Source organism: Schistocerca nitens, chromosome 9, assembly GCF_023898315.1.
Source record: "Schistocerca nitens isolate TAMUIC-IGC-003100 chromosome 9, iqSchNite1.1, whole genome shotgun sequence".
Classification (NCBI taxonomy): Eukaryota; Metazoa; Arthropoda; class Insecta; order Orthoptera; family Acrididae; genus Schistocerca; species Schistocerca nitens.
The window spans coordinates 204,183,539-204,471,896 of record NC_064622.1 but is presented as its reverse complement, the minus strand read 5'-3'; the positions used below and the strand labels follow the sequence as shown (position 1 = coordinate 204,471,896).

Here is a 288,358-nt window from a genome sequence, read left to right as displayed (position 1 = left end):
AGTCATTTTTCATCCCCTGCTCCACTCATTCCCTGAATCTGGTAGAATCAAGGGCAGCCACATGCTTTAAAATGGCTACAACGTTTTTTGACCTGGTACAAACGATTTACATTTTCAGAATGAGATTTTCACTCTGCAGCGGAGTGTGCGCTGATATGAAACTTCCTGGCAGATTAAAACTGTGTGCTGGACCGAGACTCGAACTTGGGACCTTTGCCTTTCGCGGGCAAGTGCTCTACATTTTTTTTCGGCATCTACACAATGCTGGAAAATTCTACAGACAATTTTCGGAGATGAAAACTTTAAAGTCTCTCTGCGTTACAAGAGGGTCAGCTGGAGAAGACGCCTGCAAAAGCTTAAATGCTAGTTGGGATGCAGTCAATAAAGGTCTTAAATGTATTTCTGAAGAGAAAAGAGAGCGAGCTGTTATTAAATCAGAAACAACAGGGATATTGCAACAGCTGAAGTCTAAAAATATTGCATTCATGGCTACAATTTGGGGAAGTATTTCGGAATGTTTCAGTGCAGTGAATACAGCACTACAGTGAGAAGAAGTAGACATATTCGCAATAGTAAAACTTTATACCTCACTTCGGACTTCCATAGATGAGATGACTAGGTCTTTTAAAGTGTACAGACAGCTGCCAGAGAGAGAACTGGAGACATCTTCGGCCACGCAACATCTTGTGCGAGTCAATGAAACTCAAGAAAAACGTGTGAAGAAACGAAAGAAGTTCTTTGATAACTCAGACTCTGAGTCAGAAAATGACACAGTGGTTTGCAAATCTGAAAGTGACGTACTGAAGACCAATTATTTAATTATATTGAACAGACTATCCGCAGAGCTCAATAATCGTCTTGGTATCTTCAAATTTTTCTGAAAAGTTTTCTTTCTTATCCGGTTAGTCCGCCGCTCGTGGTCTCGCGGTAGCGTTGTCGCTTCCGCAGCACAGGGTCCCGGGTTCGAGTCCCGGTGGGGTAAGGGTTTTTTACCTGCCTCGAGATGACTGGGTGTTGTGTCGTCTTCATCATCATCATTCATCCCCATTACGGCCGGAGGAAGGCAACAGCAAACCACCTCCACTAGGACCTTTGCCCAGTGCGGCAGTGAGGGTCTCCCGCATCGTTCCCCTATGCTCTGTAAAGCAGCGTGGGACTTCAATTTCCGTTCCATTCCTTATCCGGTTTGATGGAAATGGACCCTGATCAAGCCTATAATGCTGCAAAACAGCTGCAGCATATTTACTCAGAGGATATAGACGATTCTTTTGAAACAGAATGTGTCCATCTCAAAAGCTTCCTTTTGAGTTCTGGATATGAGAATGGTCCTTGTTTACCAGTCTTAAATAAAATGCTAAGAGGAGAACATCTCTGATATTTATCCAAACAACAGAATCGCTCTGCAAATTTATTTCACCACACCAGCAACGAACTGCTCTGCTGAACGATCTTTCTCAGTTTTTGGAAGGGTTAAGAAAAACTTGCGTGCTTCTCAGACTCAACATCGATTGAATCACTTGGCTATATTAGCAACAGAAAATGATGTGACTGTGAAACTGGACTTTGAAAATGTGATAAATGGCACGAAGAAAGCCACTGAACTGATGACATTCTTTGTTGATATAATAATCAATTACCATAATTCCATAATATATTATACTTTTTTGTAGATTTTTCTTTAACTTATGTACCAAGTGATCAAAAAGTCAGTATAAGTTTTAAAACTGAAGAAGTCACGGAATAATGTAGATAGAGAGGTACAAATTGACACACATGCTTGGAATGACATGGGGATTTATTAGAACCGAAAAAATACAAAAGTTCAGAAAATTGTCGACAGATGCCGCTTCATCTGATCAGAATAGCAATAATTAGCATAACAAAGTAAGACAAGGCCAAGATGATGTTTTTTACAGGAAATGCTCAATATGTCCACCATCATTCCCCAACAATAGCTGCAGTCAAGGGATAATGTTGTGAACAGAACTGTAAAGCATGTCAGGAGTTATGGTGAGGCATTGGCGTCGGATGTTGTCTTTCAGCATCCCTAGAGATGTCGGTCGATCACGATACACTTGCGACTTCAGGTAACCCTAAAGCCAATAATCGCACGAACTGAGGTCTGGGGACCTGGGAGGCCAAGCATGACGAAAGTGGCCGCTGAGCACACGATCATCATGAAACGACGCGCGCAAGAGATCTTTCACGCGTCTAGCAATATAGGGTGGAGCGCCATCCTGCATAAACATCGTACGTTCCAGCAGGTGTTTATCAGCCAGGCTGGGGATGATGCGATTCAGTAACATATCGGCGTACCTATCACCCGTCACGGTAGCAGTTACAAAACCAGAATCACGCATTTTCTCGAAGAAAAAAGGCCCGATAACGGTAGATGTGATAAATCCAACCCATACCGTGACTTTCTCGTCGTGTAATGGAGTTTCCACGGCAGTTGTAGGATTTTCGGTAGCCCAAATTCTGCAGTTGTGGACGTTGACAGACCCTCGGAGCGTGAAATGAGCTTCGTCGGTCCACAACACGTTACTCAACCAATCGTCATCTTCCGCCATCTTTTGAAACGCCCACACCGCAAATGCCGTCCGCTTCACAAAATCGCCAGGTAACAGTTCATGATGCCGATGGATTTTGTATGGATAGCATCGCAGGGTACGCCTAAGTGCCAACCAAACAGTAGTGTATGGAATGCCGGTGCGACGTGCGACTGCACGAGCGCTGACTTCCCCGTGCACAGACGAACCCGCTGCAGTCTCCATTTCTTCCTGAACTGTCTCAGCAGCATTACGCCTTGTGCTCGGTCGGCCACTACGGGATCTATCGTCTAAACAACCCGTGGCTTCGAACTTCGAAATCATTCTCGCGACAGCTGCATTTGTCAACGGATCTTTACCCGTTCGAATTCCCTTCCTATGGCGATAGGATCGTAAAGCTGAACTAGCACATTCCCCATGGTGATAATACAGCTTCACTAAAAGCGCCTTTTCAGGTAACGTCAACATGCTGCGACTGCTGGCGCATCTGATTCTCTCTCTCATTACAGCTCCTTTTATACACGATTGTCATGCGCAGTCACTGACGCTTTGCTGTCCAGCGCCATCTGTCGGACATTTTTTGAACTTTTGTGTTTTTATTTGGTTCTAATAAAACCCCATGTCATTTCAAGGATGTGTGTCAATTTTTACCTCTCTATCTACATTATTCCGTGGTTTATTAAGTTTTCAAATTTATACTGACTTTTTGATCATCCGATATATAAACTTATTTTAAATAGCGTGTTTATAATTTTGTTGCTAAGTATTTTTCAAAACTGAGTATGTTTGTTTTTGTGTGGTATAGGGGGGGGGGGGAGGGGGGGAACAAAAAAAGTTATTGGGCTCATGGGCATAACGTTATCTAAATATAGGGATATATATATACCATGGCCCTCACGTTCAACGGATCTGACGTCCCCGGATTTCTTTCTGTGGGGAAAGTTGAAGGATATTTGCTATCGTCATCCACTGACAACGCCTGACAACAAGCGTCAGCGCATTGTTAATGCATGTGCGAACATTACGGAAGGCGAACTACTCCCTGTTGAGAGGAATGTCTTTACACGTATTGCCAAATGCATTGAGGTTGTCGAACATCATTTCGAGCATTTATTGCACTAATGTGGTATTTACAAGTAATCACGCTGTATCAGCATGCTTTCTCAGAAATGATAAGTTCCCAAAAGTACATGTATCACATTGGAACAACCGAAATAAAAAGTTCAAACGTACCTACGTTCTGTATTTTAATTCAAAAACCTACCTGTTACCAACTGTTCGTCTAAAATTGTGAGCCATATGTTTGTGACTATTACAGCGCCATCTATCACAAAGCGAAAAAAGTGGTCCAACTAAAACATTCATATTTCTTTACGTACTACAATAATATGTAATAAAAATGGGGGTTTCTATTTTTAAAATACACAGTTGATATCCGTTTGACCTATGGCAGCGCCATCTAGCAGGCAAACCATAGCGCCATCCAGTTTTCCCCTTCAAGCTAAACGAGTTTCGTTCTTTGTAGTTTTTTCGTTTGATGCTTATTTTGTGAGATATTTGGCCCGATCACTATCAATGGACCACCCCCTATATATATATAATATATATATATAGAGAGAGAGAGAGAGAGAGAGAGAAGAGAGAGTTGAAATATGTTATCATTATATGGAATATATGTGACATATTTGCATGGCTGAAGCCACAGGTAAAAGACTCTTCTTACACCTCTGGATGATTTCAACCAAATTCGAACACATATTATTTTCTACCTAGGAAGAAATACTGTGGAGGTAAGAACCACAAACTCCTGTTGAGGTGGAGGTGATGGACACAGAAATGTGAGAGAGAAGGAGATGTAGAGGGAAAGAGGAGATGCACACAGGGGTAGGAGGACATGGACAGAAAGAAGGAAAGGAGGAGGTGGGCAGAGCGAGGCAGAAAGAGCAGGCCAAGGATAAGGTGGACAGAGAAAGAGTAGAGGAGGAGATGAACAGAGAGGAGGAGAAGATTAAATGGGCAGAGAGAGGAGGAGATGGACAGAGAGAGATGGAGAATAAGATGGGCAAAGGGAAGGATGAGGATGAGATGGACAGAGAGAGAGTGAGGTGTCGATGGACAGGTAGGGGGGGGGGGGGAGGAGATGACAAACAAGGGGACGAGGAGGACTCAGAGAAGGAGGAGGAGATCAACATAGAGGGGCAGTGAAAGGTGGACCGTGAGAGGGGAAGAACGAGCTGGACAAAGAAAGGGGGGATTTAACCTGGATGGAGAAGGGAGATGAGGGAATGGACAGAGAAGAGGAAGAGAAGATGGACCGAGGGTGGGAGGAGGAGCTGGACAGACAGGGGGGAAATTGATAGGGGGAGGAGAAGATTGACAGAAAGAGGAGGGAGGTGGAGATGGACAGAGACAGTGTAAGATTACTGCCGGGTTCTTCTACATAAATGACTCAATAATATTTTATTTAAAGGCTCGCTCCTAGTCTCGCTACACGTTTTACGTCTTAGTTAAGAACTAGACTTCAATTGTTATAGGGAAATACCTGAAAAACTGTTACCAACAGAGGTCAACATTGACTGTTTACCAGATCTGTTAAACAAATTAAACGTTTGTGCAACGGATAACATTAATGAGCCGAGTTACAATGAAGCAACACGTAAACGTAGTGGGAGCTTGTAATCTTATCATTGGGATTGGCATAGGTTTATTCATTAACTTATTCATTGAACTCTGTTGCAACTATTAATTCAAAAATTGCGCCATTGTTTAAATTCTGGGGTGAAAGAAGATTCATAAGGATTAGGTTCGGGGGGGGGGGGGGGGTTTGAGCAATTGTCAGAATTAAGTTTTCTGACAATTTGCATTTATTTATCCATAAACTGGCAAAAAAATAGCTGCAAAATTTATAAAGCTATCCATGCAACATATTCTACACACTTTGAATTCCGTTGATGATACAGCTGCAGAATTTACGAGCAATAGTCTCACTAAGTACATGGTTAGGGTCACATGTTCCTTCTGGAATATAATGGAAGGCAAACTGAGCGACTCACTCAACTACACTGTACACATCAATTCATCTACGTGCACATGCAGTTAGAACAACATAGGGCATGGATCTGGATCTACTTGAAAGTGTTGAGCAAATTTGTGCAGAGTTATCAAATACACACATATTAATTAACTGTCTGAGTAATTACCAGTAGAGTGAAACCTCTAATTAAGCAACACATACGGAACTACTTTCTGCAAGTGATCAATAGGATATTTATTAACTTCGGTGCGACATGTGAGTTCATAGCTATATCTAGGCAATGGAACAAGTAATACTGTTGGCTTTACCATGAAAATCAGTGCAAGATGTGATATGAAAGATTATTTTAATGCAGGAAAATTATTAAAGGATTACAAAATTACGGGGAGATATGAGGTGGATGGAATTCTTGGACACACTCGGTTCATTTCTGAAGGATCCCTAAAATTACTAAGCTTACTGGCTGAAATAAATCTCTTTACATAGGATTGCAGAAAGGGACCTTAACTTTTGTGTAACTGTAGTAACTTGATATGTAGTCATACGCCAGGCACAAAAACACTATAAAACAATTAAAATTCTCACAGGAAATCTTTCTGGCTTAGCTCTTATTGTCATAATTAAGTTTACAGGGGCCTTAACATCAAAAGGAGCTAGCCACCCATGTGCTGTAAGGTTGAACACAACACACAAAGAAAACTGCACAAATAAACTAATATTCCCCCACAAAATTACTGTTCCACGAAAGATTTTGGATTTACTTTACTTTTAATGTAATGTGGTGACAACAAAATATAATCCCAGACAAAAATAGGCTTATGTAAGACAAGGGGCACGAACATAGGCTGAGCCACAAATCGTGAAAGAAACAATGAAAATTAAATAAAATTACCACTCAAAATTATTGCAGTTGTGACTATTGGCATTAACTAATTTCAGAACACAATCGAAAAGACACAATGTTATAGTTTAACTTCACTTTACCAGGTATGCAACAAACGGCACCAAAGTGCACCCAAGTACATGTACAAATGTACAATTATATAACTAATGTACCAAAATTTTACTGTTACGGCAACAGAAAAAAAATTGCGTAAATGAACAACAAATAAAAGCTTTTACCAAGCGAAATAATGGCGTGAACTGAAGGTCTATAGCCGGCCTGGGTAACCGAGCGGTTCTAGACGCTACAGTCTGGAACCGCGTGAACGCTACGGTCGCAGGTTCGAATCCTGCCTCGGGCATGGATGTGTGTGATGTCCTTAGGTTAGTTAGGTTTAAGTAGTTCTAAGTTCTAGGGGACTGATGACCTTAGAAGTTAAAGTCCCATAGTGCTCAGAGCCATTTGAACCATTTGAACCATTTTGAAGGTCCACACTCCACGTCCACTCACGACTAAGTTCCCACTTTCTATCACTTATTCCACCAAAATCATGATAATTAACCTGAAATTAAAACTTTCACTGACAAAATTAAGCTTAAAACCCACATAATTTGCGTTCTCCACAAAGAAATAATATATTCAGGTACCTTCCTTTATTAACCAAGTACATAGAGCTGCACGCGGCTACATCCACTCATCTCTGCAGGTCCTGCTAGACTAGGACATAGCTTGCTCCCCGACAATGGTTCTCCCGTTCAAACTTCGGTGGTAGGGAGTACGACAACCACCCCTGTGACCAACCTGAGGACTCTTAATCTTCCAGTTATGCTATCTTTGGTGCTAACTTCCCTTTGCTGAACTTAATTTAGTACTGTCTCTACACTACTTTGTCTACCTCCGATCTGACCGTATCCTGCTAATTTCAACATGTAGTCACTCTCATACGATCACTCACACAAGGATGGAGATGGAGGAAAGGAGAAAAGGGAATGTGACATTTAAAACAAAATAAAGAGAGTCCAATTTTTCCTTCACCAGGTGTCATGCTGCTTAATGTTCTTAGGGATGATGATCTTTATTACTTGGTTGCTATACTGGATACGATCCGACTTCATTCATATGATGAAATGGTTGGAAATAGTTAACATTCTTGCTTGTGTGCTCTAGTGAAGGAATAGCAGTAAGCTTTACCTGAGTTCAAAGGAAGAGGGTGCCGAGTTAATTGCTGCAGTAAAAGCGTACGGCGACTGAGCGCTGAGGGCTGAGGAGAGGGTTTTTACTGCAGAAATTGGGTGAAAAAGTTTGTGGACTGCCCAATCCCTCGGTCTCATTGTGCTGACATATTGGATGGCTCCATTCGGTCGTCGACCGTGCGCAGGTAGGCCGACTAGCGCTGCGGAGTTGCTGGAGCTATGGGCACAGCATTGATGACCGGCATTAAAGCAGACGATGGGCCCTTGTTAGGTAGGAAGCCAATGAGATGGCTGGGAGTTCCTGCGAATTTCTGTGGGACAGGTCAGTGGCGCCCAGGCGTCCAGATTCTGCCACAACACATATTTGTGAAGGCACGAGGCTTTTAGCGAGTATATGGCCGTTCTTTGGAAAGTTAGAAATGGATACAATAGGGGAGATAACGATCTTTTTGTGGAGGTCTGTGGTTCCATTCAAGTCATGCTTTTAGCAAAGACACTGCGTAAACGTGTGGGAAACAGGCAGCGAAGCTGAATCTTTTTTCCTTTTCTCCCAGTTAATTTTAAAGTCACAGCTTGGTCAAATCTGTGTATGCACAGCAGGGGGCGGCCTCCGAGCTTCGAATGCTGTGCTCCAGCTCATGATTGGCTTGTGCTAATGTGGGAATAGTCTGAGATGTAAATGTGCTATGCTATCAAGCTGGTGAGAAAAGCTGAGAGAAAGAGAAAAACACACTCTTGTACTGGTGCTTTGCTAGTAGAGAACAGCAGGTCTTTTCCTAAACGGTGAGACTTGTGTCCTTTGCTGGTGTGCAACTTAGAATCTGTGCCAGTCACTATTTGCACCATCAGATGTACTGCTTCTTGCAGCACACACACACGACTGATGTGTGGGTGTACTTATTTGTTTTGAGTCGGCTGTCTAAACTTTTGTTATATTCTGTCACACATAGTCTTGTCACGGAGTCAAATTGGTTTGGCAGACAAGCAAATGGGTCGACCAGCACATTGGAATCCACAGGGGTTTCAGAGGCTCATAGGGAAGTACCTGTGTTCCAGCCGAACGCGAGACCACATATTTGCATACTTCGGAGCGTGCGCTTTTAATAACAGATTGTTGCTGTCCATGACTGCAATCTCCGAGCGCATCGTGGTGTGCCGCCCTGACCAGCGGAGGGGTAAAGTATTCGCTGCTATGGCGTAGGGCTCACATATATGCATCTCAGAACCCTGTTCTTTGGAACCATATTTTTCTTTATGGAATGGCAGAGTACAGATGCTTAATAATAGCGTAGTTTTGGGCCATACTACGGATTCACATGTATGAAGTCAAGTAAAGTGATTAGTTCTGGTTAGTGTCATGTGTTGATCCCTAGCTGACCACTTTGTTCACGATATACCCCATATTATTGAACGTGTTTGTCAAACAATAAAATGTTTGTGTGGCGTTTCTTTAGCCATCTTATGTCATGTGATGTTAAGAATGAATAAATCAATTGTTATTTAGACCACAACTCATCTCAGTGTTCTGATTAACATTACCTTTGCCATTTTATTAAAACCATGATAGTAATTGAAAGAGCTGAACTTTGCACTGTTACACTTCAAGAGTAGCAGGAGGACATGGGCAGTGAGAGGGGAAGGAGGAGATGGATAATATGAGGCAGGAGTTTCAGATGGACAGAGATATAGGGAGGAGGAAAACGAGAAGGTGAAGAGGAGATGCACAGAGGTGGAGGAGGTGAACAAAAGGGGGGAAGGGAGATGAACAGGGAGAGGAGGAAAGCTTAGACAGATACAGAGAAGGGGGAGTATGACATGTAGAGAGATATGGGAGGAGAAAAGAAGCAAAGAGGGAGAGATGGACAGAGATAGGGAGTTGAGGAAATGGGCAGAGAATGGGAAGAGGACATGGACAGAATAAGGGGAAGAGAAATTGTAGAGAGAGGGGGAGGAGACAAACAGAGAGAGGGTAACCAGATGATGGACAATGAGAATGGTAGGAGGAGACTGACAGGGAGAGGAGGAGTTGGACAGAGGAGGGAGGAGGAGATATGCAGAGAGAGGGGTGTAGGAGGATATGAGCAGTGGGAAGGAGAAGGAGGAGACTGATAAAGAGATGGAGATGGTCGAGATAAACAGAGATAGGAAAGGAGGAAATGGACAGAAAAGGCAAAGAGAAGATGCACAGGGAGAAGGGAAGGAGGAGACGAGCAAGAGAGGGGGAGGAGGAGATTGATAAAGGGACGGGCAAGAGAAGATGGCGAGGGGAAGGGGGAAATGAATTCAAAGACAAGGTTAGGGGAGGAGGAAATATACTGTAAGACGTATGCTTTGCCGGCGAAGGGCGGGGCATGACAGAATCTCTGACCAGAGAGTAGTATATCGTTGTTGTTGCTTGTCGCTAGTCTGCGCTTGTCTGTGCGAGTCGACAGTAGTCAGTCGGATTCAGTAGTAGTCGGTCGTCTTTAGTAGCGAGTGGACAGTAGTAGTCAGCGGGAGTCGGCATGCGTCGGCTGTGTGCTCTGCTCGTGACTCTGGTCAGGACTCTGGAGGATGAGTATTGTTGTAGAAGGTAAAGAAGCAGCCTTGCGCATATTTAATAATGTATGTTAATTGTAATTTAATTTGTTCTAAGAAATGCCCCAATAATAATTTTTATAATATAAAGCAACTCTTTCAAACAAAAGCATTCATTTCAATTTCCAAGGCATTATAATTGCTTCCAAGAATCAAAAAAAAAAAAAAAAATATACGCCAGCATTGCACGAAGCTGTGTCGAAAAATGACTAATTAAGAGCAGATATAATTGCAGTTTTATTGAGGTAGGAATTTTTTGCCTTTTTTATTCAGAATACAGGGCCGAAGGTCAGCACTGCTGTCCTCATAAAATTCATCAGGTTACAAACTTTTTTATTATTTTGGTGTTTAGGAATTTTTCTGTTTCGAATTTGACATTAAATGAGAATAGAATTTTGTGGTAACATTAAATGTGAATGCATTACTGCATACAGACTATAAATCGGAGCCAATTTTGTTCAGAGGTTACAAACTTAGAAAAATTCATATAACAATATTTTGTGGGGAGTTTACGCTTGGCTCCATTTTCATTTTTTATTTAACATCTTTCGTGCGAGGAGGTTACACTTGGCGACATCCGGCCAGGATCGTATTTCTTTGTGAACCTTCTGATAAGTAGTCATATATCTACTCTTAATTACTTAAACGTAGTTTGCATCTGGCGCAACGCATTTACTAATTTGTCGCTCTTTCTTTCACAGATCATGGGCAATTTGTTGCTCTTTGTTGTAATAGTGTTTGTTGCATTTTGCATTGTCTTTGTTTCATTTGTGAATAATTTTGATTTGTGTAAAAATGCCGCGAAAAACTGTTAACAGTACATCGCGATGTGTAATGAGTGAAATAGCCGATTCTAATAATTTGACCGATAGTACTTGCGACACTCAGTGTAATGATGACAATCCTCCATTTACAGACAATCAGTGCGTACCGACCACTAATAATGATTTTTATCCTAATGATGAACAACGAATTCAATAGTGTCCTCCGTTAATTTGACGACAATTGATGACGCGGGACGTTGTGTTACAATGAACGCTGCCCAGCTTGAAACACCCGGTTTGCAAAATTTACGTAATCAACAGACCAATTTTTTTAACGAAAATGAACAGTGTAATCAGAATACGTCAGATTTATTTAATTCCGGTGAAGTGAATAACAGTGCACATCCAAGTGGCGAAGCTTTTCAAGAATCAGGGAATGACCAACTGGTTTCACAAAACGCGACAATAGCAGATACACCATCACACAGTACAGGGAATAGAGTAGGTAATATTGGCTTGGATCAAATTATGGCATTATTGCTACAAATTAATGAATCGTGCAAACAATTAAATGAAAGTTTCAAACAGCGGACTGAAAAACAGAAAAACCATTTCAAACAACTTAATGAAAGTTTCGACAACCATTTCAAACGACTTAATGAATCGTACAAAAAACGTAATGAAAATTTCGACAACCTTCTCAAACAGTCGAACGAAAAACACGACAACCTTAACGAACAGAACAAACAACTTAGTGAACAGATTACAGCCGTTACCGTGCAACGTGATGATACTAAAGAACAATTACGTGAGGATACTAAGACTTGTGTACGAACAATAGTGAAGAAACTAGATATGTTGCACAAGAATTACGCAATAGACATGCAGGCACAACAGAATCATTTAGAGATGAAATTAATGCAGTCACTGAACAATGTTCAGAAAACGCGACGCAGATACGCGACGAGTTTAATTTAAAGTCACCAGAACTTTCACACACTCTGGATACGGAAGTCGATAAGAAATGTGAACAACAGAACAACCAAATTGACGAACGTATTAAAGTGACAGAAATAAAAAATGTTTCAGTTAATAACATGTCACAGGATACGGTACATTCCGAACATTTCACACACTCACACAGCCAGTATAATTTGGGTAATTTACAGAGACTACGGGAGTAAAAATCTGAAAAGATACAGACAAACAGATTCTTATGTAATCGTGAACCTGTTCACACATTCAGTGACGATAACGTTGATTATAAGCAATTTATATCTGTAAAAAAATCTAAGGTATTTGAAAATGACAGAGCACAGGTACACACTTTGAACTGGATACGTCGATTTATGTTTGTACTTTCACCAGCTTGGGCTGTAATGCAGAAACTAGCTTTGGACTTGATACAACAACTTGTTTTTGAATTTTCACCGCCATTGCCTGTAACGCAAAAACTAAAATTTATTTGCAGCGCGTAATAGACCTCAGGGGATTCATTACGCTTTAATGAATATGTGCTGTAGCGTGCACAGGGCCCCGAGCCATAGTAGTGCTGTTTCATCTTTAGTTTTCTGCACTGCCGCCTTCTCTTCTACTATCCTTTATATCTATCAAAACAGCTCTTCAACTATCGCTCTATCTAGGATTAAGAAACGTCTAAAGAAAACCTGATACGACAAGTTTTTACCGAAAGTGACAGTTCTCTTTAGACACCCCTGAAATGACAACTATCGCCGTAACTTTAATAACAGATAAAATTGTAATCATCAGTATGTGTAAAATTATCAGCTACAGCGAACGCATTTTGGTAACAATAGACGTTTTTCACCGCAACAGCATGAAAGCCAGCCGGTTAGCATACCTAACCAACAATGCAGTCTACAAGGTCAACCAAGCTTTAATGTTTCGCCGCGTACACGTATAGCATCAGCTCCAACAAATAGTAACGCACAGCAACAAGGAAATAACTACGTACAGAAAACACACCATTTTAACTCCTAGCGCAATGCACCGTATAGAAATGACTATCATGACAGACGTAAAACTAATGAGCACAATTTTCAGCATACGTTTAATAAAAGTCGGTCCTATCAGCAGCAGAATCATCCACAACAACAAATTATTATGAATGAACCAGACAGTAGATATCATCCCGAACGTAATACGTCAGGAAGAAATAACAGAACAGTACAAATAGTGGAAATGCCACAGCATCCTCCTGAAAATAATAACACGTCAGATAGAATTTGACCAGATACATTACAGGTTGCATATTCCAGTGAGGCAAGCAATAATTTTGACACGCAGAATCTTGTTCACAAGAATGTTATTTGAAACATGCTTTGTTGAATGCACCACTTTTATCGCACCCAGATCTTACCAGAAATTTTTCCATTGCCACCGACAGTTCTAACACCGCTTTAGGCGTACATATTTTTCAGGAAATTGAAGAAGATGGTTGTACAGTAATTAAAAACATCGCTTTTGAAAGTCGCATTCTGTCACCTGCTGATCGAAATTTTTCTGTTACAGAACTTGAAACATTATGTGTTGTATGGGCTTTTACCAGATTTAGGCATTTTCTTTATGGAAGACACACTACCGTTTACACAGATCATAGAGGGGTGTAAGGTACAGTGAAGCGACTCTAACAGCCTCTCCTGTACAAATGTCAACCTCACCTACCCGAGTTGCAGCTAAGGATTGCTGCACGGTACACCCTGTTATTGCTAACGAGGCTCTGACGACCGAGTGTTTCCCGGGATAAGGAAACCCCCTCTATCAAGTGCCAACGGTCTCAAAGAGAGCGGATGAGCGGATAGAGGCAGGGCACTCTCTTGTCCTTGGAGTGAGAAATTGCTCCTAAAGGCGGAAGAACTTCACAGTCAACGGCATAGGATGGAGAAGGCAACGGGAAACCACTCCATTAAAGATCACTCAAGATATCCCAAGAATCAGTAGCGCACCATGCCAGAATCTTCTGTTAAACATAAATCCGGAGTAATAGTCCCCCAATCGGATCTCCGGGTGGGGACAATGGAAGGTCAGGCAAAGTTGAAGAATACACTAAAAATAGCAACATGGAATGTAAGAACACTCCTCCAATGCGGGAAATTAGAGAACCTCAAACTAGAGATGGACAGAATGGGAACAGACATAATAGGAATATCTGAGATGCGATGGCCTGAACCAGGAGACTTCAGATCAGGAAATTATCGTATCATTCATACAGGTACTAACCAAGGAACAACTGGAATCGGTGGAGTTGGAATAATTCTAAAAGGAAAACTCGGGAATCTAGTCACAGGATATGTGCAATTTAGCTCTAGGATAATACTAGTCAAAATTGGAACCAAACCAAAGAACACGGTAATAGTACAAGTCTATATGCCGACATCGGCAGAAGAAGACGATGTAATAGAAACAGTGTATGAAGACATCAACAAAGTTATAAATTATGTTAAAGGTGAAGAGAACTTAATTATAATGGGAGATTGGAATGCTAGTGTTGGAGAAGAGAAAGTTGACGGAATTGTAGGGAAATATGGTCTAGGAGATAGAAACGAAAGAGGAAGCCGGCTAATTGAATTTTGTGCCAAAAACAAGTTGGTCATAGCGAACTCCCTTTTCAACCACCATAAAAGAAGAAGGTACACGTGGAAAGCCCCAGGAGATACTAGAAGACACCAAATCGACTATATATTAGTAAAATCGCGTTTTAAAAACCAAATCAAGGATTGCAGAAGCTACCCGTCTGCGGATATTAATAGTGATCACAACCTTGTAATGATGAAATGCTTACTCAAACTCAAGCGATTAGAGAGAAAAACGAACAAAGTATGGAACAGAGATAACCTAAAGTCTGAAGAACTAGTGATCCCTTATGCACGGAAAACTGATGAGATGGCATCAAACATTATTCCCGGGAGTACTAACGAGGAGTGGAAACAAATCAAAGAAGGCATACATAAAGCAGCAGAAGAATTTATTGGGAAAGCCAAACCTGTAAACAGGAAAGAGTGGATAACACCTGAAATAATTTGTCTAATGGAAGAAAGAAGACTATACAAAAATGCCTCTGACGAGCAAAGCGAAAACAAATATAGAAAGCTTAGAAACCAAATAAACAGAGAATCTAGGAAAGCAAAAGAAAATTACCTCAACAGCATTTGTAAAGAGGTGGAGGAAAACATGGTTAAAGGAAAAACTGACTTGGCCTACAGAACAATGAAACAAAACTTTGCTAAACGGAAAGTAAAATCTTCAGGAACTATAAAGAACAAAGAGGGCAAGGTACTATTTGGATATGACACGCTGAAGAGATGGCAAGAATACATTGAAGAGCTATATCAAGGAGACCCTCTAACAGATAATATGATAGAATTAAGCGAAGAAGTAGAGAAAGAAGAACTAGGGGACACAATTCTGAAAGATGAATTTGAAAAAGCACTAAAAGAACTACCAGATAAGAAAGCGGCAGGTGTTGATGATATACCTTCTGAACTAATTAAGAAATCAGGAGACAAAATGAAAGCTACATTACTGCAACTCATACAGAAAATATACAAAACAGGTGAAGTTCCTGAAGACTATCAGAAATGCATCATATTCCCCATACCTAAGAAAGCATCTACTATGGACTGTGAAAACCATCGAACACTCAGTCTTCTTTCACACGCATCAAAAATTCTAATAAGAATAATTTTGAAAAGAGTTGAAAACCAATTGAATAGCACTCTAAGTGAAGACCAATTCGGTTTTAGAAGCGGTGTAGGGAAGAGGGAAGCAATCTTATCTTTAAGACTAATAATTGAGAAACAAATTTCCAAAAACAAACAAGTATTTATAGCCTTCGTAGACCTCGAAAAGGCATTTGACAATGTTGTATGGCCAGAAATGTTTAGAATTCTGAAGAAGGCTGGTCTGAAATATAATGATAGAAGGATAATCTTTAAAATATACCAAAATGAAACAGCCTTAGTTAAGAAGGAAAACAAAGAAGAAACAGCAAGAATAAGGAAAGGAGTGAGACAGGGATGCCCACTATCTCCAGTAATTTTCAACGCATATATCCAAGAAGCAATAGACAAAATAAGAGAGAATATTGAAGTAGGAATAAAACTTAACGGAATGAAAATAGATATGTTGCGATATGCAGATGATATCGCCATAATTACAGAAAGGAAAGAAGATTTAGAAGCCGCACTCAATGAAATGGAAAACACCTTAAAAGAACAGTATGGAATGAAAATAAATAAGAAAAAGACTAAAGTGATGGTGAGTGGCGCCCTGAACTACAATGAACCCATACGAATAACAATAAAGGGAGAGAAACTAGGGCAGGTTACAGAATTTAACTACTTAGGTAGCAAAATAACAGCAGATGGAAGGAGCAAAAGTGACATTAAAAACAGAATACAACTTGCTAAAATAGCATTCAATGGAAAAAGAAACTTACTGACGAGTAGAAACGTTAGTTTAGACGTAAGAAAGAGAGTCATGAAAACCTATGTGTGGAGTACAGCCCTTTACGGATGTGAAACTTGGACTAGTGGAAAAGAAGAAAAGAGAAGATTAGAGGCATTCGAAATGTGGTGCTACCGGAGAATGGAAAAAATCAGCTGGCGAGACAAGGCTACAAACGAAGATGTCCTCAGAAGAGTGAAAGAAAACAGATCTCTTTGGCGAAATATACAGAAAAGAAGAATAACCTTCATAGGTCACATTTTACGGCATAACAATTTCATTAAGAGAATATTAGAAGGAATCATTGAAGGAAGAACTCGCCGAGGACGACCTAGATTAAGCTACATTCAACAAGTAATAAATGACATCGGGTGCCAGACCTATGCAGATATGAAGAAGAAAGTTGACAAAAGAACGGAATGGCGTGCTGCTGCCAACCAACCTGTGGGTTGATAACCGAAGAAGAAGAGCGATACAATTTTTACTTTCCGCTAAATTTACACATGACAGATTAAGCAGATGGAAACTTTATCTACAGGAATTTAATTTTACAATTGTTCACATTCCCGGCACACAAAATATTGTAGCAGACGCACTATCCCGTTCTCTTAGCAACAATCAGCAAGACATCGCAACCAACTTCTGCAAAGGAAATTTCAGCGTCATGTACATTCGACACGTTGCATTTGAAAATTTCATTTCGTCGTCATTACAAGACATAGCACAAGAGCAGAGTAAAGACAACGTGTGGAAAGAGATTAAACACCTTTGGCAAGATAGGAATAATGTTACCATTAGAAACCATTATACTGTACGCAATGACATTCTGTTTCGCCGCTCTCATCCTGACAGCAACAATTGGTTATTATGCATTCCTGACGAACTTGTTGACAAATTAATCTGGTATACTCATTTAAGTTACGCACATTACGGAGCCAGAAAATGTTTTCTTATACTGAGACAGAACTGTTATTTTACCAACATGGAGAAACGTATTCGACGAGTTTTAGCGTCATGTAAAATCTGCCAGAAAGCTAAATCAGACACGACTTCACATATTCCTCCGTTACATCCCATTGTACCTCTTAAATTGAGACATATGGCCGCTGTAGACATTTTTGGTTCGATTCCCAGAACTAATAGAGGTTTTTGCTACATCTTTGTCGCTGTTGAATTCATTTCAAAATTTGTTACCTTCACTCCGTTACGCAAAGCCACTGCTAAAACTGTTTCGAAAGCATTTCTAAAACATTTTGTATTTCATGAAGGGCATGTGTTGAAAGTAATTTCCGACAATGGACCACAGTTTCGATCTGCTATATGGACACGTATGTTACGTGCTAGAAACATTCTCCGCTCTATATATCCAGGTACCATACTTCTTCGAACCCTTGTGAACGATTAATGAAAGAAATTGGTAAACTGTGTAGAATATACTGCCATAAAAAGCATATTGATTGGGACACACACATACTCTCATTCCAAGATGTAATTAATTCCATACCAAATGAATCTACTATGCTATCCCCTTCTGTTATACTGAAAAACGTTGAACCACCTAACAAAATTAAAGAATTAGTAACCTTTCCTACATCTCGTCGACTACGACACCATGAAATAATTGACATTGCGCTGAACAACATCAAACGTGCCGCAGAGCGCAGGAGAAGACAGCAAAAACAGGTTTGTACACGCCGTGACTTTCACATTGGACAGAAGATATTAGTACATACACACTATTTATCCAATAGAGGAAAAGGTAGGTGTAGTAAATTTGAACTTCTATACGCAGGTCCATATCGGATTCGGAGCATTCCTCACCCCAGTGTAGTACACGTCGAAACTTTGAGAACCAGAAAAACCAAAGGGAACCACCACATATCCAACATCAAACCTTTTATTGAATGAGATATTGTATGATTTATCACACTGTAATGACATTTCCTAATTTTTTTTATGACCACTTATGCAATTATATCCACATGAACACTTACTGATGATAATCGTATTTTTCTTGGCAAGTGCCCGGCAAGGTAAGGTTAGCAGGTCGCTTTTCTTGTTGTTACACATCAGACCGTGCATATTTTTCCAGATGAACTTACACATTTTTTGACCACTTATGCAATTATATTTATGTGATTACTTACTGATGATTATCGTATTTTTTCTTTGCAAGTGCTCGGCAAGGTAAGGTTAGCAGGTCGCTTTTCTAGTCGTTACACATCAGACCGTGCATATTTTCCATTTTTTTTATGTATGTATGACTGTTTTCCTGTTTTGCTTGTATGCACTATGAAATAGTTAAGATATAACAAACACCAGTTGACTTTAACATTTTTGCCATATGATATCTCAACATCGTGACTACTTTACTTTTTTTTTTTGCTGCTACATTGTGATACACTGTGTACATTTTTGCATCTGAACACTGTCGATGTTTTTGACATATTACGTTTTCTGTCATGCTATGCTGTATGCTCAATTATGTTACTATAAACCAGTTTTTATATAATGGGTAAATGAATTAAATGCAAGACATTAATCTTTGTTCATCATTTTCAGAAGGAAATAACGTGTAAACGAAATACATTAAACAGAAATGGGAATTTCACCTTCGGAATGAACGAAAGAGGATGCAATACCTCGTGACGAAGAGTAAATGGATCAGAATTAACCAGCATTAACAAGAATATACTATACACATCGTAGAATAGCAGTCTTAACTAATTTTTTCTTTCAGAATACGAGGCGAATGGTGCAGGCGGTCAGACAGAACTACACATCTTAGTTTTAGTGATGAAATATGCTAGAAATAGGGAAGAGTTGTATAATGAATAATGAAGTGACTTTTTTGCAGATGATAATGAATGGTGATGAATAATGATGAAAAATATGCTACTATGGATAATGAAGTTTTTCTTTACAGGTGATGATAATAATGGAGTTATGGTGATATGGATAATGAAGTTTTTCTTTACAGATGAAAATAATGATGAAGTTTATGTATTTACTGTTAGTTAAGAGATGCTATGTAGTTATTTAAGTATTTGTTGCAGTTCGTTTTGACAGTATGTCTTATATCGCATGGTATGATGACTGAAGGTTTTGGAAAGGACAGCTAGAGAACATATATATTTTTTATACACATTTCACTACCTGTTAATTCGAAGTTCACTACTTTTCAGCATAATATGCGTTTCTTCTTTCAGTTTAATACTCCATTTTGTATATTTTGCAGGAGAAATTATTCATGAAATCAATGTGCTATAAGCAGTTGTTCATTAAACCTATGTCGTTTATGAATGTGATCACATATACTTTACTTGTTTCATAACCTTGCTACAGCTGACTCATGACGAATGACGTTACACATCTTCATTTGCAGCAATAACTCAAAAGCAAATATTGTTATCCCCCAGTAAATAATTATCGATCCCAACACAATGCATTGCTAGCACAAAAAAAAAATGCTTTGTAACTGGCCAATGAATGCCACTGATTATTGTAATAAGATGACCTATGATGCCAATGATTACTATAATTAGATTAATTATGTATAAATGCTATGCCAATAATTAACTCATTTTGAATGATGACTTCTGAATAATACATACAAAAAAAAATGCTTTGTAACTAGCCAATGAATGCCACTGATTACTGTAATAAGATGACCTATGATGCCAATGATTACTATAATTAGATTAATTATGTATAAATGCTATGCCAATAATTAACTCATTTTGAATGATGACTTCTGAATAATGCATAAAACAACGCTTTGTATCTGGCAATGAGTACCAATGTTCTCTGTAACCAGATGATTTATGAACATTATTCTGTAATACTACATACATGGTACAGAAATGTTCAGTAACTGGGCGATGAGTGCCACCAATTACTCAAATCAGTTGTTAGACTAGTGTAATTCTCAATGAAAACTACTATGTAACTTAATGTCCTTCACCTTCTGACCTAATTACCAGAAATTACTGCATTATCCATTTGTCCTGTCTATCCTCATGATCATGGAGCACTATATTTGGTTTTTGCACTAATTCTACGTTGGTGTACTTTACAAGAACATGGTGTTGACACGACATGCTGTCCACCACCTTGAGCGATGGAAATGTTATTATGGTCCCACTGTTTGGTGTACCTAGTGTACTACCAAAATGATAGCATGGAATATTATTACGACATTTCAGTGTGTTGGCTATACTGATTAATACATCAAGGAAAAGAACTTCAGATTGTCTCACTTGGTGTTGTGCTTCTATAGAAAGATATGGACTTTCAGTGCAACTGCGTGCAACCTAAAGTACTGAAACGTCCCCTTTTTTAACAATTTGTATATGACTGTGCTTAAACTGACACACAATATTTTTAGCGCAACGCAATCTGACTTTCAAAAACCCATACAAAAGAATGGCCCTGACTAACTTTAACCTATACCTTTCACAAATCACTTACCTCACCAAAAATCTTCGTTACTCGAACTACTGCAATACAGCGAGCGCCACTACTGCCAGCTAAATAAAAGATTCAAACTACTGAAGGCACTAACTACTGATAGGCATAGTTAGCAAATGAAAGATTTTGATAGAGAACAAACAATGTATTTACCTTAATAGTCATCAAAAGTCATAAGATATGTAAGAGTTCATAACATCCATTCTTACAAATATCAAAACTCCGCCATTTCTCTCCCCACATCCACCACTGCTGGCGGCTCACCTCCAACTGCACAACGCTACACGCTGTTCACATCCAGCAGCCGCTGCCCAACACTACAATGGCAGACAACAATACAAACTAGCCACAGACTGCACACAGCACAGCCAGTGATTTTCATACAGAGCGCTACGTAACGTTGCCAATAAGAAAACATAAACAGCCTACTTACAGTACTACAACCATGACGCAATCCTTCCCATTCCTTTCCTAATTCTTGTAAAATGATAAAGACATATACAGTGCGTGTGCACTTCATTTCATTTGTTAACAAGATCAGTTGTCGTAAAAATGCTAAAGACACCTACAGTGCGTGTGCACTTTATTTTACTCCATGATATGTAAAAATTCTAAAGACTTCTACAGTGCATGTGCACTTTATTTCATTCCATGATATGTTACGTAAGAATTCTAAAGACTTCTACAGTGCGTGTGCACTTTATTTCACTCCATGATATGTTATGTAAAAATGCTAAAGACTTCTACAGTGCGTGTGCACGTTATTTCACTCCTTGATATGTTTATTTGTTGTAAAAATGCTAGAGAGTTTTGCAGTGCGTGTGCACTTTATGCCATTTGTACTCTTTACGTATACATTTTGTGATTCCCAGATATGTTCTGTACTACAGAGCGTGTGCACTTTATGTCATTTTGTTAACATGATTCTGAACTACAGTACGTGTGCACTTTATGTCATTTGATTTGTACTCATTGTGTATACATTTTGTCTTCGCTTGATATGTTCTGTACTCAGTGCATGTGCACTATATTTTATTTCATGTTCTGCACCTATATATATGTATATATTCTGTAATTGTAAAGTTAGTTAATTATGAAAAATTTGTTGCTCATGGCAAGTCCAATTGACTCACAATCACTGCCAAATTCCCCCCCGCCAGTGGAGGGTTATGTCAGACGTATGCTTTGCCGGCGGTGGGCGAGGCATGACAGAATCTCTGACCAGGGAGTAGTATATCGTTGTTGTTGCTTGTCGCTAGTCTGCGCTTGTCTGCGTGAGTCGACAGTAGTCAGTCGGATTCAGTAGTAATCGGTCGGCTTTAGTAGCGAGTGGACAGTAGTAGTCAGCGGGAGTCGGCATGCGTCGGCTGTGTGCTCTGCTCCCGACACTGGTCAGGACTCCGGAGGATGAGTATTGTTGTAGAAGGTAAAGAAGCAGCCTTGCGCATATTTAATAATGTATGTTAATTGTAATTTAATTTGTTAAAAAATGCCCCAATAATAATTTTTATAATATAAAGTAACTCTTTCAATTTCCAAGGCATTATCATTGCTTCCAAGAATAAAAAAAAAATATACGCCAGCATTGCACGAAGCTGTGTCGAAAAATGACTAATTAAGAGCAGATATAATTGCAGTTTTATTGAGGTAAGAATTTTTTGCCTTTTTTTATTCAGAATACAGGGCCGAAGGTCAGCGCTGCTGTCCTCATAAAATTCATCAGGTTACAAACTTTTTTATTATTTTGGTGTTTAGGAATTTTTCTGTTTCGAATTTGACATTAAATGAGAATAGAATTTTGTGGTAACATTAAATGTGAATGCATTTCTGCGTACAGACTATAAATCGGAGCCAATTTTGTTCAGAGGTTACAAAATTAGAAAAATTCATTTAACAATATTTTGTGGGGAGTTTATGCTTGGCTCCATTTCCATTTTTTATTTAACATTTTTCGTGCGGAGAGGTTACAATACAAAGATTGGCAAGAGGAGATGTACAAGCAGAGAGGAGACGGACAAAAAGAAAGGTAGGTGGAGTTGTGCAGTGAAGGGAGGAGGAGTTGGACAGGAAAGGGGGAGAAGAAAATGAACAGAAAGAGGGTGAGGGGCGATGGATTGAGAGAAGGGGAGGAGAAGATTGACAGGGAGTAGAGGAGGTGAAAAGAGAGAGGGGAAAGAGAAGTTGAGCAGAGAGGTGGCAGGAGGGGATGGACAGAGAAAAGAGAGAAGGTGGGGATGTATGCAGAAAGGGAGAACTGTGGGATGGACAGAAATAAGGGAGGAGAAGTAGGCAAAGAGGGAGAAAAGGAGATGGACAGAGGGAGGGGGAAGAAGAGAGAGACAAGGAGGAGATGTGAGCCACTAATTTAAGTTTTCCTTGATTTCCCTAAATCGCTTCAGGAAAATGCTGGGATAGTTTCTTTGATTGGGCATCGCCGACTTCCTTCTCCATCCTTCCCTAAACCGATGGGAGCGATGAGCTCGCTGCTTGGTCCCCTTCCCCAAACCAACCAATCAACCGACATATGTGTTGTTGTACACATACAGGGTTGAAACCATCAAGCTTTTGCTTCTGTTTGACCCAAAATTCGAGACTGGCCGCTGAAAGGTTAACATTTTCTGCTACATATACTCACTTTTTGTACGTTTCTTTGTGATCCCACATAAAAGAAAGTTTTTTTAAAAAAAGAAATCCGATAGTAACGTCTCTTTCTTTCTGGTTCACTGTCTACCATGCAAATAGGGACAATGTTATTACTAAGCAAAACAAGAGAAGTTAGGCAGTACGTTTTACGCCCAAAAGACGGCAGACGTTACCCCTGTCCCCTGTGACAATGCCGCGCATGATAGCCGAGCGGTCTCAGGCGCTGCAGTAGTGGACTGTGCGGCTGATACCGGCGGAGGTTCGAGTTCTCCCTCGGGTATGGGTGTGTGTGTTTGTCCTTAGGATAATTTAGGTTAAGTAGTGTGTAAGTTTAGGGACTGATGACCTTAGCAGTTAAGTCCCATAAGATTTCACACACATTCGAAAATTTTTTGTCCCCTGTGAAGAAGCGCATTTGCACTGTGCTAAACTGTTTCCTGAGGCTAGTCTCTTGTGGTAAACTGCTGTCCTCACTGCGAAATGTGTTGCATGAGCATTTTTCGCGGGCTGTAAACGTAACTTAATGTACAAATCCTCTTTACAGTCTCATCTTCTACTCCAGTGCTGCCAAACGCCTCACACTCGAAACTCACGTTGTCGTTCAGCACCATGAGAGTGCACAGTCTCGCCGTAAGTGTCCTGCGGCCCAAAGAGAATTACCAGTAGAAAGGTAAGGTACACCGTCAGTGCTAAACATGAGCGTATGCTTACAAAGCTATTAAGCATTTCTTTACGATCATTCAGCGGCGGTACTTTCCTATGCAGAACAGCATCTTGATCGAACAATCTCATGGCGTAGTGCTGCTGATTTGCTTAGGTACAGCCTGTTTGTAAACTAGTTACACAATAGTAACCTTTAATTGTGAAAAGTGTAAATAAATTACAGAATTGTTTGACACAGCACTGAATGCAGTATACTTTCAGTTTTATTCCCGCTAGGTGGTACGTGCGAATGCGTTATTATAATAGTCATCATGAAGTCATATGACGACTTCTCTGCTGTGGGGAAATAGATGACTGTAATTAGAACCTCTTCGGCAGCTAGAGAAAATCTGCCTTCTCAAGGAATCAATATTTACATTACCTTCTCGTACAAGAAACATACTAAATAATTTGTTGCTACTAATTTGTGTCAACAATTTCCGATTTTTTCTACTCAGTAGTGTAAATGGATCATATTAGGCCTACATGCTGTACAAAGTGAGCGGCCTGTTCCTCTTTGGTTTACGAAACTGTGAGAACAGGGCATGGAACGAAAATTAAAAAAAAACGGACTTTGGTCCTGGTGCTAGGCTTTCTGCTCTCTGCGAGGCCATAAATACAGGGTGCGGACGGCGTGCTGCTGCGCGGCGCCGATATGAAATATTTCACGTCGCGTGTGCGGCCGTGGCCTTTCAATTGTGTGCCGCAGTGCGTGTGTGCGTGTGTGTGTGTGTGTGTGTGTGGGTGTGTTTGTGCCCGCCTTGTTCCCTGTCGGCCATTGTCCCAGCTCTTGTGGGTTCGTGCACATCCTGGCGCAGGAACAATTCTGCCGCGAGAGATACGAGCTACAGTCCGGAGCGGACGCCCAATGGCCGAACCTCGTGACATGCTCTGACTGAAAACCAAAGCTCGGAAATGGGAAAAGGCGTGGCTTACAATTGTCAGCCGGTTGGAACTCAATTGGGGTCGAGCGTTGGCAAAGGGCCTTGTCTTTCAGCGTGGGATTTTGAATTTCAACGGAATATCTGGATAGTGACGATGATGATGACGGTGACGATGTGTTCTGCCCATATGGCATTTAGCTTGATCCTGTTAATCTTCTTGTCCCTCTGGTCCTCTTCCTAGTCCCAGTTCCAATTTTATGATGGTGTTTCTCATCACATGTTCTATCCAATACGTTTTCTTCTCCATGTTTCCATAATTTGTCTGTCTTCATTCATCGTGTATGAAAACAGCTCATTCTTCTTTATATTTGTCCATACTAAGCCTGCCATTCGTCTATCAATCCATGTCTAAAATGCGTCTAACCATGCCTCAGCACTCTCTCCGGCTCAGCAACAAATTTCCCCGACTATACAGGGAAACACTGCTCTCAACACGCTTCGCCAGTATTTTCCTTAATTGTTTGTATTCGTCCTCGTATTACAAATTTATTTTACAACTGTTTTTATTTTATCTCATAACTAATTGAGTGTAGTATCTATTCCAATCCTATTATTACATCTCCTCCTTCCACCTCTCTCTTTTTGTCCATCTCCTTCTACTCTCTCTCTGTTTGTCTCCTCCTTCACTAATCTCTGTCCATGTACTGCTGCCCCTCTCTCTGTTCATCAGCTACTCCCTGCATCTCTCTATCCATCCACTCCTGTTCCCTCTGCCTATCTGCTCCTTCCCCCTCCGTCCATCTCCTCCTATCCCTCTAAGCCCATCTCCTCGTCCCAAATACCTCCCCCCCCCTCTGCCCCATTATGTTCATACTCCCCTCTCTGTCCATCCCCCCCTACTCCCCTCTCTCTCCATTTCCTCCTGCCCCTCTTTCTGTCCCTCTTCCCCTCTCTCTTGTCCATCAGTTCCTCCCTTCCTCTCTCTCTCTCTCCATCATTTGCTCTGTCTCTCTCTCTCTGTCCATCTCCTCCTTCTCCTCTCTCTGTCGTTCTCCTCTTCCCTTACTCTGTTCATTTCCTCCTCCCTATCTCTATGGCCGGCCACTGTGGCTGAGCAGTTCTACGCACTTCAGTTTGGAACCGCGCGACCGCTACGGTCGAAGGTTCGAATCCTGCGTCGGGCAGGTTAGTTAGGTTGAAGTAGTTAAGTTCTAGGGGACTGATGACATCAGATGTTAAGTCCCATAGTGCTCAGAGCCGTTTGAACCACTTTTTATCTCCATGTGAACCTCCTTCTCCTCCTTCTTTCAGTCCATATCCTTCTCACACTTTCTCTATGTGTCTCCTCATCCCTTTCACTACCCATCTCCTCCCCTTCCCTTTCTCTGTCCGATTCCTCCTTCCTCTCTCTCCATCCGTCTCTCCCCTGTATCTGTGTCCATCCCCCACTCCCCATCGTTGTGCCTGTCTCTTTCTCTCTCCATATCTTAGAGTACATCCTTCCCCCCTCTTTCTCTGTCCTCTTCTACCCTTTCTCTGTCTGTCTCCTCCCCTTGGTCCATTATTTCCCCCTTCTACACACTCTGTTCGTTACCCCCAGAAAAATATCTGTGGCCAGAATGTTTGTGGCGATTATAAAAAGTATCATCGATCTGTCACTAGGGATTCTTTCAAGGATATTTTCAACTGTATGTCTTTCATTATAATCCTGACACAAACTTATAGTACTATCTTCGGTTCTAATACATTTTTCTACAGTTCTTTATATCGTTGCATGGCAGAAAAATCCTCACCATTCAGTTCTCATCGAGTATGGACGCACAGATAATTTCTACACTTTAGTTCCAAGAATTCATTAAAAGACAGTTTCTGCTGTGGCCGAAGTCCACGTCTGCTCTAATCACTCACCCAACATGGTGCTCAACAACTGGTAAAAACGTTCAGTACTTAGCCCAGTGAATTTCCCTTGACCCTGTAGTTCAATAAATAAATATATACAAAGGCTTCAGCGCGTCCTCCATAGAATCTACCACCAATACACTACCATCACGGAAACATCCCTCTTATGGGTTAGGTAACTTGACAAACAGATCAGCCATAGCCGTAGAAGGAGATGCACGAGGAATGGGCTCTCTTATCTGTTAGCGAAGGATGTACTTAATTCACTTTGGGCAATTTCCTCCTCCCAAGCTAACATATCCTGGATTCGTACCAGTAAAATTCCCAGTTACTCAGACAGTAAATTACACACAGAGTTGGACAGTCTGGAGGTGCAAAAAATTTTGATCCCTGTTAACATAATGAGTAATGAGGGCTCTAATTTTATGAACCAGAGAGGGAATTATTTTGATAACTTCAAAGAAGGGAGTATAGATTCTAACTTTGCTAGTTAAACCTCTTGCTAGAGATGTTGCAACTCATCTATGCTTCCTGCACGGCTGGTAAGGCCATGGGACGAGCACCAAAATCCTGCAGGTGGCACAATAAATCGGATGCAATGCCTGATGTGTCAGCATCACAAATCTTTAAGTCATACACAACCTGTTATTTCCTCAACTCCACGACCTTGGAAACCTCCGCTGCCATGCTGAAACAGAGGAGTAGCGAGTTATATGTGCCAAATGTAACACAACACAAAATAAGTCATTCAGCAAAACAATAAATTTTCCCACAGATCAAGGTTTATCATATCAGACGATCTCACCACACCCTAACATACTTTGTAATCACAGTGGTATAAAATGTCAGTGGAAGGGTTAACCTGAGATGAACATGATACTCTTCTTCATAATAAATTACAATTTTACATCGAATATTCTCACTAAAGGAAAACAACAATGCCCAAGTTCTAATTCAGTGCATCTACAATGATACAATTTTAAACAGTGAAATGGGTATAACTCCGTAACTTCTTTAGCAATTACAAAATTCAACTGCAATAATTAGTAAAAAGCATGAAAACAAAACAAAATTAACAAGACAACTTTATAATTCCTCATTATTCATGCAAGGAAAAATACTGCTATGACCTTAATGACATTAAACGTGAATGAGGTAAAAGTATTTTCTTGTTATATAGCCAACAACCACTCACATTTATGAGCGCTATTAACTAAACTTGTCCCCAAATTGATCTCCGATTAAATGGAGCAACCAACATGACTGGAGCAACTGCATTCATATACGTAAGACGATAAATTAGCCTTTGGCCAGCCACACCAACAGTTGTCTGAATTACAATGAGAGGCTTTCTACATAACAAATAATTGACACGGCGGTCCTGCACATGCAGCGAAACATGGTACTCAATCTTGAACAGACGACCGTTAGTACAGTGGATGACCAAATGGTAGGTGCTGCCATTGACGTCACAGAGCCAGCAAAGCAAAGATGTCAATCCAGGATTCTAGTGGAGTGGACTCTGCCGATGGTCGCTGCTGGTTCCAAGCTCATAAGGGAAGAGAACTGGCATTGTCTTTCCACCACAGACAGCAGACAGCTTCGTTTATGAGGCGCCACAGTCGCACTTACCACAGTGCTGTCCACAACACTACCCAACACCGCCAGTGGCAGAGCCGCATGTGGAAGCTCCAATTCATTACAGCAGTGGTGGCTCTGTACTGGTGGAGTTGGCTAATATTTTCACCACCTATTGCCGTTCTTTACTTTTGGAAGAAAATGTTTTTCCCACTGAATACTATTCTTGGCTTGTGGTGTTGTATAGTTAGGCAATGACATGGGGTGGGCATACTGAATGATAGCTGTTGCGTTTCATGAGACCAAAAATCTATCTTTTGCTATAGAAAGGATGTAAGGAAGGTGTATTATATGATGTAATGCAAAAAATTTTTTGTTATGATATAATTTCCTGAGAAGATAGTAAACTCGATGGAACTCTTCTGTCTACAAACATAATTTCTCATGGGAATTTGAAACTGCTGTGGGATTATACTTAAACCTCGTGTACCATTTGTTCTAGGGAATTATGAGATCAATATCCCAATTTGTTTAAGAAGATAATTAGGTAAAGAACATGGTTTGGCACTATTGTAGTCTCTACGAATATGTGTGTGAAGTAGAACTTCATGCTTGGTACTGTCAATTGATACAGAAATCAAATAGAAGTATGACAGTCAGTATTTTTTTAGTTGTTCATAAATCCATGTAGTCTGTTTTGTCTGTGTTAGTATAGTATATTCTTGCTGAATTCTGTGTGACAGAATATAATGTAAAAGTTTTTGGTCTGCTGTAGATGAGATTTTTGTTAAGAATTTGTGATAATTTATAGCATATTGTTTCAGAAGCGAAAGTTGTCTATGAATCACATGTATTGTGCTAACGAGTTATAAGCTGTTTATTTACACTACTGGCCATTAAAATTGCTACACTAAGAAGAAATGTAGATGATAACCGGGTATTCATTAGACAATATATTATACCAGAACTGACATGTGATTACATTTTCACGCAGTTTGGGTGCATAGATCCTGAGAAATCAACACCTCTGGCCGTAACAACGGCCTTCTTACTGCTGCCCATGCAGCTTCAACACGATACCACAGTTCATCAAGAGTAGTGACTGGCGTATTGTGACGAGCCAGTTGCTCAGCCACCAGTGACCAGATATTTTAAGTTGGTAAGAGATCTGGAGAATGTGCTGGCCAGGGCAGCAGTCGAACATTTTCTGTATCCAGAAAGGCCCGTACAGGACCTGCATCATGCGGTCGTGCATTATCCTGCTGAAATGTAGGGTTTCACAGGGATCGAATGAAAGGTAGAGCCACAGGTCGTAACACATCTCAAATGCAACTTCCACTGTTAAAAGTGCCGTTAATGCGAGCAAGAGGTGATCGAGACATGTAATCAATGGCACCCCATACCATCATGCTGGGTGACACGCCAGTGTGGCGATGACGAATACACGCTTCCAATGTGCGTTCACCTCGATGTCGCCAAACACGGATGCGATCATCATGATGCTGTAAACAGAACCTTGATTCTTCTTAAAAAATGACGTTTTGCCATTCGTGCACCCAGGTTCGTCGCTGAGTACACCATCGCAGGCGCTCCTGTCTGTGATGCAGCGTCAAGGGTAATCGCAGCCATGGTCTCCGAATTGATAGTCCATGCTGCTGCAAACGTCGTCGAACTGTTCGTGCAGATGGTTTTTGTCTTGCAAATGTCGCCATCTGTTGACTCATGAATCGAGACGTGGCTGCACGATCCATTACAGCCATGCTGATAAGATGCCTGTCATCTCGACTGCTAGTGATACGAGGCCGTTGGGATCCAGCACGGCGTTCCGTATTACCCTCCTCAACCCACCGATTCCATATTCTGCTAACAGTCATTGGATCTCGACCAACGCGAGCAGCAATGTCGCGATACGAAGCAATGTAATCGCGACAGGCTACAATCCGACCTTTATCAAAGTCGGAAACGTGATGGTACGCATTTCTCCTCCATACACGAGGCATCACAAGAACGTTTCACTAGGCAACGCCGGTCAACTGCTCTTTGTGTATGAGAAATCGGTTGGAAACTTCCCTCATGTCTGCACGTTGTAGGTGTCGCCACCGTCGCCAAACTTGTATGAATGCTCTGAAAAGCTAATCATTTGCATATCACAGCATGTTCTTCCTGTCGGTTAAATTTCGCGTCTGTAGCCATCTTCGTGGTGTAGCAATTTTAATGGTCAGTACTGTATATATAACCATGCACTTAATCTGAAAGCCTACTAACCTAATGCTGAGAACACTACTATTTTGTTTTGGCTGGTCCTGAAAGTACCTAAATAAGAAGTGTATGAGGAAATATGATACAATATAGTGTGGAGGATTTATGAAAATACATGAGTGCTTGACATATAATTTAATGGTACTAAAGGTAATTTGTATGACAAAGGTTATTTATGCAGAGGTATAGAGATGTAAGAGTTTTAAGCTGAATTTATTGAAATGAGTGAAAAAAATTGGAAGTATATGTTGAAGATAATTTTTACAGAATTTTTTGAGTGCAGGCATGAATGTAAAAAGTCTTGTTAGGTATATAGAACGAATTGGAGAATAGAAATGAAAACATGTGTTAAGGACTTGAAAGATAAGATTTTTTTTATTTCATGTGGAAGAATACTGATAAACACAGAGAGCACAGAGGGAGGTATTCCTCGTTGCTGAATTTAGACGAATAATTGATGTGGAATGTTTGTTTCAGGTGCAATGGGAGTACCGAGTGGGGAGATTCCACTGGCATTTGCAATGGGTTTTACTATGAAATACTTGGCAAATATATAAGTTTGACGAGTTTTGGTGGTGGCCATTTTCACAGAAGCTGTATATAAATTACATAAAAATTGAAAAATAAAAAATAATAGAAATAAACAAGAAAAATATTTATAAACAGAATAAATAAATAAACACAAAATAAAAAGGGTACAGATGCATAAATATGCCCATGCACGTACATACACACACACACACACACACACACACACACACACACACACACACACAAACACACACACACTCACACACACACACACACACACACACACACACACACACACACACAGAGAGAGAGAGAGAGAGAGAGAGAGAAAAGGAGGTAGAGAGAGAACTTTCGCCAGTGAAGATACAGACAAAAAGGAAACAGTTGACCTGAAAGCAAAGCCTGAGAACGTTGACAAAACTTACAGAGACAAACGACACAGAAAATGGTAATTGCATTGCTATATTTAGAAAATAGTGACCACAAGGAAAACTGCAAGCTTTCAACCCGTGGCCCACTTGACAGAAAACTGTTCTGATCACAAATAATGAATTAGACGCTGCCCTTAAGTACTTTCCCATTTCACTATAAAAACTTCACTGATCTGCTATAAATCTGCAACTTATATGAGCAAACAATAACTTGTGTGTGCAAACCAAAAAAACGAGTTGTATTCAGGAATTCCCTCGAAGATGCTTAGTAAATCAGGTGAAGCAACTCTTGGGACACAAGTTAAATAAAAAAAAAAACTTAATGTGTGGCGTGCAGAAGGCGGTTTTCTTTTAAAGTACTGAAATATATTATTGTTATTATTATCGTTAATTCCCCATTAAGGAGAGCGTTAAAACACAATCAATATTCACAATGACTATATGGTACTTAAATTGGTACATTTCAAATTCATGGGACTTTTTTCTGTCTCTTTCTTTTCTCTTCCCAAAAACCTCTCATAAATTCACTGTGTTTCTTCTTCCTCTCTTCTGTCCACTTCTTTCCTGATTTCTTCTCTTTTGGTGTTTCTTCGAATTTCTGTTTGTTGATTTTTTCTCTGTATTTTCCTCTGTTTGATATTTCTTCTGTGGAGATGTTTAGATTTTTGAGGTCTTCCATGGTTCCCTTTACCCAGTTAGTTTTCACCTTATTCGTCACCACTATGTTAAAAATCTTCTTGGTCAGCCTATTTTCATTCATCCTATGAATGTGCCCATAGAATTTTGCCCTTCTTTTTCTGATATTGTCTGTAATTGTCTCTGCCTGTTTGTACAATTCCTTTGTTAGTCTCTTTATCCAGATCCCCTGTCTCTGAACTGGCCCATAGATCTTTCTCAGAATTTTCCTCTCTTGCTTTTCCATTTCCTTGATTTTAGTTCTTCCTCTGATTACTGTTGTTTCTGAGGCATACAAGGCCTCCGGTAAGACTACTGTTTTATAATGTCTTAATTTGGCATTGACGGAAATATTTCTTTTATTGTAATGGTTCCATGTAAGTCTGTATGCTTTTTGTAGTTTTGTAACCCTTTCGTCATTGGCTGTTGAATTCAGTCCTGTTTTCTGTATAATCTCTCCCAGGTATTTGAAACTTTCTACTTGTGTTATCTTTCCGTACTTTGTTATCAATGGGCTTCTGTCTGTAGATTTTGTGTCCACGTACTGGGGTTTTTCATATGATATTTGTAGTCCTGTTCTGGCTGCGATTTCATGCAATTTCTCTAGGGCTTCTCTGGCTTCTTTTCCGTCATTTGTAATGATGGCTATATCGTCGGCAAAGGCCAGACATTTTATGTTGACGGTTCTACTTTTCTCTCTCCCCATCTTTACCCCATTGACTCCTTTGTCCCACGTCCTGATTATTTTCTCTAAAACAGCGTTAAATAAAATGGGTGACAGGCCATCTCCCTGTCTCATTCCTGTCTTGATTTCGAAAGATTCTGAGATCTCGCCCATGAACTTCACTTTTGACTTTGTATTTGTTAATGTTTCCTGAATTAGTTTTCTGGTCTTATTGTCTACCTTCATTTCTTCTAGTGTATTAAAAAGTGTTTCTCTGTCTATGGAATCGTAAGCTTTCTTGAAATCAACAAATGTTACTGTGGTGTTTCTGGACTTTCTCGTTGTTAATAATGTTCTCAGACACCAGATCTGCTCACTGCATGATCTTCCCTTCCTGAACCCTCCTTGGTATTCTCCGATCTGTGGATCTATCTGAGGTTCTAGGCGATTTAACAGAGCTTTTGACAGAATTTTGTATGCCACCGGCAGTAACGAAATTCCTTTATAGTTATTAGGGTCTGTTTTGTCTCCTTTCTTGTGAAGGGGGTGTATTAGGGCTGACTTCCATTCTTCTGGTATCTTTTCTGTTTCCCAGATATTTTTGATTATACTATGAATTTTGGGTGTAATGTTTTCATGGTCTAATTTCCAGATTTCTGCAATCAGTCCATCTTCACCTGGTGCTCTGTTATTTTTCAATGATTTTATTATTTTCACGATTTCTTCATATGTTGGGGGTTCGGAGTCCCGGTTGGGTTCTGGTTTTGTAAACTGTAATCTCTGTTTTGGTTTATCGCAGTTAAGTAATGTGTCAAAGTATCTGGTTAATATTTCACAGTTTTTCTTCGGATTTGTCTCCAGCGTTCCATCTTGTCTTTTGAAGCATAAGCTTGGTGGCTGATATCTTGTCATATTTTCTCTGAACACTCTGTAAAAATTTCGTGTGTTGTTTCTGGTGAAGTCTTCTTCTATCTCCTACAATCTGCTGTTTTCGTAGGCTCTTTTTTCTCTTCGGATTATTTTTGAAGTGTTTTTCTGTATCCTGTTGAAGTCCTCCCATTTTTCTCGTGTTTTATGGCTGTTAAATTTTTTCCAGGCTTGTATTCTGTCTTCTATGGCCCTGTCACATGTCATGTTCCACCATCGGTGTTTCCTTTTTCTCGGTGGCTGCCCCAATTTTATCAGTTCTTTTATTTTTTCTGACAGTTCTGTCCAGTTGTTGCTATTGATTTTCGTAATTTCTTCTATTATTTCTTTCTTGTTTATTTGTAGGTACTCTGGATCTGTTCTGAAAGGTCTGTTGGTTCTCTTGATTTGTCTATTGGGTATAAATTTTACTTTAATTTGGAGAAGGTGATGATCAGATTCGAAAACTCCTTTCCTTGTTCTTACGTTCATTATTTCTTTGGTGTTTTTTGTGGATATTGCTACGTGGTCTATCTGAAATTCTCCTAGAGCATGGTTGGGGGATTTCCAAGTTACAAGTTTTCTGTGTGGTTTCTGGAATTGCGTTGACATGATTTTCAGATCAAAATTTCTGCAGAAGTTTATCAAGTTCTCTCCATTTTTGTTTGTTCTCACGTGGGCCGTGTGTTTCCCTGTCGTGCCTCGGAATTTTCTTTCCTTGCCTAACTGGGCATTGAAGTCTGCTAGTAACACTTTTATGTGATTCTTGGGGATTTTGCTGGTAGTTTCTTCCAGATCTTCCCAGAATTCCTCTATCATCTCTGGGTTCTTCTTGTTATAATTGTTTGTGGGGGCATGTCCATTGATTAATGTATAGGCTTTGTTTCCAGATCTTATCGTGAGTGTCGACATTTTTTCTGATTTTGAGGTGAAATCTATTACGGAGTCCAGGATCGATTTATGTACTACAAAACCAGTTCCGAAGAGTTTGAGATTTCTTCCTGGGATGGTTATGGCTGGTTTCCCCTTATATATTCTGTAATTTTCAGAATCAAACTGGTTCTCATCTGCAAATCGTGTTTCCTGTATTGCCATAACTTCGATGTTGTATTTATCCATGGTGTTTGTTAATTGTTTCAGTTTACCTGGCCTCAGTAGTGTGTTGGTGTTGAGTGTTCCCATGTAAAATACTTTCTTCATCTTGAGGGTTTTTGAGAGGCTCCGATTCTTCTCTTCATGACATGCCTGATCCCCTGGAATCCGATGATCAGGTCTATTACCCAGTCTTACTGACTGGGGCCCAGGGTAGTGGATTCTTTCCCGTTGTTCTGTCATGATTATTGGTTTGTGTTGAGGTATTGGTGGTGAAATCACGAAAGATCTCACATTATTTCGACTGGAGTTTTGAGTTCCAGAAGATTAACTTACAGCCGAGCTCACAGAGCCAACAGACGCTGACCAGAGTACCGGTGGCTGCCACGCAGACGTGTCTGGATTTCGGGGCTTCGCATGTAACCCTATGCAGGGGCCCTCACAGGGTGCTACCATCCGGAGCCAGATGGACCCAGGTTTTTCTTTACGAGGTGTTACTCCTCCCCGTCCTCCTTCCTCATCACTTGCGAGATGAGGTCCCGGGCTTGGGACCGGCAGTGGCGGAGTTTACTGATATATATATATATATATATATATATATATATATATATATATATATATATATATATAACCTTGAAGACAGATATTCTTCCTTTGCAACTTACATTCGTAAACAACTTAAAGAGAAAAAACAAAAACAAGAATTTATTGCATGTTATTTTGCTCAGTATTTAACATTAAGCTTCAACATTAATTTTGAGAGTACTGTCATGCATTTGATGAAGGTGTACATTATCTATTTTTTTTCTTTTGGTGCTACAACATAATGTTAAATTTAATCATCAAGGTAATATTAGATGAGGATAAAAAACATATACATGTCTGACTGAATTTTCTGTGCAATTGTGATATTTGTACAAATAGTGTGCACTCTTGGTAGTTACCAAAACCATAATGATCAACTTTCCCTTTCCATACGTTTGTGTTTAATATATATTATAGTTTGGTGTTGTGGTCTTATAATTATACCTGTGGAACTAGAAGCACTGAATAGAAATGTACCCTGTAAATAATTCTTTTTTCTCGTCTGTGGTTATTCACAGCGATTGAGATCTCACCATAATATAAATAGCATATTAGGACATATTTTGTTACACTAATGCAATGTCCATGTAATTCACTCCGTCAGTATATAAGTTACGTACAAACTCAAGATTTCGCTATATAAGATATTTAAATGTATTATGATTTTATAAGTTATTTTCATGATATATTGTATTTTCTAATTATCAACATACATTAATACTTGTCTAATCGATCTTCTATTCCATCTAGGCATACAGATGCATTTGAAATAATGTCTCCTTCCTGTTAACATTGATGTTTCATATATTCTGAACGAGCAGGGGAGGTACTCACTGCTGTAAAGATAACACAGATATGTTGCCTTGAGAGGAACTCTTGTGCGGATGCTGTGAACACTGGAGCTAGATATCCAGCTCTGCCTCATTTAATGAAGGGGCAGAGGCACTTAGTAGTGCACAATGTCAAATCTTATGTTATATAAACATTACCACACAGTTGGTTCGCCAAGTAGTGCCTATCTTTTCGCTGAAAATGGAGCAGATGAAGTATAGGTGGCGTTGGATGATGAAAGGGCCGACGCTACTGTTATCTCGTCAATACTGAGCCTTTGGTTTGTCGGTGGAGGAACTGACTTAATTTATTGTGCTCTTTCAGTCTGCTCTTATCAGTACTACTGTTACGACGTCGGGATGATTGTGTTGTCAGTTGAGAATCTTATCACTTTTCTGTGCCCCCTGAGTCTGCCCTTAGTCCACAAATGAGTACTTTTCTGTTCAGTTGGGACTAAATGAATCAGTTTTTGCCGTTAGTTAAACATTTCCATCTCCCAGCGAATGACTCTGTCCAACATATACTTTCTCCTTCACAATAACAAGACAGTTTGCAACTTTTTTTAAAAGACATTTAATATTTTATTGTGAACACATTGTCAACAGTTGTAAACCATTCAGCTTATCCTTATTACCATATGCGCTACACAATTTTATGTAGATTACTGACTTTTGGAGTCTTTCTCGTTAATTTTCTCATTAACTTAACAGTCTTGGGTTTCTTTTCAGTTACTAGTTTCGTTATCGATCTTTAGCTGTTCGTATTACGTTATCAACACACGTACATATTAATTAAGTTTTGTATGTTTACTGTTTAAAAACAGTTACTGTTTGTCCTTTTTTGCAATTGTTGTATGCACAACTTTATTTATTTTTTAGTTATTTTCTTATAGTTTCATGTATTACTACTCCTTTTTCTTATTTATGAATGTTCCTCAATAAATGTTTTAGCAAGAAGCATTCCACAAAATTCTTGTCTGGAGTGTGCGGGCGTTGAAAGGAATCTATATGTGGTCACTGTGAGCCTAGACTTAAAATGTGCTATGTGACGCGAGCGATAGGCTTACTAGACATACTAAGCAACACATCTGCGAATAGCTTCATAGTATTCTCACTGTGATTTTAATTTCACAACCGACAGGCCTCTGAAGAAATAGCCTTCGGACATAATTTCAATTTTTGTCTGCGATAATAGACGACATAGTGCATGTAATAAACTGAACTAGTTCCAATCCGCTAGTCCGACCAAGGTTTTCGGAAGGTTACCCTTCGTGACCAGGTGATTGGTGGAAGTGATACTTCCCAAAAATTTTCGACTGTGAGTTCCTCTATACTAATCCCAGCAGCAGTCCAACGTGCACTCGCGTGTTGGGAATGTAAGCTGTAGAGAGAGAGAGAGAGAGAGAGAGAGAGAGAGAGACAGAGAGAGAGAAAGAGAGACGGAGACAACCCCACGGATTACCATGTTTTACGCTTGTATCTCTGTAAGCAACACATCACAGAGCCAGAGTGTCTATTCAAAATAATGCCAGCTCTGTCTTTATGACGACCTTTGAATGAGTAAACACCGTGTACATCATTCAAACTTAAAATATAACATTCCCACCATTCTTTTATATATTTTTACGAAATTAACAACAACGCTGTCTAATGCATTTCTCACAAGCGTAAAAATCAAGTTGAAAAAAATTAAAGTTAAGCTGAAGTCATTCGCGTTCGCGAGGTAACGGGATGACTGTGTTTTATCAATGAGAAGAGAGACGGGGGCGTGAAGAAATTGGCGAGCGGCATTCTACCAGCAGAAAAAAAGAGGAAGAATGAGTCCGCAGTGGCAACTCGGCAGAAGTTTCTTAATTGAAACTGAATAATTAACTTCGTAGTTCCAAACTAATTAAAAAATAACTTAGGATAATGGATGTCGGAAATGTCTGCCCGAATTACGAGAAGTTATTAGATCTAGAAAGTACTCATCTGGAATTTCATATTACATAAATTGTGCTCTTCTGTACCTGTATATTGGAAAAAAAACTGCTGCATATATTTAGCAGTTTACAATGCAGACGGGATGAGCACTCGTATAGGATGCTTAGCATTTTATGTAAGGATAGGTAAGACATTAAAATGCAGCACGAGCTCCTGGGCGATGTACGCTAACGAATAGAGCAACGATCTCACTATGTCTTCCATTTCAACGATCTGTCAGTTTCTAAAGTATTCTTGGAGGGCTCTACTGTCATGGGATGGATACAAACGGTGTTTCGACAGTATTCCTGTAGCGCTCTACCGTGATGGATACAAAAACTGATCCGTTAAGACTGAAAATGAATAAGCTCAAAGTGTTAAATAAGATCATGTTTAACCAGCTCACAGTTCGTGTAAAAGTAGAAATCTTGTTACAGTCCTAACATTAAACAGATCCAATGACTTTCCCGCTGTTAGGAGTCACGGTGATGTAGAATCGTAAAAATGAAAATGGTTTCGCCATTTGATTGTTACTTTATTTCCCTCAACAATGATTTCACCAGTTACAATTTCATGTGATACTACAATTAACATACATATTTTAGCATTAGTACATTACTACAATAGTACAATTTACGTAGTGAAAAGTCATAGCGACTTCACTGTTAATAGGTTACTCACAATCATAACCTTTCAATATCAGTTGCATTTCGTGTTGTAGTACTTCACAAGAACATCACATTTATTTGGAAACGAACATACTCTCTTGATGCAGTAGCTTACACTCTTAGATCCTTCAAAAATTTCATTGCACCACGTTCGGCGAGGCGACATAAGTCACTGGACACCACCTTCTATAGTGTCAGACCTCCTTTAGGGCGCCGTAGTGCAGCAATTAGACGTGGAATGGACTCACCGAATCGTTGTAAGTCCCCTGCAGAAATACTGAGCCATGCTGCCTCTCTAACCGTCCATAATTGCGAAAGAGTTGCCGGTGCTGGATTTTGTACACCAACTGACCTCTCGATTATATCCCGTTATATTCGATGGTACTCATGTCGGGCGATCTGGGTGGCCAAATCATTCCCTCGAATTGTGCAGAATATTCTTCAAACCAGCCGAGAACAATTACGGCCCGACGACATGGCGCATTGTCACCCATAAAAATTTCATCGTTGCTTGGGAGCATGAAGTCCATGAATGGCAGCAAATGGTATCCAAGTAGCCGAACATACCATTTACAGTCAACGATCGGTTCAGATGGAGTAGAGGACCCAGCCCATTTCATGTAAACACCGCCCACACCATTATGGAGTCACAGCCGTTGACTTTTCCAAAATTTGAGTCCTTGGCTTCGTGGGGTCTGCGTCACTCAGACACTACCATCAGGTCTTACCAACTTAAATCGGGACTTATCCGACCAATCCACGATTTTCCAGTAGACGAGGGACCAACCGGTATGGTCACGAGGTCAGGAGAGGCACTGCAGGCGATGTCGTGCTGTTAAGAAAGGCACTCGCACCGGTCTTCTGCTGCCATAGCCCATTAACGTAAAATTTCGCCACGCGGGCATAATGGATAAGTTGATCGTGCGTTCCGCATTGATTTTTGCAGTCTGTTAGCAATGACAACGCTATGCAACCGCCGCTGTTTTGTTGTTGTTGTTGTGGTCTTCAGTCCTAAGACTGGTTGGATGCAGCTCTCCATGCTATTCTCTCCTGTGCAAGCTTCTTCATCTCCCATTACCTACTGCAACCTACATCCTTCTGAATCTGCTTAGTGTATGCATCTCTTGGTCTCCCTCTACGATTTTTACCCTCCACGCTGCCCTCCAATACTAAATTTGTGATCCCTTGATGCCTCAGAACATGTGCTACCAACCGGTCCCTTCTTCTCGTCAAGTTGTGCCACAAACTCATCTTCTCCCCAATTCTATTCAATACCTCGTCATTAGTTATGTGATCTACCCATCTAATCTTCAGCATTCTTCTGTAGCACCACATTTCGAAAGCTTCTATTCTCCTCCTGTCCGAACTATTTATCGTCCATGTTTCACATCCATACATGGCTACACTCCATACAAATGCTTTCAGAAACGACTTCCTGACACTTAAATCTATACTCGATGTTAACAAATTTCTCTTCTTCAGAAACGCTTTCCTTGCCATTGCCAGTCTACATTTCATATCTTCTCTACTTCGACCATCATCAGTTATTTTTCTCCCAGAATAGCAAAACTCCTTTACTACTTTAAGTGCCTCATTTCCTAATCTAATTCCCTCAGCATCACCCGACTTAATTCGTCTACATTCCATTATCCTCGTTTTGCTTTTGTTGATGTTCATCATATGTCCTCCTTTCAAGACACTGTCCATTGCGTTCAACTGCTCTTCCAAGTCCTTTGCTGTCTCTGACAGAATTACAATGTCATCGGCGAACCTCGAAGTTTTTAATTCTTTTCCATGGATTTTATTACCTACTCCGAATTTTTCTTTTGTTTCATTTACTGCTTGCTCAATATACAGATTGAATAACATCGGGGAGAGGCTACAACCCTGTCTCACTCCCTTCCCAACCACTGCTTCCCTTTCATGCCCCTCGACTCTTATAACTGCCATCTGGTTTCTGTACAAATTGTAAATAGCCTTTCGCTCCCTGTATTTTACCCCTGCCACCTTTAGATATTGGAAGAGAGTATTCCAGTCAACATTGTCAAAAGCTTTCTCTAAGTCTACAAATGCTAGAAACGTAGGTTTGCCTTTCCTTAATCTTTCTTCTAAGATAAGTCGTAAGGTCAGTATTGCCTCACGTGTTCCAATATTTCTACGGAATCCAAACTGATCTTCCCCGATGTCAGCTTCTACCAGTTTTTCCATTCGTCTGTAAAGAATTCGCATTAGTATTTTGCAGCTGTGACTTATTAAACTGATAGTTCGGTAATTTTCACATCTGTCAACACCTGCTTTCTTTGGGATTGGAATTATTATATTCTTCTTGAAGTCTGAGGGTACTTCACCTGTCTGCCCGCAACTCGTGGTCGTGCGGTAGCGTTCTCGCTTCCCGCGCCCGGGTTCCCGGGTTCGATTCCCGGCGGGGACAGGGATTTTCTCTGCCTCGTGGTGGCTGGGTGTTGTGTGATGTCCTTAGGTTAGTTAGGTTTAAGTAGTTCTAAGTTCTAGGGGACTGATGACCATAGTTGTTAAGTCCCATAGTGCTCAGAGCCATTTTGAACTTCACCTGTCTCATACATCTTCCTCACCAGATGGTAGAGTTTTGTCAGGACTGGCTCTCCCAAGGCCGTCAGTAGTTCTAATGGAATGTTGTCTACTCCCGGGGCCTTGTTTCGGCTCAGGTCTTTCAGTGCTCTGTCAAACTCTTCACGCAGTATCGTATCTCCCATTTCATCTTCATCTACATTCTCTTCCATTTCTATAATATTGTCTTCAAGTACATCGCCCTTCTATAGACCCTGAATATACTCCTTCCATCTTTCTGCTTTCCCTTCTTTGGTTAGAACTCGGTTTCCATCTGAGCTCTTGATATTCATACAAGTGGTTCTCTTCTCTCCAAAGGTCTCATTAATTTTCCTGTAGGCAGTATCTATCTTACCCCTAATGAGATAAGCCTCTACATCCTTACATTTGTCCTCTAGCCATCCCTGCTTAGCCATTTTGCACTTCCTGTCTATCTCATTTTTGAGACGTTTGTATTCCTTTTTGCCTGCTTCATTTACTGCATTGTTATATTTTCTCCTTTCATCAATTAAATTCAATATTTCTTCTGCTACCCAAGGATTTCTACTAGCCCACGTCTTTTTACCTACTTGATCCACTGCTGGCTTCACTATTTCATTCCTCAAAGCTACACATCCTTCTTCTACTGTATTTCTTTCCCCCATTCCAGTCAATTGTTCCCTTATGCTCACCCTGAAACTCGGTACAACCTTTGGTTCTTTCAGTTTATCCACATCCCATCTCCTTAAATTCCCACTTTTTTGCAGTTTCTTCAATTTTAATCTGCAGTTCATAACCAATAGATTGTGGTCAGAGTCCACATCTGCCACTGGAAATGTCTTACAATTGAAAACCTGGTTCCTAAATCTCTGTCTTACCATTATATAATCTATGTGATACCTTTTAGTATCTCCGGGATTCTTCCATGTATACAACCTTCTTTTATGATTCTTGAACCAAGTGTTAGCTATGATTAAGTTATGCTCTGTGCAAAATTCTACCAGACGGCTTCCTCTTCCATTTCTTAGCCCCAATCCATATTCACCTACTGTATTTCCTTCTCTCCCATTTCCTACACTCGAATTCCAGTCACACATGACTATTAAATTTTCGTCTCCCTTCACTATCTGAATAATTTCTTTTATCTCATCATACATTTCATTAATTTCTTCATCATCTGCAGAGCTAGTTGGCATATAAACTTGTACAACTGTGGTAGGCGTGGGCTTCGTGTCTATCTTGGCCACAATAATGCGTTCACTAAGCTGTTTGTAGTAGCATACACGCATGCCTATTTATTTATTCATTATTAAACCTACTCCTGCATTACCTCTATTTGATTTTGTGTTTATAACCCTGTATTCACCTGACCAAAAGTCTTGTTCCTCCTGTCACCGAACTTCACTAATTCCCACTATATCTAACTTTAACCTATCCATTTCCCTTTTTAAATTATCTAACCTACCTGCTCGATTAAGGGATCTGACATTCCACGCTCCGATCTGTAGAACGCCAGTTTTCTTTCTCCTGTTCTAGGCCGTTGTAATGATCGTCGATCACTTGAAACGTCCCCTTAGAACAATTATACAAGACTGTGCTTAAACTGACACACAATATTTTTAGCATAACGCAATCTGACTTTCAAAAATCCCTACAAAAAATGGCCCTGACTAACATTAACCTATACGTTTGACAAATCGCTTACCTCACAAAAATCTTGGTTACTCGATCTACTGCAATATAGCGAGCACCACTACTGCCAGATAAATAAAAGATTCAGACTACGGAAGGCACTAACTACTGATAGGCGTAGTTAGCAAATGAAACATTTTAATAGAGAACAAACAATGTATTTACCTTAATATCATCAAAAGTCATAATATGTATAGCAGTTCATGACATCCAGTCTTACAAATTTCAAAACACCGCCATTTCTTTCCCCACATCCACCATCCACCACTGCTGGCGGCTCACCTCCCACTGCGCAACGCTACGCACTGTTCACATCCAGCTGCCAACACTACAATGGCAGACAACAATGCAAACTAGCCACAGGCTGCACACAGCACAGCCAGTGATTTTCATACAGAGCTCTACGTGGCGTTACCAATTTAAAACCTAAACAGCCTACTTACATAGCCCCCATGCTCTCCACAAAAAATTTTACAAATTGTTTTGGTCAGTGGCCAATAATGATTTGATAAAATTTTTCATAATTACAATAACAAAGATATCAAATGCACACACTTATTGATACAATGTTGGCCAACAGCTAAAATTTTCTCACAGTCCATAAAGACAGTCCTGATCAGTCATCACAGTAAAATTGCAGTGTTTTTCTCAAAGGCTGAGCAGTAAAAGAAAATGCACATGGAAGTAGTGGATTTCCATGCAGTCTTGAAGAAGTAGTGTTGTCCTTCCAACGGAAAGACAGTGCTGACTCTCGACATGCAGACAGGTAATGGTCCACAACAGAGCAAACCCATCACAGAGTCAGTCGAAGTTTTGAAGAATATTGGTAGGTAGGTCGTCACAGAGCAGACCCACTGTAGTCCTGGTAGAGATTATGGTATTGGCCGGCCACCAGAGGTGCAGACCCACTGTAGTCCTTGTAGAAATAATGGTATTGGTGGGTCACCAAAGATGCAGCCCCACTGTAGTCCTTGTAGAGATGGCTAGCAGCCATCCGTTGCGACTGTGTAGGTGCACAATCATCATCGAAGAGTCTTGCGGAGAATATAGCAAGTCCATAAACCACCACTTGTGCACTCAAAAAGTTTTTATCTAATTGTCCTTAGAACCAGCAATGCTGTTAACCAGTCCCTTGCTGAATTATTAACACACGTGCAAACACTAACAGTCCCTACTTCTCACATATTGTCCATATACTATGACCAACAGAAACGTGTGCAGTGAAATGGAACTTACAAGTTAATAATATGATGAACTGGTGTCAATTACAATTTTATAACTGAAGAATACAATTACAAAGGTACAAAATACATCATTAAAGAACATAACAATACAGATAACATTTGTAGTACAGGCTTTACAAAAGAATCGAAATGACATATACATCAGTGTTACAGGAATTATGACATGAGTACATACATAAAAGATCAGAATAACTTTCAAACATCAACTTCACACATGAGCATTAAAACAGAACAGAATAAATAATGTCTAAACATCTTTACAAAGAAAATAACATATTATCAGAAAAATTCTACAACATAACTCTTATTAGCTAGACACATTAAGACAGGATAAACACAAATTCACATAGTGTAATAACACAAAAGTACAGGACAGGGTTTGATTTCATTGTGACATTTGGTACTGCAGTCCACCCCAAAACTTCATTCCATACATCTTTCCTCTTTTTTCAACATTTGTTTCCACCAAAAAAATTCTATCCAAGCTTGCTTTCTGTATTTATATGTTCACATATTTCTTACCTCATTATTTATTTTCCATTATCTTACCTCATCATTTATTTCCAAGAAAATCCTACCTAAACTTGTTGTCTCTAAAACCTACTTTTTTGTTCATATTCTCTTTAAAAATACTTTTTTGGCCAAACCATTTTCTTATAGCTTCTCAATGCATTTCTTCCAATGCATCGCAACTCATTCTCTTATATAGTCTACCCCCTCTTAAGCTAACTTAAATCTACTGAGCTCAGATGCTAAACTAAAGGACAAGGCAATGCAGCAGCACAAAACAATTAATACAAACAGCAATGAAAAAATATACAAATGGCAAAGCAAGCAGCATAAATTAGAAAAGCAAATGCAATATTACAACTAATATAAGGCAATGCGCAGCAAACAAGAAAAATAAATTCGTCTTAAAACTGGCTTAACAGAGTAATGTAAAGTGAAATTTAGTAGCACTATGCCTGGCAAACAGCAGCAGCAAATGCAATAACTTATATCTAAACATCACAAAGCTCAATCAGAAAAAATATTACACTAAAGATGGCCATATCTAATACTTATGTCACATCTTAATACTAGAGTGATGCATCACGATAAGTTACTGTAGCAGACAAGTTACCAAATCGTTTAAAAAATTATTTATGCAGTTCCTGTGAAGAGAAATGTCTATTTGTGCTCTCTTTTCTAAGAAAGTACATCATAAATGTATTCTTTCCTGGGTCTGTTGACAGAAAATAGTGATATTAGTACATCTATTAAATTTTATAATAATCAATGCTGCAGTGCAGCTAGAAACTAGATATTAAACGAAATGAGCAAATATATATATCCTATATAGAGCAATGCATAAAACGTCATTAACTAGGCAAATAGCGTCTCCAAAGGCAAAAGTATCTCTCAACTAGAAAGACAATAAATGTAAAATGTTTCTCATCATTTCATTAGGCATTTCAGTAAATATCATGAAGTAAGAGCTCCACAGTGTAATCATATGTTTTCAAGTATGAGTGTGTCGTATTTGCGATGCTTTCTACAAAGAAATGTCAATAGCAAGGATAATGGCCTCCCTTTTTTTTTTACCGGTGCCTCTGAAAGGCACACACTAATGCTATTTTTTCCAGGCGACTGTTGCGCAGCTGGGTGCTTACAGTGACCTACCGAAATATTTACATCAGTTTCCGCTATAGTGACAGTTGGATACAAATAAAATTTCACAGGTCGAAATATTTGCGTTACATGTCTGTAGAAACAAAATCTTATAAATATAACAGTGTCCAAAAAATTTTCGGCGGCATTGTGGTACATTCACACATTTACACAAATTTCATAACTCTTAAAGTACGATTCTTGGTTTCCAACATCGTTTTTCACAAACCATATTCCCTAACCACTACTCATTATTCCTTACCTTATTACACATATACATATTCGTCGACACGTTAATCTTGCGTCGACACTTCAATATTTAATCATAATAAATACATAGCATATCAAATTCCTCATATAGCATCAGCTTATGATCATAAACATACCTCAACAGCATAATACACATCGTCGTCGTAATAATGTCATAACATCTCAGTCAGATCACAAAAATGTCGAAGCTTTCTGCAATAATGTCAAAACCTAAGAAAAATTCTCTGCTCATTTCAATAGTGTCATCTACCTCAAACGTACTTTAAAAAGCATGATCCCATACCAAATACATCATTCAAAGCTCTCATAGTATCACAATGGTTCCGAAAAAATATGAACAGTTCACAAAGTACAGACAAAATACATTTTCATATGTGTGAAGTTATCCAGCTGTGTAATTGTGTAAACATGTGTCACTGATGTAGTAAAAAAATGTTTGTCTCTCAGTTAAATGATCAGATAGCTGTGTAATTTATGTGTTAGAAAACTATGGTACCGATGTGTAAAGTTGTATAAGCAAATACCATATTAGCTAGGGCTCCTTGTGCTTGCCAAACAGATGGCACAGAAAGTAAGCGTGTACCCCCCTGAGGATTAATGTAATTATACCCTCAGGTGTTACAGATTACAGCAATGGAATGAAATGTATCACGGAAAAACTTTGTAATTCAAAAATCTTGAAAAATAAATGGTTCAAGTACAAAATTAATCACTGTAATGCGTGTCCTGTAGCGCTAAATGTGCGTCTTGTTGTAAGATAATTCTGTAGAAGTATCTTAGTTATCGTCCTCTGTAAGCAAAGTTCTGCTGAAGTCAATGTACTTACCTCGTAATAAATGAAGTGAATTGCTTTGCGTATAGATATCTTTGTTATTACGTTTATTGCCATGATGAAGGAAGTACTGTGCTGTAACGTATTGTTGTGCTACGGAAAAGGCTGTCTCATTGTAGCTATACCACAAAAGTTACTACTAAAACATGTTTTACTTTCCAGGATAATTCAGAAAAACTGTGCAGATATAAAACAGATACACCGCAAAAGCAACATTGTAAATTGTCACTCATTAGTAGCGTCATGATAAAATCGTGTAGTTACATAAACTAACCACTGTGTCATCTGGTATCTCACAGAAAGTACTTTAAATCAAGAATGTATCTTCAAGTAAACCAAAATGTTGCATTAAAATCTCATTGGCAGTACCAGTATATGTCCTAAGTATGTAAGCCTGATAGTCGTTACGTAATCGTGCAACTAACAAGCAAGAATGTACAAATACAACACTGTGTCGTCTGTTCACTATAACAGTGCATTCGTAATTTCTGTTTTAAAATGTTCCCTAGGTTCTAGACTGGATATTTAACTTCAAACATTGTTGCATGTTAACAATTTCTTAAGTCTGACAAAGCATGCATTCGTAGTTTCTGTTGAAATAAGTTCTCTTGGTTCTTGATTGGATATTTAACTTCAAACATTGTTGCATGTTAACAGATTCTAAATCTGACAAAGCATACTAGTAATGTAAAGTGAAAAGTTTTATGGCAAAGACAAAGTTAAAAAGCAGATTATCTTTCAATAAACGGTTTTACGTGAGAAATGTGGTGGAAATCTTTACTCTTCCTAGTACGCAGAGTTTCGACTTCAACGAAATTATCGTGTGGTATACGTCGGTAAAGAATACTGGAATTTTTCTCAAGGTTAGCGTCTATGTTATTTTTCTCTGAGCCAGCTGGCGCACGTGGCTGCCTGTGGTGCGAGTCATTGTCTGTCTCTTTGTTGGCGTGGGCCGTTATTGGGATTTTTAGACCGAACTTCTACAAATTCAAGTTGACGAGAAGGCCCTGCCCTGTTTGAAGCTTGCCAGTTCTGATGGAATTCGGGTCTGTCGTTTTGTCCGTAGTTTACATAGTTTCTGGTTTGTCGGTCATGTGGTGGAGAATTTCTCCCGGAATTGTAACTGCGTGGTGGACTGTTGCGTCTGAAGTTATTCTGTCTCCCTTGATAATAATTATTTTGGTTCCCATATTGTCTGTTTCTATGGTTGTCTCTGTGATGGTTACTACCGCGGAGAGATGATCTTTCCCTGTAATTATTACTACTCTGCCAACGATTGTCATACGGGTGGTGTCCTGTGACCTGTAATTGTTGTGTTCCTTTTTTCGCGTTCCACGATTGTCAGTGTCAATTTCTAATTCTTGTAGAAGTCCTTGAAAAGCTTCAATGTCGTCTTTGCAACGTCCTGCCAAATTAATATGTCGTAAATGTTCAGGCAATTTGATTAAGCAAATGCGGATGAGTTCTGAGGGGCTGTATGGGTTTGACAGGTACTGATTCTTGTGCAACATGTCTTAAAAATATTTCACAAGACTGGAAAATTCAGATTGTTCGAAATGTTTCATCATTATGATGCCATGTTTTACTCGGTCTTGTGTGGCTTGAGACCAATATGCTGAGAGGAAGGCATGGTAAAATTCTCCTTCACTGTGGCAATCGTGAATGACCGATCGCATTCTTACAGCTGGTTCATTCTCTAAGTAGCTACACATAAATTCTAATCTGTGTTCTAATGACCAGTTGGGTGGAAAACAATGAGAGAATTGATGGAGCCATGCTTGTGGATGAATGTCGTTGCCAGAATTCTTAAATGTTTTGAATTTACGTGTAGTAACGAACAGCTTATAGTCAAAATCATCATGTCGGCGAGTCGCATATCGGTCATTGTTACGTCGTTTCGGTGGTTCCATCTCAAAATTCGGTGTACCTTGCCAATTTCTTTCATAATTTCCGAAGTACCCTGTGTTATTATTTTGTGTCTGTTCCGTATTTCTATGTCCCTCTTCCCGTATCGGAGCGCGAGTGTCCTCTGAAATATGTAATTCTTGTATTACCTGTGTCAGCTGATCTTGTACTTCCCGGATTTCTCTTTGGTGTTGCGTATTAATTTGATTCAGATTTTGTTTGAATTTCCTAATTTGTTCGCACTCTTCTGTGTCATTAAAGACTACCAGTTTTGTGTCATTCAGATTGTCATCTACCTTCGTAGATAAATTATTTAGCTGATCCGAAAGTTCTACTACTTTCTCTGATAATGAACTAATTTCCTCCATGTGTCTTTCTGAACCAGTTTTCAGTGTATTAACTTTGCAAGTTGCGTAACCAAATCGGTAGATGCAACTGAGTCAATTTTAGCTTGCAAGATCTCATGATTTTGATGAACAATAGTTTGCAGTTCTTTTATGGCTGCTTCGTGATTCTGTAATGCATTTTCATGCCGCGAAAAAATAGGTTGAAAATGCTCACAAATCTGTGTTTTTACGTCATTACCGACTTTTTGACATTTCGATTCAATGTTATGTAACTCAGTAGTTAAATCTTCACGTGTTTGTTCAAGTGTGGTGTCTAACTTTTGAAGCTTTTGCTGTGTTTGTCTCTGATTTTCTTCCATTGTGTCTAACTTTTGAAGAATTTGTTCCAGTGTGTCTAACTTTTGAAGCTTTTGTCCCACTTGTTGCATTAATTGTAATAACAATGCACTGGCGTCTGAAACATGTTCCTCAGTGCTATTCGGCAATGCATTTGAACCGGCAATATTCGCAGTTTGAAAAGCAGAAAATGTGTCTTGACTTATTTGAGAAAACGGTGAGGACGCAAAATCTGAATCTACAGTATTTGCAAGATTGTGTCCTGTCATTTCGGATTCCTGAGGCAAGCTGTTGCCCACCGATCGATCGATAATGCTTCCCTGTTCCATAATTGTTTCACTGTCTACACAATTATTTGCAGCCCGCTCCATTTCCCTATGTACAATTACCAAATTACTAGTTTGAACATTAGTTAATTCATTACTCGGTGGCGTTAACACACTGCTTTCGTCTTCACTGTAATTTCTCAATTTACTTTGGAGCCTAGTATTACGTTTTTCACACGCCATTATTGTCACAATATTTCACACGATAACACAGAAAAGCACAATTTGAAGAGCAAAAATAAGAGAACACATTAACGTAGCACTGAAAATAATATCTCGTTAATTGCAAGCGCAGCTGCGAAATACTTGGTGCAAATCTACATGCATGCCACAACTGTTTTACTGTACAACAATGAAAAACTACAACTACAGAGGAAATTCTCTCTATAATTACACGCTAGCAATAAACAAAAGCTGCACTAATTACACAAACTACAAGAAAAAAATCAGAAGATTCCAGTGAGGTATCCTGGCAGGGTCGCCATATGAAACGTCCCCTTAGAACAATTATACAAGACTGTGCTTAAACTGACACACAATATTTTTAGCGCAACGCAATCTGACTTTCAATAATCACTACAAAAAATGGCCCTGACTAACATTAACCTATACGTTTCACAAATCGCTTACCTCACAAAAATCTTGGTTACTCGAACTACAATGGCAGACAACAACGCAAACTAGCCACAGACTGCACAGAGCACAGCCAGTGCTTTTCATACAGAGCGCTACGTGGCGTTAGCAATATAAAAACATAAACAGCCTACTTACACACTGCGTTGTTCGTGGTGAGAGGTAAAGTCTGAAATATGGTATTTTCGGCGCAGTCTTGACACTGTGTTTCTCGGAATATTGAATTGGAATGCCCCATGCGTCTAGCTCCAACTACCATTCCGCGTTCAAAGTCTGTGAATTCTCGTCGTGTGGCCGGAATAACTTTGTACACCTTTTCACTTGAATTATGTGAGTACACATGACAGCTGCGACATTGCACTACGCTTTTATAGCTCATTGTACGGCATACTGCTTCCGTCTGTATTTGTGCACGTCGCTATCCCACGACTTTTGCCACATCAATGTATTTACATTTTAACTGATGATGGTGTAACAGCCGAGTACTGCGTTGTGAAACGAATAATAAATATTATAGAATATTACATTAGTGTCATGTGTGCTTTCATTCACAATGTACAATTATATTCATGATTTAACCATGTAGGCATCATCATTTTAATGTGACTAACTTTGTATGTTAGATTGCGAAGTAAGAATATCATGCAGATTTTTATAATGAGTCATCCGCTGGCATTGTAGGCACTGGGTTCGTGAAGAGCATAAACACGCAATATATTTCCGAATTCAGAGTGCAGTAACCTGCACGCTATGCCAGTCCGCCATCACTGAGTCTGTTGCTCTCGACTGAATAATTACAAACCTATGGAGACCTCCCCGCGTGAATGGAGAAAGACGGACATTTCGTCCGATACTCGGCTAGTTTAATAGCTTTCCCGCAACATGTTTACCAGGCGGCCAGCTACCCAGATGTTCAGGCATTCCGCCGGCGGAGGCCGCGCATCTTGTAGGCCAACTGCCGCAAGTAGTTTGTCAGCATTTTCGAGATAATGCAAACTACGCCCGCGTGTGTGCGTGAGTTGCTGCGCGCATGCTTTTAGCCCTTACAACACTCCTCCCCTATAGCTGAGTTGCAACTTGCTTAGCACGTCAGCTTCACAGGCCTAACTCAACAAATAACGTAACGCGGTTTTGTAAACCTCTCTATGGCAGTGCCTCAGTGTTGTCACAGCTCTGCAGACGGCTACTGTTTTCGCTTGCGCCCGTTAATTCTTCGCAGTTGAAAGCAGGCAACAGCGCTGCAGGCTGTGAGGGATCTTGCTCCCACATCTCTACTATAGCTGCGGTGCTTTCACAGTAGGCTCACGACAACCATCTGGGCGTCTTGCATCTGTTGCGCTAATTGCAGCATGATAAGGCATTTCGACATCTAATTCATGTGTCGTTACAGTAACTGTTGATACTGACGAGTAAGTTCTCTTAAAATAATAATAATAATAATAATAATAATAATAAAGGACTTAGTGTACGACATTATTCCTCAGTAGCTGAATAGTGTGCACAGCTCACTGCCATCCAGGGGAGCTGGATTAGATTGATGGTACAACCAGGGATTTGTCTGCAGTGGGGGGACTGGAATATGGTGCACTATGCCTTTGGAGGCCAATTGCATGGAAAGCTACTTGGATGAAATGTATGGACACTAGGTTATCTACCCTGACGACAGCTGGTAGACTGGTGTCCTGACCCCACGCCATTTCCAGGATGACATGGCGGTCGGTCGGATCCAGCTGGCCCATATATAGTCAGAAAAGTGGCGATTTCAACATATATTTTTTTTCTGGCATATGACTTTGGGTATAAGCACAAGATAAAGTACTGTTGCCAGCTTGGACAAAATTTAACTTACCGCTCGAAGTCATCATATTTTTTTGGCTATCTTTAATTAAGTCATTATTCTTGGGGGAATTAAACAAAGAATGGCTTTCACATGTTGGTGTATAGTGAACTGTACCTGCCATTACTGGACCGATTTGTCTGATGTTCTCTTATGGTTAATTTGATTTATCCAAGTATAAGTTCCCATATCAACAGGTAAATTAGTGTGTAATGTTAATCATGAGTATCATCAGCGATTGCAAGGATCCTGCTGTTTGTCCCTTTCTTAATGATTTTCTCTATTTTGGATAACAGCTTACATATCCCATGTCTCTGTGCATGTTTGCTGGATCTTGATAAACCACAGTAGGAGGGAAGGGAGTTAGTGAGGTCAAGCCCACTAGGACACCCTGGAGACCTGGAGACCATAAGTCTAGCTTTCTAGAAGTTAAATCGGCAAGAGGGTGAGGATGAGGATAGGCGGCCAGGTGGGTAGTTATTTGTTGCCTATGCCATTATGAAGCAGAGGCGCCAGGCAGCTGGGCAGTAGCGTGTTTTTGCAGCCTCTGAGCGACAGTATGTAGAGTGCCCGACTCTAAATAAAACACCAGCATAATGAACTGAGAAGAAAGTCCAACCTTGTTCCGAATAAATGGTCTTTTTACAAATAGAGGTATTCGGTCATTGCGCAGTTTTTCAGCGACAGCTTCCCAGAACGAGAGGGATATATACTGATCTCTTTTACTTCTCGTGGGAAGACAAGCAGTTCTGTTTGTTGAGAAACGTCTTTTCTCCTTTGTTGTTGAACGACATGCCGACTCCCGTGATTTGCAGCTCATGGGTTAACTGTCCCCTTTTGCATGAAAACCGAGAAGCAAGCTCATTGGTGGTTTGTAGCACATGGAGCAATTGGCCCCTTTTTGGCTAAAAAGCGAGAAACAAACTCATTTGCTGATTTTACAAAAATAGCGTAGATTGCAAGCTAGCAGGCAACCTTCTGAGGATATCAGGCCTAGGGTACAGCAAACAAGGCGAAGGAGCAAGAGTCTCAGGGAGTGGGGGTTTGATATTGAATCTCTGGAGAAATTGCCTTTGTACGAAGTCAGATGATTGGATAACATGCAAAACTTTTACAAGGGCAGCAGTTGAGCATTTTCTTAAAAGTAATATCATCGGACAACATTTTCTGAAGGCGTCTTAGTAGCAGATTGATCTTTTAAAGACTTTTTGAGTGTAGAGGGAGAGTACAGTTTGGTTGGAAAAACTCTTCGGATTCCGCTGCGTGAGAGGACGGTCCTGCGGAAACTCTCTCAGTCTTTGGCTTCAGGAGGGAAACTTTAGCATTTGGCTGCAGATGAGAGGACTTCCTTCGGTTTCTGACAGCAGAGAACTTGGGCATCAGCATTCGCAGCAGTGGGGAACTGGCCACACAAGTCAAGCACCCTACTCCGCAGCAAATAAACTGTGGTGACAACTTGCAGCACTACAGCCAGAAAAGGAGAGTTGTTGGCCAATGGCAGGAGCACTGTGTGGGCAGGATTAAGTACCGTGATCGGTATGTGTACTTTCATAGATCATGGTCTCATCAGTAAACAGACTATTTATGCTAACTGCATGTGGTTTTCATAGGCCCTTCTGGCAACGTCTGTACAATCACTGTGCGTTTATCACGCACATGTTTTTCCTTGAATGACTTGTGAGATTAAAGACATTCTCATTTCACCTACCTCTCGTTGAATCTCGCAAGTCAATGTAGACCGAAGAGCCAAAGAAACTGGTACACTTGCCTAATATCGTGTAGGGCCCCCGCGAGCACGCAGAAGTGCCGCAACACGACGTGGCATGGACTCGACTAATGTCTGAAGTAGTGCTAGAGGGAATTGACACCATGAATCCTGCTGGGCTGTCAATAAATCCGTGTCAATTTTTTATTGAGAGATTAGTCACATTTTATTACTGATAGGTTACGCAATTTATTGGGAGGTTACGCTAAATGTCAATGTTATATTTTTTACTGTTGGGAGGTTTCGGAACTTTTCTGTTGGGAGGTTACACTAAATGTGAATACTATTCATATTACTTTTTTGTGGGGAGGTTACACTTGGCGACAACCGGCCAGGATCGTATTTTCTTTGTGAATTTCTGAGAAGTAGTCAGTTATATATCTGCTCTTATTTACACTATTGTTAAAGGTAGTTTGCATCTGGTGCAACGCATTTACTAACTTGTCATTCTTTGTTTCACAGATCATCGGCAATTTATTGCTCTTTGTTGTAATTGTATTTGTTCCATTTTTGCTTTGTCTTTGTTTGATTTTGTGCTTAACTTTGATTTGTGAAAATGCCGCGAAAAACTGCTAACAGTACATCGCGATGTGTAATGAGTGAAAAAGCTGACTCGAATAATTTGACCGACAATACTAGCGCCACTCAGTGTAATAGTGATAATCCTCTAATTACAGATAATCAGTGCGTGCCGATCACCAGTAATGATTTTATTCCAAATGATGAACTAACAAATTCAGTTATGTCCACATTTAATTTAACGATAATTGATGACGCAACACTTTCCGTTACAATGAACGCTGCCCAGTTTAAAACACCTGATTTGCAAACTTTACACAGTGAAAAGATAAATGATTCTAACGAAAGTGAACAATATACACAAAACACGTCAAGTTTATTTGATTCCGATGTAGTGACCAACAGTGCACATCCGATTGGCAAACCTTTTTGTGAATCAGACAATGACCAAATGGTTACCGGTACACAAAACGTGACACATGCAGATACACCATCACACAGCACAGAGAATACGGCAGCTCATTTTGGCATGGATCGAGTTATGGCATTATTGCTACAACTTAATGAAAAATCTCAAACAACAAATTAATGAAAATCTCAAACAACAATTCAATGAATCCAACAAACAACTTAATGAAAATCTCAAACTGTCGAATGAAAAACAAGAAAACAATTACAAACAACTTAACGAAAATCTCAAACAGATTAATGAAAAACTTGACACCTCAACTGAACAGCTTACTGAACAGATTTCAGCCGTTGCCGAGCAATGTAACGAAACAAAAAAACATTTACGTGAGGAAATTAAGGCTAGTGCTAGGATTAGTAGTGAAGAAATTAGATCCGTTGCACAAGAAATATGTAACAGCATGCAGCCACAACAAAATTACTTAGAGATGAAATTAGTGCAGTTGCTAAACAATGTTCAGAAAACGCAACACAGTTACACGACGAGTTTAAATTAATGTCAGCAGAACTTTCACGCACACTGGATGCGAAAGTAGACAAGAAATTCGAACAACAAAACAGCCAAATTGACGAACGTTTTAATCACCGCCTACAAAACAGTGAAACGCATTACCGTAAATTTATACAGGAACAGAATAAAGTAAAGAAACAAGTCGTGGAAACAATTACTGCACAGAGACAAGAAGATAAGCGAAAGTTGTTTACGAAAGCAAAAACATACGTAGACAACAACGTTGCTACAGTATCATACGAAATCGAACAGTTGAACACCGAACTGCAAGATGAAATCTCCGATCTTAAAACAAAAACAGACACACACTCACTAGACTTTCAGACAATGACCAAGAGACTTGAGAAGTTGGAACTAATACAGGATCCCGATGCCATCAAAGCAGACGTTAAGAAATTGAACAAAACCACACGTAAAATACAAATACAAATTAATGCTTGTGACACTAAAAACGACGATAACGTTAAAGCATTGACTGAAAAATTTGATGAATTGGCCAGTCGTATTGAGGTTATCGAAAATAACAATGACACTAAATCAGACGATACGTCACCAATTTCGTTCAATCAAGCACCCGAATTCCAAAATTTACAGCAGACAATCAGTGAGATGAGTTCGTCCAATAATATATTGCGTAAGAAAGTGTCGTCTTTACAGCAAGAAGTGACAGAGATAAAAAATGTTTCAGCCTCTAACACGGAACAGCATACACCACATTCCGAACATTTCTCACTCACACAGCCAGTATAATTTAGGTAATTTACAGAGAATACATGACTTAGATTCCGAACAGTCACAGACAGATTATCATACAATCCTGGACTTGTTCAGACATACAGAGACGATAATTTTGATTATAAGCATTTTCTATCCGTGAGAAAATTTAAGGTATTTAAGAATGACAGAACACAAATTCACCCCTTGGATTGGATACAACAATTTAGTTTTGCTTTCCACCAACTTGGCCCGTAACACACAAACTTGAATTTATTTGCAGTTTTTTGGAAGGCGAACCGGCAAGTCTTATGAGACCGATCGCGAGACAATGCTACTCGGTAGAAGAATTTCAGAATGCTTTTCTGTCCGTGTATTGGTCGAAAACGACACAGCGCGGAATCAAAGATCAATTAATTAGCTTACCGAATTATGAGAACTCATATTTCCCACTGTCACGCAATTTTTTGAACACGTGGGTCAACAAAACCAATACTTAAGTGAGCCATACAGTGAATCTGCACTTATCCAGTTACGTATTTCTAAATTACCACGATCGTTAAGAGTATCACTTTTAACAGGACAGCAGAAAGAAAATATTTCGGCATTTAGAGATTTGCTACAGCTTTTGGACGTTCACCAATCAGACTATTCTCTCATAAACAAAAATTTTTCACATCATAACCAAAGCCAACAAGTATACAGTAATTACGACCAGCCACGCTATTTTAATAGCAAAGGTGATAGACGCTCCAGGAATGACAACCACCAGAACTTAAATAACAGACAGAATTTTAATTATCAGTATCGTCAAAATTATCAGCAACAGGAAACACATATTGGTAACAATAGAGGTTTTTCCCCACAACAACAACAAAACCAGCCGGTTAGCATACCTAATCAACAATGTAATGTGCAAGGTCAACCAAGCTTTAATGTTTCGCCGCCTACACGTATAGCGTCGGCTCCACCAAATGGTAACGCACAGTAACAAGGAAATCAGTACGTACAGAAAACACATCATTTCAACTCCTACCGCAACGCGCCGTATAGCAGTGACTATCATGACAGACGTAAAAGTAATGAGCACAGTTTTCAGCGTACGTTTAATAACAGTCGGTCTTACCAGCAGCAAAATCATCCGCAACAACAGATTATCGTGAATGAACCAGACAGTAGGTATCATCCCGAACCTAATGCGTCAGGACGAAATAACAGAACAGTACAAATAGTCGAAATGCCACAGCATCCTCCGGCAAATAACAGCACGTCAGAAAGAATTTGACTAGATACAGTACAGGTTGCATCTTCCAGCAACGCAAGCAATACTTTTGACACGGAGAATCATGTTCACGAAAATGTTATTACTTTTGACGACATCCGAGACACTCTTTTGCATGAAAAACCTGTTATTCAAAAAACCATTTCCCACCATGTCATTGAAGTAAAGATTGGATCATCCAAATTTTCAGCAGTAATCGATTCTGGATCACCTATGTCAGTCATAAATGAAGAAACCTTCTATGAATGTAACAAAGAGAATATTTATCCTACGTTACCATTAGGCAGAACTAAAGTAAAAGGAGCAGTATCTAGTAAAGGAGTAGATGTAAAATTACAGACACACTTATCATTTTGTATTGCAGGTCATACGTTCCACTCAAATTTTTGGACTGTTCCCTTATTGGCAACAGACGTTATTTTAGTTACGAGTTTTTTGATACAACACGACGCAGTTATTGACTTTCAAAATTCCTATTTAATGTTAAAGGATGAAAATGTACAATTGGCATTAGAATTTCAGCACGCTTTATCTGCAGACGAACAGGCAATTAATCGAACAGAGGTCATTTCTACATCGCGCAACATAGACTGTCATTCGACATTGTTCACCGATACGTACGTACACAATTATAATACACCAGACGAAGCTGACTATGACGTTATGCAGATGATTTGTGATAAAGTAAAACAAAGCAGTTCAAATACAGACGACGCAATATTCTTTTACAGTAAGCTCCAGTTTTTGACAACATCCCTGGTACTGTGTCCGGTTTCATGTATGAATTTCAAGTTAAACAGCACAACACATTTAAAGCCAAACATTACCCTATTCCTTATATTCACAGAGAACAAGTTAAGAAAGAATTACAAGCTATGCTAGATCAAGGAATTATTGAACCGGCAGTTAGTCCGTACATAAACCCGCTCCATACTGTTAAGAAAAAGGATGGTTCACTTCGCCTCGTACTTGATTCGCGTCATGTGAACGACATTATTATTAATGAAACAGATCGCCCACAGACGCTAGAAGAGCTCTTACAGAAATTTAATGGTGCTGCTATTTATTCCACGTTAGATTTGAAATCGGAGTTTTGCCAAATTCAGCTCCATCCGAACTACAGAAAGTACACAGCTTTTCTCTGTTTTGGTGATTGTTATAATTTTGCAAATTACCGTTCGGTTTAACAATTTCTTCAGCAGCATTTATTCGCGGTTTAAATACTATACTTCCGACAGAACTGAAAGACAGAATCACAACATATGTATACGACATCCTTATCGCAGAAGCTAAGTGGTTTGAACACAATCTGATTCTTGAACAACTGTTGCAAACTTTTCGTGCACAAGGACTTACAGTTAATCTTAGCAAATCTCACTTTGGGAAAACTTCTATAAAATTCCTTGGACATGTAATTTCAGCAGAAGGCATTGCGCCTGACCCGGAAAAACTTCAAGCTTTACGTGACATTACAGTCCCTACGACGAAGAAGCAACTACGCAGCTTTTTGCGTTTAATTAACTTTTTTCCGTAAATTTATTCATTACTCTGCTTTAGACACCCCTAGATTATGCCAATTGACGGGTAAAAACGCTATTTGGTCCTGGGATAGCCAAGCACATTCTGAATTTGTGAATCCAAAACAAGCTTTGTTGAACGCACCACTTTTATCACACCCAGATCCTACCAGAAATTTTTCCATTGCCACCGACAGTTCTAACACCGCTTTAGGCGTACACATTTTTCAGGAAATTGAAGAAGACAATACTACAGTAATCAAAAACATCGCTTTTGCAAGTCGAATTCTGTCACCTGCTGAACGCAATTATTCTGTTACAGAACTTGAAACATTATGTGTTGTATGGGCATTTACGAGATTTAGACATTTTCTTTATGGAAGACATACGACCGTTTACACAGATCATAGAGCTATACAGTTTTTACTTTCCGCAAAATTTACACACGACAGGTTAAGCAGATGGAAACTTTATTTACAGGAATTTAATTTTACAATTTGTAAGTAGGCTGTTTAGGTTTTTTTATTGGTAACGCCACCTATGTACGAAAATCACTGGCTGTGCTGTGTGCAGTCTGTGGCTTCTTTGCATTGTTGTAATACTCGCCATTGTAGTGTTAGGCAGCTGGCTGTGAACAGCGCGTAGCGTTGCGCAGTTGGAGGTGAGCCGCCAGCAGTGGTGGATGTGGGGAGAGAGATGGCGGAGTTTTGAAATTTGTCATGAACTGCTATATATATGTATACGATGATATCAAGGTAAATACATTGTTTGTTCTCTATTAATATCTTTCATTTGCTAACTATCCCTATCAGTAGTTAGTGCCTTCCATAGTTTGAATCTTTTATTTAGCTGGCAGTAGTGGCGCTTGCTGTATTGCAGTAGTGGGAGTAACCAAGATTTTTGTGAGGTAAGTGATTTGTGAAAAGTACAGGTTAATGTTAGTCAGGGCCATTTTCTTGTAGAGATTTTTGAAAGTCAGATTGCGTTGCGCAAAAAAAAAAAAAAAAAAAAAATTGTGTGTCAGCTTAAGGACAGTCGTGTATAATTGTTAAAAAGGGGACGTTTCACATGTCGACCCTTAGCCTAGGATACCTCACTGGAATCTTCTGATTTTTTTCTTGTAGTTTGTGTAATTAGTGTAGCTTTTGTTTATTGCTAGCGCGTAAATGTAGAGAATTTCCTTTGTAGTTGCAGTCTTTCATTGTTGTACTGTAAAACAGTTGTGGCATGCATGTAGATTTGCACCAAGTATTTCGCAACTGCAATTAACTAGATATTATTTTCAGTGTTATGTTAATGTGTTCTCTTGTTTTTGCTCTTCAAATTGTGCTTTTCTGTGTTATCGTGTGAAATATTGTGACAATAATAGCGTGTGAAAAACGTAACACTAGGCTACAAAGTAAACTGAGAAATAATAGTGACGACGAGCGTAGCTTATCAGCACCACTGTGTAATGAATTAACAGACATTCAAAGTAGTAATTTGGTAACTGTGCATAGGGAAATGGAGCGGGCGTCAAATAATGGCGTAGACAATGAAACAAGTAGTGAACAGTCAAGCATTATCGATCGATCGGTGGGCTGTAGCTCGCCTCAGGAAGCCGAAATGACACGACACGATCTCGCAAATACTGTAGATTCAGGTTTTGGATCCTCACCGTTTTCTCAAATAAGTCAAGACACATTTTCTGCTTGTCAAAATGTGAATGTTTCCGGTGCAAATTCACTGCCGAAAAGCACTGAGGAACATGTTTCAGACACCAATGCATTGTTATTACAATTAATACAACAAATGGGACAAACACAGCAAAAGCTTCAAAAGTTAGACACAATGGAACAAAATCAGAGACAAACACAGCAAAAGCTTCAAAAGTTAGACACAATGGAACAAAATCTTAAAAAGTTAGACGCAATGGAACAAAATCTTCAAAAGTTAGACTCATTGGAGCAAACTCTTCAACAAACACGTGAGGATTTAACTACTGAGTTACATCACATTGAATCGAAATGTCAAAAAGTCTGTAATGACGTAAAAACACAAATTTGTGAGCATTTCCAACCTATTTTTTCACGTCATGAAAATGCACTACAGAATCACGAAGCAGCCATAAAAGAACTGCAAACTACTGTTCATGAAAATCATGAGACCTTGCAAGCTAAATTTGACTCAGTTGCATCTACCGATTCGGTTACGCAACTTGCAAAAACTCAGGAAAACTTGAAGGACACAGTAGATTCGATTTCAACACAAATGGACACTCTGAAACTTGGTTCAGAAAAACACACTGAGGAAATGTGTTCACTATCGGAGAAAGTAGCCGAACTTTCGGATCAGGTCACTAACTTATCTACAAAGGTAGATGATGATCTGAATGACACAAGACCTGTAGCCTTCACTGACACAGAAGAGTATGAACAAATTAGAAAATTCAAACAAAATCAAAATCAAATCAATACACAGTACAAAAGAGAAATCCGGGAAGTACAAGATCATTTGGCACCAGCAATACAAGAATTACATATTTCAGAGGACACTCGCGCTCCAGTACGGGAAGAGGGACATAGAAATACGGAACAGACACAAAATAACAACAAAGGGCACTTCGGAAATTATGAAAGAAATTGGCAAGGTACACCAAATTTTAAGATGGAACCGCCGAAACGACGTAACAATGACTGACATGCGACTTGCCGACATGATGATTTTAACTATAAGCTGTTCATTACTACACGTAAATTCAAAACATTTAAGAATTCTGGCAACGACATTCATCCACAAGCATGGCTCCATCAATTCTCTCATTGTTTTCCTCCCAACTGGTCGTTAGAACACAGATTAGAATTTATGTGTGGCTACTAAGAGAATGAACCAGCTGTAAGAATGCGATCGGTCATTCACGATTGCCACAGTGAAGGAGAATTTTACCATGCCTTCCTCTCAGCATATTGGTCTCAATACACACAAGACCGAGTAAAACATGGCATCATAATGATGAAACATTTCGAACAATCTGAATTCTCCAGTCTTGTGAAATATTTTGAAGACATGTTGCACAAGAATCAGTACCTGTCAAACCCATACAGCCCCTCAGAACTCATCCGCATTTGCTTACTCAAATTGCCTGAACATTTACGACATATTATTTTGGCAGGACGTTGCAAAGACGACATTGAAGCTTTTCAGGGGCTCTTACAAGAACTGGAAATTGACACTGACAGTCGCGGAACGCGAAAACAGGAGCACAACAATTACAGGTCACATCCGTCACATTTCCGCGATGAAAGAAATAATAACTGGACGTGACAAGGCTACTCTCACAACGTAAATCGTGACCAAAACAGACACCACCTGTATGCCAACCGTTGGCAGAATAGTAGTTACAGAGAAAGATCGCATTTCCGTAGTAACGAATATGACAAGAGATTACCATAGAAACAGACAACATGGGAACCAAAACAATTATTATCAAGGGAGACAGAATAACTTCAGACGCAACAGTTCGGCGCACAGTTACGATTCAGGGAGAAATTCTCCACCACGTGACGGACAAGGAAGAAGCTACGGAACCTACCGACATGACGACAGACGATATATTCGTAACGACAGACCTGAATTGCATCAGAACTGGCGGGATTTAAACAGGGCAGGGCCCTCTCGTCACGGTGAATTTGTAGAAGTTAGGTCTCCTAATCCAAATAACGGCGCACGCCAACAAAGAGACAGACAATGACTCGTACAGCAGGATGCCGCGTGCGCCGGCTGGCTCAGAGAAAAATAACATAGACGCTAACCTTGAGAAAAATTCCAGTATTTTTTACACCGCATGACAATTGCATTCAAGTTCAAACTCTGAGTACTATGAAGAGTAAAGGATTTCACCACACTTCACATATAAAACCATTTATTGAAAGATAATCTGTTTTTTAACTTTGTCTTTGCCATAAAACTTTTCACTTCACATTTCTAGTATGCTTTGTCTGACTTAGAATCTGTTAATACGCAACAATGTTTGAAGTTAAACATCCAGTCTAGAACCTAGGGAACATTTTTAAACAGAAATTACGAGTGTATTGTTATAGTGAACAGACGACACAGTGTTGTATTTGTACATTCTTGCTTGTTAGTTGCACGATTACGTAACGACTATCAGGCTTACATACTTAGGACACATAGTGGTACTGCTAATGAGATTCTAATGCAATATTTTGGTTTACTTGAAAACGCATTCCTTATTTGAAGTAGTTTGCGTGAGATTAAACATGACTTAGTACTTGGTTTCTGAGACAGCCACACGATTTTATCATGACGCTACTAATGAGTGACAATATACAATGTTGCTTTTGCGGTGTATCTGTTTTATATCTCCACAGTTTTTCTGAATTATTCTGGAAAGTAAAACATGTTTTAGTAGTAACTTTTGTGGTATAGCTACAATGAGACAGCCTTTTCTGTAGCACAACAATACATTACAGTACAGTACTTTCTTCATCACAACAATAAGCGTAATAACTACAATATCTATACAACAAAGCATTTCACTTTTGTTTATCATGAGGTAAGTACATTGACTTCTGCAGAACTTAGCTTTCGGAGGACGATAAATACGAGACTTCCACAGAGATTATCTTCTAACATGACGCACAGTTTAGCGCTACAGTACACGTATTTGCGTGATTAATTTCGCACTTAAAACATTTTTTTAAAGATATTTGAGGTGCAATGATACAAGGGTTTTCCGTGATACATTTCATTCCATTGCTGTAATCTGTAACACCTGAGGGTGTAATTACATTAATCCTCAGGGGGGTACACGCCTACTTTGTGTACCATGTGTTTGGCTAGCACAAGGAGCCCTAGCTATTATGGTATTTGCTTATACAACTTTACACATCGGTACCATATTTCTCTAACACATAAATTACACAGCTATCTGATTATTTAACAAAGAGACAAACATTTTTTACTATATCACTCATGCTTACGCAATTACACAGTTGGATAACTTCACACTTATGAAATTGTATTTTGTCTGTACTTTGTGAACTGTTCATATTTTTTCAGAACCATTGTGATACTATGAGAGCTTTGAATGATGTATTTGGTATGGGATCATGATTTTTAAAGTACGTTTGAGGTAGATGACACTATTGAAATGAGCAGAGAATTTTTTTTAGGTTTTGAAATTATTGGAGGAAGCTACGACGATTTTGAGAATTGACTGAGATGTTATGATATTATTACAACGACGATGTGTACTATGCTGTTGAGATATGTTTATGATCAATAAGATGATGCTACCATATATGAGGAATAAGAAGTATGTTGGAAACCAAGAATCGTACTTTAAGAGTTATGAAATGTGTGTAAATGTGTGACTGTATCACAATGCTGACGAATATTTTTTTTGGACACTGTTATATCAATTAGATTTTGTTTCTACAGATTTGTAACGCTAATTCTTGACCTGTGAAATTTTTTATATGAGACTGTCACTGTAGCAGAAACTGCTGTCGTAAATATTTCGGTAAGAAAGTTAAGTGACCACTTGCACGTAATGCGTCATGGGCACCCAGCTGGGCGACAGCCGCCCGGAGAAAAAGCCATTAGGTGGAGAAAAAAAGAGGCCATTAACCTCGCTTCTGACATTCCTTTGTAGAAAGCATCGCAAAAACGACACTGTCGAACTTGAAAACATATGATTACACTGTGGAGCTCTTAATTTATGATATTTACTGAAATGCCTAATGAAATGACGAGAAATATTTTTACATCTGCACACCTGATTATGACAAGCATCTTTCTATGAGAGTTGAGAGAATTTCTACTAACTTATGAAATGTCACATGACTATTGAATGATATTTTTATGCTTTGCTTTTTATAGTTGCTTATTTCATTTGATATCTAGTTTCCAGCTGTGTTGCAGCATTGCTTTTATAAAATAAAATGCATTTGCTAATGCGAACACTTTCTGTCTACAGATCTATTAAATAATAATTTTGTAATCCACATTCTTAAAAAAAGGAGCACTTGGAGAGGAAAGAACAATAAGAAGGGACTAGTAACAGTAACTGCACACATAATTTTCTTTTCAAGTACATGGTAATATTTTTTTTACAATAAGTTGTTGTGGTGCACCACTTTAATTACATAGACATTAAGATGTGAATAGACATTTCCCTTGTCTGCGTTGTTGTCTTTAGTGTAATATTTTTTCTGCTTGAGCTATGTCATGTTTAGGTATTTCATTTTCTGCTTCTGTTTGCCAGGCATAGTGTTACTGAATTTGAATTTGTGTTACTCTGCTAAGCCAGATTTATTTTTCTAGTTTGCTATGCATTGCCTCATATTAGTTGTAATATTGCTGCTTGCTTTGCGAATTTGAATATTTTGTCATTGCTGTTTGTGTTAATTGTTTTGTGCTGCTGCATTGCCTCGTCCCTTAGTTTAGCATCTGAGCTCAGTAGATTTAAGTTAGCTTAAGAGGGGTAGACTATATAAAAACCTAACTATGGAGAATAGGGAAAGAATGCATTGAAAGTTATATGAAAACGATTTGGGCCAAAATGAGTATTGTACAATGAGCCATAATTATTTTTAAAGAAATATGGTTAGAATACAGAAAAGAGGTATAGATAGGACTTTTTGGGAATAATGATGAATGAAGGGAGTTCTCCAAGAAGTAAAGAAAGTTTTGTTGGCAAAATACTGCAGTAAAACAAACCCTGTCCTTTCCTTTTGTATTATTATGCTATGTGTTTGTGTACTCTTGTGTATTTATGTTCTTCCTGTATTTATATGTGTATCTGATAAGATTTATGTTGTAGAATTTTTCTGGTACTAAGCTACATTCACTAATGATGAGGAATACTGTTATCCTCAAATATAATTTGCATTTATAATATGTAATTTTCTTTGTAAAGATGTTTACACATTATTAATTCTGTTCTGTTTCAATTCTCATGTGTGAAAGTAATGTTTTGAAATCTATTCTCATTATTTTATTTATCTACTTATCTCATAATTCCTGTAACACTGATGTATATGTTATTTCGATTCTTTTGTAAAGCCTGTTTTACTACAAATGTTATCTGTATTGTTATGTTCTTCAATGATGTATTTTGTACCATTGTTATTGTATTCTTATGTTATAAAATTGTAATTGACACCAGGTCATCAAATTAAGTACCTTGTAAGTTCCATTTCACTGCACACGTTTCTGTTGGTCATAGTATATGGACAATATGTGAGAAGTAGGGACTGTTAGTGTTTGCACGCTGGTTCAATAATTCAGCAAGGGACTGGATAACAGCATTGCTGGTTCTAAGGGCAATTCCAAAAACTTTGTGAGTGCACAAGTGGTGGTTTATGGACTTGCTATATTGTCTGCAAGACTCTTCGATGGTGATTGTGCACCTGCACAGTCGCAGCAGTTGGCTGCTGGCCATCTCTACAAGGACAACAGTGGATCTGCAACTTTGGTGGCCCACCAATACCATTATTTCTACAAGGATTGCACTGGGTCTGCACCTCTGGTGGCCCACCAATACCGTAATCTCTACCAGGACTGCAGTGGGTCTGCTCTGTGATGACCTACCAAACGATATTCTTCAAAACTTCGATTGAGTCCGCTGTGGGTTTGTTCTGTTGTGGCCCATTACCTGTCAGCATGTCAAGAGTCAGCACTGTCTTTCCGTTGGAAGGACAACACTACTTCTTCAGGACTGCATGGCAATCCACTACTTCTGTGTGCAATTTCTTTTACTAATGAGACTTTGTGAAAAAAAAACTGTAATTACTATTATGATGAATGATCAGGACTATCTTTATGGACTGTGAGAAAATTTTCGCTTTTGACCAACATTGTATCAATAAGTGTGTGTATTTGATTTCTTTGTTATTGTAATTACGATTATGAAAAATTTTAACAAATATGTATTGGCCACTGCCCAAACCAATTTGTAAAATTTTTTGTGGGGAGCATGGGGGCTATGTAAGTAGGCTGTTTAGGTTTTTTTATTGGTAACGCCACCTCTGTATGAAAATCACTGGCTGTGCTGTGTGCAGTCTGTGGCTTCTTTGCATTGTTGTAATACTCGCCATTGTAGTGTTAGGCAGCTGGCTGTGAACAGCGCGTAGCGTTGCGCAGTTGGAGGTGAGCCGCCAGCAGTGGTGGATGTGGGGAGAGAGATGGCGGAGTTTTGAAATTTGTCATGAACTGCTATATATATGTTTATGATGATATCAAGGTAAATACATTGTTTGTTCTCTATTAATATCTTTCATTTGCTAACTATCCCTATCAGTAGTTAGTGCCTTCCATAGTTTGAATTTTTTATTTAGCTGGCAGTAGTGGCGCTTGCTATATTGCAGTAGTGGGAGTAACCAAGATTTTTGTGAGGTAAGTGATTTGTGAAAAGTACAGGTTAATGTTAGTCAGGGCCATTCTCTTGTAGAGATTTTTGAAAGTCAGATTGCGATGCGCAAAAAAAAAAAAATATTGTGTGTCAGCTTAAGGACAGTCGTGTATAATTGTTAAAAAGGGGACGTTTCAAATTGTTCACATTCCCGGTACACAAAATATTGTAGCAGACGCACTATCCCGTTCTCTCAGCAACAATCAGCAAGACATCTCAACCAACTTCCGCCAAGCAAATCCTAGCGTCATTTATATTCAACAAGTTGCATTTGAAAATTTCATTTCGTATCATTACGAGACATAGCACAAGAGCAGAGCAAAGACAACGTGTGGAAAGAAATTAAACGCCTTTGGCAAGATAAGAACAATGTAACCATTGGAAACCATTACACTGTACGCAATAACATTCTGTTTCGCCTGACAGCAACAATTGGTTATTACGCATTCCTGACGAACTTGTTAACAAATTAATTTGGTATACTCATTTTAGTTAGGCACATTATGGAGCCAGAAAATGTTTTCTTATACTGAGACAGAACTGTTATTTTCCCAACATGGAGAAACGTATTCGACGAGTTTTAGCGTCATGTAAAATCTGCCAGAAAGCTAAATCAGACACGACTGCACATATTCCTCCGTTACATCCCATTGTACCCGTTAAATTGAGCCACATGGCCGCTGTAGACATTTTTGGTCCAATTACCAGAACTAATAGAGGTTTTTGTTACATCTTTGTCGCTGTTGAACTCATTTCGAAATTTGTTACCTTCACTCCATTACGCACAGCTACTGCTAAATCTGTTTCGAATGCATTTGTAAAACATTTTCTGTTTCATGTAGGGCATGTATTGAAAGTAATTTCCGACAATGGACCACAATTTCGATCTGCGATATGGACCCATATGTTACGAGCTAGAAACATTTCTCCGATCTATATACCCAAGTATCACGCTTCTTATAACCCTTGTGAACGACTGATGAAAGAAATTGGTAAACTATGTAGAATATACTGCCATAAAAAACATATTGATTGGGACACACACATACTCTTATTCCAGGATGTAATTAACTCCATACCAAATGAATCTACTATGCTATCTCAGACTGTTATATTGAACCAGCTAAGAAAATTAAAGAATTAGTATCTTTTCCTACATCTCGTCGACTACGACACCATGAAATAATTGACATTGCGCTCAACAACATCAAACGTGCCGCAGAGCGCCGGAGGAGACAGCAAAAACAGGTTTGTACACGCCGTGACTTTCACATTGGACAGAAAATATTAGTACGCACATACTATTTATCCAGCAGAGGAAAGAGTAGATGCAGTAAATTTGAGCTTCTACATGCAGGTCCATATAGAATTCGTAGCATTCCTCACCCCAATGTAGTACATGTCGAAACTTTGAGAACCAGAAAAAGCAAAGGCAATCAACATGTCTCCAATATTAAACCCTTTATTGAATGAACATACTTTATGATTTATCACACTGTAATGTCATTTCCTGATATTTATATGACTACTTATGCAATTATATCTGTGTGACCACTTAGTGATGATGATCATATTTTATCTTGGCAAGTGTCCGGCAAAGTAAGGTTAGCAGGTCGCTTTTCTTGTCGTTACACATCAGACCGTGCACATGTTCCATTTTTTTGTGTATGTATGATTGTTTTCCTATCGTAAGTAGAATTTTTTTTCTGTATGCACTATGAAATCATTAAGATGTAACAAACACCAGTTGACATTGACATTTTGCCTTATGATATCTCAACATCTTGACTATTCTAAATTTTTTGCTACTACATTATGATACTATGTCTACATTTTTTGCACTTGAAAACTGTCTGTTTTTGACATAATACGTTTTCTGTCATGCTATCCTGTATGCTTAGTTATGTCACTAGAAAGAAGTTTTTATTTAAAGGGTATATGATTTAAACACAAGGTATTAATCCTTATTCATCATTTTCAGAAAGGAATAACGTGTAAAAGAAATAAATTATACAACCACAGTGGTTTACTATGAAATGGAAAGTTTACCATCAGAATGAACGAAAGAAAATGCAATACCTTGTCACGGAGAGTAAATGGATCGGAATTAACAAGCATTAACAAGAATAAACTATACACATCGTATAATATCAGTCTTAACTAATTATTTTTCTTTCAGAATACGGCGCGATTGATGCAAGCTGTCAGACAGAACTACACATGTTAATTTTAGTGATGAAATATGCTAGAAGAAAGAAACTCTATACTATGAATAGTTGTATGAAGTAAATGGTAATACGAATAATGAATAATGAAGTGTCTATTTTTTGCAGATGATAATAACTGATGATGAATAGTTGTATGAAGAATATGGTAGTATGAATAATGAAGTTTTTCTTTGCAGATGATAATAATGATGAAGTTTATATATTTACTATTAGTTAAGAGATGCTATGTAGTTATTTAAGTATTTGTTGCAGTTCCTTTTGACAGTATGTCTTATGTCGCATAGTATAATGATTGAATGTTTTGGGAAAGATAGCTAGAGTACATGCATATTAAATACATGTTTCATTACCTGTTAATTCGAAGCTTACTACTTTTCAGCATAATATACATTTTTTCTTTCAGCTCAATAATCCACTTTGTATTTTTCCAGGAGAAGGTTTTCATGATACTAATGTGCTATAAGCACTTAATTATTAAATCTGTTCTAGTACTTGCATTTTTTTAACCAGTTGTGTCTATCATTAAGAATGTGATCACATGTACTGTCTTTGTTTTATAACCCTGCTACAGCTGACTCATGACGAATGACGTTATTAGTCCTTATTTCCAGCAATAAGTCAAAAGCAAATATTTTTATGCCCCAGTAATTAATTATCGATCCCAACGCAAGGCATTGCTAGCAAAAAAAAAAAATATTACCAGTCCCAACTATTACCGGTATACAACTAAATAATGCTACCAGTTTTTCTAGTCCTAAATGTAATGCAAATTTCTCTGATGTATTGAATCCATTATATCTATGTATTATTGGACTACAGACCTTGAGAAATAGTTACAGTGTGTTACATTTTAAATATGTCCTATGTCACTTGAATAATGAGTTCTGAGTAATACTGAATGATGTTTTATAATAATGCATAAATGCTATGCCAATGATTACTGTAATGAGATGTATTATGAATGATGTTTTGTAACACTGCATAAATGCTATACCAATGATTACTGTTATAAGATGACTTACGCATAAATGCAATGTCAATGATTGCTGTAATGAGATGACATGATGCGAATAAGTACTGTAATGAGATGAGTTATGATGCCAATGATTACTGTAATATGATGACTTGTGCATAAATGCTATGCCAATAATTAACTCTTGTTTTGAATGATGACTTCCGAATAATGCATAAAAAATGCTTTGTAAGTGGACAATGAATGCTACTGTTTACTGTAATGAGATGACTAATTCATAAATGCTATGCCAATAATTTCTGTAAATAATATTTTGTTGTACTCTATAAATGTTATGCCAATGATAACTGTAATGAGAAGACCTATGATGCCACTAATTACTGTAATTAGATGACTTATGAATAATGTTATGTAATAATTACTGTAATGAGATGACTTATGCAGAAATGCTATGCCAATGATTACTGTAACTAGATGACTTATGCATAAATGCTATGCCAGTAATTACTGTAATAAGACGACTTATGATTAATGTTCTGTAATACTCCATACATACTACTTAAATGTTGTGTAAATAGCCAATGAATGCCAATAATTATTCAGATTTTTTGATACACTAGTGTAATTCTGAATGATGACTAGCATAAGATTTAATGTCCTTCACCTTCTGACCTAATTACCAGCAATTACTGCTATATCCATATGTCCTGTCCATCCTCATGATCATGGAGCACTATATTGTGGGTTTTAGCACTAATTCTACGTTGAAGTAAGAGAATGGATTCTGCAAGAATGTGGTGTTGACATATCAAGCTGTCCACCACCTTGAACGATGGAGATGTTATTATGGTCCTACTGTTTGGTGTACCTAATGTACTACCAAAATGATAACATTGAATATTAATACATTTCAGTGTCTTGGCTACACTGATAAATATTTCAGGGAAGAGAACTTCAGAGTGTCTCACTTGGTGTTGTGCTTCTGTAGAAAGATATGTACTTTCAGTGCAGCTACGTGCAACCTACTGTGCTACAACCATGATGCAATCCTTCCCATTACTTCCCTAGTTCTTATAAAATGGTAAAACCTTTTTCAGTGCGTGTGCACTTCATTTCATTTGTTAATATGATCAGTTGTCCTAAATATGCTAAAGACTTTTACATTGCGTGTGCACTTTATTTCATTTCTTAATGTATTTAGTTCTTTTACAAAATGCTAAATACTTATGAAGTGCGTGTGCACTTCATTTCACTCCTTGATATGTTATATTCATGTAAAAAGGCTAAAGAGTTTTACAGTGCGTGTGCACTTTATGACATTTGTTAATATATTTTGTACTCAGAGCGTGTGCACTCTACCTCCTCTCTTAACATGTTCTGTACTTATTTTATTTATCAGTTATGTTATATATATATGTATATACTCTGTGACTGTAGACTTAGTAAACTCAATAGATCATAGAAAAATTTGTTGCTCATGGCAAGTCCAATTGACTTGCCATCGCTGCCAAATTTTTTCCCCCCGAGTGGAGGGTTATGTAAGAGGTCCATGATTAAGGAATTTGTTGCTAGCGCACTCGAGCAGATGTAATTTCGATGGATTGCTCGCGCTGCCTGTGATATGTAAGCTATTAGAGAATCTCAGACCAAAGAGCAGTGTTGACTGCAGTAGTAACGGTGTAGCAGTTGGAGTAAGTAGTTGCAAGTGAGCAGTCTGGTGTATCGTGTAGGCTGTGCCGGTCGTGGTGGAGCGATGGCGGAGCCTGAGCGTTGTAGTATAAGGTAAAAGCAGCCTCGCGCATATGTAGTATTGTTATATCAAGTCCCATGTAAATGTTTTTAAAAAACCTCTTAATAATAATCTTTCTCATAAAAAGTAACTTTTGACAATCATTCATTTCAATTTAAAGAATTTACTAATTTCTCCAATCCTTGGTCATCCTGATTATTAAAAAAAATCAGTTGTTTCTTTTTATACATGACAAACCTATCGGCCAGTATTGCACTCGGCTGTGCCAGAAAAATTTCTCATAGGAGCAGATATATATGCGTTATCCGACGACCTTATTGAGGTAAGAATTTTCAATTTATTCAGAATGATCTTTCAGGTCCATCATGCAGCACTGCTCACCTCCAACATTTACCAGTTTAAATTCACAGTCACTTATTGAAAGGTTATAAGTGAGCCACAATTTTTTATTGAGAGATTAGTCACATTTTATTATTGATAGGTTACGCAATTTATTTAATGGGAGGTTACGCTAAATGTCAATGTTATATTTTTTACTGTTGGGAGGTTTCGGAACTTTTCTGTTGGGAGGTGACACTAAATGTGAATACTATTCGTATTACCTTTTTGTGGGGAGGTTACAGAGTACGTGGGGGTGGAGATCTCTTCTGAACAGCAAATTGCAAGGCATCCCAGATATGCTCAATAACGTTCATGTCTTGGGGGCTTGGTGGCCAAAGGAAGTGTTTAAACTCAGAAGAGTGTTCCTGGACGTGTGGGGTGTCGCATTGTCCTGCTGGAATAGCTCAAATTCGTTGTAATGCACAGTGGACATGAATGGGTGCAGGTGATCAGACAGGATTCTTGCTGCCGGCCAGTGTGGCCGAGCGGTTCTAGGTGCTTCAGGCTGGAACCGCGCTACCGCTTCGGTCGCAGGTTCGAATTCTGCCTCGGGCATGGATGTGTGTGATGTCTTTAAGTTAGCTACGTTTAAGTAGTTCTAAGTTGTAGGGGACTGATGACCTCAGATATTAAGTCCAAAAGTACTTACAGCCATCTGAACCAGGATTCTTACGCACATGTCACCTGTCTGAGTCGTATCTAGACGTATCAAGAGTCCCATATCACTCCAACTGCACACACCTCACACCATTACAGAGTCTCCACCAGCTGGAACAGTTTCCTGCTGGCATTCAAGGTCCATGGATTCATGAGGTTGTCTCCATACCCATACACGGCAATCTGCTAGGTGCAATTTGAAACTAGACTCTTCCGACCAGGCAACATGTTTACAGTTGAAACACCGAAAATGTAGCTAAAATACTACCTATATCATCCAAAAATTTTCGGCTTTTAAGTCCGTTGATAATTTTTACTGTACATCTGATTCTAAAGCTGTAATACAGAAACTATTTTTAATAAGTAATCGATGTAGTAGTGTATGTATTCTGACTGTATATAACTGATTGTAAATATAATGAAAATATTGCAAACTGCTGGCTAATAGCTAAGGAAACTTTATTTAATGTATCGGTAGCAACGACGAAATGGCAGTAGTAGGAGGAGGGGGAAAAGGAGAGAACACTGGACAGTTGCGTTTGGAAGTCGAAAGCTGACGAAAAGTGAGCGAAACTACAGAACACGATTTCTGAGAAGGAAGACCTCGCAATAATATGGGGTTTTAGGAAATTTAAAGGTTACCTGTGGGACAGAAATAATTCATTCAGGCCATAAGGCACTCACTTATCTCAAAGATTGTCGTTTACTGCATGAAAGATTGACAAAGTGATCTCTTTATTTACAGTGGTTTAATTATGATATATGTTACGTAAAAGTACAGACAACTGCGTAGCGGATGCGCCGTCGCGTTTACCTGAAACGAGATCAGTGAAAAGTTTAACAAGGGGAGGTTGCCAATTGTGAAATTCAGATTCGATTCATACTGCGCATAATAAAAGCTCATGGCCAGAGGTGTAATGTGGCAAAGCACCAAGATGCACTTCTCAGCCGTTGTCGAGAAAATCGACAGCTAAAAGAAACCGTTGCGGTGAAATACTCTCTACGATTAATAATTTTCTACTGCGTCGTAGCGCAGCGGTAAGCGCTCGGCTGCTTAATCCGAAGGTCGCCGTAACAGGGTGTACCGAAGCTCTCCCGTCCGCACTGATTTTCGACGATGTTATAAGTTGCGCTAGGAACCGCATCTACCTTCTTTCGAAGTTAGCAGGCAACTACGCTGTTATGCGGCGGCTCGTTTCGGCCCATTCAATATCTGTCTTTCAAGTGTAACGAGCGAGTAATGGAGTTTATATTTCATACCTGCCGCAGCAAATTTGTGTTCGTGGGGTCTCTATTCTAATTCGAACCTTTGACTTACGCTATATGTTAACACTACGAAGACAATTAATAACATTTGTGAAATACAACTTTGTTTACAGAAAACATAATGATGTTCGAAGTCTCCAGTTTTTCCACGACAAACGACTTTCAACAACTTATTATATGCATAATTGTTCCAACTGATTGCTGGGAATTATATATATATTTGAATTACAAAAAACAAATACTAATAAAAAAGGGTTGCATGGCGCGAGACTCGATCCGGCGACCTTCGGATTACGAACCCGAGCGCTTACCGGTGCGCCACGACTCTGTAGAAAATTATTAATCGTAGAGAGTATTTCATTGCAACGGTTTCTTTTAACTGTCGATTTTCTCGACAACGGCTGAGAAGTGCATCTTGGTGCTTTGCCACATTACACCTCTGGCCATGAGCTTTTATTATGCGCAGTATGAATCGAATCTGAAATTCACAATTGGCGGCCTCCCCTTGTAAGACAAATCCAAAGATGTACTGAAATTGTTTAACTTTCAAGACGTGGAAGGATGAATGAAGATAGAGTGTATTTGTAAAAATATGCGTCCTCATCAAAGCGAGGATGAATGCTTCAAAATTGTGAAGACCAAGTCTGAAGAAAAGAATAAAAACGGAGAAAAGTTAAGAAAGTATTACAGAATGTACAACAACGACCTGTAGATAAGCAAAGATGAAAATAGCGACACTTGGCGGGTGTGTTGACCCACCAAATACATAATCGAAGTAGCAAGCTATTATCATTTAGCCTATGGTCAATGCGGACCAAAGAAATGAACAGAGAAAATCTCTGAGGTTGTGAATTTTAACAACATTTTGAAGAGAATAACAGACGGGATAAATACCTGCGATAAGTGTCAGAGAGTGAAAGTGACCATCTGCACAAAACGTGACCTACGCAGGGAATAAGGCCTGCCGATGTACTTCAGTTAGCGCTTACGGACCTATAGTGCTCCCTACCAAAAACCTCAGGTAATTTCGCTTACATATTAGTAGTGCTGGAAGCCTTTATAAAGTTCATTAAGTTATATCCGACAAGAAAGGCAACAGCTAAAGCGGTTTATAAGAAACATGCAGGCGATTACTTTGGCATATCGGAAAACCAAAGCGATTTCGTCCGATAATGGGGCATAGTTTACTTCTGAATTATGAAATGAAGGTATGGAAAGTAATAGGGTTGAAGTGACACGCATCTCGGTCTATCGTCCGTCAGGAAATCCGGCGGCATGAAACTTGTTTAGTTTGGGCGACTTTGCCGAACTTATTGTCTCCACAATCACAGAGCGTGGCGCAATATACTGGCCATTAAAATTGCAACACCAAGAAGAAATGCAGATGATAAACGGGTATTCATTGGACAAATATATTATACTACAACTGACATGTGATCATTTTTTTACGCAATTTGGGTGTACAAAAATGGCTCTGAGCACTATGGGACTCAACTGCTGAGGTCATTAGTCCCCTAGAACTTAGAACTAGTTAAACCTAACTAACCTAAGGACATCGCAAACACCCATGCCCGAGGCAGGATTCGAACCTGCGACCGTAGCGGTCTCGCGGTTCCAGGCTGCAGCGCCTTTAACCGCACGGCCACAATTTGGGTGTATAGATCCTGAGAAATCAGTACCCAGAACAACCACTTCTGGCCGTAATAAAGGCCTTAATACACCTGGGCATTGATTCATAGAGAGCTTGGACGGCGTGAACCGGTACAGCTGCCCATACAGCTTCAACACGGTCCCACAGTTCATCAAGAGTAGTGACTGGCGTATTGTGACGAGCCAGTTGCTCGGCCACCATTCACCAGACATTTGCAATTGGTGAGAGTTCTGGGGAATGTATTGGCCAGGGCAGCAGTCGAACATTTTCTGTATCCAGAAAGGCCCGTACAGGACCTGCAACATGTGGTAGTGCATTATCCTGCTGAAATGTAGGCTTTCGCAGGGATCGAATGAAGGGTAGAGCCACGGGTCGTAACACATCTGAAATGTAACATCCACTGTTCAAATTGCCGTCGATGCGAACAAGACGTGACCGAGACGTGTAACCAGTGGCACCCCATACCATCACGCCAGGTGATACGCCAGTATGGCGATGACGAATACATGCTTCCAATGTGCATTCACCGCGATGTCGCCAAAAACGGATGCGACCATCATGATGCTGTAAACATAACCTGGATTCATCCCAAAAAATGACGTTTTGCCATTCGTGCACCCAGGTTCGTCGTTGAGTAAACCACCGCAGGCGCTCCTGTCTTTGATGCAGCGTCAAGGGTAACCGCAGCCATGGTCTCCGAGCTGATAGTCCATGCTGCTGCAAACGTTCTCGAACTGTTCGTGCAGATGGTTGTTGTCTTGCAAACGTCCCCATCTGTTGACTCAGGGATCTAGGCGTGGCTGCACGATCCGTTACAGCCATGCGGATAAGATGCCTGTGATACGAGGCCGTTGGGATCCAGCACGGCGTTCCGTATTACCCTCCTGAACCCACCGATTTCATATTCTGCTAACAGTCATTGGATCTCGACCAACGCGAGCAGCAATGTCGCAATACGATAAACCGCAATCGCGACAGGCTACAATCCGACCTTTATCCAAGTCGGAAACGTGATGGTACGCATTTCTCCTCCTTACACGAGGCATCACAACAACGTTTCACCAGGCAACGCCTGTCAACTGCTGTTTGTGTATGAGAAATCGGTTGGAAACTTTTCTCATGTCAGTATGCTGTAGCTGTCGCCACCGGCGCCAACCTTGTGTGAATGCTCTGAAAAGCTAATAATTTGCATATCACAGCATCTTCTTCCTGTAGGTTAAATTTCCCGTCTGTTGCGCGTCATCCTCGTGGTGTAGCAATTTTAATGGCCAGTAGTGTATATAAACGATTTTGTAAAGATTGTGAATGCTTTGACGAACGAAACTAGAGGATTCACTGTGGAGAACATCCTATTACACCATCACTAAGAATTTGATTCAAATGGCTCTGAGCACTATGGACTTAGAACTACTTAAACCTAACTAACCTAAGGACATCACACACATCCATGCCCGAGGCAGGATTCAACCTGCGACCGTTGCAGCAGCGCGGTTCCAGACTGTAGCGACTAGAACCGCTCGGCTACTCCGGCCGGCTCTAAGAATTTGGTGAAAGACATAAGTGATTTCCCTCCACGAGTTAGTATTGACATTGAGGTGAAGAAAGAACGCTTACGAGAGGTAATGAAAAGAAAGTCGAGGCGCGAGTATGGGACGATTTTCTAAATTTGCAATGTCGTTCTCGTTGAAGCGAATGAGAAATGAAGGGAAATTGATAATGAGATTTCAGAATTTAAATTCATTTATAATGTTCCGTTTAAGATTGACAGTATACCTCACGCTAACGCTTACTGTTTAGCCTTTCCTTTTCACGGCAAGCTGTTAGGTGTACGTAACACTGTTGACTCGAAGTGGTGTCAGTCAAGAACTGATTGATCTGAGAAAGAATTTGCTGTAAAGACTTAATTATTAGTGCAAATTTTAAAATTAAAAATATATTTCTTGGACCAGGCTGTCATCAACGAATTTGCAAAAAGTATGACGAGAAATTTAGCTTCCGGAGTAGATGTTCTGAAAGCAACTGAAATGAAAGGAAAACCCATGAGTAATCAATGAGTATAAATGTCACTCCGGTATATGTATCATTTGCAATTTTGTAAATAATATGTTATAAAAAATTATTTTATAGCATGTTTTATGTAGATGAATACCGATGCATTCAGACAACGTATAAGTTTCGGGTCTGTATATGCAAGTGAATATGGACAGTGTTGGGTTATCCACTGTGACACAAATACAAGCACTCCTTGAGATTACTCGGGAGTAAGTTTTAAAAGCATGTAAAGCAGGTGGACACTCTTTAACTCCACTGCACAGAGAGAACAAGCGTGCCGCGGGTGGCACACGCAACAATAGCATGTCGGGATTGAGCCGCTGCGGCTTCATTTGTAAATAAGCGTGTGGTACGTGGCGTTTTTCTTTTCAGCTCAACCAGTGTAAAGCTTTGTTGTTGACATTTAAGCATTATCGGGACGCTTGCGCGAAACACACAAACTGTCACAATGAGAAATGGAGTCTGTTAACGATTACGATATTTATGGAAAACTAGCGAAAGTAAACATTGTAACTAGTGATTTCTTATCTCACTCCTTATCCTTTTACTCATTTTTTGTATACCTTTAATTATGTTACTTACGTTTACTTGTACAGTACTGACATGAAATTTTCATTTCAAATGTAATGGTTTTTTGAATGACATAATTTTGTTGTTCAAATGGTTCAAATGGCTCTGAGCACTATGCGACTTAACTTCTGAGGTCATCAGTCCCCTAGAACATAGATCTACTTAAACCTAACTAACCTAAGGACATCACACACGTCCATGCCCCGAGGCTGGATTCGAACCTGCGACCGTAGCGGTCGCGCGGTTCCAGACTGTAGCGCCTAGAACCATTCGGCCACTCCGAGCGGCAATTTTGTTGTTTAAAATGTGTTATGGTATATTGTGATGATTTGATGTGACCCAGTGTTGTCATGCTATTACGTGAATGCATTACCGCATCTGCATTTCCGTTTGTATTTCTTCAGATATTCCCTTATTTTGCTTCCCTTCAGGAAAAAACTCATGGAATGTGGGGCACATGTAACACAAAAAATGCAGATAAAATACTTTCTGTACCATTCAAAAATTTTCGACGTTTAATATCCATTGATAATTTGTACTCTACTTCAGATTCTGAAGCTGTTAGCTGCATTACAGAAATTGTATTTTGTAAGTAATCGGTGTAATAGTGCATTTATTTTTGACTGTCTATATTTAATTATAACTTAAAAGGCATAATGTCAATAAATTTTCTTAATTATAAGTTGCGACTACCAATCTTGATTCCATCCAGCTTCCTCTTTTACTGTAATTAAGATGTGGTGTGTAATTGTAGTACGATTAAGGAAATCATGTACCACATATATCAAACTGGAGTATGCAGCTAAGTGCCTTACCAGACCATCTTCCCTGCATTTCGGAGTAATGGCACAGTATGACATGCTTGGTAAAAGTTGCGAACCACTCTGCCATTGGCTCACCCAACGATATCACACCATTCTTTCCCAAAGTTTAGACAATTATTTTTTCCTCAGCATTGCTGCCTCTTTGAGGGGATGCATTAGCTTGCAGTACAGAAATGCCTTACACCCAATGGTGGGATACTGCGCTTCGGTAACGATTCCAGGCAGCTCCCATTCCAAAACGACTTGACAGCATTGAGGGACAGATACTCAGTTGTCCATATTAGCATTGTCAACAGGAGCTTATAAGATTCTGAAACTTCCTGGCAGATTAAAACTGTGTGCCCGACCGAGACTCGAACTCGGGACCTTTGCCTTTCGCGGGCAAGTGCGCTACCATCTGAGCCACGACTCACGACCGCTCCTCACAGCTTTACGTCTGCCAGTATCTCGTCTCCTACCTGCCCCTGAAAATGCCAACAACCATAGAGCAACCTTTTCTTTTTTTTTTTTTTGTTTTTTTGTCATCAGTCTATTGACTGGTTTGATGCGGCCCGCCACGAATTCATTTCCTGTGGTAACCTCAGAGTAGCACTTGCAACCTACGTCCTCAATTATTTGCTTGACGTATTCAAATCGCTGTCTTCCTCTAAAGTTTTTGCCCCCTACCGCTCCCTCTAGTACCATGGAAGTCATTCCCTCATGTCTTAGCAGATGTCCCATCATCCTGTCCCGTCTCCTTATCAGTGTTTTCCACATATTCCTTTCCTCTCCGATTCTGCGTAAAACCTCCTCATTCCCTACCTTATCAGTCCACCTAATTTTCAATATTCGTCTGTAGCACCACATCTCAAATGCTTCGATTCTCTTCTGTTCCGGTTTTCCCAGAGTCCATGTTTCACTACCATACAATGCTGTACTCCAGACGTACATCCTCAGAAATTTCTTCCTCAAATTAAGGCCGGTATTTGATATTAGTAGACTTCTCTTGGCCAGAAACGCCTTTTTTGTCATAGCGAGTCTGCTTTTGATGTCCTCCTTGCTCCGTCCGCCATTGGTTATTTTACTGCCTAGGTAGCAGAATTCCTTAACTTCATTGACTTCGTGACCATCAATCCTGATGTTAAGTTTCTCGCTGTTCTCATTTCTACTACTTCTCATTACCTTCGTCTTTCTCCGATTTACTCTCAAACCCTACTGTGTACTCAATAGACTGTTCATTCCATTCAGCAGATCATTTAATTCTTCTTCACTTCCACTCAGGATAGCAATGTCATCAGCGAATCTTATCACTGATATCCTTTCACCTTGTATTTTAATTCCACTCCTGAACCTTTCTTTTATTTCCATCATTGCTTCCTAGATGTACAGATTGAAGAGTAGGGGCGAAAGGCTACAGCCTTGTCTTACACCCTTCTTAAAACGAGCACTTCGTTCTTGATCGTCCACTCTTATTATTCCCTCTTGGTTGTTGTGCATATTGAATATGACCCGTCTCTCCCTACAGCTCACCCCTACTTTTTTCAGAATCTCGAACAGCTTGCACCATTTTATATTGTCGAAAGCTTTTTCCAGGTCGACAAATCCTATGAAAGTGTCTTGATTTTTCTTTAGCCTTGCTTCCATTATTAGCCGTAACGTCAGAATTGCCTCTCTCGTCCCTTTACTTTTCCTAAAGCCAAACCGATCGTCACCTAGCGCATTCTCAATTTTCTTTTCCATTCTTCTGCATATTATTCTTGTAAGCAGCTTCGATGCATGAGCTGTTAAGCTGATTGTGCGGTAATTCTCGCACATGTCAGCTATTGCCGTCTTCGGAATTGTGTGGATGATGCTTTTCCGAAAGTCAGATGGTATATCGCCAGACTCATATATTCTACACACCAACGTGAATAGTCGTTTTGTGGCCACTTCCCCCAATGATTTTAGAAATTCTGATGGAATGTTATCTATACCTTCCGTCTTATTTGACCGTAAGTCCTCCAAAGCTCTTTTAAATTCCGATTCTAATACTGGATACCCTCTCTCTTCTAAATCGACTCCTGTTTCTTCTTCTATCACATCAGACAAATCTTCACCCTCATAGAGGCTTTCAATGTATTCTTTCCACCTATCTGCTCTCTCCTCTGCATTTAACAGTGGAATTCCCGTTGCACTCTTAATGTTACCACCGTTGCTTTTAATGTCACCAAAGGTTGTTTTGACTTTCCTGTGTGCTGAGTCTGTCCTTCCGACAATCACATCCTTTTCGATGTCTTCACATTTTTCCTGCAGCCATTTCGTCTTAGCTTCCCTACACTTCCTATTTATTTTATTCCTCAGCGACTTGTATTTCTGTATTCCAGATTTTCCCGGAACATGTTTGTACTTCCTCCTTTCATCAATCAACAGAAGTATTTCTTCTGTTACCCATGGTTTCTTCGCAGCTACCTTCTTGGTACCTATGTTTTCCTTCCCAACTTTTGCGATGGCCCTTTTTAGAGATGTCCATTCCTCTTCAACTGTACTGCCTACTGCGCTATTCCTTATTGCTGTATCTATAGCGATAGAGAACTTGAAACGTATCTCGTCATTCCTTAGTACTTCCGTATCCCACTTCTTTGCGTATTGATTCTTCCTGACTAATGTCTTGAACTTCAGCCTACTCTTCATCACTACTATATTGTGATCTGAGTCTATATCTGCTCCTGTGTACGCCTTACAATCCAGTATCTGATTTCGGAATCTCTGTCTGACCATGATGCAATCTAATTGAAATCTTCCCGTATCTCCCGGCCTTTTCCAAGTATACCTCCTCCTCTTGTGATTCTTGAACAGGGTATTCGCTATTACTAGCTGAAACTTGTTACAGAACTCAATTAGTCTTTCTCCTCTTTCATTCCTTGTCCCAAGCCCATATTCTCCTGTAACCTTTTCTTCTACTCCTTCCCCTACAACTGCATTCCAGTCCCCCATGACTATTAGACTTTCGTCCCCATTTACATACTGCATTACCCTTTTAATATCCTCATACACTTTCTCTACATGTTCATCTTTCAGCTTGCGACGTCGGCATGTATACCTGAACTATCGTTGTCGGTGTTGGTCTGCTGTCGATTCTGATTAGAAAAACCCGGTTACTGAACTGTTCGCAGTAACACACCCTCTGCCCTACCTTCCTATTCATAACGAATCCTACACCTGTTATACCATTTTCAGGAGCAACCTATCACGACCAATTGATCATTGTCGACAGACCCAGCTAGGGTGATGAACACATCATCGTTGGGTCTGCCTACAGAATGGAGCGGCTACTACAAAGTGTCAGTGGGCACATTGAGTCCATTGTTGACTAATCCGCTTTAGATAAGACCGCCATTATCAATGGACTAGTCCATGTTGGAGAATATATCATAATTGTGTCTGCTCACAAAGTTGTTATAGTTGGTGCAAGCCCATCTCTGGAAGGTTCAAATAGTCTGGTAGAGAAAGAAGGGAGATGGATAACTATGCAGTGCATAAAACAGTACTAATTTCTAATACTTACACTGAAGTTCAGCGATGCTGATAGAGCTAATAAGGGATTTCAGTCATACGTTATACTCACAATTGGGTATATTATCCGTGTTTCCTGTTCACTTCAACCGGAAAATCTTTAGCTATATTCCCATTAACTGCATCTAGAAAAAGCGAAACGGCAATACACGTCATAATTACTGCATGCAAGTTTAAATTAACTGTAGAAGAACGAGAAGTAGAGGCAATACTACGTAAATATCTGATCCTCCACAACTGGAGCAAAACCCCATGAATTATGGGGTGAACATTGCATTGGAATAATTTCATATTGTTATATTGCTAGAGAAGGCCGAAATGCACGCTATAAGCTCACGCAGGATGGCGTGAGGTCTGAAACAGGATACTTAATGAATGCTATAAAGAAAAGTACGTAGCTGCTGGAATACTTAACTTTAATCAACAATTGGTGAACACTGGTCTTGTTACTGTACATGCTTCATTAGATACATAGCAAAGGATAAATGGCGCCTTGCTAGGTCGTAGCAATTGACTAAGCTGAAGGCTATGCTAACTATCGTCTCGGCTAATGAGAGCGTAATTCTCAGTGAACCTTTCCTAGCAACGTCGGCTGTACAACTGGGGCGAGTGCTAGTCCGTCTCTCGAGACCTGCTGTGTGGTGGCGCTCGGTCTGCGATCACTGACAGTGGCGACACGCGGGTCCGACATGTACTAATGGACCGCGGCCGATTTAAAGCTACCACCTAGCAAGTGTGGTGTCTGGCGGTGACACCACATTCCTCCCCCGCAAATCGGCGGACGTTCGTGTTATAAGGCTTCCGCCCGCCGTGGGGAGGACCCCATGTTGATGTATGCGACGAGGTGGGGAGCCTAACAACAGGCGAGGCTGTGCCACCCGCACCCTGCCATTCGGTCCGAGGGAAGCTAGGAAACGCCTGAAAACATAGGCCAGGGTGCACGTCAACATGCGGTGTATGCGCCCGTAGAGGTACAATAGGGGCCGAAGGGTCGACCTCCATCGAGTCGGAGCGCCCGACTGGCGAAGACGACAGATGGTCCGGAGCGGGCAAGAGGGCCACGGCGGAGGACTGCCGGTCACGGGAAGCGATCGGCGGCGCGTGACCCAGGGAGGCGCTTGGCGGCTGCAGCGAAGCGTCCACTGCGGGTGGCGCCGGCGGCGGCTGCGGCGGCGGTGCGACGCCATGGGGCAAAATGGAAGGTAGCGTCGGTAACACCTGGGGACGAGGCGAGCCAGTAGATGGGTCCCCAGGGCGCTGACCGGACGGCACCGTCGCTGAAAGCAGACGGGGAGCGGCAGAACCCAGGCGACGACAGAGGCGCAGCTGATTGAGATGCCGACGCACCTCACCAGAGGCCCCCAAAACCAAATACATTGCGCGGCCGAGGCAGCGAAGAATGCGCCCTGCGAACCAACGCCGTGAACCGCGATAGTTGCGATAGAATACAACGTCGCCTGGAGCAAAAGCAGGAGTCTGCCGCTGCACAGGAACCTGATGCGGCGGATGCAGCAAAGACAACAAGGTTCGATGAGGACGACCGTGGAGCAACTCAGCCGGCGAGCGACCATCTCGGGGCTGAGAGCGATACGAAGACAAAAAGAGCAATAACGCGTCCTCCCGAGAATGCGACACTTTCAACGTCAACATCTGTGACTTGAAAGTCCGGACCAAACGTTCAGTGGCACCGTTTGACTGAGGCGAAAACGGCGCGGATGTCAGATGTTGAATACCATTGGCCTTGCAGAATGACTGAAATTCTGCGGACATGAATTGTGGGCCATTGTCGGAAAGAATAGTCTGTGGAAGACCTTCAATGCAAAAAATAGCGGATAACGCTTGGATGGTGGCAGATGACGTGGAAGACATCCGGACAACAAAAGGAAAATTACTGAAGGAATCCACCACAACCAACCATCGAGCATTCCAGAATGGACCAGCAAAATCGATGTGTAATCGTTGCCAAGGGGAAGTGGCTTTCGGCCATGCAAAGAATTTCCGCGGTGGTGCGGATTGTTGTTCGGCACACGCCATGCAAGAAGAGCACATATTCGCAATCGCAGCATCGATTCCGAACCAAGTACAGTGCTGACGAGCAAGTTGTTTCTTCGCACTATACCCCAATGTCCTTGGTGAAGAAGCCGTAAGACAGAGGACTGTAACGAACGTGGGACCACAACTCTGGACTGATCATTATCAGAACGCAACAACAGAACACCACGCCGTACAAAAAGTCTCTCCTTGTGAGCAAAAAATCGTCGAACCAACGGATCCTCGATCCGTGATTTTGACAAGGGCCATTGCGTAGTAACAAAACGCAAAACGGCAGCAATGAACATGCAAGCAAGTTCGGAAGAATCGAATGCTCTATCCTCAGCAACAGGCAAACGGGACAACGCATCGGCGTTTCCGTGCTTAGCAGTGGACCGATACAAGATATCGTAGCGGTACTGCGAGAGGAAAATAGACCAGCGAATGAATTTCTGCGCTGTACGTGGAGGTACAGGCTTGTTCGGATGAAAAAGTGACGTCAAAGGTTTGTGGTCTGTGATGATGGTAAAGTGACGACCATACAAGAAATCATGAAACTTTGTAACACCAAACACGAGAGCCAAAGCTTCTTTCTCGATCTGTGAATAATTTCTTTGCGCAGACGACAGCAATTTGGACGCAAAGGCAATAGGGCGATCATGCGAGCCATCTTTGTGCGCAAGCACAGCACCAATCCCGAAATCCGACGCATCTACCATCAACAAAAGGGGTTTCTGGGGATCGAATGGCGTAAGGCAAGTATTAGAAAGCAACGCCGATTTCAACTGGCGAAAGGCGCGTTCGCATTCCGTCGTCCAGATAAACGGAACACCTTTACGGCGTAAGCGATGAAGCGGAGCTGAAATGGAAGAAGCGCGCGGCACAAATTTATTATAATAATTAAGTTTTCCCAACACACTCTGTAGCTGCTTCAAATTCTGCGGCGAAGGCAAGTCTTGTATGGCACGGAGGTGCTCTGGACTCTGATGTATGCCTTGGGCATTGATTACATGTCCCAAATATGGTAACTCACGAGCAAAAAACACACATTTGTCCTTCCGCAAGCGAAGACCATTTTGTCGCAAGACCTGAAATAATGTCCGGAGGTTTGCTAAATGTTCGTCTTCTGTCTTTCCCGAGATCACAATATCGTCCAGATAGTTTGCTACAGTAGGGACCGACGCACAAACAGTTTGTAGATATTGCTGAAACAATGCAGGGGCGGACGCACACCCGAATGGCAGTCTTTTGAATCGATACAAACCAAGATGCGTGTTAACCACCACGACGCGCTGGGATTCGGCGTCCACTGGTATTTGCAAGTACGCATCGGCTAGGTCCAACTTCGAAAAGTATTTACCCGGGCACAGTTTATCAAAAAGATCTTCCGGTCGGGGTAAAGGAAAAGTTGCAATCACTAGTTGTGGATTCACAGTGGCCCTGAAGTCCACATAAAGTCTCAATTTTCCGGAAGGTTTTGGCAAAATCACTAAGGTGAGGCCCAGAGAGAAGCCTGCACACGTGCAATTACACCTTGTGATTCTAAATCGTGTAACGTTCTTGCGACCTCATCACGCAATGCGTGAGGAACATTGCGCGCTCTGAAAAATTTCGGCTGCGCGTTTACTTTCAGTTCCAATCGTGCTTCATAGTTCTTAGCGCAACCAAGGCCCGGTGCAAAAATGTCTGCAAATTCTTCACATAGACTAGAAACACTGGCGGAAGGCACAGTCTGATTCACTGATAGGACCTGATTGACTATAGACAAGTTAAACAACTTAAATAAATCTAAACCAAACAAGTTCACTGCAGTAGAAGAACGAAGAACGTAAAATGACACAAGTTTTGTCCGTCCCTTTTATGTTGCAAGAAGGCTGCACTGTCCTAACACAGGGATATTCTGTCCTGAATAACTATTTAACTTAACCTGTGCGGCACGCAACGGAGGTGTGCCCAGTTGTTTGTACGTGTCGTTATTGATCAATGAAACTGCAGCTCCGGTATCGAGCTGGAATGGGATCACAGTGCCATTAATGTCCAAGTCTACAAAAAGATTATTGTCCTGCTGACGACAGGAGCGACTTTCTCGTGCAATTTGAACTGATACTGGTACAGAAGCACTTGCGACCTGACGGGATTTCCGGCGACGTCGACGCACATTTTTTGTGGGACGAACACAGTCACTGTTAGAGAAAGTGGCACTGGACGGAGTGGAATTGACTACATGAATGTCCATGGGCGAAGGTTTAAGAGCCTGAGTATTCTTGGTTCGATTCCGGCGCGAAGCAAAGGGCCTGGAATGGTTGTGATTGTCTGATCTGAGCTTTTTCTGGCAAACACTTTGAACATGTCCTTTCTTATTACAGAAAAAGCAAATAGCTTGGCGTGACGGGCAATTGTCACGCGAATGTCTAGTTGCACACCGCGGGCATGATTTCACTGCATTCGCATGCTTGTGCGGGACACGTGGCTGCGCGGACGTGCGCGAGGGCTGTTGACCGTTCCGTGCAGCTCGTCCGGCGAGCCGGTTAATGTGACACACAGCTGGCGAAGTTGCAAATGATTCCTGAGCAAAGTCAAGTGTGTCTTGCCTATCCAATATGTCTATCACTTGTGGAAGGGAGCGATTGACTAGTTTCAAAATTTGTTCCCGTATACGAACATCAGAAACGTTCTGTGCAATCGCATCACGTACCATAGTATCTGAATAAGGGAGTCCACATTCACACACAAAAGCACAATCCCTAGTAAGGCCTTGCAAAGTTGCAACCCACTCCCGATTAGTTTGACCGGCCGTACGTTTTGTACGAAAGAACGTATACCTTTTTGCAACGACATTGACTGTTTCTTTGGAATATGCATCCAATGCCGACAAAATGTCTTCGTAGGACAGAGTTGCTACGTCGCATCGGGGAAACAATTTCACTATCACACGGTACGTCTGGACGCCGACACACGATAATAAGTGAGGCTGCCGCTCATTACCTTGAATTCTGTAGGCGGCGAGATGAAATCCAAATTGGCGTGACCACACGTGCTGATAGAGCTAATAAGGGATTTCAGTCATACGTTATACTCACAATTGGGTATATTATCCATGTGTTCTAATAGTTTCCTGTTCACTTCAACCGGAAAATCTTTCGCTGTATTCCCATTAACTGCATCTAGAAAAAGCGAAACGGCAATACACGTCATAATTACTGCATGCAAGTTTAAATTAACTGTAGAAGAACGAGAAGTAGAGGCAATACTACGTAAATATCTGATCCTCCACAACTGGAGCAAAACCCCATGAATTATGGGGTGAACATTGCATTGGAATAATTTCATATTGTTATATTGCTAGAGAAGGCCGAAATGCACGCTATAAGCTCACGCAGGATGGCGTGAGGTCTGAAACAGGATACTTAATGAATGCTATAAAGAAAAGTACGTAGCTGCTGGAATACTTAACTTTAATCAACAATTGGTGAACACTGGTCTTGTTACTGTACATGCTTCATTAGATACATAGCAAAGGATAAATGGCGCCTTGCTAGGTCGTAGCAATTGACTAAGCTGAAGGCTATGCTAACTATCGTCTCGGCTAATGAGAGCGTAATTCTCAGTGAACCTTTCCTAGCAACGTCGGCTGTACAACTGGGGCGAGTGCTAGTCCGTCTCTCGAGACCTGCTGTGTGGTGGCGCTCGGTCTGCGATCACTGACAGTGGCGACACGCGGGTCCGACATGTACTAATGGACCGCGGCCGATTTAAAGCTACCACCTAGCAAGTGTGATGTCTGGCGGTGACACCACACATATAGTGTTCAGATCACATAGAAAAAAAGAATGCATATTATAAGCATTGTTTGCAAATGTATACAACTATTAAAACCCTAACATATCAATATAAATATGTATACTTACGTTCACAGTCCTGCAAATTACCCATTAGCAAAGCCATAGTTTCATCATCAAAGAGTAGTGATGATATGTTTGCAGCTTCATCCTTCATCTTTGGCTACTAAGGGTTCTTATTCACTACATCATTTTTAGGTGAGTCATAATGGTATTTCGTATTGACGTGGTAGCTATTAATGATAATCGGACTAAAGTCAAAAAGAGCTATTCAGGATTGATCTTTATAGCCACTATCATGCCTGTTGTAGCTTCCAAAATGCTGATGCAACTGTTTACCGCTGCTACTTGGCTGTGTGTTCAACCACAGGTCAGTGAGTGAGACACGGTGCTAGCCATGATATACACATGTCCCAGGGTGCATTGCTTTGTATCCAACTACATACATGTGTTGCAGGTGCGCTGATTTTGTACATCACACATATTTACATAGGACAGGAAGTTGTTGCCCTTGGTGCACACACACAGCTTTGAAATCCGATGTGTACTACAAATGCACTAATGCAGTGGGACGCAGTGCTGTCGTCTTAGTGGCCGGTGTGGCACCTGGTAGATGTCGCTTCACAGCTCACGTGGTTAGAGTGAAGAATAGTTATTCTGTAACAGGAATAGGAGAAAACAGCCACTGTGGAAGTGTTAAAAATAGGGCATGGAGGGGAACAAGAAAAAGTTCGTTTCTCTCGCATGAGGAATGTACATCAGTTCTATATTAAATTATTGGGATTTTTTACACACAGAGAGGAGTGCATGGGCCGCTGGCTACAAGCATCTGTCAGCCACTGCCGCTTCCAACATCATACACATGAGGCATCTAAAATTATATCTCCCATCTTTGACCAACTGCAAAGGCAACATGTAATGAAAAGAGGTGTGGGATGATCTGAATAAGTAAATATAAGATACTAGGAGACAATATCATTTATTGGTAGCCTGATTTTGTCAGCCACTGCCGCTTCCAACATCATACACATGAGGCATCTAAAATTATATCTCCCATCTTTGACCAACTGCAAAGGCAACATGTAATGAAAAGAGGTGTGGGATGATCTGAATAAGTAAATATAAGATACTAAGAGACAATATCATTTATTGGTAGCCTGATTTTGTGGTATTTGCGCATTATCCGAAGCATAGCCACTGATACCATCACCACACATTTGCCTGAGCCTTTGAAATAACGGGCAGTTGTATTTGAGATTTTGAAATGAAGCATTCTTGAAGATTTCATGCAAGCACGACACTTTTTCACAACCTTTGATGTAAACTATGCTGTTTGTACGATCCTAGATTGGGAGCAGTGCCACCAAATTTTCGTGCTATTCCCCCAGCATCCCGGCATTTCCCATGGCGGAATTTCATCAACTACACAACAGTTTTCCGAATCTCTGCGTGCAGTATTGTGCTAAATGGTTTGGAGAAGCGATGATGGTGGAATACCTCGTTAACACTCATCCAGCAGCATTGAAGAATTCAGTGAATACAACATCCTTAAATACAACCTGATCACAAGTGTCATAAAGCCAACTGTGTATCCGCAATGATGTTTGTACTCACGAAATAATTCACATGTAACACAACTCTGTATTTACACTACGTGTTGTGTGATTCCTGTGAGAGGGGAGTAGTTTACAAGTCAGTCATGTAGCAATAACGCATATGCTATGGTGCCTGGAGAAGAGGTTTTTTTTTTATATAAAAAGTTATGGGACTCAACTGCTAAGGTCATTAGTCCCCTAGAACTTAGAACTAGTTAAACCTAACTAACCTAAGGACATCACAAACATCCATGCCCGAGGCAGGATTCGAACCTGCGACCGTAGCGGTCTTGCGGTTCCAGACTGCAGCGCCTTTAACCGCACGGCCACTTCGGCCGGCGGAGAAGAGGTTTGTGATGATTAAAATTCAACATGTACAACTTAAGTTCTAGTATTCAGCACTTCATTTTGCTTTGAAAAATCTGTCACCGCTATGGCTGATATTTCTTTAAACTTCTGCTAACGAAGTATAATCCAAATCAATGACCATCATTGTAGGAAGAGCAAACCCTTGCGTACGTATCATACAGTAGACCGACATTGTTATTGCTCATATTTAAGAAAACTGGGAATTTAAGTGCACTCTTGCACTGTGTGAGTTACAGTAGTAAAAACGCTAGAATCCTTTTTTAGAGTCCGCTAGCTGCCTATCTACAGTGCCAGAATAATAAATGGAGGCGTTTACAGTTGAACTGATGTCTTCATCGTCTGTTTTTGTTTGGATGTCTGTGGAAGACTTTGATATTCATAAAGTTCCCATGGATGGAAATTCATAAATTTCCCCGGATTCAACATACATAAAAGTTTCAGACTCTATTCATCTGATAAAGATATATGGAGTACATTCCCTAACATTGTAAGAAAACCAGAGTAAGTTCCTGTTTGGAATTCATAATGATGCCATTATTATTCTTAGAAAACCACATTAACATTTTGAGGGGAACAAGCGCACTGCAGTGGCTACTTATCAATCTGTCTGTGTACCATGTACTACATTCAGGTCCAAAGCTGATGCAGAAACATATGGTTTGAAGTCAATGTGATTCTAAAGTTCTTTGTTCAGTCGACCTCAAAACCGTTAACTCCGTATTGTGTTTCTAGAAACTGAAAGGCTAACACATTACGTGTAAATTGCGATCTCACTGCCAGAATGCTTCTATCTGTCTCCTTCAGAAATCTTCCTCCCAACTACAGGACACTCTTGCTTGGAAGTGTTTAATATCCTGACGTTGAGTGAGGACTTTTATTTCATCGTTATTATTAAATATCGTTGTAGCAAGAGGTTTATGGGAGAAATATTACAGAAAAATGATTCACTGATCATATTGAACTAGGGTTGTTATATCGAGTGATGTCATTGTCAGGTTACAATCCTGTCGATTGAAGGAACTCCTAACTCTCACATGATCACTTTCTCCTTCCACTGTGAAGTTGAGTTCTGATGGATGTGTGGATTAGTTCTGATCTACGGTATTTAAACTGAGATGGTCTGAAAAGTCACTGGGAGCTACATGAGATTGCTAAGAGACCTAAAAAATTTTATATCTGTGCCAACTGTTGGAAAGAATCTTCAGTATGTATGGATTAATCGATAATTAATTTATGAACTGATATTACACTCAAAACAAATTATAGGGACTGGCAGTGTATGCACTTGTTGATTAGACTCACAAATTTTATTAGTATTGTTCTCCAACACTAGGCTCCTTGAGCAATCTAGTAGTGATGCTATCAAACCTTCGTGTCTTAAGTCTACTGCCTCTCTTATGGGTTTTATTTCTGTTTGAAATTAATTAACGTTTGTACACAACTCAAAGCCTTGTACAGATCGTTTTATATATGCATTCAAATCGTTAATATCCTATGAGCCAGGCTGTATATCCACAACTTTGCCGCTTCGTAGATGCAGTTTATTGTTAACCTTGTTGATATTAAGTACGCTGCTGTGTGTTTCCAGACCGATAATACAATACTACGCTCTGCCTTTTTTAGATATACTGGAGGAAAGTAGTTCACTCTTAATACTGACAAACATTATTTTATAGTGAGTATGTATGACGTGACACATAAAAATCAACTGCTGCAGTGATGTGCTTGCTGTTTCTTTCTGTGCAATTCTCAGGAAAAACATTAGGCAGAAATGTCAACAGGGATATGAATCGAAGTGTTAGCAGAGTCGAAAATTGTAGAATTCTTCATTCTTGTCGATAAAGTAAGGGAGCAATTCTTCCAGTGGTCTTAAATCACAGGGTGAATCAAAAGGGTAGATAATATTTGGTTTGTTTTAACGTACACAACCCTGTGTCTCAATTCCACCTTAAATATCTAAACTGGCACTCACACATTCTTTGGATTTCCACCTCGTCTTTGGCGAGATATTCCATATAAACACCAATCGAAACGTTGGTATTTTTTAATGATGAATATAAGCGGGTCGGTATGTCTAAGCGACCTGTCGAGTAGTATCGCCATGATCTTTTTTTGTGAACAGCCTCAGCCATTTCCTATGCGGTTTTAACTGTAATTCTCAACCGATAGCAGCATTCTCCATCATCCTGTTATGGGTTTTAGCCTCCTTTAGTTGTTCCTCCACGTTTTGTGCACACTTCACTTTTTGACGTAAGGCAACTGCCATGAGAAAACTGCTGACAGCCCCACATGCACAGGAATTAGAAACGGAATGAATCCATCAAATGTCTTAGGTATTGGCAGCTTGATAGGCATTTTCACACGTCTTTTTTTTTCTTTTTCCTTTCTACTTCGTTGAACTTCCAGTCGCTATCATCGCTGATTGGATGCAATCTTTGAGACATCCTAAGATTTTTTTCTTCTGCTTCATTAATTAACGATTATCCGCATTCATATTTTGCTGCAAATAATCCAAGCACCTAACTTAAGTTTAGCACACATTGCTTTATCAACAAATGGTGTATACGTTGTTGTATACCCGAGTCCTTTCTTTGACGAATTTCTTTCGCTTTTTCAGCTTTCGATGTGCAACATAACGTTCTGCCATACCTTGGTCTTCAAATGGCTCTGAGCACTATGAGACTTAATATCTGAGGTCATCAGTCCCCTAGAACTTAGAACTACTGAAACCTAACTAACCTAAAACGTCACACACATCCATGCCCGAGGCAGAATTCGAACCTGCGACCATATGCTTTTTCAGCTTCATTCCAGGTCCACATTAGTTGTATCCGGCGATATGCCGTCCAATTGGTAACCTATCGAGAACGCTGCCGCCAACTCTGATGGGCTCCCTAGCACTCATGTCACACTTCGGCACGGTTTGTGATTTGCATGTCCTGTTATATACCAAATCGTGGACGTACACACATCTGCTGTGCTTTGATGGAAGGCATAGCCACTTAGCTAAAGCTTTGTTCCCTGAATGTCTCATGACGTATTCTACAAGAAGCGTGTCCAGTTCAGAGCTTTTCTGTAATTCCTCAATGTAAAAAAATTCCATAAATTTCTTCACATGTTCTGTCCTTTACGATGTCAGTTCATGGGTTTGTGCGGTGTGCTTTGGAAACTGCAAATATCTCTGTTGACCAGTTGGGCAGGAAAGACTTCTCAAACGCTGTTGCGTCTTTCGAAACACACATCACATCACCTACATTAAATATCTGCTTATGTCGATCCAAAATCTTAATACAACTCAGGTGGGAGACACTCGAGCACACGCCTTATAGTTCTGCTCTCTCCCCATGCGATTATCACGCCTTCGATCCCCTGAAGGAGGACTTGAAGGGTCCCGTTGGGCGAGTATGTGCGTCAGGCAGCTACGGATTTCTTCATGCAGCAGGGCACGGAGTTTTACCAAACGGGTATCTTGAAACTGGTGCATCGATGGATGGTTGCCTCAACGTTCACGTCGTCTTTCCCTGACTAGCATATCGATTCTGGACTTTACGGCCTTCAAATGGAAATTGTTTGATCGCCCCTTGTATTTTGGACAATCAGTAATTAACTGCTATACCATACCACAAAATTTATGGCATACTTAAAATAATCAGAAGATGAGATTACGCTTCTCTTACTGATACGGCGTAACAAGAATAAAGCATGTAGCTAAATATTTTCTGTTTACCTTGATTAAAGGAGATAGCAGACCTGTAGATAACAATTGGAATCTACGTTATTTGTAACAGAAAATAATATTTTCCACTCTGATATTTCGTGTTAACTGTTAACTCCTAAGATATAGTATGAAAACGCATGTGTGGTCCCTAAGATACACTCCTGGAAATGGAAAAAAGAACACATTGACACCGGTGTGTCAGACCCACCATACTTGCTCCGGACACTGCGAGAGGGCTGTACAAGCAATGATCACACGCACGGCACAGCGGACACCCCAGGAACCGCGGTGTTGGCCGTCGAATGGCGCTAGCTGCGCAGCATTTGTGCACCGCCGCCGTCAGTGTCAGCCAGTTTGCCGTGGCATACGGAGCTCCATCGCAGTCTTTAACACTGGTAGCATGCCGCGACAGCGTGGACGTGAACCGTATGTGCAGTTGACGGACTTTGAGCGAGGGCGTATAGTGGGCATGCGGGAGGCCGGGTGGACGTACCGCCGAATTGCTCAACACGTGGGGCGTGAGGTCTCCACAGTACATCGATGTTGTCGCCAGTGGTCGGGACCGGACCGCAGCGACGCACGGATGCACGCCAAGACCGTAGGATCCTACGCAGTGCCGTAGGGGACCGCACCGCCACTTCGCAGCAAATTAGGGACACTGTTGCTCCTGGGGTATCGGCGAGGACCATTCGCAACCGTCTCCATGAAGCTGGGCTACGGTCCCGCACACCGTTAGGCCGTCTTCCGCTCACGCCCCAACATCGTGCAGCCCGCCTCCAGTGGTGTCGCGACAGGCGTGAATGGAGGGACGAATGGAGACGTGTCGTCTTCAGCGATGAGAGTCGCTTCTGCCTTGGTGCCAATGATGGTCGTATGCGTGTTTGGCGCCGTGCAGGTGAGCGCCACAATCAGGACTGCATACGACCGAGGCACACAGGGCCAACACCCGGCATCATGGTGTGGGGAGCGATCTCCTACACTGGCCGTACACCACTGGTGATCGTCGAGGGGACACTGAATAGTGCACGGTACATCCAAACCGTCATCGAACCCATCGTTCTACCATTCCTATACCGGCAAGGGAACTTGCTGTTCCAACAGGACAATGCACGTCCGCATGTATCCCGTGCCACCCAACGTGCTCTAGAAGGTGTAAGTGAACTACCCTGGCCAGCACGATCTCCGGATCTGTCCCCCATTGAGCATGTTTGGGACTGGATGAAGCGTCGTCTCACGCGGTCTGCACGTCCAGCACGAACGCTGGTCCAACTGAGGCGCCAGGTGGAAATGGCATGGCAAGCCGTTCCACAGGACTACATCCAGCATCTCTACGATCGTCTCCATGGGAGAATAGCAGCCTGCATTGCTGCGAAAGGTGGATATACACTGTACTAGTGCCGACATTGTGCATGCTCTGTTGCCTGTGTCTATGTGCCTGTGGTTCTGTCAGTGTGATCATGTGATGTATCTGACCCCAGGAATGTGTCAATAAAGTTTCCCCTTTCTGGGACAATGAATTCACGGTGTTCTTATTTCATTTTCCAGGAGTGTATTTTGGTCATTGTCAAATATGCTTATCACCCGAGGAAGACGCTGACAAAGTAACAAGACTCTTATGCAGGAGAAGGACGTATTTAGTGGCACCATATTTCTACACACAATCTCGTGTAATCTCACAGCCTCTTACAACAGGGAGCAGAGTATTATAAGTGTGATGGATGATGTCAGCAAAACAGATTGCTTTCCACAGAGGTTACTGAACTCACTTAACTGAATCTGGTTTCTGAGTAGTGGATTCCAAGTACCACATATATTTCATTATTTTTAGCCATTTTCAGCTGTAGAACTCAACTTACATATTAATTCATAAGGTATACAACTTGCCGGTAACACATAATACTGCTAAACACATACGATATTTTGTAAATTTTGCGCTTACCCTTCGTTTATTTGTTGAATTTTCTCAACTACAGCCTACCAGACGGAACTGGATTGTCTGAGAAATTTCAGACCGGTATTAACTATGTCGTCAAATATGCATTCCTAGAATATTGTGAGAGCTGGGTGATGTTTCCATCATCAAAATGATTCGATGGAAGATACGACACAAATTGGAGGACGGTAATGATCAGCAGAAGGTAAGCAATAATGTAAGAAGCTTCCTGTAATGTTTCCAGGAGTAGCGAAGACGTACTGGCAGATGGACACATCGGGTTGAGAGGTGGACTGTGAGATATTGTAGGATGTAAGAGTGTATATTCTAAATCTGGGTTTCCAGTTCTGGTCTAAATACAGTTTTAATATGCCTCGGATTAACAGCTCTCCGTGTGTGAGGGAGAGAAATATTCATTTTGTAAATCAACTGATGTTTGTAAGTAATCACATTAAAACCAATAGAAGGTCGAACTGGTGGATGTAAACTGAAGCAGAAACATCCAGCAAAGTATAAGGGAAACCGAGATCTCGTTGTCAAACTTAACGTGACGCTCTCAGCACTTCTGTCCTGCCAGTTCCTCTACACAGTTATTCAAACTCTACATTAACTTTTGAAGTGCCGGAGAATGATAGGCTTTACGTACACGATCAAGTCAAATTAAAGCGACCACCTGTGAAAAGCCTCAGCAATAACCTTTTGTAGCGCGGGCGTGCAGGAAAAGAGTCAATGTGGTTGTGGAAGGAACCAACAGGGATGTGGATCCATACCGACTGCAGTGTCCATGCCAGCTGCGCTTGGTTTATCGCTTGAGGATCCATGACGCGAGCAGCCCAGTCGAGGTATTCACACGATTCTCGATTTGGTTTAAATCTTGGGAGTGTGGTGACCAGGGGAGTACGGTAGACTCATCCTGCTGCTCTTCTAACCACGCATGTATACTGTGAGCTGTGTAAAACGTTGAATTTTCCTGCTGGTAGATTCCATGGTGCCGAGGAAAAAAACAAACTGCATGCAAGGGCAGACATGGTCCATTGATAGATGCGTACTTGTGTTGATACACGAAAACACTCCCCAGACCATAATGTTCCCTGAGCCAATGTGGAACCTTCCGACGATCATTGCAGGACCGTACACGCCAACGGCCACTGTCCAAAGGAGAACACAACGTGACTCAGTGGACGCCCAAGTGTCTTGTTGACGCGCAAATTCTAGCTATCGTTATTTACAAACTGCAGTCGTTGAGGATCAAGTTTGAACACGCTTTATTTAACTAAAATGCCTTCTTGGCGTGCACTAATTTCCGAAAGCAAGAACAACAAGAAACCCAACAGTTCTTGGGGTGGCAAACGCCAGATAAAAGTACAAGATTTTGAAATGAAATAGTAACCAAAATACTTCACTACACAATTACAAAATGACGTTACGACCAACAGGATACAACTTTTTACTGAAGGCTATGGTGAGTGTTTACTAGACCGGCATAGGTACTGGCTGCAGTTGTCCTCGCTGTAGGTACACATACACACTGCTGGTCTGACTCTGATAGCGTGCTCGTAACTCCGATTCGATGGAGTGCTACACATAAATTTACTAAGATGGTATCTGTTCTTTCTGACATGTCAGAAAGAACAGATACCATCTTAGTAAATATACAGTTAAGGCTCACCGGCCACTTGACCATCTTCTTCTTCTGTGCGAATGCATAAATAGTGCCCGAACTCTTACGGGAATCGGCAACGCACCGCGATTAATGAGTATAATGGGCGGGGGCACTACGAATGTAGTGCGGGACAATACGTTGAGAATGTGGGTTTCGCGGGAGGCGTGCCAGAGATAAATCCCTGCAGTCGCGCTATCCTCTGTGTCCTCGGTGGCTCAGATGGATAGAGCGTCTGCCATGTAAGCAGAAGAACCCGGGTTCGAGTCCCGTTGACGTATGTCAACGCCTGTAAGCAGCTAAGGGTGTTCGTTTTATTGTAATTTCGTGCTACACGTAGTCACATTAGTCCCAGTTGGTGGATCTCTGTCACATGGCTTTTCACGACTCGTACTGCCTTGTTTATGCGGAAGGTCTGATGATGTTTACATCCACTGGCGAGCTCTTGAAGGGAGTTTAGCAGCCCCTTTGCTTGTCTGCTGTGCGGGCCCTCTAACTGAAAAGGCGCCACTACGACAGAGGAGACGCTGTTGGTGAACCCTTTATTCATCTTAGCGCTCAGTTGCTCGACTGTTGCGCGTCTGTTCACCTGTATACATCTTCTCAGTATGCGTCTCCTCAGCTGTCGTTCATCCTTGTCATCCATGGCCCATGGTACACCAGAGCTGCCTCGGCGTTGTGTTTCGATAACGACATTAGGCCATGTGTGGTACATTTAACCTCGGGGGCACGCGAAATGTTTACAAACACAGTCGTTACGGAAATGCTCCACACCTGGATCTGAAACCAATGATCATTCCCTTTTCGGATATTAGATAAATCAATCCATTCATGCATTATGACGACAACTGTGCTGTCTTGCTCGTACCCCAGCACGCTTTATAGACCTTCCCCTGCTAGTGCTTCCACCTGCTATCTGCGAGTGGTTTTTGCATGTTGACGTCGAACATAGGGGGTGGCGCATTTACGTGACTGGACTACGAAAATGAAGTCGCAGTAAATAAAATATTATATGTTCACATACATGACACACTGGAGAAGCGAGCACTCAGTGAAAGAAGTTGAAATATATTACAGCACAAAATTGTCTTAGCTGCTAATGTATCTCCTTAGCTATAAGCTACATTCACTGGGTTTTTAAAAATATTCCACACGTGCGTCAGCAAAACTCAATAACCTTGTTTGCCACCAATTTTTGACATTCTTCATGGCCGAATATAGAAAAGTGAAAGAATTTTGGAATCACTCAGGATAGTTTCTCAGGCACCAAAGAAAGAAAACATCCTGAAATGGCTATTTAGGACTACCGTTTCAAATAACCAAATTTACGTTTTGTAACGGTCTTTATGTGTACAAAATACAGGGTCGTCATAATATGCTTTCACTGCATGAGCCATTGTAGACGGAAAACTGTTTGCTGCGTATATACATAACCTTACAGGAATGGTGTTCAGACAGTGTGCTGCAGGATTTGCGTTGTTAGCAGATTTAGTGCCGTGACCTTCTGTTAGCCGCAGGTACTGGCACGGTGATGCAGGGTTGAAACACAAGGATAAATTTGGAAATTTGTGGTAAATTCTAGGGGACCAAACTGCTGAGGTCATCGGTCTCTAAGCTTACACACTACTTAATTTAACTTAAACTAACTTACGCTAAGGACAACACACACACGTACCCACGCCCGAGGGAGGACTCGAACCTCCGACTGGGGTAGCCGCGCGAGCCATGAAAAGTCGCCTAAGACGTCGTGGCTGCCCCGTGCGGCACACAAGCATAAGTGTGCATTACAGCTGCGGACAGGTGAGTCGTTTTGTCAAAACAACGTCAGTAGTCCTGCTTCTCTTCGTGACTGCTGACGCATTAAAAGGATACCGATAGGTTCTCTTTCCGCACCAAGATCTAAGAACATGATTCTGAAGCTCGAATTCACTGGCCGTTTGGGAATTGCTCGTGGGAGACGCCGACGGCCAATTGCGGCACAAATTGGTGAAGAAGTTGCCGTTGCCATGGCTGAGAATCCTAGACAGAATGTGCGATCTTCAAGCAGTCCAAGAGCAATTGTGAAATGGTATCTTTAGTGTGGTTCCAGGCGGTTGTGGATGCAGATGTTCGTCACATTGAGTGACGGTCTAACCATGAAAGTAAACGTGGTACGCACTTAACAAATGTCACCCTTTCTTACGGAAATTAATATGTGTTTCTTTCTATGGTTTATTCGTTATTTCTCATCCGCATGTCCATACAAATCTTTCCACAATAGACATTTACCCTCACATTTAAGTAAATGCGCTCTAATAATCCCTCAAAGTGGAGTGTAAATGCAATTTTACTTTTTATAAGTCCTTGCTGGAAGGAAGTCAACTGACATAACAGCACTGGAAATCATAATTGTGTGTATCCTTAAATATTTCGAAATGTAGACATCTAGAAATACCTAAAGATGGAATCTAATGAGATATTCGTGGTTAAGATTAGTGAGACAGCACAGAACTGTTATTTTCAATAAGTTATTCCAGCAGATTAATAGTGTCAACTCCTTGAATGAATAAATGCCAATAAATAGTTTCCAGATTTGCAAACGAAGGTAAATAAAAGGACGACAGAGTTATCTCAGATGGGAAAGAAAGAAAATATTTGAAATAACGAAGAAATATTGGGTAGACAGAAGAGGAAAACATCCTTTATGCAATACAAATTATGATAATCCTTGTATAACTACCATATTATTGAATTGTGTTATTAAATTATTATAGAACTGAAGTGCATTTTTGAGTAACAACAGCTTGTATAGATCTTTGTATAATTGACTACAGTAGTACAACGAAAACCATAAAATAATTAATAATAATAATAATAATAATAATAATGTTGCCAGTTGCTTTGTAAAAATTATTAATGCATAAGCTTGTTAACGTGACGTACCTTTACTTCTCCAGTAGACAAAAATAAAATAATTACAAAATTAGAGGTCAGTATTGTAACTAATATTTTATTGTTGTCAAGAGAGAGAAAGAGATTTCTGCTTTGATTTCAACAGTAGGTTATGCCGGTTTTCTTGTTCTTAACTACATAGGGTCTGTACTTACTTGTATACTTTTAATGATAGTCTTCATTAATTTAAAATTTACGAATCTTTGATCAGAATGGGTTTGCAGTGCGTCGAAATCTGCAATTGCACTTTCATGTAAATGTTAAAATCAATTTTAAATTTTACTCACCACTATATGAATACCAGTAGGAGCCACTTATTGGCCAAAATTTGTATGTACGCTGATTCTTAAATCGGGGAAAATCAAGCATTTTTGATTAGTTGCAGCGAGAAACTTGCTGTCGCAATTGTTTACAACACACTGACATTTAATACTAACTTATCAGTAGTAAAATAAGAAATTTCATTTCCTCCAAAACGTTTTCCACAAATCATGCCAGATGAAGGTTCGCTGCAGGGCGAAGGAATGGCATAACAAACATTCACAGATATGCTTCGAGGCTCTGAGAGCGCTATATACCTCATAGGTAGAAGTCATTCAAAGGCCGTGGTTGTTGCAAAGGCAAAAAAATGTATGTACATGGTATTTTCATATAACGATACAGACTCTCAGTGATGATGGGAGATAAGAGAAAATTATTAACCTGAGATAAGGAATCAGGAGGCAAGTGAATCAAAAGTTATGCCATTACCTACAAATCGTTGTTTGTGCAGTACAGAATGTAACGGCTATCGTTAGTGCAGACTTTATTAGATGCGGTACCTTGATAAGTACAAACAGCAGTGTATTGCTTGGTTTATCTCTGTGTCCAACAGTATTCCCACAAACACATCCCAAACCTTATGACCTGATGATTTCTACATGGCTGTAACTGCACCACTAAGTAGACTAGGCCTGTATAGACAGCTGCCCAGGGGAAAATAAGCATTCATCGCTTGCTCTTGCGCAAAGTTCTTGAAGTCTGTAGCCAATATAAAACATATGGCTCGTAATAAATATAATTATTAGCCTGCAAATGACATAAATACTGATGAAATAGTGTGAAGCACATTGCCCTCAGTCATCATAGGAAAATCTGCATTTATACCCGTAGCACGCTGTATAAGAAGTTGATTTTTTATAGGCATGGTTGCAAACATTGTATGGAAGGCAAAAGGGTACTGAAATCATCTCTCAGGTTTTTTTTAACATTAATATACGAGTACTACTGGTGTGTCAATGAATTCTGCTGAGCTTCTATTTCCATTTCCTGCATATTATTGCGATCACGAAATCCGCTGCCTTCTACATGTGCCTGGAATCATCCAGACTGTGAACTATCATTCGCTATTTGTGCCTAAGTTCGATTTCCAACGCCCCTATGCCGTTTGATCCTTTGTTGTTTCTTGGAGCTCTCGCAGACGTTCTGCAGCACTCAAATTTACATTCAAGGAATATCACACTGGTCTCTCAAAAAGAAAAGAATACAATGACATATTGGGCGTCGTGAATCTAAGAGGAAAGCAGACTTCATGCGATTTTTTGAGGAATGAGATATCCTTTGTCTCCGAATAGTGTCCTGGAGTGCACTATTGATCCCCTCACACCGCTCTTTATAACTGAGTTTGATTACCGATGCCTTTGACACCCTTTGATGCCTTTCTTTGTTTTTTTCGGAGCACGACAGATATCCCGTGGAACACAAATTTGTGTTCTCAGAATATCAGATTGGGCTCTGAAACACAGAGGAATATCAAAGGGCATAATGGACGTCGGGAATGTAGGTGAAAATTGAGTTTTGTGAGTTTGTTTTGAGAAATCCTTTATTCCTGGATACAGCGTCCTGGAGCGCACCATATGCACAGTTGATGAACATATGGGCTGTTTGGATGCAAGTGGCATATGTCCAAAATTAAACTTTTTCAGGATAAAAAATTAAGTTCGCATCTGGTACCTATAATGTAAATTAGGGCGCGGCAATAACTTGTAAATATAAGTCTTCTATCACAATGTAGAAATCTGTAGTGATAGGACTTTAACTACTTCAGAACTTTCAAAATCAGTATTTTAAAAAAGATTTGCGAATAGGATTGAGCTAAAATAAGAACTGACAACGTACTAAAAGAAGAAGAAGAAAAAGAGATGGAACATTATTTAATGTCAAAATATGCTAAGAAAAGGATAAGCTGGTAAATACAAAACGAAAATCCAAACAATATAATTATTCTGAAGTCATCGTAGTGTCATCAACTTGTTCGTCACTGAAAATCAGGCACGACCACATCGTATTTTCTAAAATAAATATTTAAGTGGTTCAAATGGCTCTAAGCACTATGGCACTTAACATGTGAATTCATCAGTCCCCTAGATTTGGAACTACTTAAACCTTACTAACCTAAGGGCATCTCACACATCCATGCCTGAAGCAAGATTCGAACCTGCGACCATGACAGCAGCGTGGTTCCCAGGTGATGCACCTAGAACAACTCGGCCACAGCAGCCGTCAAAATATTTAATTTAATCAACATAGTCAATAAAGATCAACTTCTTGTTGCTTAAGCTAAGAATTGTGACACTAAGGAGCTGATATGTTTACCTTTCCTTGGTTATCATATTTGGGATCAGTTGTATACTAAAAGACTGGCGTATAACACGAAATCTACGTTATACAGTAAGTATGAAGTGTGTGCAACAAGGCTAAAAATGGGTTTTGCTTAATTAATACAATACATCCCACCAAGAACCAACAGTTAAGACAATTAAAGAATTATTTTATTAATGAGAGCCCATTTCGAATGTGCAAAGATGGCATCCAGCTGTACGAGTGAATTACATCGTATAAAAGTGTGTCATGAACTATGCTATAGTTTCTACAACACGTTCTCCCATATTTTCAACAATTGACGATGGCTGTTCTTACCTCCTCATCGTACCAAATTATGTAGGGGGATTTTTCGGCGTCGAAACGTTGTACATAAAGGCTATTATGGATAGCGAAGAAGTGCTCAGAACGGGAAGTATTAACATGCCGGAATATGGATTTTACGACAGCCTCACGCTTAGATAAAATGGGATCATAAGTGACAAAGACCGGTAGTAACAGCAAACAAAACAGACATAACGTTGCTACCCATTTTAGTGTGGCAGTACAGCTAAGTCGATTTCTGGTGGGAGTGATCTGGAAGAATACAACAGAAGGACGAATGGCTGTTCTTCATGGCAGCTTAGTTAGGAAGACATACGAAGAGATGCAAGATGATTTCACTTGCAAATTTTGAAATCCATGTCCCATAAGTTCGGCAATCACAGTTCGTTAACAAATTCAGTGGTACAGCAACAATCATGGAGGGCCTCCATAACTCTAGAACCGGTATGGAGGATGCGACTAGATGCACTACATCTACCAGGTAAGAGAGTATGGAACTACTTGTTGCTCAATCTACAGTCAGAAAAGCGCTGTTATACAGGTTGAAGAAAGACTCCGGCCTCTTCCATGTTCTGCAAATGTTTGAAGATGAGGATTATGGAGTCCTACAGGCTGCTTGTTACAATTTGTTACAGGCTATGGAAAATAATCTCATGGTACACGATTTTACAGTGATCAAACAAAACTTAGTTACAGTGGCCCGTAAACATCTACATTGTAAAATTTCTGTAAACAAGCATCCACAAGCACTTCAAGGTATGACAGACTGCCGTCTCTGGAGCCCTCTTTGTTTGCAGAGAAAATGATTACCGGAGGCACATACCTCCATATGTTGGGAATGTTTATGGAGCCATAGTTGGTACAGATGGGATCCTACACAGTTTTTCTCCAGCCACATGGGCATCGCAAGTTTTTGGCTTAGTTGTTCCGTTCTTTTAAGAGACTTCGCCCACTGCTGAATTTGCAAGAAGACATGGTCACTCACTGTTCAGAAATTTTTATTTATTGGCAAAGTAAGGACACAGGCCATCATTAGAATATCAACACAGAAGTCCCTATACAAAGTATGAAGTCACTTGTGTCATTCATTGGCATGAGATCACAACTGAACTGGATGCAGATTTTTTTCTTTTTAAGTGGATTGGATGTGGTATTCAAAGACTTATGACCCCTCACTTGTCAGACATGAAGCCACTGGATTTCTTTGCAGTTGGTGAAATGTCTAACTATTCTGCATAGTTTCATAGTGTGTCAGCAGTTATGCCTGGGCTTGGAGATGTATTGCTTTGATGTTCTATTGCCATACATGTTGCATAAGAGTCGCACACTTTCAATAAACTGACTTTTCCACAGAAATGTTTAAAGACCTTATGTTTATCCTTTACAGATATTGGCATTTTAAGAGTAAAGGAAATTATGATTTTGTATGCTTATTTAATGTTTGTTGCTCAAGAATTATTACACAAAGATACAGTTGAATGTTTATTGTTGATCTTCAAAATCATTTTGTTTTACAGACATATTCTATTCTTTGTGCAATATGAATACTCTGTGACATCAATCGACATGCTACAACTTTGATATGCTGTATGTTTGATATCCCTACCTGTCTTCTCACAAAAAAGCGAACAAGCAAAAATGGACTGACACTGGAACATAAGATTTTCTCTAGCTGTAAAGATATGGGGTACCCATAAACAGTTCTGATGGGTTGAATGAAAGACTGGTGATCTTCCAAGTTCAATATATTCAACTCACGATCGTCATCATGATCATTAAGAGTCATACAACTTATTGATTGTCGCCCTCCTGTTTCAGCCACTTGGAAAGCTGCATTACAAAAATTCTTTTTAGATTATGAAAAGATCACCAGGATGTTTGTAATCTCCTCGTTACATCTTTTCTGGCAAGTTTTGTGTGTTGATTATTCATTATTTTATCCTTATCACTGTCTGTTACATCTACAACCTATATTTCTGTATACAGCTTGTGTATTAGTTGTTAATGTTTAACTACAGTACAGGCCAGCAGAACCATAGCATCAGAAAAACGAGGGTGATTCAATGTTTGTGAATACTATGAATTTCTTCTTGTTCTTGCAATTGAGAGTTCCGTATATTTCCTCTAGCAAGACTCTTCTTGAAACTAACTGAAACATGCTGTGACAATCACAAAGTTACAGAGAATCCATGATGGTAATTGGATAAATATGAAAGAAGGACATATTTTCATACTATGTTCGTTTAGGATAGGGAGTACTTGTCATACTTGACAAAACACTGACTGATTCATGTCTTAAAAAGTGATTCAGAACTTGGCCTAAAATGGTTATATTTATGCACAGCCCAGAAACGAGTATGAAGTGTAAGACCATTTGGGTTTCAATTAATTCTCACTCTACAGAGTACAATCTAGATTAAACTTGAATAATCATTCACTTATCATTGGCAGAGAGCCAGACAGGAACAAAATAATCCTCTATATTTGAGGCAGACCCATTCAACCAGTGAAAGAAAATATATAATAAATATTTTGGTTTATAAATCACATCTTCCAGATCGAATTGTTTATGTATATTCATGATGGAAATTCACATATATTGGATAATATGTAAAATCTAATAGTTTTTCTTTAGAAATAAATTCTCCCAGATCATGTTTGTCTCAGTCCACAAACAAAACTCACATTTATTTAAAAATATAAAAAATCTAAATTTTACATAAATAAAAAGTAAAAAATGTGTTCCCAAGATAAATTATTTAAAGACTTGGAATCTATTGTAAAGAAAACATGGATGTAGTTATATGGATTTAGAAAATAATTGTGAAGGATAACGTTATTCAAAAGTAAGTAGACCACATATATGGAGTTTTGAAAATTTTAATAAAAAAGAAATGAAGAAAACAAAACTATGGTACAAAGCTATTAAAAACTTCAAACAATTTGTAAAATCCGAAATTTAAAACATTCAAAGCTTTAATGTCTCCATCAAATCTGTAAAACGAAAAACTTAAAAAATTATTCTAAGCTTAAAATACGTCTATTAATCTATCTTATCAAAAGATCTAAGAACAACATTAACAATATCGAAACAATTGAATAAAAAGTCCTTAAGAGATGTATGTAAAATCTGTAAAATGAAAAAATTTAATAATATTTTATACATAATAAACAAGAACAATTAATCAATATTATCAAAGGATTTGAAGACAACATTAATAATAACGATGTCAACATGAATAAAAAAACTTCAAAAGATCTTCTTGAAATCTGTAAAATGAGAAAAGAAAAAGTCATTCTAAACTTTATAAACATCAGTCAATTGACGTTTTAAGGATAACAGTAATAATATTGGTTATGAAATAGAAGAAAATGTAGATAAAGGTAATGAAATTGAACATAATATCTGTCAAAAAAATTTCAGGCTGTAATTCTCTATATGATAACGATTCTTTTTAAACAGGTAAACGAATCAGAAGAAAAGCTTCTGCTTTTTAATCAAGAACAATAACATATGAAATTAATAATGTACATAGTGCTGTTGAACCACAAGCATTTTTTTTCAAAGTACCAAAGTATTCACTAAGTATAAGAATATTTTAATTCAATGAAGATGAATTAAAGTTAACTCAAAATTTTATTTTAATTATAGAAAAAAAGACAAAATACAAGAATTTAATTCTAAACCATGCAACAATATTTTTTATGAACAACTGATTTAAGATTATCAAAAATCATTGGATGAACTATTAACTATAGTGGAAGAAATACAAAGCAGGTTGGTGTTTATTTTTTATAATTAGTTCATAATTAAGTGTTAATAGTCACTAGCCAACTAGATAAATAGATGTAATTATTATTAAAAACAATGATGAAAAATGTTTTGTTTACCTAGTAAAATCCCATTTACATTCTGTACATTGTGTGTGGAACACAGTTGATAAATATAAGAGTTGTAAATATAAAAATATTTGGTTAGAATTAAATGAAAATTTTAAAAAGAAAATATAAATTTTCCTTCTCAATTAACAGATATTCCAAAGTTGAAGAAAATGAAATATAATTCGTTAATGTTTACTGTTGGTGGATAAAATTTATCATATACGCACATACAAAAAATAAACAAGGAAAACATGTTAATCTTCATTAATTCAAGAAGGAAAGAGTTCTCAGTATGATCAGACAAAAATTTATGTAAATCAATCAGTTAACAAACAATTGGAAACAATGATAAATTTATCCTTGTGGTAAATACTTAAGATACTTTCATTCGTTCATTGATAAATTATACAACCATGAAAATGAATTTAAAGAGCATGAAGAAGTAAAAATAGAATGCCTGTAGAAGGTGAAGAAAACTAAATCTGAAACTGGTAAGTAATCATTGGGAGTATCTTTTGTAATTAATGCTGAATTCGCAAGTCTAGTAAAAAATTATAAAACTTGTCAACCAAATCTAGAAAACGCTTAAATCAGTAAATATAAAAAAAATACTGTTTCCATTAGTTATTATGTCAAATACTCTAACAGTGATTATAAAAAATGTGTTACAAATACTGGTAATGATTCTGCAAAACATTATTTGAATTTGAAAACAAGATATTTCGAAAAATTTATGAAATATATAATCGGTATCTACCAATGGTAATTAATAAAGAAGGTAAAATAAATTTTAAAAATAAAAAATCTCTTTTATTTGTGAAGAATAACTTAATGAAGGAGGAAAAAAGGATATCATTATCATTTAACAGGAAAATACACAGGTTGTGCTCATGAGATTTAAAATCTTAATTACACAAGTTCTCCTTCTATGTCTGATTATATTGACAATTTTAAAAGTTGTTTTCCTCAAGAACTGGCAGTAGATAATCAAAATATTGACACTATTCCAAGTAATGAACAACCATAAACATATGTATTTTAGGAAGAAGGCGGAAAATGGTTTAAAATTGAAATATTTGGAAATTAAAATTATTTCGGCAAGTATTGACAAATTGTCATCTTATATCACAAAAGAACAATTAAGAACATTAAAATATTTCAGAGGTGAACAATTACATATAATAATTAAGATAGATGTTTAACCAGATGAATATACAGATTATGAAGTAAATTAATGAGAAACTGAATTCCCTACAAGAGAATGTGTTATTTGAGACTTAATAAATGCAGTATTTTTATGAAGATTATAATCGCGCTAACTAGTTTGTAAAAATTTCAGTATAAAAAATTTAGATGAGTCTATGAGGATGTATAATAAATGTGAGGTTTTAATATTGCAAAGTTTTAGAGATAGTTCTACTATATCTTAATAATCTGATAGAGCTTTGCATTTAGCTTCATGTGGATTATCTTGGGATTTTATGTTGAAAATGACAAAATTTAATTAGATTTCTTAGAACATTATGAAATGACTTTATTTATTGAAAATGGAATTAGAGGGAGAATTCCTCAAATTATTAAAAGATATGCTAAATCAAGAAATAAATGTATGAAAAATTTTAATCCAGGGAACAACCAAATTATACAACATATTTACAATTGCAAAATGGTTAAATCCGAAAAATGTAGTATTAAAAATTACTTGACACACCAAATGATAATACATAAGCCTGTCTTTGTAAGTCAGTCTAGAATATCCAATAAATTCTTGATTTACACAAGGATTTAACATTTGCCCAACATGGAGGAATAAATTATTAAAAACCATTATATAATAATGAAAAATATGTTTTATCTTACGGATCTCCTAAACGTTGTTTAAATCTTTGATAAAATATTAACAGTCCAGATATCATTTGGGGGAACATTCCTGATAGGCAGGAGATATTTGATAAAGATTATGAAGTGCACATAAAGCAATATCAAATCCGCTTATTTATGTTTTCACTGTTAACAAAAACCTTTTTAAGAATAAATTAAGTAGTGATTGATATCATTCACCTTTTTATTGATTTCAATTTACAAACGGAAATTCGATTATTTGTTTATCACAGATTGTAAGTTGAACAGCATTTCTTTGATTTATGTATGGCATAGAAACTGCCTTTGGCAGGTAATTGGAAAAACATATTCAGTTGCCATTTTTTCTTACGTAATTTGTTAGATCAGATTTATAGGAATAATTAGTGAGAATTTTAAAAGCTTTTTTATCGATTGGTTCCATGACTTTTGCTACTTTTTTAAAAAAACTATTGTAACTCTTACATAGATTAAATATCTTACTTAATTCTTCATGAAACTTTAATCTAATATTTCATTTTTTATTCTGCTGATGAATGAAAATGATGAATATCTATATAGTTTGTTTCTAATGACAGTAGTTTTAGTTTTTTCCTTAATTTTCGGCTCTAGTGGTTAAATATCTTTGGTTTTTGTTTGTAATGACATTGGTGGCATTTTATTTTTTTCCTTGATTTTTGGACTGAATGATGATTGAATACCACATATCATAGTTTTAATTTATAATCGAAAGTCTTCCACTTTTGAAGTCAATTCTTTTTTGAATTTTTGATTGCAATGTTTGAATATTTTTGACTTATGATTCTAATGTATGTCTTTTGTTGTTAATGGCAGATGATTCTCACTTCTCTTTCGGATCTACAGTGTTTTGTTGTAAAGATTTGCTAATGTCTTAAACGTATTACCAAAATCGTCCACTTTTTACAGAAAAAATTTCATTAAAATTGTAATAGTCTCATAATATTTTTAAGACAAATAAACATAAATGACTGCAAATAAATTAGTTAACATTCCCCATTCTTTATACATTATAATAAAGGACAGTTTTACAGAAATTATTAACCAATATTTCAGGAATATTACCACCAAATGTATCAAAAGCAAATTTTTGTTATTACAACATTGTCAGGTTCACTAGATTATTTTGTTTATTTTTTAAATTAATCCTTAACCTATAGCTTCATCTAAACTTGATGCTACACTTGAATCTAGATTTACTGGTAATTTTTTAGAAAAATTATCCCTAGGTTTTTTTCATCAAGCCATTTTCTTTAATACTTCCACCTGATTTTATTTCACGTGGGTCATGATCAGAAGATAATGTTCTTGAATGTATTAGTATATCAGCATAATTTGATAAATCATAAGCAGTAAGTAATGTATTTGCATCTTCTATAGTAATCTGTTTTTCATTAAAGAAATTCAGTAAACCATCTATCACTTCATATGTTGTATCAGCAACAGTTAATTTATGTCCAGTAAAGTCGACTGGTGATTTAGCAACAAGATCTACAACCAAAAACTTATCTATGATTAATGTATTCTTTCATGCCTGTTTGGTTTTGCGCATTTTCTTGTTGTTTGTTTTCTTTTTCAGTCTTTAATTTCTTCACACTCTGGAGATGTTGTTTTTGGATGTATTGACTGTCATCAAAGTGGAGTTGAAATTAGAGACACACTTCCAAAAGAAGGGAAAACTGTTGTAGAATCGATGGAAAGCCTTGTTCCAGTCGTTAAAATTGAACCAGACTATTCACTTGAACTAGAACAAGAAAGACTAAAAACTCGAAAAATACCAATTTCTTTCTTTGAAACATGAACTATTGAATTTGCTGGTTTAAGTGGAGGTTGAAATTTTGTACTAGATTATACTAATTATTATAATTCTGCAGAAATTGATATGTCTTACATTGTTTTCCAAACTAACCCAATAAATAATTAGTTGATTGATTCTTCTTTACATGACCATTTAAATTACAAAAGATCTATCTAAGGAAAGGAAGAATTGAAATTTGCTTCAAGATTTATGGAATCTTGATCGACAGAATAGCTTTTTAAAAACTTGTGAAGCTTTTCGAGAATTTAAAATAATTACACAATTCAATAATGATATTAATATAAGTCCATTTTGTGATAATGAATATTATCGTAAGTGTGTCATATGTATGTTTGGAGAAATTATCGTTAAAACTAATCAAAAAACAACAGTGTAAATATGTGCTACTTTTAAGGAAAACATACCAAATAATTCACAATTATATGTAATTATGTATGGTAAAGCGAAATTAACTTACAATTCACAACACAGACTATTAATATTAAATTTATAATGTGGAAAATTTTGTCTTTTATGTTTTAAAATGTAAATTTTTTATATATAACCAAAATGAACAGGGATGACAACATTGAATTTCTAGTAGTTGAACTTAATAAGTACTGTAATTTTTATGCAGTGTTGTTCACTAAATTATCAGAACCGAAAAAAAACTTAATCTTGCAAAGACTGAAATTTTGATATGTAATTCTGGCCAAAAGTTATATTACTTTATTACTTTTAGATAACAAATTCAATGTTACTCTTCTGGATCATTATTCAAAACCTTCCAGAAGACAAAGATAAATTAGAGCAAAAATTGTTGGATAAAATTTTGTGTATCAAAGTATAAAAAAATAAAGACAGATTAGTTCATATTTTTGAATCTATATCATTTTTATTTGGTTTTTATATTTTCTTAATTATATGAAATTATCTTTCGTTTGTATAGCAAAATATTGTAAACAGTGGATAGAGTAAAATTAAAATTTCTGTTTTACAACATGGAACAATAAAAAAATTATACTCTCTGCACCATAATTCTCTGACATATACTACTGAAGTCAAATGCAGAAATACTGAGCCATGGTGCCCTTATAGCCATCCATAATTGTGAAAGTGTTGCCAATGCAATGTTTTGTGAATGAACTGACCACTCAATTATTTCCCATAAATGTTCCATAGGATTCGTGTTGGGCCATCTTGGTGTCCAAATCATTCGCTCCAATTGTACAGAATGTCCTTCAAATAACTGTGTGGGAACATAAAGTTCACGAATGGCTGCAAATGGTCTCAAAGTAGCCAAACATAACCACATCAAGTCTATTATCGGTTCAGTTGGACCAAGGAACCTAGCCCATTCTGTGTAATCATAGCTGACACCATTATGTGGCCACCACCAGCTTGTACAGTGCCTTGTTGACAACTTGGATCCGTGGTGTTTTTGGGTCTGCACCACATTTGACCACTATCATGAGCTCTTATCACCAGAAATCGGGATTCATCTTATCAAGCCCCAGTTTTTCATTCACCTAGCGTCAAACAGAATCAGACGATTTTGTGATGTCTGCAAATGCATTGTGTTGGTCTACTGTTGCCCAATAATGTCAAATTTCACAGTGGTAATGGATAGTTTCATCATACACATTACATTAATTCCTGCAGTTATTTCACACACTTTCTCTGTTAGCACTAAGAACTCAGCACAGAAGTCACTGATCTCAGTCATTAAGTAAAGGCCATTACCCACTGGATTGTCCATGTAAGGGGCTATACCAGGAATTTTGCAACCACAACTCACTATACACCCTGTGGATCTAACAATACAGAATTTTTTAACAATTCCATAAATGAAAGGACCCATGTGTGTAGATCCAACTACCATTACGGATTCAAAGTATATTAATTCCCATTGTGGGACTATAATCACATCAGCCACCTTCTCACGTGAATAGCCTGAGTACAAATGAGAGCTCTACCAATGCATAGCGCTTTTATATCACATGTACACGATACTACCATCATCTGTATGTGTGCATATCGCTGTCCCATGAATTTGTCATTCCATTGTAATGATATTGCTCAATTCTGCATGCTCATTTTTAGTAATGCCATTTCACTAACCAAAGCGATGTGTTAATATTATATTTACGATTTATTTGGTCTGTGTGTTGTCATTTTTAACTGAAAGCTATTTTTGGTAAGCTCATACACATAAATGCTTTGGTGAATGTGCACATTAATAGAAAATAGTTCATATTTTTTGATTTCTTTATGTATTTTGTACTTTAGGATATCTTCTTTGCTGTAATCCCTTTGTAAGTAATAGCAAATTTGATTAAACAGTTCCATAATGACTTAAACAGGATTTTTAATGTAAGTAAGAGGTACAGTGTATCTTGGTAGATAATAGTAAGCGTAAAAGATCCAGTCGACAAAGAAGATGTCAATAAACAGTAATTAGAAAAAGAATTGCAAAATCTAATTACAAAATCAGAATATAAAAGTGTTTTGAAACTGCTCACTAATTATGTCAACAAAGATGAATTAAAAAGCTTGTTTCAAAACCTGAATTCATTGAGATTTTAAAAATGATCAATAATTTTACATATAATTAGGTGTAACAGATTACTTTACAATCATGGAAATTGAAAAGGTTTTTCAGATTAATTTTCAAAGGCAGATTTAACATCATAAATAAATCAAATAATTAATTTTCAAAATAAAATCTGTGATAAACAAATAATCGAAATACTATTTATAAATGGTAATGAACAAAAAATTAATGATTTCAATGACAATGAATTTACTCTTAAAATGTTTTTCTTATTGCTGAAAATATAAATAAAAAAATATGTTTTGACAATTTTGACATTTCTACAAGAGTACTTGGTAATCTATACCAAATAACTACAACCAATATGTCAATAAATCTATTACAAATATAGTGTTTTCCTACAGCAAAATCGAAAGACTCTATTGAAACTGTTGCAGTAGACGTAAATAAAATAATTTTTGGTGGGTTGTTGTTACAATAGCATGAAGACAATAGATTAGAATACTAATTATTTAATTTTTTGTCCATGTAAGTAAACAATCATTCGATCCTGCATCATAATCAAATGTGCTGTTTGAGGTGTAAAAGATTTACAGAAATAGATAATCATCAAAAAATGGAAGACAAAGAACTAAGAAGACTAAATTCATTAATCTGAAAATACGGTAGTATAATCACAGTTTGATTTTGAAATATAATAGATGTATTGATTTCGTTAATTAATATTTTGTCTGTTTCTTATATTTTCTATTTTGTATCATTTCTGTATTAAAATCAATGTACTTTTTTACTCAATTTGTTTGTCAATTGAAAATTGTCTATGTAATATTAATTTTTTATCCAAAATTTGAACAATGTTTTAAATATCTGTAGTACAAAACACTTTTTCCTTATTATTTAATGTTGATAGTAATTTATCACCTCCTTCTTGTGCTACTAGTAAATCCTTGTCTAAATCAGGTAATTTTTTGAGATATTCTTTCTTATTAAAATAATCACAAACTTCCATAGCTCTGGTTTATTTACATTTAAACAACCTTCTCCATTATAGTTATTTTCTAACTCTATATAATTACATACATTTTTCTTTACGGTAGTTACTATGTCTTTAAGTAATCCAGCTTTGGAATACATTTTTTACTTTTTATTTACATAAAAATTAGACTTTTAATTTTTAATATATATTATTATTAAGGGAAAATTGTTACATTTATTATATGTTTGAATGAATGTGAAGTTCGTTTGTGGGCGGAGATAAATACGATCTTGGAAACATTTTTTAAAGAAAAAATATTATATTTCTTAAATTTTTAAATAAATGTGAATTTCGTTTATGGGCTAAGATAAACATGATCTGGGAGAACATTTTTATGATGAAAAAAGTTATTGTATTATATATAATTGTAAATAAATATGAGTTTTCTTCATGGTTATACATAAACAACACGATCTGGGAGACCTGATTTATAAAGCAAAAATTGTACTAGAGTATTAATTTTTAAAATAAAATAAAAAATATCTTTCATAGTTATGGATAACACAATCTGGGAGAAATTACTTATGAAGAAAAAATTATTAGAGTCGTTAATTTTGAAATGAAATGAAAATATCTTTTGTCAATTTAGGTATACATGTTCTGGCAGAACTTATTTAAAAAGATAAAAGTTTCTTGACATTTTTATATTTTCAAATAAACTCTAATTTCTTTCAAAAGTACAATGTGAGACCACTTATTTATAAATCAAAAACATATTAGAGTTTTTATTTTCAAAATAAAATTAAAATATCTTTCACTGGTGGAGATAAATTTTGTAAACAGAGGGTAGAGTCAAATTAAAATCAAGTTTTATAACAGGGATTTTAAATAAATGTACTTTCTATATCAGAAATCTCATACATATACTATTGACTTCCAGCAAATTGTTATGCCTATGCCTTGTCTAGTTGCTGCAGTACACCAGACAAAAGGAGATACAACACTATTTTGGGCAGTATCCAATGACTTTTGTTACCACAGTGTAAAACCAGGAAGAAACCCTAAAAGGTGCTTGAGGTGTAAGTACTGTCTGCAGTGCACCTTATTGTGGTTTGCACTGTAGCAATGTAGATTTAAATGTAGGTAGTGTTTCCACTTCAGCTGATTCATAACTAGGGAGACTACAACTCAAGTAAAATCTCTGCAAATTGTATAGCATAGGAAATTCTTAATGGGCTGTTATGTCACTTTCCATATATGCAGAAATTTGTACGTGATGGCTAGTTTTGGCAGACAGACTGCTGTCCGTTCTTTTCTGAAGAATGAAGTTCTATGTGGTTAGTCTTCTGGATCTTTTTACAAATGAGACACTGTTGGATTTTTTATATAAACAACACCTTGCCCTACAGGAGATGTGTGCCAAGATATCTTAGAACACACTCCCACAGCTCTTGGGGGTGGCGTATGTCTACAGATACAAACAGTCATGTGGTTATGTGTGGCAGGCTTATTTACTTTTTACGGTTGATGTGTTCTTTGATGGTTTTATATCTTAGTTCTCTCATCTTCATTTCTTTCGACTCTGTAAGTGCAGAACAGGGAATCAGTGATCATAAGGCCGTTGCAGCATCTCTGAATATGGAAGTTAATAGGAAAATAAAAAAAGGGAAGAAGGTATATCTGTTTAGCAAGAGTAATAGAAGGCAGATTTCAGACTACCTAACAGATCAAAACGAAAATTTCTGTTCCGACACTGACAATGTTGAGTGTTTATGGAAAAAGTTCAAGGCAATCGTGAAATGCGTTTTAGACAGGTACGTGCCGAGTAAAACTGTGAGGGACGGGAAAAACCCACCGTGGTACAACAACAAAGTTAGGAAACTACTGCGAAAGCAAAGAGAGCTTCACTCCAAGATTAAACGCAGCCAAAACCTCTCAGACAAACAGAAGCTAAACGATGTCAAAGTTAGCGTAAGGAGGGCTATGCGTGAAGCGTTCAGTGAATTCGAAAGTAAAATTCTATGTACCGACTTGACAGAAAATCCTAGGAAGATCTGGTCATACGTTAAATCAGTAAGTGGCTCGAAACAGCATATCCAGACACTCCGGGATGATGATGGCATTGAAACAGAGGATGAAACGCGTAAAGCTGAAATACTAGACACCTTTTTCCAAAGCTGTTTGACAGAGGTAGACCGCACTGCAGTTCCTTCTGTAAATCCTCGCACAAATGAAAAAATGGCTGACATGGAAATAAGTGTCCAAGGAATAGAAAAGCAACTGGAATCACTCAACAGAGGAAAGTCCACTGGACCTGACGGGATACCAATTCGATTCTATACAGAGTACGCGAAAGAACTTGCCCCCCTTCTAACAGCCGTGTACCGCAAGTCTCTAGAGGAACGGAAGGTTCCAAATGATTGGAAAAGAGCACAGGTAGTCCCAGTCTTCAAGAAGGGTCGTCGAGCAGATGCGCAAAACTATAGACCTATATCTCTGACGTCGATCTGTTGTAGAATTTTAGAACATGTTTTTTGCTCGAGTATCATGTCGTTTTTGGAAACCCAGAATCTACTATGTAGGAATCAACATGGATTCCGGAAACAGCGATCGTGTGAGACCCAACTCGCTTTATTTGTTCATGAGACCCAGAAAATATTAGATACAGGCTCCCAGGTAACTGCTATTTTTCTTGACTTCCGGAAGGCGTTCGATATAGTTCCGCACTGTCGCCTGATAAACAAAGTAAGAGCCTACGGAATATCAGACCAGCTGTGTGGCTGGATTGAAGAGTTTTTAGCAAACAGAACACAGCATGTTGTTATCAATGGAGAGACGTCTACAGACGTTAAAGTAACCTCTGGTGTGCCACAGGGGAGTGTTATGGGACCATTGCTTTTCACAATATATATAAATGACTTAGTAGATAGTGTGGGAAGTTCCATGCGGCTTTTCGCGGATGATGCTGTTGTATACAGAGAAGTTGCAGCATTAGAAAATTGTAGCGAAATGCAGGAAGATCTGCAGCAGATAGGCACTTGGTGCAGGGAGTGGCAACTGACCCTTAACATAGACAAATGTAATGTATTGCGAATACATAGAAAGAAGGATCCTTTATTGTATGATTATATGATAGCGGAAGAAACACTGGTGGCGGTTACTTCTGTAAAATATCTGGGAGTATGCGTGCGGAACGATTTGAAGTGGAATGATCATATAAAATTAATTGTTTGTAAGGCGGGTACCAGGTTGAGATTCATTGGGAGAGTCCTTAGAAAATGTAGTCCATCAACAAAGGAGGTGGCTTACAAAACACTCGTTCGACCTATACTTGAGTATTGCTCATGAGTGTGGGATCCGTACCAGATCGGGTTGACGGAGGAGATAGAGAAGATCCAAAGAAGAGCGGCGCGTTTCGTCACAGGGTTATTTGGTAACCGTGATAGCGTTATGGAGATGTTTAACAAACTCAAGTGGCAGACTCTGCAAGAGAGGCGCTCTGCATCGCGGTGTAGCTTGCTCGCTAGGTTTCGAGAGGCTGCGTTTCTGGATGAGGTATCGAATATATTGCTTCCCCCTACTTATACCTCCCGAGGAGATCACGAATGTAAAATTAGAGAGATTAGAGCGCGCACGGAGGCTTTAAGACAGTCGTTCTTCCCGCGAACCATACGCGACTGGAACAGGAAAGGGAGGTAATGACAGTGGTGGCACGTAAAGTGCCCTCCGCCACACACCGTTGGGTGGCTTGCGGAGTATAAATGTAGATGTAGAAAATAATCACAAAATTCCAAGATATTTGGTCTAGTCACATTTGAATAACAGATAGATACGTAAGGACACACCAGTTCTGTGGCTTGTCTCTGGATTTGAGCCAGAGAGATCAGTGTTTAACGAAACATTTAATGGTCTTTGGATAATTAAGTGCAACTAACAACGAGGAAATAGTTCGAAAGCCCCTCTTGGATGCCAGCAAGAAAATGAAGAATAACATGTTTTGTTTTGTTTTGTTTTTGTGCATAAAATTCTGTAGTCCTATTTTCTTGTATGTGTTTGATTCCACAATTAGACCTATGCACTGAAAGACATGGATTACATTTTCTACATTTATAGTGATTCACTTGTGTACATTGTTTTGCACGTGCAATGTAAACTCTAACTAGCATTGTTGTTGTAGCATTTTTGTACACATTATTTTTGAACTTCATATTCCAAGATGATTGCTTATAAAATGTTTCTTATACGCTTGTATGTGACCAGGTTGTCCCCATTGTTCATTCCCATGTTTTAGGTTCATTCTTTAGATGCAGATTTTGTAAAAGAAAAGCGGATATTGCGTCGTAATAAAAGACGGTAGTCTTAATGTCGTCTGTCAGTTTTTCAAATCAGACTGCCATGACATTAACAATCTTCCTGCCCATATCGAAGAATTTTTGCGTCAACCCGACAAGTGGTGTTTGAAAGATGTTGTCCTATCGCTCTTAAACGAAATTTTTGAATTATTCACCAACAGTATTAGTATTGGATTTTCACAGTTTGTTGAACATGACAGGAACTGTCTGAGTAGTTCAGCAACACATACTGGATTTCTCTTTCGTGTAGTGAACGAGTGCACTGTAGATATACGTGTTACGATTTAATGAAAATGAAGCGCTTGCCGTTATGATATATTTGTGACTGTCGAAACTCCATAAGAAACTTGTTGAGGGCAATGTAATGTGTGGAGACCTTACAACCTCTGCACAGTTGCCAGATGATGTCAATCGAAAATACAGTGTCAGACAAGAAGCTCAGGACGAAGTTGTTTCATTTACTCATAACAGATTTGCAATGTGTGACTACATGCAACTGAAGCACTTTACAAATATCGCTATATGTGTTGAATGCTGTGGACGGTGATAAATCAGAGCGACTTAAATTGACAGGTGATGAGGACAAACGAATGAGGAAAGTATTTATGTACTTCTTAGATCTATTTACATAACTGCTGTCTGATCACGATATATAGATGGAACGAGTAAAGTCCAGTGAGTCCTACAGTAATTGTTTACTTGTAAGTATTAACCAACAATATGATTTATAATATTCTAGTAAGTTGGTATGGATAACGAGACTTCTTTAGGAACGTAGGAAGGCTTCAAGAGGTACCTGTACCGTTTTACTCTCGTTTAGGTTGCTAGACGTGTTTTTCAGAGTGGTCAAGGATCACATTACGGTTTGATACTACGCGATGTAGGACTGAAGCCAGTCAAAGAGGTCCGAATTCTGTGGCGCGGAAGTAGTCGACAGTACAAGAAATCATCATTATAGAGGCGACTATTGTGTCGGTTTTGGGATTAAATCGTACACTGCACGATGATTTCCAAGTTCGTCGTTGCTTATATGAATGCAGTTAGTGGCAGAGAACACGGACAAGTAGTATCCGAAACAGCGCTTACAGAGTTGGCTTGTCGTTTATCAGGGAGTGTATGTTCTATTTTTTCGCTGTGCGTTGGGGTATCAATTGATTCACATCGTCAACAAAACCTGTTCCAAAGGTTTTCTAGATAGCTGATATGTTGGAGAGAGTAGGTATCAGACGAATGTCACAGCCTACTTGATCAAGAGATCTGAAAACCCTGGAGATTTTGTGGAAACTTTTCAATAGACATACTGCACAGATTAACGGATACACCTTCCAAACATGGTCCGTCAGATGATTCTAAACAGATTAAGATCTTGCTGCCTGATTTGTAGGAGTGTTTGATTTATCGTGGCTTTTTCGGTCTGGTTTGAGAATATTAGAGAGCAGACAAATAATAGTAGTTAATGATAATAGTATGTGGTCAGAGCATGTTAAAACAAACTTCGGGCGCTTGACAACAGCAATCTCCGCAGGGTCCGTTCATTGCTAATTTGAGCATGAGGGATTTTTCTAGAATATTTCTATATCGGACTTCGTTGTTTGAATAATTCCAAAGTTTGGGCCTTGCCAATAAGCCGTTTAATTGGAACAATAGTTTGTAACATAAATGGAACACAAGATTAAATAATATCACTGTATTCACAGAAAATTATACTAAATTAAATTACATAGACACATTAATTATGTTGCTTCGTGCAACTATGAGTACGCCTAGTGAGATTGCGTCTTTATAAAATACAATAATGGCGGTGTGCCAAATAATTATCTCCAGCAATGGCAGATATGCGTCCGATCAGGACGGCTTCCAGAACAAAAGAGGAGCCTTATTGTCGGAAAGACAACTGAACTGCGTAATTATTCTAATGTTTCTGTTGTTGCACGCCACAATCGTTAAAACCGCTTATACTAATTAACATCTTAAACAATTTCTTATTTATACTCTGAACTTATATCTACATTTTCGCAATATATCCACGTCCGTCCTGAAAATGTACCTTTAAAAGTGCTTGATGTCACGTCATTCTACTCACTGCACAGAACTGATGCCAGTGAAATTTACCCATCTGCTTATGTTTCGTATCACCACAAAGAATTTCTGACACATTGTTTAAAATATGGAGCATATTGTCTACAGTCCCTCTACAATTACTTATTAGCATACAGCTCACAGGATGGAACAGAGTTTCTCCTGTTGTGTGAGGTGCTCGCCGCTGGCAGAGTTCCACAACATATGATTGTGTCACTAGCTACTAGCAACACACGTAGCTGCAAGTTTGACAACTGTGAATCTTTTGTGCAAGCACGCTTCGGTATGAAAAGGATAACTTAGCACAACCATTTTAGGTGTTCAAACTGCTCAGGCCGTGATCGTTTTTGGGTTAAGCTGCCGTGCACAAATTTAGCAATATACACAATTCTGAGCCGATGTAAGAAGTTTCGACCGGTTGCATAGACAAATTTCGATTCTCAGTCATATTTCACAGCCACGTCAATCGAACGATCTGAAGCAGACAACTGAATCAGCGAAACAATGGAAGACTTCATTTTAGAATCGAGGTGGTGCAAGTGTGCTGCTGGAGGATAAGTACTACATATCACATGCACTGTATCTGAGCCGCAGAAGAAGGTTTGAGTATCGATAGAATGAGAGCAAGCATGTCCTACGATGGCTTTGGAGTGATCTGGTCAGTAAGCAGTTATCTGCTATTCCGCGAAATGTGGCGAAATACGTCTCGCCCTACGGAACTGACCGATAACGCTTGGCGTCGTTCTGCATCGACGGTAATGAAACAGCAAATAGTTATGAATCATAACAGCGACTTGGGCGGCGCCCTTGATGCATGCTGTCAGCACTGATGGAGTGTCTCCCTGAGTCAACAAAGAAGTGGTGAGCTCACCTCCTTAGGGAACTCGACACTGTTAAATTATTATGCAACCGACGTCCTGAAGTGAGCAAGCGAACTCTCGTACTGTCATCTAAGTAACCGGGGAGATTTTTCTGTCTTGGCATTTGCCTTCTTGCAGTGAAGGTGACAGGCAGTACATGCGCCCAGTCACCCGAGAACGCTCTCGTATATACATCGAACCGGTGGGTTCCCCTACACCATCCATGGAATAATGTGCAACCGTCTTTTTCAAAAACGCTACTAAATAAACGTATAGTTCCTTTGGTTGCGCACGACGTACGGATTCTAAAATCGGATTCGCCGCAGCTACCCTACTGTGTTTCCGAGACGTGAAACTTTATTTGTGGTAAGTTTTCTTCTAGTCATACTATATGAAATTCAATACTCTCAGGGTTTGTTGTTGCATATATAACGAGGACGTACAAATTTAGAAAGCTTACGTTATAGAGGGTTCGCAGCTCGTGGTCTCGCGGTAGCGTTCTCGCTTCCCAAGCACGGGGGCTCGGGTTCGATTCCCGGCGGGGTCAAGGGCTTTCACCTGCCTCGAGATGACTGGGTGTTGTTGTGTCGTCCTCATCATCATCATCCCCATTACGGTCGGAGGAAACCAATGGCAAACCACCTCCGCTAGGACCTTGCCTAATACGGCGATGCGTGTCTCCTGCATCGTCCCCTTCGCTCTGTGAAGGAGTATGGGACCTCATCATCATCATCATCGCGTTATAGAGGATGATTGTGTTGCTGTCTGGCTGCCTGCCGATTAAAAGTGGATTATTATCGAAGTTTAATATAGACCGTATTCGGGAGAGTAAGAATTACTCGAAACCCAAATGGTCTTACACGGTAATTTTCTGTACAGTTTAAAGAAGAGTCTTGCCAGAGAACGTATACAGAATTCTTAGTTGCAAAAACGAGAAGAAATGTGTAATATTCACAAACACTGAATCATCCTCGTCTTTTTGATGCTATAGTTCTGTTTGCCTTTACTGTAGTTAAACGTTAAGCGCTAATGTAGCAAATGTATACAGAAACAAAGGAAGAAGACGTGACAATCAGTGATAGGGATAAAATAACGTAAAATCGATACACAAGACAGCAGAAGATATGAAGAGTCGACTACAAATAGCCTGGTGAACTTTTCGTAATCTAAATAGAATTTTCGTAACGAGGTTTTCCAAGCGGCTGAGACACGAAGTGGAGAATCAGCAAGTAGTTTGACTTTTAATGATGATTACGATAATTGTTGGTTTAAATAGACTGAACTTCGAAGATCATCAGTCTCTCACTCAACCAATCAGAAATGCTTACGTTATAGAGGGTCCGCAGCTCGTGGTCTCGAGGTAGCGTTCTCGCTTCCCAAGCACGGGGGCTCTGGTTCGATTCCCGGCGGGGTCAAGGGCTTTCACCTGCCTCGAGCAGGCATAGCTGCTATCGCTCTAACTCACAATGAAGCACGCTATGCAGAATAGTTAGAGAAATTTGACCAGCTGCATCTCCAGTTCGTTGCTTCAGTTGTGCTATTCTGATAATCTTCAGCAGTGGGCGAAGTCTCTCAAAAGAAGGGGACAACTAAGGCAAAAACTGACGATGCCCCATCCGGATGGAGAATAACTGTGTTCGAGCCCCAAATATATTTACGTCTGGAGTACATCTCATGTTCAAGTGTCAGTGCGTTATCAGTTGGAGAGGATGGGTGGGAATGAATAACCAAGATATCAAAGTTTTAGCATTTTGGTCGCTGTCACCGAGTACTCTCAAAGGGCAATAATAGAATATGATTGTAAAACCAAATAATTTTGAAGATCAACAATAAACATACAAACGTATTCTTGTGTAATAATGCTTGAACAACAAAAATTATATATGAATCCAAAAGTATAATTTTCTTTACTCTTAAAATGAGGATATCTATAAAAGATAAACGTAAAGTCCTTAAACATTTCTGGGGAAAAGCAAATTTATTAAGAGTGTGCGACTCTTATGCAACACGTATGACAATAGAACCTCAAAGCACTACATCCCCAGCTCCAGGCATAGCTGCTATCGCTCTAACTCACAATGAAGCACGCTATGCAGAATAGTTAGAGAAATTTGACCAGCCGCATCTCCAGTTCGTTGCTTCAGTTGTGCTATTCTGATAATCTTCAACTACTTTACTTTAGCCTTGATACACTTCCACGCAAAGAAATCCCATGGCTTCATGTCCGACGAGCGAGGGGTCATAAGTCTTGGAGTACCACGTCCAATACATCTACAAGCAAAAACTCTGCATCCAGGTAATTGAGGACAACTAACTTAAGGTGCGACATAAAGTCAGTTGTGTTCTGATGCTGGTGCATGACACACGTGACTTCATACTTTGTATAGAGACTTCTGTGTTGATATTTTAATGATGAACTGTGTCCTTACTGCCCAATAAATAAAAATTTCTGATCAGCGAGTGACCAGTTCTTCGTGCGACTTCAGCAGTGGGCGAAGTCTCTCAAAAGAAAGGGACAACTAAGGCAAAAACTGACGATGCCCCATCCGGATGGAGAATAACTGTGTTGGATCCCAACTGTACCAACTGTGGCTCCACAAACGTTTCCAACATGTGGAGGTATGTGCCTCCGGTAATCATTTTCTCTGCAATCAAAGAGTGGTCCAGAAACGGTAGTCTGTCATACCTTGCAGTGCTTCTGGGTGCTTGTTCGCCGATATTTTGCAATGTGGATATTTACGGGCCAGCAAATTTGGAGTGTTATTTGATCAGTGTAAAAATCATGTTCCATGAGATTATTTTCCATTGCCTGTACCGAATCGTAACCAGCAGCCTGTAGGATTCCACAATCCTCATCTTCAAGCCTACGCAGAACTTGGAAAAGGCAGGAGTGTTCCTTCAACGTGTATCACAGGGATTTTCAGACTGTGGATTGAGCAACACGTAGTTCCATACTCTCTCTTCTGGTAGATGCGGAGGTAGTTCGTCCAGACGCATCCGCCATGCGTCCCATCGGTTCTAGAGTTATAGACGGCCTCCTTGGTGGTCACTGTAATTTTGAATTTGTTTACAAAATTCTTGACTGCTGAACTTGTGGGACGTTGTATTCAAAATTTTACGGGCGAAATCATCTCGCAGTTCTTAGTATGTCTTTCTAACCAAACTATTATGAAGAACAGCATTTAATCCTTCTGCCAGATTACCTCCAGCAAAAATCGATTTACCTGTGTCATTACAGAAATGAGTAGAGTCTGTGCTGAACCTGTATACAACATTTATGTGCGTTTCTTTCAACGTTGCTCAATTCGTTAACACTCTAAGTTGTTTCTTTTATTACAGGACTAGCGGAACACAAGAGAAATTTTTAAAACTAAACCAAAAGCTTGTGACTTGTGACTAGAACTTGAAAACGACTGTCGGTCGAAGTTAGCTAGTACCACAGAATATAAATAGATTACGCACTGCTTGGGCCATGCTTTCGTTCACAAAATTTGCGAATGTAGTCATTCCACATCTGTTCGTATGTCTTCCAAGCCAGACTGTCATAAACAACAGCCGTTCGTGCTTAAAACATATTCAGAGTGTGGGCCCCCAAAAGAAGAATATTTTAAAAACAAAATGCTGTTTTTTAAAGTGTTTTGTTTTGAGAGCTCTGTTCAACCATACTAATTATGTAAGCGTAGGCTTCCGCGGCCGTTGTCTTATTCAATAAAATTCGCAGGGTATCAGACCGCATCGTCATAATTTTAAAATGCGCCAACGTTTCGGCCAGCGTTGCAGCTAGCCTTCATCAGGGCCTTACGTTAACTTAAGGCCCTGATGAAGGCTAGCTGCAACGCTGGCCGAAACGTTGGCGCATTTTAAAATTATGACGATGCGGTCTGATACCCTGAAGAATTTTATTGAAGACATACTAATTATATTCCGACATAGAACTTGCATGGGAACTACATCAACGCTTTCACCACTTTCTAATAAACTGATGGCAAATTAGGCTTTTCAGAAAAATTCTCCTTCAGAACTTTGCCAAAAACGCGTTCTTCCTCAAAAATCTCGGGAACATCATTTTCTCCTGTACAGGCCCCCTTTTTAATTGCGTGGAAAACTTTGAAAGTCATTGCTTTCAGCGTTCGTTATGATATTTTTATAACACATTTTTTACACAGTAGACAGGTTTAGCTGAGTGCTTTTAGTCTTAAATTTTGTACATTGTAATGCAATAAATAGCAAATGTTATTTTATCTGATATGGTTTAATTTAATAATAATGGTTCGGTTCATTGGATTTCCAGTACTTGAAAATAATTACGTAATTTGTTAACCTCGGCTAAGGCTACAGTCATGCAGCACACCACAATTAGGTTTTAGTGCCCAAACACCTATTTACATTTTATCACTTCTCTTTTTATCAGTGACTTAGTCCATAAAGAGCGATAAAAACATTAAAGTCTGCAGTTTCTTGTTGTCCTTTCTGAAGACTTAAAAATCGATCATTATAATGAGCTTCTGGGTTAATTGAGTTACAGTTGACTCTCCGACGTTTCCAGACGCATTGCGCATTAGAGTCACCTTGGAGTTTGGAAGAGTAGGACAGAAATCTGACTTGTTAATGTTTTGAGTCGAGGTGCGGTGTGTAGTCATATGGCCCGTATGCTACCCACAAACCTACACAAAATTTTAATCAACTTAGAATGTTTGACCAGTCAGATATCCAAATTTTCAATGTTCTGTTACACTGTATTTATAAACGAAGACATACAAAAAAAGATGTATTATTATTTAGTGACGCTAGATAAAATATGCTATCAGCGTTTTACGACTCTTTACATTTAGATGTTTCATTGTTCGTGCATCTACAGTCTGAGAGCGTGCAGTGTGACGCAGCCTTGCGTTGATATTATCCACTTACTAATGCAAACAGAAAAAAGCACTTTTCACCAGAGCATAAATTAGGACGCCTGTAAACCATCAGGAAACACAATGAAGCAACAAATCATTGTTCCAGTCATATCTCACGGCCACCCGCGCCGCTGTCTGATACCTTTCTTCTGCGTCCTTTCAGGGTTACTGATAAGCAACCATGTGCTGAGTTCTTGCCGAGTGATGCGGACGGCTTGGGAACGGTACACAGTCATGTCAGCGATAATCGACGGCTTGCCGCGAAGAAACACTCGATTATGTTTGGCAAAGGAAGTAATGAAGAAGAGGCCTTGTTTGATTTACTGTTGGAGGCCGGAACATTAGAACATTAGGTTATTATCTACTTAGGTTATTAACTACTTGATTAATTTTCGGCTTATTGGTGAAACAATGCGTGTCGGAAAGAAATCGATAGACTCCAGTTGGCCATCACACCGGTGGATCTAGCATACTAACCGAATGGACAATACGCTGTCGAGAGTGACATCATTGTCTTTTAAGACAGAATCTTCCGTCTTAATGGTATTTATTAAGCTCTGGACGGCTTTTAAAAGGGCTTCCACATGGTTTTATTTAAACTGGCGGTGTTCCGAGTGCTGTAATTCGGGCTGTATACGTCGTAGGACGCTGAGACATCGTACGCATGTTTATTAATCAGTGGCCTCGTGGACTGTGCTAAAAAATAATAGTTCCACTCTCTGCCACCAGTTGAAAATATGGAGCTGAAGCAGTCTGAATGTGAAATGTTTCCTGTCTCAAGGCCAGTGTGCTGTTTGTCGCTTGGAGACGAGTGTTGATTATTTTTGTGAAGTGATTGTTGATGTATAGAAATAAGACGGTTGAAGTTTTGTGTTCGAAACGTAATGGGTATTGAGAAGAAATACAATGCACTGCTAGAAAGTTGTTTTATCAGCAACAGCAGTGCTGCACTGCTCGAATATCGTCGATAGAAAAAGCTGAGAAGAAGTCCCATGTCAATAAATGAGTTAAATACAAGAAACTTGAAGAAACAGACGAGGGAGAGGAAAGCGCCCCATTCACATGGCAGTTGTTGATGCGAAGCTGCTGCAGCTATATCTGCCCGCGCAGTACATGCCTCATATTCTGCAGCCAGTGTTCCAGCTCTTTCACAGGAACTGTCTCTCCTGTAGTCAACAGTTAAACAGATTCAGAATGTGCATCACATTAAGCCCGAAGATGAGTTACAACGCCGAGACTTTGGCCTACGTCTTTTGGCTCGCATGGAAGTGGATGACGTGTGGCTGGGGAATATTATTTGTACGGGCGAGGCTCGTTTAACTCTGCAAGGTGCCTTGAATGCACACAACTGTCGCATATGGGGTTCCACTCTGCTACTTGCTGTGCAGGAACATCCACTGTACTCAGCTTACGTGGTGTGGCTTCAGAAACTCCTTCATTATGGGTCCGTTTCTCTACAAGGAGATGACCCCTAGTGGGCCTGTTAGCTATACACTGGCATTGGGCGTTAGAAGGACTTCTTTGTGCAACACGCGACTCCAGCTTTGCAAGAACGCAACTGTGTCCACACCACTGTATTTATGCAGTACAGGGCAACATCACGTATCGCATGTGTGGTGCTCAAAATCCCCCCGACCTACGTCCTTGTAACCTCTGGTTGTGGAAATATCTGGAAGGATGTATTCGGAGTCTTCCTGATTACACGGGATATCCTGTGAGGAACTATCAGCCATGCCACATTACACATCCAGCGGGTTACTGAGAAGGGAGACCACCCTGAACAATGGTGTAACTTGTGACCATATCTTAATAAACGTACCAGGCCTAGCATTATCATGAGTCTGATCCTCTGCACCCACGCCACGTTCTGGCTGGCTACAGTGTCATATTTTCGTCTGGTGGCACAAAGGGGAACTGTTATCTTTTCGGCTTACTCCGCTAGCGCACCGATTAATAAACATACTTACATGTTTCAGTGCCCTTCAATACACATAGCCCGCTCTACAGCACTAGGAACAATGTCAGCTTAATTATAACCAAGCTGTATATTGGACTTTTTACAGCCTTGAACGAATACAGCACTCATTATTCGGTTAAAGCTTCTGGTTTTGTGCTGAAATAAATGTTGCCCAATGTGAGTACAGAGGCACCCTTGATTGCATGCAGTTCAGGGGGTCAATCGACAATCTTACATTGTCTAAGCGTGAGTTTGTCGTGAATTCATATAGCAGCATGTTGACACTTCCTGTTATGAGCACTTTTTTACTATCCATAGCTGCTTTTATGTACACGTGTTTGACGCCGCAAACTGCTCCTCGATAATTTGAAATCATGAGGAGGACGTTTTGTAGAAACTATGGCATACTTTAAGACACACTTTCCTGCGATGTCTATTCGCTCGAACAGCTGCGTGTCACCTTTGTACATTCAAAATCGGCTTTTAACTGTGGGTTCTTGGTGCGATGTTGTGTATTGTATTAATTACGCGAAACACATTTTTAGCCTTGTTGCACTCACTTCATAGTTACTGTATGGCATAGATTTCGTGTGATAAGCCAGTCTTCTAGTAGACAACTGATGCCAAATATGAGAATCAAGCAAAGATAAACATGTCAACTCTTTAGTGTATCAATTCTTAGCTTCAGTAATAAAATGTTGATATTTGTTGACTATTCTGACGCAGTTAAATTCATATTTTAGAAAATTCATTACGACAGCATTTACAACAGTTATGAATATTACATTGAAATAAAGTTATGTGCACAGGAATTGGAATTTGGTTCATTTACTATTTATGAATGAAGGCATCCAGCCGGCCGGAGTGGCCGTGCGGTTCTAGGTGCTACAGTCTGGAGCCGAGCGACCGCTACGGTCGCAGGTTCGAATCCTACCTCGGGCATGGATGTGTGTAATGTCCTTAGGTTAGTTAGGTTTAATTAGTTCTAAGTTCTAGGCGACTGATGACCTCAGAAGTTAAGTCGCATAGTGCTCAGAGCCATTTGAACCATTTGAGCCAAGGCATCCAGATTTTTCACCTGTGTAATACATAACAGATGTAGAAGACTTGTACATAGAGGAAAATCGTGCAAGGCTGGCTCAGTTAGAAACATTAGACATTTACAAACAGAAGTGTGTATCCCCACATTTATTACTGAGTGACCAAACTCATTCCCATTATACACCCCATTTGAACAATGTTATTACCTCTATACAGAATGTACGTTCATTCATAAATAGATAATCACACAAATTCCCTTCCCTGAGCTTCTCTACAATATAAACAAGTAACTGTCAAAATTGTCAACAGACAAAATTTTTATAGTTTAAACCAAGAATCGACAGGCTAAGAAGTTGAAAAGTTTAATTGTCCTTATTTACCATCTTTGGGATAAGTTGTGTACTAGAAAATGGGTTCGTAACCAGAAACCTTGGTCGTACAGTGACGGTAAAGACTATGAATCGGTGACCAAAAGTGTTTCGTTTACTTAAAACAGTAAAAGAATTAGACTTTTCGTATTTCAGCAATAAATAGTTGTTGAAAAAGGTTCTGTAATGAACAAAAGTATATTTTCACAACCCTTTATTGGATGTCAGTGATAGACCCATAAGCGTTAGACCAAAAGAATACGTAGGGACCATAGAGGTTTGTATTGTTCGTGAGCTGACATAATATCAGTTCAATGAAAGTTGAAAAGGACTTAAGTATGTTCTCAATTTATCTTAAAGCTGCATGTACGTTGCTTCTCTACATTTTTCCTGGAGCGTCTCGTACATGCGACGAAAAGCATGCATCGAGTATTGACACCTCTTGTGCCTTATCTATTGATTCTATTTTTGGTTTTGCTAATATTCTGAACATACATGTTGATCAGAAGAAAATTTCAGTTCCTGATCTTGGAGCTCGGATTAATACGTTCAGAATGAGAAACAAGAGACTGAATACAATTTTTTGCAGTTACTCGTGAAAGTTTTTCTTATTCCAATCATTTGTGTTCCTGCTGTTTTATGATGAGCTCTGTATGCAGCTGTTCACTTGCAGGCCTGTGGTTCCTGCGTTCCTACACTTGGCTGATGAGTGTATAATACGAGAGAAATGTCTGCGCTATCCTCATTTCCACTGAGATTATAAACCAAGAAACAAGGTATTTGATACATAATCGCCTTTACTTTAACAAATGGCGTTCCGCTCACTGCAGATCCCGCTGGTTTGAGGCACATGTCCTCTCGCTGCAGCTTCTTGAAGCTACCTGACCGTCGTGAATAAAATAACCCAATGAACCGGGTAGAACCTAAATGCGACATTAGCTGCCGCCAGCAGTGGTCTAAAGTGATTGAAACTTTTTTCAATATTCTGTTTGGTTTGATGAGATCCGCCATGAATTTATCTCCTCTGCCAACCTCTTCATCTCAGAGTAGCACTTGCAACCCGCATCCTTAATTATTTGCTGAACGTATCCCTGTCTCTGTCTTCCTCTACAGCTTTCACCCTCTGTAGCTCCCTCCAGTACCATGTTGTCTTAACAGATGTCCTATCATTATTCTAGCCCATCTTCTTGTCAGTGTTTTCCATATATTACCTTCCTCGTAGATTCTACGGACAGCCTCCTCACTCTTTATCTTTTAGACCAGTCAAATTTTCAATATTCTACAGTAGCAACGCATCTCAAACGCTTCGATTCTCCTTCTTTCATGGTTTTTCTCAAATTCCATGTTCCACAACGATACGATGTTGTGCTCCAAACGTATTTTTCCAGAAATTTCTTCTTAAAGTTAATTTATATAACTTACAAGTTTGTTTGCTGGTTCTACAGCCTTATCATTACAATAAATGTGATTTTTCTCACTATACGTTGCTTGTAGTATTGTTTTCGTCTCATAAAGTATGCAGATGCTCATAACGCAGTAATAAACTGACATATTAATATATGTTGAGATTCAAATTCGGGGAACTTGCGTTCTATTTTTCGGTGGATTTACTATATGATAATAATAATTACCGCTTGAAATGCAATAGAAGTGTGGGACCGAGTTAAAAGATCGTTATCTACGTCGGCCTCTAGGGTAAGGGGACACACCAGTCGAATTGCCGAATTACTGTTCAGCTCACTTACTGGAAATGGAATGAACAGCAGTGTCTGTCGAAATAAGAGCATAAATAGTATATTAGACATCCAGTCACAGATCTTAATTATTAATCAGCCTTGGCTACAATTTACTATGAAAAGTTTGATTCGGACATACTTAAATTCCGTGGGTGCGATAACAGATTGATCGGGGAACTCCTTTCAGAGTTTACTAAGTCTTGAGCACCGCGTTACAGTTCAGAGTCCGCAGCTCGTGGTCGTGCGGTAGCGTTCTCGCTTCCCGCGCCCGGGTTCCCGGGTTCGATTCCCGGCGGGGTTAGGAATTTTCTCTGCCTCGTGATGACTGGGTGTTGTGTGATGTCCTTAGGTTAGTTAGGTTTAAGTAGTTCTAAGTTCTAGGGGACTGATGACCATAAATGTTAAGTCCCATAGTGCTCAGAGCCATTTTTACAGTTCAGAGTTAAAGTCCATCAAATCAATTGTGTAAACTTTTCCGAGTGAATAACTCATGAAGAAATTTTGTGTCATTATGTCATTAGTCCTATTGCAAGAAAAATTTCAAACTTTTTCCTTAGCGACTGACGCGCCACACATCCACATAAGTCTTATCTCTACTAAAACATAAAACCGACTTTCGACGGCTACTATAGTCGCTGTCCTTAATTAGCCCTCCATCTACTGTTGAAAACCTCCCAAAATGCATTACTCTACATGTTACAAATAAAACTATGCATGTAAACATATCACATAACTAGAATTGTAGATCTACAGATACGTATTAACCTACACTGCCGGTACAGTTAACATTTCTTCAAATGATTTTTGTGCAAATCTTTTCTCGTTAGAATCAACAGTTCATTTATTACTCAAACTGCATTGAGGTAATGAAATAGGCTTTTTATCGATCTTCGGTGGCGTTTGTTAGTTTGAACTTATTGACACCGCCAGAGTTACATGGATACCAGAGAGGCGGCTGAGGGGCGTGGCAGAGGGCGGCTCACGGCTGCAGAGAGACGCTGCGGCGGTTTCTGAGCTTTTGCCTCAGGCGGTACAGGTGTGCGTTGTCCCACTCGTCGAATTCCGCTCACTCCGCGGTTTCGTCACTCTGCCTTATTGCGGACGCACCCCGTTGCCCGTGGCCCAGTTGCGACGGCAACGGCGAGGTACGCTAGGCCAGCAGTCAACTCTTCGACGACGACTGCGCGCCGGCTGCCGGTGACAAGTGTCTCGCACCACGCCCACCTGCTCCGCGCGACGGCGAATACTGGTGTGCAGATGTTGTCTACAGCAGCCGGCTCGAGACCAGCTGCCACCGGCCAGGAATCGAACGTACTGCAGGAAGGCGTGGTCTTGCCCACTGCTGGCTGGCTCCGGGCCCTTGGCGAACTCAGAGGGTCGAACCATAGTCTGGAACTGAGGTCCTCCGTTGGCAGCTTCATCTCGCCACACATGCAGCACAGCACAGTCGCCCAAGAGAGCTGTGACACTAACTACTTGCCCCCCCCCCCCCACATTTATGCTGGCCAGTGCACTTATGTTTTGTCAATGCGTCTCTTCAAGTCACGTAAAGCCACACATTAGTTTGCGCCATTGCGCTGGTTTCGGTGGCGGTTTGCGGCTAGAGTTACTCGCACTTTCAATAAGCTCGCCGTTTCGACAACACCTGCGCCCATGTCGGCCCATCATAGTTTGCTACTTCGCAATGCACAAAGTCACTGACAACAAGCCCGCGCCTGTTTTACGGGTACGGGTGCAATACACTGCTACAAATTCGCACTAAAGCGGTGACGCCGCTACATTTCTAATTTTTGACCATAAGAGAATGTAGGTATGTTCAATCGTCGCTTACTAATGTACTCGTAGCAGTCGGTCTACAGAGCAGGTATTTATACAGAAGCACACCTGTTCGGTGATGAAAACCCCACACTCTAACCTATCGGATCACCTTCTGCTCTCCTGCCAGGGTAGGTTTACTTCGTGGGCGATAAATCACGCCAGTAGAAGAAACACAGATTTCGTCTGATATAATCTGACGGCTCTGATACGTTACAGTAATATTCGTGATTGTTCTGCGTGCCGTTCAAAGAACCTCAGGCTAGTATTATGACCCCCTTCATTAGCAGTATACCATCCTCTGTAAGTGCGCTGGATCTTCAACATTGTTCACAGTTTCTACTGACATTACTGTTACTTCCCAAGTGCTCTACATATGATAATCTCGAGCCCAACTTCAGTTATTTCCCCTCAATAAGTGCAAATTTAAAAACGAAAAAATGAATTTGGTTAGAAATGTTTTTTTTTTTTTTTTTTTTTTTTTTACAAGTGAGTTCCTAAGTTGTTCAAAATTGTTATTGTATAATAATGAATACTCTTAGCTGGATATCCAGAAGGCAAAATAATGGAGCTGACACAAGCGAAAAGTTAACAAAAAATTGCAGTTATTTCATTGTACTGACCCACAGACTTGATTCCTCGCAAAATTTGAATAGCCTACTTCAAGTTAATGTAGTCCTGTGCCCAATTTTTTGAGGAAATATAGTTAAGTTCAAAGAAGTAATTATTCAACAGAAGCAATTAGTATGAATATTTTAAAGTCTGTAACTAAACATTTTTCAAACCTCTAGCGAATCTTGGAAGTCTGCTTTATTTATATTCAGTAACGAACTAATAAACGTGAAACCTGTAGCGTGAAATTCTTGACAGTACTCGAAGCAAATACGCTGACGGAGAAAAGTCACACCACCAAAAAGTAGTTAGTATAGTGAAGTGAAATTTTGGGAATATATTAGTCTAAGATAACTTATGTAAGGGATTTACATCGCTAGATTAAAGGTTAATATAAGCGCGAGATAAACCGTCGCGTATGTGAAATGCTGGTACATTTATAACCGGTGCAACCACCAGAATGTTGAATAGAGCTGGCCGACGTGGCTGAGTGGTTCTAGGCGCTTCAGTCTGGAACCGCGCGGCCGCAACGGTCTCCGGTTCGAATCCTGCCTCGGGCATGGATGTGTGTGATAGGTTAGTTAGGTTTAAGTAGTTCTAGGTGACTGATGACCTCAGATGTTAAGTCCCACAGTGCTCAGAGCCATTTGAACCATTTTTTTTGTTGAGTACAGGCATACAGATGCGCATACATTGTGTTGTACAGGTGCTGGGTGTCAGTTTGTGGAGTGAAATTCCATGCCATTTGCACTTGGTCGGTCAGTACAGGAACAGTTCATGGAGTCCCAAATGTATGCGATTCGAGACAGGTCTGGTGATCAATTGACCGGGCCATAGCGACATGTCGACACTCTGTAGAGCATGTTGGGTGACAACAACGGTAGGTGGATGAGCGTTATCCTGCTGGAAAACACCCCTGGAATGCTATACGTGAATGGCAGCACAAAGGCCCAATAATCTGACAGACGTCAAATTTTGCAGTCTAGGTGCGTGGGTTAACCACAAAAATGCTCCTACTGTCATACGAAATCACATCCCAGACGATAACTCCAAGTGCCCGCATCTCGTGGCCGTGTGGTAGCGTTCTCGCTTCCCACGCCCGGGTTACCGGGTTCGATTCCCGGCGGGGTCAGGGATTTTCTCTGCCTCGTGATGGCTGGGTGTTCTGTGCTGTCCTTAGGTTAGTTAGGTTTAAGTAGTTCTAAGTTCTAGGGGACTGATGACCATAGATGTTAAGTCCCATAGTGCTCAGAGCCATTTGAACCATTTGATAACTCCAAGTGTCATGCATCCTGCCCTCCAGTGATCTCTCACTTAACTCAACTGAGGTCGTAATCGCCGTTGGCTTCGGGTCAGTGGAGTGCATGCGACAGGGGGTCTGGCCTGGAGTTTCCCTTGAAGTAACCGATTTGTAACAGTTTGCTGTTCAACTATGGTGCCAACTGCTGTTCAGACTGCTGCTACAGTTGCATTACAATGTGCCATACGCCGAAAACAGTTCTCTTCCCTCTTGGTAGTCCTATGTGGCCATCTGGAGCCCAGTCCTGTTGCAGCCATACATTCTCGTGACCACCGCTGGCAGCACTCATGTTCAGTGGCTACATTTCTGCAAAATCTTACAGCAGTAGCACAGAATGAACATCCAGCTTCTCATAGCCCTATTTCTCCACTTCGTTCAAGTTCAGTGAGGTGTTGATAATGGAGTCTTCGTCGCCTTAAAAGGTTTTCTTGACTAACATCAACTCACCATAACCAGTCTCAAAGGTAACTAACGCTCAAGATCTTTGTAGCGTGTATTTAAAGCAAACCTGATTTCCGTCCTCATGTGGCACTACTACCGCCACTCTTATGCGACTGGCGCAAAATTTGAATTGATATCACCTTTCAGATGTAAGAACAAGCCTACTAACTATTGTTTATGACGCACAACGTCTTCTTGGTTTTGCTATTTTTTTACGTCAGTATATTTTGTCCATACAGAATGTAGGTTTATATTTTGGTACAAAGATCTTTAACAGGACCTGGCATTAGTGATACATATCGCTACACAGTACTGATTAATTTTTGCCACATTTTCATGGTTAATTTTCATTAGGATGGGCCGTGCGGGTAGCCGTGTTGTCTAAGGCAGCTTGTCACAGTCCGCGCGGCTCCCCCCCCCCCCTCCCCCCCCCCATCGTAGGTTCGAGTCCTCCCTCGGGCATGGGTGTTTGTGTTGTCCTTAGCGTAAGTTAAAGTTAGATTATGTTGTGTGTAAGCTGATGGCCTCAGCAGTTTGGTCCCATAAGACCTTACCACAAAAAAAAGGATATATTGGCCGTATTTGCTATGACGAAAGCTTTGCGCTATTCTTGTTGAGATGGTGTTTCTCTGGTATGCTCACGGAGTCCTCTTTATCGGCAGAAGGCAGTCAGTGAATCTCATTAAGAAGGGGATAGGCAGTTTTTGCTAAAGTAAGGCTGTGGCTTGCTTCAACTTTTTGTTAAAAGAGCCAGCGTATCTACTACCCCTAAACTTAGTACTGTAGGGAGCAGGTTGTCTGTTAAAGTGGAGGTATGTGAACTGACTGAGTGATCTGACACGATTTAACTGGAAACACTCCAAAATAATGAATTAGGAATACAATGGTTACTAAATGAAACATAAATTACAATTAATTCAGTTTATTCTGTTTCACTGACTCATGAAGTTGTAAGGTGGCGATACAGTTTTGCCACTTAATATACTATTTTAAATATAGAAACGTTATCTACTCATCAAGTCAAGGAGTTTGATACCTTACTTCAAGTAACGTGATACCAATTTGCACAGTACGGAGAATAATCATTCATACATGGCCGACAGGCACTCGATGCTAACAAGCATTCCCTACTTTGCACATAGTACCGCAATCACTCTTAAGTAGACGCAGGGAGTTTCCAGCCCTTGAGATAAGTAGAACATGAAATGCATTTCCAGAGGGGCCATAAAAGGATGACCTTTCGCAGTGGGGAGGCAGGCACGTTTAGTGAAGCCCGAAACTGGTCGTTTATGACAGTGCACAGCTAAGAATAGGCCATTAAGGGAGCTTCTCTGAGTTGAATGGAAAGAAGCATCTTAGCATAGCAGGGATCCATGTGGTTGCAGAATTCGCATTTATGAATAATGTTGAGTCACACAAAATAAAGTTAACAGTGGGTCAGAGACGACTGGATAGAACACACGTAAAAAGACCGCACCTGATTGCTGTGAAAGCTTCCAGGAAAGGAATGCTTTCAGAATCACGACGGAGTGTCTTTGAAAAGCAAGAAAAACATTGTTGCTTGGTTTCTTTTTTCAAAACAGAAAGCAGGCCACAGTGGAAAGCACCTATTTTTTTAACAAATACTCGCATGTCACGTGATGAAAGCGTGAAGGACACGAAGATCCACGTGGATAGATCGTGTATGGGTGGTGTCTGAGAGGATAGGAGCGATACATGAATGCTATAGGCCAGAAGGGAAATTGTTTCCACCCCAATATGCTTCTCAAGCGTCATCGGGCCAAGAAACGACACAAGTCGTACCACAATCACAAGTGGCCGCTACAACTTGTGGTAGGGAAGGAACACACGACACAGTGGGGGAACGAAAAAATACAAGACGGTCTCATCAGAGAGAAGAGGAGAGGTCTTTTCAGACCAGGGCTGTTGGCAGAAAGGAGAGAGGTCTCTTCAGACCAGGCCTTATGTAGACAGAGCACTTCCTGTTTTGTCAGCCTAGAAGAGCTTTTCAGTGAACACTTGCGTTCACACGGATTGAAAGTATCGTAACATATCCAGAGTGGAGATTATGGATTTGGACCTGAGTTAGTTACGTTCTGCAGAACACTTAAAGAGGGCATATGTGTACATGTCGCTAAGCCAGAGCGAGTGGACACTGCCAGTAGTTCACCTGGGGAAAAACACTCTTTTTCGCCTCACGGAAACTCAGGGCAGTTTCCGACTGCTGAGAGAGCCAAGGCCAGAATAGTATTGAGCGTTATAGTTCCGCACAGTATAGATGCGCAGCAGTCATCATACGCCACTGCCAACCACAGTAGCCGCCGATAAAGCACGGTAAATATCACGTTTGCACAGGCGATAAGTAAGGGAGTCACTGGCATGTGTGTGCAATTCAATTCTACTGGAGACTGGAGTTGTGTTACATATTTTTTTCTCATTACCTCGTGTCAATGCTAGCCATGTGTCGTGTGTATGTTCATAGGGCTTAAAAGTCGAGAAAGGTATCGGTAAATATACGTTATTGTCCAGCTAAAATAGCATAGACAGTAGGACATATTGAAGTGCAGGGAGTGTAATTTTTGGAGGGTAAATTGTTTTGTGATCATTGTATTGTAAGTTCCGCTAGGGGTTCTTTCCTTATGTAGGAACGCGTTTGAAGGGTTGTTATGTATTCATGATCATCACGATTAATTTCGTTTATTTTGTGAATTGATTGTGAGGATTTTTCCAATTATAGAGGATTTTTCGATGTCACCAGCTATACACTTGAGCCCAATGTGAACGGTGATTTCCTAACAAAATTATTTAGTACAGGTAACAGTTGTTTGGGTGTTCTAGAGTAGAGGCTACCCCTTCCTCACAGAAATATTTTAGGGAATGTATGACATCTGCTATTCTAATGTCTAATCAAAAAATGGTTCAAATGGCTCTGAGGTCATGAGTCCCCTAGAACTTAGAACTACTTAAACCTAACTAACCTAAGGACATCACACACATCCATGCCCGAGGCAGGATTCGAACCTGCGACCGTAGCAGTCACGCAGTTCGGGACTCAAGCGTCTAGAACCGCTTGGCCACCGCGGCCGGCGATGTCTAATCGAGACTTCATCGTGGATCTCCTCACCTTGCAGGCCCTAGCTTCACAGGCACTTTAGTTCTGTCAAATATCTCCGTATGTGGTAGATGGTAAGCACATGCCTTAACGACCGGGGAAGTACGTTAGAAAGTATTTGACCAGCAATAATAGAATTTAAATAAATCCTCAGTATTTCTTAAAAATGGAATTGGGCTAAGAATCTACTCATCGTGTAAATGAAACAAGTACAGTCATGAAGTTGCACTGTGGTTCTCGTCATTTTAGTATAAGAGACAAACAACACCAAAGAAGGGAATGCATCGCATCTACGGCCAGAGTTAAAAGCAAGTGTCGTTTAAATCTAAATATAAGTCTTAGAAGAGAAGCTTAAGGTTAATGAAGTTCAGTACAAACTAAATTCCTATCTGTACTCATCGTCTCACGAATGTGACTCGATCTAACCACAGCAAACTGTAGTTGGAGACTGAAGTGGCTTCAGATTGAATCACTGCGTCGTTCCAACAACTCATGTTTCTACACTCTGTGTGTTGCTCTGTCTGTTACCCAATAACGCGCGTCTTACCTTTTAGTGCTGGAAAAAGTCAGCTCACTCTCTTTCTTTCTCTCTCTGTGGGTCCTCGTCGACACTGTCCAGTTTCTCTCTTTAACCAACAGTTTACTTGCACAGTCAATTCTGGCAATTCTCAAGTTGCCTAAACTTTTAGTTTTTGTGAAGTCAACTATCGGCGGCGTCTGAAACTCTGAAAGGCGCCCAAAAATGTGGGTACTCACTCCATATTCTAGATATTATCAGTGCGTTCCAAGGAAACACAGATTTCAACGTTTTGTGCACAACAGCGCATTCCTAGTTCTTGATAAAAACAGACCTACTTTTCTTTCTATTTTATTCTGTGAAACGTTCGTTGTTGGGGGCCTTATTCTACAGGAGATCGTATCTTTGTGGGCTGCTGTAGGTCTCACACCCAAGCAAGATAGTAAAAAGAGAGAATGGTGGACAGCATGACAATGACCTGTGTGCCTCCTGGCACGTCCTTCTGAGAAGCGCTGCAAGTTTCGGTCCTCTCCTTGTCTACATAACTATGCTGTTCGCCTGAGCACTGTCGCCTCATGCCACTATGCTTTCAACTCCCACTTGCTTTTAAATAAAGCATGCAAATTCAAATAAAAATGTAAATTACGACAAGTGACTGCTGACAACCACTAGCAATGTTATGCATTCCTCTTTTTGATTTCATTATATATTCTGGTTTTAAATATGTTATGGAACAGTTTTGAGAAAAAAATAGTATCATAAACTGCCATCCCTATTTTGTACGAACATCAAAGGACGAGACACCATCTGCCCAGCGCATGAAGATTCGTTGCTTTCGCTCCACAATTTGGTGTACCCAGTTGAACTGAGTCGCGCCACCAGAGTGCTTGGTGTGAAGAAGTCGGCCATTTGCCGCGAAATTTCTCCATCCAGTAACAACTTCGTATTTGTCAAAGCGCATTTTAAACACCGTCAGTGTGTGTGAAATATCTCTATCATTCCCCCCCCCCCCTTTTTTTTAATAAAGTAAACGATATACTTGTCAGTCACATTGGTAAAAGCATTGAGTCGACTTTTTTTTTTATAGTTGTAAGTTTTGGATGGAGTTCAGCGTTTCGTGGTCATTAGATTGCTACCAACGGTGAACGCACTCGTCCCGTAGCTATGGTTTGGTGCTGATGGGTACACGGTCTCCTGACTTTAGGGAAAGTAAGTGTCGCTATTGAGCTAGCTTGATCCATATCCTGAAAACCTCCATTTTTGTTAACTTTACCGTGTAAATTGTGTTCCTCAATTTTGTTGTAATTTGGGGAATATTTTTGTACCGTTAACTTTGATTTTACAAGCTGCCCAAATGAGCAGATACTGTTGAACTTTCTGATTCAGTCGTCCCCTCCTTTTGGTACCTTCTCACAGTCTTAGCGTCATCTCGTAATGTTTTCTAATAATATTTACTGTGTCATTTGTCAGTTATTAGAGCAAATAAATGTCTTTGAATCTCAATCTTTACATTGTTTACAATTTCTCTGTGATTAGACGAGCCACTAATAATAAAGTAATCTAGTGCACACATAAGTTTGTTGTTCTGTGACGCCAATATCAATGTGCACAGCGGCCAAACTCAACTATCATCTCCATCGGGAATTCAGAGAAAAGAGCGAGTATTGCACTCGCTCGTCTTTCATGATCAAAGATTTGTTTTGTAAAGAACACTTACACTCCTCGTCTCTGGACTAGAACTGGATGCAACTACCCAGATTGTTAATACACCTTAGTACAAAATTCGAAATCCTCATGCTGTAAGTAGGCTGTTTAGGTTTTTTTATTGGTAACGCCACCTCAGTATGAAAATCACCGGTTGTGCCGTGTGCAGTCTGTGGCTGCTTTGCATTGTTGTAATACTCAACCATTTTAGTGTTGGGCAGCTGGATGTTAACAGCGCGTAGCGTTGCGCAGTTGGAGGTGAGCCGCCAGCAGTGGTGGATGTGGGGAGAGAGATGGCGGAGTTTTGTAATTTGTCATGATATCAAGGTAAATACATTGTTTGTTCTCTATTAATATCTTTCATTTGCTAACTATCCCTATCAGTAGTTAGTGCCTTCCATAGTTTGAATCTTTTATTTAGCTGGCAGTAGTGGCGCTTGCTGTATTGCAGTAGTGGGAGTAACCAAGATTTTTGTGAGGTAAGTGATTTCTGAAAAGTACAGGTTAATGTTAGTCAGGGCCATTCTCTTGTAGAGAATTTTGAAAGTCAGATTGCGTTGCGTTAACAAAATATTGTGTGTGGAAAGTCAGATTGCGTTGCGCTATAGATATTGTGTGTCAGGTTAAGGACAGTCGTGTATATTGTTCAAAAGGGGACGTTTCATATGTCGACCCTTAGCCGAGGATACCTCACTGGAATCTTCTGATTTTTTCCTTGTAGTTTGTGTAATTAGTGTAGATTTTGTTTATTGCTAGCGCGTAATTATAGAGAGAATTTCCTTTGTAGTTGTAGTTTTTCATTGTTGTACAGTAAAACAGTTGTGGCATGCATGTAGATTTGCAGCAAGTATTTCGCAGCTGCGCTTGCAATTAACTAGATATTATTTTCAGTGCTATGTTAATGTGTTTTCTTATTTTTGCTCTTCAAATTGTGTTTTTCTGTGTTGTCGTGTGAAATACTGTGACAATAATGGCGTGTGAAAAACGTAACACTAGGCTCCAAAGCAAACTGAGAAATAATAGTGACGACGAGCGTAGCTTGCCAGCACCACTGTGTAATGAATTAACAGATGTTCAAAGTAATAATTTGGTAGCTGTGCATAGGGAAATGGAGCGGGCTGCAAACAATGGTGTAGACAGCGAAACAATTAGAGAACAGGGAAGCATTATCGATCGATCGGTCGGCGACAGCTCGCCTCAGGAATCCGAAACGACAGGAAACAATCTCGCAAATGCTGTGAATTCAGGATTTGGGTCCTCACCGTTTTCTCAAATGAGTCAAGACACATTTTCTGCTTGTCAAAATGTGAATGTTTCCGGTGCAAATTCACTGCCGAAAAGCACTGAGGAACATGTTCCAGACACCAGTGCATTGTTATTACAATTAATACAACAAATGGGACAAACACAACAAAAGCTTCAAAAGTTAGACACAACGCTCGAACAAAATCAGAAACAAATGGGACAAAATCTTCAAAAATTAGACACAATCGAACAAAATCAGAAACAAATGGAACAAAATCAGAAACAAATGGAACAAAATCAGAGTCAAACACAGCAACAGCTTCAAAAGTTAGACTCATTGGAGCAAACTCTTGAACAAACACGTGAGGATTTAACTAATGAGTTACATCACATTGAATCGAAATGTCAAAAAGTCTGTAACGACGTGAAAACACAAATTTGTGAGCGTTTCCAACCTGTTTTTTCGCGTCATGAAGATGCACTGCAGAGTCGCGAGGCAGCCATGAAAGAGCTGCAAACTGCTGTTCATGAAAATCATGAGACCTTGCAAGCTAGATTTGACTCAGTTGCATCTGCCGATTCGGTTGCGCAACTTGCAGGGGCTCAGGAGGGCTTAAAGGACACAGTAAATACTCTGAAACTTGGTTCAGAAAAACACACTGAGGAGATGTGTTCACTATCGGATAAAGTAGCCGAACTTTCAGATCAGTTCACTAATTTATCTACGAAGGTAGATGATCATCTGAATGACACAAAACCGGTAGTCTTTAATGACACAGAAAAGTGCGAACAAATTAGGAAATTCAATCAAAATCAAATCAATATACAGTACAAAAGAGAAATCCGGGAAGTACAAGATCAGTTGGCACAAGTAATACAAAAATTACAAATTTCAGAGGACACTCGCGCTCCAACACGGGAAGAGGGACTTAGAAATACGGAAAAGCCGCAACATAATAACACAGGGCATTTCGGAAGTTATGAAAGAGGTTGGCGGTGTGCGCCGAATTTTGAGATGGAACCGCCGACGCGACCTAGCAATGACCGATATGCTACTCGCCGACACAATGATTTTTACTATAAGCTCTTGGGAAAAAAAAAAAAAAAAGGGGAGGCAGAAGGACTTCAGACGCAACAGTTCGGCGCGCGGTTGCGATTCCGGGAGAAATTCTCCACCACATGACCGACAAACGGGAAACTATGTAAACTGCCGACATAACGACAGACATGAATTTCATCGGAACTGGCGGGATTGTGGCAGAGCTGGGCCATCTCGTCGGGGCGAATTTGTGGAGGTTCGGTCTCCGAATCCCATTAACGACGCGCGCCAACAAAGCGGCAGGCACTGACCCGCACAGCAGGCAGACACCTGCGCCGGCTGGCTCCGAGAAAAATAACATTGACGCTAACGTTGAGAAAAATTCCAGTATTCTTTAACGACGTATACCGCATGTTAATTGCATTGTTCAAACTCTGAGTACTATGAAGAGCAAAGGTTTACACCACATTTCACATGTAAAACCGTTTATTGAAAGATAATCTGCTTTTTTTTAATGCAACATTTTGGTTTACTTGCAAATACATTATGGATTCAAGGTGCTTTCTGAGAGATACCAGGTGACACAGTGGTTAGTTTATTTGACAGCTACACGACTATATCACGACGCTACTAACGTGTGACACAATTCACCTTGTTGCTTTTGCGGTGTATCTGTTTCATATCTGCACAATTTTTCTGTATTATTCTGAAAAGTAAAACATGTTTTAGTAGTAACTTTTGTGGTATAGCAACAATGAGACAGCCTTTTCCGTAGCACAACAATACGTTAGAGTACAGTACTTTCTTCATCACAACAATAAGCGTAATAACTATCTATACGCAAAGCATTTCACTTTTCTGTATCATGAGGTAAGTACATTGACTTCTGCAGAACTTAGATTTCGGAGGACGACAACTACGACACTTCCACAGAATTATCTTACAGCAAGACGCACATTTAGCGCTACAGGACACGCATTTGAGAGATTAATTTTGTACTTAAGCCATTTATTTTTCAAGATTTTTGAATTACAAAGAAAGTTTTCCGTGATACATTTCATTCCATTGCTGTAATCTGTAACACCTGAGGGTATAATTACATTTATCCTCAGGGGGGTACACGCTTACTTTGTGTACCATGTGTTTGGCACGCACAAGGAGCCCTAGCTGATATGGTATTTGCTTACACAACTTTACACATCGGTACCATATTTCTCTAACACATAATTACACAGCTATCTGATTATTTGACAGAGATAAACATTTTTTTTACTACATCAGTGACACATGTTTACGCAATTTCACAGTTGGGTAATTTCACACTTATGAAATTGTATTTTGTCTGTACTTTGTGAACTGTTCATATTTTTTCGGAACCACTGTGATACTATGAGAGCTTTGAATGATGTATTTGGTAAGGGAGCATGATTTTAAAGTACGTTTGAGGCAGATGACACTTTTGACATGAGCAGAGAATTTTTTTAGGTTTTGAAATTAGAAAGCTACGACGATTTTGAGAGTTGACTGAGGTGTTATGATGTTATTATTACGATGACTATGTGTATTATGCTGTTGCAGTATATTTATGATCAATAAGCTGATGCTATATGAGGAATTTGATTATGTGTCGACGATATGTATATGTATAATAAGGTAAGGAGTAATGAATAGTGATTAGGGCACTCTGATTTGTGGAAAACGTTGTTGGAAACCAAGATCGTACTTTAAAAGTTATGAAATGTGTGTAAATGCGTGAATGTATCACAATGCCGACGAAAATTTTTTTGGACACTGTTATATCAATAAGATTTTGTTTCTACAGATTTGCAACGCTAATTCTTGACCTGTGAAACATTTTTATATAAGACTGCCATTGTAGCAAACTGCTGTCGTAAATATTTCCGTACGAAAGTTAAGTGACCACCTGCACGTAATACGTCGTGGGCACACAGCTGTGTCAGACACCTGGGCGACGGCCGCCCGGAAAAAAAAAAAAAAAAAAAAAAAAGCCATTAGCCTTCCAGCAGCACAGAACGACACGGACGAACTTGAAAACGATGAGAAACATTTCACGGCTATTGTCGTGCTAATTGAGAGAAATGCCATATGGCTAGTGAATGACGTTTCACGCCTTGCTTTGCCCATTTTGTTTAATATCTAGTTTCTAGATGCACTGCAGCACTGGTTAAAATAAAATTTTATAGATGTACTAATATAAATATTTTCTGTCTGCAGATCTATTAAATAATAATTTTGTAATCCACATTCTTCGAAAAAGGAGCTCTTGGAATGGAAAGAACAATAAGAAGGGACTAATACCAGGAACTGCATACATAATTTTCTTTTCAACTACTGAGTAATTTTTTGTAGAATTAGTTTTTGTGGTACACCACTTTAATTACTTAGACATTAAGATGTGATTATACATTTCCCTTATCTGCATTGTTATCTTTAGTCTACAATTTTTTCTGCTTGAGCTATGTCATGTTTAGGTATAAGTTGCTGCTGTTTGCCAGGCATAGTGTTATTGAATTTGACTTTGTATTATTCTGTTAAGCCAGTTTTACTAATGATTTCTTGTTATTATTTGTTGCACATTGCCTTAGATTAGTTGTAATATTACAATTGCTTTGCTAATTTCTTAATACTGCTTGCTTCGCAAATCTGCGTTTTTTTTCATTGCTGTTTATATTATTTGTTTTATGTGATGCTGCATTGCCTCGTCCCTTGGTATATATATATATATATATATATATATATATATATATATATATATATATATCTGAGCTCAGTAGATTTAAGTTAGATTAAGAGGGGGTAGACTATATAAGAAACTAACTATGATGAATTGGAAGCAATGCATTGACAAGGTATATAAAAAAAAGATTTGGGCCTAAATGAGTATTGTACAATGAGCCATATTTATTTTGAAAGACTTATGGTCGGAATACAGAAAAGAGGTACAGATAGGACTTTTTGGGAATAATGATGAACGCAGGGAGATCTCCAAGAACAAAAAAGGTTTTGTTCGCACAAAACTGCAGTACCAAAAGTTACACTGAAAACGATCCCTATCCTTTCCTTTTGTGTTATCTCACTATGTGTTTGTGTACTCTTTTATATTTGTGTTTCTCCTGTCTTTATGTGTTTAGCTAATAAGGTTTATGTTGTATAATTTTTCAAATACTATGTTATTTACTTTGTAAAGATGTTTAGACATTTATCTGTTCTGTTTTAATGCTCATGTGTGATGTTGATGTTCCAAAAGTTATTCTGATCTTTATGTATGTACTTATGTCATTATTTTTGTAACACTGATGTATATATTTTTATTCTTTTGTAAAGCCCCTATTACCGCAAATGTTATTTGTATTGTTATGTTCTTTAATGATGTGTTTTGTACCTTTGTTATTGTGTTCTTATGTTATAAAATTGTAATTGACAGCAGTTCATCAAATTAAGCAACTTGTAAGTTACATTTCACTGCACACGTTTTTGTTGGTCATAATATATGGACAATATGTGACAAGTAGGGACTGTTAGTGTTTGCACGTGTGTTAATAATTCAGCAAGGGACTGGATAACAGCATTGCTGGTTCTAAGGACAATTCCAAAAACTTTGTGAGTGCACAAGTGGTGGTTATGGACTTGCTATATTATCCGCAAGACTCTTCAATGGTGATTGTGTACCTGCACAGTCATAACAGATGGCTGCTAGCCATCTCTACAAGGACTACAGTGGGTCTGCACCTCTGGTGGCCCACCAATACCGTAATCTCTACCAGGACTACAGTGGGTCTGCTCTGTGATGACCTACACACCAATACTCTTCAAAACTTCGACTGACTCTGTTGTGGGTTTGCTCTGTTGTGGCCCATTACCTGTCAGCATGTCAAGAGTCAGCACTGTCTTTCCGTTGGAAGGACAACACTACTTCTTCAAGACTGCATGGAAATCCACTACGTCTGTGTGCATTGTCTTTTACTGCTCAGACTTTGAGAAAAACAATGCAATGTGATGAATGATCAGGACTGTCTTTAGGGACTGTGAGAAAATTTTAGCTTTTGACCAACATTGTATCAATAAGTGTGTGCATTTGATTTATTTGTTATTGTAATTACGATTATGAAAAATTTTAACAAATATGTATTGCCCACTGCCCAACCCAATTTGTAAAATTTTTTTGTGGGGAGCATGGGGGCTATGTAAGTAGGCTGTTTAGGTTTTTTTATTGGTAACGCCACCTCAGTATGAAAATCACCGGCTGTGCCGTGTGCAGTCTGTGGCTGCTTTGCATTGTTGTAATACTCAACCATTTTAGTGTTGGGCAGCTGGATGTTAACAGCGCGTAGCGTTGCGCAGTTGGAGGTGAGCCGCCAGCAGTGGTGGATGTGGGGAGAGAGATGGCGGAGTTTTGTAATTTGTCATGATATCAAGGTAAATACATTGTTTGTTCTCTATTAATATCTTTCATTTGCTAACTATCCCTATCAGTAGTTAGTGCCTTCCATAGTTTGAATCTTTTATTTAGCTGGCAGTAGTGGCGCTTGCTGTATTGCAGTAGTGGGAGTAACCAAGATTTTTGTGAGGTAAGTGATTTCTGAAAAGTACAGGTTAATGTTAGTCAGGGCCATTCTCTTGTAGAGAATTTTGAAAGTCAGATTGCGTTGCGTTAACAAAATATTGTGTGTGGAAAGTCAGATTGCGTTGCGCTATAAATATTGTGTGTCAGGTTAAGGACAGTCGTGTATATTGTTCAAAAGGGGACGTTTCAATGTATTCAAGACTAGAATAAGAAAGTATCTTATTACTGGCTAATCCTTAAACAATTTATCAGAATATTTCGATTGGTGGGTACAAATATCAGTTAACAGTGATGTTCATGTTACACATACATATATCACGTCTCTAAGAGCCCTGCTCGACCATGCAATTCGTCTAACAGCATCCCATCAAGGGGGAAGATTGCCTTTATTGACTTCCACCCTTTCAATGTACTCTATTATTTTTACAGAGTGTGATTCTTGGTTATTAAGCGTGATTTTAATGTAAATGACTGGGATGTGTGTAGAGAGCACAGTGTCATGTTTGTCTCCCAGATGACCATATGAAAAATGTGAGAGATACTTGAACTTGGCACTTTGGAAAACACAGTACTCTGAAATGACACCTAACAGCATTACCAGTCTTAATGCTCCTACCTGACGAACACTTCACCATTCGCTGTGTCATAAGCCCTCATTTCGTGAACTGCGGCAGAGAGAGTTGAGACCTTGCACTAATGTTAGCGCATAATCTGATCATCAGAAATTTTGCACTGCTATCTTCCCTTCTCTGCTCCTCTTCCTCCATCAGGTTCGCACCGACGGCCTGCAGGGCACGTGCCGAAATATTACCGCACTGTAGCATCGTTGGCTGCAGGGTACATACCAGAACCGACAACCATACCACTGTGAACGAGTCGGCACAGTTTTATAGCACAATGGTTTGCCATTTGGGGCTCTAGGGTTTTATCTAAGCTGTACCACTGGTTCGCAGTACCTTGGTATTTTGTTGTTGTCTTCGACAAGTACTATAAGCACCTGTTCATTATTTTTGCACCCTATGTTCGTCCATATGAACTGCTGTCAGTAGACTATGATGATGACTCCGACTTGATTTCAACCATAACAGAAGAATTACTTGTAGTAGTTATAAGTTTATGATCTCCAACAGGTGCCCAACTAACTGAACGCGCCAGCCGGAAACTATGGAAGTGATTTCGGAACCCACAGCGACGGCCGGCCGCCTCTTGTTTGGTATCGCCGCCTACGTCGTCTTCAGCGCCATGCTGCTCGGCTGCGTGGCCATCGGCGTCTACTTTGGATTCTTCAAGGTCGCCGTAAACGCCGAGCAGTACCTGCTAGGCGGACGCCGCATGGCTATGTTTCCCGTAGCTGTTTCTCTGGTAGCCAGGTAAATTAACACTTTCCACACGGGTGATATGTTGCCTGGGAGGCAGAAGCTGATCATAGGCATAGGGAATGATAATTTCACATACAAAAATTTCTGCATGTGCACCAGGAACTTTAATGTTGACATACCTTGCTCAAATAATTGCTATTTAATAGAAAGCCGTAAATATATACATATTTTTTTAAATCTGTAAAGAAAATGAAGATTTGTGGTGTCACCGCCAGACACCACACTTGCTAGGTGGTAGCCTTTAAATCGGCCGCGGTCCATCAGTATACGTCGGACCTGCGTGTCGCCACTGTCAGTGATTGCAGACCGAGCGCCGCCACACGGCAGGTCTAGAGAGCCTTCCTAGCACTCGCCCCAGTTGTACAGCCGACTTTGCTAGCGATGCTACACTGACAAATACGCTCTCATTTGCCGAGACGATAGTTAGCATAGCCTTCAGCTACGTCATTTGCTACGACCTAGCAAGGCGCCATTACCAGTTTATATTTAGCATATTAATGTACCGTCAAGAGCGATGTACTCCAATTATGGATTAAAGTTAAGTATTACAGCAACTGCGTCCGTTTTTCTAAGTTCTCATTTCTCTGACCTGTTCCAGACCTCACGCCAGTCTGCGTGTAATTAAACGCGTGCATTTCGGCCTCCTCTAGCAATACGGTGTTGGCTCTTCTGCCAACCCAGCAGATTAGCTTCAAGATTAGACATGGAAATCAACTCGGACATCAAACGTTATGGACAGAATCAGATAAATCAATTCCAAAGAGTCCATCCCCATAATTGGCTTCAATCATTAAGCGAAACCATAGAAAATAAAATTCTGGATAGCTGGATTCTGATTTGAACCGCAGTACACTCGTCTAATTTCCATTCTGTGTAGATTGACTATTCCTGGTAGTAGAATATAAAATCATTCTCAGCACCATCAACATATAAAATCGTCCACGCAACGTGTTAATCTTCATATGTTACTCTGTTGATTGTCACCCTTAAGGAACTTTTTTCAAACGGTTGCATAGTTTGGTCCTATTGATTATTACAAGGCGTAGCAGTTGATGCTTGACGTAACTACTTGACCTTCTTATTTTATGTTTTATTTTATTTTGTTTATTTTATACGTATAGTTCTGTAGGACCAAATTGAAGAGCAAATATCCAAGATCATGGAACGTGTCAGTAACTCAAATTGCAACATAAAAATAATAACATTTGAAATGAAATGTTTATGAACCCAAAAAAGAAAAAGTCATAAGTTTACGCAAACGCGTCAACAATTTAACATTGGAGTCAGTTTAGTTTTTCAAGGAACTACACTACAGAAAAACGCTTCCGCTTTCGATTTGAAAGTGCTTGCATTGTTGCTAAATTTTTTTAATTCTTTTGGTAGCTTAATTAAAAAGAATGCAGCAGTATACTACATACTTTTCTGCATAAGATTCAAGGAAGTGCGATCCAAATGCAGATTGGATTTCTGCCTAGTATTACTGAGGCTGCTATTGTTAAGAAGAAATAACAGTGAAGAATATATACAGGGTGGTCCACTGATCGCGACCGGGCCAAATATCTCACGAAATAAGCGTCGAACGAAAAAACTACAAAGAATGAAACTTGTCTAGCTCGAAGGGGGAAACCAGATGGCGCTATGGTTGGCCCGCTAGATGGCGCTGCCATAGGTCAAACGGATATCAATTGCGTTTTTTAAAAATAGGAACCCCCATTTTTATTACATATTCGTGTAGTACGTAAAGAAATATGAATGTTGTAGTTGGACTACATTTTTCGCTTTGTGATGGATATCGCTGCAATAGTCACAAACATATGGCTCACAATTCTAGATGAGCAGTTGGTAACAGGTAGGTTTTTTAAATTAAAATAAAGACCATTGGTACGTTTGAACATTTTATTTCGGTTGTTCCAGTGTGATACATGTACCTTTGTAAACTTATCATTTCTGAGAACGTATGCTATTACAGTGTGATTACCTGTAACTACCACATTAATGCAATAAACGCTCAAAATGATGTCCGTCAACCTCAATGCATTTGGCAATACGTGTAACGTCATTCCTGTCAACAGCGAGTAGTTCGCCTTCCGTAATGTTCGCAAATGCACTGACAATGCGCTGAAGCATGTTGTCAGGCGTTTTCGGTACATCAAGATTTGCAAATATCCTTCAACTTTCACCACTGAAAGAAATCCGGGGACGTCAGATCCGGTGAACGTGCGGGCCATGGTGTAGTGCTTCGACGACCAGTCCACCTGTCATGTAATATGCTATTCAATACAGCTTCAACCGCACACGAGCTATGAGCCGGACATCCATCATGTTGGAAGTACATCGCCATTCTGTCATGCAGTGAAACGTCTTGTAGTAACATGGGTAGAACATGAAGTAGGAAATCAGCATACATTGCACCACGTAGATTGCCATCGATAAAATGGGGGCCAATTATCCTTCCTCCCATAATGCCGCACCATACGTTAACCTGCCAAGGTCGCTGATGTTCCACTTGTCGAAGCCATTGTGGATTTTTCGTTGCCCAGTAGTGCATATTATGCCGATTTATGTTACCGCTGTTTGTGAATGACGCTTCGTCGCTAAATTGAACGCGTGCAAGAAATCTGTCATCGTCCAGTAATTTCTCTTGTGCTCAGTGGCAGAACTGTACACGACGTTCAAAGTCGTCGCCATGCAATTCCTGGTGCACAGAAATATGGTACGGGTGCAATCGATGATGATGTAGCATTCTCAACACCGTCGTTTTTGAGATTCCAGACTCTCGCGCAATTTGTCTGCTACTGATGTGCGGATTAGCCGCGACAGCAGTTAAAACACCTACTTGGACATCATCATTTGTTGCAGGTCGTGGTTAACGTGTCACATGTGGCTGAACGCTTCCTGTTTCCATAAATAACGTAACTATCTGGCGAACGGTCTGGACACTTGGATGATGTCGTCCAGGATACTGAGCAGCATACAAAGCACACGCCCGTTGGGCATTTTGATCACAATAGCCATACTTCAACACGATATCGATCTTTTCCGCAATTGGTAAACGGTCCATTTTAACACGGGTAATGTATCACGAAGCAAACACCGTCCGCACTGGCAGAATGTTACGTGATACCGCGTACTTGTAGGTTTGTGACTATTATAGCGCCATCTATCACAAAACGAAAAAAGTGGACCAACTAAAACATTCGTTTTTCTTTACGTACTACACGAATATGTAATACAAAAAGGGGGCTTCCTATTTTAAAAAAACGTAGTTGATATCCGTTTGACCTATGGCAGCCCCATCTAGCGGGCCAACCATATCGCCATCTGGTTTCCCCCTTCAAGCTAGACGAGTTTCGTTCTTTGTAGTTTTTTCGTTTGATGTTTATTTCGTGAGATATTTGGCCCGGTCACTATCAATGGACCACCCTGTATATTGAGAGGCCAACATCAGAATACCTAGACTGGTGAAGGGGTGGACAAGAGTTTCTCGAAATTACACCACTTAACTGCCGAACTGCTCTTTTCTGAGCCAAAAATATCCTTTGTGAATGGGAGGAGTAACCCCAAAGTACAATACCATACGATGTAAGAAAATGAAGATAAGTCAAGTAGACTACTTTTCGTGTCCACCTATCACCTACTGCAGATACCGTTCGAACAGTAAAAATGGCATAATTAAGTCTTTCAGCAAGATCCTGAACATGGGCTTTCCACGAGAGTTTACACCTAGAAATTTGAACTCTTCAGTTTCGCTAATCGTTCGTCCATTCTGTGAAATTAAAAAGTCCAGTTTGGTTAAATTGTGTGTTAGAAACAGTAAAAACTGAGTCTGCTTGTGATTCACCTTTGTTTACTTTCTACAAGCTATGAACGTATGTCATGAACTGGACTATCTGAAACAGGGCTAATGTTGTACATACTACCAAGCCAGTGACATCAGCAAACAGAAATATTATAGAATTACCTGTAATACCTAGAGCGCTCTCATCCCTGGGGCATCCGACGCTCCCCTCCCTATTCCCCCCCCCCTCCCCCCTTACCACCATTTGACCGTGTCCCACTCAGACACCACATTATAGACATTCTCAACACTGTGAATAATGACTTTTTGCTCTCTGTTGTTAAAGTCAGAGGTGAACCAATTGTGTGCTACTCCAGGTATTCCTTGATAGTCCTACTCCTGGAGCAATATTTTGTGATCAACAATCAAACGACTTTGTTAAATAAAAAAGATGCCCAGCGTTAGAAACTTTTGTTTCCATCCAGTACCTCATAGACAAAAGAGCATATAGCATTTTCAGTTCTTAAACGACTCCTGAAACCTAACTCTACGTTTGATAGCAAATTATGTAAAAAAAAGATCAATTATCCTTACATACACAGCCCTTTCAATAACTTTAGCAAACAATGGTTGTACAGAAATAGGTATAAATTGTCTACATTGTCCCTTTCTCCCTTTTTATAAAGCGGCTTCACTACTGAGTACTTTAATTGACCAGGAAACTGACCATTCTTACAGGAAAAATTGCAAAAATGGTTAAGTTCAAATTTCTAGGTGTAAACTCTCGTGGAAAGCCCATGTTCAGGATCTTGCTGAAAGACTTAATTATGCCATTTTTACTGTTCGAACGGCACTCCATGATATCCATGAGAGTCCTCGGTCTTCAGTGATTTAATTACTGACCCAATCTTTCCCTTGTCAGTATCACAGAGAAGTATTTCACAAATCACTCTCAGAAAGGCATTTTCCAAGGGAGTTGTATGATTCCCTTTAGAAACTAAGCTTTTATTTAATTCGCCATCAATGCTCAGAAAATGATTGTTAAATACTGTACATATATCTGACTTATCAGTAACAGATATATTTTTACTACGAAGTAACTTTATGTCATCGACCTTGTGCTGCTGACCAGACACTTCCTTAAAACTGACCATAAGGTTTTAATTTTATCCCGTGAATTAGCTATTCTGCTAGTGTACCACATACTCTTTGCCTTGCTAATAACATTTTAAGCACCTTACAATACTGTTTGTAAAGGGATACTGTAGGCTGATTGTGCCTACTTCAAAAATTTGAGTTAATTCCCACTTCGTTGTACATGATATACTCAGCCCACTAGTCAGTCATCCAGGCTGCCCTTTACCGCTATTACCCTGTTTAGAACGTTCTAATAGAATGCATGAGACATGTGTTAAGAGAAGCATTATATTTGTCCTCTGTGTTATCGGCACTATAAACAATCTGCCAATCTTGTTCCTTAATGAGGTTTAAAAACTCACTGTTTCCGTTGGATTAGCTTTTCTGCATAGTTTTTAATCATATATAGCATTTGTTTCAGTACAAAACTCTTTCAGTTTTAAGATTTGTGTATCACGATCTGAAAGGCCATTCACTCTGTTATTAACAGAATACCCATCTAGGAATAAGAATGAATAAAAATATTGTCTATGGCTGTGCAACTGTTCCCCTGCACTCTGGTTGGAAAAAAAACAGAGTCTGCATCAGATCATATGAGTTTAGGAGACCTTCCAACATCCTTTTTCTTGTACAGTCTCATACAAAATTAGTATTGAATTCACCACATATAACAAATTTTTAGTACTTCCTGTAAAGTGAACCAAGAACTCTCTGTATCTTGAGCAGAAATGCTCTTAAGTCTGGGTTAGGGGACCTATAAACAACAACAATTAGAATTTTAGTTTCGCTAAATTCAGCTGCCCCTACACAACATTCAATACTGGCTCAGTGCAGTGCTGTGATGCGTCTACGGTCTCCAACGGAATACTGTTTTTTACGTATCTGGCTATTCCCCCACTCCGCAAAGAACTCCTTGAAAAACAGCCAGCTAATCTGTATTCTGGCAAATGAAGCCTCTAAATTGTCAAATTATTTAAGTGGTGCTCCCATATACCAATAATGTCAGAGTCAACATCTGTACGGAATACTGTTTTTTACGTATCTGGCTATTCCCCCACTCCGCAAAGAACTCCTTGAAAAACAGCCAGCTAATCTGTATTCTGGCAAATGAAGCCTCTAAATTGTCAAATTATTTAAGTGGTGCTCCCATGTACCAATAATGTTAGAGTCAACATCTATAAGCAGATCACTAACTTTATCTCTAACGCCTCTTATATTTTGATGAAACATGCTAATTCTTACTCTACTTGGCTACCTGACCGCCTATGAAGGTGATTCCTTTGCTAGAGGGTCTTCCTTTAAGCAGGTATATCAGCTGACTTCAGTCCAGAAAAGGTGGAGCTTTAACACCAACTACTACAGATATCTTTCCATGAGTGATCCCACCACCACCCACTACACTGCCATATATAAGCTTTGCCATCTTCCTCTTACCATACCTACTGAGGTATTATATTATTCAGCTGAAACCAATCATTACAACAAAAAATACTAGGACTGAACTTTTTCATGAAAATACTTTGAAAATCACTTTATTTTTCTGGGGACATGATGTCGGCCTTCTGACAATATACAATATTGAAAATGCATTAGAGAAAAGCACAGTGGGGATAGTGATGTGCACGCATGCAGATGGCGGATGTATTGCATATAAAAGTTATAAAAGTTCAATCCACTGACGGATTCACTCAGGTTGCATGGGGGCTTAATTAAAATAAAATGCAAATAATTTTAATTTTTTGTTTTAGTAGCTGTCTGTCCGATTACGAAGTCTCGTAAACGGTTGGCCCTGGCTAGTATTATTACGCTATCTGACTGCATAGAACAACAACAAAGAATGAAATGAAAATGTTCGTTAACACAATTAATTAATTAAGTCCCCAGCAACTATAAAACCTATGAAACCAAAACACAAGTATAACTGTTCTGTGTGTGAAAGTGTGATTCAACGTACGCATCTGGCACGGTTCTTCTTCAATAACACAAGAAATTTTAAATAACATTTATACTGAATTAATTAAAGAAAATAGAAATACCATAATTACTCAAGAAAACCAGAATTACACTCTAATGCAAGTACACAAGCCAGATGCTTTGTTGACTGAACCTGTAATGCTGCATTATTTAAGACATTGAGATAGTAAAAAGAAAAGGAAAGGTTTTTTTCTTTTACCTTCATATATTGACCAAAATCACTCTAATCATTACAATATATCTCCACACCGACTCGCTATTACCACATCTCAACAAGAACTTTTCAGTATCACATCTCAGCAAGCACTCCCTACTAGCACATCTCAACAAACACTCTCTGCTACGAGTTCTTAACAAGCACTGACTACCACGAGCTCTCCCCAAGCACTGACTACTACGAGTTCTCAATAATCACTGCCAGTGGAGGCGGCGGAACAATACTCTCTAGCGCGATCTCTGGCGCTGTGGCTCAGTGTAGCCACCTTTCATATGCCCTTCCTCCACGGGCTAGAATTTGATGGTATTTTTGCCAGCATTGGTGGTGAAAATACCACCAAATTCGTCAAAAAAATACAGACAAAAATAAAAGATAATATTAATGCGTAAATATCATATAACTAGATAAAATTTTGGCTTTGCACTGACCTTTCAATAACCTAATATATAAAATACAGTAAGCAATACAAATTCTTTCATACATGTGACTTTACATAATAGTTTAGACAAGTATTATGTGGTTAAACAGTTCAATCAATAGCGTCAGCAATGACGAATATGTGCAGCTAAGAGTCTCATAACGTTTCACAAACAGTAATACACAAAAAATCAGTTTATACAAATATTCACATAAACGCTTTTGATTTTTAAAAAAAAAGTAGTTGATAGTTCCAGCAGTAGCACCCAGCAACGGTCAACAGGTGCAAATACCAACAAGTAACATTTTTTCAGTAGAAACAGTCCATCAGTGGCACCCAGCAATGTTGAACAGGTGCAGACACCAACAAGTAACACCATTTCAGTATAAGCAGTTCCATTAGTAGCACCAGCAATGTTGAGCAGGTGAAGACACCAACAAGTGACTTCATTTCAGTGTAAGCAGTTCCATTAGTGGCACCAGCAATGTTGAGCAGGTGCAGACACCAACAAGTGACATCATTTCAGTAGAAGCAGTCCATCAGTGGCACCCAGTAATGTTGAACAGGTGCAGACACCAACAAGTAACACCATTTCAGTATAAGCAGTTCCATTAGTGGCACCAGCAATGTTGAGCAGGTGCAGACACCAACAAGTGACATCTTTTCAGTAGAAGCAGTCCATCAGTGGCACCCAGCAATGTTGAGCAGGTGCAGACAGCAACAAGTGACAATATGTCAGTAGAAGCAGTTCATCAGTGGCACCCAGCAATGTTGAACAGGTGCAGACAGCAAGAAGTAACATCATTTCAGTAGAAACAGTTCTATTAGTGGCACCCAGCAATGATGAACAGGTGCAGAGAGCAGTCCATAATATTCACTAACACTGATCACACTGTTCATCAGAGTTTATAAGCACAAATTAAACATGTCCTAGTGGCACCAATCATGTAGAAAAAGTACAAGTAACAGTCCATAATATTCACTATAACTAATGAGACAGTTCAGTCATGAACAACAGTTTGAGTGCACACACAATTAACAAAATTATTATCAATGCTCTTACACTAAACATACAAATCATAATAAACACACAAATGATATCAGATAATTATCATATTAACTATTACAATACACAAATAACAGTAAACCTATAATGTTTATGGGTGTCAGTGCAAGCCACAACAAACAAGTAAAATAATATTTAGGAGATAGGTTGGTACCAATTTGCGATAGGGAAAGGAAAACACACAAAACACACTCACTCATCTTTCATCCACATTAGTGCTACTGTGTAATTGAATAGTGTTAACTGTGTAAATGCAATTCTGTCAAAATTTTATGTTCATCATGTGTATCAAGTAGTAGTGGCAGCAATGTATAACAGTCAATAATAGTTAGTCAACGTCATAGTCATCATGTCAAGACCAATGTTTGCCAAGCCAGATCAAAATGTACGGTTGCTGAACAACTGTAAGTGTGCCAAGATATGCAAATCCTTCCTCTCTCAAAAAAAAGTATGTACTGCTTATTGATTTAACGAAGTGTGTGTGTAGGCAATCTTCCTTCTACTTGAGTGTTCTAGTCTGCCATCTTCATCCTCCTTGTTCCATATAGACCAACAAGAAAAATATGCTCCTCACTTACTTTACCTCTTATCCACCAAAACTCCAATAATCATCATCATCACTTAATCTTAATACTTCAATAATACCTCTTACGTCTACATATAAACCTCAGCACCAATATCATTTCACTTTCATAACAACTCTTTCCTCTAGTCAGTCTCTTCGAACAAGTACAGACAAAATCCTAGGGCAACTTCAATTCATCATCCTGTACAATCCGAAGACACAATGTCAACACACAACCTCTGTGTAATCCATCTGACCCAAATCTTCTACTCATTATGAATCATAAAATATATTTTGGTTACTTTGTCCATCATTAAATAAAAGAAATGCATACATGACCTCTAAAAGCCTTTAGTTCGAAGAACTTTCAGTAAGTAAGTACGATTACGAAGTGTTAATGATCGTGATATTTCAGTGTGTACACCACTTCAAAAATTATGGCAAACAGAAGCAAACATGTGGAGTATTTCTTGTGTCAAGTGTCACTTCCTATTTCAATTGCTCACGACGAATGCAGTGTAATAACTGTCAATGGTCTAACCTAGTGTTGGTATGTCATGTCGTTAGCTTCCTTCCTATTAGCATAAATTAATACAGCTTCCATAAAACCTCCAGCTCATGTGACTTCTATGCAGTTTCTTGTACCAATGTCGTTCGTAGAATTATAGCAGTTCATTTTCTTATCTTAAAAATATAAGGCACTGAGCGTAAGCAAAACATGCAATAGTGCGTAAATATACCAGTAGAGAACAGAATGTCAACAAGTGAATGCAGCACAATTCCTACAACGAGGCTCTGCCAAGCGAACAATCTATAATTAATACCACAGTGTAACCTAAACTCTATGTTCGTACACAGTATGCAATCCATACGCACAGCAGCAAACATATATCTTACGTAATAAACAAGCCATTAGCATCATATCAGCATAAGCAAATAAATGTTCATATGTAATCTTAATAAGTAAACATGAAGGCGCAAGCAGATAAATCACAAAGTATAACTTACATACATAACCACAGTCAGCACAATTAATCAGGTGACAATTATAATTTAAATAAATAAGCACAACAGGCACATAATAAAAAAATATGTGACATCAGTAAAAAGCATAGCAGCCAAGCGATGCATAATATACACAAGTAATAACACTGTTCATTAATAAAACATTGTCAAAATCAGTAAATGTACACAAGCACGTCGCTTCACAGGTAAATTCATAAAACATGAAATTTAGCACAAAGTATGAGTCACGTAATCGCAAGCAGCAAATTACGTCTAAAGTACGTACCTAAGTGGAAATATGTTACCTGAAAAATAAACTCAATTAACAGTTACCTTTTTTAGTTTATTACTTTTTTTTCTTCGAAATTACATTCTTCCTGAAATTTTCTCCATAGTAAGTCGTCTTAACGTCAGACATGCACAGAATTTACCTGAAGGTCTTAAATATTTTATACAACCGTATCCTGAAAAATACTGAACGTTAATAACATAATTCATCAAGTCACTATAGCTTTATACTGAATTTAATCCGAGAAATTAGACTGTGTATTTGTTTACGTCTGTCAGTGCATTCGCACTGAGCGCTCGATCAGCTGTAGACGCGTGACGTAGAAGGTGATTGTTTGCGGTCAACGACAGCCTTGTGCGGCGCGCAGACTTCACCGTTGCTTTGAGTATCTGCCGCCGCTGGAACACGGCGCGGTATCCTTGTATTCTCTGCATGTTTACATGTAGCTGTTAGTTTCTCTAAAGTATGTCATTCCACAAAAATTTTTACGTTCGATATATGATGTATTCCCTTAGAGCGCCGAGATTTAAGAGTTTCTACTTCAACAGTGTTATCATGAATGATTTTGCGAACCCTATATAAAGCAGAAAAAATTTGCGACACAATCCCTTTCCTTTGTGAGACAAACGGTGGGACTTAATTAATACCTTCTGACCAACTGAAAAAGTTTTTAAACGACCAGGACGTTTAGCTGATTTCTCTCTTCTAGCAGCCGCAGACGCAATATTTTGTAGAGCCAGGTTGACAACTTCAGAATGCCGCAGTTTCCGTGAAGGCGGAAAAGGAACGATTTCAGAAATGCGATTTGTCGGTGCTTTATTTTTTAATATCAATAGAGGCGGTAAAGAAGTTGAATCATTAGGAAGTTCATTCAGAATGTTTTGAAAAATATGAAGATACTGATCCCACGTTCTGTGATTCTGGTGACAATAAAGACGACACAATTTATTAATTTCTTTCATCCATCTTTCTGAAGCATTGGATTGGGGGTGAAAAAGTGAAATAAAAATTGGTTTAATCTTACGACGCCGTAGAGTACGAAGCCAAATTTTAGAGCGAAACTGTGATCCATTATCTGATATAACCTTATCAGCATGACCAACTTCTTTAAGAAAATGTTTGATGAAAGCATTAGATACTGAACGAGCTGTTGCTTTGCGTAAAGGTGTAAAACACACATATTTTGATGTCAATTCCACTGCTACGAAAATGTACGCAAAACCATTAGTAGAACGAACCACTGGACCGAACAAATCGACTGCAGCCATGTCCTTTAATTTCGCTGGAATGATAGGAAACAATGGTGCTCTGTGAGAAGTCGTTGGAGGCTTAGCCTTTTGACATAATTTGCATTTGGCAAGAACAGATCGAATACGTTTTTCCATATTACTGAAGTAGCAATTTTCTCGCAATTTATGAAAGCATTTTCTGGGACCAAAGTGCGCATAACTGAAATGTGTGTACCAAATCAATTTATTGACCCACTCATCAGGAATACAAACTAACCAAACAGAGTTGTCGACCGATTTTCGTTTGAAAAGAATATCATTGCGAACTAAATAATACTGTCTAATCGCTACGCTTTCCTTTCTCCTCCACTTCTCCTTAATGTCCTTCCAGATTGGATACTTGTTTTGCTCCTTAGCGATCTCCTGGAGCGAAGACGAAATAAAATTCTCAAACGCAACACCTTGAATGTACATCAAACAATAATGGTTTTCTTTGCAGTCCTCTTCAGCACTTTGTTTCAAACCCATAGGTGCACGTGATAAAGCATCAGCAACAACATTTGAAGATCCCTGTATGTAAACAATACTAAAATCAAATTCCTGTAGATACAACGCCCATCGTGACAATCTGCCATGAGTTAATTTTGTCGACATAAGAAATTCCAAAGCTCGATGATCAGTGTAAACCTTAGTATGTCTACCGAACAAAAATGTGCGAAATTTTGTGAAAGCCCAAACAACAGCCAAAGCTTCAAGTTCCGTAATCGAATAATTCTTTTCGGATTTAGAGAGAACACGACTTCCAAATGCAATAGTCTTCTGTACTACAACGCCGTTTTCTTCTATCTCTTGAAATAAATGTGCACCTAGGCCTTTGTATGATGAGTCCGTCGCCAAACAAAAATCTTTAGACAAATCCGGATGTGAAAGAAGTGGAGCAGCAACTAAAGCATCACGAAGTTGTTCAAATTCTGACTGAGCTTCCTCATCCCAACACCAATTAGATTTCTTTCCCGATAGTTCACATAAACGAGGTGTGGCCAAATTGTCCAATTTAACAAAGCGTCTAAGAAAATTATAGACACCAAGGAAACTACGAACATCACGTTTTGTGGTAGGAACAGCATAATTACGAATTGCGTCTAGTTTCTCTGGATCAGGGAGAATACCTTCTGTAGAAATAATGTGACCGAGAAATTTCACCTGAGAACGACCAAATACAGATTTTTCCAAGTTCACTGTGATGCCAACTCTTGCAAAAATACGTAATAATGAATCCAAAATTTTGTTGTGCTCACTCCAAGAACGTTTAGCAATAAGAATATCGTCAACATATGAAGTAATATTGTCACGAAGATAAACAGGTAAAATTTCATTTAAGCTACGAATGAATGCTGCAGAAAATATAGTAAATCCAAACGGTAATTTCCAAAGTCACTTTTGGGTAAAACAGTCAAATCCGGTTAATCTTTACCTACTGTCTAGATAGATGTATAGTAGAAGAATTGTTTTTTATAGATGCAAAGAATAGTGAAAGAGTAGGCAGCGGTGCAGAAAACTGAAAGGGAAATAGCACCACTACAGCTCGGGGCCCTGTGATCGCTACGGCACATATTCACTTAGTGTAGTGAATCCCCTGAGGACTTTAATAACTGCACATAAATTCCAGTTTGTGACATTGTGGCACATCTGGCGGAAGTGCGTACGTAAATTGATCTAACCATGTACATGGATGTATGTCATTCTTAGAGTTGCAAAATATCTTAATCTTCCGAACAGTCAAGAAGTGTTTATAGTCAAAGTTTTCGCCTCGTGGCGACAAAGACCTACCGCGTCTGTCCCTGTCCCAATGTCGATTATTGTGAAGTTCGCGCGCCTGGCGCTCTCTTGTTGCATCACGTAAATGAAACAAATTATCTTCTTCAAAGCCCTATGCTATCTGTGATTCTAAATTTCTTCTGCTGTCTTTTCCTACGATTTCGCCTTCAATTTGTTTGACTTGCTTTCGTAATGCCTCAACTTCCCTTTTAACGCGTTCATTAAATTTTCCCTGATTTTCAACATGCTTATTTATGTTGTGGTACTCTTCGGTTTCTGCAAATGGTAATGGAGCTGTATCATCCGAATCTCTGTCCCCATGTAAACTAAGATTTGTCAATTTATCTGAAATTTCCTCAACTCTTTCCGATAAGTCACCTATTTTTTCTCTCTGTTTATTTACGTCTTCCGTAAGTGTCGCGACTCGGGTTTCAGTGTTGACACATTTGGTAGTTAACTGTTCATATTGTTGTGTTAGATTATTTATTCTGTCATTTGGTACGGATTCCTCGATTCTCTCAAATATTTCTTCCTTATCGTGTGCACATTGTAAATTTAACTCTGAAAATTTCTGTACTATCACGCGATCTCTCTCCTCCTGTTCTCTATCCTGTTCCCTTTGTCTAATCTCTACTGCAATTAATCTATTATTGTGAGAATTCAAAATCGGTTGTACTTCTTCTCTGATTTCTTTCCTTAAATCATCTTTCATATTTTTGAAACATGTCCCTATTCGTGAGTCTAACCGTGTTTCCATTGTCCCCATCTGTGTTTTTAATTCAGATCTAAACTGTGTTTCCATTGTTCCCATATCAGTTTTTAATTCAGATCCCAAAGTTCCCATCTCTGTTTTGATTGTTCCTATCTCTGTTTTAAATTCAGATCGAAACTGCTCCATTGTTCCCCTATCTGTTTTTAATTCAGATCGTAACTGCTCCATTGTTCCCATCTGTGTTTTAAATTCAGATGCCAAATTTAATATTACACCCATCAACTGCTCCGTATTAACTTGTTCGAAATTCCTTTCGCCCCTAACATTTCCCGCAAAACCAGTTTCATTCGTCATAGCTGTAAAGCTATCTGTGTTCGATACTATTTCAGAACCTTCTATCGTTAATCTCGTATTCTGTGAGTTTTCTGATTGAGAAAAATTTTGAAATGGTTCCGGACTATTTTCCCGACTTATTACATTGTTTTCCCTTTCATTATTCATCATACTGTTCTCCTGTGTTGGCGAGTTCACCATGTCAACAATTTCGTCATTCTGACTATCCATCATTTTTGCCTTTTTCATCGATCGCGTAATCATTTACAAAATATACAAAACTCGTCACTATATGAAAATTACCCACAATGACACTTTATCTCCAACAATACCATTCACACGAAATGTTTCCCTCAAACACGATTAACGAACAATTGAAATAATTGCACTGAATCGTCAAACGCGTATACAAGGCAATAAAAATTAAATTTTGAAAAATACCATTAGAAGAATGCTAATTACCAAATCTACACATGCAATATAGACTAAAATTACTAAACTACAAATTACTACAACAATACTACTGTCTACTATTTTTACAATCAGAAGAAATCCAAGGGACGATCGAAGCAGCGGTCGCCACGTGCATGGGGGCTTAATTATAAACGATGAAAATAATTTAAATTTTTTGATTTAGTAGCTGTGTGTTCGGTTACGAAGTCTCGTAAACGGTTGGCCCTGACTATTATTATTACGCTATCTGACTGCATAGAACAATAACAAAGAATGAAATGGAAATTTTCATTAACGCAATTAATTAATTAAGTCCCCAGCAACTATAAAACCTACGAAACCAAAGCATAAGTGTAACTGTTCTGTGTGTGGAAGTATGACTCAACGTACGCATCTGGCACGGTTCTTCTTCAACAACACAAGAAATTTTAAATATCATATATACTGAATTAATTAAAGAAAATAGAAATACTACAATTGCGCAAGAAAACCAGGATTACACTCTAATACAAGAACACAAGCCAGATGCTTTGTTGACTGAACCTATAATGAAGCATTACTTACGACATTAAATAATGAAAAATAAATCAAGTTTCGTTACCTTCATATATTGACCAAAATCACTCTAATCATTACAATATATCTCCACACCGACTCGCTATTACCACATCTCAACAAGAACTTTTCAGTATCACATCTCAGCAAGCACTCCCTACTAGCACATCTCAACAAACACTCTCTGCTACGAGTTCTTAACAAGCACTGACTACTACGAGTTCTCAACAACCACTGCCCACTACGACATCTCAATAATCACTGCCAGTGGAGGCGGCGGAACAATACTCTCTAGCGCGATCTCTGGCCCTGTGGCTCAGTGGCTGGCTCTGAGCACTATGGGACTCAACTTCTTTGGTCATCAGTCCCCTAGAACTTAGAACTACTTAAACCTAACTAACCTAAGGACATCACACACATCCATGCCCGAGGCAGGATTCGAACCTGCGACCGTAGTGGCCTCGCGGTTCCAGACTGTAGCGCCTAGAAACGCACGGCCACTCCGGCCGGCTGTGGCTCAGTGTAGCCACGTTTCAAGGTGATTCATGTGAAAGAGTTACCGACAAATGGCCCCACAACAGGAATTAACATACTTTCAAAGCAGAGTGGTAGTGGGAGCTAGATGCATGGGACATTTAGATTCGGAAACCGTATTGGAATTGAATATTCTGAAATCCACAGTGTTAAGATTGTGCCAAGAAAATAAAATTTCAGGCATTACTTCTAACCACGGACAACACAGTGGCCGATGGCCTTCACTGAACGACCGAGAGCAGCGGCCTTTAGGTAGAATTGTCAGTGCTAACAGACAAGCAACACTACGTGAAATAACCAAAGACATCAATAAGGGACGTACGGCGAAGGTATGCGATAGGACAGTGTCACGAAATTTGGTGTTAATGGACTATGGCAGCAGAGGACCGACGCGAGTGCCTTCTGTAACAGCACGTCATTGCCTGCACCGTCTCTCCTGGGGTCATGACCATATCCATCGAACATTATACAACTCGAAAACCGTGGTCAGGTCAGATGATTGCCGACTTAAGTTGGTAAGAGCTGACGGTAGGGGTAGAGTACGGTGCAGACCCAACGAACCCATGGAGACAAGTTGATAATAAATGGTAATGTACTGGAAATGGTTATGTACGGTGACTTGGAGACCTTTTGCGCCAAGAAACCATGAGAATTTTATGAATGGCAATGCGCCGTATCACCGGGCCACAGTTGTTCGCGAGTGGTTTGAAGAACGTTCTGGATAATTCGAGCGAACGATTTGGCCACGCAGATCGCCTGACATGAATCCCATCGAACGTTTACGGCTCATGATCAAAACCTCTTTGGTCTCGTGCTCGAAACCCACCGCCGCTTAAATATCGATTAATAATCAGCATTGGTAGCCGAAGGCCACCGGCATAACAACTCACCCTCATTCTGCCAACGGCCTTGTTAAAGAACGCGAAGCAGCGGATAGAGGTTGAGGGCACTCTTTTGCCCTTGGAGTGCGAAACTGCCCCTAAAGGTGGAAGAATCAGCAAAGATCAACATCATGGAAATGCAGAAGGCAATGAAAACCACTGCATTAAAGACACATAGTGCAGACACATATGGCCTGTAACTGAAAAAGTGTCACGATGATCTTTTCATTGACAAAAGATTCAGGAATAATACCCAATTCGGATCACCTTGAGGGGACTGCCAAGGGGGAGGCGACCTAAAGAAAAAGATTGAATAATCAAAGAAACGATAACGTCCGACAAGTCGGGGCGTGGAATGTGAGAAGTTTGAATGTGGTAGGGAAGCTAGAAAATCTGAAAATAGAAATGCAATGGCTCGCAACAGATACAGTAGGGGTCAGTGAAGTGAAACTGAAAGAAGACAAGGCTTTATGGTCAGATGAGTATGGAGTAATATCAAAAGCAGCAGAAAGTTGTAGCTGGGAGTAGGATTCGTTATGAATAAGATCTAGGGCAGAGAGTGCTACTGTGAACAGTTCAGTGAAAGGGTTATTCTTATCAGAATCGACAGCAAATCTACATCGACAACGATGGCTCAGGAATACATGTCGACTCGCAAGCTGAAAAGGAAGAGATAGAGAAAGTATATGTGGATACTGAAATGGTAATACAATACGCAAAGGGAGATGAAAATCTAATACTCATGAGGGACTGGAATGCAGTTATGTGGAAGGAGTAGAAGAAAAGGTTACAGAAAGGTTATAGGAGAAAATGGGCTTGCCACAAGGAATGAGAGAGGAGAAAGACTTATCGAGTTCTGTCATGTATTTCAGCAAGTAATAGCAAATACTCTGTTCAAGAATTACAAGAGGAGGAGGTATACTTGGAAAATGCGGGTGAAACGAGAAGATTTCAGTTAGATTACATCATGATCAGACAGAGATTTCGAAATCAGATAGTGGATTGTTAGGCGTGTCCAGGAGCAGTTATAGACTCAGAACACAACGTAGTAGTCATGAAGAGTAGGGGGAAGTTTAAGAGATTAGTCAGGAAGAATCAATACGCAAATAAGTGGGATACGGAAGTACTAAGGAATCATGGCTCAAATGGCTCTGAGCACTATGGGACTTAACTGCTGTGGTCATCAGTGCCCTAGAACTTAGAACTACTTAAACCTAACTAACCTAAGGACATCACACACATCCATGCCCGAGGCAGGATTCGAACCTGCGACCGGAGCGGTCACGCGGTTCGAGACTGAAGCGCCTAGACCGCACGGCCACACCGGCCGGCTAAGGAATCATGAGATACGCTTGAAGTTCTCGAAGGCTGTAGATACAGCAATAAAGAACAGTAGGCAGTACAGCTAAAGAGGAATGGACATCCCTGAAAAGTGCAATCACAGAAGCTGGAAAGAAAAACATAGGGACAAAGAAGGTAACTGTAAAGAAGGCATAGGTAGCAGAAGAAATACAGCTGAAAGACGAAAGAAGGACGTACAAAAATGTTCTGGGAAATTGAGGAATTTAGAAATGCAAGACGCTGAGGGATGAAATAAATAGGAGGTGCAGGGAAGCTAAGACAAGAAGGCCGCATGAAAAACGTGAAAAAATCGAAAAAGAAATTTTGGTCGCAAGGACTGACTCAGCATATAGGAAAGCCTAAACAACCTTTGGTGAAAGTAAAAGCAAGGATGGTAAAATGAAGACTGTAACCAGAATTCCATTGTCAAATGCAGGGGACAGAGCGGATGGGAGGAAAGAGTACATTGAAGGGGTCTATGAGGGGGAACATTTGTCTGACGTAGTAGAAGAAACAGAGTCGATTTAGAATAGATAGGGGTCCAGTATTAGAATCAGGATATAAGAGAGCTTTGGAGGACTTAAGATCAAATCAGGTACAAGGGATGGATAACATTCAATCAGAATTTCTAAAAGCATTAGGGGAAGCGGCAACAAAACCTTATTCACTTCGGTGTGTAGAATGTATGAGTCTGACAATACACCGTCTGACTTCCAGAAAAATATCATCCACACAATTCCTAAGACTGCAAGAGCTGAGAAGTGCGAGAATTATCGGACAGTCAGCTTAATAGGTCAAGCATCCAAGTTGCTGACAAGAATAATATACAGAAGAATGCAAAAGAAAACTGAGGATACGTTAGATGACGATCAGTTTGGCTTTAGGAAAGGTTAAGACACCAGAGAGGCAATTCTGACGATGTGGTCGATAATGGAAGCAAGATTAAAGGAAAATCAAGACACGTTGATAGGATTTGTCGCCCTAGAAAAAGCTTTCGACAAAGTAAATTGTGCAATGTGTTCGAAATTCTGAAAAAAATTGGGGTAAGCTGTAGGGAGACAGCCGGCCGCGGTGGTCTCGCGGTTCTAGGCGCTCAGTCCGGAAACGCGCGACTGCTACGGTCGCAGGTTCGAATCTTGCCTCGGGCATGGATGTGTGTGATGTCCTTAGGTTAGTTAGGTTTAAGTAGTTCTAAGTTCTAGGGGACTGATGACCACAGATGTTAAGTCCCATAGCGCTCAGAGCCATTTTTTTAGGGAGACACGGGCAATATGCAATATGTACAAGAACCAAGATGGAATAATAAGAATGCACGACCATGAACGAAATGCTCGGATTAAAAATGTTGTAGGACACGATCTGCTGAATGGATGGACAGTCTAATGAGTACAGAACATAGATTCAGAGTAAATCGAAGAAAGACGAAAGTAATGAGAAACAGCAGAAATTAGAACAGCGAGAAACTTAACATCAGGACTGATGGTCTCGACGTAGTTGAAATTAAGGAATTCTGCTACCTAGGCAGCGAAATAACCAGTGACGAATGGAGCAAGGAGGACATCGATATCACACTAGCATTGGCAAAAAGGGCACTCCTGACCAAGCGAAGTCTACTGTTATCAAACATAGACTTTAATCTGAGGGAGAAATTTCTGAGAATATACGTTTGGAGTACAGCATTGTATGGTAGTGAAACATGGGCTATGGGAAAACAGGAACAGAAGAGAATCGAAGAATTTGAGATATGGTGCTACAGACGAAAGTTGAAAATTAGGTGGACTGATAATGTAAGGAATGAGGAGGTTCAGCGCAGAATCGGAGAAGAAAGGAATATGAGTATGCTTACAGAAGTACAGGTATAAGGCTAGTGGTAACTTATTAGTACTATGGAATATCAGCCCATGATATTGCTGTTCTAAAGTAGTACTGACAAGGCTAATGAGGAGTGGTCGGGATCAGAGATTTTAGAGGTTTTGAGACGAAAAGTAACAGATGGAAAGTACAAAATTATATATGCGTTTCGTTAGAAGACGAGTGGTATTTGCAAAAATTTTCAAGCTATAGTGCAAGCTTTAGATTCAAATCCAATGCGAACAAAATAGTTGTATTCTTGTTTATTCAACCTCCTCTATGAGAAAACATATGTTCTGCGTCAAACGAAAACTGGGCACACAGCAGTATCATTGTTGTATCCCTGCCACAAGAAACCACGCTATTTCTATATTTAGTTGATCATGGCAATTGCGTTTATGGAATAACAGCGAGTCGTATAATTATCATTCATTTCTGAAATTTGTTTTAATAATGAATCCGCATTTAGAGACAGCACTTCCTGTCACGTGTTCTGGTACTGTCGTTACATACTCGGTAACGCCTCGAATGTGTGTATTCTATGTCAACCTAACTGTTAGACATCTGAAAAGGTATTGAGTATTAAAGTAAATTTCCAGCAGCCTTCGGAAAAGCGTTCTCTGTATAAATGTATGTATAAACAGAGGAATGCCCACTGCAACCGATCAATAGTTATATTAGTATACATTTTGATGACAAAAATTAATGAGATAGCGATATGCACTTATACAAATGGCGGTAGTATGGTGTACGAAAGGTATAATAGGGCAGTGCATTGATGGAGTTGTCATTTGTACTCAGATGATTCATGTGAAAAAGTGTCCGACGTGATCATGGCCCCACGATGGAAATTAACAGACTTTGAACGCGGAATGGTAGTTGGAGCTAGATGCAAAGGACATACCACTTGGAAAGCATTGGGGAATTCAGTATTCATAGATCCAAAGTGTCAAGAGAGTGCCGAGAATATCAAATGCCGGGCATTACCTCTCGCCACGGATAACGAAGTGACCGACGGCCTTCATTTAACGTCCGGGAGCAGTGGCGTTTGCGTAGAATTGTCAGTGATAAGAGACAAGAAACACTGCATGAACAACCGCAGAAATCAATGCGGGACGTTCGACGAACGAAATTTGGCGTTAATGGACTATGAGAGCAGACGATTGACACGACTCTCTTTGTCAAGAGTACGGCGTCGCCCGCAGCGCCTCTAGTGGGCTCGTAACCATATCAGTTGGACCCTAGACGACTCGAAAACCTTGGCCTGGCCAGCTGAACCCCGATTTCAGTCGCTAAGAGCTGATGGTAGTGTGGCAAAGACTTTTCGAAGCCAGGGACACTAGATGTCAACAAGGAACTGTGCAAGCTGGTGGTTGCTCCATAACCGTGTGTGCTGTGTTTAGACGCAGTGGACTGTATCTTCTGGTCCAGCTGACCCTATCATTGCCTGGAAATGGTTACGTTCGGCTACATCATTTGCAGCCTTTCATAGGCTTCATGTTCCCAAAGAACAATCGAATATTTATCGATGACAAAGCGCCATGTCACCGCTGCACAATTGTTAGCGATTGGTTTGAAGGTCATTCTGGGAAATTCGAGCAAATTATTTGGCCACCCAGATTTCCCGACATGAATTCCAACGAATATATAGGGGGCATAATCGAGAGGTCAGTTCGTGCACAACATCTTGCACGGGCAACACTTTCGCAGTTATGGACGGCTATGAAGCCAGCATCGCTCGATATTTGTGCAGGGGACTTCCAACGACTTGTTCAGTCTACGCCACGTCATGTGCTGCTCTGCACTAGGAAACAGGACATGACACTAGGGGGTATCCCACAACTATTGTCATTTCAATCAGAGTAAGGGGTTCACCACCCTGCTGGAGCAAATATAATCTCGACGTATTGCTCACTTGCTAGAACGACAATTCACAGACGCTGCCTGAGACATAAAATATCTTTGTCCCTGTTAAAAGAGAGCTGCAATAGAGTCGCAAGCGAGAGCAGTCTCTGTCGCAGTAGCCGACCGCTTTGTCCGAGCGGTTCTAGGCACTTCAGTCCGGAACCGCGCGGCTGCTACGGTCACAGGTTCGAATCCTGCCTCGGGCATGGCTGTATGTGATGTCCTTAGGTTAGTTAGGTTTACTTAGTTCTAAGTATAGGGGACTGATGACCTCAGATGTTAAGTCCCATAAGGCTTAGAGCCATTTGAACCATTTTTTCTGCCGCAGCTGCAATCGCTCGCTGCTACAGTGCAGTTGTAGTCTGTCGCTGGTACAGCGCAGTTCATAGGTAGTAGTTGTTAAAGTCGCAGTGCAGAACAAATTGTAAAATTTTATTATATGGAACTGAATAATAATTGTGATCAGCCGCAGAGCTAAATCATACCATGGAATGAGATGATGATGAACAAATGAATAATTGTTAATATAATGAAAAAACAACAGTGCAATTAAGTCAACCATCTATTGTAAGATAAATTTTATTACTTTTACTGGCATGCGCATAGTTAAGTCACTTGTCTGACATGTTAATATGGATTTGTTTCAATCTTTTCTTTCGTGACTCGTCAGCACCAGTTGACCCAGATTTGTAATAATTCAGTTTTCCCGTGTAATGGATTGCAGATCTTTATCAATAGCGTAGAAAATTTTCAGAATATAGTTTTCTTTACCAGTCAACTACAAAAGTATAAGTTCCCCTTAAGTCATTGCCAGTCCTGATCCAGTTATTTATCTAAATTAAAATATTCCAGAATTTTTGTCAGATCATTTTCATGTGCTCTTTAGTAATCAGACGAGCTGCTGTGCAGCTGTGTCACTGAGTAAAGTCAGTTTTTCCCGTAATTCAGATCTCAGACAGATACTATCCAGTATTAGTAGATAGGCCAGCATTGCACTAAGCTGTTCCATTTATGAGCAGATCCACAGACTGCGTTATCCGGCGACACCATCACGAGGTAAGAATTTTTCAGTTTATTTCTCACGGACAGATTCAGATTGATTTCACAGGGCCATGGAGTAGCGCTGCTTATGTCAAAATTTATTAGTTTTTCATGAGTTAAGATTCATCAGTTTTGTTACGTCAGAATGAAATTATCCAAATTTAATTTTTTTTATTTGTACTGGAAGGTTAAGTCAGCTTGCTCCTGACATCAGACAGGCTGGACATTTTCTGACATTTCAACTTCCATCTGAGAACGGCTATCAAGCCGGAACCATGACTGTGTGCAACAAAGGAGTAGTAATCTTCAGGAGTGGGATTAAAATTCAAGGTGAAAGGATATCAGTAATACGATTCGCTGATGACATTGTTATCCTGAGTGAAAGTGAATTACGTGATCTTATGAATGGAATGAACAGTCTAATGAGAATAGAATGTGGATTGAGAGTAAATAAAAAAAGACGAAAGTAATGCGAAGTAGCAGAAATGAGAACGCCGAAAAAGTTAATCTCAGAATTGGGGATCACGAAGTAGACGAAGTTAAGGACTTCCGGTACCTTGCAGCAGAATGAGCTGTGATGGACGGAGCAAGGGGAACACAAGAAGCAGACGAGCACTGGGAAGAAGAGCACTCCTGTGCGAAGGAAGTCTACTACTATCAAAGTTATGCCTGAATTTGAGGAAGAAATTTCTGAGAATGTACATTTGGTGCATAGCATTGTATGGTAGTGCAAGATGGACTACGGAAAAACCGGAACAGAAAGGAATCGAAGCATTTGAGATATGGTGCTACAGACGAATGTTGAAAATCAGATGGACTGATAAGGTAAGGAATAAGGGGGTTCTGTGCAGAGTCGGAGAGGAAGGGAGGGCTGATTCCAGTGTTACAGTTAATGTTTATTCTGGCTCACAGCGCACTTGTTGTGCTGAGTGCTATTTCCATTCACGTTTGGAATAACAAATCCGTGGCCTGGCGGTGTGGAAAGCTCTCTTCAAAAGATCCTTGTTAACGCTCCGTTGCAATTTGCGGTGCTTAGACTAATGGGAAAACCTCGTCGCTGCGTGCACCTACTGCCTTACTCTGGCGGAGCTCTACTGCTGCGGTAAGTCCCAGAAAACAGTGATGGCGTGACAATCCATATTGAATTTCATTAGTCGCATTTTTTGGGCAATTACTCCTTCATCAATTGCAACTAACCTGTTTTTGAACTCAAAGTGTGCGGAATCGATCAGGAACAGGTCACTGTTCAGAGCTAAATGTTCACCTAAAATCGAATGTAATATACTCTACATGTGCATATAATCTCTTCAGTCTGCAAGCGAACTCACGGTGTATAGCGGAGAGTATCTCTGGTATAACTGGTACCCTTTCCCTGTACCACTCGAATTTTCTCATTATGGTCATTTCGCGAGACGTCGTGGGAGGATGAAATACGAGTATGTTGTCCGACTCTACCCGGAGATTACTCTATCGGAATTTCGATAATAAAGATCTCCTTAATGCACAACGCATCTGCCAGTGGAGTTTGTCAAGCATGCCGTCGGTAACGCTCTGCTGCAGAGTAAAAGATCCCTTGAGGAAACGCATCGCTCTTGTTTGGTTCTTCTCTCTCTCTCCCTCTTCAATCAATCTTATGTAGTACCTAAGATACCAAGCTACTTCCTTCGTGGATTAGTTATATTGCCTAAAGATTCTTCCCATTTGTTTTATACACAGAAGTTGCAATGTCATGGGATACGTGCTAACATCGTGTCGGACCTTTTTACTCCCGCCTTAGTGCAGTAGCCCGACATGGCATGGACGCTACAATCGTTTTAGTCCCCTGAAAGAATATTCTGTAATGCTGCCTCTATAGCCGTCCAGAATTGATAAAGTGTTTCTGGCACAGGATTTTGTGCACTATCTGACCTCTCCATAATGTCCTATAACTTACATGAGATTCGTGTTGGGCTGTCTGGGTGGCCGAACCATTCACTCGAATTCTCCAGAATCTTCTTCAATTGCGAACAAATGTAGCGCAGTGACATGGCGCACTATCATCCAATAAAATTCGATTTCTGTTTGGAAACATGATATTCATGAATGGTTACAAATGGTGTCCGAGAAGCCGAACATAACCATTTTCATTCAGAGATCGGTTCATTTGGACCAGAAGCCCAGGCCGTTCCATCTAAACACAGCCCACAGCATTATGGATCGCATACGAGCTTGTACAGTCGCTTGTTGACAACTCAGGTCCGTGGCTTCGTGGGCTTTTCGCCATACTTGAACCCTATCATCAGCTCTTACCAACTCAAATCGGGAATCATCTGACTAGTTCTCTGAGGTCGTGATAAAGTTCATTGCATTGTCCTAAAAAGACATCTTCGTCGTCAGTCTTACACTGGCTGGTATTTGACACAGTGGTGCTTGTCTCTTTGCACTGACTCTACGCAAACGCCGTTGCTCTCGGTCGTTAAGTGAATTCCGTTGGCCACTTGGTTGTCCGTGGTGAGAGGTAATGCCTGAAATTTGATATTCTTGGCACACTTTTGACACTGTGAATCTCGGAATACTGAATTCTCTAACGATTTCCGAAATGGAATACATCATGCGTCTAGCTCTATCATTCCAGTCAAAGTCTGTTAACTCCCTTCGTGGGCCATTATCTGTCGGACACCTTTTCACCTCAGTCACCTGAGTGCAGATAATAGCTCCCCCGCTTCACCGCCCTTTTATACCTTGTGTACGCGACACTGCTACCACCTGTATACGCGCATATCGCTATGCCATGACATCTGACACCTCAGTGTATGGTCACACCACTTAAGATCGCTCTCGATAGTTAGTCCTAGATACTTTACGGTAGATGCTGTTTGTATCAGATAGGGGCTGGGCGTGATGCGTGCTCGGATAGCCTAAAAGGTAAGGGGACCGCTTGCGATAAACTATAAATCCGGGTTCAAGTCCAGGTCCGGCAAAAATTTTCATCGTCGTTATTCCATCACACAGCTTATGGTCGTCCGTATTCGCGACTAGGAATAAATTAGATGTATATCATTAAATTTGTTGATTTTCCTTCCGCTTAGAGCGACCTCTTGAGTTATGACTGGAAGGAACTGTTTAATTCAGCCACATATCTGGTCCGATACTTAATAAGCTCATATTTGTGTCACTAGATAATAATGCGGGACTCTGTCAAATGCCTTCCTGAAGTAAAAGTAAGTGTAGTTTTTTTTCATATGTGATATCTTAATACGTACACACAGCAGTGTTTTGGTTGTTTTATCCCTGCGTTCAACAGTCTTGCCACAAACACATCACAAACCTTACGACCTGATGATTTCTACACTGCCGTAGCTGCACCACTAAGTAGACTAGCCCTTTCAGTACAGACTGCTGTCCAGGGGAAATAACCATTCACGCTTGCTCTTGCTATAAATACTTGGAGGCTGCAGCCAACCTGAAACATACGGGTCGTAATAAATGTAATCATTAGTCTCTAAATGACGCAAATAGCGATGAAATGTTGTGAAGCACGTCGTCCTCAGTCAAATGGTTCTGAGCACCATGCGACTTAACTTCTGAGGTCATCAGTCGCCTAGAACTTAGAACTAATTAAACCTAACTAACACAAGGACATCACACACATCCATGCCCGAGGCAGGATTCGAACCTGCGACCATAGCGATCGCTCGGCTCCAGACTGTAGCGCCTAGAACCGCACGGCCACTCCGGCCGGCTCCTGAAGTAACTCGGCGTTAATCTCAGCTTTGGGTCTTATGGATAAACACAGTTTTACAAGGACGTGGTCCATGGAATTCCTCTGGACCAGCCATACCTCTGAAGATGTCCTACGTAGTATTGGACGAAACGTTAGGAATAGAAGAATTCCATGGACCACGGCCATATAACCAGGAAGAATTATCAACAACAGTACCATCCGGTCGTGAAAGCCTTCATTGTTTGAACAGTTTTACAAGATCGGTGTTTGCGGAAACCATGTTGGCTTTTATAAAGGAAACTTTCCTTCTCTATAAACCGCGTAACATAAAATAGTTCTACAGTTGAAAGACGTCGGCAGTATAGGGTCCCAGTGCGTGCTACGACCCTTCTTGGGAACGGGAATGACCTGTACTTTTTCAGTCTGAAGGTACTCCTCGAGGTTCTAGCGACGGACGGTAAGCTGCTGCTGGATGGGAAGCAAGTTCTTTCACATGTCTGCCGAATCTTACGGGCATCTTATCTGGTCCAGATGCCTTACCACTACTAAGCCATCACATGTCTCAGTATTAACCACTACGTCGTTCGTGTGATGACTGAACGGAGACACATGCGTAGGAATGCCTCTGACAATTCGATCCTCTTCCTGGAATAAACTTCAAATAAGTGCACATACTGGTAGATTGGCTGCCAGGTGGTGCCAGTCATAAAAACTGAATGATTGTCTTCCATCAGTTATCATTACTAGACAGACTTGTCTTTGTATCAGACAAGTGGCGTGTGCCCTAGTTCAGTAGTTCGTTCACATGAACCAAAGCAGCTGAGCGCTTTGGCAGTCAAGTAGCGTAGGATCAAACGCTCATGGCAATTAGGTCTGCTGCCACCGACTGATGGCGAATAAGTTTGTGGTTTATGAAACACAACGCTCAAATTTTTTGACAAAGACTTCCAAGAATTTGTCGCGACCAGGAGAAAAAGAACTTGCCGGAAATGAGAGCAACTGGCTAAAAACGTTGTAAAGCACTTGGAACAGCTATTATTATTATTATTATTATTATTATTATTATTATTATTATATGTAAATAAATCCTGAATGACCATGCTGAATTTCATGAGCCTCATTTGACAAAATAGCGTGCTTCTGGTGTCAGATCTGAAGGTCAGTCAGTGAGCTTAACCTGCCGTCACTTTCAGACAACTTACCCTGATGCAAGATTCGTTACAGAAGCAAAGAAAAAAATACATCCTCGGCTGCATAATTTATTTCTAGGTTTAAAATGTGGTCTTCAGATTTACAGTGACAAATAAGTTGATGAAACTGCAATGATTTGAAATAACTATATTGTTTGGATTTTCGTTTTGAATTTATCAGCTTATCCTTTTCTTAGTATTCCTTGACCGTAAATAACCTGTCCTTTTTTTAGGATGATGTCAACTCTTATTTTAGCACATAATCGCAAATCTTTTTTCAAAATAATGATTTTGAAAGTTTTGAGGCAGTTAAAGTCCTTCCACTTCAGATTTCTACATTGTGACAGAAGGCTTATATTTACAAGTTACTGTCGCATCCTAATTTATACTAGAGGTGCGAGATGCAAACTTAAATTTGCTGTCCTGAAAAAGCTTAATTTTGGACGTATACCAGTTCCATCCACACAGCCCAGATGTTCATCAATCTTGCATATAGTGCGTTCCAGGACGCTGCATCCGGGAACAAAGGATTTCTCGAAAGAAACTCACAAAATGCTGTTTCCACCTAGATTTCCGACGCCCACTCCACCTTTGATATTCTTTTCTTTTTGAGAGTCCACTGTAATATTCCGTGAACGTAAATTTGAGTGTCCTGGAACATCTGCGAGGGCTCCGAAAAACAATAAAGGCTCGGACTTAGGTACAAATGGCCAACGATAGTCCACAGTCTGGTTGGATTCCAGGGAGCGAGTACACTCGCGGCGCCTGTAGAAGGCAGCTGGTTCAGTCGTCAAAATATTATCCAGAAACTGAAAACAGCAGCTCATCAAAATTCATGGAAACACACCACTAATACTCGTATATTCATACTGAAAAAACCTGAGAGAAGATTTTAGTACTCCTTTGCCTTCCGTACAATGTTTGCAACCAGGCACATTACAAATCATTATACACGTTGTAATGGATATAAGTGCAGATATTTGTTTTGATGACTGAGGACGGCGTGCTTCACAACATTTCATCGCTATTTGCGTCATTTAGAGACTAATGATTATATTTATACGAGCCGTATGTTTCAGGTTGGCTGCAGCCTCCAAGTATTTATAGCAAGAGCAAGTGCGAATGGTTATTTCCCCTGGGTAGCAGTTTATTCTGAAAGGGCTAGTCTACTTAGTGGTGCAGCTACGGCAATGTGAAATCATCAGGTCGTAAGATTTGTGATGTGTTTGTGGCAAGACTGTTGGACGCAGGGATAAAACAACCAAAACACTGCTGTGTGTACGTATTAAGATATCACACATGATAAAAAACTGCGCTTACTTTTAGACGTTACATTCGGCACTGTACAAACAACGATTTGTAGGTCATGGTGTAGCTTTTCATTCACTTGGTTCCTGGTTCCTTATTTCAAGTTAATAATTTTCTGTTCTCTCTCATCATCCCTGTGATTCTATCATCATATGAAAATACTATGTACAACAAATTTTTTGTCGTTGCAGCAGGCAGCTGCCGCGGAAGTCATTAGAAGAAAAGTGACACGTGCATGTAATCTGCAAATTGGTTAATATTACCTAAAGCTGTTTTTAGAGAGACGATACGCAGGCACCCATTCAGCACCATTTTGTGTACTGTCTCTGGTTTTTGCCTCACCTGTGGTCTCTATTGCCAGCTCTATCTCGGGCATCACGCTTCTCGGCACGCCTACGGAACTCTATCTTCGAGGCACGCAGTACGTCTTCATAAACGTGTAGTTCTTCACGGCGTCTCTCTTCATAGGCTTCACATACCTTCCTGTGTTCCACGGCCTTCGAATGACCTCCAACTACGAGGTACGTAGCGCCACGGCGCCTAGAGACGTCTCTGTGAACGTTTGTTGGGTGTCTCCTCATGTCACTACACGTTAGTCCATTAGTATGTGTCACAGCATTTGCAGAAGCGATTATGTACAGTATAATTCCGAAATCTATTCAAACGGTAAAACAATGCTCAGAGAGAAGTCGAAAAATGATCTGATATGATTTGTGGAAAATATTCTGGAGCAAACAAAATTCGTATTTGACTACTGCTAACTGTACGTTGTCAACAATTACGACAGCAAGTTTCCCGCTGCAACTAATCGAAAACGCTTGATTTTCCCCGATTTAAGAATCAGAGTACATAAAAATTTTGGCCAATAAGTGGCTCCTACTGATGTTCGTATAAAAGTGTAATACCGGTCTAGTAAGATCACAGATCAAGTCCACAATCAAATTTTTTACTTTAACATTTGCATGAAATTGCAACTGCAGAGTTCGAAGCATCACAAACCCTTTCTGATTAGTGATTCGCAAATTTTTAATTAATGAAGACCTGTATTAAAAGTATACGAGTAATTACAGACCCTACATAGCTAAGAACAACAACATTGGCGTAACCTGCTGTTCAAATCACAGAAGAAATGTCTCTCTTTCTCTCTCTTCACAACAGTAAAGTATTGGTTGCAATACTGATTTCTAATTGTAATTAGTTTATTTCTGTCTATTGGAGAAGTAAAGGTAGGTTATCTTAATAGACCTCGACATTAAAAATTTTTACAAAGCAACTGGCAACCATTTTCTTATTGGTGTTTTTTTTTTTTATTTTATGGCCTTCATTGTACTACTGTATCCAATGACACAAGCTGCTGTTACTCAATAATACAATTCAGTTCAATAATAATTTATCAAAACAATTCAATAATACAATTGTTACCCAAGGATTATTATAATTTGTATTACATGATGGATGTTTTGCTCTTCCGTCTACCCAATATTTCGTCATAATTTCAAATATCTTCTTAGTTTTCCGTCTGAGATAACTGTCGATTCTTATCTACCTGCGTTTGCAAACTGGCAACCATTTATGGTCATTTATTCATTCAAGGAGCTGTCACAATTAAGCTGCTTGAATAACTAATTGAAAATAACAGTTTGGTGCTATCTCACTAATCTTAACCAGGAATACTCATTAGATCCCACCGGGGTTTCTAGATGTCTACATTTTGAAATAGGTGACGATACTTGTGGCGTGTATGTACATGAAGAACGAAGTGAAGACGGCTAGGATCAGTTTTTCTTAGGCACACAATGCCTCAGAATCAAAGGTGCAAAAATGAAAGATATATACGAAAGAATTATCATGGCGGAATGGTTCACAAGTGCGTAGTACCTCGTTGTCAGGAATCCGATGCAGAGACATTCTGACTCGCCTTAAGATTTTTCTTGACAGCATGCTCTCGGCAAGTATCAGATGAATGCAGGGTGGTCGTAATTAAACTTTCCCTACTTGAGGGGACCTCAATGAAAAAGGAGTTATCTTAGGGCACAGGAAGTGTGTGGAAAGATTTCTAAGGACATGCGGAGGAGAAATAATGAATAAATCATCGAAAGAAACACATTTTAATTTCCATAGGAGAGGGTGACGTTTGTTAAGTGCGTACCATTTTTACGTTCTTGGTTACCCACGTCACTGTGTGTGACGACCATCTGCATGCACCCACAACTGCCTGGAACCACACTAAAGATACCGTTTCACAATTGTTTGCTCTTGGACTGCTTGAAGATCGCACATTCTGTCTAGGATTCTCAGCCATGGCAACGGTAACTTCTTCACCAATTTGTGCCGCAATTGGCCGTCGGCCTCTCCCATGAGCAATTCCCAACGGCCAGTGAATTAGAACTTCAGAATCATGTTCTTCAACCCCGGTGCGGAAAGAGAACCTTTTAATGCGCCAGTAGTCACGAAGAGAACCAGGACTACTGATGTTTTTTTTTTTGACAAAACAGATCACCTGTCCGTAGCTGTAATGCGCAGTTACGCTTGTATGCCACGCGGGGCAGCCACGCGGTCTTAGGCGACTTGTCACGGCTCGCGCGGCTCCCCTCGTCAGAGGTTCGAGTCCTCCCTCGGGCATGAGTATGTGTGTGTGTTGTCCTTCGCGTAAGTTAGTTTAAGTTAAATTAAGTAGTGTGTAGGCTTAGGGACCGGTGACCTCAGCAGTTTGGTCTCCTAGAGTTTACCACAAATTTTCAAATTCATGCTTGTGTTTCAGCCCTAAGTCACCGTAACAGCACCGGCGCCTAATGGCAACTAACGACACTAAATCTACTAACAACGCAAATCCTGCAGCACACTGTCTGAACATCGTTCCTGAAAATTGTGTATACATGCAGCAAACAGTTTTCCGTCCACAATGGCTCTCGTAGCGAAAGCTTAATTATGACGACCCTGTATTTTGTACACATAAAGACCGTTACAAAACGTAAATTTGGTTATTTGAAAAGGTAGTCCTAAAAACCCATTTCAGGATGTGTCCTTTCTTTTGTGCCTGAGAAACTACCCTGAGCGATCCCAAATTCTTTCACTCTTCTATATTCGGCCATGAAGAATGTCAGAAATTGGTGGCAAACATGATTATTGAGTTTTGTTGACGCACATGAGGAATATTTTTAAAAACCTAGTGAATGTTGCTTATAGCTATGGAGGTACATTAGAAGCTAAGACTATTTTGTGTAGAAATATATTTCAACTACTTTTGCTGAGTGCTCGCTTCTCCAGTATGTCATGTGTGTGGTTATATAATATTTTATTTACTTCGCCTACATTTTCGGTTTTTATTTATTTATGTTTTTATTACAGTACCTGGAGATGAGGTTTGGGAAGAGTGCCCGGCTGCTAGGCTCGTCCCTGTTTATAGTTGGCATTGTAAGTAGACAGGCTTCACCGTTATTTTCCCTCTATTTGTACTCTTTTGCGTTAAGAAATGTGAGTTTTTTCAGTGTATGTACACAGTCCATTCACATTAATGCGACCACCGCTTATATTCGACATCACTCGCAGACAGCACGTGGCAGCACAAGCAGGGAACGAGCAAGACAGTGCAGTTGTCGTCGTAATGCGGAAACTGAGTGATTTATATCATGTCCGGAAAGGGAATGGTCATTGGCTTCCGGTCCAATTGTGGGAACATTTCCGAAACGGCTATGTTTGTAAAATGTTCGCGTGAAGCCGTGGTTAAATGCACCATGCATGGCGTAATGCCGTTATCGAAACCCAAAGCCGAGGCAAATGTGGTGCAGAATGACAGGGATGAACGACAGCTGAGGGAACGTATACTGAGAAGATGCATAAGGGCGAACTGACGTGCAACTGTAGAGCAACTGACGCTAAGGTGAACCAAGGTTCTACCAACAGTGTCTCCTCAACGACTGCAGTTTGTCAATAGCAATAGCTAGATTCTGCACGTCAACACCGGACTTGTAAGTCCACTGACTGATGGCAGGTGACCTTTCCGGATGAATCACGTTGTATTCTACATTGGACAGATGGACGTTGGCGCGTACGGCCCTGCATTGATCGTCGGAAGGATCCAATTTGGATGAGGGAACATTATGGTCTGGGGAGTGTTTTAATGGCACAGTGGATCAACACAAGTACGCATCTATCCTTGGACCTTTTCTGCCCTTACATGCAGTTTGCATATTTCCTCGGCACAATGGAATATACCAGCAGAAAAATTCAACGTGTCACACAGCTGAAAGTATACATGCGTGGTTCGAAGAGCAGCAGGATGAGTGTACCGCACTCCCCTGGCCACCAGACTCCTGAAATTTAGATCAAATCGAGAATCGTGTAACCACTTCGACTGGGCAGCTCGAGTCATGGATCCTCAAGAGACAAACCTAGCGAGGCTGGGCATGGCAGTGCAGTCGGTATGGATCCACGTACCTATTGGTATCATCCACAACCTCATTCAACCTCTTCCTGCACGTCCGGGATACAAAAGGTTCTTATTGAGGCTTTTTACGGGTGGCGGCACTAATCTGACTGGATCGTGTACGTAGAGCCTATTATTCTCCGGCGCTTCAAAAGCTGTAAAGTTTAAAGTTTGAAAAACAGGACAGAGGGAGTGGCAGAACAGAAGTGCTAAGAGCATCAAATAACGATTGCTAACGAGAGCTCTGTTTTCTTTATACTCTGTTGGATGTTTCTGCTTCTACTTCCAGTCACCAGTCCCATCTCGTATTGGCTCTAATGTGATTACTTACAAACAAAAATGAATATTTCTCTTCCTCACACACGGAGAGCTGTTAATCCGTGGCATATTAAAACTGTACCCAGACCAGATCTGGAAACACAAATTTAGAATATACACTCTTACATCCCAGTATACCTCACAGCCCATCTCAAAACTCGATGTGTGCATCTGCCAGTCTTCGCTACTATTCCAAACTCTGCAAGAAGCTTCTTACAGTATTGCTAGCCTCCTGCTGACCATTACCGTGTTCCAAGTTGTGTCATTTTCTCCATCATATCGTTTTAATGATTTGAAACATCGCCCAGTTCTCACAATATTCTAGGAAGACATACTTGACGACATAGTTAATACTTGTTTGAAATATATCAGACAATCCATTTCAGTCCGGTAGGCGGTATTTGAGAAAATTCAATACATAAACAAAATGTACGTCAAAAATTTACGAAACGTCATATGAGTTTAACAGTATTATATGTCATTGATAAGTTGTATACCTTAAGAGTTAATATGTACGTTGCGTTCTAGAGGTGAAAACAGTTAACAATAGCCGGCCGGAGTGGCCGAGCGGTTCTAGGCGCTTCACTCTGGAACCGCGCGACCGCTACGGTCGCAGGTTCGAATCCTGCTTCGGGGATGGATGTGTGTGATGTCCTTAGGTTAGTTAGGTTTAAGTAGTTCTAAGTTCTAGGGGACTGATGACCTTAGATGTTAAGTCCCATAGCGCTCAGAGCCATTTGAACCAAATTAACAATAATGAAATATTAGTGGTATCTGGAATACACTACCCAGAAATCAGTTTCGTGTGGAAAGGAACCTGTTTTGCTAACAATATCAATCACATTTATGATCCTCTACTTCTTGCGGGAAGCGGCTGTTACAGGAGATTGGTAGTGTAAATTTGGTGCCATTAAATATGTCCTTCTCCTGCATAAATGTATTGTTGCTTTGTCAGCGTGTTCCTCAGGTGATAATCATATTTCACAATCTCCAAAATATTTTGGGTGCCATACATACGTTGTCATACTATCTTAAGAGTTAACCATTCATCACGAGCATCTAAACACGATATATCAACATGAAAAAGATTATCTTTTGTTACAGATATCGTGGATTCCAATTGTTATGTACGTGCCTGCTCTCGCCTTTAATCAAGGTAAACAGATATATTTAGCTACATAGTTTTTTCTTATTAGACCGCATCAGTAAGAGGAATGTAATCTTATCTGATTATTTTGCATCTGCCGTAAATTTTGTGGTTCGTCACAGCAGTTACTTATTAAGTGTCCAAAATACATGTTTCTGTTTTACGGCCGTACAGTCCAGAACAGGTATGCCAGTCAGGCAAAGACGACGTGAACATTGAGGCAACCATCCAATCGACGCACCACTTTGAAGATACCCGTCTGGTGAAACTCCGTGTTCTGCCGCATGAAGAAGTTCGCAACTGCCCGCTGCACGTACTCGTCCTACAGGACCCTTCAAGGTGTTTTTCAAGGGATCGAGGGCGTGGTAATCGCACGGGTTGAGATCAGGGCTGGTCGCACTTGAGTTGGCTTTACATCTACGTTGTGACGTCTGCGATATGGGGACGCGTGTTATCACGAACTTGGCGCACCATACCACAAGGGTGGTATTTGACAGACATGCTGCCCCATACACATTTTTCAGTCACCGAAGGATGTCTATCGGTGTGTGTCCTTCGACAGCCAAGAAAAAAACAGCAGCACGTTGGTTCTATTTGGACGCATGTGATAATAACTGCGTTATTGTTCACGTTTCCGAATTTACCGCAAGCATGTAGGAAAGAGACGAACGCCACAATAATCCCTTGTGTACATGTCTGAGCTTATGTATCCGCATCGTGGTCGCACTGCGTTGCATATACGCTGCAGAAGTTCCCTCAGACAGAAACATTTTGATCACTATTGTTGCCAGACAAAAAATTTTCGTCCGACTATACCTGTGGGTCCTTTCAGTTCTCTGGGAGATGGCCTAGCAAAGTAAAACACATGAAATATTAGTTCTCTTTATTACGTAAATGAATAAAAGATTTATTGAGCTTTGACGCACTTCTTTCCCACAGGAGCATTGGATTATTTACAACCGTCATCGACTATTAAAGCATCGCTTGATGCGCTAATTAACAAACTGTTCTCTTGCGGTACAATATTCGACTTTTATACCAGTACATGTTCATCTGAAACCTTCACTACTCGGTGGTCTTAGATGACGATGTTGACTACTGTAGCTGAGGTCTCGAACTGGGCTGAGCTCTCGAACTGTCGATACTATACCGACCTCCACTGCGATGGCGCTGCTGTTACTGTGAGGTGAGGTGCGGTTTGCAGGAGCGCCTCCCGCACGCCGTTGCAGAGTGCATCGAGACCTCGCTAACGCCTGTGGTGTCGATTCGTGTTGCCGACTTCGGTGTGCCATCGTGATGTCTGGACGGCACCACAACGTCCTCTTATACACACTACTGGACATTAAAATTGCTACACCACGAAGATGACGTGCTACGGACGCGAAATTCAACCGACAGGAAGAAGATGCTGTGATATGCTAATGATTAGCTTTTCAGAGCATTCACACTAGGTTGGCGCCGGTGTCGACACCTACAACGTGTTGACATGAGGAAAGTTTCCAACCGATTTCTCATACACAAACAACAGTTGTCCGGCGTTTCCTGGTGAAAAGTTGTTGTGATGCCTCGTGTAAAGAGGAGAAATGCGTACCATCACGATTCCGACTTTGATAACGGTCGGGCTGTAGCCTATCGCGATTGCGGTTTATCGTATCGCGACATTGCTGCTCTCGTTGGTCGAGATCCAATGACTGTTATCAGAATATGGAATCGGTGGGTTCAGGAGGGTAATACGGAACGCCGTGCTGGATCCCAACGGCCTCGTATCACTAGCAGTCGAGATGACACGCATCTTATCCGCATGGCTGTAACGGATAGTGCAGCCACGTCTCGATACCTGAGTCAATAGATAGGGACGTTTGCAAGTCAACAACCATCTGCACGAACAGTTCGACGACGTTTGCAGCAGCATGTACTATTAACTCGGAGACCGTGGCTGGGGTTACCCTTGACGCTGCATCGCATACAGGAGCGCCTGCGATTGTGTACTCAACGACGAACCTGGGTGCACGAATGGGAAAACTTCATTTTTTGAGATGAATTCAGGTTCTGTTTACAGCATCATGATTGTCGCATCCGTGTTTGGCGACATCGCCGTGAACGCACATTGGAAGCGTGTTTTCGTCATCGCCATACTGGCGTATCACCCGGCGTGATGTTATGAGGTGCCATTGGTTACACGTCTCGGTCACCTCTTGTTCGCATTGACGGCACTTTGAACAGTGCACGTTACATTTCAGATGTGTTACGACCCGTGGCTCTACCCTTCATTCGATCCCTGCGAAAACCTACATTTCAGCAGGATAATGCACGACCGCATTTGCTGGTCCTGTACAGGCCTTTCTGCATACAAAAAATGTTCGACTGCTGCCCTGGCCTGCACATTCTCCAGATCTCTCACCAAATGAAAACGTGTGGTCAATGGTGCCCGAGCAACTGGCTCGTCACAATACGCCAGTCACTAATCTTGATAAACTGTGGTATCGTGTTGAAAGTGCATGGGCAGCTGTACCTGTACACGCCATCCAAGCTCTGTTTGACTCAATGACCAGGATAATCAAGGCCGTTATTACGGCCAGAGGTGGTTGTTCTGGGTACTGATTTCTCAGGATCTATGCACCCAAATTGCGTGAAAATGTAATCACATGTCAGTTCTAGTATAATATATTTGTCCAGTGAATACCCGTTTATCATCTGCATTTCTTCTTGGTGTTGCAATTTTAATGGCCAGTAGTGTAGACATAACAACATGTCAGATGCCTTCTGACACAAAAAAGACGAATCGCCACAAATGAATTATTCGAATGGGATGAAAATCGGCAGATGTGATGCACACGTACAGGCAAAGAAATGGTTATATTTTCAGAAAAATTGGGTGACTTATGCAACAGAATTAAACTTTACAATTTGGAACAAGTCTACAGCGCTTTGGTCCTCATCTAGCCCTAATGTAAGCAGTTATTCGACTTGGAATTCACTTGCAAAGGAGGTTAGAAATCAGATTAATAATGTTGCTTACGCAGCATATGTTCGCTTTATCGGGCAACAACAAAGTTATTGACTGTGGGTGGTATCGTCAGAATGGAAATAATGAAGTCACTCTAAAAAAGTCAGTAATTTTGGCACTTATCTTGAATGGATTCCCACGTAGATTTCGTCGAAGTTGTTAAGGCTCACCTTGTTGATTCTAGGGTGATTCCACTTTGACTGGTAGAAGGTCCACAACGGTATTTTAGCAATATTTGAAGACCTAACAAATGCGTTTTTCAGGAAATTCTTAATGATCAAACAATCCCAGTTCAGAACAATGGTATGGTAGAAATAATTTTTGACTTGGTGTCCACGATCCACATTCTTATTAAACTTCTTGTAAATTCACATATACTTCTTCTTAATTGTCACATCATCAAGAAAACAGTTTTGTATCAATCTTCATATATTTAATTGCCACTTTAACCAAACACAACACTTGACTGTTCTTTTACAAAGCGAAATAACAACTTAACTTCTGCAAAGTGAAACAAAGGCTGCTCTGTGGGCATTCGCGCCAGAACTGTTACAAGTAAGTCAAAGATTATGACAGTCTCACAGAAATGAGTACAAACAAGAACCATATCACTGTAATATATCGGAGTACCTATACATTAATAAAACCAAAAATATGTCTGTTACTTCGCAGAAAAGTAGTACAATGTTACTGGTATCAAGAACTCCGGTTGGAGTGCCGTAATGGTCACGTAAATAAAGAACCATTACAAGACGCACCAGACATCGCTGGGATATCAACCTGACTGTCCCCCGACAGCCAGGTGTGATGGTCTACAGTCTCATTTCTTTTCGTAGCAGGACCCCTTTGGTTGACCTCCGCGGCACCCTTACAACACACCTCGACGATATCCTACGCCCCATTTGGTTTCCCTTCATGGGAAGCCACCCTGCGCTTACATTTCAGCAAGATAGTGTCTAGCCGCACATGGCTAGAGTTCCTACTGCTTGCCTTTGCGCTTTCCAAACCCTATCTTGGCCAGAAAAGTTGCCGGGTCTCTCCCCAATTCACAACGTTTGGAACATTATGGGCAGGGCCCTCGAACCAGCGCGGGATTTTGAACATTTAACTTGGCAAAACGAGATAATCTGGCACGATATGGTTCAGGAGGACATTCACCAACTATATCAATCAGTGCCAAGCCGAATATCTGAATGCATAATGGCCAGAGGTGGACCAAAGCTTAATCTCTTGCTCATTGCATGAGTCTTTCTCTCTTGAATAAATCACCCAACATTTGTAAAATTCTAATCATTTGTTCGTTTGTACATGTACATTACAGCTACGAATTTATGTTCCAGTCGGATAATTCCTTCGTAATGTGTCGTCTTTTTTGTATTAAATTGTGTTGTAAATCACAAGTAACTGGCATGAATGTAGCACATGATATGTTTGGTTTTTAAGGACGAAAATTCTACATACCATATCCGCATAAAACTAATAATTTGTTAAAGCAAGTAGAGAAAAAAGAATGAAGAACTTCCACATACTCTTCGGCCATCTGAGTGTTCTTTGCTGTACTGTCGCATCACAAATTTTGTAATGCACTACCATAGAACACTACACTACACTTCACTACACTACTCTGCACTTCATAGCAGTACACTACACTACATTATAATACACTAACATACTCTACATGTTGTCAGAACCAAGCTAGATATCTCAATTTTCTGAATAGTTAATCCCCAGCGCGCTGAGGCACATTTCAGGATTCACACGGGTTTGTGCTTTTGTGCCACTCAAGTTGTAGAGATTAGGAAATGGGTCTGAGGGCATCAGGAAATGGTTCCTTATCGTCTATAAGGCTCATCTCCTTAACTTTTAGTAGTGTTTGATATCAAGAATAAATGTCTTAAGTATGATACATGTTTCATAGAAAGCCGATGGCTTTGTATAGTGCATCTGTTCAAAGTATTCGCGTTACACTTCTGACACAATAGCATGTGAAGAGTTCCACATTTCCATTACCCAGACATGGAACCTCCGAAGCGTCGCGCATCGATGACTAGTCATATTGCCAGTCCTGCGCTTGACAACTATATCGGTAGAAGAGCAGTACATTACAGTTATGTCACACAATATGTCCATTGGGGACGACCTCAAACCACCTACATGATAGGTAACTAGCATTTTATTTTAATCCGCTTTAAATATGTATATTATTGTTTGATTAATTATTAACTGGCGATACACGAAAGATTATTTTCCTAACAGTGAAAGGGTTTGATGGAAAACTCGAGAGACCAAAGACATTGTATGTATTCAGTTTGGATGATAGCAAATTACGTTCACCTCTATTATCAGGCTGCGTTGCAATTTAATTGAATGTCAGACATGCCCAACGAGATCAGAAGTGTCCGGTCACCCCTATGTTACCGGACGCCACAATAGGCGGAACCACCAGTATAAAAACAGCAGAATGGGTCGCTTAGGAGGAGAGCTCAGTGACTTCGAGCGTGGACTGATGCCTGGATGTCAATGAGCAAGAAAACCATCAGGGATACTTCAACTCTTCTAAAGTCGCGTCAGTCGATTGTCGCAAATGTGATTCTGAAATGGAGACACGAGCGAACAACCACAGAAAAACCGAAACGAGGCAGAGCTTACGTGCTGACGGGTGGGATCTGCGAATATTTCGGATAATGGTTATAAAAAATGTTCCACGCAATTAGAGGGAAGCACTACTTGTGAGTTACAAAGTCTACCAGCAGTCCAGCTAACACACTAAGTGAAAGTAACGAGTTAAAAAGAATGTGGTACCATAGTACATTAGCTCCTCATAACCCACATATTTCCGTAGTCGGTGCTAACCAATGCCTGAGGTGGTGTAAACAGTGACGCCACTGATCAGTGTATGTCACGAAACCAGTGATTTTGTGCGATAAATCAGGCTATACCCTGTAGCAACCCGATCTAAAGGTTTGGGTTTGACAGATGCTTGGGAAAGTTACCTACCATTATGTGTAGCGCCAACACTAAAGTACGGAAGAGTTGGTGATTCGGTATGGGAGTATATCTCGCGATTAGAGTGGGATTTCCTCATAGCGCTTAAGAAAACGCTAAATATGGAAGATATGAATACATTTTATTGCGTACAGTAGAGGAAGAGTTGCAGGCACTGATTGATTATATCAGCATGACAATGGACGCTGTAGTGAAGCAGCATCTACGAAACAATAGTATGTAAACAATAGCAATCATGAAATGCCTTCCTCGCGTTCTGACTAGTCAAACCCGTTTGGGATGAACTAGTACATCGACTTAGCTCCAGACCCCATGGTCCAAGATCATCACCAGCTCTGGTTTCGGTTCTTGACGATGAATGCTCCACAGACATTTTGACACCTGACTGTAAATATCTCTAGCAGAGTTCACACCGTTAAAAAGGCGACGGGTGGACACTTCTCATATTAACGTCCATGTCAGGGCACATTCGATCAGATAATGTATCTTTGGTAAGTCAACGTCGTAAGTCTGTAGTTTTAAGATAGATCTGCTAACGCTCGCAGCGTTGTCCAAAATAGAGAAACGTGTTTTTCACACATCACGTCTTCCAAATATGTTTATAACTTGTGTCGTTGCATCAATTAGAGTACAGGTAATAACATGCTGTTTCTTACTGTATTACAGTGACTGGCATCAACGTGCACATTGTGACTCCGATTGTCTGCGCCGTGTGCATATTCTACACCTGCGTGGTAAGTAAATTTCCAGGAGGTCATTGTCACTAGATTATGTACCCTGATAGGACCACGGTTGGGTTTCACCATTGTAATACTCTGTATCTACGGAAGAAAGTACCGTGGCACAAACCTAGATATTGAAACAGCCACATTAAGCATCAGTAGGAATGTCTTCTGGAACAGAAATGTAATTCCTGTTGTCATTATTTCCACGTGCTTGTTATTTCATACAGACAGCAGGAGGTCACTAAAACCGGGACGAGTAGCTTCTCTCTGTGAAATCTTCTTATTACAAGGTTACAATGAACTATATGAAATGAAATCGCCGTAAATTCTGAATTTTTGGCGTTAATACGTTCAAACAGCACGGTGGGCGCGGAGTATTTTTGGAATTAGTATGCTCATATATGGTTTGAATTACCGACGAAACCCACTTTGATTTGGATGGGTTTCGTCAATGAGCAAAATTGGCGCATTTGGGGACTGCGAATTCGATTATCGCGATCGAAAAGTCTCTTCACCCCCCCCACGGGTGACTGTGTGCTGTGTAATATCTAGTCATGGAATAATCGGTACGATATTCCTTGATGGCACGGTGAGTATAGAACGGTACATGAAGGTTTTGGAAGATGATGTCATTCCCATTATCCCTGTGACCCTAATTTAGACAAGATGTGGGTCATGCAAGACGGAACTCGACCCCATCGAAGCAGGAGAGTGTTTAATGTCCTGGAGGAGCACTCGGGGGACCGTATTCTGGCTGTAGGGTACTCCGAGGCCACTGGCATGGGCCTCGATTGACCGCCATATTCTCCGGATCTGAACACACGCGACTCGTTTTTGTGGGGGTGTATTAAAGACAAGATGTACAGCAATAACGACAAAACGATTGCTGAGATGAAAACAGCCATTCAGGAGATCATCGACAGCATCGATGTTACGACACGTCAGCGGATCATGCAGAATTTCGCTATTCGTCAGCGCCACATCATCATCGCAAATGATGGCAGACTTATCGAACATATCGTAACCTAAATCCGAATATCTGCAGTGACGTTTACATGTTGAATAAAGTGTGTGCAGGTCGTAGTTTGTAACAAATTTTTTCATATACTATTATTATTCACATTAGGTCCAATAGGACCAAGTGTTGCACGTATTTTCAGTTTTGTTACTACTCCAATTTTTGAATACATCATGTGTAGACTTAATTACTGTTTGATAATCCGTGTTCCACCAAGGGCGTTTTTGTTTCTTTCGAAGCGGAATTAAATTTTGTGCTGTTTTGATGAACTTTTTTTTGACTTTGCAAATTTTTGGATTGCTTCTTGTCAAGTTCGCTTGTCAAAGTTGGGGTTATTTTAGCCGTGTCAAATTATGGGATAACAGTTTTGGTTTTGAAGAGTTTTTGAGGTTAAAGTTTTACTTTTATTCGCGTTAAATAATGGTCAGACTCAATACTAGGCCCATTCCTAACTTGGATATTTAAAATTTCATTGAAATTCCCTAACAGATGTACTGGGTACCCACCAAGATTTTTATTTACAATGGTTCTTTTCAAAATGTGTTGTCATGATTTTAACGTTAAATTTTTGCACGTTTCAACAAGTCTTTGCCCATTTAGATTCGTCCTTTTATATGCAGGAAATCCCCCCACCGTTATCTTAGTTTTTTTTCTTTGCCTAACTGAGCGTTAAAATCAGCCATTAAAATTTTAACACGGTATGAGGGAATCTTCAAAATGATGCTTTCTAACGTTTCCCCAGCTCCATGAACATCTTCGGGTTTTTATGGTTATCCTCATTGACTGGCGTGTAGGCATTAATTAAAGTGTATGCTTTATTTGCGCAATTAAGAGAAATTGTCATTAGTCTATTATTAATGGGTCAGACTCAATACTAGGCCCATTCCTAACTTGGATATTTAAAATTTCATTGAAATTCCCTAACAGATGTACTGGGATAAACCTTCATGTACCGTTCTATACTCACCGTGCCATCAAGGAATATCGTACCGATTATTCCATGACTAGATATTACACAGCACACAGTCACCCGTGGGGGGGTGAAGAGACTTTTCGATCGCGATAATCGAATTCGCAGTCCCATAATAATCTGTTACTCAATTTAAAATATTTTTGGAGACTGCAACAGCAACTCCCAGATGTGGTGTATTGTTCAGTATTTCCTTATTAGTTATGCTTTTAAAAAGACGACAATTGCTGAAATCCATGGTGTTATTGTCCGTCAATCGTGTTTCTTGAAGTGCCAAAACTTGAATCTTCTTTCCTTTTTAAAGTATTTCTTAGTTTATGAAATTTACCTGGTTGCAAAAGTGTTAGTGTGTTATGTGTTGCTAAAATGAATTTGGTTTGGTCGTAAGTTGGCAGAGGACTCCCACTTCCTTTGTTGAATCACGCTGCATTTCAGCCTGCACGCCACAGAATCCGAAAGACAAGTTGTGCCAGTGATACTGGTGGTGGATTGACCACCTTGGATAATTTTGTGATTATCAAAATGCCGCATGATGATTGTACTTGAAATCAGGTGGGGTTGAGTAAACTCACTGAGTGAACTCAGAGTGTTAAGACTGGAAGGGTTAGTTGCAGAATATAAATTTCATCCGCACAACTGGTGAACAGACGCTGACCACTTTGCCGCTTGCTACAAGACAGACGTAAAGTGGATTTTATTTTATTTTGCCTTGGTGTGGGACTGCTTATCGTGTATTCGCAGCTGTCAACCATATCTGCCAGAACGTTGGAAATCCTCCACCTGCGCCCTGTGCAATATCATAGGCAAGGTTGGCTTCTTAGGCTTTTAGTTATAAAGTCTCGAAGCCTGCATTTTTTCATTTAGTTCAGTAATTGTCACTCTGTAAGTTGTCGTTGCTGAAAAGTTTGTACAGATTGTATTTCACCTTCTACAGCGGTTAACAGGGTTAACCTATAAGGTTAACTGCGTCCAGTAATCTCTTTTTACTTCATGTAAGTCGAATTTAATTGCTATTTAATTTTAGGATGCTCAGACATGTGGTTATTGACGTCCTCAACAAATTTTTATTGGACATATGAGGTTGCAATCTATTAAAAAACCGTCATTCAGAAGGCTAAAGTAATTGTAAAGTGAAACTAATGGAATAAAATATTTATCAATTAATCTCCTGTTAGTAATATAAAGTATTTGAACTCTTTTTATAACATACATGTAGCTGGCTGATCAGTGTTATACTGGCAAGCAAGTCAGTGATTCACGTTAAAGGCTTGTAGAGCGTGATACACATACACATCTTCTCTCTCCATCATATACACCCTCAACGACACATGTGTGCATGCCTCCTGTCTGTTCCAAAAATCTGCAGCACTTAGGAAAGAAAACTGTTCTTAAATAAAATTGCAACAGTGAAACAAATGCACGCACATCAAAAAAAGTTTTTCATCACCCAGGTTCCCAGAACACCTGAAGATAGATGTTGACTGTGGTTGCTGTATCACAGACACAGTCCGTTTGACTGTTCAGAGATGTCACTAAACCCGCTCAAAGTTGTAAACAACCCTGCATGAGCAGCTCCTATTGGACGTAGGGGGTCAGACAGCCGATCAGTTCCAGTCATTCCACCAGGAAGGATGTACACGGCTCGTGTTGTCTGTAGTTCAGCCACGGTTTGATCGCGTCAGCATTGTTACTTTGTGCAAGGAAGGGCTCTCAACACGTGAAGTGTCCAGGCGCCTCGGAGTGAAGCAACGCTATGTGGTTCAGACATGCAGGACATACAGAGAGACAGCAACTGTCGGTGACATGCCTCTCTCAGGCCGTCCAAGGGCTACTACTGCAGTGGATGACCGCTACCTACGGATTATGGCTTGGAGGAACTCTTACAGTAACGCCACCATGTTGAATAGTGCTTTTCGTGCAGCCACAGGACATCGTGTTACGACTCAAACTGTGCACAACAGGGTGCATGATGCACAACTTCACTCCCAATGTCCATGGCGAGGCCCATCTTTGCAACCACGACACCATGTAGTCCGGTACATTTGGACACAACAACATGCAGAATGGACCACTCAGGATTGGCATCAGGTTCTCTTCACTGATGAGTGTCGCATATACCTTTAACCAGACACTCGTCGGAGTCATGTCTGGAGGCAACCCGGGTACTCTGAACGCGTTACACACACTGTCCAGCGAGTGCAGCAAGGTGGAGGTTCCCTACTGTTATGGGGTGGCATTGTGTGGGGCCGACGTACGTCGCTGGTGGTCATGGAAGGCGCCGTAACGGCTGTACGATACGTGAATGCCATCCTCCGACCGATAGTGCAACCGTATCGGCAGCATATCGGCGAGGCATTTGTCTTCATGGACGACAATTCGCGCCCCCATCATGCGCATGTTGTGAATGACTTCCTTTAGGATAACGACATGGCTCGACTTTAGTAGCCAGCATGTTCTCCAAACATGAACCCTATCTAACATGCCTGGAATAGATTGAAAAGGGCGACGTGACCCACCAACCACTCTGAGGAATCTACGCCGAATCGGCCTTGAGGAGTGGGACAATTTGGACCATCAGTGCCTTGATGAACTAATGAATAGTATGCCACGACGAATACAGGCATGCATCAGTGCAAGAGGAGGTGCTACTGGGTATTTGATGTACCGGTGTGTAGAGCAATCGTGACCACTAGCTCTGAAGGTCTCGCTGTGTGGTAGTACAACATGCAATGTGTGGTTTTCATCAGCAATAAAAAGGGTGAAAATGATGTTTATGTTGATCTCCATTCCAATTTTCTGTTCAGGTTCCGAAAGTCTTGGAACCGAGGTGATGCAAAACTTTTTTGACATTTGTATTTAAATCTGTTAATTGCAGAGAAGTGATTGAGTGACCACTTAAATAAAAAACTGAGAAAATTCAGCGATTCTCAAGCGCATTAAGATCTGCATCATAATTACTCAGGAATTACTCCTGATATTTCACAAATTTTAAAATCAATTTGTTACCTAAAACAGTGGGTATTACCAAGAAAAATCAGATATCGTACAAGCCGTGCTTTGTTAAAATATGGCACAAAGTTAAAATTATCTCACATGCGCCACACTCTGGAGATTCAATATGTTGCAATGGGGATCTAGGGGAAAGACATGTTAGGGTGGTCTCATGTCATCTGACTGCGTGGAAGTATGCCGCGATCGAATGATTAAACCAGTCACTCGAAGCGTCTTGAAATATGCCTGAGTGAGTATCGTAAGGCGTATCACACCTTTCACTATGCGAAGGGTTAAAGATATCGAAAAGAGGTTTCCAACAAATGATAGTATGCGGAGGGCCACGTAATTTTGTTGTAAACCTTGCTATTGCTGTACCAACCTGGATACTGAAGCAATTATGATTTCCTTAACTGCATTCAAAATCTCTCGAAAACGCGAGTACAATGATATAACACCTGTCAAAGACAATGTTGAAAATTTTCACCAAAACATCGGAGAGATGTGCCTGAATTGAAGGTCAAGATGGGCGGAATCGGCTCCGACGATTCAAGCACCCCAAAATTGCGATCTCACGCCAGGCCTCGTTGGATCAATCCTTCCTCTTGCCTACTTGTTTCTTCTGATACGCTGGAAGTTTGCGCGTATTTCTGTTTACAACAACAGCAGCCGACCTTAGTTATAAGTACTTTGACGTACGGTCAAGAAGAAATACGTTTCAAAAAATGGTTCAAATGGCTCCGAGCACTATGGGACTTAACCTCTGAGGTCAACAGTCCCCTAGAACTTAGAACTACTTAAACCTAACTAACCTAAGGACATCACACACATCCATGCCCGAGGCAGGATTCGAACCTGCGACCATAGCGGTCGCTCGGTTCCAGACTGTAGCGCCTAGAACCGCTCGGCCACTCTGGCCGGCAAAATAAGTTTCATTTTAGCAACGTAAGCCAAGGCGCTTGCCACGCATAACGGCGTAACCCGGCTGGTTGACAAACTTGGCGCTGCTTACACGGCAATACCCTATTCCTGCCGCTGTACCTTTCAGCTCTACCACATTTCTCAGAAACTTTTGTTAAAAGTTTCAACACCAACGTATATAGCCTTTTTGCAATGTACTGCCTTTCTCAAGATCAGGTGTATCAAGGCCGTTATTACGGCCAGAGGTGGTTGTTCTAGGTACTGATTTCTCAGGATCTATGCACCCAAATTGCGTGAAAATGTAATCACATGTCAGTTCTAGTATAATATATTTGTCCAATGAATACCCGTTTACTATCTGCAATTCTTGTTGGTGTAGCAATTTTAATGGCCAGTAGTGTAATATAGAGTAATGAAATTTTGGACATACATTTGACTGCGTAATATATTTAAATGATTAACATTGCAAGATCGCAAGTTAATGAAAGCGCGAGGTAATCCATTGCAACCGTGATATGCTCGTACACTATCAAGCAGTGCCATCACCAGAATGTTCAATGCAGGCATGGAAAAGTTCGTGTACCGTGTCGTATAGGTGCCGGATGTCAGCTGAGTTTGTGGGATTGAGTTCCATGCCTGCTGTACTTGGTCAGCTGATGAACTGACGGTTAATGCTGATTATACACTGGGGTTGTCGTCCGATGATCTCCCCCATACGTGCTCTGTTGGAGACAGATCTGGCGATCAAGCAGGTCGAGTCACCAGACTGACGTATAAATTTGCAGTCAGTGTGAGGGAGATAACCACGAGAGTGGGCCTTCTGTCATACGAAATTGCAACCGAGACCATAACTCCTGGTGTACGTCCAGTGTGTCTAGGCAGGATGGTTGTGGCAGGCACTTACCGGCCTCCTTGTGACCAACAAACGGTCATCATTGGCACCTAGTCAGAACCGTCTGTCATAAGCAAACACAACAAGCCTTTACTTCGCCCTTCATTGAGCTCTCGTTGACACTACTGAAGTCGCAAATTGTGGTGGTTTGGGGTCAGTGGAATGTACGCTACAGGGAATCTGGCTCGGAGCTGTCGAATAAATCGGTTGATGACAGTTCGTTGTGCCACTATGGTGTCAAACGCTGCTCATATTGCTGCTGCAGGCGCAATAGGACAGCGATACACCGAACACGACGGTCTTCCCTGTCGTAGTGCCTCTTGGCCGTCCGGATCCCGGTATTCTTGCGCCCACACCTTCCCGTGACCGCCGCTGTCAGCAACCACGTACAGTGGCTACATTCCTGCCAAGTCTTTCTGTAGTGTCGCGGAAGGAACATCCAGCTTCTCGTAGCCCTTATTACACAACCTCGTTCAATTTCGGTGTGCTATTGATAATGACGTCTTCGTCATATTAAAGGCATACTTGACCAACATGAACACACTACTTGCAATATCAAAGGTAACTAGCGCTCACAACCGTTACAGAGCGTGTTTAAAGCAAAAATTATTTGTACCCTCTTAGTGGGTGTTTGCCAAGGCCACTATTATGCGACTGCTACTAAATCTGAACAGACGTCATCTTTCAGATGTTGAAACACATCTGCCAAGTTTCGTTTCTCTTGCAAAACTGCTTCTTCGTTCTGCGGATTTTTTTTCCGTCTGCGTATATGCAAATATACAGTGGCGTGCAAAACTTAAGGAGGAAAATAACTTTCGCACAAAGTGTAACTGCCAAGCAACATAGTTCGCTGAAACTTGGGTCATACATAGAAAGAACTACTACAGTATAACACAGCAGGTAACTGTAGACATATGCAATGAGACGAATAGACATGCCACTTTCAATCAAAGAAAATAATTACACTTAAGACGCCCCGATTTGTAATGGTCTTTTGAACATTACAATCGGCTAGATATGGTTCTTAATATGTGGTATGGCCACGACGGACAGCAATGTATGCTCTGCAACGTCCTTCCATGCTGGTCACCAGGCTGTCACGGAGTTCTTGTAGCAAGATGCCCCATTCCTCTACCAGCGTGGTTGACAACATCTGGATGGTCATTGGAGCATGTGGACGATCTATAATTGTCTACGCAACGCATCCCATACATGCCTGATGGGATTTAAGTAAGGATAACAGGCAAACCAGTCCATTTGCTGTATATCTTCTCGTTCCAAGTGCTTTTCCACGTGCACTGTTCGATGCAGTCGTGCATTGTCGTCTGTTAAAATGAAGTCACGGAGCAACGCACCACTGGAAAGACGCACAGAGAACAGTATCATAACAATGTTGACTGGTGAACAAATTGTGTTCACAAATTTGGAGGTCAGTATACCCGTGCACCATTATGTCTTCCCACATCATAATATCATGCCAAGAATATCATGCTCGCTCGACAGGGTTTCTGGGTGCAGTACGTGTCCCGACCTTTCGCCATATGGGGGTCCAAGGGAGAATCACTACACAGGCTGAATCAGCTTTCATCCAAGAAAGGCACGCCACCACACACCTTATTGATCCACTCTGTAACGTATATGCAAAAAATACGTAACGTAGCTGCAGCCAGTATTGCCTATGTTCGTCTGTGAAATTGGACTCGATAAGCAACCTGAGCTACCAGTAAACGGAATTTAACCTGCATAACACTGTGTGCATGTAGTATGAATGTCAGTTTCACTGTCATTTAAGTCCTCAACAGATCGTAGCATGAAAAACTTAAAACTAACATTTGGATAAGCTATCTTACTGCGTATTTGAATAAGAATTTATAAGTGATACAGAAACAGTCTTGTGCAACGGAATTTACTGGACTAGAGTACATGACATGTTGTGGTGTGTCAGTGTCTCTGTTCTGACCATAAGGTTTGCACTCACCTCTTTAGATGACTGCATTTTTCCATATGGTTTACAGCAATGCGCAGCAGCATGCAGCAGCAGCGGCTAAAGCTTACTTTTACTAAGAATGCATTTAATAAAAAGGAGTTTGATGGGTCCAGTTAACTATTAAATAAGTTTTGAGAAGGGATTTCATTAATTAAGTCTATTTAAAACTTCAGGATCATAATGAACAAGTATTAATAATGACAATGACGAATGACATACGTGTCAATAATGGCTGAGTTCCAGATTAACAAATTATTTCCGTTTCGTAATTACATTAACATTTATTAACCACAAGTCATTATTTAGCTGTGGAGAATAATTATTATTATTTGGAGGATAAGGAGGTTTCTTTCGCTGACAAGTAAAACATGGGATTATTGCAAACTCGGACTAACAATCACGAGCCTAACACTGCAATTGCTTTTGTGCTATGCTTGCCAATTTTACCTCGAATTCCACTTTCAAGAATAGTTAACCCACCTAAATCTCTCGTGGCTATATAAATGAAATCAGGCATTGAGTGTGGTAAGATCTGCCATCGCCGACATGAGGGCAGCGTGCCACGTCTTCTGTCTCCGAGCTCTCGACCGACACTACTCTTTCACTCTATCAGGCAGACTTCGTCTCACAACAATGCTTAGACTCTCGCTCCCATGTTTCGCCCTCAGATTGTTACTATCGATCTCTGAGTGCTTATACAATGCAAAGAATAGCGTTATGTTGGATATATTGTTTTGTATAATGGAGAGTTCTGACACACTCCTTAGAACTCTCTACGCTCTTGACCCAATCGCAATTGTTGTCGTCAATGTGTAAGTCTCAACGGAGCACAACGCACTGGTCCTCGTCAGGGAGACCACCCCATTGGATGGCCGTACGGTACCGCTGTCGAGTGTCAGATTGCAGGCCTAACAGTCCTGAAAAATGTGGTTGACGTGGGTCTCTCCTTGTCTGTTGCACTATGCTAAGGTCATGTTCTACTGTTGCTGACCGTCGTCGATCACCTCCTCTCCTTTGGGCACTATTGCTCATTGCACTGAATGATGCCCACGCACGTGAAACAGTGCTGTGAACAATACCACAGACCACTCGTCACAGTTCGCCCTTCTTCCATTTTCTCGGTGTTTTTTCCCCACTTGAAGTCATCCAAATGTTGTTTCGGGGCCACGTTGAAATGAAGAACACAACCGCACTGCACGATAACTACTAGCTGACTGACACAGACACTTTCTGTTTCCCGTTCCTTCAAGTGCGTAGTGTTGCGTGCCACCACCATCTGCCGCTGAAGTCACGCTGACCTCACGCCGTGTGATGTACAACTTCCTGTGCACAACTGGTAGGCCCTGAAAACTTACTCCCACACTTCCGTTAATTTCCACTGAGTAAGTAGTATGTTATGTCACAGAGTTATTCACGACGTCCTGGATGTAAGATGATATGAATTGCCGCGAGGGGTAGCCGCGCGGTCTGGAACGTGTTTTCACGGTCGCGTGGCTCCCAGCGTCGGAGGGTTCGAGTCCTCCATCGGGCATGGGTGTGTGTGTTGTCCTTAGCGTAAGTTAGTTTAAGTTAGATTAAGGAGTGCGTAAGCTTAGGGACCGATGACCTTAGCAGTTTGGTCCCATTAGCCCTTATCACTAATTCCCAATTCCAATAGTATAGATTCGTATAATATACTCCTATATCATCAAAATATTTGTTTGTGCAAGTAGACACCCCCCCCCCCCCCGAAAAAAAGAGTCCGCAATTTATCACTGGTAATGTGCATACTGTTTTTCTTCACACCATCTAGTGTATTGTCTGTTTTGTACTCCAGGGCGGCCTTAAGGCGGTCGTGTGGACGGACGTCATCCAGAGCGTACTAATGTTCATGGCAGTCATTCTGGTGATCGTCAAGGGCACAATCGACGTCGGAGGACTGGGCACGGTCTGGCAGCGGAACGTGGACAGCGGCAGGATAGAGCTACCTGAGTAAGCGGATTGACATAGCGTCCACTTCCGTGGCACCAAAACTGTCCTTTATGATTACTTATTTCAGTAAACTGGATGTATTGCCAATACTATGGTTAAAGAATGCTAATAACCGGTGCATATACATATTATTTACATTTTCTTGTAGAACCATTACTGAATGCCTGAAGGATCGTTTATGATATCGATGGCAATGAATTTTACTTTCTGTTGATCTCAGAGAATTTTTGGTCACTCACCACATACCATTTGAAATTCAGATGTCGGTTTGCATAATGACAGCAAGAAAGTCATCGCCGTTGCACGTATGTGGTGTACTTTGACATCTTTTTTGAGAAAATGGAGAAATTTGTAGTCTTTCAGTGATTATTTGTATGGTTTGTTAGCTGCCTTACTTTGAGTTTCAGTTTACGTAATTTTCTTATCCAGACCAATCTTCGTTTTATTTATTTATTTTTTTTTTCTATATTCGTCGACTACGACAGTTTGAAAAATTTTCTCAGACAATGATTTCATTTCGTCACAGTCAAATTAACAGGTGATTATACAAATAATACAAATCGCTCTCTGGTAAAATGAACATGATGCAAAAGACTTAAAACCAGGAAGTACATACGGAGAATAAATGTCTGCTTGAAATTGGGAAATTCAGTGCCAGTGCTAATTTCATCCTTTGCTTGCTAAGAGTAAGCGCTCCGATTGTCTTTCTTTTTAAATACAAGCGAAGTATACCTGGATAAACCGGAAGGTACTACATTACAAACAATAAAAATGCAGTTCACGTAGTATTATGAAAAACTTAGAACTTCTGCTTTTTCTGTGTAAAATACCACTCCAATACAAGCTACATTTCAATGGTGACAGGAAATGAGAAAATTCAGAAGCAAGATCTGGTGAAGTGAAATAACCATAAGGCATTGGAACAGTGCTTTTGGGGAAGGAATAGGAGAAAGGGTTAAGGGAGAATATGGACTTAGTGGTAGGAATTAGAGAGGAGGAAGGCTAATTGAGCTCTGCAGTATATTTCAGATGGTAACAGCAAATTTTTTGTTCAGCATTTATTAGAGCAGGAGGACGTATGCTTGGAAAAAACTGGAGACACAGGAAGATTCCAGATGGCCGATGTGGCCGAGCGATTCTAGGCGCTTCAGTGTGGAACCGCGCGACCACTACGGTGACAGGTTCGAATCCTGCCTCGGGAATGGATGTGTGCGATGTCCTTAGGTTAGTTAGGTTTAAGAAGTTCTAAGTTCTAGGGCACTGATGACCTCAGATGTTAAATCCCATAGTGCTCAGAGCCATTTGAAGCATTTGATTCCAGATGAATTACATCTAGACAGCGGTTCCGAAATAAGATATTGGATTGTAAGGCATACCCTGGAACAGATATAGACTCAGATCACAATTTAATAATGATGAAGAGGAGACTGAAGTTTAAGAGAATTGTTTGAAGTTTGATAAGGATGTGGATACTGGGATAAGGAATACGAGAAGAGGCATTTCGCTTGAAGGGGATGGACAACTCTACAAAGGGCAATCGTAGAAGTTTGCTAGAGAAACATAGGTACTCGGGAGGTATTCGCAAAGAAACCGTGCATAACAGAAGAAATACTTCAACTGACCGACGAAAGAAGGAACTACATATATGTTCAGGCAGAGACAGGCACACAGCAATGTAAATCCCTCAGGAATGAAATAAATAGGAAGTGCAGGCGCAGCTAAGGTGAAATGACTGCGAGAAAGATGTGATGAAATCGATAAAGAAATGACCGTCTGCAGGAATGTCTCAGCATACAGAAAAGAGAAATCAAACTTCGGTGAAATTAGAAGTAATGGTGGTATCACTAAAAATGCAATAGGGAGCACACTGTTAATCGCAGGTGAGAGAGCAGACAGGTGACGAGAGTATACCGAAGGCCTATATTAAGGGAAGGGCTTGTCCGATGACGTGATAGAATAAGACATTTTAGTCGATGTGGAAGACACGGGGGATATAGTGTTAGAGTCAGAATTTAAAGGAACTGTGTAACGCTCATGATCAAATAAGGTAGAACAGATGGATAACACTGCAGCAGAATTTCTAGAATCATTGGGAGAGTGGAATCCATACTATTATTTAAGTTGGCTTGTAGAATCTATGAGACTGGCTGTGTACCATCAGAGCTTACGGAAAAATATCATCATTATGACTGCAAAGGTACCAAGTTCAGGTAAGTGGGAGTGTTTGTTAGAAGACAATCAGTTTGGCTCCAGAGAGGCAGTCGTGAGTTTGCGCTTCTTGATCGAATATGACTAAAGAAAAGTCAAGACACGTTCATAGGATTTGACGACCTAGCGTAAGTTTTAACAGTGTAAAACTGTGTAAGATAACGTCCGACGTTCTGAGAAAAATGGGGTAAGCTATAGAAAAAGACAGTAATTATACAATAAGTACAAGAACCAAGAAGAAACAGTAAGGCTGGATGACCAAGAACGAAGCGATGGAAGTAAAATTATGTAAGACAGTCTTTCACCTGTACTGTTAAATATCGAATATACAGGAACAAGCAATAACGGAAATAAAAGAACCGTTCAATATTGGGATTAAAGTTCAGGGTGAAAGGATATCAACGATAAGATTCGCTGGTGACATGCTGTCCTCGATGAAAGTGAAAAAGAGTTACATTATCTATTGAATGGAATGAACAGTCGAATGAGTGCCGAATATAGAACGAGAGTAAATCGAAGGAAGGCGAAAGTAATAAGAAGTCGCAGAAATGAGAACGGTGAGAAGCCTAACATCAGGATTGACGATCACGAAGTAGATGAAGTTAAGGTATTCTGTTACCTCGGCAACAAAATAACTCATTACGTACGGAGCAAGGAGAAGATAAAAAGCAGACTAGCACTGCCAAAAAAGTCATTCCTCGTCAAAGGAAGTCTACTGGTATAAAACATTAGCCTTAATTTGAGGAAGAAATTTCTGAGAATGTACGATTGGAGTACAGCATTCTTTGGTAGCGAAACATGGGATGTGGGGAACCCGGAACAGAATAGAATCGAAGTATATAAGATGTGATGCTACAGAAGAACGTTGAAAATTAGATGGACTTATTACGTAATGAATGGGGATGTTTTTTGCAGACTCAGAAAGGAAAGGAGTTTATGGAAAACACTGGCAAGAGGAAGGGACAGGATGATAGGACATCTTTTAAGAAATCAGAGAATGACTTCCTCTTTCTAAAAATCTGTTGGTTCTAAATTAAAGTATTTTTGTACAAACTTCGATATATCATTATTGAAAACATCTGTGGAACAGAATATTGATATTTCCTTATACTTAAGCTTTACAGCTCTCCAAATTTGTGCAAAACAAAAATTCAAATGTTCGGGCTTTTCTCTTACGTAAATGCCTTCCTACGAGGGTCACTCCTAAAGAAATGCACACTATTTTTGTAAAAATACAATTTTCATTCTGCATCTGTGAAAGTTTTACAGTGTGTAGATACATCCTTCCCGCTTGTTTTCAAACTCAGGTTAGTTAGGTTTAACTAGTTCTAAGTTCTAGGGGACTAATGACCTCAGCAGTTGAGTCCCATAGTGCTCAGAACCATTTGAACCATTTTTTTTGAACTCCGCACACTCCAGACAATGTGCAAAGAGTTAACGAATTGGTGACTGCTGACAGACGCATCACAGTGAACGAATTGTCACGCTACGTTGGGATAGAGGAAGGAAGTGTTTGCAGAATACTGAAAGCGTTTGCGTTAAAAAAATATTTGTGTCAGGTGGGTTCCCAGGATGTTGACAGTGGCTCACAAGGAAACAACAAAAACGGTATGCAGCCTTACAGTCATGGCTAGGCTCCATGTGACTGTCATCTATTTGGGAAACTGAAAGTCTCTCATCGTGGAACAAGGTTTGAAGATGATGACTCCCTTGTTCACGCTGCCAAACAGTGGATCCAACAGGTTGGTCCATAATTTTACCGTGCGGGGTATACGGGCGCTGGTTCCAAGATGGCGGAAGGCAGTTGAGAGGGATGGGAATTATGTGGAGAAATGAAAATATTGTTCCTAAACGATTTATCTACACACTATAAGACTTTCAAACGTGTAGAGCAAAAGATGGATTTTTAAAAAAATAGTGTGCATTTCTTTTGGAGTGACCCTCGTATCGTAGTAAGTGAAAACTCCTTTCACAGAATGTTTCACTATACGAGTAGTACCGAGTAACTGACTTCCAAATTAAAGTATTATAATGTCAGTGGTTTGTGAGGATAATGTAAGTTAAGGGCTTTGATAGCGTATGTATTAGGCATTAACTTATCTGGGTTAACTAGTGCACATTATATGCATTCTCGTCTTTATCTTCAAGAAGTCTTTTATGTGCGTGTCCTCTTAAGTTAACATGATTTTCAAACTGAATAAAAATACTGTCAACTGCATCAATGCTCCTGTTATCTATTTCCTTCAATGACAACAGTGTGAAAGTTCCTGGATCAAATCATAACCTCTGCAGAGACCGTAGTCTGCCAAGATTAGCACACATAAAAACCAAACAAGAACCATACGCTGCAGCTTCATCAACAGTTGTGGAAACACATGATGCCTTGGAGTATGGTTTTCCTATCAGACAGTTGTAGCTTACATTAGGATTTTGAATTTTTCCATGCACACACTTTTGTAGAAGTTCTGCATCTGCTAAACACCGAAATATTCCACCCATAGTAATTGCATAGGAAATATGGAACAACTATGGGGCGTGGCCCTGTGCCAGCTTTTGTCAATTATTATTTTTATCACAGGAATGATATTGGAAAGTAATATTCAGGAATTGAAATTTAAATAGCATGTAGTAAATGAGGTTTCAGTAAAGAAAATTTCAAAATTTTGGTCGCCCTCGCGTAAAGCTATTCACCACCAGTTACACAAAATATAACAAATAAACTGAAATACTTTTATGTATCACATTCACATGTTGTATGGGAACACCCTTGGTGTAGGGGTCTACAGAGCCTGAAGGGTAGCAGCAGATTCCCGTCCTGGCATTCTGGAAGTCCTGTGTTAAATTCCCGTTACGGAAGTCGTGACCGAGGTCTAGTGATTTCCTCGGTCTCTCCAGGCAGATGTCGGGACTGTATCACACAGATGGCCAAGGCCGAGATCCCCGTACAATCCTAACCAGAATTAACTTTTTCCGACGCGACAGCTAAGTGCATTCGGCCAGGCGACTATGTACCCTTTGTACAAATAAAATAAAAGAAAAACGAGCATAATTCTTATCAATAGAATCTGAAAGATGGGAAGTAACACTAGCGCAGGACTAGTGACGAAAATAAACGAAGAACCAGATCGAAAAACATATAGGGTCTTTGACATGTAATGAAAATGCCCTGGGTCCCGTAGTAGAACCCAGCCGCTGGTTAATCTGCAACAGTGGCCGGAAGCTTCCAGCATAAGAAGTTACCCTCGTTCTCCCATCGGCCTTGTTAAAGACCGTGCAGAAACGGAAAGAGTTGCAGTGCAGCCTTTTGCCCTTGGATTGGGAAGCTGCCCCTCAAAGGCGGAAAGACATAATATGATTTGTATCCACAAGACATGTAGCATGTAACTACAAAGTGTTAAGATAAACTCTTATCCGTACGAAAAAGATTTCGGACTAGTCCCCCATTCGGATCCCCGGGAGAGGACTGCTGAGAAAAAGATAGAATAAACAACCAAAGATTAAAATTCTAAAAGTCGGAGTGAGAAATGTCACAAGTTTTATTGTGGTACAGAAGCCGGAAAATCTGAAAAGCGAATTGCGTACGCTTAATCTGAATATAGTGGGGTTCAATGAAGTGAAATGGAAAGAAAAGAGTGATTTTTGGTCAGATGAATAAAGGGTAATAATAACAGCAGTAGAAAATAGTATGATGCGAGTAGGATTTGTTGTGAATAGGAAGGTAGGGTCGATGGTGGCTTACTATGGACACTTCAGTGGTAGAGTAGGTCTCAAAAGCAAACCAACGCCGACATCAATAGTTCAGGAATGCTTGCCGACGTCGCAGGCAGAAGATGAAGAGATAGAAAAAGTATATGAGGATACTGAACGAGAAAATGTGTGGATCACGTGTGGTTGGAGCACAGTTGCAGGGGAAGGAAGAGATGAAAATATTAGGTGAGGTTATGGACTTGTAGTAGTAATGAGAGAGAACGAAGGCTAATTGAGTTCCGCCATGAATTTCAACTAATAATAGCGAATACTCTGTTCAGGAATCACAAGTGGAGGAGCTATACGTGGAAGAGGTCCGTAGAATTCGAAGATTCCAGCTGATCAGACAGATTACGAAATCAAATACTGAACTGTGAGGCGAACCTAGGAGAAGATAGCAATTTTGTAATGCTGAAGGTTAGACTGAAGTTTAAGAGAGTCATCCGGAAGAATCAACAGCGGAATACTGAAATACTGGTTTTCACTATGAATGCTACAGCTGGCAGTTTAGTTGAAGAGGTGTGGACGTCACTAGAAGGACAATCATAGATGTAGGACAGACATCGGTACAAGGAGCTAACTGCAGTATCAGCAGAAACACTCAACTAATCGATGAAGGAAGGACGTACGAAAATTTGAGGGAAAGACAGCAATATAGTAATGTAAACCACTTGAGAATGAAATAAATAGGAATTGTAGGGAAACCAAGGCTAAATAGCAGGCCAGTCCATTACATGGATGTTATTGCCGTGTAACCACTCCGCCACAAGTCGTGCATTATGAACAGGTGCTCGATCGCGTTGAAAGTTGCAGTCGCCATCCCCGAATTGCTCTTCAACAGTGGGAAGCAAGAAGGTGCTTAAAACGTTACTGTATGCCTGCGCTGTGATGGTGCCATGCAAAATAAAAAGTGGTGCAAGCCCCCTCCATGAGAAATACGACCACATCATAACACCACCGCCTCCGAATTTTACTGTTGGCACTACACACGCTGGCACATGACGTTCACCTGGCATTCACCAAACCCACACCCTGGCATCGGAAGACACATTGTGTATCGTGATTCGTCACTCCACACAACGGTTTTCCACTGTTCAATCGTCCATTGATTACGCTCCTTACATCAAGCGAGGCGTCCTTTGGCATTTAGCGGGGTTATGTGTGGCTTGTGAGCAGCCACTCGACCATGAAATCTAAGTTTTCTCACCTCCCGCCTGTCATAGTACTTTCAGTGGATCCTGATGGAGTTTGGAATTCCTGTGCGATTGTCTGGATAGATGTCTGTCTATTACACATTATGACCCTCTTCAACGGTCGACGGTCTCTGAGAGTCAACAGATGTCCGCCTACACGCTTTTGTGCTGTACGTGTCCCTTCACATTTCTACTTCACTATCACAATGGAAACAGTGGACCTAAGGATGTTTAGGAGTGTGGAAATTGGAAATTTGTGGTAAGGACTATGGGACTGAAGTGCTGAGGTCATCGGCCCCTAGGCTTACGCACTTCGTAATCTAACTTAAATTAACTTACGCTAAGGACAACAAACACACCCAAACCTGAGGGAGGACTCGAACCTCCGACGGAAGGAGCCGCGCGAACCGTGACAAGACGCCCTGGACCACACGGCTACCCCGCGCGGCTAGGAATGCGGAAATATCATATGACACAAGTGACACCCAATCACCTGACCACGTTCGAAGTCTGTAAATACCGTGGAGCATCCCATTCTGCTCTTTCACTATGTCTAACGACTACTGAGGTCGCTGATATGTACCTGGCAGTAGGTGGCAGCACAATGCACCTAAGATGAAAAACGTACGTTTTTGGGGGTGTCCATTTAATCACATAGTGTATACGGGCCCAGAAACAGATGAACGACAAAGTGACTCTATAAGAATCCTATTTTCACCGTTTGAAGTACGAAACTCTAAAAAACTGAAGTAAAATACTAAGTTTAAAATACGTGGACACATATTGCTGAACGGGGCCCGCGTTCTCAGTGCTATGGTCCCCATTCGACCTCAAATCCGTGACGGTGTACATGCGTAGGCGTCAACGGTATATCACAATATCATGAAGTAAAATGAAGTAATAGTCTTTATGATGTTGGTCTCCGTGGTGTGTCCTACCAACAACAGTAGTCAAAGCGTTCGCTGCAATTTTATTTAGTATGATCCTATCATACATCCAGCATAACTTCACATGTCCAAAGTGTACTACTAATCTGACAGCCTGGACGTGCCAGAAAGTGGTTCACGCCGTGTGTTGCAGCCTCGGGTTCGAACTCACGGCCCGCCACAGCTGGTTCGGCTTCCTCGTGGGCAATTTCTTCGGCTGGTTGCCGATCGGCGTCTCCCAGATGACGCTGCAGAGGTTCGCCTCAGTCGAGAGCCTGCCCAAGGCGCGAATGTGAGTATAAGCTTCAGACACACCAGCCTCAGGGTATCAAACGGAAGTTCTACGGACTGTTTGCATCAATTCTGTGCAGACCGTCCGTGTCCTTAAAGACTGATGGCGGACTTCTCTAGATTAATTGCATTCTTACTTAGCTGTACCTGGCCACCCTTTGCTGTGGCTCCGTGTGCTTAAATGTAAACGAAAGAGCAGAGAAAACACACTCTTCTAGAATGTATTGAAATTGATAATTTGATGTACGTCCTAAGATCATTCTCTCCCCCCTCTCTTTGTCCACCCCCTCCTCGTTTCCTCTCTCTCTGTCCACCTTCTCCTTCTCCCTCCCCCCCTCTCTCTCCATCTCCTCTTGCTTCCTTTCTCTCCCCTTTTCTGAGTCCATCATCCCTCCTTTCTCTGTCCTTCTCCCCCCCCCCTCCCGTATCCATCTTATTCTTCAATTTCCTTCTTCCCGTTTTATTCATCTCACGCCTCTGTCAATCTCCTCTCCCCGCCCTTTTCTCGGACCTTGAGCGTTATTTATTGTTATTGCAAATCCAGATTCTGTAGTAGCATTCTAACCATAAACCAATAAGCCATAAATACGATTCACTACTGAATATTGGAAATTTTTTGAGAATTTTGGTAACAAAGTTTTCTCTTTACACATTTCGTATGTATGTTACATGTATTAAAAATATACATCTGTTAAATAATTTGGTACCTCAAAACACGGCCGTATTGACGTTGTGTCAAAATTTCATATTGGTCAAGGACTTTCGGAGATTAACGATTTGGAACAAACCAAAATTTAAATTTTTATAATGTTTCGCCTTTTAGTACATGTATTTTACATATACACGAGATGGTGATCCAGCTTGTATATTAAAACACTTGAGTATTCGAATGCGGTGTTGTGTCAAAATTTCAGAGGAATCCTCGAAGAACTTTCGGAGATGCACTTATATAGAAACAGCAAATGTTCCTAATCACAACTCTCCGAAATCTTTTGACCAACTGCTTTGAAATTTTTACACAACGTAGCATCGGGATAAGCATGTCTTTTATACACCTACTTTTTGAATGTATATGATATATAATTTTTTATAAAATTAATAATACGGTAATGCTGTTACAAAAAGTTATATTTCAAAGGAACCGTTCATACACGCTTTTGAACAAACGAAAATTTACATTTTTGATTTTGCAGACAGATGTTTTTGAACTTCTGGATTGTTCCCTTAATGGAGACGTTGTAGGGTAACCACTGTTATTCTCTTTTGAATACAGTTTCGGTATTATTCGCATCTTCAGACGATTAAAGCCAATGGCCTTGCCACAGTGGTAACGCCGGTTTCCGTCAGATCACCGAAGTTAAGCGCTTTCGGGCTGAGCTAGCACTTGGATGGGTGACCATTCGGTCTGCCGAGCGCTGTTGGCAAGCGGGGTGCACTCAGCCCTTGTGACGCAAACTGAGGAGCTACTTGATTGAGAAGTGGCGGCTCAGGTCGCGGAAACGGGCATACAGCAGGGAGAGCGGTGTGCTGACCACATGCCCCTCCATATCCGCATCCAGTGTCACCTGTGGGCTGAGGATGATACGGTGGCCGGTCGATACCATTGGGCCTTCATGGCCTTTTTGAGTTTAGATTAGTTTAGTTCAGACAACAGTTTTAGCTTTACACATTAAATGTTGGGATTCAGTACAAATCGACGTTCGAAGTGGTAATCGCACATTCGAACCCAAAGCAGTTATTTTGCAATTCTGAATCTATTTCAGTAGGCAGTTAAGCTACAAATTAAATGTTGTTGCCGAGAGGAGAGGGAGCCAGAATTTTTTTTACATTATTCTCTCTGTACACAGTTTTATTGAGCCTGGTTCGTTTTAAGCCAATACCTCTCAAGCTGTAATGGTTGTCACCAAGATGGTAGTGACCTTTAGAGAAGCTCCTTGGTTTGAAGAAGGGCGTCACGAGCACAGGGACACATTCCTGGGAGATAGCTGGCGGTTAAGATCAACCTGGTAACGGCAACCTAATAGGAATAAAGAGATGCCTCAGAACTCGCTGGTTTGACAGACATAGCTTTTTGTAGGGACGGCTTTTTACGGTAGCATTGTCTAACCTGACAGTCAGGTGTTTTCCGGCTGGGACTGAATTTTTAAGTAGGATCCAATATGGTCACTGACTCACCATACGTGAAACGCCTTACCACTACCCTATCCGAGCACGACTCAAGGCCAGAACCGTGCATGCGTGTCCGAAGGGCCTTTGGGTCGTACTTGTGAACAACACAGACGCTTCAATATCGTATGTACCCGCTGACACCAGGCAAGAGGCTTTCAGTTAAAAGATCGCCCCCATATGAGAATATAGGAGGCCCGTCCAGAAAGTAAGATCCGATCGGGCGCGAAATAGAGATCACAGCGAAAATCCGATAAATCTTTGTGCAGACGTGTAGTACGCCTGTCGACTGCGTCATGTCGCTCTTTTCAGTTCTGAGCGCACAGTGAGCACTTAAAGATCCCCAGAAAGTAGTGTCCCCCGCCAAGTATTCAGTTCTGAGCGCACAGTGAGCACTTAAAGATCCCCATAAAGTAGTGTCCCCCGCCAAGTATTCAGTTCTGAGCGCACAGTGAGCACTTAAAGATCCCCAGAAAGTAGTGTCCCCCGCCAAGTATTCAGTTCTGAGCGCACAGTGAGCACTTACAGATCCCCAGAAAGTAGTGTCCCCCGCCAAGTATTCAGTTCTGAGCGCACAGTGAGCACTTAAAGATCCCCAGAAAGTAGTGTCCCCCGCCAAGTACGAGGACCTGGGGAGATATTTCGCCTAATGTCAAGCAGCCCACGTAACATAACTGTCATACGTTTCCTTCTTCATGACAATTCTCGGACGCACTATGCAGAGGTAACGAAAATGTTTCTGCAGCGCTTTTAGTGGGAAGTGTTTGATGACCCACAATACAGCCCATACTGTCTCTCAGTGAGTTTCATCTCTGCTCACATGAACCGCTGGTTATAAAGACAACATTTTGGCACAGACGGCAACTGTAGACAAGCATAGAGAAGTCACGGAAAGTACAGCCTGGTACATTCTTTGAGAAAGATATTTGAAAGTTGGTACAACTCAACGACAGATGTCTAAGCCGGAGCGGTGACTATGTTCAGCAGTACCTGGAAGATGCAGCTAACTCTCGCAAATAAAACATATTTGATTTTCACAGTGGTTTCCATTTCGCGACTGATACGACCTTACTTTCCAACTAGCCCTCGTACACTCCTGGAAATGGAAAAAAGAACACATTGACACCGGTGTGTCAGACCCACCATACTTGCTCCGGACACTGCGAGAGGGCTGTACAAGCAATGATCACACGCACGGCACAGCGGACACACCAGGAACCGCGGTCTTGGCCGTCGAATGGCGCTAGCTGCGCAGCATTTGTGCACCGCCGCCGTCAGTGTCAGCCAGTTTGCCGTGGCATACGGAGCTCCATCGCAGTCTTTAACACTGGTAGCATGCCGCGACAGCGTGGACGTGATCCGTATGTGCAGTTGACGGACTTTGAGCGAGGGCGTATAGTGGGCATGCGGGAGGCCGGGTGGACGTACCGCCGAATTGCTCAACACGTGGGGCGTGAGGTCTCCACAGTACATCGATGTTGTCGCCAGTGGTCGGCGGAAGGTGCACGTGCCCGTCGACCTGGGACCGGACCGCAGCGACGCACGGATGCACGCCAAGACCGGAGGATCCTACGCAGTGCCGTAGGGGACCGCACCGCCACTTCCCAGCAAATTAGGGACACTGTTGCTCCTGGGGTATCGGCGAGGACCATTCGCAACCGTCTCCATGAAGCTGGGCTACGGTCCCGCACACCGTTAGGCCGTCTTCCGCTCACGCCCCAACATCGTGCAGCCCGCCTCCAGTGGTGTCGCGACAGGCGTGAATGGAGGGACGAATGGAGACGTGTCGTCTTCAGCGATGAGAGTCGCTTCTGCCTTGGTGCCAATGATGGTCGTATGCGTGTTTGGCGCCGTGCAGGTGAGCGCCACAATCAGGACTGCATACGACCGAGGCACACAGGGCCAACACCCGGCATCATGGTGTGGGGAGCGATCTCCTACACTGGCCGTACACCACTGGTGATCGTCGAGGGGCCACTGAATAGTGCACGGTACATCCAAACCGTCATCGAACCCATCGTTCTACCATTCCTAGACCGGCAAGGGAACTTGCTGTTCCAACAGGACAATGCACGTCCGCATGTATCCCTTGCCACCCAACGTGCTCTAGAAGGTGTAAGTCAACTACCCTGGCCAGCAAGATCTCTGGATCTGTCCCCCATTGAGCATGTTTGGGACTGGATGAAGCGTCGTCTCACGCGGTCTGCACGTTGTAAGGGGTCCGCAGGCCCTTACTACTAAGTTGCATCAGCACAGGTCGACAGGGCAACTATCGATTAGTGTGTCAGGTCGCGAGAGCGAGAGTTGAGTCAGTCAGTGTGTGTTGGAGGTTCCCGCGAGGCGGGCAGAGAGCTGTGCAGAAGCCAGCAGTTGTTGAAATAATGCAGATTACCGACAAAGGGAGTGGCCATCGCCGCGGTTTAACCCCTTTGTGTTAGTATTATACGGGAAAGTGAAGAAGTTTAATTACAAGTGTAATCAGTGATATTTGTGTGCCGTTATTGAGATTCCGCGTCTACCGCGCCGGCATTATTTGGATTGCAGTGTTGGATTACAGTGATTGGATTTTGCGTGTGACGACGATGAATAGCGAAAGAAACCTGTGCTGAGATTAGCCGTTATTAACAGTGTATTGACGAAGGCAGTGGCTGTCTCCTTATTTTTGTGCTTTTGCTAAGAATATAGGTCTTATTTGTGAAGCTGTGTTTGTTGTCCTCCTTACCACCAAACAGTACATTATTGCAGCATTTGAGAAGGACAGAATGGAATGTAACATCTCCTGAGCAGTCCAGTCCGATTGCCAGCCCCATTAGGTACACGGTCATATTAATTAATACTTATGTGGGCTGCTATTCAGATCCGCGAACGAGCGGATACACCAAAATATATAAGGGAGTGTTACAACGTCCAGCACGAACGCTGGTCCAACTGAGGCGCCAGGTGGAAATGGCATGGCAAGCCGTTCCACAGGACTACATCCAGCATCTCTACGATCGTCTCCATGGGAGAATAGCAGCCTGCATTGCTGCGAAAGGTGGATATACACTGTACTAGTGCCGACATTGTGCATGCTCTGTTGCCTGTGTCTATGTGCCTGTGGTTCTGTCAGTGTGATCATGTGATGTATCTGACCCCAGGAATGTGTCAATAAAGTTTCCCCTTCCTGGGACAATGAATTCACGGTGTTCTTATTTCAATTTCCAGGAGTGTATATAAAAGATCCACAGGTGCAGGTTGTAGACAAATGGTTGACGACATGTCGATGTTTGGATTTCTCCGCGAGTCGTGCTCGTATAGCACATTGCTAAGGCGACCGCTCGCGATGAGCTGGAAATCCGGTTCGAGTCTCGTTCCGGCATAAATTTTCATTGTCGTCTTTCTATTGCATAGTTGATGGTTGTCGATATTGACAACTGCGAATACATTTCATAACGTCTGTAGCCGGCGCAGTGCCTGTTTCTTTTCAGACAAGCATTGATGTCCGAAGGAACTTAATATCGTACTTCTAAACAATAGAGACACTGCATATCGTGAACGCCCTCACCATTGTCGGTGTCCTGGGCAGTCAACACTTTGCGTCCTATCCGTCACAGGGGCCCTCGCAGACAAGCGTCAGTCACCATCGTTACAATAAGGCCAAATGCTACGGCCTATACGATAGGTAATACTCCCAACATGTTGAACTATTGCTTCTCATTGCTAGCGTCTCTCACTCTCTTACCACAAACGTATAGACCCTTTACAGATTTCAGTTGTGTAACTTTTATTTTAATTGATGTTTGATAGCATGTGAACTTGATATTGAACATTAGTGCATTCTTTTCTCGTACTTTCAATGCTTAATATTCTCTTCCTGTTCTTCTGTAAACGTTGAATGCAGAATACATCGCAGTTAAGGAATCCAATTTAGGCTCTTCCAATTATTATGTTGTGGTACTCCCGTCGCTGTTCACTTACATCCTCATAACTAGCTTCGATTTATCAGTGTTGAAAATGACTGCTTGATTCACACCTGCAAGTAGGACCTAATCAAACACCTCCAGGACCAAACTCTATGGCATCACGTTAAAATATGACATCGCCTTCATTGAGTTCGATTTGTCAGAGGAAGCGATGGGCAGCCGAGGTGTAACCACGCAATTTGGAGCACCAAATTTCTATATTCGTTCACTAATTCCACTTAAAATGTTATAAACTGTGGACGGAACGTGAACTCGCGGCATCGAACGTGTTTGCATACGGATGTGTTGGATGCTGTGGCTGTCCGGGAATTTGAACCTCAATCTTGCTAAATGCGAGTCCAGCGTTTACACCACTATACCAAGTCACTCGTTGGGAGAAAAAGGAAAAAAAATAAAATAGAAAATAATGTGGCGGACATACCGTATTGCATCAATAAATATGGAAAACTACTTACAGAGAGAAAAATTGTAAATATTTCGCCGGCCGGAGTGGCTGTGCGGTTCTAGGCGCTACAGTCCGCTGTCGAGCGACCGCTACGGTCGCAGGTTCGAATCCTGCCTCGGGCATGGAGGTGTGTGATGTCCTTAGGTTAGTTAGGTTTAAGTAGTTCTAAGTTCTAGGCGACTGATGACCTCAGAAGTTAAGTCGCATAGTGCTCAGAGCCATTTGAACCATTTTTGTAACTATTTCAGTATTAACTGAAGCATATGAATAGTTCTAAACAAGAAACAGCAACGTAGATAACTATTAACTATATTAATGACATTCTGGAAGTAATGTCAGATATTTTAGATATTTAGGTATTTTAGCTATGAAGAAGGAATGGTGCCGAAAGATGATGATGTTGCAATAGAACTGATTTAAACAGAAGGAAAAGGAAACTGCAAAACATTTTAAATAGTGAATAAAATGTTCTCGAGCTTCCAGCAAGGTTAGTGGTTCCATATCCACCAGTACTCTTTAGCCACTGACAAGTGGCAACTAATTGCCTTCTGATACCCACCATCTGCGTTAACAGCCATAGTACAGGCTGTGCTGTCACTGATTCTTGGTCCATCGTCATATAAGGCAACATTTGTGTTCACAGTCTGCTACGCCCCTGGTTAATTTCACGATGCACCGCTTGCACGATGTGCTTAGCTGTAAAGCACCGTCTTTGTTGAAGACGTTAGCCGATATTTTAATCTATATACCTCCTTTAAGTGCATTAGCATAGAAACTGTCAGCCTTCACGATGATGACGGTGCCGTTGAATGCGATGGTATGTCTGTTTTATAATGCATTTTTAGCTACTGCACAATTCTCTGGATGGATTAGTCACAGACAACTCTCATATTCAGTCCAGTGTTATGCTGTCCCGCATACAATCTGTCCGACGTCACACTTGAAACATCCCCTTACAAAAATTCTTCAATTACTGTGCTGGTAAACACGTTATTTGATTTTCAAACAGCTGAGCAAAACTGAACGTACTCAGATATTTCTGTCTTTACTTATTCTGATCATCACTAAACTGACACACAATATTTTTAGCGCAACGCAATCTGACTTTCAATAATCCCTACAAAAGAATGGCCCTGACTAACAATAACCTATACCTTTCATGAATCGCTTACCTCTCAAAAATCTTCGTTACTCGAATTACTGCCATACAGCGAGCGCCAATACTGCCAGCTAAATAAACTGAAGGCACTAACTACTGATAGGCAAAGTTATCAAATGAAGTTCATGACATCCATTCTTACAAATTTACCCTTTCTGATGGACACACGTCCAGATCATCCGCTCTCAAAACTCCGCCATCTCTCTCCCCACATCCACCACCGCTGGCTGCTCGCCTCCAACTGCGCAACGCTATGCGCTGTTCACATCTAACTGCCCAACACTACAATAGCAAATATTCCAACAATGCAAACCAGCCACAGACTGCACACAGCACAGTCAGTGATTTTCATACAGAGCGCTACGTGGCGTTACCAACATAAAAACCTAAACAGCCTACTTACACACTGTCCGCACTCATATGGTATTTCGTAAGTGGTAGGAGGTCTGAGGTTTACATAATCTTCCACAAGCTTCGTGAGTTCGCATATTTCAGATGTAATCATGAAGACTGATTTGACGTCGTGTATCTCTGGGAAACTGTTTATCTTCCCTGTCTTTGAATTGCAATGTGAATACCATTAAAACTTTATTTCTGCTAGTACATATGTAACATATCTTCTACTTGCCATAATTCCCAGATGTTCTACTTGTACATGAAAGACAAGGACCATGTTCGAGTTCCAATCACATAAATATTTTGAACTTTTCAAGACGTTTCAGCTTAGTGTTTACTTTCCAATGAAAAATTGTTGTGATAACACTAACCTTGACCTAAGAGACTGAGCATATTGTCCTCATGTACCTGTTTGTTGATTTTCAGGACAATGTGGGTGTTCATTACTGGTGCAATGTTCCTCATTATGATGAGCTGCTATATTGGTTTGCTCACTTATGCAGTGTTCCATGACTGCGATCCTCTCATTACTAAGATAAACGATAGCGATAGTGTATTCCTGCTCAGCATGACTGATGTTGTGACCACAAAAAGATTGTAATATCAATCTAAAGTCACAGCCTAAGATTTATGATATATCTTTCTATTCAATGAAATATAGTAACTTTCCATATAATGGATTTTCAGTTTTTAGGCATATTTCTGAGTGGATGGTGCAAATTTTCTCGATGATTGCCAAACAATTTGTAGAGGGCAGTGGAGATGTCAGTCAGTGTTGATCAGAGTGATATTGTGTTCCTCTGTATATGTGTGGTCACAAAACGCTGCGTAATTCCTTACCTCTGAAATAACCAATCACGTCAGCACCTACCTCGCGATCACAGCAGTGGTTCGGCTTTAAAAGGTGTGCCAGAATGTCTGTCGCTCTCCAACCCTAGGTGCAGACAAATAGCCCTGTATCAAACTCAATGAACAACCTTTTCATCTCGAAGTCATGACTCTAAGAACTCTTAACCACAAAAAGAGCACCGTGTCATTCTGTGTTGTAACTATTACTTCTTAGTACTCCCCCCATTAACCATGGATCTTGCCGTTGGTGGGGAGGCTTGCGTGCCTCAACGATACAGATAGCCGTACCGTAGGTGCAACCACAACGGAGGGGTATCTGTTGAAAGGCCAGACAAACTTGTGGTTCCTGAAGAGGGGCAGCAGCCTTTTCAATAGTCGCAGGGGCAACAGTCTGGATGATTGACTGATCTGGCCTTGTAACACTAACCAAAATGGCCTTGCTGTCCTGGTACTGCGAACGGCTGAAAGCAAGGGGAAACTACAGCCGTAATTTTTTACCGAGGTCATGCAGCTTTACTGTGTGATTAAATGATGATGGCGTCCTCTTGGGTAAAATATTCCGGAGGTAAAATAGTCCCCCGTTCGGATCTCCGGGCGGGGACTACTCAAGAGGACGTCGTTATCAGGAGAAAGAAAAATGGCGTTCTACGGAACGGAGCGTGCAATGTCAGATCCCTTAATCGGGCAGGTAGGTTAGAAAATTTAAAAAGGGAAATGGATAGGTTAAAGTTAGATATAGTGGGAATTAGTGAAGTTCGGTGGCAGGAGGAACAAGACTTCTGGTCAGGTGACTACAGGGTTATAAACACAAAATCAAATAGGGGTAAAGCAGGCGTAGGTTTAATAATGAATAGGAAAATAGGAATGCGGGTAAGCTACTACAAACAGCATAGTGAACGCATTATTGTGGCCAAGATAGACACGAAGCCCACGCCTACTACAGTAGTACAAGTTTATATGCCAACTAGCTCTGCAGATGACGAAGAAATTGATGAAATGTATGATGAGATAAAAAAAATTATTCAGGTAGTGAAGGGAGACGAAAATTTAATAGTCATGGGTGACTGAAATTCGTCAGTAGGAAAAGGAAGAGAAGAAAGAATTTTGCACAGAGCATATCCTAATCATAGCTAACACTTGGTTCAAGAATCATAAAAGAAGGTTGTATACATGGAAGAATCCCGGAGATACTAAAAGGTATCAGATAGATTATATAATGGTAAGACAGAGATTTAGGAACCAGGTTTTAAATTGTAAGACATTTCCAGGGGCAGATGTGGACTCTGACCACAATCTATTGGTTATGAACTGTAGATTAAAACTGAAGAAACTGCAAGAAGGAGGGAATTTAAAGAGATGGGACCTGGATAAATTGAAAGATCCAGAGATTGTACAGAGTTTCAGGGAGTGCATAAGGGATCAATTGACAGGAATGGGGGAAAGAAATACAGTAGAAGAAGAATGGGTAGCTTTGAGGGATGAATTAGTGAAGGCAGCAGAGGAACAAATAAGTAAAAAGACGAGGGTTAGTAGAAACCCTTTGGTAACAAGAAATATTGAATTTAATTGATGAAAGGAGAAAATATAAAAACGCAGTAAATGAAGCAGGCAAAAAGGAATACAAACGTCTCAAAAATGATATCGACAGGAAGTGCAAAATGGCTAAGCAGGGATGGCTAGAGGACAAATGCAAGGATGTAGAGGCTTATCTTACTAGGGGTAAGATAGATACTGTCTACAGGAAAATTAAAGATACCTTTGGAGAGAAGAAAACCACTTGCTTGAATATGAAGAGCTCAGATGGAAACCCAGTTCTAAGCAAAGAAGGGAAAGCAGAAAGGTGGAAGGAGTATATACAGGGCCTATACAAGGGCGATGTACTTGAGGACAATATTATGGAAATGGAAGGGGATGTAGATGAAGATGAAATGGGAGATATGATACTGCGTGAAGAGTTTGACAGAGCACTGAAAGACCTAAGTCGAAAAAAGGCCCCCGGAGTAGACAACATTCCATTAGAACTACTGACAACCTCGGGAGAGCAAGTCCTGACAAAAGTCTACCGTCTGCTGAGCAAGATGTATGAGACAGGCAAATACCCTCAGACTTCAAGAAGAATATAATAATCCCAATCCCAAAGAAAGCAGGTGTTGACAGATGTGAAAATTACCGAACTATCAGTTTAATAAGTCACAGCTGCAAAATACTAACGCGAATTCTTTAGAGACGAATGGAAAAGCTGGTAGAAGCCGACCTCGGGGACGATCAGTTTTCATTCCGTAGAAATGTTGGAACACGTGAGGCAATACTGACCCTACGACTTATCTTAGAAGAAGGATTAAGGAAAGGCAAACCTACGTTTCTAGCATTTGTAGACTTAGAGAAAGCTTTTGACAATGTTGATTGGAATACTCTCTTTCAAATACTGAAGGTGGCAGGGGTAAAATACAGAGATCCGAAGGCTATTTACAATCTGTACAGAAAGAAGATGGCAGTTATAAGAGTCGAGGGGTATGAAAGGGAAGCAGTGGTTGGGAAGGGAGTGAGACAGGGTTGTAGCCTATCCCCAATATTATTCAATCAGTATATTGAGCAATCAATAAAGGAAACAAAAGAAAAGTTCGGAGTAGGTATTAAAATCCATGGAGAAGAAATAAAAACTTTGAGGTTCGCTGATGACATTGTAATTCTGTCAGAGACAGCAAAGGACTTGGAAGAGCAGTTGAATGGAATGGACAGTGTCTTGAATGGAGGGTATAAGATGAACATCAACAAAAGCAAAACGAGGATAATGGAATGTAGTCGAATTAAGTCTGGTGATGCTGAGGGAATTAGATTAGGAAATGACAAAGTAGTAAAGGAGTTTTGCTATTTGGGGAGCAAAATAACTGATGATGGTCGAAGTAGAGAGGATATAAAATGTAGACTGGCAATGGCAAGGAAAGCGTTTCTTAAGAAGAGAAATTTGTTAACATCGAGTATTTATTTAAGTGTCAGGAAGTCGTTTCTCAAAGTATTTGTATGGAGTGTAGCCATGTGTTGATGTGAAACGTGGACGATAAATAAATGGTTCAAATGGTTCTGAGCACTATGGGACTTAACATCTGTGGTCATCAGTCCCCTACAACCTAGAACTACTTAAACCTAACTAACCTAAGGACATCACACACATCCATGCCCGAGGCAGGATTCGAACCTGCGACCGTAGGACGATAAATAGCTTAGACAGGAAGAGAACAGAAGCTTTCGAAATGTGGTGCTACAGAAGAATGCTGAAGATTAGATGGGTTGATTACATAACTAATGAGGAGGTATTGAGTAGAATTGGGGAGAAGAGGAGCTTGTGGCACAACTGACTAGAAGAAGGGATCGGTTGGTAGGACATGTTCTGAGACATCGAGGGATCACCAATTTAGTATTGGAGGGCATCGTGGAGGGTAAAAATCGTAGAGGGAGATCAAGAGATGAATACACTAAGCAGATTCAGAAGGATGTAGGTTGCAGTAGGTACTGGGAGATGAAGAAGCTTGTACAGGATGGAGTAGCATGGAGAGCTGCATCAAACCAGTCTCAGGACTGAAGACCACAACAACAACAATACTGTTAATACCACTCTCTTTAGGTACATTCAAAGATGATTCGAAAGATTTTTTGTTTTATTACCATTTATCTTGTTAAAATTACTACCAACTGCCACTGCAAGTGTGAGACAAGAAGTACTGTTCCTGCGAAACCTTGGTCCGGTGCAAGAGCGGACTTGCAGGCCCTAAATTGATTAGATTATATGAATAGGGAAATAAAATACAAAGTAAAGAGGTTGCAATTTTAGCACTCGACTGTTTGGTCCTTGCCGGGAGACATGGAACTCCATTCAAACACAGAAGTTTTTGATGCAAAATAATCATTTATCATTCAGTTGTAACTACACTAACCAAGTCCTCTAGCATCATAGCAAACATTATCTGACTAATAACGAGGTCAGTGGAAGAAACTGCTAACACTCAGTTAAAGGTTAATCTAACCGCTTTATCTGTTGTATATCCGATTCAGCCACTTGCAGCTAACAATTAATTCCACATGGACCGCTAGAAAGCCCTGTCTACTATACAATTGGCTTTGATTTATAGTATTTATATTCTTGTCTTTGAATTTTACCTAACATATAACTTGCAATAACACAAAATACACACTTGTGGGTCTCACATTCCCGGGCTCCATCAGTTGCAAATAACATCTGCAGATCAAATATCTGGTCCTGCAAATATAAGCTGTAGCTATGAGTTATATGGGTAATCACATGCCTATGGAAATACAAAGAATTTAACGAGTGCACCATAGACAGTGAGTCTTCCCTCTCTTTCAGCAAGCGGGCGCCAAGAATCAACTGGTCCCGCTGTTGGTGATGCAAGCCCTACAGGACTTACGTGGTCTGCCGGGAATCTTTGTTGCGGGTATCTTCAGCGCCGCCCTCAGGTAAACGTCCAACGTGGATCTCAGAAATGAAAGCCATGTTGCAGTACTGTGCTGCGCATCTTAGCCCTGTATTTAGCCATATATGTAATTTTTCCTTTAGGAATGGTCAGTTTCCTGAAAGATTAAAGTACTCAGTACTAAAGCCGCTTTATGAAAGGGGAGAAAGGGATAATGTAGAGAGTTGTGTGTATGCGCACTTTTTATCAATCTAACAATTGTGCCAATGATAGTACAAGTTTCGGTTACGAGTTGTTTAGCCGTCTAGGAAAAATCTTATGCAAATGAGAATCTTTCTGAATTACAAATGTTGTCAAAATCTGTTGTGTATTTATGAACGTAAATAAATTGTTGTAATATCTAACTTATAATTCACTGTTACGTAAATTTGAAAGGAAATAAAAATTACATGTTTTTGGACGTATTTCACAAATAATCTAGATCCTATTGTCACTAGCCGCCAGTAATAACTCCTGTTGGCCACTTGAGTCACTCTTTCCCACCACGCGTGCGCCATCAGGAAGCGCTGCCCCACTGCTGACGCTGTCCTACTCCATCGTGATGTTCCATCTTTCCGGATTGCCGTTAGAACCAGCGACATTTTTTAAGTGTTTTTCTTGTCTCTCAAGAACTATAATGCAATCCAAAATACACTGTCGAACTATCAAGAACTGTCATTGCTGCACTACCTTGCAGGTTGTTGTTTTATCACCAAATTTTGCTATTTTGGTTTTCACGCACAGAATTTAAGTTCCTTTTCAGGAGAAAAGATTTTAAAAATCCTATCATGGTCACCGCTTGTAAACGAATACGCCGATTCCATGTGTGACCGATTCACCTTAGTGTTTTAAATGTCCGAATCGCGTTTCATGGAACTGCTTTTAACGTTACGTAGCAGTGAAAGGAATGCTTTTTAACTACGAACGTGAAAATATGTAGCCGTATTATCCACTAATATTGCTTAAAATAGGATTAATAATGCGCAGGATAATTTGGCAGTCGGGTTTACGACGCTTTGCGCGTGTACTGCTATATGCCAGACTGTCTCACAAAAAAAAAAAGAACTTTCGTCTCTTCCCGTTACTAGATGTCGCTTCATTAGAAAAGTACAGCTTCTATTTCGCATTTTCGTTAAAACTGCACAGTTCTTAACTGTTTTTACTAACATTAACAACAACTTCTAACATAAATTTTGACATGTGTTATCTAACTCTGTAGGATGGTCATATCATTTTGTTTTTTGTATGTCACTGATGTGCATTTCAGAGAAAGAGCAACTTACGTTTTTGTTCAACAATATTTGGTCTTGTCATGGCACAGTCTTTGCCTCTTCACAGTCTGTTACATTCTTAGTTGAAGTGGGTGATAGACATATTCAGCAGTGCTTTGTTGATTTGTGATGGTTCGTGTTAGATGAAGAAAGATTGATTGTAAAGGTCACCTCACATGAGTGAGATGAATACATCTGAAAGCGACGAGAATATATATTTCGAATAATGTTATTACTTTGCAGAGAAGGAGTTTGAGGTACGACTGCAGCACTGCTCAGCTAGGAATGGTTATTATCAGCTAGTTAGCTTGCTCAGAGCTGACAGAAAGATCGCCCTGACTCATGCTCTAACATATTAACTGATTAAACTGTTTGGTTTTTATAGAAATTCTCTGTTAACATTGTACCACATTTAAATCATTGTTCAGTTTGTTAAGCATAGTATTGTTCAGACCAACGTTATGTGTGGGGATCCGGCGAAGTTTTACTCTGTCTTTTTTGAATACATACTTCATTCTAAAATCGTTGCCTTGGAATATCATTTCATAGGAATAGCTACACTCCCCACCCCATTGTTTATCATTACGCAATACCACATGCAACAGTTTGAATATGTATTTAGAGACGAGAATCTAGCTTCGCCGCTGCCTGCTTGCTGTTTGCTGTTTTGCTTTCGAGAAATTTGCAACAATGTTGTCATGACACGACGTTAGTCGAAATTTTGTAAGGGCCAGATAATGGTTTTACTTAAGTTACACATTCAATATAAAGACAAGCTGCATTCAGATCAGTTACAGTTCAGTTCAAATTAGGTTCTGTTTAGTCAAAGGTTAGCAAACGAGTTTAAGTTGGATAACAGTTTGTGCTGTCCTCACCATCATTTCATCCTCATCACCGACGCGCAAGTCGCCCAAAATGGTGCCGAATGAAATAGGACTTACACTTGGCGCCGAACTTACCGGAATCGGGGCCTCCCGGCCTGCCATCTACATCTACATCTACATCTATACTCCGCAAGCCATCCAACGATGTGTGGTGGAGGGCACCATACGTGCCACTGTCATTTGTCCCCTTTCCTGTTCCAGTCGCGTATCGATCGCGTTAAGAACGACTGCCGGAAAGCCTCCGTGCGCGCTCGAATCACTCTAATTTTACATTCGTGATCTCCTCGGGAGGTATAAGTAGGCGGAAGCAATATATTCGATACATCATCAGAAACGCACCCTCTCGAAACCTGGACAGCAAGCTACACCGCAATGCAGAGCACCTCTCTTGCATAGTCTGCCACTTCAGTTTGCTAAACATCTCCGCAACGCTAGCACGCTAACCAAATAACCCTGTGACGAAACGTGCCGCTCTTCTTTGGATCTTCTCTATCTCCTCTGTCAATCCGGCCTGTTATGGATCCCACACTGATGAACAATACTCAAGTACAGGTCGAACGAGTGTTTTGTAAGCCACCTCCTTTGTTGATGGACTACATTTTCTAAGGACTCTCCCTATGAAAATTAACCTGGCACCCGCCTTACCAACAATTAATTTTATATGATCATTCCACTTGAAGTCGTTCCGTATGCATACTCCCAGATATTTTACAGAAGTAACTACTACCAGTGTTTGTTCCGCTATCATATAATCATACAATAAAGGATCCTTCTTTTTATGTATTCGCAATATATTACATTTGTCTATGTTAAGGGTCAGTTGCCACTCCCTGCATCAAGTGCCTATCCGCTGCAGATCTTCCTGCATTTCGCTGCAATTTTCTAATGCTGCAACTTCTCTGTATACTACAGCATCATCCGCGAATAGCCGCATGGAACCTCCGACTCTATCTACTAGGTAATTTATATATATATTGTCAAAAGCAATGGTCCCATAACACTCCCGTGTGGCAAGCCTGAGGTTACTTTAACGTCTGTAGACGTCTCTCCATTGAGAACAACATGCTGTGTTCTGTTTGCTAAAATCTCTTCAATCCAGCCACACAGCTGGTCTGATATTCCGTAGGCTCTTACTTTATCAGGCGACAGTGGGGAATTGAATCCAACGCCTTCCGGTAGTCAAGGAAGGATCTCATGAACAACTAAAGCGAGTTGGGTCTCACACGATCGCTGTTTCCGAATCCATGTTGATTCCTACAGAGTAGATTCTGGGTTTCCAGAAATGACATGATACGCGAGCTAAAAACATGTTCTAAAATTCTACAACAGATCGATGTCAGAGATATAGGTCTATTGTTTTGCGCATCTGCTCGACGACCCTTCTTGAAAACTGGGACTACTTGCCCTCTTTTCCAATCATTTGGAACCTTCCGTTCCTCTAAAGACTTGCGGTACACGGCTCTTAGAAGGGGGGCAAGTTCTTTCGCGTATTCTGTGTAGAATCGAATTGGTATCCCGTCAGGTCCAGTGGAATTTCCTCTGGTGAGTGCTTTCGGTTGCTTTTCTATTCCTTGGACACTTATTTCAATGTCAGCCATTTTTTCGTTTGTGCGAGGATTTAGAGAGGGAACTGCAGTGCGGTCTTCCTCTGTGAAACAACTTTGGAAAAAGGTGTTTAGCATTTCAGCTTTACGAGTGTCATCCTCTGTTTCAATGCCATTATCATCCCAGAGTGTCTGGATATACTGTTTCGATCCACTTGCTGTTTTTAACGTAAGACCAGAACTTCCTAGGATTTTCTGTCATGTCTGTACATAGAATTTTACTTTCCAACTCACTGAACGCTTCACGCATAGCCCTCCTTACGCTAACTTTAACATCGTTTAGCTTCGGTTTGTCCGAGAGGTTTTGGCTGCGTTTAAATATGCAGTGAAGCTCTCTTTGCTTTCGCAGTGGTTTGTTGAACCACGGTGCGTTTTACTCCTCACGTACCTGTCTAAAACGCATTTTACGATTGCCTTGAACTCTTTCCATAAACACTCAACATTGTCAATGTCGGAACAGAAATTTTCATTTTGATCTGTAAGGTAGTCAGAAATCTGCCTCCTATTACTCTTGCTAAACAGATAACCCTTCCTCGCTTTTTTTATATTCCTATATACTTCCATATTCAGGGATGCTGCAACGGATTTACGATCATTTCCATTTTTTCAATGCCAAAAGTGGACACACGCGCTGTTAGATAGGTGGTCAAAATAATTTTGTTCATCAGTATATTTCTGGTAACATAAATGTGCTCTAGGGATACACGGTAGCTCAGCATGTTCGGTCAGGGGGTTAGCTGCCCTCTGTAATAAAAAAAAATTGAGTTAACGAATCGACGACGAACCTGAACAAGCATCAAGGGACGTCCGCCCCGAAAATATACAACAACCATTAACGAAGAAATTCAGGTACAGAAAAGATTAGGAGTAGGTTTAATAATGAATAAAAAATAGGAGTGCGGCTAAGCTACTACAAACAGCATAGTGAACGCATTATTGTGGCCAAGATAGACACGAAGCCCACGCCTACGACAGCAGTAAAAGTTTATATGCCAACTAGCTCTTTAGATGCTGAAGAAATTGATGAAATGTATGATGAGGTAAAAGAAATTATTCAGGTAGTGAAGGGAGACGAAAATTTAATAGTCATGGGTGACTGGAATTCGACAGTAGGAAAAGGAAGAGAAGGAAACGTAGTAGGTGAATATGGAATGGGGTTAAGAAATGGAAGAGGAAGCCGCCTGGTTGAATTTTGCACAGAACATAACTTAATCATAGCCAACACTTGATTCAAGAATCATAAAAGAAGGTTGTATACTTGGAAGAAGCCTGGAGATACTGACAGGTTTCAGATAGATTATATATTGGTAAGACAGGGATTTAGGAACCAGGTTTTAAATTGTAAGATATTTCCAGGGGCAGATGTGGACTCTGACCACAATTTATTGGTTATGAACTGTAGATTAAACCTGAAGAAACTGCATAAAGTGGGAATTTAAGGAGATGAGACCTGGATAAACTGAAAGAACCAGAGGTTGTACAGAGTTTCAGGGAGAGCATAAGGGAACAATTGACAGGAATGGGGGGAAGAAATACAGTAGCTTTGAGGAATGAAATAGTGAAGGCAGCAGAGGATCAAGTAGGTAAAATGGCTCTGAGCAGGTCTATACAGGGGCGATGTTCTTGAGGACAATATTATGGAAATGGAAGAGGATGTAGATGAAGATGAAATGGGAGATACGATACTGCGTGAAGAGTTTGACAGAGCACTGAAAGACCTGAGTCAAAACAAGGCCCCGGGAGTAGATAACATTCCATTAGAACTACTGACAGCCTTGGGGGAGCCAGTCCTGACAAAATTCTACCATCTGGTGAGCAAGATGTATGAGACAGGGGAAATTCCCTCAGACTCAAGATGAATATAATATTTCCAATCCCAAAGAAAGCAGGTGTTGACAGATGTGAAAATTACCGAACAATCAGTTTAATAAGTCACAGCTGCAAAATACTAACGCGAAAACTTTACAGACGAATGGAAAAACTGGTAGAAGCTGACCTCGGGGAAGATCAGTTTGGAGTCTGTAGTAATGTTGGATCACGTGAGGCAATACTGACCTTACGTCTTATCTTAGAAGAAAGATTAAGGAAAGGCAAACTTACGTTTCTAGCATTTGCAGACTTAGAGAAAGCTTTTGACAATGTTGACTGGAATACTCTCTTTCAAATTCTAAAGGTGGCAGGGGTAAAATACAGAGATTCGAAGGCTATTTACAATCTGTACAGAAAGCAGATGGCAGTTATAAGAGTCGAGGGACATGAAATGGAAGCAGGGGTCGGGAAGGGACCGAGACAGGGTTGTAGCCTCTCCCCGATGCTATTCAATCTGTATATTGAGCAAGCAATAATGGAAACAAAAGAAAAGTTCGGAGTAGGTATTAAAATCCATAGAGAAGAAATAAAAACATTAAGTTTCGCCGATGACATTGTAATTCTGTCAGAAACAGCAAAGGACTTGGAAGAGCAGTTGAACGGAATGGACAGTGTCTTGAAAGGAGGGTATAAGATGAACATCAACAAAAGCAAAACAAGGATAATGGAATGTAATCGAATTAAGTCGGGTGATGCTGAGGGAATTAGATTAGGAAATGAGACACTTAAAGTAGTAAAGAAGTTTTGCTATTTGGGGAGCAAAATAACTGTTGATGGTCGAAGTAGAGTGGATATAAAATGTAGACTGGCAATGGCAAGGAAAGCGTTTCTGAAGAAGAGAAATTTGTTAACATCGAGTATTGATTTAAGTGTTAAGAATTCGTTTCTGAAAGTATTTGTATGGATTTTAGCCATGTATGGATGTGAAATGTGGACGATAAATAGTTTAAACAAGAAAAGAATAGCAGCTTTCGAAATGTGGTGCTACAGAAGAATGCTGAAGATTAGATGGGTAGATCACATAACTAATGAGGTGGTATTGAATAGAATTGAGGAGAAGAGGTGTTTGTGGCAAAACTTGACTAGAAGAACGGATCGGTTGGTAGGGCATACTCTGAGGCAACAAGGGATCACCCATTTAGTGTTGGAGGGTAAAAATCGTAGAGGGAGACCAAGAGATGAATACACTAAGCAGATTCAGAAGGATGTAGGCTGCAGTAGGTACTGGGAGGTGAAGAAGCTTGCACAGGATAGAGTAGCATGGAGAGCTGCATCAAACCAGTCTCAGAACTGAAGACCACAACAACAACAACATGTAGGTTTTCGCAGGGATGGAATGAAGGGTAGAGCCACGGGTCGTTACACATCTGAAATTTAAGGTCCACTGTTCAAGGTGCCGTCAGTGCGAACAAGAGGTGACCGAGACGTGTAACCAATGGCACCCCATACCATCACGCTTGGTGATACGCCAGTATGGCGATGACGAATACACGCTTCCAACGTGCGTTGACCGCGGTGTCGCCAAACACGGATGCGACCACCATGATGCTGTAAACGGAACCTGGATTCACCCGAGAAAAGGCGTTTTGCCATACGTGCACCCAGGTTCGTCGGTCAGTACACCATCGCAGGCGCTCCAGTCTGTGATGCACCGTCAAGGGTAACCGCAGCCATGGTCTGATAGTCCATTCTCCTGCAAACGTCGTCGAACTGTTCGTGCAGATGGTTGTTGTCTTGCAAACGTCTACATTTGTTGACTCAGGGATCGAGACGTGGCTGCACGATCCGTTACAGTCATGCGGATAAGATGCCTGTCACCTCGACTGCTAGTGATACGAGGCCGTTGGGATCCAGCACGGCGTTCCGTATTACCCTCCACGGGATGTTCACAGCACGCGTACTGCATGACGATCGGGAATTGCGCGCTGCGTTGTCTGCCATAGTAGCAGCGAGTTCATTAATCACCTTTGGTGCAAACGGTCGTAGCCCTCTTCTCGGAGCGACGCCCATTTCTGAAGTTGATTCGAACTTCATCATGCTCCGTACTGCAGGTGGAGAAAGAGGGCCCATCCGTAATCCTTCCAGCCGGCGATATTGTCGAAGTTTAGCTACAGCATTACTGTTGTTTTGATAATAAAGCTTCACCAATAGCACCCTGCTCCTTTTATCCAAGCTCATGTTAACACGTCAACACGTGCACTACGACTGGTCAGGTGTGTGAGACTATGAATCACGATGACGGATCACGGCACTTGGTGGGCGTAGTTGGAGCTAGACGGTGGCGCTTTGGCGCATGGAAATCATGCATCCCTACTCTGCACATTAATGCTACCAAGTCTGGTACTCGTACGGTGATGAGTCTCAGTGTTGTAACGCGTTAAATTGGGGAAGTTTAATTATAACTACCCGGTATATTCCCGTACAGGGAAGTCTCCTGCCCAATGTTGGCGGATAAATACGATATTGCAGTGCCTGTGTTCTTTAGTAGTAGTCAGTGTATTAAAGCGAAACACTGTTACCAAAAATGTGGAAAAGTGTTTCACTGACTGACCGTAAATTTTTACACAATACTCTAATGAACATTCAGACAGACACGGGCTATATATATTTTAATATTTAAAAGTGTATGTAATATATGAAGCGTAAACGATGTTGCTAAAAATCTTGAAATGCTGTTGATCAATTTACTTCAAATTTCTACACGATACTGAACATTCGGAAGGTAACAATCTATATATTTTTTAATATGTTTAATACACAAAAGGGAATCGTTGTTACCAAAATTCCTGCAACGATCTTGATCGGTTTACTTCAATTTCTTACACGATAATATGATAGAGATTCAGACGGTAGTGGGTTGCATATTTTGTAAACAATGATGTGGGTGTTTTCTGTTAAAATCGACTCCGAGAAAGAAAATCCTGAGCTGTGCTCTGCTATAAAAATATGCGGTATTCTTTCTCACAGTCAGACAAATTCTTTCTGGATACGTTCAATCGGGTGCTGGAAGATTAATTGGGGAATGTCAACTCATTCTTCACGGAGCACTGCACTGAGGAGAGGCATCGATGTCGGTCGGTGAGGCCCGGCTCGAAGTGGGCGTCCAATACATCCCAGATGTGTTCTATAGGATTCAGGTCGGGACTCTGCGCAGGCCAGTCCATTACAGGGATGTTATTGTCGTGTAACCATTCTGCGACAGGCCAAGCATTATGAATAAGTTCCTTATCGTGTTGAAAGATGCAATCGCCATCCCAGAATTGCTCTTCAACAGTGGGAAGGAAGAAGGTGCTTAAAAATTTGTGTAGACCTGTGCTGTGGTAGTGCCACGCAAAACAACAAGGGGTGCAAGCCTCCTCCATGAAAAACACGACCATACCATAACACCACCGCCTCCGAATTTTACTGTTGGCACTACACACGCTGGCAGATGACGTTCTCCTGGCATTCACCATACCCACACCCTAGAATCGGATGGCCACATTGTGTACCGTGATTCGTGACTCTACACAACGTTTTCCCACAGTTCAATCGTCCGATGTTTACGCTCTTTACACCAAGCGAGGCGTCGTTTGGTATTTACCGGGGTGATGTGTGGTTTATGAGCAGCCGCTCTGCCATGAAATGGGAATTTTCTCACCTCCCGCCTAGCTGTCATATCGCAGTGGATCCTGATACAGTTCGGAATTTCTGTGTGATAGTCTGAATAGATGTCTGCCTATTACACATTACGACCGTCTTCAACCTTCGGCGGTCTCTGTCAGTCAACAGACGAGTTCGGCCTGTACTCTTTTGTGGTGTACGTGTCCCTTCACGTTTTCACTTCACTATCACTTCGGAAACAGTGGACCTAGGAATGTTTAGGAGAGTGGAAATCTCGTGTACAGACCTATGACACAAGTGACACCCAATCACCTGACCACGTTCAAAGTCCGTGATTTGCGCGGAGCGCCTCATTCTGCCTTACTCACGATGTCTAATGACTACTGAGGTCGCTGACATGATCTGGCAGTAGGTGGCAGCACAATACACCTGATATGCAAGACGTATGCTCTGCGTGGTGCCTGAATACTTTTGATCACGTGGTGTAATAATGTGTATTTCAATTATCTCCCTCGCAGTCGATTTTCACACAAAGCAGGAAAGTTGCGTCCAAGAGTGATCGTTCTTTGATTAGAACAGTGTTATGTATTACAAATCTGCAATATCGGAAACAAGGTTCAAGATCAAAGAGAGGAGGGAAGAAGAGGTGGACAGAGAGGGTGGGGGTGGGGGGTGAGGAGATGGAGAGAGATGGCGGAGGAGGTGATAGACAGAGGGAGGGGAAAGGAAGAGGGGATAGACGAAGAGATGGTGAGTTACAAGTGAACAGAGAGAGGGGGAGAGGGAGATTAGGATGTATTTTCAATTTTCATATACATCTAGCAATTGGAACCATTGCCTGATTCGCTTGAGTAATTTAATTAGGATATTGTTATTAGTTTCATTGCTAAAGGAATCAGTTCTGGGAAATTTACATTTCTTGCTACGAAGTTTCATAATTGATATCTATGGAAATAATCCTATGCGCGTTAGACTCTAGTTCTACAGAAAGCTTTTCTGAGGTTCTTAAGGGCTTTAAATGAGTATTTTTTTTAAAACGGCCGAGTCGTCACCCATATCTTGATAAATTTCGATTATTTTACTTCTCTCTTCCATATTTTTATGTGTGTTAAATCGAAAATATCCTTAAAAACCATTTAAATATCGGCAGTCTTCGCTGTGTGTCTTGTTCGGAAACAAACGAATTCCGTTCACTCCCTGACAACAGTAACGCTCACCTTACTTTTCGCTCTTTGCATTCAGTGCTGCTCGGTTCCGTCTCGCCTTTGTTTCTCGGGCAGTGTTCTTTGTACGTCAGCAGTGGTTCACCGCAGTATGAATAGGTTTAGTGATGAGGTGTTGGCCGACATGCCACTCGCGTGTGCGTTCAGTGCGTGCAGTGGGCGAGCGGCGCCACGACTGTATGCTGAGCTGTTCCAGCAGCGATAGCGACCACATCGCAGTGCTTTAGAATCTGAAGGCTGTTGCAACGTTCGTTTTCGTCATTGCATTTTGAATATTCTGTTCAATGCTGTGAATGTAGGAGGAGATGCTGAAAGCTTCGGGGTGTTGTCTAGAAACAATAAAGCTAGAGTTTAGAAATCAGCCATTTACTCAATTTATTCTCTCCCAGCTACATAGTTAGCGCATCTTTTCTAGCATGTGTAAATAAAAGTCATGTGATCAGTGGCGAAACCAGCTCTCCGCAATCTCTCTGACCTCTTCAAGTCGGAAAAACAGATAACAGTCCGACGGCGTGGGCCTGACGAGTACGAAGGATTAACTAATTGGAAGCCCAGGGTTGTCAGTTTGACAGCGACAGCGTTGGACAGGCCCGCAGGTGAGTTACCATGCATCAAAAGAATCTCTTTGGTCAACTTTTCTCGGCATTTACTATTAATCTCTTCCTTCAATTGGTCTCGCAGGTTAGTATGCTACTGTCCGCTTATACAGTGTTATTACAATTGATTGAAGCGATTTCACAGCTCTACAATAACTTTATTATTTGAGATATTTTCACAATGCTTTGCACACACATACAAAAACTCAAAAAGTTTTTTTAGGCATTCACAAATGTTCGATATGTGCCCCTTTAGTGATTCGGCAGACATCAAGCCGATAATAAAGCTCCTCCCACACTCGGCGCAGCATGTCCCCATCAATGAGTTTGAAAGCATCGTTGATGCGAGCTTGCAGTTCTGGCACGTTTCTTGGTAGAGGAGGTTTAAACACTGAATCTTTCACATAACCCCACAGAAAGAAATCGCATGGGGTTAAGTCGGGAGAGCGTGGAGGCCATGAAATGAATTGCTGATCATGATCTCCACCACGACCGATCCATCGGTTTTCCAATCTCCTGTTTAAGAAATGCCGAACATCATGATGGAAGTGCGGTGGAGCACCATCCTGTTGAAAGATGAAGTCGGCACTGTCGGTCTCCAGTTGTGGCATGAGCCAATTTCCGCGGGCTACGCGTGAAACTTGCCCGCACGCATTCAACCGTTTCTTCGCTCACTGCAGGTCGACCCTTTGATTTCCCCTTACAGAGGCATCCAGAAGCTTTAAACTGCGCGTACCATCGCCGAATGGAGTTAGCAGTTGGTGGATCTTTGTTGAACTTCGTCCTGAAGTGTCGTTGCACTGTTATGACTGACTGATGTGAGTGCATTTCAAGCACGACATACGCTTTCTCGGCTTCTGTCGCCATTTTGTCTCACTGCGCTCTCGAGCGCTCTGGCGGCAGAAACCTGAAGTGCGGCTTCAGACGAACAAAACTTTATGAGTTTTTCTACGTATCTGTAGTGTGTCGTGACCATATGTCAATGAATGGAGCTACAGTGAATTTATGAAATCGCTTCAATCATTTGTAATAGCCCGGTAGTAGATACTTGAGGTAAATAGTCCATCAGCAGAATACCGTCTTTGTCCCAAGAAGCCGATGCTTAGTATGCTACCGTCCGCTTATAGTAGATCCTTGAGGTAAATAGTCCACCAGCAGAATACCGTCGTTGTCCCAAGAAGCCGATGCTATCACGTTTTCGGCCGATTTTACGGTGCAGCACTACCTCGAGCGTGGGTATTTTATATTGCAAGTATTTGACATTGTAATCTCGTGTACACCAAATTCCTAGTACTCTTCCGAGCTCTTGAGTCCACCTTAGCTCTTCCACACCTGCGCCACACGTCTTGTGTCTCATCGTATGTTTCTGCTTCAGTATGTTGTCAGTCTCGCAGCTGCACTCTACTCTACTCGTCTAATCCACTGGTACATCGTGTAGTTTTTTCGTTTCTTTCCGTTTTCTTCCCCCCCCCCTCCCCCCCCAATTCACCTCCGTACCGTATTTTAGCAATTTACTTATATTCTCTTATAGGTTAGGCTATTGGCCCGCTTCTGCATTGATCTATCACGGGCTGCGACATTATTTTTGGAATGGAGTGAAGTTCTAGGAAATGGGGGAAAGTTTATCATCATTTATACTTCAATATCATGAAATACCTGTAAGAGCTGGCCATTGACATATGTTTTATTCCTTGCATTCAGCCACTTTTGGCAATGATCAGATATTCTTTTTATCCAAGGTTGTCACTTCTTCCTGTAATTTCAGTTTTTTTTTTTAATTGGGCACTTCACCTTATGATGTAACTAAAGTTACAAAACCCTGCTTTTTGTATAAAGTAACCACTAAGCTGCAGCAGTGTTTTTTACTCGACAAGACTTTTCCAGGAGTTTCGCTATACTGAGAGCGGTATAGAATTAGCGAAATATTCTTCACTCTTGTCTTTAGTAATCCACAAACAATAAGCAACTGTATGCACCACAACTGTCGTTGGGATTGAAAATTACAGCTGATGTCCGCCAAAGAATTCCAGCTGATCTTTCGATTGTTTCGACCGCTGCACAGGGTGCGATCCTCGGAGGGCTAGCAGGCTGGATCTTCATGGGCTGGGTGGTGCTTGGCTCACAGGCGGTCATGGCCGCCGGACTCATCACCATCCCCAGCAAGCCGGTGTCCATCGCGGGCTGCAGCGCCGACCTCCTGCGCCACCTCAACACCACGGCCATCACCGCAGCCGCCAACAGCACCATCACGGCGGATGCTGCAAGGTGAGTGACTGTCCATTAAAGACACGGCACCTTCCAGGTGAGAGACTCTCTATTGCAAAGTGAGAGTATATATATATATATATATATATATATATATATATATATATATATATATATATATATCCTCCAGCAGTACTAAAATGGTGACCGCTTGATGTCTCAGCATATGTCCTATCCATCAGTCCCTTCCTGTTCTCAAGTTGTGTCACTAATTTCTTTGCTCACCAGTTCTACTCAGTACTCCCTCTTATTTTCAGTATTCTTCTGTAGCACCAAATTTCAAAAGCTTCTGTCCTCATCTTGTCTAAATTGTTTATCGACCATGTTTCACGTTCGTACGTGGCTACACTCCATGTAAATACTTTCAGGAATGACTTCCTGACACTTAAATCTATAAGTCTATCTTTTATGTTAACAAATTTCCCTCCTTCAGAAACGCTTTTCTTGACATTGCCAGCCTACGTTTTATATCGTCTCTACTTCGCCCATCATCAGCTACTTTGCAGCCCCAATGGCAAAACCCATCTACTATTTTCAGTTTCTCGTTTCCGTGAGTATCACCTGTTTTATTTCGACTACACTCCATTACCACTTTGCTTTTGTGAATTTTGCTTTTGTGGATTTATCCTCACTCATTATTAGACCCATTACCTCTTCTGATTTTGTATTACCCTTTACAAACTGTTTCAGAAGTCATTTCTTGGTGTCACCACACTCCACTAATTGCCACAATATCTTCTATCTACCAATTCCCTTTTTCTAAATTCTCTAACCTACATATCCTATCAAGGGGCCTAGCATTCATTGCACGCTCCGTCCAGTAGGTTGTATCTTTTGATTTTCTTGATGGCGACATACTTCTGAGTGGTCCCCATCCGAAGATCCGAAAACGGGATTATTTTACTTCCTGAATGTTTTTGAAATGCAGTAGGGAGCTGGTGTTGAGTGGAAAGATACTGAACCATAATGCATTTATTAACGTTTCTAAAAATACTAATGCATTTATTTTAAAGAGGAAACATCCGAGAATAACATTAACTGAAAAGACTAAATTTGAATAACTAACTGATGGCAAACACCTCAAAGGGGCAACAGTATAAAATCTCTCCTTTTAGTAAAGAATATTAAATGTATAAAAATACATTTACATTACAAACAGCCAAATATATGGTCAAATGGTTATGTCACAAATGTCATCGATTTTCAAAACGCCATTGCCTTCGAAGTAGCCAAAATGACTGACAAATGTTTCAAATTTATGTTGATACAGGCGGCGGCAGAGCGACGCCAGTAGTAATAATTTCTCCTTCCCTACTAACATAGGCAACGGCTTTGCCGCAGTGGATACACCGGTTCCCGTGAGACCACCGAAGTTAAGCGCTGTTTGGCGTGGCCGGCACTTGGATGGGTGTCCATCCTACCGCCATGCGCTGTTGCCGTTTTTCGGGATGCACTCAGCCTCGTGATGCCAACTGAGGAGCTACTCGACCGAATATTAGCGGCTTCGGTCAAGAATACCGTCATTACGACCAGGAGAGCAGTGTGCTGACCCCACGCCCCTCCTATCCGCATCCTACCCTGAGGATGACACGGCGGTCGGATGGTCCCGGTAGGCCACTCGTGGCCTGAAGACGGAGTGCAACTAACATAGGGAGGCGGTTGCCACTACCATAGTACTAGAAACCTTCATTAAAAATTTCAGTCATGGTACTCAGGCATCTTTAACAAGATCACAGTTAACAAGACATACAATCACCTATCCCGTAACACAGAGACAACTCATTAGTTATTTAGTAAAAAGTAAACATACTACAAATGCAGAAATTCTTCTTTAGTTCTTTTTTTATAGATGTAAACAATTTCGTAAACAGCTCGAGCTCGTGATACTAGCCAACAGGCAACGCGGGCGCACGACACAATTTAACCAAAGACGAAACCATCATTGTTAAGCTATACAAATGAGCTGCATGCCCCCAGAAAAATAACGGATGTAGTTTCCCCTCGCTTTCATCCGGCAAGGTCCATGATTCATAGGCAGGATTTCCCTTGTAATTTCGTTCGAATTGACTCTATGTCGCCTTACTGAATATATAACTTACAAGTCATTAGAACTACTTCTTTCCTCATTTACCATGTGTGTGTGCCAATGTTTCATTAGTGTAGATAGTTCCACCATAAGTACCTTTGTATTTCATTACTCACAAGGGGAGGCCGCCAATTGTGAAATTCAGATTCGATTCATGTTGTTGTTGTTGTGGTCTTCAGTCCTGAGACTGGTTTGATGCAGCTCTCCATGCTACTCTATCCTGTGCAAGCTTCTTCATCTCCCAGTACCTACTGCAACCTACATCCTTCTGAATCTGCTTAGTGTATACATCTCTTGGTCTCCCCCTACGATTTTTACCCTCCACGCTGCCCTCCAATGCTAAATTTGTGATCCCTTGATGCCTCAAAACATGTCCTACCAACCGATATCTTCTTCTAGTCAAGTTGTGCCACAAATTTCTCTTCTCCCCAATCCTATTCAATACCTCCTCATTAGTTATGTGATCTACCCACCTTATCTTCAGCATTCTTCTGTAGCACCACATTTCGAAAGCTTCTATTCTCTTCTTGTCCAAACTGGTTATCGTCCATGTTTCACTTCCATACATGGCTACACTCCATACAAATACTTTCAGAAACGACTTCCTGACACTTAAATCTATACTCGATGTTAACAAATTTCTCTTCTTCAGAAACGATTTCCTTGCCATTGCCAGTCTACATTTTATATCCTCTCTACTTCGACCGTCATCAGTTATTTTACTCCCTAAATAGCAAAACTCCTTTACTACTTTAAGTGTCTCATTTCCTAATCTAATCCCCTCAGCATCACCCGATTTAATTTGACTACATTCCATTATCCTCGTTTTGCTTTTGTTGATGTTCATCTTATATTCTCCTTTGAAGACACTGTCCATTCCGTTCAACTGCTCTTCCAAGTCCTTTGATGTCTCTGACAGAATTACAATGTCATCGGCGAACCTCAAAGTTTTTACTTTTTCTCCATGAATTTTAATACCTACTCGGAATTTTTCTTTTGTTTCCTTTACTGCTTGCTCAATATACAGATTGAATAACATTGGGGAGAGGCTACAACCCTGTCTCACTCCTTTCCCAACCACTGCTTCCCTTTCATGCCCCTCGACTCTTATAACTGCCATCTGGTTTCTGTACAAATTGTAAATAGCCTTTCGCTCCCTGTATTTTACCCCTGCCACCTTCAGAATTTGAAAGAGAGTATTCCAGTTAACGTTGTCAAAAGCTTTCTCTAAGTCTACAAATGCTAGAAACGTAGGTTTGCCTTTCCTTAATCTTTCTTCTAAGATAAGTCGTAAGGTTAGTATTGCCTCACGTGTTCCAACATTTCTACGGAATCCAAACTGATCTTCCCCGAGGTCCGCTTCTACCAGTTTTTCCATTCGTCTGTAAAGAATTCGCGTTAGTATTTTGCAGCTGTGACTTATTAAACTGATAGTTCGGTAATTTTCACATCTGTCAACACCTGCTTTCTTTGGTATTGGAATTATTATATTATTCTTGAAGTCTGTGGGTATTTCGCCTGTCTCATACATCTTGCTCACCAGATGGTAGAGTTTTGTCATGACTGGCTCTCCCAAGGCCATCAGTAGTTCTAATGGAATGTTGTCTACTCCCGGGGCCTTGTTTCGACTCAGGTCTTTCAGTGCTCTGTCAAACTCTTCACGCAGTATCTTATCTCCCATTTCATCTTCATCTACATCCTCTTCCATTTCCATAATATTGTCCTCAAGTACATCGCCCTTGTATAAACCCTCTATATACTTCTTCCACCTTTCTGCTTTCCCTTCTTTGCTTAGAACTGGGATGCCATCTGAGCTCTTGATATTCATACAAGTGGTTTTCTTCTCTCCAAAGGTCTCTTTAATTTTCCTGTAGGCAGTATCTATCTTACCCCTAGTGAGACAAGCCTCTACATCCTTACATTTGTCCTCTAGCCATCCCTGCTTAGCCATTTTGCACTTTCTGTCGATCTCATTTTTGAGACGTTTGTATTCGCTTTTGCCTGCTTCATTTACTGCATTTTTATATTTTCTCCTTTCATCAATTAAATTCAATATTTCTTCTGTTACCCAAGGATTTCTATTAGCCCTCGTCTTCTTACCTACTTGATCCTCTGCTGCCTTCACTACTTCATCTCTCAGAGCTACCCATTCTTCTTCTACTGTATTTCTTTCCCCCATTCCTGTCAATTGTTCCCTTATGCTCTCCCTGAAACTCTCTACAACCTCTGGGTGTTTCAGTTTATCCAGGTCCCATCTCCTTAAATTCCCACCTTTTTGCAGTTTCTTCAGTTTCAATCTGCAGTTCATAACCAATAGATTGTGGTCAGAATCCACATCTGCCCCTGGAAATGTCTTACAATTTAAAACCTGGTTCCTAAATCTCTGTCTTACCATTATATAATCTATCTGATACCTATTAGTATCTCCAGGATTCTTCCAGGTATACAACCTTCTTTTATGATTCTTGAACCAAGTGTTAGCTATGATTAAGTTATGCTCTGTGCAAAATTCTACAAGACGGCTTCCTCTTTCATTTCTTCCCCCCAATCCATATTCACCTACTATGTTTCCTTCTCTCCCTTTTCCTACTGACGAATTCCAGTCACCCATGACTATTAAATTTTCGTCTCCCTTCACTACCTGAATAATTTCTTTTATCTCGTCATACATTTCATCAATTTCTTCATCATCTGCGGAGTTAGTTGGCATATAAACTTGTACTACTGTAGTAGGCATGGGCTTTGTGTCTATCTTGGCCACAATAATGCGTTCACTATGCTGTTTGTAGTAGCTAACCCGCACTCCTATTTTTTTATTCATTATTAAACCTACTCCTGCATTACCCCTATTTGATTTTGTATTTATAACCCTGTAATCACCGGACCATAAGTCTTGTTCCTCCTGCCACCGAACTTCACTAATTCCCACTATATCTAACTTTAACCTATCCATTTCCCTTTTTAAATTTTCTAACCTACCTGCCCGATTAAGGGATCTGACATTCCACGCTCCGATCCGTAGAATGCCAGTTTTCGTTCTCCTGATAACGACGTCCTCTTGAGTAGTCCCCGCCCGGAGATCCGAATGGGGGACTATTTTACCTCCGGAATATTTTACCCAAGAGGACGCCATCATCATTTAATCATACAGTAAAGCTGCATGTCATACAGTAAAGCTGCATGTCCTCGGGAAAAATTACGGCTGTAGTTTCCCCTTGCTTTCAGCCGTTCGCAGTACCAGCACAGCAAGGCCGTTTTGGTTAATGTTACAAGGCCAGATCAGTAACTATCTTACCCCTAGTGAGACAAGCCTCTACATCCTTACATTTGTCCTCTAGCCATCCCTGCTTAGCCATTTTGCACTTTCTGTCGATCTCATTTTTGAGACGTTTGTATTCGCTTTTGCCTGCTTCATTTACTGCATTTTTATATTTTCTCCTTTCATCAATTAAATTCAATATTTCTTCTGTTACCCAAGGATTTCTATTAGCCCTCGTCTTCATACTGCGCATAATAAAAGCTCATGGCCAGAGGTGTAATGTGGCAAAGCACCAAGATGCACTTCTCAGCCGTTGTCGAGAAAATCTACAGTTCAAAGAAACCGTTGCGTTGAAATACTCTCTACGATAAATAATCTTCTACAGCGTCGTGGCGCAGCGGTAAGCGCTCGGGTTCGTAATCCGAAAGTCGCCGGATCGAATCTCGCGCCGTGCAATTTTTTTTATTATTAGTTTTTTGTGATTCATATATATATATATATATATATATATATATATATATATATATATATATATATATATATATATACTATTAATGAATTGCTTATGCGTGTTGGTGAAGGCGGATCGCTCTCCAATTGTACCGCCTCCATTTTTCCGTTTTTTTAACAGGGTGTACCAAAGCTCTCCCGTCCGCACTGATTTTCGACGATGTTATAAGTTGCGCTAGGGACCGCATCTACCGTCTTTCGGAGTTAACAGGCAACTACGCTGTTATGCGGCGGCTCGTTTCGGCCCATTCAACATCTGTCCTTCAAGTGTAACGAGCGAGTAACGGAGTTTATATTTCATACCTGCCGCAGCAAATTTGTGTTCGTGGGGTCTCTATTCTAATTGGAACGTTTGACTTACGCTATACGTATTAGTTTCGGAATACCGTTTCTGCGTCTTCCGTTAACTATACGTAGTTAACATTATGAAGACAATTAATAATATTTGTGAAATAGAACTTTGTTTGCGGAAAACATAATGATGTTCGAGGTCGCCAGTTTTTCCACGACAAACGACTTTCAACAACTAATTATATGCATAATTGTTGCAACTGATTGCCGGGAATTATATATATATATATATATATATATATATATATATATATATTTGAATTACAAAAACAAATACTAAAAAAAAGGTTGCATGGCGCGAGATTCGATCCGGCGACCTTCGGACTACGAACCCGAGCGCTTACCGCTGCGCCACAACGCTGAAGTAAATTATAAATCGTAGAGAGTATTTCACCGCAAAGGTTTCTTTTAACTGTCGATTTTCTCGACAACGGCTGAGAAGTGCATCTTGGTGCTTTGCCACATTACACCTCTGGTCATGAGCTTTTATTATGCGCAGTATGAATCGAATCTGAATTTCACAATTGGCGGCCTCCCCTTGTCAGTGATAAGTTATTTTTTTATTCTCACTCTTTCCGAACACGAGAATATGAGTATCGTAGTATTCTTTTCTGTCACTGTTAATGAGTAACTGATATGGCAGTGTGTCACCCGAGCTGATGCATATCTGAATCGTTTGCTTTCGAAAATTTCCTTCTTACTGACTCTGAATGTAGTAGCAATGAGCTACTCACGCTTGTCGTTCATGTAATACATCCATTTTAGGTTGTGATGAGAGCCAGTGCAGGCCGATCTGCGTTTTGAAGCGTTTTGTGACTTTGTCAATTGCAAATAAAGTTTTTACGATTTAGCCAATCACATTCTCCGACGTCAAAAGTCACCCATTCTTCTACGAGTCCGCATCTCGTGGTCTTGTGGCTAGCGTTGGTGGCTCTGGATCACGGGGTACCGGGTTCGATTCCCGACCGGGTTGGGGATTTTCTCCGCACGCGGGCTGGGTGTTTGTGTTGTCCTTATCATTTCTTCATAATCATTATTCGTGACAGTGGCTAGATTTGACTGTGTAAGAAATTGCACTGTGTACGGGCGCTGATGACCGCGCCTCATAAAGCGAACATCATCATCGTCATTTTTCTAAGTGCCATTCTAGTTGTTGCGAAAGGTCGTAGCCAAATGCCCCTCCTATATGTGTTACTGCGTGTCATTCCACTTGTCCGTGAGACCATGTGAGCGTGATGCTTGTGAACTGACACAAAACGCACGACTAGCTCAGGCTGACAAGCTAAATCAAATGGCAGTAGTAGAGAATTTGAAATTTTGGTACTGTTTTGTTTAGAAACAGTCTGTCCCATTTTATGTTACAACAAATAAGCGGCCGATACAAATATTATAGCGATAATCTGCCTTGTTATACGTAACTCATAAAAAATACAGCAAAGAAGATTGCATTGATGGGTTCACGGTAACAGAGAGCTAGTCAGAAAAGAAAGAAAAACATTTTACAATCTGTATAATCTCTCTCAAACTATCAGAAAGCAACTCTAAGTTCAAATGAAGTGATATCAACACGTGGAACTAAAAGGCTTACGAACGGATAGTGAAAACACCCCTATGGACAATAAGAGACAAAACATGGAGCACAGGTGGTCTCGCGCAAATGCCTGTTTCAAATCCGCAATATTTCTAAAAGAGTTTGGATGAAATTACAGATGAAATCAATGTAAAATCAGTTTCATTTTATTCCACGTGCTTTTCCACCAATGTAAAAGCTGTTTAATTTCATCCCACGTATTTTGCCACGTCGAAGACCCTTGTCGTGTAAACCACGTAGACGTTTCACCTTTTTTGTCGTAAGTTTAACGGGTATAATCCTCTATGTTAACCTTTTCATATGTAGTAGCACACCGAATGCTGTGCATTATTTATTGCAGTTATGTCTGTCTTCCATAATTTCCACCCTCTGTGACGGCATCCTGTACCACAGAGCGCCTCTGTAGCTAGTTACATGGTTACATGTTCACAGATCATTTGAACAAGTCTTTTATCCAAATGATGTGGAGCGAGTGAGTTTATAGGATGTGTATATATGATTAACATTCATGAACACATTATCATTTTATTCGTGCTCATGCAACTACACTTATAAACTTGTATTTCCTTGATGTCTACCAATTTTTAAGTAGAAATTAGTTAACGGTATAGACGAGTTCTCCAGGGGAAATGACTTTAAGTGAGACTGAAAACTTATTCGCTACCTGTCAGACATTTTACCTTACTTGGAAAATAATCAAAACTTTTATTGCTCCATATTGAACTCTGAGCCACTGAGAGCTTTCATAATGGTTAACAAACGTCCTTTCTCCGTCTTTTGCTGTAGGTGTCTACAACTCTGTTCTTCTCAGATTGTAATTGATTATTTATGTCGAATTTCACGAGCGGAAGTATGTATTGTGAAGATGCAGTTAAAATGCCTATCTGTTTGAAGACACGACGTCCGTGAGTGAATACCACATATTATTCTTATTGCTCGCTTTTATGCATTCAACACTTTCTTTCTAATTAATGAATTAACCCAGACGATTATTCAGTATGACATGATTGAGTATGAATATGCAAAATATGTCAGGAGTTTGATCTGTTTGTTTCCTAGATTACCAATATTTTACGAAGAGCAAATGTAACTGAACAGAATTGTTTGAGAAGCTCAGTAATATGGTTCTTCTAGTTCAGGTTTTCATCAACATGCACTCCAAAAATTTGGAGCCTTCTACCCTCTTTACTTTGCAGAAGGATCCTGGTTTGATTCTCGGTACCTCCTTGGATTTTCGCGAGGTAGGGAGGTTTGGGACGGCGTGCAATCAGCTTTGTGCCGCCATAAGAGGAGCTGCTTGAACGAAGAAACAGCGGCACGAGCAGGGTTCATCTACTGGCAAAAATGCTGGAGGGATTCATTACATGCTTATCACATAATTGACGATCATTCATCGTCCCTGTGATGTTCTTTCGGCAGCAATCGGCCATTTGTGCCAGAAAAAAATGGTTCAAATGGCTCTGAGCACTATGGGACTCAACTGCTGAGGTCATTAGTCCCCTAGAACTTAGAACTAGTTAAACCTAACTAACCTAAGGACATCACAAACATCCATGCCCGAGGCAGGATTCGAACCTGCGACCGTAGCGGTCTTGCGGCTCCAGACTGCAGCGCCTTTAACCGCACGGCCACTTCGGCCGGCATTTGTGCCAGACCCGAGGCCTAATACACACGTGGTGGCGGTGCTATTTGACAATGTTATACCATCACGTCCTGGTTCTGGCTAGTGTTTTCCTGATACTTTTCTCCTCGCCGGTCCTGCGTTCTGCAGATGACCTTATCTTATTTATCAGTTCACTTGGTAGTTAGCCATGTTCATCCACACTGTATGCCAAATGATTAGATTCTCTTTTTTTGCATGTTTCCGCAAAATGATTCATTTCCATACAGTGCTGTTCCAGACAGTCGTTCTCAGAAATTTCTAAAACGGAGGCCTGTGGTGATTTTTTTCTGCAGGAAATCTTCTCGACTGGATTAGTCTGCTTCTTATGTCTTCCTTGCTTCGCCCGTCACGACTTTGTTTCCGTGGTGGCAGACTTCCTTCTCTTCGTGTGTACTTATTCCTCGACATTGATGTTAAGTGTATAGCTAATTTCATTTTCGCTGTTTATCAATAGCTTCATCTGTGTTTTGTTTATTCTCAATACGTGATATGTGCTCAGAAACCTTGCATCCATTCAGCATGTCAGTTCACGCTTTTTCACATTCACAGGTGATAACAACCTCCTCAGTGATATCATTTCCCCCGAAATTTTAATCCCACTTCCGACATTTTATTTTATATGTTTATTTCTTTTCTATTTAGGCAACGTGGTGGATACTAGAGTAGAAAAGCTGCAACACTGGCTAAAGACCTTTTTCATCTGAGCGTTTTGTACGTTAACGGCCTTTCCATGGAGCTTAACTTTTCTACGTATTTGTAAAAACTGCACACAACATTCTCATCGAACGTCTTGTGTTGATCAAATATTCTTTCATAGTGACTTGTAACTACATTCGTCCAGCTGCTACGATGATGATGATATCTGGTTTGTGCGGGGCTCAACTGCGGGGTTATCATCGCCCGTACAAATTCCGAATGTTTTCACTGTCCCGTCTCGCCGCTTTCCCGAATGATGATGAAATGATGAGGACAGCTCAAACCTCCACGCCGGGAATCGAACCCGAGACCCCGTGAGCCAGAGCCAGCGACGCTAGTCACCAGACGACGAGCTGCGGACACCAGCTGTTGCGAAACCTGCCGGAAAGAATAACAGTGAGGTCTCACTAAAATATTTTTGTTCCAGCTCTGTTCTGCCCATCTACCGAGTGTCGTACCTGTGGTACACAATGATGGGCCTCGTGGTGACGCTGGTGACTGCACTGGCCATCAGCCTGGTCACAGGGAAAAGGGACCTCGCCTCCGTGGACAGGAGTCTGGTGACGCCTCTGATGCGGTGGGTGCTGCCCAAGGGCCGGAGGGCGACCGCCACCAGGGTGGACCGCGTCCGTAGCAGCATCTCCACGTACGAAGGCTACAAGGTGAGCCAAAACCAGTGGTCGGCCAGCAGGTGCGTCTCGGTAACTCCAAAAGGATTAAGATACAGGAGATGGACAAAAATATGAAAACACCAAAAACGCAACACCACGCCTAATATGGTGCAGGATATCCTTTGGTATTGAAAACAGTTGCCTGCCGTCTCGGGATGGATAAATACAGTTCGTCTATAGTTTTGTGTGTGTTAAATGACGAAGGACCAGAGAGGTAGTTCTTAGCTTTCAAAAACTCATTTACGATAGAGGACTGCAGCACCATTCCCCCTTACAATTATCTAACAAACGAAAGGATGGCTGACATAGTGTTTAGTGTATCCTGAAATGTAACACAGTTAAGATCCTGAGACGCCAGAAAGGCTTCTGGCCCAGACGGTATCCCCGTAAGATTTTATGTTGACTATGTTACAAATATAGCACCATTCTTATCCGTCATCTATCAGAGATAATTGGAACGTCGGAAAAATCTACGGGACTGGAAGAAGACCCAGGCCAAAGCAATCTATAAAAAGGGTAGAAAATCGGATGGACATTATTACCGGCCAATTTCACTGACGTCGATTTGTTGTAGAATCATGGAACATATTTTGTGTTCAGACCATTCTAGACTCTGAAAAGCTCATCTGCAGAAACCAGCACGGTTTTAGGAAACAGCGATCCTGCGAGACACAGCTGGTCCTCTTTGTGCATGATATACAACAGGCCCTAGATACCAGCTCCCAGGTTGATGCCATATTTCTCGACTTCCGAAAGGCGTTCGACTTAGTTCCGCACTGTCACTTGCTACAAAAAGTGCGCGCTTACGGTCTATCCAATGACATATGCGGTTGGATAGAACGTTTTCTAACAGACAGGGAGCAGTATCTCTTCCTGAACGGGGTAACTTCTACAGAAACAAGAGTAACTTCAGGTGTGCCCCAGGGCAGCGTAATAGATCCTCTACTTTTTAAGATTTACATAAACGATCTGGTTGATAGTATTTACAGTGGCCTTAGACTGTTTGCCGATGATGCTGTAGTCTACAGGAAAGTAGTATCACCCAAAAGTTGTGAACAAATCAATGAGGATTTGCAGAAAATAAATGCGTGGTATGTTGACTGGCAGTTATCTCGCAATATTAGTAAGTGTAACCTACTGCGTATTTTTTTTTTGGTCATCAGTCTACTGACTGGTTTGATGCGGCCCGCCACAAATTCCTTTCCTGTGCTAACCTCTTCATCTCAGAGTAGCACTTGCAACCTACGTCCTCAATTATATGCTTGACGTATTCCAATCTCTGTCTTCCTCTACAGTTTTTGCCCTCTACAGCTCCCTCTAATACCATGGAAGTCATTCCCTCATGTCTTAGCAGATGTCCTATCATCCTGTCCCTTCTCCTTATCAGTGTTTTCCACATATTCCTTTCCTCTCCGATTCTACGTAGAACCTCCTCATTCCTTACCTTATCAGTCCACCTAATTTTCAACATTCGTCTATAGCACCACATCTCAAATGCTTGATTCTCTTCTGTTCCGGTTTTCCCACAGTCCATGTTTCACTACCATACAATGCTGTACTCCAAACGTACATCCTCAGAAATTTCTTCCTCAAATTAAGGCCGGTATTTGATAATAGTAGACTTCTCTTGGCCAGAAATGCCTTTTCTGCCATAGCGAGTCTGCTTTTGATGTCCTCCTTGCTCCGTCCGTCATTGGTTATTTTACTGCCTAGGTAGTAGAATTCCTTAACTTCACTGACTTCGTGACCATCAATCCTGATGTTAAGTTTCTCGCTGTTCTCATTTCTACTACTTCTCATTACCTTCATCTTTCTCCGATTTACTCTCAAACCATACTGTGTACTCATTAGACTGTTCATTCCGTTCATCAGAACATTTAATTCTTCTTCACTTTCACTCAGGATAGCAATGTCATCAGCGAATCGTATCATTGATATCCTTTCACTTTGTATTTTAATTCCACTCCTGAACCTTTCTTTTATTTCCATCATTGCTTCCTCGACGTACAGATTGTGGAGTAGAGGCGAAAGGCTACAGCCTTGTCTTACACCCTTCTTAATACGAGCACTTCGTTCTTGATCGTCCACTCTTATTATTCCCTCTTGGTTGTTGTACATATAGTATATGACCCGTCTCTCCCTATAGCTTACCCCTACTTTATTCAGAATCTCGAACAGCTTGCACCATTTTATATTGTCGAACGCTTTTTCCAGGTCGACAAATACTATGAAAGTATCTTGATTTTTCTTTAGCCTTGCTTCCATTATTAGCCGTAACGTCAGAATTGCCTCTCTCGTCCCTTTACTTTTCCTAAAGCCAAACTGATCGTCACCTAGCGCATTCTCAATTTTCTTTTCCATTCTTCCGTATATTATTCTTGTAAGCAGCTTCGATGCATGAGCTGTTAAGCTGATTGTGCGATAATTCTCGCACTTGTCAGCTCTTGCCGTCTTCGGAATTGTGTGGATGATGCTTTTCCGAAAGTCGGATGGTATATTGCCAGACTCATATATTCTACACACCAACGTGAACAGTCGTTTTGTTGCCACTTCCCCCAATGATTTTAGAAATTCTGATGGAATGATATCTATCCCTTCTGCCTTATTTGACCGTAAGTCCTCCAAAGCTCTTTTAAATTCCGATTCTAATACTGGTTCCCCTATCTTTTCTAAATCGACTCCTGTCTCTTCTTCTATCACATCAGAAAAATCTTCACCCTCATAGAGGCTTTCAATGTATTCATTCCACCTATCTGCTCTCTCCTCTGCATTTAACAGTGGAATTCCCGTTGCACTCTTAATGTTACCACCGTTGCTTTTAATGTCACCAAAGGTTGTTTTGACGTTCCTGTATGCTGAGTCTGTCCTTCCGACAATCATATCTTTTTCGATGTCTTCACATGTTTCCTGCAGCCATTTCGTCTTAGCTTCCCTGCACTTTCTATTTATTTCATTCCTCAGCGACTTGTATTTCTGTATTCCTGATTTTCCCGGAACATGTTTGTACTTCCTCCTTTCATCAATCAACTGAAGTATTTCTTCTGTTACCTATGGTTTCTTCGCAGCTACCTTCTTTGTACCTATGTTTTCCTTCCCAACTTCTGTGATGGTCCCTTTTAGAGATGTTCATTCCTCTTCAACAGTACTGCCTACTGCGTATTCCTTATTGCTGTATCTATAGCTTTAGAGAACTTCAAACGTATCACGTCATTCCTTACTACTTCCGTATCCCACTTCTTTGCGGATTGATTCTTCCTGACTAATGTCTTGAGCCTACTCTTCATCACTACTATATTGTGATCTGAGCCTGTATCTGCTCCTGGGTACGCCTTACAATCCAGTATCTGATTTCGGAATCTCTGTCTGACCATGATGTAATCTAATTGAAATCTTCCCGTATCTCCCGGCCTTTTCCAAGTATACCTCCTCCTGTTGTGATTCTTGAACAGGGTATTCGCTATTACTAGCTGAAACTTGTTACAGAACTCAATTAGTCTTTCTCCTCTTTCATTCCTTGTCCCAAGCCCATATTCTCTGGCTCTGAGCACTATGGGACTCAACTGCTGTGGTCATAAGTCCCCTAGAACTTAGAACTACTTAAACCTAACTAACCTAAGGACAGCACACAACACCCAGCCATCACGAGGCAGAGAAAATCCCTGATCCCGCCGGGAATCGAACCCGGGATCCCGGGCGTGGGAAGCGAGAACGCTACCGCACGACCACGAGATGCGGGCGCCCATATTCTCCTGTAACCTTTTCTTCTACTCCTTCCCCGAAAACTGCATTCCAGTCGCCCATGACTATTAGATTTGCGTCCCCCTTTACATACTGCATTACACTTTCTCTATCTGTTCGTCTTCAGCTTGCGACGTCGGCATGTATACCTGAACTATCGTTGTCGGTGTTGGTCTGCTGTCGATTCTGATTAGAACAACCCGGTCACTGAACTGTTCACAGTAACAGACCCTCTGCCCTACCTTCCTATTCATAACGAATCCTACACCTGTTATACCATTTTCTGCTGCTGTTGATATTTCCCGATACTCATCTGACCAGAAATCCTTGTCTTCCTTCCACTTCACTTCACTGACCCCTACTATATCTAGATTGAGCCTTTGCATTTCCATTTTCAGATTTTCTAGTTTCCCTACCACGTTCAAGGTTCTGACATTCCGCGCCCCGAGTCGTAGAATGTTATCCTTTCGTTGATTGTTCAATCTTTTTCTCATGGTAACCTCCCCCTTGGCAGTCCCCTCCCGGAGATCCGAATGGGGGACTATTCCGGAATCTTTTGCCAATGGAGAGATCATCATGACACTTCTTCAATTACAGGCCACATGTCCTGTGGATACACGTTACGTGTCTTTAATGCAGTGGCTTCCATTGCCTTCTGCATCCTCATGTCGTTGATCATTGCTGATTCTTCCGCCTTTAGGGGCAATTTCCCACCCCTAGGACAAGAGAGTGCCCTGAACCTCTATCCGCTCCTCCGCCCTCTTTGACAAGGCCGTTGGCAGAATGAGGCTGACTTCTTATGCCGGAAGTTTCGGCCGCCAATGCAGATTATTTATCAAAATTTAGGCAGTGGCGGGGATCGAACCCGGGACCGAAGACGTTTTGATTATGAATCAAAGACGCTACCCCTAGACCACGGGTATAACAAGGCGAAAATACCCATTAATGTATGAGTACAAAATAAATGATCAGTCTTTGGAAGCGGTAACATCAGTCAAGTATCTGGGTGTGACTGTTCGAAATGATCTCAAATGTAATGATCAGATTACACAAGTAGCGGGTAAGGCGAACTCTAGATTGCGGTTTATTGGTAGAATCCTGAAGCGATGCAGTCCTTCAACAAAGGAAATAGATTACAATACGTTAGTTCGTCCAGTCTTGGAGTGTTCTTTGTCTGTATGGGACCCTTACCAGTTGGGTCTGATTCAAGAGATTGAGAAGGATCAAAGAACGGAAATATTCGTGACTGCTACATTTAGTCATCGCGAGAGCGTTACAACTCCCATAGAAAGTTTGAAGTGGGACACACTTGCAGATAGACGACGCGCTAAACAGAAGGGGCTGCTCACTAAATTCCGAAATCCAATTTCCACCTAGGATGTAGAGCATATATTATTACCACCAACTTTCAAATCGCGTAATGATCATCATTCAAAGATAAGGGAAATAAGACAACATACTGAGGCGTTCAGACAGTCGTTTTTCCCTCGCGCGATCCGCGAGTCGAACAGGGGGGGGGGGGGATATGACTTTAGCGCGAATTGTGTCCTCCGCCACACACCGCTTGGTTGCTAGCGGAGTATATATGTAGATGTAGATGTGGTTGATAATGGAAGCAAGACTAAAGAGAACTCGAAATACTTTCATAGGATTTGTCGAACTGGAAAAAGCGTTTGACAGTGTCAAATGATGTAGGAAATTCTGAGTAAAACAAGAGCAAGTTATAGGTAGAGGTGGGTAATATACAACATGTACAAAAACCGAGAAGGAATAATAATAGGGGGTGCAAAACAGGGATGTAGTCTTTCTCCCCTACTGTTCAATCTATACATCGAAGAAGCAAAGATAAAAATAAAGAAAGTTCCAGTAGTGGACTTAAAATTCAAGGTAAAAGGCATCAATGATAAGATTTGCTGGTGACGTTGCTATCCTCAGTGAGAGTGAGGGAGAACTGAGCTGCTGATTGGCATAATAAGTACAGAATATGTTGTTGTTGTTGTTGTGGTCCTCAGTCCTGAGACTGGTTTGATGCAGCTCTCCATGCTACTCAATCCTGTGCAAGCTTCTTCATCTCCCAGTACCTACTGCAACCTACATCCTTCTGAATCTGCTTAGTGTATTCATCTCTTGGTCTCCCTCTACGATTTTTACCCTCAACGCTGCCCTCCAATGCTAAATTTGTGATCCCTTGATGCCTCAAAACATGTCCTACCAACCGATCCCTTCTTCTAGTCAAGTTGTGCCACAGACTTCTCCCCAATCCTATTCAATACCTCCTCATTAGTTACGTGATCTACCCACCTTATCTTCAGCATTCTTCTGTAGCACCACATTTCGAAAGCTTCTATTCTCTTCTTGTCCAAACTGGTTATCGTCCATGTTTCACTTCCATACATGGCTACACTCTATACAAATACTTTCATAAACGACTTCCGGACACTTAAATCTATACTCGACGTTAACAAATTTCTCTTCTTCAGAAACGCTTTCCTTGCCATTGCCAGTCTACATTTTATACCCTCTATACTTCGACCATCATCAGTTATTTTGCTCCCCAAATAGCAAAACTCCTTTACTACTTTAAGTGTCTCATTTCCTAATCTAATTCCCTCAGCATCACCCGACTTAATTCGGCTACATCCCATTATCCTCGTTTTGCTTTTGTTGATGTTCATCTTATATACTCCTCACAAGACACTGTCCATTCCATTCAACTGCTCTTCCAAGTCCTTTGCTGTCTCTGACAGAATTACAATGTCATCGGCGAACCTCAAAGTTTTTATTTCTTCTCCATGGATTTTAATACCTACTCCGAACTTTTCTTTTGTTTCCTTTATTTCCTGGTCAATATACAGATTGAATAACATCGGGAAGAGGCTACAACCCTGTCTTACTCCCTTCCCAACCACTGCTTCCCTTTCATACCCCTCGACTCTTATAACTGTCATCTGGTTTCTGTACAAATTGTAAATAGCCTTTCGCTCCCTGTATTTTACCCCTGCCACCTTTAGAATTTGAAAGAGAGTATTCCAGTCACCTTTGTCAAAAGCTTTCTCTAAGTCTATAAATGCTATAAACGTAGGTTTGCCTTTCCTTAATCTTTCTTCTAGGATAAGTCGTACGGTCAGTATTGCCTCACGTGTTCCAGTATTTCTACGGAATCCAAACTGATCTTCCCCGAGGTCGGCTTCTACTAGTTTTTCCATTCGTCTATAAAGAATTCGTGTTAGTATTTTGCAACTGTGGCTTATTAAACTGATTGTTCGGTAATTTTCACATCTGTCAACACCTGCTTTCTTTGGGATTGGAATTATTGTATTCTTCTTGAAGTCTGAGGGTATTTCGCCTGTTTCATACATCTTACCCACCAGATGGTAGAGTTTTGTCAGGACTGGCTATCCCAAGGCCACCAGTAGTTCCAATGGAATGTTGTCTACTCCGGGGGCCTTGTTTCGATTCAGGTCTTTCAGTGCTCTGTCAAACTCTTCACGCAGTATCGTATCTCCCATTTCATCTTCATCTACATCCTCTTCCATTTCCATAATATTGTCCTCAAGTACATCGCCCTAGTATAGACCCTCTATATACTCCTTTCACCTTTCTGCTTTCCCTTCTTTGCTTAGAACTGGGTTTCCATCTGAGATCTTGATGTTCATACAAGTGGTTCTCCTATCTCCAAAGGTCTCTTTAATTTTCCTGTAGGCAGTATCTATCTTACCCCTAGTGAGATAAGCCTCTACATCCTTACATTTGTCCTCTAGCCATCCTTGCTTAGCCATTTTGCACTTCCTGTCGATCTCATTTTTGAGACAGTTGTATCCCATTTTGCCTGCTTCATTTACTGAATTTTTAAATTTTCTCCTTTCATCAATTAAATTCAATATTTCTTCTGTTACCCAAGGGTTTCTACTAGCCCTCGTCTTTTTACCTACTTGATCCTCTGCTGCCTTCACTACTTCATCCCTCAAAGTTACCCATTCTTCTTCTACTGTATTTATTTCCCCCATTCCTGTCAATTCTTCCCTTATGCTCTTCCTGAAACTCTGTACAACCTCTGGTTCTTTCAATTTATCCAGGTCTCATCTCCTTAAATTCCCACCTTTTTGCAGTTTCTTCAGTTTTAATCTGCAGGTCATAACCAATAGATTGTGGTCAGAGTCCACATCGGCCCCTGGAAATGTCTTACAATTTAAAACCTGGTTCCTAAATCTCTGTCTTACCATTATATAATCTATCTGATACCTTTTAGTATCTCCAGGGTTCTTCCATGTATACAACCTTCTTTCATGATTTTTAAACCAAGTGTTAGCTATGATTAAGTTGTGCTCTGTGCAAAATTCTACCAGGCGTTTTCCTCTTTCATTTCTTAGCCCCAATCCGTATCCACCTACTACGTTTCCTTCTCTCCCTTTTCCTACACTCGAATTCCAGTCACCCATGACTATTAAATTTTCCTCTCCCTTCACTATCTGAATAATTTCTTTTATTTCATCATACATTTCTTCAATTTCTTCGTCATCTGCAGAGCTAGTGGGCATATAAACTTGTACTACTGTAGTAGGTGTGGGCTTCGTATCTATCTTGGCCACAATAATGCGTTCACTATGCTGTTTGTAGTAGCTTACCCGCATTCCTATTTTCCTATTCATTATTAAACCTACTCCTGCATTACCCCTTTTTGATTTTGTGTAGTCACCTGAACAGAAGTCTTGTTCCTCCTGCCACCGAACTTCACTGATTCCCACTATATCTAACTTTTACCTATCCATTTCCCTTTTTAAATTTTCTAACCTACCTGCCCGATTAAGGGATTTGACATTCCACGCTCCGATCCGTAGAACGCCAGTTTTCTTTCTTCTGATAACTACATCCTCTTGAGTAGTCCCCGCCCGGAGATCCGAATGGGGGACTATTTTACCTCCGGAATATTTTACCCGAGAGGACGCCATCATCATTTAATCATACTGTAAAGCTGCATGCCCTCGGGAAAAATTACGGCCGTAGTTTCCCCTTGCTTGCAGCCGTTCGCAGTACCAGCACAGCAATGCCGTTTTGGTTATTGTTACAAGGCCAGATCAGTCAATCATCCAGACTGTTGCCCTTGCAACTACTGAAAAGGCTGCTACCCCTCTTCAGGAACCACACGTTTGTCTGGCCTCTCAACAGATACCCCTCCGTTGTGGTTGTACCTACGGTACGGCTATCTGTATCTCTGAGGCAAGCAAGCCTCCCCACCAACGGCAAGGTCCATGGTTCATGTGGGGGACAGAATATTTACTGTTAACAGAATATGTATTAACAGTAAATGGAAGAAAGGTGAAATTAATGAAAAGCATCAAAAACGAAAACAGACAGAAACTTAACATCAGGGCTAATAGTCACGAAGTAAATGAAGTTAAGAAATCCTGCGATCTAGGCAGCAAAGTTACACATGATGGAAGGAACAAGCTCATCAAAAGCGAGACTAACAGTGGCAAAAAGGGCTTTCTTGCCTAGAGAAGTCTACTGTTATCGAACATAGGCCTTAAACTGAGGAAGAAATTTCTAAGAATGTACCTTGGGAAGACGGTATTGTATGGTATCGAAAAATGGAATGTGAGAAATCCGGAACAGAAGAGAATCGAAGCACTTGAGATGCGGTGCTACAGGTGAACGTTGAAAATTAGATGGGCTGATATGATAAGGAATGAGGAGATTCTGCACAAAAACGGAGAGGAAAACACCACATGGAAAACGCTGACAACAAGAAGTGACAGGATGGTAGGACAGTTGTTAAGACATCGGGAAATAACTTCCATGGTATTAGAGGGGGCGTAGAGCGTAAAACTGTAGAGGAAGACAGACATACATCGAGCAAGTAATTGAGGACATAGGTTGCAAGTGGTACTATGAGATGAAAAGTTGGAACAGGAAAAGAATTTGTGGTTGGCCGCATCAAACCAGTGAAAAGAGATGATTTTTTTTAAAAAAGAAAATGTTTTCAAGGGGGTTTTACACTAATCTTCCATCAAAATACGAGGTGTGTTTTTTTAAATAAGTACCGTTTTGAAATTAAAGAGACATGCTAAGATATCTCAATAATTTTATTTTTACATGAAAGCCTGTACCTTAATCTACTTTTCTACATGATTTCCGTCAATACTGAGGCACTTGTCATAACGTTGTACCAGTTTCTGAATACCCTCCTCATAGAAGTCTGCCGCCTGACTTGTTAACCACTGCATCACCACTGTTTTGACTTCGTCATCGTCTTGAAGACGCTGACCGCCCAGGTGTTTCTTCATGTGCAGGAACAGATGGTGTTCACTGGGCGCAAGATCGGGGCTGTACAGAGGATGATCTAGAGTTTCCTATCTAAAAGATGTGATGCAATCTTTGGTCTGATTCGCCAGATGCGGACGGGCATTGTCTTACAGGAAAACGATGCCCTTGCTGAATTTCCATGGATTGTTGCTTTGATCCTGGTGTGACGTAGGCCACCCATGTTTCATCGCCCGTAACTATTTGGCTTAAGAAATCATCACCGTCGTTGTAGTACCGCTCAAGGAAAGTCAATGCACTGTCTAAACGTTTGGTTTTGTGCACATCCGTCAACATTTTCGATACCCAACGTGCGCACAATTTTCGGTAATTCAAGTGCTCGGTCACAATGCCATAGAAAGCACTACGGGAAACATTAAGGAAAGTCATCCCGCAAGGAGGAAATCGTAAAGCGTCTGTTTTCTCTCACCTTATTGTCCGCTTCCTGCACCAAACTTTCATTAACGACCGAAGGACGCCCACTCCGTTGTTCATCATGCACATTTGTGCTGCCATCTTTGAATGATCTCACCCACTTTCTTACCATTCAATCACTCGTAATGTTATCTGCATAAACTGAACAGATCTCACCATGAATATCGATCGCTTTTAGGCCTTTAGCACTAAGAAATCTTATAACAGCCCGTACTTGACAGTCGGCGGGACTCACGATTATCGGAGGCATCTTAAACACTCAGTACACAACGTAAACAAGGAAGAATCAGACTGTAATGGCGTCAGTGCAGAGATTAAGGTACAGGCTTTCATGTAAAAATAAAATTATTGAGATATCTTTGCACATCTTTTTTTTTAATTTCAAAGCGGTACTTACTTAAAAAACACGCCTCGTAGTTAACGCTCAGGTAAAATTGGTGGAAGTTGATAGCGATCAAGCACAATTCCCTCCAAAGCAGATCACAAGGCTCAATAAATGAGATCGGGAGACATTTTTGGCCAGGGCAGATGCGACAATTCATCCTCGCGCTCACATAGCCAACCTGGACGGTGCGACCAGTGTAAACAGGGTTACTTACGTCGTCGAACACAGCATCACAATTGGCAGACAAACAGTGCTGCATGGTATGGACCTGATCAACCAAAATGTTTACTTAATCCTTGGCAGAAACGTGACTTAGAGTTACCATACGACCCATGGAATACCACAATATGACTGCCAAATCAACACCGAATTCAGCTTGAAGTAGGAAACAATGTGCAACAAGACACATCTTTTGAAATCTTTCATCGCTACATAGTCCTGGTTTCGTGTCTTCCGCACCACTTTCTCCTGGTACGGACATTTGCATTGCTGATGGAAATCAATCTTCCTGAAATTCCTAACTTATGGAGATTGTTACGATGCTTACAGCGTTCGCGAGTACGACACTCAGTTGTCATCCTCTTATTTTTCGTCACAGTCCTCTATTAATGTCTGTCTGTCGCGATCACTCAACACACACTTTCGTCCGCTCCACGACTGTATGCGATATCTTCAATACATTGCGTCTTGATACACCCAACACTTCGACTACCTTTGTTACTGAAGCACCCACCAGACGAGCACCAACATTAGGCCCACATTCGAATTAACTCGTATCCGCACTCACAAGTACTCAGAACACTGTTCTGATCGTGACTGACACGTGAAATGTACTGAGGACACTGCACAGCTGCCGTTTGTGGTCACATACACTTGCGTAACCTGCAGCGCCCGCTAGCATCTGAATTTATGTTCAAGTATGCAATCGTTAGCCCGCCCGGCTAGCCACGCGGTCTAACGCGCTGCTTCCCGAGAGGAAGGCGTGCTGGTCCCCGGCACGAATCCGCCCGGTGGATTCGTGTCGAGGTTCGGTGTGCCGGCCAGCCTATGGATGGCTTTTAAGGCGGTTTTCCATCTACCTCCGCGAATGCAGGCTGGTTCCCCTTATTTCGCCTCAGTTGCACTGTGTCGGCGATTGCTGCGCAAACACCGTTTCCACGTACTCGTACACCATAGTTATTCTACCACACAAACATTTGGGGTTACACTCGTCTGCTATGAGACGGTCGCGGGGGGTCCACTTGGGGCCGAACCGCGCAATAACCTGGGGTTCAAAAAATGGTTCACATGGCTCTGAGCACTATGGGACGTAACTTCTGAGGTCATCAGTCCCCTAGAACTTAGAACTACTTACACCTAACTAACCTAAGGACGTCACACACATCCATGCCCAAGGCAGGATTCGAACCTGCGGCCGTAGCGGTCGCGCAGTTCCAGACTGCAGCGCCTAGAACCGCTCGGCCACTCCGGCCGGCATCTGGGGTTCTATTTGGGGCGGCAGTGGGGTGGGTGAACTGCTGTGGCCTGTTGCGGGGTTGTCAACCACTGAGGGCTACGGCGAGACGAAGCCACTCCGTCGTTTCTAGGTCTCCAGTTTAAAACATACATACCGGGTGATCAAAAAGTCAGTATAAATTTGAAAACTGAATGAATCACGGAATAATGTAGATAGAGAGGTACAAATTGACACATATGCTTGGAATGACGTGGGGTTTTATTAGAACGAAAAAAATACAAAAGTTCAAAAAATGCCCGACAGATGGTGCTTCATCTGATCAGAATAGCAATAATTAGCGTAACAAAGCAAGACAAAGCAAAGATGATGTTCTTTACAGGAAATGCTCAATATGTCCACCATCATTCCTCAACAATAGCTGTAGTCGAGGAATAATGTTGTGAACAGCACTGTAAAGCATGTCCGGAGTTATGGTGAGGCACTGGCGTCGGATGTTGCCTTTCAGCATCCCTAGAGATGTCGGTCGATCACGATACACTTGCGACTTCAGGTAACCCCAAAGCCAATAATCGCACGGACTGAGGTCTGTGGACCTGGGAGGCCAAGCATGACGAAAGTGGCGGCTGAGCGCACGATCATCACTAAACGACGCGCGCAAGAGATCTGTCGGACATTTTGTGAATTTTTTTTTTTTGGTTCTAATAAATCCCCATGTCATTCCAAGCATGTGTGTCAATTTTTAACTCTCTATCTACATTATTCTGTGGTTTATTAAGTTTTCAAATTTATACTGACTTTTTGATCATCTGGTACATTCACGCAATCGTTGCTGTCTTCCCATACTTTGTGTACCTTCAACTTGTTGATACAGATCATGTAAACGTAATTAAGGCTTGTCTTTATACCAATGTTAATTCAATGTTTGTAATTTTTATATTATTCATTGCTGCGAGGACCAATGTTTTCTGTGTATGTATGATAACTCATTACCTTAGTCCCAAGTTAAACGGTTCACCTCAACTAGTCATGACAGGGTTACACCGAGGGCATGGCGAGAGAGGCCCATTCCAAGGGTGGAGACACAGAGTGGGCGTAAAACCTGAATGGAAGGAAACAAAAGAATTTAAATGGTTAAAGAATAGTATTATTCTGAGATCGACTCTAAATCTTTTATTAATTGCCCGTTTCTACGGATCTATGGTCTCATCGTCAGATCTGAAATTTTAATAAGCAAATATTCCAAGTCAAGGTGGCTACTACATACTGAAACACAATATAAATTACTGAAGCGTTGGAACATATTAACACAAGTTCTTGATCCTTACAAACTTGCAAATCATATAGTGACATTGCGACGGTTTACAATATAAGGAAGCAAGGAACAACAGCATGTCAAACATAAAATGCCAGAAATAGAAAACGTACGTCATGTTGTTCTGAAGTCCTAGCTCATTCGTTCAATTAACACCAGAGTGACGACTGAGATAGTACGATATTTGTACAGATAAATCTGTATACAGTTATTTGCATTGCGGTACTCAATACTCGATATGTAGATTCACATATCTCTAAATACATATGCCAAGATACAAATCCATTCTACACTGAATTCTCCGTAAAATTACTCACAACCTGAACGAATACAAACGAACAAACATAAACACTGTTACTGTGCAGAGTGAGAAACACACAACTTCAGTTCAGTTACAAAAGTGAAGTGTAAATAATACAGCACAAGAAGTACTGCACAATGGCAAAAACTGTCTTTCGACGTCAACCGCTGCTCGAAAGGAGCAGAATATTTAAAGAAACATCGTAAGTAACTTGCGGACCAACTTTATAAACAAAACGCTGTTTGTAACCCAACACAACCAAAAATGTACAAACGTACGTATCCAAGTTACAGAAAAATCACGGAAGATGCTTTATAAATAAAACCGAAATGCGTCTGATGTAATTCTCTTTAAATAAATTTCAGTAAGCTCAGGACGGATCCCAATAGTGACAGATCCTTAAAATTACTTCTGACAAAACTGGATAACATTTCTTAAAATTACAAATCTACGATAAACTACATTTTGAAAATATACATTTTTAAAATGTAAATTTAACGTAAAAGTATAGTTCAGATTATGCATCTACAGCAACTGGCAGAATTAGATCACCACGTAAATTTACGATAGAAATGTAGTTCATATTATTTACCTGCACCCTTTAGAAATATCGACATAAATTCATCACTATAGTAACTGTACACAAAACAATATAAAACACAGTGTTTGGATCGGAGTGAAAACAAGATATTGTGAAGCTCATGGTACAAATTCGACATGGTGCCTTAAGAGAATCGTTCAACGTGACAGAAGTGCAAACCTTCTTGAAATTGCTGCAGATTTCAGTGCTGGGCCATCAACAAGTGTCAGCGTGCGTTCAACGAAACATATCATATCGATATGGGCTTCCGGAGCCAAAGGCCCACTCGTGTATCCTTGATAACTGCGCGACACAAAGCTTTATGCCTCGCCTGGGCCCGTCAAAACCGACATTGGACTATTGATAATGGAAATATGCCTGGTGGGACGATTCTCGTTTCAAATTATATCGAGCGGATGGATTTGTACAGGTATGGAGACATCATGCATACATCGACCCTGCATGTCAGCAGGGGATTGTTCAAGTTCGTGGAGGCTCTATAATTTTGTGGGGCATGTGCAGTTCCAGTGATATGGGGCCCCTGATACGTCCCTAATACGACTCTGACAGTTGATACTACGTAAGCATCCTGTCTGATCGCCTGTATCCATTCACGTCCATTGTGCATTCAGACGGACTTGGGCAATTACAGGAGGACAATGCGACAGCTCATACGTCCAGAATTACTACAGAGTGACTCCGGAAACATTCTTCCGAGTTCAAGCACTTCCGCTGGCTATCAAGCTCCCCAGAGGTGAACATTATTGAGCATATCTGGGATACCTTGAAACGTGCTTTTCAGAAGAGATCTCCACACCCTCGTACTCATACGTACTCCAGCCCTGCAGGATCCACGGTGTCAATTCCCCCCAGCACTACTTCAGACATTAGTCGAGTCCATGCCACGTCGTGTTGTAGCGCTTCTGCGTGCTTGCGAAGGCCCTACACGATATTAGGCAGGCGTACCAGTTTCTTTGGCTCTTCAGTGTATTAACTCTACGTTAATATAAGGCTTTGTATGTTTGACCATTATGTTTCCAACAATACACATCTTTCTGCACCTATAATTTTGTTGTCTAAGAATCTTAGTATGAATGTACTTTCTCACCATTACTGTAACGCACTGAGTTGTTTGGCAGAGGCAAACACTATGTCACCTTCATGTGGGCTCGTAGATCTGAGTTGTTTCTGCAACTCTTTGTATCCCGCTTTATAGCAGTCTACTCTCTCGCTATGCTGCACGTCTTCATTAGTGAGCATGTTTTCGGTTTCTTGTTATCTTATACGCTACATCTATACTTAGGACAACAAAGTGTTATAGTGCTTCCTTATGGTGGGATTTGGTGTTATGTACTGTCAGCTACCACTGTAGCCAGTTGCATTGCTAGACCAAAATTGACACATACCCCAGTCCACTTGTGGGAATTCGGTATGTCTTGATTACATCTTATGAGTGTGATTGGGACCCGCATAGTTTATCAGCATGTCAGCGTTGTCCTTACTTCTCCATACAGCTTAGGGGGAATGCTATGATGTTATTACTCGAGACGCGTTTTGGTGTTTATGGAGTTTGATGTTGACCTGACGTAGGTTATCAAAATCGTGAGTTTATGGGCTACCTCTGTGGGAAATATTCGGATCGAGACTCTTTACGTATTTGAACTGGCACTAACACTTTCTTTCATTGACTTGGGTTACTCCATTACTGGCCATGCTTTGCGTTGTATTGTTTACACCACGAGTGCTTTGTAATATGGTTCTAATGCCTAAATTCTTTTTCGCGCACAATAGGTTCCCCTTTGGCTCGCAAACACGTTATTCCCTTTGTGGGCTTCGCCCACTCACTTACCATTTTTCTTTTTCCATACACACGTTACCTATCGCAACACAACTTGCTATGTCTTATTATTTAGGTTTGTTCGTCATCTATAAATAGGTCGTTAGGGTATTTCTTTATAGTCCCAGGAAAATAGCATGACATTGTGGGCTGAGGACTCCCCTTCGTTAAGTAGGATTTGAATTCTTGTTGGTTTGTTTCACTGTGGTAGAGATGTAAGAGAAACCAAATCTTATATTTTTATTTCGATTTGCTGTATGACCTAATCCCACAAGATATTTGTGAATATCGTTAGCGTACTCTTTGTATGCTGTTTTTCTCATAGTATGTCGACTGCTGTTAGGTTTTGCGTCAAATTGTTTTTCTGATGCTGTGTCAACTAATTATATCACCAGTTGTGATAGTATCTAGGCCCTAAATATGCATACTATTGTACCTCATGGATTACTGTGTGATTTTACTTTAAAGGAAGTAGGTCCTCATATATACTAGTGGGTTCCTCATCTATAAGAAATTTATAGGATTTTATATGCAAAATAAGAGAAAGGCAAGCTTTGTTTCAACGGAGATCATGATTTATGTTGTCTTGTTCTCATCTTTTTAATGTTTTTGCATGTTCTCTTGTAAATCATTGCTGTTAAATTATTTTACGACTAACAAATATGTACACATGTTTTAGTGTATTGTGCTGAATGTACACACAGATGTGGTTTAACGCCGCTATTTTAATTTTTAAGCTTTAAGCGCTGTTATGATTACCCTTCACTTTCTGTAAGCTTACTTTGTACACCCTGATATACATTACATGTATACTCTTATTATGCAGGGGCCTGAAGATGGCATAATGAAATACTGACTATGGTAGCCTGCAAAATAAAATAAAATAACATATTAAGTTACATGGCTGTTGGTGAATGTCATTGATACTGACAATTACTGAACCAGTCGATGGCCTCTGTTCATGATGGATCAACAGAGATCGTGAGAATCTGGTTGTGGTCTCAACACACTGTGCCGGACATGACGTGTTGCTGGCGAGACGTCAAGCATGAGCGAAACCATTGCACTCCACTTGGCGACAGACTTAGGCTCCTAAGGTTGGCAAGTCAAATATCGGAGTCCATAGTGTCAAAGACTGTTAAAATCTAAGACGCACGTGATAGTTGCCTGTTGTGTGTCCATGGCAAGCTTCAAGTCATTTGTTACCTTTAATAAGGCACATTTTGTTCTGCGATGTTTACAGAAACGTGATTAGTATTCGTCCAGCAGGTTGTAGACAGCTAGTAGTTTGTTAGCTGCTCATGCTCTATATATTTTAAGGCCTTGGAGGGTGCCAAGAATGCAAATGGGGAGGGGGGTAGTAAGAGGGTGTTGTTTCAGCTTTATTTTTAGGTTGTGGCTTAACTAATCCCTATTTCCAAGCCTGAGGGAAAACACTTGTGATGAAGGAGTGGTTGAATATGTAGTCAGTAACAAGCTTCAACAATTGGACTATGATGCCGTTGCATCCAGTAGATGGTGATATGATACACATGATGGCTTTTTATTTTTAGGTATTGAAAGTAAGGTACTGTAGAGAAAATGTTTCGTGGCTGCAATCTGTTAACCCTTTGAAATAATCAATGAGTTTGGTTTGTGGTTCAGTTGGGGTTGTAGGTAATGTCAAGTAGTCTCGCCGGAGGTTCGAGTCCTCCCTCGGGCATGGGTGTGTGTGTTCTCAGCCTAAATTAGTTTAAGTAGTGTGCAAATCTAGGGACCAATGACCTCAGCAGTTTGGTCCCTCAGGAATTCAAATGCATTGGGACATTAATGTGAAGTACCGGTTCAGTACTTCAGCTGCGACAGTGGATCAAGTTTCCTTCTTACTTTCCCGGTCTTTAGGTGAGCATATTTGTTGTACAATCGTGTGATTTTGTTAGTAAACCAATGAAGTTTTTCGTTTACGGCTGAGAAAAGACGTCCATTGAACTAATTCTTGCGCCTCAGTTGGAAGTTCATATAAATTAATGCGTTTGAATTCTCGGTACGTAATCAGTTGCGATTTATTTCTAGGACATTATAGCAAGTATGTCATGAAAATTATTTCATGGACGGACATGCCAGATGCAGGTATCTGAGAGTTACGAATTACTCTGTTTCGGGATTTCGTTGCAAATATATCTATGAGTGTGTGACTATTGTTCGATGATGGGTAGGGGCAAGCTGAAGTAGCGAAACGCTTGAAGAAGAAGCTACAGCTACAATGTCCGCCGTCATAAAGTCACAGTGAAGACAGTTAGTATCAGACATCCCCCAGGCTTCAATGTTAGGTCTTATTTTCTCTGTGCCTAAACGATGAGTCATCAGTTCTGGCCTACTGCAGATACCATATGTATGCTGATGACCTCCAATTGTATCGCAACGCAAAACCAATAAACCTGAAGAAAGCTCTCGAGAACATCAGTACCGACATGTGTGCACCAACAAAACGGGCTAAGGCTCAACCGATCTAAAACACAAGCGGTACTAGTTGGTCATTCTAGGCTCATTAGCCTGAAATACCGGCAATCCTTACCATCTTTGACCATAAATAGAACAAATATCGACTTCTATCTCTTAGCAAAGAGTCTAGAAATAATAATGTCTAAATTGGATTGAGCACGTAACTACACTGTGAGAGAAGGCAACAGCGTCACTCATGTCCTACAAACATAACAAAAGCTATTCTCTATTGTCCTGAAAAAGAAATTTGTAATCACACTTTTACTTCCAGTTATTGATTGTAGCCACGTTATTATGCAAGGCCTTTCGCAGGCGAACTCACGGCGCCATGAACTAGTTATGAATCCCTGTGTTCGTTACATCTTTGATGTTCCCCTTGTTGATATTTCGTCATCATATGCCCGGCTATCCTACATGCGCGCAAACAAGCTCATAGATCTCCATACCACAATGTTCACTGTCCCTCATATCTCTCCTCGACCTTATGGCTTTTGTCTGAACAAACTGGCACAAATAGACATTCTCATCTGAGCAAAACCCTTTGTCCCACTCGAAAGTTTAGCCACTTTCTCGAAGTCCTTCGCAGCATAATGGTTCCAACTCTGGAATAAAATCCCGTATTATATTATAGAACTCAATAACCTCTCCAGCTTCAGGAAACAGTTAATGACGTATCTACTGAAGCAATAATAAGGATCATACACTGGCTATGTTTGCACATCCTTCTTTCCAACCAGATCTTCCTCTTTTCCCAGTATTCTTAGCTGGGGCAATCTCCTTAAGAGATCAGAAAACATCTTGTTATACGCGTATAAATTCTTTTCGTCGGCGACCATTATTATTATTGTTATTAGAACTACTAGTGGCAGATGCATTAGTGCTAGTACTGCCAGTGTTAACTTTATCAGGTCATAGTATTTTTTACTCATAATGCAATTTGACTCAGATCATTTTAACGATAGTATTTGTCATAAAAATTGTTATTCTTTTGGAATTTATGATGTAAAAAAGGCACTCTATATGTGAAGCTCTGGTCCGATGTAAGGGAGGGCCTCATGGCCCTAATCAGAACAGGTTTAATAAATAAGTAAAATAATCTCGTTTAATAAAATAAGTATGTTGAGAACATGTCTCATTCAATATGGGCTGGGGTTCTATGCTAAGCCGCCTGCTCCCACATGTCATCTGAACTACTCATTGCCAATTTATTGTACTCCCGAATACACACATGGTAGCTCTACGATACAAGGTAATTTTAATTACTGCTAATTAAACTGAACCATTAATACTGAATATCTCTTCTTAATCTCAAGACGGTAAATGAGGTTTTCAGAATGAAATAATTTCTTCGTTACAAAATTTACTTTCCATTTTACAGCCGTAACTTAACAACATAGACAACTCGACATATTGGGTGACAGAAGTGTCCTGTACATTCCCCGCTGGTACGACGGTTTATGTCACATTGTCCAAGCGTAGAAAATATGGTCTTTGTACAGGACTGCAGCAAACAAGGGATGCAGGTACACTGATCAGCCGGAGCGTTACTATCACCTACCCTAATAGCTGGCTTATTCACCTTTGGCACGGATAATAAAGGCGACGCGTCGTGGTGTGGAAATAAAGAGGCCTTGGTAGATCGCTGGAGGGAATTGGCACCAAATCTGCACACACAGGCCACATAATTTCCGTTAATTCGGTCAGGAGGGGGGGGGGGGGGTGAGCCGTGACTCCACGTTTAGTCACGTCCCCGATGTGTTTAATCGGGTTCAGATCTGGCGAATTGGGGAGCCAGCGCTTCAGCTGGAAGTCGCTACTGTGTTCCTAGAACCAGAGCATCACACTCTTGTCCTTGGAACATGGCGCATTATCTTGTTGAAAAATGTCACTACCGTCGGGAAGCAAGACCGTCATGAAGGGGTGTACGTGGTCTACAACCAGTGTACGACACTTCTTGGCTGCCATGACGCCTTGTACGAGCTCCAGTAGACCCATGGGTGCCCATGTGAATGCTCCCCAGAGCGTAATGGAGCTGCCGTCAGCTTGTCTCCGTTCTGCAGTACAGGTGTCATGGAGCCGTTCCCTTGGAAGACGACTGGTTCGCGCCCTCCCATCGGCATGATGAAGAAGGCACCAGATTTATCAGAACATGCAACACTCTGCCACTCCGCCAACGCCCAGTGCCGGCCGTCAGGTGGCCATTTCATTTGCAGTTGCCGATGTCGTGGTCTTAGCTTTGGCACATGCATGGGTTGTCGACTGTGGAGGCTCACCGTAAGAGTGTTGGGTGCACGATGTGCACCCTACAAGTTCAGTTTACAAAATGGTAGTGCGGAGCCTACAGACCATCACTCTTTTCCCTCGGTGAAACTGAGATCTCACGTCTTTCACATTCTACACACGGAGAACATGCTCACTTATAGCACATGACCGTGTGTGTATCTGACTAGCAGTCATTCCTCGCCGGGTGACGCTGCTATCCATGGCCATAATGTTCTGGCTGATCAGTGTACATGTGTTTCTAAGCCGGCCGCGGTGGTCTCGCGATTAAGGCGCTCAGTCCGGAACCACGCGTCTGCTACGGTCGCAGGTTCGAATCCTGCCACGGGCATGGATGTGTGTGATGTCCTTAGGTTAGTTAGGTTTAAGTAGTTCTAAGTTCTAGGGGACTGATGACCACAGAATTTAAGTCCCATAGTGCTCAGAGCCATTTGAACCATTTTTGTGTTTCTAAGTCACCTTTGCTGAAGTCACATCGCAGTAAATATTACGTAACTTATGTCATTTTGCGACAGGCGGCTAAAGTCTGAACTATTATAGAAATATTTTTAATTGCCACGCGGACTTAAAGAGTGGAAAAAAATCCTTTCTGCGTATACTGGCAGTTTCTACAGGTAGATGGAATTTTTCTATATAGCCAAAAATATTTTCCTAAATGTGAATATGCTTGGCGCACTACGATTTTACATTTCACGTGTACCTCACAATTAAGAGTAATCAACATTTTAGTCAGAGAATCCTTGTTTCCTCATATCTTATTAATACTCTCACTACAAGTACTGTCAAAATAAATGAATCTGCGTTTATTTGGATTTAGCGCTAGTAACTTTTCAGAACATAAGAACAGAAACGGACAACTAACCTCACGCTATAACAACCACTGATTTAACGATGTGCAGTACTTAAAGATATTGCCTCGCAGGAAATAAGCTAGTCTGAATAAAATTTACGTAATGCATGCCACGATAAATTGCTGTTCCTGCTCTGTTAGTGATACAGCGAAGAAAAACAACCTTGAAAACAATACAAGAAGTGGCGCAAAAATTGCAGGTGAGTTTCACCTTCAACGTATAGCGAAAGTCTGGAAGAATAAATGTTATCATATTCTAGGAAGCACTGAATTCATGTGAGCCTGAAATGAAAATGGTTCACTGCCTATTTTAAATGCTTTCCTGACGATAATATATTAGAACGAGCTGGCCATGCTAAGAGTGTATTACAGCTTGAGAACATGTGGCAGGTAGCGTAAATGTGCATTCTGGATGGTATTGCAAGTATCAGTATGTCATTGAAACTCAAAAAAAATTTTAAGTCTTTGTAATATACGTATCTGCGGCTGTAGATGTGAACATCCTCTATATAGTGAAAACTTACAATAATACACTGACGGAAAAAATAAGAACACCGAAAAGTTATCAGTATAGAGTAATTAAGTTTCGAGAATACATTCGTCAGGATAAAACACGCGTGATAATAGGCTGACGTAAGCGCGAGATAAGCTATTGCAAATATTTTATGTTGGTACATTAATAACTGGTGTAATGTAGAATGCAAGCAGGCAAACGTGCTTGCATTGTGTTGCACAGCTGACGGATATCAGTCTCTGGAATGGAGTTCCATGCCTTTTGCAATTAGTTGGTCATTATAGGGATAGCTAATGCTGTTTGTGGATGACGCTGGATTTGTTGTCAGATGAGGTCCTATATACCCTCGATAGGAGACAAATCTGGTGATCGAGCAGGTGAAGGCACCAAATCGATACTCCGTAGAGCGTGTTGAGTTACAGCAGCGATATGTGGACGAGCCTTAATTTGTTGGAAAACACCCCCTGGAATGCTGTTCATGAATGGCAGCACAACAGGTGGAATCACCAGACTGACACACAGTTTTGCAGTCAGTGTATATGGGATAACCACGAAAGTGTTCCTGCTGTCATACGAAATCGCAGCCCAGACGATATCTCCAGGTAAAGGTCCAGTGTATCTAGCATGCAGAAAGGTTTCTTGCAGGCCCTCGACTGGGCGCCTTGTAAGCAACACCCGACCGACCTCTCTGGCACCGTGTCAGAACCAGCTTTCATCAGAAAATACAACTGAACTACACCCCCCCCCCCCCTTACCTCCCAATGAGTTCGTACTTGACAACACTGAAGTCGTAAATGGCGGTGGTTTGGAGTCAGTGGAATGCGCACTGCGGGATTTCTGGCTCGGAACTGTCCTTGAAGTAACCGATTTGGAACAGCTCGTTGAGTCATTGCAGTACCAACTGCTGCTGCAGATGAAATACGATGCACCTGAGCCATATAGGTACTGAACACAAAGGTCGTCCCTCTCGGTAGTACCACGTGGCCTTCCGGAAGCCTGCCTACTTACGACCATAAATTCCTGTGACCACCGCTGCCAGCAACTAAGTACAGTGGCTACATGTCTTTCCGTAATACAGCAGAGGGAACATCCAGCTTCTCGTAGCCTATTAGACGACATCGTTCAAATTTAGAGAGGTATCGGTATGGCGTCTTTGTCGCCTTAAAGACTAACATCAATTCACTACGTCCAGTCTGAAAGGTAAATAACGCACACGACTGTTAGAGCGTGTATTTAAAGCAAAGCTCTTTGGATCCTCATAACGGCGCTACTAGTAGCACTCTTATGGGAGTACCGCGAAATTTGAACAGACATCATCTGTCAGATGTAGAAACACGCCTATCAACTGTCGTTTATGTCGCACAACTCCTTCTTCGTGTTGTGATTTTTTTCCGTCAGTGTACGTCCAACATTCAACTAGATGAGATTCTGTCCAGTTAGATGCTTACGCCATTTCCTTGTGTGCGTGATGCATTGATAAAACAGTAAATACACTACTGGCCATTAAAATACTCGTTCTAGACTGTGTTATGAGAAGATTCACAGCAGCCAGGAGACGAGGAATCCAGTGGGGGATCCACGAACGTCTGGAGGATTTGGATTTTGCAGACGACATAGTTTTACTAGCTCCAAGGCTGACTGATATGCAAGCTAAATCAAACTTGCTGAAAGAAGAAGCAGAGACTGCTGGCCTCAAGATAAATATAGGCAAAACAAAGGAAATGAGAGTAAATTCAGGGAACATGGAGGTGCCATTGTTAATAGGTGAGCAGCGGGTGGAGACTGTCAACTCATTCCTGTATCTGGGTAGTATAGTGGCGGAAGATGGTGGAGCTGGAGATGATGTGAAAAACCGCATTAAAAACGCAAATGCTGAACTTAATAAAATTGTATCCAATATGGGAAAATAGAAATATCAGGTACAAAACAAAAATCCGTATTTTTAATGCAAATGTGAAGGCTGTCCTTCTGTACGCCAGTGAAAGCTGGAAAATGGATAAAAAGATAACATCCCAGTTACAAAGCTTCATAAATAGATGTCTTCGACGCATCGTAAATATCTGGTGGTCAGAAAAAATACGTAATGAGGAGCTCTGGCGAATAACAAACCAGATACCTATAGACGACCAGATACGAGGGAGAAAGTGGGGATGGTTGGGGCACACCTTAATAAAACCAGAGGGAGCCATTGAGAAAAAAGCATTGGAATGGAATCCCCAGGGAACAAGGAAGAGAGGAAGACAGGAAGAGAGGAAGACAGGAAGAGAGGAAGACCAAGGGGCACATGGAAGAGGACAGTGGAAGGGGAAGCAAAAAGATTTGGCAAGACCTGGGCAGAATTCAGGCAAATGGCCAAAGACAGAGACGGATGGCGAGTTCTCCTGGATGCCCTATGCCCCCATAGGGGCCAAAGGAATTAAGTCAGTCAAGTAAGCCATTAAAATAGCTACACCAAGAAGAAATGCAGATTACAAACGGGTATTCATTGGACAAATATATTATACTAGAACTGACATTTGATTACATTTTCACGCAAGTTTGGTGCATGGATCATGAGAAATCAGAATCCAGAACAACCCAATCTGGCTGTAATAACGGCCGTGATACGCCAGGGCATTGAATCAAACAGAGCTTGGAGGGCGTGTACAGGTACAGCTACCCGTGCAGCTTCAACACGATACCACAGTTCATCAAGGGTAGTGCCTGGCGTGTTGTGACGAGCCAGTTGCTCGGCCTCCATTGACCAGACGTTTTCAATTGGTCAGAGATCTGGAGAATGTGCTGGTCACGGTAGCAGTCGAACATTTTCTGTATCCAGAAAGGCCCGTACAGGAACTACTACATGCGGTCGTGCATTGTCCTGCTGAAATGTGGGGGGTCGCAGGGATCGAATGAAGGGTAGAGCCACAGGTCGTAACACATCTGAAATGTACCGTCCACTGTTCAAAGTGCCGTCAATGCGAACAAGAGGTGACCGAGACGTGTAACCAATGGCACCCCATACCATTACGCCGGTTGATACGCCAGTATGGCGATGACGAATATACGCTTCCAATGTGTGTTCACCACGATGTCGCTAAACACGAATGCGACCAGCATGATGCTGTAAACACAACCTGAATTCATCCGAAAAAATGACGTTTTGCCATTCGTGCTCCCAAGTTCGTCGTTGAGTACACCATCGCAGGCGCTCCTGTGTGTGATGCAGCGTCAAGGGTAACCGCAGCCATTGTCTCCGAGCTGATAGTCCATGCTGCTGCAAACTTCGTCAAACTGTTCGCGCAGATGGTTGTTGTCTTGCAAACGTCCCCATCTGTTGACTCAGGGATCGAGACGTGGCTGCACGATCCGTTACAGCCATGAGGATAAGATGCCTGTCATCTCGACTACTAGTGATTCGAGGTCGTTGGGATCCAGCACGGCGTTCCGTATTACCCTCCTGAACCCACCGATTCCATATTCTGGGAACAGTCATTGGATCTCGACCAACGCGAGCAGCAATGTCGCGATACGATAAACCACAATCGCGATAGGTTACAATACGACCTTTATCAAAGTCGGAAACGGGATGGTACGCATTCCTCCTCCTTTCACGAGACATCACAACAACGTTTCACCATGCAACGCCGATCAACTGCTGTTTGTGTATGAGAAATCGGTTGTAAACTTTTCATGTCAGCACGATGCAGGTGTCGCCACGGGTGCCATCCTTGTGTGAATGCTCTGAAAAGCTTATCATTTGCATATCACAGCATCTTCTTCCTGTCGGTTAAATTTCGCGTCTGTAGCACGTCATCCTCGTGGTGTAATAATTTTAATGGCCAGTAGTGTAATATTCTGGGATTTTTAATGGATGTCTTGCACATGGCAGATTAAACATAACATTTCTGTGTTCTGTTTGTTGCAGGCTGTCAAGATGCAAGTTATATTCACAAACGAACAAAAGGAGAAGGAGAAATCTTGATGCAGGGACAACTAAGCGAGGAGCACTTTCACATACCTTGTGTTATAGTGTTGAAGGCCTCCCTGATAAGCCAGGATTACTTTCGTATATCGTGTGTTATAGAGTTGGAGGCTTCTCTGATAGCCAAAGTATCATCGAAGAAGAAACTGTTCAAGGCAACAGCAAAACCAATAAACCATACATTTTTGTGTTATTTACAAGTGGAATATGTGCAACGCGTTCTACGCCCAGAACATTAATATTCGACATTTCTCGAGAGGATATTTCTCAGACTGAGTACGAGTTGACTGCTATACAGAAATTTTGATGTAATGATTGCTGTGAGTTACGTGAAATATCAGTACCAAAATATAGCAATGTTGATTTATATGGTGGTAATGATAAGAAATTATACATCACACTGAAAAATATCTCATACAGTTTATGATTGGACTGCAAGTTTTCTCACTACATTGACGGTATATTCTAAACGTACCGTATTTCATATTTGCGTGACATCATTGCTTGGTATTTCTTCAACAGCTGTATTTCCATTTACTGAAGGAATCAGCAACCCCCTGTACAAAAGAAATTTTATTTCTCTTACCATTTTCGGGCACTTACAGTCATTTTTTACAAGGTTATAATTATCGCATGCATGGAGAGCTGCATCAAACCAGCCTCAGAACTGAAGACCACAACAACAACAACCATTATCGCATTACTTCCTGTGTGCAACAGATTACTGATTTTTTCAATAAACAAGTATTATCATTTATTAAATGTAATCGAATTTAAATTGTGTTTTATCACACAGGACACTAAAGTACATCTTAATAGTCTCTTGACACATTTCAACAATACCACACACGATCAAACTGCAGATAAGGCTAGCCTGCGTATACCATGACGTCTGAAAATTGTTCTGCAGAGATTTTTCCCAGCTTTTGATATAAAATAATGCGTAACAATGGAATTAAAATGAACACTTTTCCCCTGCAGAATTATTTCATTACACGGCTATTTGAAGAACGTTTCAGGTGATACATCAAAAACATTACACAGATTGGCGCGTGGTCAGTACATTAAAGAAACGGGTTTTTGTCTTACGCGGAGATATGGCCCTTTAATTTGAAGATGTTTTGCTCAGATGTCCATGCAGCAGCAAATCCGAAACGATTCGAGCTCGGGTGTCTAGAATGAGCCATAGGGAAAGTCAAAGACAGCCCATCAGGTGTAAGAAATTTGCCTTCATGTCACAGAATGAGAGTGTTTTACAAATAACTGGTAGACTCTTGAAAGGCTTGCCTCGTTACTGCAGAACGACATACGGCTTCCTTCTTCCTCTAGACTGAAATCTAGTCCTCGAAACAATCAAATGGACGCCGTATCAAGGGTAATATCAACACTTATATCTTCGTACATGTCTACATTTACATTCTGCGAATCTGTACACAGTTCACAGTTAAATGCAGTTTTTGTTGTACCATATACTAGGATTCCTTACAGATAGATTCACGGACGGAGTCTATTGAGAATGAAAAGCTATACAGCTGTGCTTGCGTGTTATCCACCTTAATTTCACAGTTTTATGCTGTTCAGGATTTCGACATCTGGAGATATAAAATGTTTGTGGACTCATTCCTGAAAACTGATTCTTGGAATTTTTTGTAACCAGGTTGACGTGTGTTCTGAGAGTCTCCTGCCATGGTAGTAATTCTACCATTTCGTTGACGTTCCCCCGCCAATCTGTGACCGCGCGGCTCCTGTTCTGTCAGCCTGAATAAATATCCCACACGCCTAAGCAGAATTGCAATGAGGGCCCTACAAGTACTTCTTAAGTAGTCTCTCTGTCTCTCTCTCTCGCACAGCCTGTGGCTATCCATAAATCAATACATGGAAGTTTTAGCTGTATCTAAACCTGACTTTGCTTGTTTTTCCCACATTATTACCCTCACTGACTGTTACTCCCGGTCATTTGTTTTACATGTGTTAATCAATTTGTGGTTTATTATTACTGTATTCAGTTTCACACATAGACAACGTTCCCTACAGTGTATGGCAATCCTCCACAATTGGATTACTGGCAAAAATCTACAAAATTCGTAGCATATAACTCTTGGGAATTAGCACTATTTTGCAGAATAAAAACAATCCACTGAGTGATGGTTGTATAAAAAGTCAGTCTTTACCTATCGTGTGGATGGCTGCAATAGTTCAGGGGCTGATATAAACAATCCCTACTTCGTAATATGGCGATCTGTGTTTTCCAAATATTTAACATTGAAAAACATTATTCATTTTCAACCTCTGCGATTTATTGTGCTAATTCCACTCAGTCACTTGTAAAAACAATCATTTCTTCATATAGAAAACAGTCGCAATAATGAATCTTCATTCTCAAAACAATTTTTAGGGTATCGGAGCTCCGAAGAGTCCGAGTTAAATATGTCTTACCACTTCAACCAGAGAAAGTCGGTTTCACGCAGGGCAGGTACCTAATTCAAAATTTTCATAGTTAGGTCTAAATAAACACTATCGTATTCACGCAATTTTTTTTCTTTCATAAAAATCATTGAAAAGCCAACATCGCAAAATATTTTTTCTTTTATTTAAGACGACCGGTTTCAGTCGTTGCTGTAATCTTCAGGTCTTTAACATCTTTTTACTGTAAAACATGTGCATTTTTCGTTGAACCTCACTCACGACGAAAAGATGTTAAATGCCTGAAGATGACAGCAATGACTGTTGAAACCGTTCGGTTTAAATAAAAGATGATTATTTGTGATCTTGGATTTTGAATGATTTTAATAGTTAAGACAGATCGCCCTTCAGTGCTCAGGAAATGAGAAAATTTAATCAACTGTTTCAATCAATTATTCTTACTTTACAGAATGCGTGAGTTTATTTAATTTTGATTAAAATCGGCGTAAAAGGTGGTCAGAATGACTGGTTTTCTGGAGTGAACATATTATTGCGTAAAAAGCTTTGCAAATATTCTCATAATTTTTCAAAAGGACAAATTAAGTATAATAACGGCTAACTGCAATGATAACCGAAACCCCTCTGAAAAAATAACGAACCGAGCAAATACGACCAAAAATGCTACTGGACAATCTATTGAGAGACCGGCAAGAAAGAACATCAGCTTGGATTTTTAAAAGCTGCACACACAGATACTCGTGCACAGCATATAACATATTAGTCACAAACACACAGTTTAACTTTGGTCTAGGATAACTGCCCCAAAAATAGAGCCATTGCAATTGTACGGACCTGGCTTAGGTTGAAAGGCGTATGTACTCGTTGGCAGCGATGATGAGGCATTGTAGAATCTCTGACCAGAGCAGTTGCGCTCGAAGCGCAGTGCAGTACAGTAGTCTGTTGGAAGTAGTAGCCGAGTGAGGTAGCGAGCGGGAGTCTGTCAGTAGTGGTAGCGCAGAGCAGTCGGCGGGCGTCGGCACCGCAATGGTCGAGATTCAGGACAAGGTATATTATTAAGCAGCATCGCGCTCAGCTAGTAATGTAAATTAAATGTAATGAACTTTAAAGAATCGCCCCAATAATAATTTTGATTTAAAAGCAATTTTTTAACAAAGAATCATTCGATTTCCTTCCATTTCCTTTAAACAAAAAAATTCAATTAACTTCAAAAAATTTAGTTATTGGGATACATCTGCTGCAAGCTGTGCCGCAGAATAAGAGCAGAATTTTGACATGCAGTTATATTAAGGTAAGAAATTAATTCTGATTTTTGCACAGGGCCAAAGACCGACATTTCGGTTAAGCTGAGTTTTGATTGTCACTGTAGTTCCATTGTCATGGGATCATGTTTCATTATTTTATGCGAACTTATACTTGCGTCAGATTGCTAATTTTTGTTTAATTGTCATTGTCATTAATATTTTTGCGGGAAGGTTACACTTGGCTCCATTTCCATTAAGTATTGTCTTTTCAAAATTTCTGTGGGGAGGTTACACTTGGCGACACCCAGTCCAGGATCGTATTTCGTGAGAATCTTTTGTAAAACAGTCAGATATCTGCTCTTATTTGCTTAAATATAATTATAATTTGGCGCAACGCTTTTACTAATTTGTGACTTTCTTTCCTCAGATCATCGGCGATTCGTTGCTCTGTTGTATTTGTGTGTTGCTTTTGTATTGTGCTTATTTCTTTTGTGAATATTTGTGTCTATTGTGAAAATGCCGCGAAAGACAGTGAATAGTGTATCGCGAGGCATTATGAACGAAATTACCAAGTTAAACAACGTGACCAATAGTACTAGTGACACGCAGTGTAATGATGACAATGCTGTGTTCACTAACAGTCAGTGCGTTCCAATCGCGAATGACGACTTTTACCCTAATGATGAACAAGAGAACTCAATTGTCTCCTCTGTTAATTTGACGACAATCGATGACGAGGGACGCTCTGTTGTAATGAGCGCTGCCCAGGATAACACACCCGGTTTGGAAAATTCAAGTAACGAACAGACAAATTTGTCTAATGAAAATGGGCAGTGTACACAAAGTACGCCGGATTTATTTAATTCCGAAATAATGTCTGACAGTACACATCTGACTGACAAACCTTTTTGTGAATCTCAGAATAACCAAATGGTTACACAAAATGAGACAATTCCAGATCCAGCATTGATTAACACAGAGAGCAGAAATGCTAATTTTTTATCGGATCCAATTATGCCATTTTTGCAACAAAATTTCAGACAACTTAGTGAACAGAACAAACAGTTTAATGAAAAACAAGACAAACTTAGTGAACAGGTCAGACAACAGAGTGAAAAACAAGACAAACTTAGTGAACAGGTCAGACAACAGAGTGAAAAACAAGACAATCTTAATGAAAAATTAGACGAAAATTCCAGACAGCTTAGTGAACAAATTAGAGCCGTTGCCGCGCAGTGTCATGACACTAAGGAACAGTTACGCGAGGAAATCGAGGCTTGTTCAAAAAAAAGTAGCGAAGAAATTAAGTCTGTTGCTCAGGAATTAAGGGAATTGCAAACAGCGGCAACAGAAACACTTAGAGCGGAAATCAGTACAGTCGCTAAACAATGCTCTGAAAAAGCTACACAATTACGCGACGAATTTAAAGCAGTGACAGCAGAACTTTCGCGCACAATGGATGAAAAGATTGACGCGAAATTCGACCAACAGAACACACAAATTAACGAACGTCTTAGTCTCCATATACAAAACAGTGATACGCGTTTCCGCAAATTTATTCATGATCAAAATAAAGTAAAACGTCAAGTAATGGAAACAATCACTGTTCAGAGACGGGAAGACAAACGTAAAATGTTTGCGAAGGCAAAAACATACGTAGACAATAATAATGCCACAGTTTCGGACAAAATTAATACTATTGAACAGTCAAACACAGAATTACGTGACGAAATTTCTGATCTTAAATCAAAAACAGACACATACACAACCCATTTTCAAACAGTGACCGATAGACTCGAACAATTAGAACTAACACAGGATTCCGATGTCGTCAAAGCTGACGTTAGAAAACTGAACGAAACTACACGTAAATTGCAAAACCAGATTAATGCCACTGACACTGAAACCGATGATCAGGTAAAAATACTGACTGAAAAATGTGATGAATTGGCCAGTCGTATTGATGTGATCGAAAGTACTAATGACAATAAATCAGACGATACTTCACCGGTTTCATTTAACCAAACACCTGAATTTCAAAATTTACAGCAGACAATTAATGAGATCGATTCATCTAATAACACGTTGCGTAGAAAGTTGTCAAGTTTACAACAAGAAGTAACAGAGGTGAAAAACATTTCAGTTAATAACACATTACAGCAGACGCCACTTTTCGAACATTTGCCAGACTCACGCAGCGCGTGTAATTTGGGTAATCTACAGAGAGTACGGGACTTAGATTCCGAACAACCACAGTTCAATAGATTCTCTTACAATCCTGAACCTGTTCTATCACATAGAGACGATAATTTCGATTACAAACATTTTCTGTCAGTGAGAAAGTTTAAAGTGTTTAAAAACGACAGAACACAGATTCACCCGCTAGATTGGATACAACAATTTAGCTTTGCTTTTCCACCGACTTGGCCTGTAACGCATAAACTTGAATTTATTTGCAGCTTTTTGGAAGGCGAACCGGCAACTCGTATGAGGCCGATCGCGAGGCAATGTTATTCAGTGGAAGAGTTTCAGAATGCGTTTCTATCTGCGTATTGGTCAAAGACGACACAGCGCGGAATTAAAGATCAGTTAATTAGTTTACCGAATTATGAGAACTCAAATTTTCCGAGTGTGACGCAATTTTTTGAGCACATGGTGCAACAGAACCAGTACCTAAGTGAACCCTATAGTGAATCTGCACTTATTCAATTATGTATCTCTAAATTGCCACGATCATTAAGAGTGTCACTTCTAACAGGTCAACAAAAGGAAAACATTTCGGCATTCAGGGATCTATTGCAGCTTTTAGAAATGCAGCAATCTGATTATTCCTTTGTAAACAAAAATTTTTCATATAACAACCGGGGTCAGCAGGCTTACAGTAATTATGATCAGACATGTAATTTCAATAGGAAAAGTAACAGACGCTTTAGGAATGACAACCACCAAAACTTTAATAACAGGCAAAATTCTCATTATCAATATAGTCAAAATTGTGAGCAACAGGAACCACATTTTGGTAACAATAGACGTTTTCCGCCACAACAACATGAAAGTCAGCCGGTTAGCATACCTAACCAACAATGGAATGCACAAGGTCAACCAGGCTTTAATGTTTCGCCGCGTGCACGTGTAGTCCCTGATACAACAAATACACTCCTGGAAATGGAAAAAAGAACACATTGACACCGGTGTGTCAGGCCCACCATACTTGCTCCGGACACTGCGAGAGGGCTGTACAAGCAATGATCACACGCACGGCACAGCGGACACACCAGGAACCGCGGTGTTGGCCGTCGAATGGCGCTAGCTGCGCAGCATTTGTGCACCGCCGCCGTCACTGTCAGCCAGTTTGCCGTGGCATACGGAGCTCCATCGCAGTCTTTAACACTGGTAGCATGCCGCGACAGCGTGGACGTGAACCGTATGTGCAGTTGACGGACTTTGAGCGAGGGCGTATAGTGGGCATGCGGGAGGCCGGGTGGACGTACCGCCGAATTGCTCAGCACGTGGGGCGTGAGGTCTCCACAGTACATCGATGTTGTCGCCAGTGGTCGGCGGAAGGTGCACGTGCCCGTCGACCTGGGACCGGACCGCAGCGACGCACGGATGCACGCCAAGACCGTAGGATCCTACGCAGTGCCGTAGGGGACCGCACCGCCACTTCCCAGCAAATTAGGGACACTGTTGCTCCTGGGGTATCGGCGAGGACCATTCGCAACCGTCTCCATGAAGCTGGGCTACGGTCCCGCACACCGTTAGGCCGTCTTCCGCTCACGCCCCAACATCGTGCAGCCCGCCTCCAGTGGTGTCGCGACAGGCGTGAATGGAGGGACGAATGGAGACGTGTCGTCTTCAGCGATGAGAGTCGCTTCTGCCTTGGTGCCAATGATGGTCGTATGCGTGTTTGGCGCCGTGCAGGTGAGCGCCACAATCAGGACTGCATACGACCGAGGCACACAGGGCCAACACCCGGCATCATGGTGTGGGGAGCGATCTCCTACACTGGCCGTACACCACTGGTGATCGTCGAGGAGACACTGAATAGTGCACGGTACATCCAAACCGTCATCGAACCCATCGTTCTACCATTCCTAGACCGGCAAGGGAACTTGCTGTTCCAACAGGACAATGCACGTCCACTTGTATCCCGTGCCACCCAACGTGCTCTAGAAGGTGTAAGTCAACTACCCTGGCCAGCAAGATCTCCGGATGTGTCCCCCATTGAGCATATTTGGGACTGGATGAAGCGTCGTCTCACGCGGTCTGCACGTCCAGCACGAACGCTGGTCCAACTGAGGCGCCAGGTGGAAATGGCATGGCAAGCCGTTCCACAGGACTACATCCAGCATCTCTACGATCGTCTCCATGGGAGAATAGCAGCCTGCATTGCTGCGAAAGGTGGATATACACTGTACTAGTGCCGACATTGTGCATGCTCTGTTGCCTGTGTCTATGTGCCTGTGGTTCTGTCAGTGTGATCATGTGATGTATCTGACCCCAGGAATGTGTCAATAAAGTTTCCCCTTCCTGGGACAATGAATTCACGGTGTTCTTATTTCAATTTCCAGGAGTGTAGTAACGCACGGCAGCAAGGAAATAACTACGTACAGAGAAGACAGTATTTCAATTCCTATCGCAATGCACCGTATAGGAATGAGTATCACGACAGACGTAAAAATGATGAGCACAATTATCAGCGTACGTTTAATAACAGTCGGTCATACCAACAGCAAAATTGTCCACAAGAACCTAATCTCATGAATGAACCCGACAGTAGGTATCATCCAGAGCGTAATGCGTCTGGAAGAAGTAATAGAACTGTTCAAATAGTAGAAATGCCACGGAATCCTCCTGATAATAGTAACCCGTCAGACAGAATCTGACTAGATACCGTACGGGACGCATCTTCCAATAACACAAGCACTACTTCTGATACGCAAAATGTTGTTCACGAAAATGTTATTACTTTCGACGACATTCGAGACACTCTTTTACAGGAAAGACCAGTTGTTCAGAAAACCATTTCACATCCTGTCATCGAAATTAAAATTGGTTCATCGAAATTTTCAGCAGTAATCGATTCCGGATCACCTATGTCAGTAATAAATGAGGAAACTTTTAATGAGTGCAAGAAAGAGAATACCTATCCCACATTACCTTTAGGCAAAACCAAAGTGAAAGGAGCAGTATCAAGTAAAGGTGTAGACGTTAAATTACAGACACATTTGTCATTTTGTATTGGAGGTCATACTTTTCATTCAAATTTTTGGATTGTTCCCTTGTTGACAACAGACGTTATTTTAGGCATGAACTTTCTGGTACAACACGACGCAGTGGTTGATTTTCAAACTTCCTATTTAATGTTGAAGGACGAAAATGTGCAATTGGCTTTAGAATTTCAGCATTCACTATCAGCAGAAGAACAAACAATTAACCGCACAGAGGTCATTTCCGCAACACGTAACATAGACTGTAAGCGCGCATTGTTCACAGACACGTACGTACATAACTATAATACTCCAGACGAAGCTGACTACGACGTAATGCAGATGATTTCCGATAAGGTTAAACAAAGCAGTGCAAATACAGACGACGAACGAACGCAATTACATAAAATTCTTTTACAGCAAGCTCCAGTTTTCGACAACATTCCTGGTACTATGTCCGGTTTTATGTATGAATTTCAAGTCAAACAGCACGACACATTTAAAGCAAAGCATTATCCTATTCCGTATATTCATAGAGAACAAGTTAAAAAAGAATTGCAGGATATGCTCGATCAAGGAATTATTGAACCAGCAGTTAGTCCGTACATAAACCCGCTACATATTGTTAAGAAAAAAGATGGCTCACTTCGCCTTGTACTTGATTCACGTCACATTAATGACATTATTATTAATGAAACAGATCGACCACAGACTTTAGAGGAACTACTACAGAAATTTCACGGTACAGCTATTTATTCCACATTAGATCTGAAATCGGGATTTTGGCAAATTCAACTTCATCCGAATTGCAGAAAATATACAGCTTTTCTCTGTTTTGGTGACTGTTATCAATTTTGCAAATTACCATTCGGCCTAACTATTTCTTCTGCAGCTTTTATTCGTGGTTTGAACACAATACTTCCGACAGAACTTAAAGACAGAATTACGACGTACGTAGATGACATTCTTATCGCAGAAGCTAACTGCTCTGAACACAATATGATTCTTGAACGACTGTTGCAAACTTTTCATGCACAAGGACTTACAGTTAACCTGAGTAAATCGCATTTTGGCAAAACTTCTATAAAATTTCTTGGACACGTAATTTCAGCAGAAGGTATTGCGCCTGATCCAGAAAAACTTCAAGCTCTACGTGACATTACTGTTCCTACAACGAAGAAACAATTACGCAGCTTTTTGGGCTTAATTAACTTTTTTCGCAAATTTATTCATCATTCTGCGTTAGATACACCTAGATTATGCCAATTAACAGGTAAAAACACTATTTGGTCATGGGATAAGCAAGCACATTCTGAATTCGTGAACCTGAAAGATGCTTTGTTGAATGCTCCACTTTTATCGCACCCAGATCTTACCAGAAATTTTTCCATTGCCACCGACAGTTCTAACACAGCTTTAGGCGTACATATTTTTCAGGAAATTGAAGAAGATGGATCAACAGTAATTAAAAACATCGCATTTGCAAGTCGCATTTTGTCACCTGCTGAACGAAATTATTCCGTTACTGAACTAGAAACATTATGTGTTGTATGGGCTTTTACGAGATTTCGGCACTTTCTTTATGGCAGACACACGACTGTTTACACAGATCACAGAGCTATTCAATTCTTACTTTCGGCTAAATTCACTCACGACAGGTTAAGTAGATGGAAACTTTATTTGCAGGAATTTAATTTTACGATTGTTCACATTCCCGGCACACAAAATGTTATAGCAGACGCACTTTCTCGTTCTCTCAGCAACAATCAGCAAGACGTCGCAACCAACTTCTGCAAAGCAAATTTCAGCGTTATGTACATTCAGCAAGTAGCATTTGAAAATTTTATTTCGTCGTCATTACAGGACATAGCAAAAGAGCAAAGTAAAGACAATGTGTGGAAAGAAATTAAACACCTTTGGCACGATAAGAATAATGTTACGATTAGAAACCACTACACTGTACGCAATGACATTCTGTTTCGCCGCTCTCATCCTGACAGCAACAATTGGTTATTATGCATTCCTGACGAACTGGTTAATAAATTAATTTGGTACACGCATTTAAGCTACGCACATTACGGAGCCAGAAAATGTTTTCTTGTACTGAGACAGAACTGTTATTTTACAAACATGGAAAAACGTATACGACGAGTTTTAGCGTCATGTAAAATTTGCCAGAAAGCTAAGTCAGACACAACTTCACACATTCCTCCATTATATCCCATTGTACCTGTTAAATTAAGACATATGGCCGCAGTAGATATTTTTGGTCCAATTCCGAGAACTAACAGAGGTTTTTGCTACATCTTTGTCGCTGTTGAACTCACTTCAAAATTTGTTACTTTCACTCCGTTACGCAAAGCTACTGCTAAAACTGTTTCGAAAGCATTTGTAAAACATTTTCTATTTCATGTAGGGCATGTGATGAAAGTAATTTCAGATAATGGATCGCAATTTCGTTCTGCAATATGGACACGCATGTTACGAGCTAGAAACAATTCTCCGATTTATATATCCAAGTACCACGCTTCTTCGAACCCTTGTGAACGAATAATGAAAGAAATTGGTAAACTGTGTAGAATATACTGCCACAAAAGACATGTTAATTGGGACACACACATACACTCATTCCAAGATGTAATTAATTCCATTCCAAATGAATCCACTATGATATCTCCGTCTGTAATACTGAAAAACGTTGAACCACCAAACAAAATCAAAGAATTAGTAACATTTCCTACATCTCGTCGATTACGACACCACGAAATAATTGACATTGCGCTGAACAACATCAAACGTGCCGCAGAGCGCCGGAGAAGACAGCAAAAACAGGTTTGTAGACGCCGAGACTTTCACGTTGGACAGAAGATATTAGTACGTACACACTATTTATCCAGCAAATTAAAAGGTAAGTGCAGTAAATTTGAACTTCTGTACGCAGGTCCATATCGGATTCGCAGTATTCCTCACCCCAATGTTGTACACGTCGAAACTTTGAGAACCAGAAAATCGAAAGGCAATCACCATATCTCCAATGTTAAACCGTTTATTGAATGAACATACTTTATGATTTATCACACTGTAATACATTTTCCAGATATTTATGTGAACAATTATTGATGATTATCGTATTTTTTCTTGGCAAGTGCCCGGCAAGGTAAGGTTAGCAGGTCGCTCTTCTTGTCGTTACACATCAGACCGTGCATATTTTCCAGATGAACTTACACTTTTTTATGACCACTTATGCAGTTATAATTATATGACTAATTACTGATGATGATTATCGTATT

General features: G+C 40.8%; 1 protein-coding gene across 1 annotated transcript; it reads left to right on the top strand.

Moving 5' to 3' along the window:
- Positions 1-150,910: 150,910 nt before the first annotated feature.
- LOC126204098 (sodium-coupled monocarboxylate transporter 1-like) lies at positions 150,911-276,193 on the top strand. The gene is given in 12 exon segments (XM_049938515.1): positions 150,911-151,116; positions 180,790-180,949; positions 183,777-183,842; positions 186,277-186,328; positions 192,999-193,066; positions 203,653-203,807; positions 212,036-212,173; positions 220,727-220,853; positions 225,528-225,622; positions 238,691-238,933; positions 249,517-249,751; positions 276,137-276,193. Coding segments are annotated over 12 exon segments (1,602 nt in total).
- The last annotated feature ends 12,165 nt before the right edge of the window (positions 276,194-288,358 follow it).